The 209,754-nt window shown below is 40.0% G+C and overlaps 3 protein-coding genes and 1 long non-coding RNA gene across 13 annotated transcripts; 2 read left to right on the forward strand and 2 right to left on the reverse strand.

Moving 5' to 3' along the window:
• Positions 1–2,941: 2,941 nt before the first annotated feature.
• On the forward strand, positions 2,942–135,850 carry GREB1L (GREB1 like retinoic acid receptor coactivator). 8 transcript variants are annotated; one of them, XM_064705951.1, is made up of 35 exons: positions 2,942–3,118; positions 29,626–29,691; positions 59,617–59,717; positions 74,545–74,716; positions 74,986–75,183; positions 82,201–82,377; positions 85,067–85,243; positions 87,145–87,267; positions 90,458–90,595; positions 92,406–92,543; positions 92,878–92,997; positions 94,700–94,837; positions 96,625–96,810; positions 103,022–103,348; positions 104,212–104,340; positions 104,942–105,076; positions 106,988–107,185; positions 108,040–108,220; positions 109,618–109,810; positions 111,188–111,321; positions 113,362–113,701; positions 116,675–116,790; positions 117,137–117,381; positions 118,387–118,949; positions 119,396–119,498; positions 122,362–122,517; positions 122,727–122,866; positions 124,608–124,769; positions 125,073–125,280; positions 125,961–126,126; positions 126,830–127,057; positions 128,408–128,549; positions 129,673–129,873; positions 131,615–131,753; positions 133,106–135,850. In XM_064705951.1, the coding sequence occupies exons 4-35, from the start codon at positions 74,548–74,550 to the stop codon at positions 133,267–133,269; spliced, it is 5,934 nt and encodes a 1,977-aa protein (XP_064562021.1). In that variant the 5' UTR covers positions 2,942–3,118; positions 29,626–29,691; positions 59,617–59,717; positions 74,545–74,547; the 3' UTR covers positions 133,270–135,850. The 8 variants fall into 8 exon arrangements, with proteins under 8 accessions (XP_064562021.1, XP_064562026.1, XP_064562023.1 ...); XM_064705956.1 differs by having other exon boundaries at positions 74,545–74,704; XM_064705955.1 differs by having other exon boundaries at positions 2,943–3,118; positions 125,076–125,280.
• A 575-nt stretch (positions 135,851–136,425) lies between these two features.
• ESCO1 (establishment of sister chromatid cohesion N-acetyltransferase 1) lies at positions 136,426–169,952 on the reverse strand. Of its 3 annotated transcripts, none has more exons than XM_064705959.1 (12): positions 169,878–169,952; positions 167,108–167,211; positions 166,752–166,950; positions 164,819–166,187; positions 164,070–164,181; positions 162,843–162,906; positions 160,671–160,785; positions 150,721–150,852; positions 143,365–143,454; positions 140,733–140,876; positions 139,706–139,893; positions 136,426–137,366 (listed from the first exon to the last, which is right to left on the reverse strand). In XM_064705959.1, the coding sequence occupies exons 3-12, from the start codon at positions 166,946–166,948 to the stop codon at positions 137,219–137,221; spliced, it is 2,559 nt and encodes an 852-aa protein (XP_064562029.1). In that variant the 5' UTR covers positions 166,949–166,950; positions 167,108–167,211; positions 169,878–169,952; the 3' UTR covers positions 136,426–137,218. The 3 variants fall into 3 exon arrangements, 2 of the variants coding, with proteins under 2 accessions (XP_064562029.1, XP_064562030.1); XM_064705960.1 differs by lacking the exon at positions 169,878–169,952 and adding an exon at positions 168,833–168,931; XR_010439208.1 differs by lacking the exons at positions 136,426–137,366; positions 139,706–139,893 and adding an exon at positions 144,039–144,161 and having other exon boundaries at positions 140,840–140,876.
• A 4,010-nt stretch (positions 169,953–173,962) lies between these two features.
• Positions 173,963–176,527, forward strand: LOC135444384 (uncharacterized). Its single transcript, XR_010439209.1, has 5 exons — positions 173,963–174,373; positions 174,875–174,929; positions 175,208–175,266; positions 175,684–175,970; positions 176,073–176,527. It is a non-coding gene; the product is annotated as an uncharacterized LOC135444384 (long non-coding RNA).
• On the reverse strand, positions 176,521–200,685 carry ABHD3 (abhydrolase domain containing 3, phospholipase). Its single transcript, XM_064705962.1, has 9 exons — positions 200,426–200,685; positions 198,743–198,906; positions 195,934–196,116; positions 194,204–194,249; positions 191,263–191,375; positions 187,666–187,839; positions 186,980–187,028; positions 186,730–186,895; positions 176,521–178,601 (listed from the first exon to the last, which is right to left on the reverse strand). The coding sequence occupies exons 1-9, from the start codon at positions 200,570–200,572 to the stop codon at positions 178,423–178,425; spliced, it is 1,221 nt and encodes a 406-aa protein (XP_064562032.1). The 5' UTR covers positions 200,573–200,685; the 3' UTR covers positions 176,521–178,422.
• Between the last annotated feature and the right edge of the window lie 9,069 nt (positions 200,686–209,754).

Consider the following 209,754-nt stretch of genomic DNA (forward strand, 5'->3'; position numbering starts at 1 on the left):
TAGTTCCATGGGGCAGTGGCCCATCAATCTTTGCACAAAGTGTAGTATCACACAGTGTTCTTACACAGTAGTCCTTTACAACACAGTAAAGGTGATGGTATCTTGCCTTGTGAATATGGAAATGACCAAACCCCAACCTGTGATAGACAATTTTCTTCTATGTTGCCTAGTCAGCAATCAGAAAATGCTGTTTGTTAGACAAGGTGCTTTTTTTTTGATGCTGCCTCTTTACCTCAGTATTAATTGACCTTGATTCCCAAAGTGAGTCTCTAATTGCTGTGTGACTGCATATCTGCTGTCAATAATTCTGAATGATTGACTTCAATTTCTCACTGCTTGAAGTTGTGCTTTCTTTTTCCCTCAAATGTTCTTTTGTTCTTGATGTCATCATGTTCCTCCAACTGTGTGGTCTCTCCTTTATTTCACTCCAGCAGCTGCTTTGGCATTCTGCTTCTCCTGTTTCAGATACATGAGTGGCTCTGCACATTTGTGTTGTGAATATCATGGCTTCAAACCCTGAAAGACTTTTATGTCCCAAAACGTTTTCATTGCAGATTTTATCCTGCCATCTGATGTGCAATATGGCCCACAGATGGTGCAGATGAAACCACCCTACAAGCTGTAAATGTTGATAGTCAAAATAAGAAGTTAGAAGAAAACATATAATTAATCTCTTCCTTTTCAAAAAAGCAAAACAAAAATAAGTCCAAATAGGAAAAGAGTTACTGCATTAAAGCTGCCAGAATAATTCTCACTCATTCAGTACGTATCTCTGATTAAATTCAAACACAAATTTCGAGGGATATCTAGACTGCAATTACTGGGATCAATTTAGGTATAATTAAGTAATCTGAGTTAGAGTTATCACAAACTATAGCACAGCATTATACAGGCACCTTGATATGCTTTCAAATCTGTCACAAACCTTTAATAACAACAATAGTTACTATCTAAATGTGTCCAGAGCCACACGGCAACATTATCTCAAAAGGACTGACACTGACATTACTTAATTCCATTATATTTGTGTGTAATATCAACAGCAGAGTTGACATACACAGTGTAAAAATGTACCACTTAGAACTGGCAAAGTGACAAAAGTTTGATCCTGAAGCCTGACCTGCTTTGGTAAACTCTCTTAAACTCTGATTCAACTAAATTTTTAGCTACCTGTAGTTAAGGGTCATATTATTAGCAACCTTATAAATGCAGAGATACCAAGATATTTAAGCTAATGGAGGTAGCTTGTCTTTCAGGTAATCCATTTGAAGCCCAGCTCTAAGCAATTCAAGCATATGAATAGCCCTCTCAAAGACAATTGATGTAGCTATTCACATAAAATTTGCATGAAATCAGAATCAAAGTAGCCAACCAGTGAACAACCCAGTTGCAAAGCTTTATTTGGGAGGTGCCTTGGTTTTGAGCATTAAATGAATCTAGCCTTTTTCTGCCTTGGCTATAGCCATGAGTTCCAGAACTTCCTCACATTTATTCTCCTGCCACAGTTGTTCTCATTTCTGGATCAAGCTGCATTTTTGCAGTGCCACACTGTTGCTGTGCCACCTCTACTTTCTCCAGTGGGTATGGACAGGTTTTTTCCCTCCCACTTTTTGTTGGGAAGGATGCTGGAACTTAGTGTTTTAACCAGCAAGTACAAAAGAAGAGGATGTGAGAAAAGCACTGGACTTCTTTTTCTCTATGTCACACTGCAGCAGGTTCCTGTCAAAGAAAATGAACAAACACTACCACTTTTTTGTCACTGTAGATTTTTTTCTCAGGTGTTGAAGCAGAAAGATAAAACATTTTTATCATAGCATGGGATTGAGCCCTATGGTCCCAAGAGATGAGAAAGACTTTTTGAAAAGCTCTCAAGAAATATGTCCCATGAAAAGCAAACAGGGACATGGTTCATACACTTGCTTAATCAATCCAAGGCAGAAGGAAGGAAACGCAAAATAATTTTTTCTCCAGTTCAATGGATATTTACCCTCAGAGCACCTGGCTATATTTCTAGTCTCCTTCCCATGCTCCTGCTATGTCAGACCTTCATCTTTGTACACACCAAAAATCCAAACCTGCTTCTTCCCCATCCACTTGGACACAATTTACAGATCTAATTAAATGTTCCAGATCCTTCTGTTTCCAATCTCTCCAACGCAAACCCCCTCATCTTTACCCACTTCAATTAAATATCAGACACGGTGTCAGTTCAATTTAATATCAGACACAAACATACGCAGACTGCCCTTCTACTGTTCGCCTCCAGCAACCTCCTAGCATGCTAAATCCCTTCAGCTTCTACTTCAGCACCCCTGGACCAGCTCCATTGCCAACTAAACCCGAACACAACCTCCCGCCGAAATTTCAGCTCTGCCCACAGCTCTGACCAGCGTGCAGTGCAGGGCCGTCTCTCACAGGGCAGATGGCACTCCCAGTGCCATCCTCTGCCCTACCGGCCACCGAGCCACGCTGAATATCCGACAGGGTTTTGACATTTCCTAGCTTGGCTCCCCTCAGTGCTTTTTCCCTCACAGACTGGAAGCACCCCACTTCGCTCCGTCCTCACCGAGTCCCTGCCGCTACGTCCCGAGCCTCACCTGCCTCCTCCCCTAACTCATGCCCACACTAGCTCCCGTTCCATCCCCTCGGTCCCTGACACGCCGCTGGCACCCCTTCCCAGCCCCGCCGCACCGGGGCACGGCCGGGGACGCTGCCGCCGGACACCCCCGCACCTGAGCGCGGTACTCCCGCGGGCACCGCTCGCACCCCGCGCCTGCCGCCCCCCGACCCCTCTCCTCGGGCTGACAGAGCAGGAGGGGCGGCACCTGCGGGTCCGCCCCATTCTCCTCCCCTCGCCTCCCCTCCCCTCCTCTCGCCGAGAGAGAGAGCGAGAGAGACCGAGACCCGGAGGGAGGGAGAGAGAGAGAGAGGGAGAGACGGTGGCACCGAGGGCGCCGGGAGGGACTGCCTGAGCGCAGTGCTCGGCGTGAGGGGAGGGAGGGGGAAATTAAAAAGCCAAAACCAAACCCCCAAAATTTCAAATATTTAAATTTAAACAAAAAAGTGAGGGAGGTGTAGAAGGAGAGTGCTTCAACTTTTTCTCTCTCTGCCCAGCAAGGTAAGGGAGCGGCACGGGGCTTTGCTTCGCTTTCTCGCCGGTTTCTGGGAGGGCACAAAGGTAGCGGGATGGGGCGGCGGCGGCATCTCCGCTGGCGGAGTCGCGCTCGGCGCTGTCACCCCGCGGAGCGCAGGCAGCCCCGGGGGCGGCGGCGGAGAGCTGCGGGCTGCCAGCGGCGCGGCGGCAGCGCCCGTGTCACCCGCGGGCTGCGGGCGCCCGCCCCTGGGTGGGCTCCAGCCCTTTGTTACCGGCGTCGTGCATCGGGGCGGGGGGAATAACCCGAGGGAATGGGGCCGGGCGGGGGTGGGAGCAGCTCGGCCGGGGGGCTGCGGGAGCAAAGCGGCCGCTGTGGCCGGGCGGGCGGCGGGCAGCCGAGCCTCGGGACGGAGCGGGCGCGGGGGCGCAGGTGGCTCGGCCGGGGAGCGGGCGGGCGGTGAGGGCGCCCCCGCGCCGCGCTGCCAGGCGGGCGGCCGCCGGCAGAGGGCGCTCGGCCGCCTCGCCCTCCGCGGCCGCGGGAGGTGCGCCCGGGGCGGGGAGCGCCGGCCGTGGGTGGCCCGCGGGACGGGCGCGTTTGGGGGCGCTTGTGCAGGCCGGGTTTGAGCAGGGAGGGGAGGATGGGCGCCGGCCCCCCGCGCGGGGTGAGGGGCCATCGCTGTGGCGGGGGCACGGCGGTGTCCCCGGGAGACGCGGCGGCCCCGACGCGCGGTGGCGGCCGGTGCCCCCGGCGGCCCGTCCGTGATGCTTCCATCGCGGGGCGGCTGGCCGACACGGCTCCTTTGCTCTTGGGAAGTACGGGTAGAACGGGGGAAAGGCGCCTGGGATGAAGGCGGCGGCGGCTCCCCGCGGCTGCTGACAGACGTATCCAGGGGCCTTTAGGTACCGCCGGGTCCGGCCCTTCTCTCCCGGCGCTCCCCGATACCTCCGAAAGATGAAAACTTGGTGTACACCATAAAATTTCGGCCAGCTCAGCAGGTGGGCCAAGCGTTGGTGTTTGTTTAGGCCCCAAGCCTGCAAATGTTTATCCGTATTCTGAAATTTAGGAATTATCAATAGTTAGATGTGTTTGAAGTGCGGGAGACTCAGTTACCCCGTGGAAAAATATTTCCCATGTCTGCAGCTTGTCAGCATGTTTGCTTTGAATAGGCTCAAGATAGGACCTTCTTCTACATTATTCCATTGCCTTTCATTGAACTGGTTCCTCTTCAGACTTTTCCGCTGAATGATACTTTAAGTATTATTGAAATAATACCTCATATTCTTCATACTTCATTGATACCTTGTTACAGAGAGCTTTTTAAGATGGAAATAAAAAGGCTGCTGTGAAGAAAGTGCTGTGTCTTATTACCAGACTAGGAATTACTGAAGCTTTATTTTATTTAATATATTTTTACAATTGTTACTCTTGTTTGAGAGGTGAAGCAAATAGGTGCATAGTTCAGTTCCAGGTACAGTTATATATGTTGCTTCTGAGACAGGTAAAGCTTTCAGCACTTTTAAATACTGTAAGGCACACCTAAATTTGGGTTTTATTAAGGGATATGCCCTCTAAAGAGAAACAAGGATGGGTCTTATGTTGGTTGAAAAACTTACTACATATGTGGTAGTGGATTAAAAAAATCTTTACAGATTTTAAACATTATCCTGTTGAATTTGCTTGTGAGTACAACAAAAGCACTTACGAAGCTGGAGGATTAACTTGTTAAATACCTCTTTGCAAAGGAATAGGGATTGTGTGAGTATTCTCAGAGCTGTTGAGAAATATTTAGTTATTTGTAATTTTTAACATTGGTGAATTTTGTACATATGCATACTTTTCTCACATATTCTCAAGTATTCCCAACAAAATGCTCCAGAAAGTCAATGAATAATGCTCAATATGTGCCTGCCTGTTTAAATGATTCGGTTCTGAGCCCTGAAGGTTTAATTCAACATCTGCAAATACAGATAAAAAATACAGTGTTTATTTCTACTTACTGTTAGTAGTGTTTGTGCTAAACAATTTTTTCCAAGTTGTTCAACAGGAAAAAAAATTAGCTGTAAGAAACAATTTGTACATACCAGGAATTTTTATTGGTTGGGTTTGGCTGTAGATAATGTAGCAATCATAAATAGTGAGGATTTTTTGGTAAGGCAGTTTTTAAGTCCAGCATGTATTACTAAAGGAAATAAGTAGTAATAGGCGAGCTGATTACTGAGCTTTTTACTGGGATAATTAAATTATGTGAAGTTTCTTAAAATGGCATGAGGACATCACGGATGAAAGGAGGGGTGATCTGATTGTGTGAAAAGTTTGTCTAGAATTCAAAAAAAGCACATTTGGTTCAAGGTCTTCCGAAACACATAGCTACTGGCATTGGTATTTGGCAGTTCAACAAGTCATGTCCCAAGTATTTTGCAGATACAATGTAAAGAAAATCTGGAGTCCAATTTAGGAGACTCTAATTAGTTGCTATGGGATGTAGAAAATTAAGCTTTTTTTTTTTAAGGAAAAATGTCTGTACCTTGAAACCAGTCACACTATGAATTCTGGGCTGTTTATTCAGTGTAAAATTAGACTCAATAAAATGTCAAAAATATATTCCAGGAAACCTTTTAGTGAAAGCTGAAAAAAAAAGATTGAATGCTTTTCACTCTAATTTTCAGTGCTTCTAGGAAATTTGGAGTGGGCATAGGACTGTAAGGATTTTACTCTCAGTGGCGTAACCAGTTTTGTAGTACCTTTTATATGAAACACATGGCTTTTAAATGTGTTTTTTTTTGCTTTGTGCGATTCTGTACCATATGTTTTGTATTTAATTCTTTGAATGACCACTGAAACGCAGCCAACTTTGGGTAAATGTGGCAACTGTTAACTAGCGCTTAGCAACAGTGCACAATAATCAAGACGGGAAGTGAGGAAGAATGCCATGTCTAATTGAAACTATGGGGGGCATTTAGCTAGGTAGGACATAATTAACAAAACATGGAGCTTGGACATGATATTAAGGCATCACATCTTGACTCTTGCCAAAAAAGGATTGTGAAATCAATAACGTAAAAAAGCATTTCAGATACTTACGCCTTGGAACAACAGCCTCTTTGGGATGTATGTTCTTTGCCTGTTCTTGCATAATCATTTCTTCTTGCATGTAATGCAAAAGATGCATTTTCTTTTGTTTCTAAAACGTAATTGTGAGCAGGGGAACTGTTGGGAAAACCAACAAATGAAGGAGTAATAAGCCTTGACATTCTGACAGTCATGTCTTTTACAGAATTAGTCCTGTGAACCGGAGTTCATTAGATATAGTGAGCAATTAAGAGATCTCTAATATCCTGAAATAGATTACCGCACCACTCATAAAACAACACTAAACTTTTACAATTAATGTGTTGTTGTTTTTTTTCAGAATTGCTGACTTTCCTCAAATCCTGTCTTGTCATTACTTTCCTTAATATGTTAAGAAAAGTATTGCTTGTAAGAATACTTACAAGCATGTGTACACTTACATTAGGCAAAAGCATTTTGAACACTTACATATGTTCAAAATGCTTTTGCCTAATGTAGTTTCAGGTTTTATTTTTTAAAAATTCCAGACCTCATCATTTTGTTTCATATTGTATTCTGTGTGGAGATACATTCATGGACCAATTTTATGTCTTGTATAACCCAAAGACATCTTGTTTCTAAGAACTCTGAAGATATCATCATGTAGTAAGGAGAGACCTAGTGAATAAAGCTTCAGTGTGTCATTGCAAAAGCTTATCTGCAACTCTGACCAAGCTACTATATCCCCTGCTAATGGATTTGAATTTGCAGATAGTTAGTGAAGGTGATCCGAAATCAAGGAGCCATTCTTTCAAGGTGCATGTATTGGTGAACTATCCAGTAGCATTATATTAAATAATTAAATAGAATCATTAGGGTTTTATAATCTGGAAGTGAAAAACACAGGATATCTGTTGGAGGAATGTAGATTACAGAAATTTGGAGCAGTGTTTATTCACAGTGGGAACAGCCAAATTTCGTACACTGTTGTTCTTGGCTTGGAAGTATCAAACAGAAGTATGGAGCTCTTACACAAATTATAGGCTGGATTGATGGGCCAAGGCCAACTGTATGAGGTTTAATGAGGTAAAATGCCAAGTCCTGCTCTTGGGTCATGATAACCCCGTGCAACACCACAGCCTTGGGAAGAGTGGCAGGAAATGTACCCGGTAGAAAAGGACTCAGGGGTATTGGCTGACAGCCTGCTGAACATGAGCCAGAGTGTGCCCAGGTGGCCAGGAAGGCCAGTGGTATCCTGGCCTGGATCATACTGTGGCCAGCAGGACCAGGGCAGTGGTTGTCTCTCTGTATTCAGCACTGGATGAGGCTGCACCTTTAATCCTGTGTTCCAGTTTGGGCTCCTCAGTTCAGGAAGGGTATTGAGCATGTCCAGAGAAGGGCAACAGAGCTGATGATGGTTTTGAAACACAAGTCCTATGAGGAGCAGCTGAGGGAGGCAGGATTGCTTAGCCTGGAGAAAAAGAGGCTCAGAGGGGACCACCTTGCTAGATGGGTATTGATCTCTTCTGCCAGGTAACAAGGGATAGGACAAGAGGAAATGGCCTCAACTTCCACATAAATTCTGTACGGAAAGGTTTGTCCAGCATTGTAACAGCCTGCCCAGGGAAGCTGCTGAATCACCAGCCTTGGAGATATTTATAAGAAGTGTAGTCATGGCATTTAGAGACACGGTTTAGTGGTGAACTTGGCAGCACTGGGTTGATACTCGGACTTGGTGATCATATATGTCTTATTTGACCTAAATCATTCTATGATTCTGTGATTCTAAAATGTAATTAGGTTTGGTTTGGATGACTGCCGAAGCCTGGTGAGCTGGTTTCTGTTGTCTTATTCTGTTACACAATAATGTCACAATTTCTGTGAAATCCTTTGGGACATGACAGACCATAGAGAATTGTGTAAATTACTACTTTCATTGAAGTGTATTTAATGTTATTCTCATTGAGTTAGCATTTTAAGTTCCATGGCACCTCAGATGATTAGTAAAAAACCTCCATATACTTGAGCTGAAAATATTGCATCATGTACTGTCAAGTGCCTTGGTTAATTTGGATTTAAATTTTTTTTATACTTAAATAGAAAAGATAGGAAGAACTATATGTTGTGACATAAAATCACTAGAAGAGTAAGAATGTAGGGAGCAGCCTGAGTCAGTATGACAAGATATGATTAATATTGGTCATGTAAGGTTTTAGAGAGGTTATTTTAAGGTAGTTTTTCAAACTACTGGAGCTGTGCACAGCAAACAGTGTGGGCAGACCTAAGATACTGTTACTTAAGAGATTACCAGACATCTGTTGTACTGGTTCCATGAACAAGCCTGGAGTGACTAGTTTTGTGAAATGCTGTGCAGAGATCCTCTTATTCTCTGTCTCCTATCTCCACCACTGTTTGTAATTAGCTCTTTTCAAGACCCTTGGTGTGATTTGATCAGAGCACTTTGAAGCAAGTGACAAAGTTAGTTATTGAATGTAACAGTGGTCTGAAACACACTCCATTAATAGTCTTCCTTTTTAAAATGAAGATTCATCTGTGTGTCTCACCAAAAGTGATAACATTTCCCTAGAACTTACAGTGTGAGGCTTCTTTAGATGGTTATTTCAAGCTGCTGAACATTTTCCTGGTACTCCTGTCCTTTTGCACCAAATTCTGCTACACCTCCCTCTGCAACACTGATTTCTCTGTTGAATGGAGTGTACAGCACCAAAATTTCAGGGAAATCAGTAGCCTGTTTTGAAAGGTTCTGTTTATGCTGCTGTCTTTCTCTAGAGCCATAATAAATTTAAATTTGGCTTCATAAAGAATTAGTGTGCATATGAAACATTTTACCTCTAGAATTCTGCATATTTGAGAGCTATGATTTGTCCCTCCCCTTTCTTTTATAATGCTACCTCCAACTTCAAAACTTGCTTTCTTGTAGACTCCCAGGTCTGTAGACATAAGGAAACCTAAGCACAATTTTTCTGGGAGTGTGATAGTTAAATTATGCTTTTAATTTGGTAGAATTCCCTTATGCCACCTCCCCTCCCCCCTCCCCAGCATTATTTCCAGCTGTCCTTTAAGATAGAGGTGGTCATATGCAATTGTAATGCCAGTGCTCAGGGAGACTTTATACTCTGAGTTGTATGGTCCCTTGTGGTGTTATCACTCAGGAGTAATTGAGTAATTAGAGGAGTGTTTGGAAATTGCTGTGAGCCTGATCCTCCACAGTCTTCCTAGTAAGGAGGAAATGATCACTTATTAAAAAAAGTGAAGTGTGGCACAGTGAGATCCAAGCTCTGGGCTTAGTGAGATCCAAGCTCTTTCTCCATCACACCCACTTCAAAGAGATAGTGTAGTGGTAAGGAGCAGCAAATGCAGATAGCTGAGCTCAGCTGCCTCTGGTGCTGAAAGGACTCTGGGCAGCTGCCTCTTCACCCTGGAATCACTGGTGAAACACAGGTGTTCACAGCAACATTTTATAAATATTGCTGTTGCCTGCCCACACTCAGAATGAAGAGCCTGTGTGACAAAACTGTGTCTTGGTGGCTTGGTTTGGGATTTGCAGAGCCAAGTTCTGTGTTCCCTGTCCTGAGCCCCGTGTCCTTTTCCTGCTGGTACAGTACTTCACTGCTATTAGTTCTCTTCTTACTTATCTCCTTGGTGATAACATGTTTCACAGTGTACGACTGCATCTCAGTTTTGCCATTCAGCAGAGCAAGCCATCTACTTTTACTGCTTTTGTTCCTGCCTCGCTGACCATCTCTCTGTGGCTTCTCAGGAAGTCTCCCAAACTCTGTGTTGCCTTGCAGAATTAGATGGCTTTATTCTCCTGCACTTTTACACTTTCAGTGCACTTGGAGAACAGCTGTTTAATAAAGAAAGCTTAATCTTGTAATTTCTTTAAACCACTTATGCAGAATCAAATTCTCAGTGCAATTAGGTGATTCCTTTGGGAAGACTGTGAAATAGGTCTTGATTTTTACAACTACAATGCACTGAATCAAGAAGTTGGAAACAGCTTCCTGCCAGTCATGTTGTATGTGACATTTAAGAACATGGTGTTTTCCCATTCTTGTAAAAATTGCTTTCAAAAATTAGTATGTATAGATAAGTTTTTAAGATATTGTTGTTGCTCTTTTGAATCTTAACCTCTTAGAGGGAAATTTCTTGTTGTGACAACAATTAGAAATTAGGTGGATTAGCCAAGTGATCAATACCACCCCAGAGAGGAGCAGTTATGAAGAAAACGTAGAGGAGAAGGAAAAGGCAAAGCCATCCAAGAACACTTTAATGCCTACAGGCATGCCAGAGGCACACTGAATGGGATATTTAAAGCAGAAGACCAGAGTGAAAAATATGCATAGCCTCAGAGTCCCTTTTGCAGCAGTTTTTGTAAATTTTGACAGTTAGTGCCTGCCATATTTTTTTTTCAGTAGAGTAGTCAGCACTCAATTTCCAAGCCTTTTGAGCAGGATGAAGAGAACTTGCCTGCCAGACTGTGGACTTGGAGGCAGAAGGTGAAATAACAATCATGATTATAGCAGATGTGGAAGGTGAGCTGGATTTCAAGGGCACAAAGATTAAAACATTAGCAGTCACAAACTTTTGTGTCAAGAGCTATGAAATGACAGGGCATCTAAACATGCAGATTTTTTTGTTCTGTTTTGCTGCATTAACTTAGTAACACTCTTCCTTCTTACTATACATCTGAAAATGTTTTGAGTGCTGCATGGAAAATACATAGGAGTTGCCTTCTCCAGATTACTCAAAGCTAGAGAGGATATTGTGTATGTTTGTGCATGTACATATATATACATATATTAAAGAGAAGAAGACAGGAATTAGAAATGCTGAGGTCTAATATCATACTGGTCCAATACATTAGTGGGTCTTTAAAGAAGATTCTTTTTTTAAATGATTGACTGGCTGAGATTATTTATACTGTTTTTTTGTGTTGTTGACAGTTTTCCTTTAGAGACCAAAAGTTCTTAGTGGGTAGTAGATGTGCCACTAGTAATGTTATTCAAAACAGTATGCCTTGGAAGCTTTTAAACAAAGGCCACCACCACAAAAAAACAACAACCCAGTTTTATTTTAAACAGCAGATATGACCTTGTGGCAGAAAAGCCTGAGAAGGAAGGGGAAAAAAGGATTCTTCTGGCTGCTCTCAGCTATCATAATGAACAGTGTTGCTTGTTGACTGTCCAGCTTGGCTGTTTTACTGAGAGAGGTCTTGTGTCTGGTGTCTGTGCAGATAGATGCTCAGTTTTCATCTGCAGCACAGCTGACTGGCTTTCTGTCAAGCTTGGCTTTGGGGTGATTCCAGTTGTCACATGGATTTGGTGCAGAAGGAGGGAGGCCATGCTTGCAATAGGAGTTAAGCACTCCCCTACACAGTGCAGTGCAGGTTTTCAGCTCCATTTGCTGTCACTGTAGTAAATCCATTTCTGATTATGTGCTAAAGCCAGACAGATTAACTGCCAAGTTGAACTTGTGAAGTTGCATGTGTGTTGCCAGAGTCCCTTCTGCTGGAAAAGGCAGATCTGTATAACCTGTAGACTTAAAACAGTTGAAAATTCATCCTAACATTGTTGCTTTGATGTCTGTTTGAAAGCAAAAAAACATGTTTGCTTTTGATTACCACATTTAAAGGATGCTGTCCCAGCAGTGTAATAAATGAGAATTGGATCTGGGACTTAGTTTCAGTAAAAAACAGTGTTATTCCAGATGCTTTTAAATTGAATCTTCCTGTGAAAATGGGCTCAACTTTGAATTCAATAAACATGCAGTTCAGGGGTTTAGGGCTGAAAAAGACAGAGGAATGCAACAGATGCTGGGTAGTTTTGGTGCTTCTTATCTCAGACTATACTGATACTTTACTGATACTGTTCTCTATTCTGATTCACTGTATAAACAAGAACAGCATGAACCTCAGTGTATTACCTTGACACGACTGGATCTTTACTTTATAGGTCACTAACAGTTTGTCTAAATTGCAAGAACTGCATGTTGGGAAACAGATCAAGCATTTGCATTAATAAAATATTTAATTTCCTTTAATAAAAGCTGACTTGTATCTTGGGCATTTTATTTTTAAGAAACAGACCTTCAGTCCTTGGTTCATTGTACTCCAGCTGAGAATCACTGAGAACCTCACAGTTAGATTTGATAGGATAATAAGTCAGAACTATCAATGCTGATCAGCCATGAACCAAAATACATCATAATATGTGTTGTTTTAATGGGATTTCCAATATGGCCCTGCCAAGAGTGTGAGTTTGGACTGGTTGACCTTCAGAGTTCTGTTGTTTGTTGTAAAATGGTGTAGTACAAAACCCATAAAACTTGGCAGTATTACCTATTGTTAAGATACAGCTTCCAGAAACAATTCATCTGGCCCAGGGCCTTTGCAAAAATACTCAAGGAACCAGGCAACAGCCTGAACAGCCTGAACTGTTTTGGTGACCTGCTTTCCACTTTTCTTCTTTCTGGCCATTTTTCTGCTCTGTGCCAGATGTGCTTTCGGTATATCATCAGAAATGTGTGCTGGTTGCACATCCAGTGTTGCAGATGCTGGTTGCACATCCAGTCACACACACTGACGGAGAGACTCCATGAGTTCTGCTACTGGCAGCTCTCTGCTGGTCTTGTCACCTTGGTGGATGGCAACAGAAATGGTCTGGTGATTGAGGCATCGCTGGGCATGTGTTAATAGGAAGGCTGCAAAGCTTGAGTGATTTCCTAAGAGGTTGTTTGGCCTGTCTGGGATGGAAGATTGAGCATCAAAGGCTAATAATGATACCTGATGGACTGACATTGTTGCATTGTCTAAAATCAAGTCTGTCTAGATTCACGTTCATAATTGAATGTTTTACTCTAAGGAAACTTGGAATAAGCCCAGGAGTATTAATTTTAAACCTTTTTCAGGGCCAAAATAAAGCATGCATAAAAAAGAGAGACTTGTTATTTCAGTCAATCACTTCTACTACTGTTTTTGTTAATTAGTGAGATTTGAGAACTGCAGTTTTCAATGATGCGCCCTCCAGCATCTTTCTGTTGAGTTGTATCTGTGTCCATATGTTTTATTTTTCTGGACATATTGATTCTTATGCGATGATTCAGTATGTGGGTTGCAGTTTCTCCTTGACATATTCTAGCTGAACACACTCCATATGTAGAGGAAAACTGGCCAAGTGTGGAAAGAAGGGGGTTGTGCTTTTTTTGTTGCAATTATGAAAAGAGGAATGGAGGCTGGATGATAACATACCTTTTCCTGCTTCAAATGATTATCTGAATAAACTGGGGGTGATCAAGGTTTTGTAAAAAAACATAGCAAGGCGGGGCGGGGGGGGAAGAACTAGAAATTTGCAACTGCAGATTGAATTTTCTTTGAGAAATTCCACCTCAGGAAGAAGCTGACTGGCAAGTTAACAAGAGCCAGAAAGCAGAACTGTTTTATGATTCATTGTCCCGAAGACAGAAGCAAGTGCATTTTGAGGCCATATGCCTGGAAGGAGGCTGGCCTCAGGATGAATTAATTGAAACAATTCTGTCCTCCCTGTTCTAAAGTGCAGTTCATGCTGAGAGAGACTGATAAATTTCTCATTAGGAAATGCTTGTTGAAAATGTGGTCTATTCTCCGTGTTGTCACACTGCCTTTCTGATCCGGAATAAATTACATAAACTGTGCTCCTTTCAGCCAGCATGCAGAGATAAGAGAATGTACGGGTGAATCTTGTGTCCATTCTGTCATTATGTGTGCCAGGAAAAATAGCCCCAAACGAAATATATAAACAGAAAATTGTTTTAAGAGAAATGTCCCCTTTTAACACTTTGATGTCAACCTGGGGAGTAAATAGTTAAATGCAATGCCACCATATAGCCACATGAAGGATAATACTCAGTTTCTGATGTTCTTTGTTTTGGAAATGAGGCTTGCAATTATGTACTTCGAGTTTTTCACTGGCTTACCTATCCCTGTAGGTTATCCTTTTGTAATTGTTTTTCTGTTTCTATGGATAAACTTATTTTTACTTAACAGAGCTTTTAGCTGATGATCACTGTTCTTTACTGTTCTATTCTTCTACCCATCCTTTAATGAAAAGTAGTGCTATTATGATTTTAATAAGACTGAGGAATGCTCTTATCTTCTGAACACTGCCTATTGCTATTATATTTTATGGCAAAAAAGGGGACTTGTTTGGATCATTCTCATATACAAACTTTATTTTGCTGTTGAATGGCTCAGTTCAAGGTAAAGAGTCAAGTTAAACTAATTATGATAATAAACTGTGTTAGAAGACCTAGAGTTCTAAACCAGCAGTTTGAGAGATGGAGAATTCAAAGAAAAACTGTTGTGATTTTTCTAAGGAAAGGATACCGGAATGCAGTTTCCTCAGTCCTCATTTCATAGAATCATAAAATTATTGAAAGAGATTTGAGGTGAGCTTGTGTCCTTTTACATTTCAACCAAAAAAACATGCAATGTGTATGGAAATATCTCCTTGGCCAGGGAATATGGAAATTTCTTTGGTCTCTGAAGAAAAACCATGATGGTTTACTTAAGAGAGAAAAAGAAAACAACCTTGCTTTCTCCTCTTAGGTGGTTCTCTCTCTCTTACCATGGCAGAGTGGTCTAATGTACATATATTTAATATAAGGGAAAACACCTCTTTTAAAACTAAAATAAATGTCTGTGCAAAGCTCTAATGTATGTTTTACTCACAGATGATGATCTGTGTATTAGAAGGTAAAGAGTATGGAGCTTTTGCTACTCTGGTATACTTTAGCACCATTTAGCATTTACACTGATGCACAAAAGAAACAAAACCCTTGCAGTCTATAATTAATTTAATATCTATAGAGAAATTACTAACTTGCATTAGAGAAGGGTTATAGTTTTATGTCTTATTTAGCCAAATTCTCAATGTGTTGGAAAAATAAGTATATCCATTGCTGAATAACTCTGGGATGACTATCATTGCCTGCCTGATTGGAGAGGCTAGTTTTGGTAAAGAATTGGATTTAATCTACAGGTCTCTTGTTCCTAGTGTGAAGAGGCTAATAAAAACAGCTGGAAAAATGTTGATGTTGGCCATGAATTTACATAAATAACAACTTGCTTGCTTTCACATGCATACTCAGGGTGATATTGCAATGTGGACTTGGGTCTGCAGAAGATCCAGTTTATTTCCAAATTCTGCCACTGACAAATGGCACATGGCTTCTACATGTCTCAGATTCCCTCTCTCTAAACCAAATATGTGTTCCTGGCCTGGGAGTTTTTGAAGCACTATAGGATAATAATGATTTGCTGTTAAGGTTTTTCATGGCTGAGGCTGGAGGGCCCTTAGTTCAAGTCCCCTGCTCAGGTCCTTGGGCTGCTAAGCTTCATGCTCCTGTCAGAAAGCTTTAGACCTCAAAGAACAAATGGTACTCTTGGCATACGTACAAGCAGCTATTTGGCTTTTGTGTTCAAACCTTCTGTTTAATTTCAATTAACTTAATTTTAATTAATTAAATTTAGACATCACGGTCTCTGGTCTGCCTGTGAAAACTGTTTGCCGTGTGCAGAAAGCCGGGGCGGCGTCTCCACTGAGGTGACTTTATGGTGAAATGGATTCGAAAGTCCAAGGCCTTTGGTCAGTGAAGCAGCCCATGGCCGTGTTTACCCACCATAGTGGTGACAACCAGTATCTGCCCTGGTGTCAAAGGAGTGCATGAAACACCCAGTGAAAATAGCCTGTGTCTTCCAGAACGTCTTCAGCTGGCTAAAGCAAGCAGTACTTGAGGAGGGAGTAAATAAAGCTCTTGCAGACCACATGCTGTCACAACCTTTCCCTTCCCCCCACCCCCCTTTTTTTTCTTTTTTTTTTTATTGGCCATATGTTTTAGTAGTCTAAGTATGTGTCAGCAGTAATCCAGGCTCTGCTTTTAAAGGATGATTACCCAGTTTGTTGCTGAAGTGAGACTTTTTCTTCCCCATTTAATTAATTTCTGTGAGGGTTGTAACCGTAAACCTTTTTTTTTTTTTTTTTTTTTAATTTATCACAGATTACTCTTTGTGTGGCTAAATTTAACTCCCATCTATTTTTGCTGGCTGCCGATCTGTTCCCAGTTTGTATGATGGAGTGGGGGGGTTCAAACAAACCAGTTTGTTCCCTGGATGCTAATCTGAATTTCAGAGGCGCTGTCCTTCACCCCCGGGCTCTGCTCCCCTCCCCCTGCTCCCTGATCTCTGCAAACAGCCTCTTCGGGTCTCTTTCTCCCCTCCATCCCACCCCCCACTCCAGCCCTTCTTTCCTCCACTGGCTCACCAGAATAGTAAATGTTGATTATCCTTTCCTACTCATCCCACACTCCAATTCTCACTTAGGGTGTTTGATGTACTAGGGAATTAATGCTCCTGAAATTCAAATTATTTAAAAGCCTGCTGGGCTGTGTGTTGTATTAAAGATATCATGGTGCTTTTTTTGGGAATTAAATTTTAAGGATTTTCATGGGTTAAAGCAGGTACAAGGTTTTCTGATGAATTAAAAAAAAAAAGGTGGTGACCTTTTGTCAGGATGTGATGAGAGTCATCTTTGTTTTATATAAAATAGTGATTAGGAACTCCCCTCTTTAGGGAGCAATTTCTCAGGTCACCTTGGCAGAACAAGGAGGGGTTACTAACTAGCATTGGATCCCTGCTTGTAACCCGTCTTCATGGTAGTTCTTATAGCATGGATACAGTTAACTCCCTAAAGTCTTGCCTAAAAAAAGGAATCATGGCTAGTGGGCACGCACAAAGGTGTTGTCCTTGCACAGAATAAACCCTCCTACCTGATATGTGGAAAATAAACAAACCCACAAACATACCGCCCTAGTAGATTGAAATGTATGTGTGTCGGGGAGGAGGGGAATAACACGTAGGAAAAGATTTATGCCTTCCTTTGGGCTGTTGCTTGGTAACAGAAAATGCCTCTTAAGCCTATTTTTGGAGAGGGGAGGGGTGAAACTTGATTCAGTGACCATCTGTCCCAAGCTGGTTGATTTCCTGTTGAGCTCTCCTTTGTTTCTGTCAAACAATTGATTCTTACCCTTTACAGATAAGAATACTGTTGGTGACATTGCCCTGAATCAGCAGGTTGCCTTGTGGCAACCACAAAACAGACCTATTAATTTTAATAATTTTTTTAATGTTTAAGAGGTTTTGGTTTTTTGGAGGCTACTGACAAGTTTTACTGGGATTTATTTATCTGTGTTGTGGTTTAGGTTTTTAGGTTTTTAGCTCTCTGGGATTGCCTGCAGTACAATAGGCAAGTGTAATAAATGTAATTGAAACATTCTCAGAGAAGATGTAATAAGCTGGTTTTTCACTCTGAAATTGTTGGGGAAAAGAAGCCATGGTTTTGGTCCCATTAAGCCTTTTGTCAGTGGGGGGGGAGCAGAAGTTAATTGAAGTCACTATTGAAGAAATCCCCACTGTTTCTGTGAAAACAAAACCCAGGTTCTTGTTGCAAATGGAATATTTGCTATTGTTCTTGCTTAATTGTCAGAAAATCATTCTCTGTTTGAAAATCATTTCTCTGCCTCCTGATGTTTGCTTAGTAGTAGTCTGCTGGATAGATTTGAACTCGAGTTATTTTTAAATCATCTGTTTTATTTATATTGCAGAAGCCAGTATTTTTCCTTTAGTTTTATGCATGCAGGGTACAAGGCCCATGCATATGCCAATATGTGTGTGGCCTCTGTAGCTGTGATTATTTAAAAGCATTCCAATGCCACTTTCTTCCCTGCCCTGAATTTCAGCATTCAGAGAAGCATTTCATAGTTCCAGGTATCTGCTGAAAGGGAATGAAGGCATGTGTGACACAAAGAGACAGGTAATATATGCAAAAAAAACTAGTGAAGTCACCCAATGCAGTAGGAAGATGATAGTCACTGTTATTTCCTTCAGTCATTGAACCTCTTTCCTGGAGTATTTCCATTATGATGTGTTACAGAGGAGGGTGAGAAGGAAAGACTTTCAATACAAATGTCTTGGCATCTTACAGGTCTTTGCTTATTTGAGTTTAGCCTACTTGTCACTCAGTAGATGAAATTTGGAGGTAATTCCCAAAGGTCACTTCACAGACTTGGAGGTGTTAGAAAAGTTAATTTCCCTTTCTCTTCTATTTTTCCCATGTGCTTTCCAGATTGCTTTCCACAGGTAGGTTGCCTGCAGCTTTCAGCATGGTCCTGGCTGCATGTGGACTCAGCTCCTTTGGAAGCCAATGGCAATATGCCTACTGGACAGTGATTTAGTGCATGGTGAGTCAAGGGATACCTGAGAGATTTCCATCCTTTCAAAAGAAAACTGCATCTGTGATTTGGCTCACTAAGGGAGGTTCACATCAAACCATGTGAATGAGCCCGTGGCTTGGGGTCCATCAGCCCTTGGCTCCTTGTTGGTTGCCCATTTCCTCACTCCAGTCTCAGCCTTTCCCCCTATTTTGCTGCTGTTTGTTTGAAGCATGGTGGGATCTGGCAGAATAACTGATCTACTTGAAAAACAATGTAGTTTTCCAGGTTACTTTTCAGCTGGATTAATTCCTTGATCCAGTTTACCCACTGAGTGGCATGCCAAGCTTGACTGGTGCAGTGTAACTCAATGGGGTGGAAGTGATCAGTACTGAGTAGATTTATTTTATTTTTTTTATTTTTTATTTTATTTTATTTTTTATTTTATTTTATTTTTTTTAATTTTATTTTTTCACAAACTCTTCACAAATATACTGTGAAGAGTTTTTAAGCATACATTCTCATTTAGGTTGAGAAATCCTACTTTTGGATTTTACACTGGACAGGTATAAAATTAATTGAACCTGCGTATGTGCGTGCTGCTTTTTGCCAGTTTTTTTTTTTTTTTTGTTAGAAAGTGATAGGTAGCATCAACATGCCTTTTGGGTATTTTCTGTCTGTCTTGAAATTATACTGAGATCAAAAAAATCATTTGTAGAACTAGTGCTAACTAGGTCGATGCTGACCTGAGATTTTAAACTTGGCAGTGAAGGAACTGTTCTGAATTGTTTTAAGAACTGATTAAATTTTGTTTCTTCCTGCAGAGTTATTTTCGTGAAGGGAAAAAAAAAACCTGGGAATTTTATTTCAGGCTTGAAATAAATGAAAAATGGAGCCCTGTTCTAGATACTTGGAATTCATTTTTTTGTCTGACCTACAGAAGATGATGAGTGGCCGTTCTTCTCGGAACCCTTAAAAGAGCATTACTAAGCTGGATGACTCAAATGGTAGGGAACTGACAAAAAGTCCAGTTCTTCCGGCATCTGGGGCAAGCAGCTGAGTCTGTGACCTGTGCAGATGACACAGTTAGAATACAGTCCTGCACTTGTCTCTGTGCTTGCTCTGCCTGGGTTGTACTGCGTTTCTCCCCTTAGAACAGATCCGACATGCCCTTTGTTCCCAGCTAAGAGCATCTCCAGATGTGCCAGTCAGGAGGCACAGCACCTGTGGCTTACCCTACAGAGAGGACGGCAGTAATTCTAGAAAGGGAAGTTGGTGGAAGACTGGCATCTGCTTGCATTCACCTTCTCATGTTGCTTTTGCAGGGATGGAATTATTTATGAACGTTTTTTCCCATCTGAATGCTCTTCAGTCAACCAGAGTCTGAAGAACCGCTATTCAATGTCAGGGTGTTTGGCAGGGGTTTTCTTTTGGGAGGGGGAGCACAGAGGTAGGGTCATGATGAGCTGCTCCTCCGTGCTGGGTGAGTTCATTGTATGTGCCTCAGGTACTATGTCATTGTCATGCCAATGTCCCTGTTGTAGTTCTGACTCAGCTGACATTTACAGAGCTGACAGCAGTGCCACCCTTAGTACGAGTTGGAGAAATCTTCCTCTCCTGTGATAAAAAGGCCTATATGTGGTTTGCAGGACAGAGTTTGGGCAGTGTAGCACTGACTTTATGCTGTAAGGATAAGAATGATGCAACCCTTCCCTGCCCAGCCAAAATCCCCAGCTCCAAAACCACATGCATCAAAGGTGCAAGTGACAGGCTTCCCTTCCAGGAAGGTATGGCCATCAGCACCACTGACAGACTCTTCAGGGAGAAAGCAACAAAGAAAAGGCTTTTAGAGAACCTTTTGTTTCCAGCAAACAGCTTTCTGAAACTACAAAATTGAAACTTAACTTTGGGAAGGAAGAACCCCATGTTCTTCAATGGAGTTACTTCCTAGTGTACCACAACCCTGTTCTGTGTTAGAAGTTGCTGCTTAGGTGAACACTCACCTTTAAAAGAGCTCCAGGCCTTGGGCATGCTGGGCTGTATCCAGCCTCTAATCTTTGCTTAATGTTCTGGGGCCTAAGCTAATGTTTCAAAATGTACTTTCTGCATATTTCTGAAAAAAATGAGCTTTTCCTTTGTAGAGATGAGCCCATTTCCCACTCAGGAGTAGGGAATAACCGCTCCCATATGTATCTAAAAAACATGTGAGTGGATCAGAAAGTATTCTTCCATTGATTTAATCTAGATCTTCTTTTTGATTTCACTTGTAAATTGCAGTTGCCTGGAGATACACTGCTGTTTTGCTCTATGATCAGTGCTTTGAAAATGTAACTTTGGTGTTTACTAACAATGTTTAACCTGATCCAGACATTTCATATAATGCAGTATGAAACCAGAGAATCTGGACTATTGCATGTTAAACAAATGTTACCTCTGTCAGGTATTGCTTTATATATGTGGGTCAAGGATTGCAGAAGACTGCAAATAAGTGGAGGATGTAACTCTTACGTGTGTCTATGTTATCCTGGAATGGCAGTTTCTGTGAATAGAAAAGAAATACCTTATCAGCTGAAAAAGAAGTGAACCAATGTAAAGCAAGGCAAGGCCAGTGTCTCTGAACTGCTATTACTCTCTGGCTTTTTGATGTAAGGATTTTTGTCATCACATGATGGCCAAGTAGACCAATACTTCTACTTTTTCTTTTCCTTTGCTGAGCAAAGGTATGTTCATTCCTTCCCCACCCTTATTCTCATGAAGTTGAATTTCTGGCTCATTTTTCCAATGGTTTTGCCTGGAGGTTTTTTCAGATTGCTTTCCTAAGTGACTAGATAGCAGCAAGGAATAAGGGGACAGAACTAAAATTAAACTAGCTAAAGCCAGCAGCTGGGAGATCTTTGTTCTGTTTGGTCTTGACCACAGGCTTCCCAACAGACATTGGTGGGGGTGGGGGCATGGATCTCAATTCTTTATCTTCTTAATTTTCTTTTCCCACATCATGAGTAAAATGAAAATAAAGTGTTACTTAAATAAGCAGCTAAATTATTCTTAGTGTTGGTGTTGAATTAACATACTCTATAAAGCCTGTAATAAACTGTGGGCTTACAGAAATGTCCTGGGAGGATGTGCTGACTTTTTTTTGTTTTTTTTTTTTTTCTTGCAGTACATTTGTTTAAAGTGAATTATCTAAGTACCATGAAAGTGGGTCTTCATTTTACTCTTCTTTTTGGAATGCAATTTATTAGTGATATCCAGAGGGGTCAGCAGCATAAATAATGTTTGTTTCGAGTCATGTTGGGTGCAAAGGAGGGGGGTCCACAGTGAAGAGCTGTTTTGTTTGGTGTGGCTGATGAGGAGTGAGGCTGGAATTGCTCATAGCTGTCATTCAGGTTTTGTTTCAAAGTCCAAGGACCTACTGGGAAAAACAAAAAGCTAATGAAAGCTGACTGTATTTCAGCCTAAACCCTGTGGAATCCAAAATGATGCCCTGACACTGCGTGTATTCTTATTCTCCTGCATTCCCATGGTTACTAAGGTAACAGGTTTTTAGAGGCTTTACATCTTCATTGTCAAGTATTTGCTACACTTATTGTTGCTGTTTGCAGATTAGGGCAATTTAAACAATGCCTTTTGAAATGGCGACCAAAAAAAAAAAAACAAAAAGAAATATAGTAGAAATAGATGTAATGAATCAATTACCTTCCCTTGTGGAAATTTTCAGCTACATCTCAGAAGCTACACACAAAATGTCACACTGGTTTAGTGTGGGGATTTTAGACAGAGGAAGATGCTTTCTTTTAAAGCATGTTAATTACAGAAATACGAATACAGATGTGAGGAGTACCAAATGTGACTTGGTGCCTTTTTTGACTACAGAACTGTGAAGAAACTGAAGTTTATGTTTGTGTCAGGGTATTGTCACTCTACTTACACTACATCTGAGACAGTGACCCGAATCTTGTAAGCTGTGTTATCTACTGCATCTGTGAAATCATACTTGAAAAATTAAGCAGCTGGGGAAAAAAAATACTTTTTTTCTAACAAAGTCAGAACTCTTGTACTTGAACATACTTTATTGATGCTCCTCTGTCCGTTTAGATCAAGCAGAAATATGCTCGTTCACATCTTCACTGTAAAAATGGATTATAGATGAGATGGTCTGGCTTGTAAGTGTATCTCCAAGAATACAATATTCAAATTGATTTACTAACTGCTGACTTCTTGCAAATTAGTGCATTACTGCAGAAAAGATCTTTAGCATCTGTGCTAGGAGAATTGTTTTTTTAAAAAATTAGTGAAAGTAGTCAAGTCTTTACATCATGATGATTTGTGCTACGCAGCTGAGATATGGTACGTAATGATTCCACTTTGTCTGACAGAAATAAAATGTTTCTAGTTGAGAAGAATCCTGTTAGACAGGGGAACTACAGGTAGTGTTCTCCCTGAGTGTCCTTGAATTGAGTCTTTTGCCATGGACTCAAGAGCCCTTTGTTGGACAAACCCATGCAGTGGGTGACATCCTCATGCTGCTGAAGTGAATCACCGCCAGTGTCCACGCTGTCTCCATCTGGGCAAGACTCAGAGTATGCCCTTAGAACACTTTTTTAATAAAGGTGGGTTATATGAAACAACTTTATTGCTGCTTATTTCCAACTAAATATAGTTTCTTTGGAAGCATAAGGGGTGGTGGTGGAGAGGCCCTGTTGAGCACCATTTTATTACAGTTTTGCAGATGCTGCTGAGGGTGGTTTGTGCTCAGCCAGGCATATGCCTGGTCTCAACCATCTCTACCCCCAATATCAGCAAGAGGCAAACTTTCTTGAGGTAGACAAGACTTAGGAGCCTAGTGTTCAGATAAGTACAGAGCAGATTACTCCAGAAAAAGGGAGGTGACAGATGGGTGGCTGACGCCAGAGGGGTGAAGCCGAATGCAGACTGAATTAGTCCCTGCAACCAAGGACAGAAGGTGCTTGGCACGCAGCTCTCACAAGTTATCATTTTAAAGTGTTTGTAGGGAAGCCTTTAATTTGATTAGATCGTTTCCTTAACAGTTTTGTACTTGCGGTTGTTACATTGCCCTGGACAAAAGTGTGATTTGACATCAAAATGGCTGCTAACATGTAGCTTTATAATAAGCCATTTATATATGATAAGATTTAAATTTTTCTGGTACATACAAAAAGCTGAATTATGAATGTATATGTATGTATGAAAATAGGTATACTTTTGTGAGATTACTGAAGGAAAGGTCATCTTCCTTTCATCTCACTTAAAAATATCTGTAATGGATAAGAGAAATAAGGTGTACAACTCAAAAAATTATGTAGTGCATCATATAAATACAATGGTTTGTTAATTTTTTTTGTTTTTACGTGTTTTTTTAAACTTCATTAAACCTGTTATTATGCTTTTAGTACTTAAATTTTTTGAAAGTTGTAGAACAAGACGGGAAAACAAATTTGTATTTTGTGCTTTGCACAGCTTTTGAGATTCAAAGCTACCAGTATTCAACATATGTCAGTTGTAAGCTTACTAGGAGGGCTTGTAAATTCCTTAGTTTGAAAAAAAAGTCTCTGAACTGTAAGGTTTTAAGGACAGACTTGAATGCAGAAGGAGCCACAACAACTTGTGTTTAAAAAATAAATCAAACAGAAAAGTCATACTGCTGTTTGCCAAATTGGGGATAATCACTGAAAACTAATGTGGCAGGAGGCTGTTGCACCCTCTGGCAGAATTTTTCCATCCAATAATAAGTATCTTCTTTCCCTACTGGAACAGGGATGAACTTCCACCCATCTCTGATGTATGGAGTGTTTTAGAGGAGTTTGGAGGGAGCCTCCGCTTTAGGGAGCAGGGAGGATATCAGGGTGTTTTGTTCATGCTTTGGCATTCCAAATCTGATCAAATATAATTTAAAAGCATTTGTATGGGCCTCAAAGGAGCCTCCCAGTTTGCAAATGAAAATCAGTCTTGCTCCTTCCTTCTTTTGGTCCCCCATCCAAAAGGCAAGAGCAAGTCTTGCACAAAAACATGTTTTTCAACCCATTTTTTTTCATCAGTGCTACCTCTTTTGGTTTTTTTTAAGCATAATTTTTTTCCCTTTTTGATCAACTTTTTAGATTCCACTTTTAATTCCTGTTGAAAACTTCTCTTTCATGATAATCTTAAGAAAGGTTTCTGTTGGATAGACTCCTTTCTTTTCAAGATAATTATTTCAGACAAACTGAAAGATGTTAATAAAATTATATGAAACTTAAACTTTAATGAGTCATTAGGTGCATCCTCTCATGTCCTTCCCTTCAACGTGCTGGTAACTGATTAGATTCTAGATTTACTGGGTGCTTCATAAGTAGCAGTGCCAGTCTTGACAGTGAATTTGAGATCAGAGTTTGGCAACCTTGATTTTTTTTTCAGCATTGTGTTTGTTGTTGTTTGGTTTTTCAGTTTTGATTGATTTTTGGGTTTTTTAATGGAAGATGTTTGCATGCCTTTATTTTTAAATAGCAGCCAGAAGAATTTACTTCTTACTTACCTCTAGATCTTTCAGCAGTAAATAATTACCATTCAGTGAGGAAAAGGGTATTTACCTCAGTAAGAACCAACTGTGGTTGAGCGCCAGAGAAAACAGGAGGGGTTTCTTTTTCTGTATGGTTTGGCTGTTGAAAGCAAATTGAATTTAAACTCTGAGTTGACTTAGGTGTTTGCATTCTAATATATGGCATGCATTTCTGCAGTTGTCTTAAAAGATTTTAAAGACTGAAAGTGTGGGTAAAACCAACAAGATGAATTAGTTGCTGGAATGTTTAGTGTGCTCCTGGCTCAAACAAAGGAATTACTTTTTTTCTTTGTGGGTAAAAACAACTTAATGCTTTAGCAGACATATAATTTCTAGACTAATTGCATAGTTTTTATAACCCATAAATGGGTTATAAATTTGCATTATCTGCAGCAGATGCAAATGTTTTCTTCTGAGCCATTAGGCAGCCTACCAGTTTATTCCCATTGACAATGATGGCTGCTGAAGAGGCACAGACATTGCAGGATCAACCTATAAATTTAATTTCTGGCACAGTGGAAGCTCTTCAAAGTGTCTTTTGTTGGCAGAGAAAATTCTTGCAATATAAATAAGTATCTTGCAGCCCGCATTGAAGAGAGATGAAATGAATGTAAGAATATTAATTGGGTTTTGATGAAGTGGTTTTCTCTGGGAGAACAGAACAGAGAAATAATTCAAGAACCCTTTTAAGGCTGCAAGATTTAACTACTTTATATCTTTTTCAAGCAGCCTGTGCTGAACACCATTTGCTATATAAGAAACACTGACTGAATAAGTTGGGGGGTTCTTCTCAATAACTATGCAGTTATTGCATAAAAGAGAGACTGATGAAAAGCAGTACAAACCTATTCTGTTCTCATCCTCTTTTTTTCCTATAAACTGACTTTTTGGAGTTTCCACAAAATTCTTAAAGAATGTCCCATTTTTTGACATGGCAGCTCTCAAATCTGTGTGGAAAAGCTGTTGGTCGTGAACTAGAGCTAAAGTAAATAATTAACTGTGTAACCTCTTCATCTGACACTTAGTGTTATAATAGAAAAATTATTATCACATCTCATTTATTCAGACTAAATTGAATGTATCCAGTGATAATTAAATAGGCAATTTTTAAAATGTTTGCATTTTAAAATCTTTATTTTCTTTTAATCTTTATTTTCTATTAATCTTTTTCTTAATTAAGTGTATGGGGTTCTACAGCCTCTGGTTAGATAGGTATTGGTTGAATAACCTTTTGGAAAGAAATTTGGTGTTTTTCAGCTTTGTTTCACAAAACTAAAGTACTCCTAAGGCCAAAGAAGTACAAAAGATCAGTTGCAACTAACTTTGGTTTGCAGCAAGGAAACCAGTGGAAACCAGAAGGCCAAGGGGGTTGTCTTCCATCTGTGCTGAAGATGCAAAGTCATGCTATCTATAGGAAAAGAAAGATGACATTGCCCTTTAGCCTGGGTTTAATGTAGGTCAGTTGGGTCACCAGATGACATGACTTTAATGGCCAAACTGCTTTTAACAATTGCCTTGGGCAGTGTTTAATTTCACTGATCCTTGCCAGCCTCCAGGAGAGGAGAGAGGAGAAATCCACCTTATCTTTCGGTTTTCACACAGTAATGATTTAATCCTCTTTTGTACTGAAATTTCTCTAATGAAACCTATTACCTAGTACACACTTGTTATAGTTGAACGCAGCCCAAGTTTGTATGAAATTTCAGAATGAGTTGACAAAGAGGTTTGTTTGTGTTCTTGGGCTGATCAGCTGCCATTTTTAAGTTGACCTATGGTTTATTATCTCTCTTGCACATGCAGTATCTTCCTTCTCCCTGCAAACCAGTGTAACAATCAAGCATACTGTAATAACAGAAGAGGAAAGATAGAGCTGAATTGCAGTTGTCCTACTGTTTTTCTATCTGGTTGATGGACTGGAATAGCAGTTCAGAGAATATAGAATGTTCTCTTTTGGAAATATCTCAGTATATATATATATATCTTAGAAAGTGCCTGGATGTCTGTCAGTTTTGTATAGATGCTCTGAATGGGCTACTGCCCAGAAACAATGCCATTAACGTGCTATCTTAATGGTCTGTAATGGAGGGGGGGAAAGACAAAGAAAAGCAAATGTTGAGGCATTAATGGGGGAAAAAAGGAAACCAAAGCAAAAAAAATTATTCTGCCATGCGCATGCATCTTTAGGATACCTACATCTTGAAGGTCATGTGCAAATTTGTCTCCTTCCTCTTGCTTTTGTGATAACACATATTAAGAGTGGAAAAATACAGAGAAATAAATAAGGTCAATCCAAGTGTAGAACAACTACTATTATGTAAGGAATAACTACATTGACTAGACTTCAGCCCTGCAAGTCAGACAGCTGAGGTCCATAAAATACTGTGGGGCAGAAGGTGAGAGCTGTTCGTGTCTTCTGGAGGAAAAGAACTGAGGAGCATCAAATGAAATTAGCAGGGGCTGTGCTGAATGCAAACAAAAGGTGATAATTGCCAGTGTGAGGTGGGTTATCACACTCCTTTCTCAGGTCCCAGGCATGGTGTTTTCTAAAGCAGCTGGATAAATTTATGGTTCCTGTTAAATGAGCCTTGAGCTGCAGATCAGTGCAGGTTGGGAGAATAGTTCAGATACTTACGACTACAGGAACATCACGGAATTTGTGTTCTTTGAGTATCTGCTGTTGGCCACTGTGTGACCTAGGAAATGAGGCTTTTAGTCTGACTTCTAGGTGTGTCTGACTTTTAGGTTGATCTGACCCCTCCATTTCTCTTCTTTGATTAGTGTGGGCCACAGTGTTGGGTGAGGTGGGCTGTAGAAAGTGTTCCAGGTCTGCTCTATGCTCACAGTGCATTTTCTGCAGGCAGTGAGCCAGATGAAAGCAGCATACAGGTGTCTTGTCTGCACCATGTTGGTTTGATAGGTAATAAAATTAAATATTAACAAGCAATTCCAGGGGTGCCAGAACTGAAGAAGCTAGTTTCCTAAAGATTTGTCTCTTTCTTTGTTAGTAAACAATAATTTAAAATTTTTTCTGTATTTAGGATCAGCCCTTCCAATGGCTTCCTGTTTTACTGCCATTACAGTCAAATGTCCTGCCTAACTAGCTAAGTTTCCTCATGAATATTGAGAAAATGAAATATTTTTCAGAGCTCTGTTCCTCTGTTTCATTTGAATGGAATTGTGGGTTTCAGAGGTGGTTGACAGAAAACATGTAATATGAGCCATGTTTCTCTTGGAAGCCAGGCAAACAGAAATAGTGCAAAATAATTAGAAATAATACAAAAAAGCCAAAGAATCCTTCATCATACCGCAAAGTAGTAATAATATAGTTGAAAAATCACATGAATATAAAAAATAGATTAATGTTCATCTTTCTAAAGTTTTGAGTGTAATGCAGGTTAGTTCAATGCTCATGGCTGTGCACAGGAGCAGTGGGGTATGTGTGACATCCTATTTTTCTTACATTATTTAGTAACTGACACACGCTGTGTTCTTGCTGGTTGTTAACAGCATGTGAATTATGAGGCCAAAGGGGTCTCCCTCATGACAATGGCTAATGTTTGCAGAAATGCAAAGGTCATGATCATGACTACTTTTTTTTAATGCCAACTGGATACCAATGACAATTACTGAACTAGACAGTTCTTAAAGGGTCAGTTTATTGACTTATCTTCCCTGCTTTGGGAGGGGTGATGGAATCAAAGCAACTGCCTGGCTTCTGTTCTGATTTAAGTGACTTTAGCCTTGGATAGTTTTCCTTTATGTTCCCATGAAAAATGAGAGCAACTCCTTCACCAGTTTTTTTTCTTTTTTTTTCTGTGAGGGGCTACTTGATTAGAAATATTATTGTCATCTTTAAAAGAGAAAAGCAAATGAACTTCTTAAAACATATTTTGTGGTTTTGAGATAACTTTCTTTTCCTTCTAACCTCTAGTTTAAACTTTAATGGAGGAAAAAAACTTAGTGGTTTTGCACTTACAGATTGTAAGTAGTGACTGTAGTGTACTTTTTAAAAATGTTTTTTAAACAAATATGATTATTGACATCTTCAAGCTAAGCCCAGGATGTTAAATAAAGCTCTTTACTTACCTATGGCTGAAAATATGTGAATGAATAGTTTTGGTTTTCTAACAGACAGAATGTGTTTGGAGGAAATTGCAGCTGTGGGACAAATGGCCATGGGTTGTATCTTCTCTTTCCCAGCTCAGATGTTCAAAACTGAGTGTCCATGAGCTTAAAATTGTTTCTGAATTAATTCCTCTGTAATGCAGTGACCTTACATGTGTGGGATGCTGAAGTCTGCACTGCAGTATGTTCAGTTACCCCTCACAGTGATTAAAAATTTGAAGTGGAGACATGAAGGCTGTTATTTGTTGCTTTGAAAACCATACTTTCCAGTTACTGTGCTGAGTGATTTCTGGAGTAGTAAAATCCTAGACTAGTATTTTGAGAGAGAGCAGGTCAGACATCAGGAAGTTGAGTCACAGTTGGAGTGGACACAACCCTAGGAAGTATTCTCCTTAATAGCTTGAGAAGACAAGAGGTATTAGATGACCTAATCTTTTTCCTGTGAAATTTTTGCTGTTGTGACTTTATTTTCCTGGTTGCCAAGACTAAATGTGGAGGTCATCTTTTTTCTTTTTTTTTCTCTTTTTTCTCTCTACGCAGGAAAGTTTCATCAACGTGCAGCTGGTTAGTTTGAACCTTGCCTGAATTTATGGCCTTCTGATGCAGGTATGGTAGGAATATGGTAGATGTGATACTAGAACTTAATTTTATCAGCTTACAAAACTGTTGATTAATTACTAAAAAGAAGACTTTGGCTTTATGATAAGAATCTTTGTCTCAAAAGAGGCTGGAAATTATGCAATCAATGACTTTGTGTTTGGTAATAGCAACTCCATATGAAATTTGTCTGAAGTTAAAGAAGTTGGTCTAAAGCCAGATGTATCAATGCAACAGCGTTGCATTGAATGTTCTTGTTTGCCTCCCTTTGGGAGCTGGGGAGTAGTGGTGGCAAAATGAAGGTTAAAAGTCTTGCCAAGGTTAAAACAGGCAGTGAAGGAAGAGTCGCTTTCAAAAACAAATGACAGGAAACAGCAAATACCTTTCGACAAATTATATTATTTTATTGTCTTAAACAACTATAGGTGAAATTTATAATCTGCTGAGATTTGCAAGTGGTTTCTGTGACACAATTTAGTATTCTAGTGCTTTACCAGACTTCAGTCATATGGCTGAAACTTTGGCTTGTTGAACAGCTGTTGAAGGCTATTCTGTGCCCTTAGTTCAGCTGTTTGCAGTTTTTGGCAGCAGGCACATAGCTGGAGCAATTGCTTTTCTTGCAGAAGGGAAAATACTGTGAAAACATTGTTCTTGATTGGTTTTGGTTTATTTATTTATTTATTTATTTTTAATCCTTGCTGTCTAATTACTTTGTACTTGGCAGGAGTAGATTTAATCTTGAGTTTACATCTTTGCTGTCTCTTCAGAAACTAGCCAAAGCTATTTAAGACCAAAAACTTTGAGTTTATTCATGCTCAGAAACTTGCTCATGCTGCACTGCTAAAATTCCACCTCCCGTATGGTTCTGTTACAGCCTTTAGTTGTACCCCCTGATCCTTACAACCCTTCTGAAGTTAACACTTTGAAGCTGAGGAGGTTTTTAAGGGTGGCTGTTGTGTGTGTGACTGTATGACTTTACTGGCTGGATTTAGGCGATGTGTGGTGGAAGATGGTGAGGAAATGGAAATCATCATGGGGGGAGTAAACAAGGAGGCTGAGAAAGATAGGGAGTCTTGGAGTGAAGGATATAGAACAAATTGAGAAGGAGATTGGACTGGCCATAACTGATTCTGAGGGCTTTGAAACTAAAGGGAAAGCAGATGTTAAAAGAAATCAAGGTTGGCTGGATGAGGAGGAAGTGTTTGAGAATCAGAAAGGGAAGTGAAGAGTGTTGAAGGCAAAGCTGGGTAGTAAGACTGAGAATGTGTTGACAAGGAACCTGAGAACTGCTGAGATGAGGGGGGGAAAAGGGTACTGAAACCAAGTGTTTCTAACAGATTTATATACAAATAGGCAATATCATTTGTAATGAGTCATGGGATGATGGGAGAGAGTTGCTGAATTGGGATAAAATTTCAAGAGTGGGATGAAACCCCTGTAGAATGACAAGAACCGGCACAGTGTGGCCTAGAAACAGGATTCAGATTAAGAAAAGGGACTGGTCTGGAGTTTGACAAAACAGCTGGGAGTGGAAACAGTAGGGTTATATCAGAATAATATGTTTCCACAGAAATTTATCCATTGTAATGCCTAAAAAAAGGATCCAATTTTTTTGGTCACTTTTCTGCCGTGTTTTGGGCTGACCCTGGCTGGACACTAGATACCCACCAAAATCACTCTATCACTCCCTTCTTGAGCTGGATGGGGAGAGAAAATACAGCAAAAGGCTTGTGGGTGGAGATAAGGACAAGAAGAAATCACTCACCCATTGCCATCAAAATAGACTCCAGTTGGGGAAGTTAGTTTCAATTTATTACTAATGAACTCAGAGTAGGGTAACGAGAAGTAAACCCAATTCCTTAAACACCTTTCCCCCAGTCCACCCCTGTTCCTGGGCTCAACATTATGGGTCCCCTCCCACTCAGAAGTAATATTCTGTGATACTTCTCTTCTTGCTCCCCTGCAGCAGCACTATCAGTTCATCACATGTTGTCTCTGCCATTCCTTCCTCCTCAGGGGAGGACTTCTCACACTCTTCCCCTTCTTCTCCAGAGGGTCCCCTTTTCACAGGGTGCAGTCCTTCAGGAACAGACTTCTCCTGTGTGTGTCCTTTATGGGGTCACAGGTCCTCCAGAAAATCTGCTGCAGTCTGGGCTTCTCCCTCCATGGGCCCACAGGTCCTGCCATGAGCCCGCTCCAGTGTGGGTTTTCCAAGGGGTCACCAACTCCTTTGAGTAGTGTTTTGGGCCCTCCATGGGCTCCGGATGGGTCTCTGCTCCACATGGAGCTCCACTGGCTGCAGGAGCACATCCTGCCTCACAGGCTACAGGGGGTTCTCGGTTTTTGTCTCCTGAGCCTGGGGCACCTCCTCCCTCCCCTTCTTCCATGACCTTGGTGTCTGCAGAGCTTTTTCACTTCTTCTCACCCATCTTCCCAACTGGAGTTGCAGTAGCACATAAACTTTTCCCCCTTCTTAGCTCTGTTATGCCAGAGGCACTACCATGGTCACTGATGGGCTTGGTGTTCTTCTGCAGCATGTCTGTCTTGGACTCCACTGGCATGGGCTCTGTTGGACACAGGAACTTTCTAGCAACTTCTCACGGAAGGCATCCTTGTACCCTTCCACCACCACAACCTTTCCACACAACCCAAATACATACTGTCAGTAAACATCATAAATCTTTTCAGTGACAGGGTCTTGCCTCATTACTGGTGTTCCACGTGAAGCACCTGACTCAAGGAGAGGAACTCCAAAGAGCTTTGCTGCTCCCGGCGGACAGGCAGACACAGGAGAAGTGAGCCACCACAGTGTTCTCGCTGATCTGTGGGAATACTGGTTTGACTTCTGCTTGTCTCCATGAAAACAGACCATCAACTAATGGTTGCCCACCTCCTCCCCTGTTTGCGGGTTAATTATCACCACAGATACTCACAGCAGTCTGATCACACACTGCTGGAGCCAGGACGTTGGTGGGTTTGGCTTAGTTGTTGGGTCAGGCTGTGGCTGGGATAGAAAGGAGGTCACATCAGGGTCAGGAAAACCCAAGGTCAGAGACCAAAGAAGTCCAAACACATTAATCTTGGGGGCAAGGCAGGGGTGTGGATGCCCGGCTGTGATGTGGAACGTGGGAAGGGCCGGTGTGCCAGAGTAAGCATCAAAGCCCAGAGGCTGGGCTGAGTCTGGACTCAAACAACACACCAGAACACAGGAATGCTGAAAAAGGAGGCTGGTGAAGCAGGATGGTTGGGAATGAGTCCCAGACTATCAGAAAGGCGGATCAAGGATTAGATGTAGAAATTGCAGCATAATACATAGTTTTAGGAAAATTGGCAAGCCCACAGAAATCCTTCTTTGAAGATCTACCTGCCACTCTGATGGTAGGGCTGAATTTGGGGCAGCTGTCAGGTGGGGCAGCACAGTGGGGGACTCCTTTCATAAGAAAAGTTCAATCAAAGCACCCTTGTAAAATGTTTTTGTGTTTTTTCCTAACTTACTGCAGATGCCTAGGCCTCACTCTGTATGGAGCTTGTTCCACAAGTGTGTTTGTAATGTGTGGTTGTTTCCTTGTTTTGTCCTGGGTATGGCAGGTACACAGACAGAAGATAAATACTTTTATGGTGAAATCACATTCTGAGCTCTGATTTTACAAAGCTTTATGAAGAAGGTCCTGAGAACACAGTTAGGAGAGTAAAATCTGTTCTGTGGGAAACAACTGAAGCCACAAATTATTACAATTATACACTTGGCTGTTTCAGAAAATTAGAGTTACTGACTTTTCATTGAGGAAAATAAGGAGGTGTGTGTGCAAGCTGGTCTGAAATGTTGAAAGAAGAAAAAGTAATTAGTGAGGTTTCATGTAGGTGAAACCAATCTCACTTAGGAAGGCTAACTAGCCCCTCATTTTCATGACTGTAATAAACACTCATTTATTCCTGGCTGCTGGCAACATAAAGTAGCTGAACAATTAGTGTGGGATGGGCTCATCTGTGGGTGGCATGTGAGGTAATACCAGTCATTCCTGAGGGGAATACTCATACCTAGCTACCTCTATTTTTACCACCAGTAGAACACTCAGTGGACGGGAGTTCTGCCCCTCTGGCTTCAGGGTAGCCAGAATGGAGCAAATGTGGGTTTTGAATCTGAATTTCCATGGGATTTTGGCTCAAACAAATCAAGTGGCTTGCACTGCCCTCTGTAAGGTAGAATTCAGGTAGAATTAAGCTTAAAAACTTGTATAAATAAATGAAAATTTACAGTTTTTGAGATGTGGGAATTCTGTTGACCCATTCAATGTTAATTCAGTGCTCTGCATTTGGAAGGAGAGAAAGTAGAGACAGAAGTGACTTGATGTTCCTTCAGACCGTCTTAGTGTATAATGCAGGTCAGAGGAGTTTCCCAGTGGTTTTCATGCTAAATCTTGGAACACAGGAATGGTATAATAATTTTATTTGATTTAATTTGGTTTTCCATCTCTTAAATTTAATAATTATCATTGGCTGTTTGTTTGCCTGGGTTTTTTAACTTTTGAGGCACACACAAGGTGCTTTCCTACAACTTGTTTCACAAGACTAGATGATATTTTGGTGTATGAACTTTGAGATTTTGTGGGTTTAGGGTGAGGTTGCCTTAAAAATGTAATTTTTTGCTGGTATATCAAACTGAATCTGAGAAGCATTTCTGTGTTAAATACAGTTAGCTTTATTTTCAAATATTCTTTCAATTCATTTATTTCTTCCTTTCTTTTCTCCTCCTCCCAACTCCACTCCCTGAACTCTGGGAAAAGCCTATTCATTTGTAAAGCTTCAGTCTTCTTTCAGGGCTGGTATTTTGGGAGGGCAGTCATACTGTCAGTTGTAAAGGGGCACATCAAAACCTGCAGTTTTTATTTCTTTTTTCTACCTAGTGGGGTCATCCTGCCTGGTTTTGGTGCAGAGTGTAGAGTGTTGCACAGGATGGGATGGAGAAGGGAAACAGTGACAGAGTAATATACAGTGCTTAATTTAATAAAATTTGGTTTTCTGTTTTAAAGCCTGAATTTTTATTTTGTCCTTTTTGTAACACTGGCTTTAGAGGAACATTTAAAATAGTGAATCCATTTTCTAGGTTTAGAGAAGCGTTGTTTATTAGGCAGCAGTTGCAGGCAACTATAGCAAATTTTTTGTGCCTACACACAGTTTAATAAGGTTCTAATGACAGTAAATTTTACTAAAATATTTAGTATTACTTAGGAGAACTGCCAATCCACAAATTTCCTAATTATGAGGACGTGCAGTTGGTGCAGCCACCGTTTGCTGTATCTCCCCCTGCCCCCTCCCCTTTGATTTACTAATAACTCTGATTCTCTTGAAAATTTTCTTCCTTCCCCACCCAACAACTGCTTTATAGCTGACAAAAATAAGCAATTTCCTAGCCTTATCCTCTACCTACAGAGGTCATAAAAATTGCTAATGGAAACGCTGTTGCCTTCTGTTGTGTGATTCTAATAGGAAACGGATCACTGCAATTTATGGGGTACTTACCCTTTTCGGTACATGATGAATGGCTCACTTCAAATGATGTTTCCTCATTGATTTCCAAGTATTTATCACCAGAAAAGACAGAGCAGGAAGAACAGCATTTAAACATGAAGTTGATTTTGAAGATGTTGTCTTTTCACTACGGTGTGAATTCATGGCAATATAGCATTTGCTGTAGTAGGGAAGCAAAAGATGTGAAGTCAGTTCTTTACATTGCTCTTAAGATTAGGTCTCTAATTAGGTCTCCCACTTTTTGTTATGCTGTATTAGCTTTCTTGCCTGTTCTTTGGTAGGGAGAGTGAGAGGCTTACTCTGTGTAGAGGTTTTGCTCACATTCTGCCTATTTGTTGCCATGTTCTTGAAACAAGCACATATGATATTTATATGTCAATAGTCTCTTTGCTGTCAAGCTTTTTTGGATATTTTCACTTAATTCACAGGAAAATCTATATGCAAATAAATTCCATGTAATATTTAGAAGGTGACTGAAATACTTGTGTTGGTGTGATGTTGGTTTATTTTGCTACATGAAGTATTAGAAGAGACCCTCTGAATCTGTTCCATTTCTGTCTGGTTGGACTGGACTGAATCAAAATAAAAACCATCTCTTTAGTGCCTGCAGTGTTCATACAATCTGTTTCTGTGTGTTGCTGCATGAATCACTGGGCAAAACCACAGTAAGCAAGGTAGGTCATGGGCAGATACAATCCTACAAAATATGTTTGTTTTTAAATTGCCAAGAGTAAAAAATTGATACATCCCTGTTCCAAGTAGGATAACTTGCTTCAAGAGAAGCATATTGCAGTTTTGCAGTTTGTAAGACTGGCTTAAATGTCATTGACTTGACAGTCTTTGAATACTGCAAATGGTTATAGCTATTCAGTAACTAAAATTTTAATATTTTTAAATGGTAAGGTTAAAACTTGTTTGCATTCTTCATTTCCAGAGTCCAATACTAGATAATTAGATAATATGCTAGCAAAAATGAGACTGTGTTGGTTAGAAAAAAGCGGGGAGTTTCACTAGTCTCTTCTATAGCTACTACTGCAATTAGGTTTATTATTAAATGGATATAAACTGATTTTCCATTAAAGAACTATATGAAATTATTGATGTAAAATGCACCTATTCCAGAGAACTTATAATAATTTTAACTTTTACTATGTAAGAGAGCATCTTTATACTATTATCTCACGTTATTTATCTGCTTCTTGAGATTAAAATTTTGCTCTTTTCTTTCTTATTGTAATGTGATTTACAAATTTTTAGTTTCAAGTCATAATGCAAACAATAGAAGTGAAGAATAAAATCTGCAGATGACAAGTGTGCAGTTTCCATTTTTTTGTCTTTTTCTGAAAGCTGTGTTGAGTAAATCTCTGAAAAAGCCACCAGGCTGCCCGTGGATGTCTGACAAAAACCACTCTGTATTGTCTGCTTCCATTGCCATGATTTATAGAATTGGTCTTCAGATGTCTCTAGTGTAAACATACTGGATGTCAAAAGAAAACAAGTGAAGACTGTCATACCTCTCTGATCATATTTGCTCTAAAATGGGCTTAGTATAATGCACAATTTCTCTCTACATGAAAAAGCACTTTTCTGTAAAACCTTCCTTTTCAGCTGTCCTTTCCAAAATCAGCATTATCAAGTGTTCTGTTCTTAACTTCACCTGCTTTCTCATGCCACACTGCAGTTGCTTTCAAAAGAAGAACTCTCATACTTGTGAGATGTTTCACATAAAATAGCAACAAAAAACTGGTTACCAGCCTTGCAGAACTCTAGATTATATTGGTCATGTTCTGGGCTAAAAGTTGTCCTATAAAGGGTTTCCTCAGTTCTCCACAGTGTTCAAGTGGAGCCACCACAGTCAGTGATTAATCTGCATTTCTGTTGGAAACTGATGTTAATTGGTTGGACACTGGGTAATGGTGTGAAAAATAGGTCCAGCTTTAAATCTGTGTAATATTGGAACATAAAAGATAATTGAAATAGTATCTTCAAAACACAGAAATGGTGTCTGACTTGTTAGAAGGCAAGGAATAACGATATTCTTTATCTTGGGTATGTGTTAAGAGAAAGGGAAGGAAAAAATATAGTTGTTTACTGTACTTCATTTCAGTTAAAAACAAGCATTATTCAATTCAATGTATCTGCTTTTCTTTGTAACTTAGGGTTTGGTGTACATGCTTGAGGGGCAGAGGACAAAATGTACTTTTTGAAGATAAGAAATGTTCTAAATGATGAGAACAACATGCACTGAACAAGCACAAATCATTCAGATACCTCTCTAAATTGCACATGTTGAATTTAAGTGACTCAAAATTAGGTTGAAGTAACAATCTAAAAATACATAGAACCTCTTTTTTCTAAATCCTGCTTTTAGAATTTATGTTCTTATTGTACATCAAAGAGCTGTTGACGGCAAGTCTCTAAATGACTGGCCCAAATCTGAGTTGAATCATATTTTGGAATGAGCTGTTCCTAGTCTTTGTTCTTCTGAACCACTTTCTTGTCTCTGAAAACGATAAACATCTATATTTCCAGTCTTGCCTCTTGCTCTTGGTGGTGGCATGGCCTGCATTGGAAATCTCACATCTGGAGATCTGACATTTTGCTGCAGCTAATGAGCGTCTGAATCTTGATAGTCACAGAGCTGGAATGGGCTTGTTTGTAAGGCTGGAACAATGCTGGTTTTGGATAGTGCTGGTGAGTGTTGCTGGAAGATCTGTCAGTTGGGATTTCAAAACAAGGGCAATTGGAATAAAATGGTGACAGAATTTTAATAAAGTTAAAATTGCTTTAAGAGTGTTCAAACTTATTTAACAGGTATTTTTACCTTATTATCTGCCTCACACTGTTAATATGTAAATTTAAGAGCTGATTGCAAAAGAGATTATGCAGGTTCATGAAGTGTTTTAGCAGTACTACCCAATTCTTTCATTGCCTTTGCTGTAACTCTTGGTAGAGCTTCATGGAAACGCAGACCTCACTGAAGAATATTGACCTGAATTATTAACACCATGTATGGCTAAGAGTAGTCCTATGAAAGCTTTGGATATAACTTGGTTTTTCTTCAGCCAAATAATTTAAAATAATCATCTTAAATTATAAATCAGTAGTTCGTAGAGTACTCTGAAAACCATTTATATTGCTGTTTGTCTTTTAGAGCACAGGTGAGAGAGACTCATAATTGAGAGGAATCATGTTTTCTTTGGCAATTCTAGTGGAGGGTTGTTTCTTGAGGTCTTTTATGGAAATAGAAATTAAATAGGTGACTTAACAAAGTTGTGTTATCTCTAAAAACAATTATACTTTACTACTGGTCACGGTTGAAACTCTTTTTTTACTGTAGTCTAAAAAGCATTAAGTTTTTTTCATTGAAGCTGAATGTTTGAACAGAGGATTCTGTTGTAAATGAGAATTGCTTATTGTTTTGAGTTTCAGAAGGGCAGATTGTATTTAATGTCTGCTGGCTGTGTACCACAGACAGTGTGAGCACTCCACTGGGCTTCCTTCTTCAGGTGCCAGGTTCTGCATTGCTAGAAGGAACAGCTGTGGCTGTGAGCAAAAAGTCAGAGGAACTTTCAAAATTCCAGTTTGTTCCTCGCTACTTAGTGCTGTTAAATAAATACCAACTAAGCCTGTTTTATGTACTGGGCTTTTATCTGTTTATTCTATGCCTTGTTTTTCTTTCTGTGTTGTTTTTTGCTCTATCTGAAACAAGTGGTATGTGTTTGCTGTTTAGTAACTTGTAGTTTCCCTACTTTTATTTTGTGGAAAGTCAAAACTCCTGCCATATAAATGAGTTGCACAACTTGTCATGAAACTTCATCACTGTCAGTTGCCTCTAGTACAGAAATACATTTTGTTTCCAAAAATGCAGACTAACAAGTATTTGCATGTTTAGCGCTCAGGTACCTGACTTTTATTTTTATGCATCAGAACTTAATCACAAGCTCAGTAAAATTCTCTGCTTGGATAAAGCTGACAGAGGTTCTTGCCCATCAGTATAGGGATGGAAAGTCATGTTCTTTGCTCTGTGAAGGGAAATGATCATATCCTACAAACAGCTGACTAGTGAAACCCCCCTCAGAGGGTCAGCAGGGAGAAAATGTCATTCAGAATATTCTTTTTCAATACTCTGAGGAGTCATTCAGCTTCAGGATGGAGCTTCACTGCTGGAGTCAGCTTTTCCTTCAGTGCTTCTTCAGAGACTCATATTACACCTACAGCTCCTGGTGTTAATAGGACTGCACCTCCCTCTATCTGCAATTCAGACATCAGGATGGGAAGAAGCATTTGATCTGGTTAAACCTTGTCATGGTGCCGTAAATGATGACTTAGAATCTTAAGCAAGCCAGAAAGTACTAGTGGAAGTTGTTAGTAAAGAAGCAAGCAGTCTTTATCCATAGCTTTTTCTTCACTAGATTGAATTCATTGCCCAAGTGCCCTTTGGCCTCATCTTTCCAAGGGAATTCTGTGTTTCTAGTGAAGAGAACCTTGCATTCAAACTCTGCTAGCTGGTACCTAAGTGCCCAAGAGGTATTTAGCATAGGGAGGAAAATGTTTTGTACTCAGTGTTGTGACTATTAGTTCAACACAAAAGCATCTACAGCTCTGCTCCATTTGCTTTAAATGAATGTGCATGTGCTGACAATCTTCTGCTTAATATATACAGGGGAATAGCACCAGTACCAAATGCACTGTCTTCTTTTAAAGTGGCAGTTTACTATAAGGAATTTCCAGTTTGCGAATGTCCTGATCCATTCTAGCATCATACAGAAAACCCACAGACATGGTATTTCTTCACATGTTTTTTCAGTGCAGTGCAAAGGTACCCTAACGTGACTGTTTAGAGAAAGGTTGGACTGGGATAGGCACTGACCCCAGGACAGCAAGGAGCTCCATGTGAGCTATCCAGTCCACTGCTCAGAACATGATGCCCTCAAAGCTGCCTGCAGCTGTGGGTGGGCTCTTTCTGCTTCTTGAGCTGCCTCCTCCCTCCAGATATCTTTGCTCTGCGTGTGCTGGGAAGATACAGCCTAGTCAGGGCTGTAGGTCAGCTCCGTGCTTTGTTAACAAAAGAAACAGACTCAAAGGCATGTCTTATCTTCACAGGAGCTGCTGCAGGTCCCAGTGCTCTCCCATTCCACCACTGGGGGAGAGCTACTCCTTTGTTTTCAGGCATGGAATGCAAAATTCATCAGTCAGATACTGAAATGGTTGTATTTGCTGTTAAACTTCACCTCTGACTGACAGCCATTCACCTTGCTTTTGGGTTTTGCAAATAGGAAAGGGAATACAGACCAGTTGGATGTACAATGCTAGTGATTCTTGCATAGTTGGAGTCTCATTGAAAATAACCCTTTGCAGTTCTCTAGTGATCTTTAATGCCCTTGTCCAGTTCCTGTGATGCAGTAATACTCTATACAGTGGCAGTAAACACTTCATAAATTTTTGCCACTGATTTGACAACAGAGAGAGGAAATGTTCAGCTGAGGAGTGGAGAGCTTTTATGGACAGAAAGCTCTGTGATCTCTACTCCAGGGAATTCATGTTTGCCTGGCCTGGGCATTTTTAAAGCTTGCACTTACCATTTATTGATCTACGTTTTTCCCCCCTCTAGTCTGACTCAGCATTCCCAGTTTTAAGAAAATAGGTGGGACTGCAATCCAGAAAATATGCATTATTATTTCTGAGGCAAAAAAGATGGCTTGCATATAGAGGAATACAGCTTTTTTGGTAGTTCATCCTAGGGAAATGGGGAAGAAAGGAGATGGTCTTACTTGCATTTTCACATCCCTTATATGACAATATGCATTAGTAGTGTTGGATATTTGGATTAGAGAATAACCTCAAATTTTGCACCCTGAAGTTCCAGTATTCCTTTTGTTTTTCATAGCCTTGCGTTTCACGGCCCTTGTGTTCCTCTGGACTCTGATTGCCTAGCTTTCCTTCTCTGTGTGTCATCAATTCCAAACTAGTCCCTTCCAGTGTAGAAAGTCTCCTTCCTTCTTTAGCAATGTGCAGCAGAGACCACCCTGCTTCTTCAACTTATGTTCCTTTAGCTTCCCAGCTGGCATCCTCCCTGCATTTAACCACAGGTCTTGGGATTTGGATGGTCTCTTCACCCATGCCAGTGTTCCCCATCTCTCCTTCATCTATCCTGCTGGCACAAGGACCTAATGGACTGTTGATTCTTAAACCCAGCTGGGGAAACTACATGAGGAAAAGTAGGAGACTGCAGGTGGCTCTTCCTATTGTTGTCTCAACATCTGCAAGCATAAAATGCCAGTGAAGAAACAGGGAGGTCTTCCTCCTTACAGTATTCTTGAGAGAAAGAATGTGTAGTTTTTTTACACTTGCTCTGACATAAATAATATTTAACTGCTCCAGCCTGGTTGGTATCCCTTGAAATTGCATGCAGTTTATGGCAAGAACACCATGTTCACTTTTTGAATGGCTAATTTTACTCACAGAGATAAATAGTGGTAGTTGTTCTGGAATAAATGAATGAAAGAAGATTGCTTGGAGGACTGGTCTGGGCCAGATAGCACAGGCAGCTATTTTTGTGGAACGGTAAGTCCTGAATGAATCAGTCAAGGTCAGAATGGTGTAGTTAAACCCAGCACTTACCAAGTTCCTCTGACCCAGATGAAGGTCTTTTTCTTGGCAACTTCAGTAAGAAAACACTGGCTCTTATATGGCTCTGCCTTGGTTGTTCCATTGGTGAGACACAGATTGTGGTCTGATTTATATTTGAAACTAATATACATTTAAACTGAGTTGGACTTGCCCTGGCTGGCAACAGTTCACAGAGTGCCATGCCCTGGTCCTCTGTGACCTGGACTGGCTTCCTCTATGACCAGCAATTATCAAAGAACTGAGAGTTTTTAAAAGGTACGATTAACACAATGTCTACCCTTTATGTAAGTATAGAAAATAATTAAGTGAGCATATAATTATGCCCAAATATTTTCCTTATCTTTTCGGGAAGGTGAGGGAGATGAGTGGAGAGAAACCACAAAATTTATATATATATATATATATATATATATAATATGTATATACGAAAAATATGTATTTCTACATGCAAACAGTGATTTATACATTGAGTATCTGTTTCTGAGAAGTGTGCAGAATCTTCTTTACATCAAGACACCTGTGCTTAAGTTACACCACATCAGTATCCTCAAAGATATGTTACCAGTGTGGGGTTTGGTGTATTTTGTAGTGTATGGTATCCTCCTTTAAGGATCCACTGTATAATGTTTTCCCCTCGAAAACTGGAATTTCTCACAATCTTAACAGTAAGATATGTTAGAATTTGGGGTAAGTAATGGAAGAGGAGGAAATTTCAACTGCTTTGTGAGAAAAATTATTAATTAGGAGTACCTAGCAGGCCCAGGAAGAGAAGGAAAGTGTGTGATCCTGCTCACAAGGGACAGTGAGAAGGAACTGTAATTCAATTCAGAAAGCATAATCTGTGCAAAGCTTTTTTTCTTTACAATTTCTGCTCTTTCAGTGTGCAGTAATGCTGACTGTCTCTACAATTTGTCTGGATTTTAAATCAGATCAGTGTAATTAGCTAACTTTACTTATTAGCTTGAGCTGACTCTAGGGGCACAATGGTTGAATTGGTTGCCATTATATTTGTTTAACTGCTGTAAAGTAAGATTCTAACAATAGGTTCCTACACTTAAATAGCACTGTCGAGCACTGGTGCCCTATCAATCAGTCAGACCTCTCCCTCCTGCTGTCTGCTCTGATAGACAGTTCTGCTGATGGGGGGACTCTGGAAGAAGAGATCAGGAAGAAGGGATGATGGATAAAGACCATCTCCTGTCCTGGGAGGAAATCAGAAAAATCCTTTCTTTGACTATCAACAAGCTGCTTTGTCAAGGTGTCACAAGATTAATTATGCTCCTGCAAGAGGAGAGAGTGGCTGTTTTCCGTGCCGGTTTTGGTGTAATGGGGTGGCATTCTTCTGAACCATGGCAGAGAATTGCAAAGAAAGAGGCTTAAGAGATTTCAGCCCCCTAACATCACTGTCCTGTAAGCGTTTGTAAAGCTCTTAGGCACACATCCACAGTACTGTGAAGTTCTGCCAGTGATTGATTAATCAAAGTGTTTGTTCCGAGTGCTGTATGGACTTGATCTCGTGAAACATTTGGTGCCAACTGCTGTTAAAGTCTGTCAGCATTATTGGTACTTGGGACTCTTTATATAGAATAAGCTTTCAGCAAAAAGATGCAGAAAACTTTTCCACAGCATAACAGTGAACGTGAAAACATGCAACCACTCACTAGTTTTTGGAGTTTATAAATCAATGAAAGAGAAAAATCTCCAGTAAGTGTTTGGAGTATTTCATATTGAAGCTGAGCAAATCTACTTTGTGTTTTCTTTTATCCATTATCCTTTTGTATGTTTTTGAATAAATGAAATATAAAGTATAATAAAAACTAATGATCTTACATTTTGAATTAATCTTTTTAGGAATAAATTTAATGTGCTAGCTTTAATTCTGAGCAGATTAGATTTTGGTAAAAAAGAAAAAATGGGGTTTTTCTTAGAATAAATCTAAATCGTAGACTTTAAGAAATTCACTAGTTGAAATATGAGGTCATTTTAACTAAGTCACTTGATGTATTAAAAGAGTATCTTCAAAAGCTCTTTAAATTTTGAACAACTTATGTCAGTAAAAGGACTCCTTCCATCTGGCCTGATCTGTCTAACTTAATCCCATGCTCAGATGAAGAAGAGCATTTTTTTGTAATCTGCTAATTTGATACAGTTTTGCATTTTTTTCTAGAAAGAGTCAAGTGTTGAGTTAATAAAATGGAGAGTTAAAGAGCCACATGACTTTATTAGTTGTGGTTTAAGATGTTTTGAACTCTAGTACACTGTAGTTGAAACTGTAACAAAACCAAACATTTTAAACATGACTGTGCCTGACCTTGAAATGCTGCTGATAAAAGCTAATGCTGTTAAATTGCATGCCAAATTAACCCTCATTTCCAAATGCTTTGTGTGTGTGTTTCCTGTAGGATAGGCTTTGATCCTGCCAAGCAACACTTCTTTTACAATCAGTTATTTTTTAATGAAGTAAAATCAATGAACAAGTTTCAGTAGCTGATTTCAGCGGTAGTGAAATGAAATGTTTTGTTTTACATCTTTCTGCCACTGTGCTTGGTGTGTTGTGTCAGACAGCTGACATGATACAGTGTTTTTGTGTTGAGGTAATGGTGATTTTCATCTCGAAACTTTATTTTGATGTGTGTAAACCTTATCAAGGATTACAAGTTCATGTGAGAAAGGCACAGGAAACTGGCTAATAGACTGGCCAAGGAATACTTTCTGAAGCAGTCTTTTTTTAAGTCTTACTGAGGCTTAGCATCAGTAAAGTGGGGATTTAATCTAAATCAAGAGAAAAAATGGTAATTGCCTCACAAGTGTTTTTTCTTGAAGCATCCAGGTTCACATCATTTTAGCAGTTGTCCGTTTTGGAGTGTTTGGTTTTAATTCAGAAGTTATGTTGCAGGAGCATCAGTCTGTGCAATCTACGGGTTTTTCATTTGCATCTTTTGAGGAATTCAGATTTCGTATGAGATTTCATGGGATATAATCATGTCTCTTTTTGGACCAGCAGGCCTTGTATGTCTGGTGGTGTAAACTCCACTAAAATCAGATAACAGGCATGAGCAGAAACTGCTCACATACAGATACTGGCTTTCTGTTAGTTCTTGTCTGTTGAGGACCTTGAGTGTTCTCTTTTTAAAATGGAAGTGGCTCTTTTTAACCTCTGACAAATGAACTGCCATCTGCATAAGTTCATTTGAGGGGGACATTATCTTCCTGTGTGAACTTTGGTGGGAAGTGCTTTCAGGCCATAAAGTGAATCACTGGTCTCCCTGGGCTGGAGCTGATATCTTGGTCTCTCTCCCTGGCATCTCCTCCAGGATGTTTAGCTCCTTGTCCTCTGTTATGTGTCTTTTCTCTGCCTCTATGCACAAGCCACTCATACCATGGCTGTGTCCTGTGTAAGGTCTCTGACCTAGCTGTATTACTTTTCATTCGGAGAGGGAAATACCACGGTTCAAGCTTCCATCTTCACCACATCAGGATTATGTTCATTGCACTGGGCAGATGTCTCCTTGTGCCTGGTCTGTGTGGCTGTTGTTTTCTGAGTTTCACCTTGATTGTGTTCCCTTTCTTTTTGCACTCCTCTGCCAGCTTTTTCTTTTTTTCTTTTTTTGGTCTTTATAATGTTAGACCAAGGTTTTTATCTTTTCTTTCAAGGCCCTCAAAAAAATCTCCAAACCTTGAGGGTTTTTTCTCTCTGTTATCTGCTACTTGTTCCCCTTTGTTATTGAGATGTCCACCCCAGTGCCTCATGGGGCAGGTGGCCTTGATCCAGGGCCAGCTGACTTTGATCCAGGGCCAGCCCAGCACTGGTGAGCCTTGTTGGGTGCCCACTCCCTGGCACCATCTCATTTGAGCTTTTGCATATGCTGAGACATTTTGGGTGCAGGAATGGAGTTGTGGCTGCATGGAGCCCACTCAGACAGCTCCCGAGCCAGGGTGGAAGAGCCTTCTCCAAGCCAGAGGTGGCCAGCTGCTGCACCAGCACCAGCCCTGCTCTGGGAAGGGCTTTTCTTTCACCCTGGTTCTGACCTGACCTTGCTGCTCTCAGGAGAGCTGCTGAAGCATCTCTGCTCTGTGGTCCTGCTCTCTGGAATTGGATTTTCCTGTCAACCAGTGTATTCCAGCACTCATTTCTCTGTGTACTGGGGGTAACTGTATTCCTTTGTGTGGCCTGTTGGCTCGTGTGGATGCCTGGGGAAGCAGCCAGTCTGCAGGTCAGGGCAGCATATTTCCCAGTACATGTACTGCCAGCTCCAAGGAACACAAACTATTGGAAACTATATTGTGCTTTACCTTCATAAAGGTGCAGGCTATTTTAGAGACTTGTGGGGGTGGGGAGGTGTGAAGAGTGGGGAGGATTTTCCAAAGGCTTTGGGTTTTTTTGTGAGCTTATAAAGCATCATCCCCTTTCCAACTCTAAATACAAGAATTAACACTGCTCCAGCACAGTAAACTCTGGTGCCCAGCTGTTTCTTTATGCAAGCCCACATGGCTTTCTGCCTACTTTGTAGGACCCTGGATTTGCCTCCAGGAAAATCCAGGGGCAAGGTTTCCAGTTTGTGCCTGGTGATGGGGATTTGCAGTGATGTGAATGGAAGCAGAGGGGATGCCTTGCCTCTGGAGCAGCAACAGATGCAGCTCGTGGGCGAGTGGATTGCTCAGGGCAGTGCTGAGGTGCTGTGGAAGGGCTGCCTGGAGGTCTGGTCCAGCTCCTGCTCCTAACAGGTCTGTTGCCAGCATTTGTGTTAGAGGAGGTTGAGAAGGTGATAGGCTATAACCAAAGATATTGCTGTATTATAGCAGAGAGAACCTTAGGAAATGCTAATAGCAAGAGGAAGAGGTGATGGGTTTGTTGTTGCCTCTTTTTAGCAGCATTTCTCTGAGAATTTAAGAGAAAATGAATTCTGCTGAAATCACCTTTTCTTCACCTCTTACTGGCTCTTGAAAAGCCTGTGCTCCCTGAGCTGTCCACACAAACACACAAATAATCCAAAGAAAAATCCAAGTGCACAAGCTCCAAGGGATAGTTAAGCATGTCTAAAAAAATCCTCATCGCTGCTATTATGTTAGAGGGCAGTTGTTTCTGAGTAAACTTGATTTTTTCCCCACTTTAATACCTGAAAAATGCCTTTAATCTATCCCTAAGGAAAATGTGATAATTTCTAAATAACTAACTAGAAGCTTTTTGAAGCCTAGAATATCTTTGTTGTTCTCCCTGTGCATGTTTTCCCGAGACTAAGGGCTTTGTTAAGATGTAGAAATAATATTTAGAAAGAGATAAGGTATCTGATCTTGCTAAGTCCTATACTTTTCTGTAGAAATTCAAGGTAATTGAAGATGCTGTTTATTCATTTTAAAATTGTGTGTACAGCAGATAAAAAGTGAGCTTCAAAAGAGGCTGTTCTGGAAAGGAAGTAACTTGAGAAAAATGGACAATTGAACAGGAATTGGTTTTTTAGCTTTCCTTTGAGCACAAAGCGTTCCTGTTACACTTGCTGACCTACCTGTCTCACCATTATTTCAGAACGTACTTATTTTCTCTTTGGTATTTTTGTCTTTCTATTCTTGGAGGAGTAATGTGCAACATTTACCTGGTACCTGACAGCAGATCAGTCACATCTCTGCCTTCCTAAATGAGACTCTTTCTGTCTAATACTATTTTGGTTTTTTCAAAGAGGAGAACCTGTATTTTTCTATCTTGACAGATTAATGGCCATGAATGACACCTTGCAATAAAATCAGCATTCTGGCACAATCCCTGTTGGCCCTTTTGTTATTTGCAGGGTAGGAATCCCTGATCACCAGGTTGTTTTCTGTGCAAACACTGGGAGAATGCTGGGACCAACAAGGTTGAGCTGACCTTATGTGCTGGCCTGCTCACTGCCACTGACTGTCATGTTTCAAAGGTTAAACTAACTGTGGATGAAATGTAATCAGTAGTGCACTGGATCCTTTCCAGAGCTCACTGGAGGAGTGCAATAACCAGCATTGTTAGCTTTAGGAGAGCAAGAGACAGAGGTCATTACCTGTGTGCGTCTGAGCATGAGGAACCGACTGGCCTTTCCTGCTACCTCCCACGTATGTTTATCTAAATCTTATCTGGAATTGTTATCCAGCTGGCCCCTGCTTTTTAAAAAAATACGTCTGTTTATTCTTCATACAATAATTTTCATCCTTCTGCTGCTTTCTCATAGTTTCCATGAGAAAAATGTGCTTCTCTCAAACCCTGTCATTAGATGGGATGAGAATTGATACTTGGGGAAGCAGGAAAGGCTGAAAGAAAGAATTGCTGTGATTTTAGATGACAGCCAAACCTAGGCCAGGGTAAACCAGACACTGCTTTTAAGACAGACACATAATGCACCAGCAGAGGAAAGATGATAATGATAAATTTTCCCTCCTTCACTACTGGGTAGCAAGGTAAAGAGCTGGTAAAATAGGAAGCTGGCAAAGGACAGAGAGCAAGTGTGGGAGGAGGAGGCCAAACAGAAGCACTGAAGCAAAGATATCATTTCTGAGAATTGATTTCCTGTTTCTTTCTATAGCCAACCACTCATTTTCCCCAACTCTCTGTCATTTGTGCAGTACTTTCAGTCCCCAGCATTCAGATCTGCAGCAGGAGTCTGTTCCCAGCATCAGATAAAAAGGCTTTCTGGAAGGCACCAGAAGCATATAGGGTATGGTGGGGAAGTATTGCTTATTGTCATATTAGGAATTTCAAGGGTGACAGGCATTGAAGTCAGTTTTGTTGGTTTTTTTTTAACCTGTATAGCTTTTACACTGCCTGCCTTCTGAAAATGCCTGTACAATAACAATAGATTTAAGTGAGGAGCAAAAAATAGTCTTCCTTTTGAATCCTGTGGAAAGATTATTTTTCACTCCATCAAAGCATTTTGTTTTCTTTATAGATTGGTGTGTGGGTATGGCCTTGAAAACCAATACATTTAGCAGAAATTGAGACTTTGCCCTTGAAAGAAGAGAGGGACAGATGGGGGACTTCCATTTCAGAGAAAATCAGAGCTGTAGAGAGGATTAGATTATCTTGATATATGTTTTGTTACACACTTGTGATTATTGTTATGATCAGCTGGTGGGAATATGAATGTCTTTTTCAGGATCTTCCTGTATTTGCTTTTCATTTTGAGTTAGTTTCTAAAATAGCCCTGACAAAAACAGAGCCCTGTACCTGTTAATAGGAAAGTCAGCTCCATTCAAAAAAGCTCAGTGTAAATTGGTTATGATGTCGTGAGAAGAAAATGCCTTAGCTCACCTTTATCAGACTTTCAGGTTTGTAATCACAAGCAGATTGTTCCTTAGCACTGTTTTTATCTGTTGCCTCCTCCTGTTCTTCAAAAGTAGAATGATCTTTTTTCTATTCCTAGTCTTCATGAGATCTCTCTACTTCAGTGTGTGTGAGAGAGGACAAGGTACTCTCTTTCTATTTATTTTTCTTACTAAATTCTTATTTCTGGGTAAGAAATAAGAATTTTTTTTTTCCTGTGGCCTTTTTATTTTTTTTTTGTTTCTCTTCATGCCAGAGCACTGGAGATATGGAAGGACTGAATAAAAAGCGCTAACAATTGTCTTTTCCTTGTGAATGCAGCGCAGTATTCTTTCCCAGTCCTGCAGCTTTCCCATGTCTCTTTCTCTATGTTAGACTTCTGTGTTAATTGTTCAAAGAGCAGCTTGATTTCTCTTCCCACCCTGAGGTAGAATGCTTCCATAGCCACTTTTGTAAATATTCCTGGACTTCTAGCATGGCACTTCAAGCAGTGTCTGGATTAAACATAATTTCTCTATGAATGGTTCCTAGTCCACTGGGATAACTATTCCAATGTCCAATATTTGTGGTCCAAAATTGTGCTCAAGGAAACTCTCTGGGCATTGTGCAAGTCTTCATATAAAGAGCTTCTCAACCAAGGCAGTTTTGATGTGAGAAAAGATGTAGACTCAAACTGCAGTCATAGAGGATGTAGATCAGTGTGAGTAGTGAAGATGCCCTGGTCTCTTTGTGGTTTTCCTGTCAGGTCTATAAGGGACCCGTCCATTTTTCTGTGTATGTGAGGGTCTTTCTAGAGACCTTCTGCCAGCTCTGCTGAATGAACTTAGGAACAAGAAACCAGTTTCTTCTACCTCCCAGGTGTTCAATCAACTGCCCAGAGCTGAGTCCGTGGTATTCCCAGCTAGGGGAAGACTTGTGAGTCAGGTGCTTGCCCCTGTGTAGAAATAACTAGAATTCCTCAAAGAGAGGAAAGCTTTTAACATTAGTATTTTTAGGAGGTCTGGCCATACTCAGTGTTTCTGCATATAGACAGCAAGCCCTGATGGAATTTCTGTTTTTCTGGAGTATCTTGGTGATGGGAGAATTTGGGCAACACAACTTGAAATAAATAGCCTTGCTTGGGAAAGCCATTTGTAATTCAAATATAGGGTCTGCTTGTATTAAATATTTAAAGATGTTTTTTTCTTTTAATATTCTGAACTGATCTGCTTCTTTGCTTAGAGTGCTCTGATGTTTTATTAGAAAGATGCAGTGTAAAATCACTAGTCATAATCTAACTCTTCATGACTAGCAAGCATGTTGTTTTCTCTTTGCAGCACAAAGGCCAACTGCATTAAAGTGGATGATTTTATGTGATTACTAGCTGCATCCATCTTTGCATTCAGACTGGCTGATTGCTATAAATACAAACACAAGTTTCTTTGAATGGTGACAGGCTGAATGTCCTCAGTATAAGCGTTCAAGATGAGCCAGGTCTACAACAGCATCTTGTGTTTCCCCTCCAACTAGATTTCTACAGCACATACGTGTGCACATTTTGCCCACAAGTCATATTTATTTTTGAAATCTCCTTTCTTCTTGACTCTGTTCTTCACAGCTTTCACGTTTTCCTTCTCTGGATTTATAAAGGCATGTTTATGCCTGAGTGCTGTTTTGGGTAAGAAGAGGGGCTTTTACTCTGTCTGTCTTCTCCCCATCCATCTTTTTCTCTTGGGTCATGTACGTGGCAAAATTACTAGAATCAGCAGGGATGCCATAGTAGTATTCCAGAGCAGAGTGATTTGGAAGCAGGGAAGAACCGTATGTGCACAGTACCTACTCCATACCATTGGTCTCTTGGGCTTTGATGGGTGTGATGGCACAGATGTCCCCAGAGGTGGTCATGTTCTATAATTAGATGAGGGCATTACATCTTGCCCTTTCAGATGTGTTTCATGGCTCTGTATTTTGAAAAATTCACCAAGTAGCAGAAGATGTTTGTAAAGCTTATTCTGACAAGTCTGTCACTGAGCAGGATTTCCAGGTCAGTGCATACCATATATTTATATCTGGACACAGCTGTAGGTTGTCCTTTTATGCTGTCCCCACCAGACTCTGCTGAGATGTTTTTCTGGGTCTGTTTTCTCTGCATTTGTCACCTAGAGGAATCAGCTGGCTGTGGATAGATATGCTGCATATGTGAGATCCCATCCTTACTGATGCTAGCAGGTTTAGTTGCAGTATGTGTTCAAAACCCAGGGAAGAAGTGTGGTGTTCCAGGAATGCTTGTTCCCTCACCGTGTGTCAGCCTTCTGTGTTCTGTGCTAGCTGCAAGAGATGCAGAGAGCAAAGCCAGCAAGCTGAAGTGTTCTCTGCATCCCACAGTGTTCTTCAGAAAATTTATTCTAGCTCGTGAATATTTCGTAGCAGGACAATTTAATGTCTTGTGAAGAAAGAAAAAGGCTTGTTTTGTCTTTGACTGTATAAGACAAAATTGGGGCAAATTTTCCAATTTTATCGTGAAAAGTTTTGACTTCTCTCTCTCTGGTGTCTGCATGTTCTTACAGACTTTTGTGTTTGAGTTTTGCAGTTTGGTCCTTGTGGTTATAGTGTGCCTGGGCTTTTTTTTCAGGATAAAAATCCTGTTTTAAACTTCTGATAAGGAATATAATATGATTCTTTCCTGTGTTGACAGTAAGTGAGGCACACACATGAGGAGTTGGGGACTCGGGGAAGAAGGCAGCCTTCTTGTGTAATTATGTGAGAATATTGTGGTATGTGCATTTTCTGTGGGAGACTTTTAAATACAGATCAAACTAGTGAATCTGTTCCTCCAGCCTAGCCATATGTGTTAAGTCTTCTAACTGAAATCTGTACAACAGATTTAAAAATCATTATTAGACCTTTAAAACGTCATAAAGATTCAAAGACAAAGAGGCCAGTTTGCCTCTTTAAATTATATGGCGTTGAAGGATGTGTTATTTCAGGAGCTTTTCCAAGGCACTGCACTGTCACAGCTTCATTGCTTCAAATGTCACTTCAAGTAGGAGCAGTTTTTATAACTACACAGTAAACTCAAGATGGTTTAATGGAAATGATTTCTTCATGTGTCAAAATGACCCCTTTGTTTCTCATTTTACTCTTTTGTTGCCTGCAGCTAATCTGGTTTTTGGGTTATCAGATCCAAGCATCTTACAATGCTGACTCTAGCAGCGGCATTCAGCTGGAATGCTGCCCTTTGTTTACTGGTTTCACCAGGCCTCCAGTGCTTTCTTTGGTCATCTGGTGGCTCCACTAATGTGATTTGCACTCCCAGGCTCTGCAGGTAGTCATGGGCTTTTAAAGGGAATTAGAGGAAAGCCTGCCACCCTGGTTGCTAATGAATCCACAGGGTATTTCTTACTGGTGTTTTGTTTTTCCAAATTATTTTTTTTCTGTTTTATGGTATTTTTCTTCTGTCTGCTTGGACTTCAGTTTCTAAAGTGGGTTTACCTGGCTGTGGTGTGGTGACATTCACTTTGCTTGAAATAGAAGTCCCAAATCCTGTTGGTCAGTGTGTCCATTTGGGGTTTTCTCAGAAACTGTAAATAAGTATGGAAAAAATAGATAGCTATACAAATACTCAAAACTTCTTTATTACAATACATATTACACAAAGCTTGTTCTTGGTAATAGGGGATGTGGTAAAAAGAGACAAACTTCCACTTTCATGAAAACTTTATTAAAATAGCAAATGTTGACTCATGTAGGGAAGTTGAAGAGTTTTGCTAATGAGGTGGCAGCTGGAATACTGAATTTTTGCAAGCACACCAGGAGAAAGGTGAAAGTTTACAAACAGCCTCATCACAGTCTGAGAAATGTGAACCAGTGAAGGACAAAGTCAAAGAAATATTCTATTACAGTTTTTACAAAAAACCAAGTTATACTGGAGAGGGTTTTTTAATATGAAAAGCATATGCACAAAAGAGAATATATTATTAAAACATCTTTTTTTCTGGAGCAAAGGGGAGTTTCAGACTCGGAGGAGTTAAGTTGAGAGGCATGTCAGATGCTGAGTGAGATGCCATTCCTTCTTATATCCACAACCTCTTACTTAAGTATCCTTGTGGATTTGAGTGGGGATTAATAGACTGATTAGGGCTGGTTGGGGTTTTTTTTTTCCCAGATTAGTCCTGCAGTTTTGTTAGGGCCAGTATTTGGCTTGCACAAAAACAAGCACAATGTCAATGTTTTTGAAGCTTCACTCTAGTCTAATTAAGACTCAGCCTCCTGTGGCAGGATGTGCAATGTTTTTATATTTTCATAACGTATTTTTCATCCATTTGAGTTGTTTTAGAATGGAAGAGAAAAAAATCAGTGATAAAAGCAGAATCTGAATAAGACTTTGGAAATAAATGGGCCCCTTCCATGCAAAAATATTTAATATTGAATCTGTTCTTATTGTTGTTTCCCTTGAGAGCAAGTCTATCTGTTTACCCAAGTTTAAAGAATTTAGACTGGTAGGAGTTGTGCCACTTATATGTGGTTTATAGGGTTGGGTCTTAAGAGTAGAAGAAAGCTTTAGAAAAGTTGAAGTACAAACAAGTTGAAGTAGAAACAAACAAGTTTCAGTGCCCTTGCTTTGTGCTCTTCCACAGTGTTGGTGCTGTAGGATTTATGTATATATTATATATGTGTGTTTATATTTTTAATGTACAAGCTGAATATCACAGCATTAAACTGTGTTCAAAGAAAGTCAGTATAGTTGTGCAATTGGTATTTTTGCTTCAGAAAAAAAACCAACCCTGTAGAAATTTGGGTGCAGTGATTTTAATAGTAGACAAATAAAACAACAGTGTATTGATTCAGTTTTACAAGGCAGATAGCAGCACTGAAGGTCCTCGTGGTGCAGAAGTTTGTGACCCATGAAATCTCCATTTTCCTTCTATTGGTAATGTACCTTGAAGTACAGAAGCCTGGAAAATGTATCCTGGGTGACCTAACACATCGATTATCTAGAAACAGAAAATTATTTGAGCTTATTGCTAAAAATGTGTTTGGTACTAGTAAATATAAGGGATAGGCTTAAATTAGATTGTTAAACAAGTGTTCCATGAGCACAAGTTCACTAAGGCAACAGCCAGTCCTTACAGGTATGAATAAGATCTGCTATATTTTCTTTTAAAATGCTAATTTTGGCCATTTTGCTGATTTAGCTTAATCAGCTTGCATGCTGGTGCCCAAAAATGAAAATTTTCCCTTATAAATGGTACTTGTGTCTGATGGAAGGAAATGAAGGGCAGTAAGGAATTGAGCAGAGTTGTTTCTAACTAAAATGGGTAAGTGTCCAAGGTTCATGAAAAGGAGCCTGTAGCACACAGGCACACCAGCAGGCAGATTTTACAGCTCTGTCCAGAGCACAGAAAGAAGATAAATCATGGCCATCCCCCTCTCGTTTTTGAAATGGTTCAACCCTGGGGTTTAGCTGAAGGACTTAAGGAGTTTTTGAAGTGCAAATAGACTGGTGAAGGGTAAACCTTTTCAGAGTTTCATTTAGATGGATTTTTTTTTTCTATGTGGATTTCTGGCACCAGCTGAGATCTGGAAAGCCACAGGATTGTTTTGTTTTTGATCAATCAAGCAAGCAGAACTTGCCATGGGGGTGTACATTCTCTGCATACATATTGATCCTATTGTGTTTAAAAGTAGTTAATTTAATCAGGGCTTTTTGAAACCTTCCCTAGTAAAACTTGCATTAATGAAGCTGTCATTTCAAGGTCATGTTTCAGTGTCAATAACTTCATGGTAATGACAGAAGTTACCTGTAAGTTTATTATCAATTTTTCAGTCATTCCATGTTAAAATTGCATTGAATGAGAACTGATGTTGCATATATGAAAAATGCTCAGCTTCAATTGGAAAATGTGAATCTCATGGAATGAGAGATTTTCAAATCAGTCTAGAGTTACAAAACACATTAATACTGACAGTTCTGGTACTGTTCACTACTGTTTGGATCAGTACCCTTGGTCTACCCTATTCCATATGGAGTTTGGCTCCAGTAATCTATTTTACACTTTGTCTCTTCCAGCAAAATGGTTGTAATATCAGAGGTTTTTTCAAGGCCCTTTCTAGTAGCTTTGACCTTTTACTCACATTTTGTCTTGTTTAAAAGCAGCAGCATGCAGAAGATGGATTGCATATTAATTATAAACACTTCCCTCTACTGTGATAAATATTTGGAGATAAAATGTGTAAGGGCTGGCTGCTTGATAAGATGCCCATTTGGGTGCAGAGTACAGATTTTTTAAGGCAGGATACAGTTTAATACTTTTTCATCCATATCTGATGTCAAGATCTTCAAGTATTTTGGGTGAAAGCGTTGAATATTTTCAAGCCTTTTTTTCTGTGAGGATGTTAAGTGCAGACTGCATTATTTGCTTCTTTGATTTATTTGGGTTGGAAGGAGCTTCAGAAAGTTGTTCTGGACATGGTGACACTCGAGGTATAGTGGAGTTAGTGGGTTCAGGTACCACAGCAGAATGTCCCAGTACATCCCCCAGAGTCAATCTTCTCCTTTCTTTTCTTCTTGGCAGTTGCAGTATGCCTTGAACCCTGCCAGTTGCTGAGATATGGGATGGAAAGCAGAGTCTTGCACAAAACTTTTTCAGTCATATACCAGTAATGGTCTTCTGCAGATTTTCCTGTTCATGTTTTTCCCAACTGAAGGGGATTTTGTCAGAGATTTCGGTGTCAGATCACTCAGGGGCTTGGAATGGGAGAGGAGCTCTAAAGGTGGTCTGAGGCCCAGAACTGAGATCCTCTTTAGAAAGGACCAAAGTGGTTTTTAGTTTAATTTCTATGTGTTGGATGTCCAAAATGGTACTGCAGAATGGCCTACTGTGGGAAAATGGCCTATTTTTAAAAATGGTGTATTTATACTTTAATTCTGCATTTACAGTCTGGTAGTTTGATGTGATCTGCTGTGAGAGTACAGCAGAAACATTCTACATCGGAATAGGGACCTAAAATCATACCTCATCACAAATTAATAAATATGGCTGAATAAAATCAATCAATAAATCTTAAGAAGTTTGTGTTACGGTTTTTCCCTGACTTTACACTGGACAGATGTTTGATTATCAGCCCCCCCATTTTATTTTACAAGTCTAACTTTACATTTGTACAACTCACATGTTCCCAGTCTCGTGTACTGCAATGATGGTTATTTCATGAAGTGAAGGGTTTGGAAACTGAACATGAGATGCTGTTTAAAGCTTTACTAAGAGAAAAGGAAATTCTTTGTATCTCACTGCAGACAAGGGGTTCTCAGCATTTGTGGTGTCACCTTGGCAAATATATCACCAGGAAAAGCTAATATGACCTTCCTTTTTTTTAAGTAATATTTTCTACCACCCAGGACTCTTCAAAAAGTCCTGTTCCACTGACTGGATGGAGAATTTTGGGATCAGCATTTTTTAGTTCAGTCTTACAAGCATAGAGGACAGATTTTTGTTTAGGAACAGGCATCACTCCGTAGCTGGATATGTGGGTGTTGGCTGGAAAATCTATCCTTCTAATTTAACTTTGTTTTTAAGTGATGCATGCTCAAATGTCAAAACACTGAGGGGTTTTTACTTGCAGATTACACGTTTATCAAGCAGCTGTGACATTAAAGTAATCTTACTCTGGTTACAGTATGCATTTTTCAAGGGCACAGGCTTGCATGATGATTCTGAATTCCTGTGGAATTTAACTGAGCAACAGCTGGTCTGTAGGATGTGTAGATTTTAACAAGGTAATGTCTGTGTTTTGGCAAAGGACTTGTGTGACCTTCTGCTGAAGCTGTTCCCAAGTGCTTTCTTCCTCCATTCAAGTCTGTAGGGGTCCTGAAACACTATTTGTGTGAATTTTCTCCATTCTCTCTTCTGCTCTTGATTTTGTCACAAGTAAATTCTACAAAATTCTTCAGTGGGGTATTAGGGGGGGAAAAAAAGAAAATAAAAAGGTCATCAACACCACTAACTACAGCTTAGGATGGAAAGAATACTCTTTTTGCTTGTAATTGTGTCAGATTCTTTTCCCCCACAGTTGTTGGTTGGGTTTTTTTTCCACTTGAGAGAGGTTTATGGTGCTGTCTCTGCCAGGATAACCAAGTCTCAGGGCTGAAGTTGTATTTCTCCCGGAGTTCCTAGAGGTGATGTTATCTTTTGTTCCCTCAACAGTATGGTCATTCCTGAGAGCATCTGTCACTGTGGGCATTGTAAGATGGATGAGTCTCAAGTGAACTGCTGGTTGAAGCAAATGGTAAAAATAAGAAAAGACGTGGGGGTTGGGGGTCTTCAGAGGAGACAGGCAACAAGGAAGCACTGTTAAAAATCAAAAGTAAGCCAGACCTTAGTGGAAGAAAGAGGCAAGATGTGGGTCATGTTAGCAGATCTCACAGGTCTTGACGATGAAGATTGGTGGTTGATGAATTCTGAAGAGATCTTCTGCATCTTGGCAAAAATGCTGTTGATTTGTTTCCTATTTCATTTGCAAATAAGGAAGGATAAGAAGGAGATGACCTGAACATAAGATGAAAAACATTTTTTTTGTCATGTTATGTTATATGGTCAGGACAAATTAGTGTTGCCAGTATTCAAGAAAAGGGTCAGTGGTATTTCATGTGTCTTAAATGTTGTGTGATTATCTGTAATTTCTGAATGGGCACATAACAGTATAAAAATCAGCAGTTTAGCTTCTGGAAAAAAAAAAAAGGAAACTTAAAATTCATGGTTGATGGCATTTAAGAAGTTATTTAATATTTTTAAAAGAGATAAGGTTCCCTACAGCATCTCCAATTTAGCTGTACTAATTGAATTAGTCTTTTTAACAGAGAGAAAATGGTGCAAAACCACAAAGTCCCCAAGAAAACTCCCTTGAATGCTCTGACAAGCAGATCTGCACCCCCCATCCCCAAGCTGAGCAAAGGTCTGTGTTTGCAAAAGCAGCCAGCAAAGGACAAAAGGCACTCACAGCCCAGTGTGTGTCAAGGTTTGGGAAGGGTCCAGGAGGATCTTGGCTTGAAAAATTATTTTGTCACACTGTTGGCATTGGTCCATAAGGGGAAGCACTGGTTGAAAGGCGAAGAAATTAAGATGATTAGAAGCTTTAAAGCTTCACAAATGGTGGAGTATCTCTCTTCTCAATGGATATAAATAATAGATGAAAGACTGAGAGTGACAACAAAGGCTCAGGGCCTTTAAGAGAATGTGTGCAGCCTGAATAGAGGTCTGTGGCCTGGGGCCAAAGGTCTTAGCTTTGAGTGTAATTAGAAGAAAATACAAAAATGTCATTACTAGCAGGTGAAATGTTCAGCACGTGTCTGAAAAATAGCAATTTCAGAGCCAGGAGCAGTTGGAATTGGATTACTGACGTTCTGCAGTGGCTGCAGGCTGTGCAGAGCCCTACAGTTTGGTCGGGGGCTGCTGAGTTATCCCTGCTGTCCCCCTGGCCCTGAGCCGCTGCCAGTGTGGCAGGGATGGACGTGGGGCAGCATCGGTGCTCCCTGGCAATAGAGCTGTTCAGTGCCTTCCTTCAGGACACAACAGTCCTGCCCAAAACCTCCCCTGAGCCGGAGGAGAGCGATACAGCTGCTCTCTTCAACAGGCTGATGTTTAAAATTGAGAGGAAGGGGAGGAAGCTTTGAGGGCGTTAATTTTAAAACCTGGAGTTTGAATTTGGGGTGTGCAGCTGAGTTCTGGCTTTGACAGCGGGCCCGTGCCTGTAGTCCCAGCTTTAAGCCTTAAAATCCCATCTGCGAGCACCAGGGAAAATTCCTTTAAATCTTTTGGCAAAATAAGGTCTGTTGCTATCGAGAAACCAAACCAGTTTGTCTGCCTAAGAAAGTCTTGTCAAAGTCCACTCAATGACAACTTAATTTAAATCTTTTCCTGATGTTAATTGGTGTTCTGTACAGCCCTAGGTATTTTAGAAGTTACTCTTTTGCTTGCTCCTTGCTACACCATTTTTACCATTCCTTGGGATATTTCAGGTGTATTTTCTTTTATTAAGTGCAATTTCTATTAGTAATGTTTTCCCTTCAATATTTTTATGGAAAGACAGATAGGAGAGCAACCAGCTAATTCTGATTTAATTTGGAACATTGATCTACAGGACAGATAACTGCTCACCCATTTAGTTTGTTTCTTTATAAATAGTAAAAGAATTGCTTCTGTATTATCATATGTTTTTTAATGTTTCTACAACAGTTAACTTTGTCATGTTAATATGATAAATTCCTAATCTGTCATATAGTGACTTCAGTGCCAAAAATGTGCAAATTCTGAGTTTGGACTTCTGGTAGAATATAGAGAAGCAACCAAGCACTTTCTACCAAGTATTCCTCTAAAGAAAAATGTGCTTTTTATAGTCACTAGTGCTCCTTTCTTCACCCTAGGCCAGGTTTCCACAGGAAGGTTTTTTGTCTCGTTATAAACTATATGCTGGCATGAGTAATTCTGATTTTTTTCTCCCTTTTTATTTTTCAGGTGGTCAGGAGTTTTAAACAATGCAGCAAGGCTTCACAAACTCTTAGCTGCATCCTTTAATCATGACTGCATTTCAAATAGGTTGAAAGGAATCTGAGAAGGTACCGTACTTGCCTTTCCTAATAGACAATACACTGTATGTTTGTGATCAGCATCTCGGCTTTCATTTCCATTGACTGCATTTTAGGAGCTGTGTGGACTGTAAATCACTTTTTTGTTTTTGCTTCAGGCATGTAAAATGTCCAAGTTCTTTAAAAAAATCATGAAATTCAGTTCATATAGTCAAAAAGCCTTCAACAGAGGGCTGATTTGTGCTTCCATTTTTTCCTTATATACCCACAGTGAGGTCAACTTCATTATTTAATGACACTTCTTTTGAAGCTGTAACAATCTTCTTCTGCTGTTTTACTTAGAGGCTCTGCAAATACCTAAGCAACTAGCTAAATATATGTTTTATGTGCTTGGAGGGTGAATGTTTGTTTGTTTATTTGTCCTCTCAAAGGGTTTAAAACAAATGGGAAGAAGAATGCAGATCTTGGTAATGATTGGGGTAGATTTGTGCTTCCAACTGAGATTCTCACAGGTCTTTTTTTCCCTGACTTCTGAGAGGGGGGAGGCTTGCCTCAGTACACAATATTGGGCTCACATAGTTTCTTGCTGCATTTAAATAGCCAGTGTACCCAGAAGGCTGAAGATCTATTCCTGCTTTATGACCTGTTGTGTCCCTGGGGGCAAGGGCAGCCCTGAGCAGAGCAAGGGGGTCATGGCCACAGCCCAGGTTCTGCACAGCCCTGGGGGCTCCCAAAACCTGCCCGCAGGAACATTCTGCTTGGCAACATCTGGAACCTGGCATAAATCTGGAAGAGGGGGGAACCTCCAGGATTTTGCTTGGCCAGGTGCTAGGAGGAAGCAACATTAGCCTTTTTGATGGGGGGGGAAGGCAGATTCTGTGGCCCTGAAGTTAGGCTAAACAATTGCAGAGGTCAAAGGACAGCTGAGTGCGGTCAATGAGACACCCTGGGGTGTATTTTGTTACTTAGTAAAAGGAGCAGCATCCTAAAACCCTAAAGGATTCTCTTGAAAATCTGTGTTGTGAAAAGGTTTTATGAGTCTGATGGCAAAAAGTGCTGATTTAGCTAAGGAATGCTTGCTTTTGTCTAAATGAAAGGCTAATCCTTACCAAATGTTGGCAGCTATTATAGTGTAGTCAATGCAGGTCTGAAAGGACAGTTAGAGTAGAAGTGTACTTTGGGATCCCAAATGTTTATCATTTTAATGGTTCTGAACTGAAAAGATTTCTGAAACTTTCACCCTTTATCCTAAAATTTAAACCATGAACAGATTATCTGAAAAAGTAATAAGCAGCTCTTCACTTATAATTTAAAAACTGTTCATAAGGGAGCTGTGCCTGCCTGGTTGTTCTCTATTCCCTGACAAATTTTTTTTAGATTTTCAGGGTACCTCCTGGCTTAAAGTGTAACTTCCTTTAATCTGCTGGCACTTATTAAATGGCAGGGGAAAAAGTGTGGTTTTTTTTCTGGTCTTGAGTAATTTTTACTGTTCTTGTTTCAATGCTCAGGACAAAAAAAATAAAGAATAGGTTTGGGGTAATTAATTCCTATAATTTGTTTAGCATTATCTTTCTTTAAAAGGACAGCTTATTAACACTTAACATTTGTCATAGAAACAGATAAGAAATCAATGTCAGAGCCAAGACCTTGTAAATAACCCGAAAGGAAATGTAATAATGGCCGTCTTCAGCACAGAGGTGGTGGGGGAAGGACTGGGCATGTGGCAGAAAAGGTTCAGAGCTTTTTGTTTTCCTTTGGAAGGGGGGGCTGCTGCAAGGCATGACCCAGAGCCTCTGGCTCGCTGGCCCTGCTGTCTTACACAAACACTCGTGGTTGTATTAGGAAGAAAAAGGTACTTGGGAGCCAGTGGTGGTGGTGGTGATGTTTTTATAGTGACCAGCCTGGTGTTTCATCGTGATCTGTAGAAGAACTCTGTAAGAAGAGGAAAAAAAAGAATAAATTGCATAATTTTCAAGGTGGGGGGAGGTGAACAAAGAAGTTGACAAGTTGGTTTGGTTTATTTTTGACAGAAACCTTCTTGCAAAGTAGAGCTCTTTGTAGAGTTTAATTTTTAAACTCTTCAGAAGTACTCCATACAGATGCCTAGCATTGATTTATGTCAAGGTTAAGGCACCTTTAAACAAATAAAGTCGTGAATGGATAAACCTACTAAAATACAAATCGCCTATTAAACACAGAAGATGTTTGTATAGCATTCGGGTTGCCACAAAACTGACACATGTCCTGAAATTCTCCTGATAACCCCTTCTAAACTCATCAGGAAATGATGGCATGTGTTTGAGGGATACACAAGGGAGCAGCCAGAGAGGATAGAGATGGAAGGTCAGGCTTTAGCTTTGACTTTCTGGGCTTCAGCTTCATGCTTTTGCAATATGGTGATGGCAAATGAAGAAAGGATTAAGTGATTTATTTATCAATGAGATTGTTCGGGCTTCTGCTGTAGGAATTCAGTGAGAGGTCTGAGACTATTTTCAGCTTTATCCCTACAGACAATGAGTATCACATTTTACATATATATCTATGTGGAATTAAGTGCTGTATCTGTATAATTAAACCGGTAAGAGCTGTATTGCTTAATTTTGTTTGTAACTTCAGAATTTAACTACTCAGAGTACATAAAATAGGCTTAGATGTGTTATTACATTTTTTTTCTCATCTACTGGAGAAAATTGTTCTGTGTTTATAAACTGTTTATTTAGCAGGGGTTTGGGTTTCTAAAAATTTTTTAAAGCAGATTTTCACCCACAGTGAGAATTTTACGGATGGTATTTATATTCTACTGTGGCAACAGTCACAGAAAAATATTTTGAGTATTAGTTTCTTGAGTGCCAGGATTTATGGGAAGTTTTATGTGCCTAGAACCTGTAAATATTCTGTGTTGCTGTCTCATTAAACCATAACAGCAGCTTTGGAAATCAAGATTGCCTGTGCTAGCATGCTTATGTTGCATGTAAATTAAGTCCAGCCTGTAAACATCATTAAGATTTTGGGGAGAAAAGTACAGAAGTGTATCTAATGCCACCAACAAGTCAAATATTTTATTACAATAGTGGTTGATGAGTTCCATTACAGAGCAATATAAGCATTAGAAATTCAAAATTATTTCCTTCTCCTATTAAGTGTTAACAGTATGTGATTTGAATTTTTGGATTTCTGTTTTGAGTAAAGATAAAGGTGGGTTTTTTTCCTAATGATGTTGTATAAATGTCATTTATGGACATTTATCCCACAAACAACTTTTGAGATTCCTAAGTATCTAGAAAAGGTAGCTTGAATGTCAAAACTCTTCTTTTTTAGCCATGTCCCTTTATCTGATGTTCAAGTGTTGTTCTGTTGATTGCCTGTTTCTTGAAAAATTCATCCTAACTAAAATCTGGGATATGGACCAACAGTGATGCGCATCTTTCATCTCAAGCAGGGTTGCCTCTTGTAATTTCAGAGATTCTGGACAGAACTTTGTTTATTTTACAGAAGAATTTGTGGTATTTTGGGGAGGGGAGAAAGTAGAGTCAGCTTTGACACGTGACAAACACATGTTGTGGAAAAGGAAGAACTCTGCAAAGCACTCTGCACTTGGAAGTTCATTTCCACTAAAATTATCTATGAAAACTTTGGACACAGTTTCCCACCAGCAGGGAAGTTGCAAAAAGTGTCTGATTGATATTAAATTGACATTACTTGTGGATTTAAGCTGATTGTTACGGTTTTGACCTATAGAGGGTCTTCTTGTCTGTTCAGAGCATTGTTTTCTGCATAGAAATGGCCATGAAAGCAGCTGGCTTTTCTGTGTTGATCTTTTCTTGTCTCTGCTGAAAATGGGCTGAAAGTCACTGCAGAAATGTTAGATGTGCCTCTCTATCTAGTGACTACCTGGGAGCTTCAGATAAGAAAAATCTTGTTCCGTTCTAAAACATATTTTGAGTCCAAAAGAGCAGAAGCATGATCATTTTGACTTATTTGAAAATGGTACTTTTCCAAAAGCTGTGCGGGTACGTGCTCTGAGGGAACTTGACAAACATTTTGACACAAGCCTCTGTGAAAGAAGAGGGGCTCATTTCCACCTTTGCTGGTTCCTTTTTAGGGGTGACTAAGCCTTGTAAAACTGAGAAGAACTCTTGTTCAGGCTTGCCTGTTTTCAGACTGGGCTATAGAGAGAAAAACAGTCCTTTTTTGGAGGATGTGAGAACCAACAGCTTACCTAACCTCCTATCCAAGTGCATTAGTGAAGACTAGTTTAATTACTTAAGGCTGACTTTATTTCTTCTTGATTAAATTTTATTTTTAAATCTAGAAATCTGTGTTAGGGATTCTTTCAATAATCTATCTGAAGAGGGAGAGGAACAAAGCTTGATGGTGCTTTTGGCAGAATTATGCACTTTACAAGTGAAGGAGAAGGGGGAAATGCCATGTGTGAGTCACTTGGATGCAGGGTGTTACCCTTTATACAGAGTCATAAAGTCATTTTTCTTTTTTCTTTTTTTTTTTTAATTGGTAACCCTGAAATTGCTTTCAAGTTGCATATTTGAAGAAGTGCCATGGTACATCTCCAGCTCTGCCAGCTTCATGGAGGAAAAAAGTTTGCTTGCAGCAAAGGAAAGGTTGGAGTCAACAAAGTTTTACTCCAGGGCTTTATTTTTAGCCTGTTGCAGCTGTCAGAAACCAGAACATGGATCAGATAAGATGAATAAGGTGGAAAAATAAAGTATTAAGTGGGTATTTGTGAAGAATTGGGTCATATTTGTTTGGAAAGTTTTAAGAGCCGATGTAATCTGTATTACCATTATGGCTATTATTCAGAAAGTTTTATTTTTATTAGTGTCAGTTTGTATGTGTTTGGAGACCTGAGAACTTTCAGAACCACTAATGTCTCTGTGAAATGAATAGCGATTTGTTTATATTGCTTGGCAATAAAAATATATTTTCCTCTCTTATTTAGCAGCATTTTCACATGAGAAAACTTTAAAAAAGAAACAAAAGAAAAGACCATGGGGAAAACTACTTTTATTGTAGATATACATATCTAAAGTTATCTTTATTAAGGATTTTCTTTTTAATGCTGTACAATCTGGTGTTGAGATGTGTCAAAATGGATTACATTTTAGCTTCCATTTTCTGTACCTGAATAGGGTTTTGTTTTTTTGCTGTTTCCTATCAAGTAGTGCCATCTTGGTGAGCTGTCTTTAAAAATGTCAAGCATAAGTTCCTACGCAAATGGTACCTTCTGCCTACAATAAATAATTAGCATAAGCTGTGATGTTTAAAACTTTAAATTTTGCAGCCCAGTGGCCTAAGGATTTACAATAATTTACTTACATAAATAAATAAATAGCACATAAATGTATGCTAAGCCCTAATGCACAGTCCTACTCCATAATCCTACTGAATTCTGAAAGCAGATCAGGAGAACTGGTGTAGAGACAGCTTGCAGGAAAAAAATGAAACACAAACAAACTGAGCAAACTCAGTGGCTGGAAATTACTTCAATATCATTAGCTTGATATGGGGATCTTTGTTAGTCCAGTTGTGTTGAAGAGTTGGTCCACAAACTGAATTGATAAGGCATTCTAAGTGTGCCTGGGATTGTAGGTGAAGTGCTCAGCTTCCAGGTGCCCTGTCCTAAAGTGCTTAATAGATGATCATTCCTCTCACTTTCATGAGCAATGCCAGCTAAGATGCCATTGTGATTGCTTGTTTTTATGGCATTACAAGGCTCTTTTGAAACATTGGTGACTTTGCCTTTCAATTTCTCAGGATAGAAGCAACTGGGAAAAAAAATCCAAACAAAAATCCAAACAAAAAATATAATTCATAAAAGTCAACAATTAGTGATAATTACCAGCATTTAAATTGGTGACAAGCACAGACTTGTGTTTATTTAGAAGGACCATTCACTGAGTTCCCAGTTATGGATTTTTTTTTTAATGGTGGAATATTAGACAGTGTTCTCTTGAACACTAAATAATAATTAGAAACAAAGCTTTAAATTAATGGGTGCATTTGAGAATATAATTTACTTCATAGATTTTTGTAAACTACATAAATAGATTTTATATCTCTAATGCTTCTGAATAGTTTAAGTGGTAATTACTAAATATAGTTGTTAGCTAATAACTTAAGATCTGTGTATTAATGTAATATATGTTGTTAGTGAATGACTCAACATTTATGTATGCAAGAAGTATATAAAGATAACAACATTTCAATCAAAATGAATTTGCTTTCGGAGCAGTTACTGAGTTTGAATACATCATTTGAGGAACAAATTTGTTCTTGTTTTATTATGTTAATTGCCTACATACTATATTAATTTTATCTGCTGTGTTATTGAGTGATAGTTAAATGAATTCATAGAATCATTGAATGGGTTGAGTTGGAAGGGACCTTCAAGACCATCTAGTTCCAACCCCAGAGCCTCACCACCCTCACAGTGAAGAATTTCTTCCTAATACTTACTGTATTTCAGCTTAAAGCCATTTCCTCTTGTGCTGTCACTCCTTGCCCTTGTCAGAAGTCCCTCTTCAGCTTTCTCCTAGGCACTGGAGGTCTGCTAGGAGTTTTCTCTTCCTCAGGCTGAACAGCCTCAACTCTTACAGCCTCTTCTCACAGAAGAGGTGCTCAGCCCTCTAATCTTATTCATGGCCCTCCTCTGGACCTGCTCCAGCAGCTTTACATCATTCTTAGTACGATGGAGACCCCAGAGCTGGATGCAGCACTGCACATGGGATCTCACCAGAGCAGAGCAGAGGGGCAGAATCCCCTCCCTTGGCCTGCTGGCCACGCTGCTTTTGACGGAGCGGGATGCAGTAGGCCTTCGGGACTGCAGGTGCACATGGCTGGGTCATGTTGCTCCTCTGGTCAGCCAACTCTCCCAAGTCCTTCTCCTCAGGGCTGCTCTCAGTCCATTCCCCATCCAGCCTTAGGCCTGGTATTGTCCCAACCCAGGTGCAGGACCTTCGTGAAGTTTTCATGTGACCACTTCTCAAGCCTGTGGCATCCCTCAGCATGGGACCCCTTCCCACCACTCTCACCCCATTGTAGAAGATTACTAAATTTTCAGGCACAGTTTGTCCTTAGTGAAGCTGTGTTGGCTGTCAGCAGTCACCTCCTCATTTTCCATGTGCTTTAGCAGAGTTTTCAGGAGGATCTGCTCCATAATCTTGCTGGGCACAGAGTTGATTCAAGCATAACTGCCTGACTGTGTGAACACGCCAGGTTGTTAGAAGAATAAATTGTAATTCATGTCTGCTACTAATTGCAAAATCAAAATTACACAGCAAAAATATGCCTTGATCCTATAGCTAGGACTAAGCATCGTTGCTGATTTGGTTGCATTGCTTAAATGCACTGGCAATTTCAGAAACCAGAACATGGATCAGATAAGATGAATAAGGTGGAAAAATAAAGTATTAAGTGGGTATTTGTGAAGAATTGGGTCATATTTGTTTGGAAAGTTTTAAGAGCCGATGTAATCTGTATTACCATTATGGCTATTATTCAGAAAGTTTTATTTTTCAGGCTTTAAGCTGAAATACACTCCCAGAACATGACAAAGAATGATGTAGACAATCAAAAACACTAGCTGTACCTGCAACAATTTGGAGGTTTTCAAAAAAGCAATTGCACTGGCATTAATAATGTGGTTGATAGTCCTGTTGACTCAGGACAGAAAACATAAGTGGGGAAAGCTATGTATGAGCATGCATGTTTTAAGGAGGCAGGCTGAGGTTTTCAAAACTGCTCCTTGGTGATTTATTTGTGCCGTCCCTGCCAAAGCTGTGTGAGCATATACTCCTTTTAAAATAATGATGTCTTTTAACACTACCTAAACTTCAAAATCAAAAGTGATGTTTGTAGGTTGGTAACCCTTTTTTTCCCACCTGAAGGTTTTTCTATTGAAAGAGAAGTGTATCCATTTTGTTAAGGGTGCATAGTAATGTTCCTTTTCCTATGTATACTGTGAAAGGTCCCTGCAGCATAAAAGGATTTGCTCCATCTTCAACTAATTTGTTTAGAAAACCCTACAAAACCTCCACAGTAACTTATCTGCTCATTTCATAACCATTTGAAAGGGCTCCAAAAGCTTTGCAGTCAGAGTAGGCTAAATCCACATAATTAACTCCTGAAAGCTTTTATATGTTTTCCTTCATCTGCTTATTACATCTGGGGTTTTTTTAGGAAATGGCATCAAATGAAGCTTGGAACATGCTTAATCTTAAATCACCTCAGCCCTCATGAGAGGAATGTGTTGGTGCACTGGCTGCGCCAGTTTTTCTCTCACTGTGTTGTAAGGTTTTTAACTCATCCAGAATGCAGCTTTTTTTTTTTTCCTGAGTGAGAGCCATAACCTGGAGAAAAGTAAAGCCAGGGCCTTTTTGTAAAACTTGACTTGAGCTCAGCTTGCAGTGCCTTCTGTACCATTGTGCCTCTCAGTGTACTCTGTGTTTGATCGTGGTTGTAAACTGCTCTTTGTGTGCACAGCTCAGTGGATAACACTGTTAAAAAGAACTAAAGAAACATTTCAAACTTGAGGTAAAAGAGATGAGATGGTGTTTCAGTACTATTTTTTGGTGGTTTTCCTTTGCCATCCTCAATGTCACATCACTGCTGGTTTATCCTGTGAAGCTGAAAACTCCCAGGTCTCTGAATTTCTAAAACTGCAATTCAGACCTAATTTTTGCTTTAAATCACATGGGGGTGATTTGAAGTTCATTCATGTAAGTTCAACTTAGTAACACCATCCTGCATCCAGGTGTTAATTTTACCTTTAGTATGTTTATTATTTTGTGAGCTGTTCCTGAGGACTGTAGGAATAGTCTTGGGGTGGAAGGGATGGAGCAGTAAGGGTATCGCAGTCTCCATATTAAGACCATTTGTGATTTGCTTTCTGTTTGATGTTGTGGGGAAATAGCTGCCCTCTTTCATTATCCTGCATTTGACTGTGTGGTATATGCATTTTTCTGTCTCTGTGCAAGGAATTGTCCAAATCCCAGATAATCTGATGCAATACTCCAAGTACAGATACCATTAATTGAGCAATAAGAGAAAGAACCTTGTCAGGAAAAAATATGTGTTCTTAATCCTTCCCATTCCTTTTACACAGTAGTGGCAACATTAGACTGAATGACAAGACTCTAAATGGTATTGGATGCAAACAATATTTTCTTAAAAATAAAATTAAAAATAAAGATGAGAGGAAACTGCACTGTAAATGGGGTAAATCCAAACTAATAATTAATTTCTCTTGAAATACATTGTAAATGAGTTATTTATCTGTCACTTGCTACGTAAGATTGTAAGCTCTTTTACAGTTGAGTTTGAATATCCCTAAATGAAGACAGAACAGGATGAGAATCTCAAGACTTTGGAAAGAGTGTGAGGAGAGAGAAAAAAAGGGATCTTACAGTGGGTATGAATTAAGGCTTCTGCTCCACCTTACAATCTTGTTTTGAGTCACACATTAGTCTTCCCCACTGAATGCTACTGTTGATGCTGTACATAGACTTTTGACTTTGAAGTGTGCACTTTTGGTGAGTGCATATATTTGTTATTGTCATTATTACCTGACGTTCTTTCTGCTGTATGCATTTTCAGGGTACATCCTAGTGATGTTCTGATGGGAAAAAATAACACTCCCAGAACATGACAAAGAATGATGTAGACAATCAAAAACACTAGCTGTACCTGCAACAACCAGTTCAGTTTTTCTGCAGCACAAATAGATGCCTGCTCTCTCTTTGCCTGAGATAACCCTTTGAGATACAAAGGCTGTGCTGGGCCTGGCAGTGCCTTTGTGGAGGAACTTGCTTTCTTTTCCTTTGAAGAGAAACTTCTCTGTGGGGTAGGCCAGATCAGAAGCTAGATATTGTGTTTTGGAGAACACAATTACATTATTAGGTTAAACACAAAGTAAGGACTTGATAGAGCTGACTTAATGGAGGGTGTTTGCATCAGATTCATCATTCGCTATCAGGTAATTGTGAAATTGCTTTAAGCCATAACAACAACACTCACCCCTCCCTCATCCTCCCGTTCGGTTCCTCTCCTTTAAAGTCTCCGGGGTCATGACCCACCTGGAGGCCAAATATGTGGTATCTGGTGTACTGAATGATCTGATTATATTTTTACTAGCAGAGCCTTCAACTCAGTGTGCAGTTCTGGCTCCCAGGAGTTACTGAGTCATGATCCACTTTTCAGAGGTGACTTTTATTTTTGTTTTGTTGTTTTTTGTTTTGTTTTTTTTTTTTAATGCAAAGAAGCAAAGTCACCTTTTTTCCTATCAAAAAGTGGGTAGTGGTTACTGTACTTACACACTGCTGGACCTGGGCTCTGGTTTTTCTCAAACATCCCATGTCATGTTTCTGCACAGATCTTTAGTAACCTGGGTGAGCACATGGAACAGGATTGTTTGCTTGAATTGACAAGGCCTTTTTGTAAATTCAGCTTCTGTCTTTGAAAGAGTGATTAGAATTTCCCTGAGTCCTTCGCCACACAGCAAATGCAGCGTTAAAATCAATTCTCTTTGAAATTTTGCTTTTGTTATTTCCATTTCTGTCTGCCTTGATAGAAGATCATGGTAATTGTAGTTTTGCTTTCCACAATGAATGCCCAAATTATTTTATTTAAAGCTATTGAAATAATCCTCTTTTACCTGTGGTCAAGTTAGAGGAATTTCCCAATTGCCTTGTTCATGTGTCTTTGTAAGGAAACAGATGGAAATGTGAGAGCTGCCTTCCAGCTCTGTTTTAAGGCAGCTCTCACTCCAGCAAATCTCATGGTTAATCCTCTAGTTCAGTGATGGGCCACTGCAAAAAGACTTGAAGTGGGTTTAGGAAATTTGCTTTGTAGAAGCACAGCAGAAATGGAGATGTGCTGGGTAGTGCTTTAGTATCTGAATCTTTCCAGAGGAGAACACTGAGAGTGATAGAGCCTGGAGGTGAGGGTGATCTAAATTTTAGGAAATTCCCCTATTATTTCATGTTTTCTTTCAGATTTAATTTTGAAATTATTAAATTCTGATAATGTCTTCTAATCCCCATAGTAAGTTTTAAGGAAATTAAATAAAATTCATCTCTGTACAGTGAGAATGTTGTTGTGGTAGAGGGGAAGCATTAGAAGGAGTGTTGCCAAATTGGCCCTCCTTCCTTGGTAGGGTGCTTGGTAAGGAAAAAGTATAAATACAGCTAAATATACTTACACTTTGCACATACTAACATTCTGTAGAGTTCAAAACAGACCTCAAAAAGTTGCCAAGAGAAGTAGGCAACTTAAGAATTACACTGGGATCCATCCAGTGGTGCAGGTAAAAGGAAAGGTGAGGGCTGGAAAACTGAATTAGAGATGTGCAGATGGCTCACTGCCAGGAATCTAACCAGCTCTGTGCTGAGTTAGCTACAATTAGTGTGGAGGTAGATATGGAAATGATTATTTACCCTCTCACCAAACCTCCTGCCCACTGGAAACGTCTCAGTGCACGCAGGTTGGCTCCAGCAGAATTCCATGCCATGTTGCTGGGTGTGGAACAATGGACACGAGGGTGAGCCCTGATGTGCCAGAGTTGGCAGCATGAAAACAGGTTTGTGAGATCAGGGAGGAGCTCCTGAGTCAAGTCCAGCTCTGTTTTCTCAGTCACTATGTCGGATTGGCTCAGATGAACTCAACAATGGAATGTCTTTCCCACATCCTCCTGAGCTCACTGGTGCATCATCAGATGGGCAGAATTTTAAGAAAACTTTATCTTAATTTCACTTTGAAAAGCAAGAGGGGTTGGTTTGTTGGGGTTTTTTTCCAAATGACCTCATATATGAATGTTGGATAGACATATTATTTGGGTAATTTTTAAACAACGAACATTAATTTAGTTATGTTAAAACATTGGCTTTGGTCATATTTAAATGCAGATGTGGCAGATACATGTTTTAATAAGAGAAATGTTCTTTGGTTTTGGTGGTTTGGTTGGGTTTTTTTTTTTCCCCTTCCTTTAAATTCCATCAATTTATTTTTCCTCCAGGCTCTGCTGCCTCCTCAAGCCCCCTCAGCACACTGGAGTCCATTTAAAGCATGTTATTCTGTCTCCTCTGCTGCTGCTAGGTGTGCTCCCATTTACACTGTGAGGAGGAAAATGAACCATTTCCTAATTGCACCAGGCATTTAGGGCTGGAATCAAGTGCAGACACACTAAGGAGTTACTGCCTTGAATTGGTGCTCCAACTTTGGGGAGGCTGGATCAAGCACAGCCTGACCCAAGCAGCAGCTCACTGCTGGAGGGTCCTGCCACCTCCTCTCCCCTCCCCGGCTCCACTGAGCTCCAAATGAGGCCCAGCTGCCCTAATGGCCTCAGGCAGTGTTAGGAAATCAGCTGCCCGTGCTGTTCTCCAGGCCCCCCACCTTCCTCAGCCCGACCCGGGGCCACCCTGCCCGGCACCTCTGCCTGCCCCATCCTGCACAGGCGCATCCCTGCATCCCTGCACGCCATCCTCCTGCCCTGCTCCCACGCTGCAGGGACCAGAACTCACACCAGCTGTGCTTCCCGAGCCTTTCTTTACTTGGCATTTCCAGCAACAAGCTTGTTTTCTCTTGGCAACCCAGAAACATCCTCTGGTAGCATTAACCATTAAACATTTCTGTGTGGCAGTCTCCATCCACAGGCAAGTCTCCTTGTAGAGATGCCAGAGAAGCAAATTAAATCGCCAGCATTTTTGCTGTGTGTGTGCTATGCTTTATTAATTGCTTCCCATCAAAATTAAAGTAGTTCTCATAGATTTTATACAACAGGTAGGCTGTAGAAAAGATGGAGAATGAACAGACTTCATGCAGATGTTGTGCTGTGGGAATTGCAAACTTTCTGATTCATGAAGGTTGGTTCATTTTCATTTTGGTGTTTTTACTAAAGTCTTTTAATTTGAATACATTCCTGAAATCTTACCTTAAGCACATCATAACTGACATAAATAGCACAGAAATTAAATTTTATTGCATGAAATTTCATAAAAGTCTGTAATGATTTCACTTACATTTATGGAAGTATCGTCACTGATTTCAGTAAAATAAGTGTTTCAGTCACTCAGCTGATTTCCATAAATTCTTTTTTTCAAAGGCAGGCTTTGGGCTACTGCAGCCTTAATACTGCTTCACTGTAGTTTTTTTCCCCCTAACACACTTTGTAGTTGTGTGTTTGTAGAGAGTCTCTACCATTTCCAAATCTAATGAAAACACATAGAAGGGAAAAGAGAATCTACTTATCTTAGGTATTTCACTGCTGAAATTCCAGAATGTGTCAGGCTAAGAAATGTTTTTTATCTGGTATTGTCTCTGGTTGGGGTAGAGAAGTGTGGTTGCCACAAAATGTATTTAAAGCCATTCTAACTGGAACTGACCTTCTCTCCCAGGTTAGAGGTGAATAATTTGATTTGTTTCACACCTGTGTATCCAGTAGTGTAGTAGTAATTAGCTCTTAGATGTTTGTCTACACCAGCAGACCTCAAAGGCTGCTGGAAGTGGCTGTCATGATTATTGCCCTTTTACAGGTGGCCCTGAGCACCTTGAGCAACCTGGTGATAAAGCAGGAATGGAACTGTAGGTTTTCAAAATGCCAATTTATCTTCTTGGCCAAGGTCCCTTCCTGTTTGCAGGGCTAGGTGACATCTAGTGAGGGGAAGAACAAAGATAATGTTATAAGGTTTTGTACTTTTTTGTCTGTTGGTTTAACTGGGGAAAACTTTTCTCTGTTGAAATAAATGTCTCTGAAAGTTCAGTCTTGTGTTCTGAATATTGGAAAATTTTAGACTACTCTTTCTTTGGAACAAATGTCATTTGAATAATGATTTAGCAAAGTGAAAAATTTCATATTTCAGTGAGTCTCCCTTAGTTCATTTTAAAACCTTCCATGGCCACCCTGTTAGTAAATGTTTAAATTTGAGTGTCCATATCCCAGTGCCGGGTGTACAAATATAACAGTCTGTGGGTTGTGTGACGCCATCCAAGGAGAAGAAATGGTCTACAGGTCTGTTTGTGCTTGAGTATTTAATTAAGTTCCTAAGTTCATAATTGATATAAATAGAAATATTAATTGTTAAAGCAGATATTTAAATGATTGTTATCACTCTATGAGTGTAAAGCATAATTTCAAAGAAAGACATTTCACTGCATTTGCTGCATGTGGTTTAGAAGTTTTTATTTCTCTCTTTTTATGTTTATAGTTTGTTATAACTGGAGCCTTTGATAGGTCAGACTACATGTAAATCGCAGTATTGCATTGAAGACAGGAGGTGAAGAGATTCTGAAAGACAGAGAAACTGACCTTTCATGTAATTTCAGTTAATATGAACAAGAGCAAAAATTCAAGTTATTGGATGTCTTTGTGTAAAGTTTTTCTCCAAATAATGGTATACTGACAAGTGAAAAATCGTGTAAACATACTCTTTGGTAAAAACTGATGAAGCCAAACTTGATTTTTAATTTTTTTTTTGCTATATGTACCCTAACGTATTCTACCCTGAATATCCTAAAAAACCCCAAATAATGATGATTTTATCTATCCTCCATTATTTTTTTAAGGCCAGGCAGCATCTTGAGGCTGTTGAGAGGCTGTGTACCCAGAAGACACAGAGCAGTGTGTTGGAGATGTGCTAAATGCTTGGTGGAACAGAAGGATGCAGTCTGCCAGACAGAGAGAAACACAAACGAGTGGTGCTAGTTAGAGATGCTGTTAGCACAGCATATTTTCTTGCTGACTTTATATCACTGTCATGCATGATAGTGAGATCCCTGTCTTCATTTGTAAATTCTCTGTGCGTGGGCATTCCCATCCCCTTATCAGCTGTTTCCTTTGTGTTTTTAGATCATGGGGAATTCATATGCAGGGCAACTGAAATCTGCCCGTTTCGAGGAAGCTCTCCATAACTCCATAGAAGCTTCTCTGAGATGCAGCAGTGTTGTCCCACGGCCAATCTTCTCCCAGCTGTACCTGGATCCTGACCAGCCTCCTTTCCTGCCGGAAGGTAACCATGAAAGTATGGCCCATTTCAGTTGTTTTTCTGTGTCTTGAAAAGGGTGGGGGTGTTTCATTAAAAAAAGAAAAAGAAAAGGCAGAAACTGCACAGCAGTTCATTGTGTTACAAAATCTGAATCGTGGGCATCATTAAGGGGAAATAATGGCATGCTGGTTATTTTAAAAGGAGATAAATATTATATTAAAAGGAGATACTGTTGAAAAGTTTAATTTTCTAGTTTATTTTTATCTTTACTATATTTTATTATTTTTTCTATTTTTATTCTTCAGATGTGAAGCCAAAGGTAGAAGAGTTGGATAAAGAGTTAGTACATCGCTATTCACAAAATGGAAACCTGGACTTTTCTACCAACCAAACTGTTAATGAAATGGAAGATGAAGAAGAGGATGAAGACATGTCAGATTCAAGTAGTCCACCAATCCCATACTCGCAAAAACCTGCCCCGGAAGGGTCTTGCACTACTGATGGTTGGTATCATTGTGTTTTACTGTATGATCTTCACTACTTATGATCCTAATGATAATGTGTGTTCTCTCTCGGCAGTTACAAATTCTTGAGCTAGAAAGTCTGAAAACACAGTTTGGTCAAAGCCATGGATCTGACAAAATACAGTTATAAGGACTTGTTTGAGAACATAAAGTTTAGTGTATCCTTGGAAAGTAGCATTGAGGACTGGCTGTGGCACACCGTTAGTTCCTGAAAGCCCCTTTTTTGTCTGTGGTTTTCATTGATTCACTGTCCTCAGAGAGGTTACCTGAATTGGCATCAGTATAGCTGGTTCTCAGTCTGTCCCTAAATGATTCTTGGAAATATTGGCAAAGCTGGATTTAGTTGCTTCCATGGGCTGAAGGAAGAGTTTGGAGAAATAAAATGGGGTACGCTTAGTGTACTTTCTGCTGCTGAGGTGATAAGATGGTTGGTAGTGGAAGCTTGTCTGTTTTGTCTTCCCCATGTGCCTGCCAGCCATTGCTTCCTTACCCTGAGCTGCCCTGATTTGTTGTTGCTCAAGATGAGCAAAATTATTTGCTATATTACTATATACTATATACTATATACTGTATTTGTTTGGGTTTAAATGTTTCAAAGAAAGAACCAGCTAATTATGCATGTACCTACTTGGCCTAAGAAAAATTGATGCGATTGGTTCATCTTATCCCAAAATTGTTCTATTCTGAAGTTTAACTTCCTCAAAAAAGGAAGATCTGCTCACTGTTATCAGATGTGTTTCTTGTTAAAACATCTCCCTGCTGACTTCAGACACCTGAAAACAAGAACTGTTCCCACCAGGTCCAAATGCCCTTTTTGACATTTTATTCAATATCTCCCTGAATCATGGAATTCCTTGTGCACAGTTCATCAAAAGCTGTAATTTTGAAATGGTTTTGCCCCTTACTGAAGTATCTGGTTATATGAAATGACAGAAGTAAGGACCAACCACTGGTAATTCTTTGACATTTCTGGGGTGCAGGCATTATTGGCATGTGTTGCCATCTTTGCCTTTTCCACTTCCAAATGCAGCTCACAGGAGCATGTTTACCCTCTGTAACAGCATACTGTAACACAAAGAACAGAAGGGCTGGCTGGCTACTGTGAAAAGATGGGGAATCTTGTTGGGAGAATTCATTACTCACACAGAAGTGTAGTTTTCTGTCCTTTGAAGGCTTGCAAAATTGAAGGAGGAGGGAAGGAAAAGGTACAAAACAATATATTCCTAGGAAAGTGTTCTCAGTTGAAGACAAGTATCAATAAAGTCTGCAAAATCTCCTGTGGAGAGCAGGAGCAGTGCCTTTTTCACTTCACATATTATATGTATGTAATGTTAAACTTCTTAGTATGTCCTGGGATTGACCTTTCAGGGGCAGTTTTGTGTTTTGATTTTTATCTATAAGGCTTTTATGATCAAAGCACTCTAGAAGAAAGTTTCGTGTGTTACATCTGCAGAATTTTAGGGTTGTTCATTACTCATTTTTAGGTTTACCATTCTGAGTTTACAAAATCTGCCTTACTTTTAGATGTTCTCAAGGAACTAATTTAAGAGAGTAGTGTTTTTGTGTCTGGAAAAGGAATAGAAAACAGATTTTTTTCCAAATACTTCTGGTGATCTGTTAGGACAGTTTTGCATAATTCTTTAAAATGCCCTGGTTCCCAAACATTCATAGTGCAGACCATATCTGAACAAGATATTAATCTGATAGCTCATCTTTCATCTCATGAGTATGCCTTCCAGAGATGTAAGACAGGATCACTGCCATTGTTTGCATCCCTTATCTTACTTATTTAATTGCAAAGGTAAATAGCATTATGAAGATACTGAACAATACTGATAGACCATTTGCACTCACTGTATTTGGATACTTTAAACTAAGCCTGTATTCCATTGCTTATCTAAGAGCAAAATATTGATCCTAGAGCCTGCAGTTCACAGCTCTGCTTGCTGTAAAACTTGTTCCCCACCTTTTGGATCAGGTGGGATGAAATCTTTTTCCCTTTAAGATATTTGTGCTGTTTGCTTTTCCTGAATTCAGGATGTGTGCCATAACCATCATATTATTTTCTGTGGTGACTTGTTTTTTTTTATTCAGATGCATTTGTCAGTCCCGTGGGTGCAGAAAGTAGATCTTAATGCCTTTAGTTGTCAGCTAAAAAAACCAAATGCCTCACAAGTGAGTTGGTTGGAGATTCTTTCTCAGCTAGTATTAGATGTCTTACTTAGCTCTCTTCTTAGCCCATTGGAAAGAGCAACTGTATTTGCCACTGAACCTTGCTATTAGTCATGAAAGTTATTCACTTATTTTCAGGGGCTTTGGGGGTTTGTTTTTTTTTTTTCCTGCTCAACACAAATTTTTGTAACTAAAATTTCCATGAAAATAGGGTTTCAAGAAAAATAATTTATTTGTTTTCATATGGGTATCTCAAATAGTCACCAAAATTCTTGCATTATCAAGAAGATGTTCTTAACCGAGTGCTTGCTGTAGCTTTAAAAGAGGCTGCTTCTAATTTGTGGAATAACATTCTATGCAAGCTGTGGGAAACACAATAGTATCACCTTTCTTTTGTTAGCAAATCCTCAATTTACCTGATGCTTAAAGAAAGGCCAAGGTAGTTTCAGAGGCAATTAGGTAAGCAGGTACTTAACACCTGATCACTTACTGTGAGATTACAATGGCGAGTGACAGTGACCCCTAATTCATATGTAATTCCTGGAAGCTAATTCCTTATGCAAATACCCCATTTATTACAGTGCAACAAGGGGCTGGTGCCCCACATGGAAACTACCTCTTCTTACGGTGGAGAAAGGAAAGACAGATACATGTTTCGTTTTTAAGAAGATTCTAGGACTTGTAGTCGTTGACAGCTGTGGGAATACATTTTCAGGAAGATGGGACTGGGTTACTTTAAATGAAGTGATGATGGAGAATGCAAATGTGCTTCTCAGAAACAAAAACTAATGCAGAGAAATGCAGATGTCTGTAAAAGCTGTTAATATTCTAATCTTTTGTTGACTGCTCCTGGTATTTGCAAATCTTTAATTGAAATATAAGTGCCTGTTCCTTATTTGAAACAAAGCTGAGATCCTGTGAGAACATTTTTTTTAATAGCTCAGCAGTTACATATCGATAAAAGATTTCACAAAAAGAAGTTGGTTTGGTTTACTGACTCGTGTTTTCTTCTCTTTGTACTTAGATTTTTATAAAAGGTACACAAGTAAATTAAAGTACCATTCTTTCTTATTCAGAGGAAATGTTTTACTGCTGTTTAACATAGAAATGTAGGTGCCAGCACAGTTATAAATGAATAGCTATGAAATGTAAATGGATTTTAAATGTTCTGAGACATTGACAGCACAAGTTCATCTAGTACTGAGACATTGTCTCGTCTTTCCTAATGTGGAAATTATTATTTCTAACATATAATTAATTACCAATGCAAAAATCAGGCAAAACAGAAAATAAGGTTGGGGTCTCTGTGGTGCTTGCTAGTTAGAAAAAGACAATGTAACAGGGAGAGGGTTAATCTCCTCTTCATCTCCCCACAGTTACTTGCTTCCAGATCAATGTGTTTTGGGTGGAATTTCCTCATTCAGTTTCAAAAAGCAGCAGAAACTTAAAAGGGTGCTTTTCAGGCCTAAAAGTCAAGGGAAAGAAGGATAATGAAGGGCTCTTGAAGCATACCATCTGCATGTCTTTGAAGGAAAATTCAAACCTTTTACGGCACAGGGGCAGATTTGCATCCTGTCCCTATGTCCTGGTGGCTGTAAGTCCGGCTGTGCCTGGCCAGGCTCTGCAGCCCTCCCTGCTTCTCCTGGGGCAGGGGTTCCATGAGCAAGAGAAAAGTTCCTGGAGCTCTGGGGGTCTGTCAGTGCTGCCTCTCTCCCTGCCCACCCATTGGCATCCCATTCCCTCTCGGAAGGGGACCAGAGGAAACCATTTGGTGTCAGCCCTGTTTATTATCTCACCACCTCAGAAAACGAGGTTTTGGCAGTCGCCTGTGAGCTCTGGGCTGGTGGCTGCTTTCTGCCCTTTCTGGCAGTGAATTATAAAGGTAGTGAATTTGAGCAAGGTTTGTGAAGTTCAGGAGCTGGTTGGATGACATCGGTGTCCCCAAACTGAAGTCCCCTGGGGCAGCAACATAATTATAGCTCTCTCACGGGCTGAACATCACAGAGGCATGTGCTGGCCAGCCAGTCTGCACATGCATGCCTCTCTGATCCAGAGATGTCGCCAGCCAAAGCCCAGGAGGATGCCAAAGGAGATTGTGAAAGGAGGGAGAAGGGGGAGCATGCAAAGGGTCTGGGAGCACTGGCTGAGTAAGAGATGAAACTGGGGGTGAATTGTAGGTGCTGCTTGCAGATTATGTAGGATGCAGCATTCCTACAGTCCAGTCCCACATATCCTAAATGGTGGGAAATATTAATATCTACGGCCTCTCAGCTAAGAGGCTGCTGTTCCCATGATAGCAGGCAGTTACTGAACTGTGCTTGTAAACTTGTTAACATGTTTTTCCTTAAGACTCTCCTGTAGCTTCTCCCTTGGGGACTGATGCAGAATGGTGACACACAGATGCTCAAAGCATAGCTGAAGTTGTTTTTCTCGTAGCCCAGATAAAGCTGAGTCTTTTCTTTCACCTGGGATGTTGTGGAGCCCTGCTTCACTTCACTGGGACAGCAAAACCCTCAAGCACCCCAAGGGGCTCAAAGCTTCCCATGTGTTATTCACCCTTCTCAATGCTGTGTGCTCCTTCAGGAGGCAAGTCTGCATTGACACACAACAACACTGACAACCTTGCTTGTGCCAGTATTGCTGTTGCCAGCAATTCCTTCAAACGCCTTCTCCTGTTGGGCACCATTTGTGCTTCTGGGAATTTCCAGAACATTTTTAGGTAGAGACTAGGCTAGAAGCTAATTGTGTAAAGCATGGGTTTAAATCTGTGTTGCAATCTTACTGCACTTGCTGTTTCATAACCCTTATCTACAGATTTCCTGTTTGCCCACATTGTCAGCGGTGGGCAATTTTTCTGCTTTAAATCTAGATGTAAAGTGGTATTTTCTAAGCATGTCAACTACTCAGATTTCACTGAATGCCTAAATATTTAAGGTCAGTTTTGAAAATTCTGGATTTAATTCCCAAGTGACATAAACATTTGAATTTTAACCAATTTTCCATTCTTTTTGAATGGAAGGGACTTTTCCCCTGGGTTTATCTGAGACTGTTTCTTTCTAAATTATATCACAAAATCTGGATAATACTTAGCCCGGTACCTGGCTTTCTGTTTGACTATGATCAATATGTTTTTAGAGAACATGCCTTAAGAAGAATTCAACAGATTAAAATCAAATGACAACTTATCAGAAAATAACTAATTGTGCTTTAAGCATGCAGATTTAATACTTCTCTCCTAAAGCATACGTAAGTTTTTATTGGTAAGTTATTGATATAATCCACTGATTCAATACATGAAAACCTCAGGTGCTTCATTTCCATTCATTGCCTGGAAAAAGGTGTGTGTGAGGGTGAATCCAAGCTGGCTTTCCATCAGCTGCTGCTGGAACTGAGCTGATGGAAGAAGTGAAGAAACCATTCAGCCAAGAACTGGTTTAGCAGATTGTGAGTGTAGGCACAAGACTGAACCTGTGTTGGACCCTGTTTTCAGCAAGCTGCTGCTTGTGAGGAAATTCGTGCAAGCTGATTCTGTGCATTCTGCTTTGCACATGCTCTGTGCCTGCTGCAGGGCTGAGAGAAAACCAAAACCCATTACCTTCCATAATTTTTGCTGAAGTTGCTGTAGGTTTTGGCCCAGGAGCTAAGAGCACAGACGTATGTACCAATAATGGCTGAGGTGGCCTTTGGTTAAGCTGTGATCACATTGTGTTACCACATGCTTACACAAGGTCTTTCTCCAGGATATTTTTCCTTCCTTAAAATTTCTGTGACAGTGAATAATATTTACGTGAATAATATTTTGAATCAAGTATAAGTAATAGGTATTAATAGCTATTGCAGTAATTCCAAATTTAACAGTAATGTTGATTCTTGTGATTGTGATTTTCTTTATTTATTGTTTATTAAGCCTGGATACTGCACTGGGTTGCCCTGCTTTGCTTTTTGTGTGGCCCAGCCTCCTACCTGCTCACTGCAGGGCACAGAACAGCAGAAACTCTCTCAGGTCCCCACTTTTGCCCACTTCTGCTGCTTTAGCTCCACAGGATTAGAAGCCCAAGAGGCAATGCTATGTCCTTATTTTGTGGGCATATGTGTATTTGAGTGGGGAAAAGCCTTAACAGAGGACATGAAAGTCCTGCAGTCCACTGAGACTTCAAGAGACTCAATTGGAGACATAGCAAAACATGATTCACATGTCTAAAACGAGTGAATTATTTATTTGCTGGAATTTCTAAAATGTATAGAGAATTTAAAAATTAGATATTTAATTATTTTAATGTAATAAAATTATTTTTACTAGCCACCACTAAACTTCTATTATCAATTTTTATCATTCTTTAGTATTACTTAATGGTTATTTATCTATCATTGCTAGCTAGCCTTCTGCAAGCAACTAAGACAAAATAGTTTCTCTTGAAAAAACTGTAAACTAAAGTTTGGCAGAGAAAAAATAATCTTTGGCATGTTTTAAGAGCTGTTTTCTGTTATTAAATCACAAGCTTATTGTCTTATTTTGATTGTTTTTGAAAAATCGGATTTTGGAGCCATTTGATGTCTAATGTTTGGACACTTGAATTTCTTTTGTGCCTGTATATGTTTAAATATGTATATTTAAAATACTGTTGTCTGTTGCCTCTGGAACTCTCAGCTAGTGGTTCTGGTGAGATGCTGTCTCAATTTCCTCCATTTCCCTTAAAAAGGATATATTAAAATTCCAGTTACAGCATCAAGTTGTGAAGGCCATTTGCTTTTGCAACTGATAAAACAAAGAGAATTAAATGAATTCTTCTGAAGAGTTATCATTTGTTTTGCTTTGTTCTGTAGGTTTTTGTCAAGCAGGCAAGGATTTACGGTTGGTATCTCTGTGCATGGAGCAAATTGATATCCCAGCAGGCTTCCTGTTAGTAGGAGCCAAATCTCCCAACCTTCCTGAGCACATTCTAGTCTGCGCTGTTGACAAGAGGTTTTTGCCAGATGATCATGGAAAAAATGCACTTTTAGGTAAGAGATCTTTTTTTCCTTTGTACCATAATAATTTGGAGGAAAAAAAAAAGCCAGTTGAAAATTATCTAATGTCATTTCAGCTAATAACCTTCTATTAGAAATATGTTGAGGAGAGGACTGACTTCATTAAATCAAATCTGTAGATGAACCTACCTTAAAAGCCCATTTTAAAACAAGTCCCTGATTCCACCATTAATCACAATAGAATCTCCCTGATTTCTGTGTGGGCAGAAGTCAATTGCAGCCCTGGCATTCTAAATGTGAGCTATCCATATTCTCTTTATCTCAGCTGGAGCTTACAGCATTTTCATTTAAGAAGAAATATGCTCATGCAAGTACTGAAAATGAACTATATAATTTCATTTTTTATTATTAAGGGATGATTTCTGCCCTTGGCTTCACCAGGATCATTGGTCTCAGTAGAAGTTCTGGGAGCAGTTTGCTTCCCAAAAACCAATACACAGGGACACCCCACCCCACCTTTCCCAATTATGTCATAATCTGTTATATTTATAAAGTTTAAAATTTTAGTACAATAATGAATGCCTCTTGGTAATTGAAGAGAGGCCTATGTGCGCCTAAATTTCCTGCCTGGGTCACAACTGGTGCACTCTTTAACAAGCTAGTAAAAGTGATTTCATGTATTTTGGATTATTTAGCCAGTTTTGAATTTACTCTTTCATTTCTCCCTCCAGTCATTGTTCTGCCTAGGATATATTCAGAAAGACCTTTCAACAGGAAAGAAATTACAACAAAGGATAAATACCCTGATTTAACTGCATTGCCCAAATTCTGGTGCAGACCACCAATATTTTGTGTAACTGTTGGAAACAGCTTTGTTTTGTGCTTTAATTTTACGTCTCCATTAAATCCATTTGATAAATCCATACACAGCAAACCTTTGGGCCTAAGGCAGAAGTTAGACAGAGGCCTAAGGCCTGAGTTAGAGAGAAGCTGTGGTGTGATGTGCCCTCACTGGTTTGACTGGGGATTTGGGATAACAGGGTACACTTCAGGACTCAGAGGAGCTTCTCCTCTGCTAAGCAGGGGAAGTGTCAGGAGCTGACCAATAAGAACTGATAGGCAGATGGTGTTTAACCTGATTAAATGTGGTACTGCTTGTCTTTGTTGGTAAGCTTCCCCCTCCATCCCAGCTTTGTATCCATCCATCCATCCATCCATCCATCCATCCATCCATCCATCCATCCATCCATCCTCTCTGGTCTCATTTGTTAAGGAGCCTGGTGTCTCACACCTCTGGCATTGCTGGAGTTTCTGTCACTGGCACCTGTAGCAAAGAACTGACTCAGAAGCTCTGAGAGACCCTGGTTACTCTTTCTGAAAACTGTGGAGATGCACCAGTAGATCCTGTGGGCTGCAAGAGAGTATAATAGAGAATGATTCAGTCCCAGGAAAAACAGGATGAAGAGATTTGCATCTTGGCATCCTCATCGAAGCTGATAATAAGGCGTAGCAAGGCTAAAGACAATGGCCTAATTATTAAGAGTTTTATGGATAAGGCATTTTGTCAAAAACACTGAATATCTTTGTCATAAACCTGTGTTTTTGGCTGACAGGTGAGTGTAGGTAGGAACCAGCATCCTCCAAGGTGTTGTCATGATAGTAGCAAGAATGAAAAATAGATTCTCTTACAGATCTTGAACTGACTAGTAAATGGAAAAAAAACCCAAATAAACACAAATAAAACATTTCCACTAGGTATTAATCTGCTAGCACTTTTATAAATCATTATTGATATTCCGTAGAAAATCTGTTTCATTAAGGGTTGAAAGCAATTCAGAGATAAGTGACATGGCAAGTGAGACAACCGGGCTTAATTGTTCAGCATTAGATAATAGAGGGCTGATTTGAACAACAAAGATTTTAAGGAAGACCCATTTCAGAACATACCCTGTGCTTTGTTCTATGAAATGTTACACTGGTGTCATCGTTATGCCAGATTCCCATTAACATAGCTGTGAATGGCACTGGAAATCAAGACTGCTTATAATTCTTAGTCTGGATTATCCTCCTGACCTCAACTCAAAATTTCACCCCTTTCTGTGAAACCTTTTGGGAATGTTGCAGAAAAACAGTCTTTGTCCCTAAAATGGTTACTTTCTCGAGAAGCTGTAGGTTTTTAAAACTATTTTAAAGCACTCCTAACTCTGGCCATGCAAATCTTGTGGTTGCTTTCAAGACTGTAATAAAATGTAAGGTTCAGTTGACTTAGAAAGTATTCTATGTAAGAAGCCTCAGGGAAAATTTATTTGATGTTAATTTCAGTCACATGAAATTGCTCTGATGAATTGGCCACTGTTTTGAGAGACATGTCTGCAGTTTGGAACCCATGTTTTTTTAATACAGAAAAAAATGGCTTTTTTTGCCCTCATGGAAATTTCCTAGTGTGACAGCATAGTTCTCCCCCTGTCAAGTAGTTATTCTGCTCTGGGCTGTGTAGAGTGGGAAACTGGTGGCAGGGTTTTGGCATGGGTCAGTATGCCCTAAAGAGATGTAGGAGTTCAGAAGAGCTCAGATTGACATCCATGTGCTGTGCCCACAGAAGCTGCCTGGAGGCCTCCGGTTCCCTGGAACTGGATGTGCAGGTGGCTTTAGATGGCCTTATTCCTAGCTGACAGTACAGGACATTTAATCTGTTTCTGTATCTTCTGCTTCCTTCTTCCAGGATTTTCTGGGAATTGTATAGGCTGTGGAGAAAGAGGATTTCGGTACTTCACAGAGTTTTCTAATCATATCAACCTGAAATTAACCACTCAGCCAAAGAAGCAGAAGCACTTAAAGTACTACCTAGTAAGAAGCTCCCAAGGTGTACTGTCAAAGGGACCCCTTATCTGCTGGAAAGGTAATAAAGGTGCCCATTCAATTAGGGGTGTTTTTTGCTATTAGGGGTGATGTTGAATAAAAAAATTGAAAGTTGCTGTTGAAAATGTATGCATTCAAAAGCAACTGCTAGAAGGGAGGATTCGCACTGATTTCACTGAAGTTTGGATTTTGCCAAAGAAGTTAAAGTCTTAATAGTAAGCATGTGACTCTAAACACTCTTCTTACATCTCCCCATACTTTTGGTGGCAGCCCTACATCTTCCCATCTGAGACTGTGCAGTCGTGTTGGTAGAAGAGGCTACTCAGTCTGATGATTCCTTTATGTGCCTGAAGCACACAGCCAGGGCTGCAGCATTGGTTTTCCACTGATATTCATCTTTGCAGGTGCAATCCAATCTGTCTCGTGCCTGAGGATAGCTAGCATGCTGTAAGATTAAGAAAGCTCAGGGCACTGATCTCAGGGAAGGAAAAGGCTTGGATGCTCCTGCCATTTGCGGTGTTTTACACTTGGTCTTACCCTCTACCAGGGCAGCCTGTGCGACATTATGTGCTACAGGAGGGTGCATTTGTGACCCAAGGCAAGGTAGCCTTGGGGGTCTCTTATTGGAGGATGCAGGGTTTTGGAGCTAGAACCATGCAAAGACTCAAGGAAGGAGTGGTTTTCCCACTCACTGTCTGCCAAGCTGGTTTGTGTGCAGACTTCCTGACCTTTTCATCTGTGGTCTCACTCAGTGAAGACAGAGTTTGATCTGGTCCCTGTTGTTCCAAAAGTTGATGTGAGGAGAGGGGAAGCTCTGCAGGAGAACTGACAGACATCTGAGGAGTCACATCCTCATGTGAATAGCAGCATGACACCAGAAAGAGATGGTTATCACTGAGCTGTATGAGTGATTATAGTTTGTAGCAGTTAGTGAGTCAGAAGGATCCTGGCTTCAGCTGCTTTTCTCTGTTACAAGGAGAATTAACTACAACTTTAGAGTGCATGTTGCTTTTCAACAGCATTTTTTTCACAGAAATGACACAAATATTTAATTTGGTAGTGAAGTCCCAAATAAAGACAAAGGCAGACTTATTTTACTTCTGGAATCTTTTTTCTGAAACCCCTCCTGATGCTACTGCAGTTGGAGTTGGTGTGTGTCCTGGTAAATGCCATCAGGAGTAATGCTCATGTGGAAGAAGCACATGGTTCCACTTTTGGTTATATACTAATTGCAAGTGCTCTGGGCACCCATGAAAATCCAGAAAATCAACTAAAAGTCAACCTCATGGGCATTACTTTGATAGGTCCTATCTCTGTATTGCTGCCATCCATCTGGTAACCTTTCACTCTTCACTTACGTTATAGGTCTAATTGGAAGAAGGGTGCTTTTAAACACTTAAACCCTTCTTTTAAATCCTGATTAGATCTCAGTTTAAAAATGGATTAATATGTGATTTTCAAGGTGACTTTCTCCTCCCTCAACTCAGTTTTCATCCAGACAGACACTAACAGCACTGAGATCTCCCTGAAGGTTTGTGGAAGCATATTAAAAATCTGGTTTCAGCACAATTTCTCCTTTTAAAGGGCAACATATGACGGTTTGTATACAGGTTGTGCCGCAGAAGTCTCTGAGTCTCTGGGACACGCCCAATACCTTCAAATCTCTTGGAAGCTGTGATCTGAGGGCTCTTGCCATTTTGCAGCATCTGCTGTGTATTTGCCTGGCCCCCTGAGTGACCCCCAGGGAGGTTTTCCTAATTAGGAGACAAAGTTGACAAAACCGTGAATCCGTATTTTCCTTGGGTGCTGCCATTTGCCGCTGTTTGTTGTTCGTGCTCTGTGTGTGCTCCTAACGTTTTGTCGCCTTTCGCCACCGCGTTGCTGAACTTTGCTGCTGGGAGGAGGCCTTGTTAATATGTACTGTAGCTGCTTCATTTGCAGAATGTAGAAGCAGGCAATCATCTGCTGCTAGCCTCTCTGCTAAGCCAAATCCTTCGGTGTCACCGTCCGCGACCCCAGAGGGTGGATCCGCTAATGGATACAAGTCAGGGTTCACTCAGACAGGTAGGAGCTGAAAGTGCTGTAAAGAACCATTGGGGGTGGTAAGTCACCTCAGCCACTGCTGGGTCAGGGATGCTGTAAACAACTGGGTATTTACCTTGAGCCATGTGGAGATTACACTGGAGAGGATGCCTTTCAGAATTTGCTTTGGCAAAGATTAAGATCCAGGTGAGGCTGAAGGTTAGTTCAGTCTCAAAACAACAATTGATGTAAAAGCATGAAACAGTCTTTGATTAAGTTACTTGATTCTGTCCCTTCTTGTTGAAACCTTTTTGTTTCATTAATTTTTTTTGTGCATCTCAAAAATCTTCAATTACATCTTTGTAGGGAAGTGTTTCCTTAGTATATAAACTAGGGTATTTGTCTGGAAAAGGAGAATAATCTCCTTTTAGGGAGAGGGGACCAGATGTTATTTTATTTACTTGCTAATTTCCTTATTTATTTAAATTTTATTGCACACAAAGGTGCACTTAGAATTGAAATTTCGCCATATGCATACAGTGGGTTTTTGGTATGTGAGCTAACAGGTCTCTCACAACTATTCTAGAAAGCTATTAATGATACCCTTAAATAAGGAGGAAATATAAAAATCAAATAGATATTGACTGACAAAGAAGCAACATCTTAATATCATGTATCTATTTATTTATTGCAAGTAGACAGAGTGCTTTTGTTTGAGCTTCCTTCCTCATTGCTTTATTGCAGCTTCATCTATGCTGTTATATGTTTTTGTGTCTGTTTGTGCTATTTCTTGAAAAAATTAAAAGCAAGAGAAAATGGCCTGTTTGTTATTAATTGATATGAATGTCCAAAACCACACGTTTCTTTAAAGGGAATGAAATACAGATAGAAAGCAAGATGGTTAAAATACTTTTTACACCTAGAAAGTTTGTCAAAAGGAGTAATAAACAAAAGCTGAACACAGGCATTCATATGAGACTATAATCACTGATTAGTATTTTCAGAGGCACTTCTCCCAGGTGGTTGCCCCTGTCCCTGTTGAGGAAGCAAAATGCTTTGGGCTTTGGGTAAAATTAAATGACAGTGTGGTTAAAACACATCTGCTGCATTTCATTGCATGATCCCTTGGCTTCCAGACCCAGGCATGAGAACTGTGCAGATGCATGAGAACCTGTTTATTTGGAGCAACAAGCATTCTAATATTTACACAGCTTTGTCTTCTATTGTATCTGCCAAGTTAATAGATACACCTTTTATATACGGCTTTCTCCTTATCACTCCCTGCCATTTTCAGTGTGCTTGGTGTTTCTGTGTGTCACTGTTTGTACTCCTAGGTCATGCTCGTCAAAACCTTTTCATCTCCTTCTCCTGTTATCTCCTAGTGAAGATAATGCCACATACATACTCATGAATCCCCTGTGACTGGGAGAAGGGGGGAGAGCACCTTTTATTCAGTGGCATAAGTTCTGATGTGTCACCTATGATGTGGGGCTTTTCTGGCTTTTTCTCTTCTAGATTCTGCAAAGCTCTTTCTACTGGAGTTGGCTTCTAGGTTGTTTTAAAACAGGACTACTTATTAGCAGGTTGTTTTCTGAACTTGTTTTCAGCTCATCATCAACTCATACCCTTTTTTTCTTTAAAAGTTGTGTAAATGTTTCTGGTGAGCAGTTCAATCTCTGAGTTCTACAAGATATATGTAGGTAGTTATGGGCAAACAGTATCAAAAATATGGTTTTGGGCAGACACTTGAGGGGAAAATTCAATTCACATGTTAAGCAACTAGAAACAAGGCTTTACAAGAGAAACATGAAGAATTTTAATAACTGGTATTTTTATAAGTCCTGATTAGGTAACAGAGTGATGTTTAAACATATACCAGCCACACCTACATTCACAGATAAAATTTCAAGAAAATATATTACAATTAGAGGTGAGGGACGAAAAAAATCCCCAAAGCTTCAGGACAGTTTACTTTAAAGAAATTTTAACACTGCATATTTGCTGCATCATATTTAATGGCAGACCAGCATCTCCCTCCAAGGGCCCAGACCCGGTGGTCTATTTTGTTGGCCTTTCAGTGTATTTCCTATGAACATGGACGAGATTTTCTGGTGGGGCAGCAGCAGCAGAGGCTTCTGTGTTTGCCCTTCATGTCAGTTGCTTTGTCTGGCAAAGAAGAGCTTCCTCCCACTCTCCTCCACCAAATGGTGTGTGGCCTGAGGGTGAATGTGTTTGGCAGATCAAGTTGGTCTTTGTCTTCTGTTTTCTTTAGCTGGCTGTTTTACTGGAACATCTGTAGGTGAACTTAGCCTCCTTTGCCTACTTGCTGCAGACTCCTTTCTGAACTGATGCTGAGTTAATATTTTCACTCTGGTTATAAGAATTTGGATTTGCCAGTGTATCAGCATCTGAATGTCATTTTTTTCTTGAAGTAAATTGCAATTATGAAATACCTGACGTTATAGGAACTTACATGTTGAGAGGTTTAGAATCAGTTTGATACTGGACAAATATTCAAATTTGTTTGTTCTTTAGTTTATCCTTCTATAAAATAAGATTTATAGGTTTTAGCTGTGGTAGAGTGCTCTATGAAGTTTGTTAATTTATGCAAAGAGTTTGGGCTCAAATGCCCTTAATTTTTTACCCAGATTTATAAATGAGCATACCCTTTTTATAGTTTTATAGACAGTAGTGCTGTAAGGAGGCTATGTTTTTGGGTTTGGTTTTTTCTGCCCTTAGTCAAGCTTAGCTGTGTCTGATAGAGATTCAGTAGCTTGTTGTTGAAAATCTCAGGTGATGGAGATTCCACAACCTCTTTTAAGTAACTTATTCCAGTGCTTATTCCCTATACTTGCTGGCTGCAAGAATAAGCTCTTCGTCTTAGCTTCCTCATGTGAGCCATGAGAAAACTGCATTTATTTGCCTATCCCATGAATCTATTTTGAGGAGCAATGAGATACCCCTTTCTACAGTTAAAATGTTTTTTGAGTGTGTGTGAGTGCAAAATATTGTGGAAGAGATCAATCATGGGTTCAGTGGATTATAAGATTCTATAGACACGCCCAGTTAAGCGTTTGTTAAAACTCCTGAAAGATACATGGTAATTTCTTAGGAGTGTAAAAAAATTGTTTGCAATTTATGCAGAGATGAGTGTTGATAAATGTGTATGTAATAAAAAAAATTATATATATATGTAAATTTTAATCATTAATTAAACAACTTCTGTTCTCAGATTCTTCAGTGTTCAGTCCAGCAAAATCATCTTCTGCTGCTGTTAACTTAAGTGGAACACAAGACCCATCCCGGAACAAGAACATTGTGAAACCTCTGGCTCTGTCAGTACAGCTCGTAGGAAAGGCATTTGCTGCAGGTATGGCTTTGCTTTCCAAAACATCTGAGAGCCAAGGGAATCATCAGCTTAACAGCCAAGAAAAGAGAGTGTTCTTTTTTTGGCGGAAAAGGGAAAGGAAAGCATTCGCTAGCATTCTCCAGAACTGTCATATTCTTGCAGTCTTTGGCACAGAAATTTTTGCAGTTAGTACTGTTCCCAAGCTTGAGCCACACTTTGGCTCTCAGATTTAATATCCTGGTAGGAGCTCTCTTCCTAACTGTAAGAGAGCATAAATGTCACTTCTTAATATCACTCTGATTCCTGCCTCAGTAATTGAGAGTTGTATGCAGTTCTGCATTTCTAACATTTATAGTTCCTCCACATACATTTGGTGGAATTTAGTCTTGTTTTAAGGAGTTTTAATATATCTGCTGTTTTAATTGCTTATTTCTCTATTGTGTGTTTAATAAATTGTAACTCTTAACTGTGACATCTAAGTCCCACACTGAACTGTATTGACGTAATCTGATTAGGTGATTTGTCTTTAAGCAAGAAAAAAGAAATCATCACACTTATTGCAGGACAGTGTGCTTGAATAAGAAAATGTATCAATTGATTTAGTTTATATATGCACATGAACATTACACTTTATACATTATGTATTACATCTGCTATTTAATACTATATATACTGTTATGGTACATAACACAATTATGTTGTGGCTGATAAATCATTAACAGTTCTTTGTGCAAAATACCTTTCCCCCTCCATACTTGTATGATTTTATTTTGCACTGAAATTTCTTCCCAGCTTTTCAACCACTTTAACTGACCCATGCCCACCATATCTGCCCGTATAAAATTGTTGACTCTGAGTAGAAATGAGGACCTTACAATGGGCAAGTGAGGTTATTCATATTTTGTAATTGGCAATTGTACCAGAATTTATTTGGATGTCTGCAGCTGGGGAGTTGCATTGTTTTAAGCTGCATACCACATCTCTAACACTTCCAGTTGCAGCTGCCATCAGCCAGCTGCTGCACCATCTCCTGGTGTTGCTCCTGGAATGTGTTCTTGGGAGCTGAATCCTTGTGAAGCTGGCTGATACCAGCAAGGAACTGGAGTTTCCACTGGCCTCCATTTTGGCAGTTTATGCAATTTCTTTTCTTCTGCAAAAACTGAGTTCTGAAAAAGAATGAGAACGGTGAGTGATGGCAACTTCTGGTGATCACCCCTTGTGGATATAGCAGGTCCTGCCAGAGTGTCAGGCTTGCTGGGACTGGAGAATCACCTTAGGCAGAGGTAGCAGAATTAGGCATGGTTTGCCTCAGTAATGCTCAGGCCATGTACACTTTGCAGCAAATTGCCCTGTCTTCCCCTGCCCAGTGTCCTTTGCTAAGGCTTTAGATGAGAGCTCTGTAATGAATTACTATGCATGGCATAGGGATGACTGGGGGAAAATTTCTGAGCCACTTGTGGCTTAGAAATCTTTACAAACTGAATTAGTGATGTATATTAAAAAAAAAAATCACTATGTAAGAAAATATATCACAAACTTTGCAATAAAATTGTGTGTGTGTGATTTTTTATTGTATTTTGGTGGGGCTTTCTTTGCATTTTTTCTTCCACCTATCCCTCCTCACCTTGAAATCTGGACACCCCTTTCAAGGCTTGGATTTTGCAATCTGAATCTTTCTCTGCCAAGTACATTTCATGCTTTCCCTGGAGTATGTTTTTTCTCAGTCACACATCTTGCCCTGTTCTTTTGCATCAGTGTGTTGCTGTATTATTTGATTTGTTTGTTTTCAAGACTGTCTCAAGCCACACACTCTGTATTTTATTATACTCAGCTCCTCTTTCACTGCGTGCCACGGATGTTGCTAATGGAAACACTAATGGAGGAAGAAATAATGCCTTGAGTACTACAGTCTCTCGGCCAATGCCTCACTCAACATCTCCAAGTCCTGGCTGTGCAGCTGGAGATCAAGGTAAAGAAAACCTCTCTGTTTTTTTATTCTAAGCTGCATTGATGGTGAGCTTGAAATCCGTGATTTTGTTCTTCTTCCAATTGTAGCTGTTCCTACTGTTCAGTCTTTACAGATCCATTTGCTTTTTGGCATGACCATTAATGATAATGCTGGACATTTTAACACAGGTGACAATGTTTTTCACATCACAGTCTGCTTTTATGTGAATCTAGGTATGAGCCTCTGGTGCACTGCGATGTGATACCTGCTCAACACTGGTGGGAAATGGAGGGTGGGCTGGAATTTGGTCATTTGGGAGGACAGGGTTTACAATTAGTTTTTACTTTCCTTCCAGCATCCATGTCCAGTTCTGGACCACCAAAGAAACGCCACCGAGGATGGTCTCCTGGGTCCCCAGTCCCACCTCCTGGTTTAGCAGTACCTGTTCCTACGATCCGGCCTGCGACAAGAACAGGTAAAACTTGAATGACACCGACATTTCATTTGTTAAAACGTGAACTCAGCCAGCCCAGCAGCCCCGTGCTGCACCTCTCACGTGTCACACAGCAAACATAACTGATCTTGTTGAAGTATTTAAGCACATCATGGCGTATTTAAGTACACCATGCCCCCAGAAAAGCACATAGGATTGCAAGGTCCCAGTTGTTGTAATCTAATATGCGACACAGGGGAAGTAAAACTGCTGGGGGAGAGAGAGGAAAAGAAGAGGCAAATAATATTATTAAAAATATAATGCTAAAAGAAATCCATGGTTCCCCCAACTGTAACTCAGTTGTTCTAAAATTGTGCAGGTGTATGGATATATTAATATATTTCAAGGATTTTTCGTTAGCCTTCACCTTGACTGTCGTGTTTCAGTGTGGTGTGGGATGATACAGAAGCTGTACACTCTGTTTCTGCATGGGAAAAACAGCTTTACATAATTTTGGCCTAACAAAGGACACTGATAGTGATACACTAGGTGATCTTCAGTTCATGCATGGAAAAGCTGTGGGAGTTTAATATCATGGCAGGAAATAGAATTAATTACAAATACTCATTGATTTCCATGTAGGTACCTCTTTATTCATAACTGTTCATAAAACTGTTCCCTATTTGAGTACTTTTCAGTACTTGTGAGATTTAGCATATTTTCTAAAGGGAAATAAAGAGTTATTTATTCTTCTCTCTATAGAGTGAGAGAATAAGTGTCCAAGGAGTGAAAAAAGCCATTCATCAATATGCACAATGCTTTTTTAACTCTGCTCTTGAGGACTTGGTTTTAAGATATTTTGAAATTATTTTCAGAGATACTCATCACAGGAGGAGGGTTACATGGTAGTGCAGTCCTGCTTTTCTGAACACTTCAAATTGTAGCTTTTGTCAGTTTCTATCTTCAGAAACCTGCTGGAGACATAAGGCAATCTCCCCTGTTTGTTGAGTTTGTCTCCACTAATCTGCTACCTCTCTTGCGTACTTCATTTTCTATGAGTCTTTAGTAGTACTTTTTTCTGTTGGGTAAACAGTTTCCCCATGTGGAACATTCAGGTATGCATTCATTCATCTTGACTTTGATGTTTTTCTCTTGGTGAAATGGTTTGAAAAAGCGGTTGCAAACTACCAAATGAAGCCTAAGAAACTTGTGAAGCAGGCCTTACTCTGAAACCTGATTGCAGATTACAAAATTCTTGCACTTGGCTTCCTTTGTTTATGAAAGCTGCTGCTGCTCTTTCATGAGTAAAGCTTGATTTTTATTCTTGTAGCAACTATCAAAGGGCAACTTTGAGATTTTGGCCTGCTTTTATTTTTCTTATCTACATATATTCTGGGTCAGAAGTCAAAGCAGTTTCTTCCCTTGTATTGAGAAGCAGTATTGGAGGGTGGCCTTTTGGCTTAGTACTTGGCTTTGTTTGAAGATGCATATTCAAACCTGTGTTTTGCTCTCTCATTCTCACCGACAATACAGTGGCCAGAAAAAGTTTTATTTTAGGGGTGGGGCTACAGGAGGATATAGGCTCTTCATTTAAATTACTTAAAACTATAGCAGGAAATGCAGAGACCTTTTGAATTTTATTACAGTAAGTGGTTTGCAGTAATTTTTTTCTTATTTGTTCATAAGGCCAAATCACAGTATGAGCCTTTTAGTAATGGAAGTCTCTCTTTTCTTTATTTTATAGAGCCTCTTTTGTCAGTCCCAGTTCCTCAATCCATGTTAACTGGAATTTTACAGCCTCAACCCATCCCAGCAGGGGAGACTGTAATAGTTCCTGAAAACCTGCTGAATAACTCGGGAGTCAGACCAGTGATTCTGATAGGTAAGTCTTACACTGGGGAATCAAATGCTGCATTTTGTACTAATACACACTAATACACACTCCCCAGGAAAAAGGTTTTTATTTCTCTTTTTGTTGGTCCTGTACAATACAAAGTTGGTTTGTCACAGATAGTTTCCTTTAGTTGCTCAATATTTAAAACTGAAAGTCAGGCGATTTCTGGAGAACCTGATTTGCAAGCAGGTCACCACTAGGTCAAATTTATGCAGAACCACTGGCCAAATCTAAGTTTTATACAAATAAGATTTTTGTAAAACCCAAAAAGAGAACAATTTCCAAGTAATGGAAATAGCTTTCTGGTATAAACAACTTGTAAACTAAGCAAATATTTCCTGCATCATTTATAGTTCAGATCTTGAAGCCCCTGAATTCTACATGAGAACCAGAAAATTGGTTTGCACTGACTAAACAGAAGTAAATCATACTAACTTTTTGTCATTTATAGTCCATAGTTCTTGTAAGCAATTGAGATAACACATCAGGCTTCAGGCTTTTAAAATCCTTTAGCTGTAAAATTACTTTGTTAACCCTTAGAAAGACATTGCTTTAAGAGTATGACTTTTAGTGTGAATATGCCTTTCAACCTGAGCTATTTGGGCATAATAAATTAAAATAGATGGGTCAGCTAGGTGCTGCCAAAATTCTGATGAGTGAATTTTTTTTTCACTCTCTAATTTATTTTTATTTAGGTCCAGTATAGTATAGATGATCATATAAAGTAGCTTCAGTGTCAATAGAACATGCTTGTCAAAACAGTCTGTGGAATCATTTCCATGAAGGAATGGAGAAGTGCTCCAAGTCCTGACTTGCACAGATAATTTTAATACACACAGCTCCTGGAGAATTACCAGGGCCATGTACACCAGTAAATCTGTCAAGGATAGGGTTACGCTTCTGGCTTGTTTTGCTCAGCGTTGTTTCTGGAAGCCGATTATAAAGCTCTAGCGTGGTGCTCTAATGGTTTTCAGAGAAACACTTCCTTATTAAAGATGAGGGTGCCTACAGCCATCAGCTTAAGTGCAAATTGAATGCAGCCCTTAGGCTCTTGGAGAGCTGCCATTAAGTCCTCAGTTAGGCTAAACTGTTAGTGGCCCTGAGAAACAGCGTCCTATTAATAGTACAGAACCAGATGTACCCAAAAGGATGGATTTGGCAAAATCTCTGTGGAAATGCTTCTTTTGAAATGAAAAACATTCTGAAGGAAAAGAGGAGTTAGCCTGTGCTCATGTGCTTTACCTTACAGAATAGCATGTTTAGTTGTCAATGTTTATTTTACCTGTTTATGAAAACAGAATGGGGAGGTGGCAAAAAAAGTGAAATCAATCCCAGCAATACCACAGTGGCTGAATCAATGCTAATGTGACTTATGCTGCTTTTATAATGTTAAGATCAATGTACTTTTGCTTTCATTGATTTTTTTTTCTTTGTACACTATATTATGGAGAATCTGTATTTAAAGGTCAGGGTAAGACCCAAACAGATAATATTCTCAGCTGTATTTGGTTAACAATAGTTATTACCCTGCTGGATATCATGCAGTTAATGTTAGTTCTTGCAAATGTATGTGATCACTTCTTGTAAAACACAGCAGAGGATCACTGGCCTATAATTTATTTTTTAAGCTATTATAATGCCAAGAACAATCATTGGTGCAATGTATTTTGCTAGATAGCTTTAAGAAAATGTTTGGAAATGTATTATTGTGCAAGATCTCATGTAATGGGCAAATTTTATGAATTTCTGTGGGGGTTTTGTTTGTTTTATCATAGGCTATGGCACTTTACCTTATTTCTATGGAAATGTTGGTGATATTGTTGTAAGTCCCTTGCTGGTGAACTGCTACAAGATTCCACAGCTGGAAAACAAGGATTTGGATCTCTTGGGCTTGTCCAGCAGTCAGCTGCTAAGTGTGGAGAATATGATACTTTTAACTATTCAGTATCTTGTTCAGCTAGGTAAGTACTTGGTTTTATTTGAGACTGTCCTCTTTTTCCTTCATACCTTCTTTACATCCCTTTTAGGGCCAGTTTTCTGGCTGCTTTTGTGGCTGGGAGAGGCAAGTGGCTCCATCTAGTGTGTGCGACTTTGCCACTTGGCTCCTGAAACAGAAGAAGTGAAGTGAATTTAAAGGCTGATACTGCTTCTACTCTCCATATGGGGATTGACCAGGTCACCTTTGTGAAATGGATTTGCAATGCAGATAACTCATTTTCTTAGGGTATCAAACCATCAGTTATCACAGCCCTTTCTAAGGACACTTGGTCTGTTTTATTCAGTTTTGTGACAAATGCTGGCAGATGTGTGATGGTTGTCATTGTTTTGGTGACAGCACTGTTTACATGAAAACCACATTTGTTATTCAGACTAAGGCAAGTGATTCAGTGAATATCTCATTCTTGTAAATGTTTTTGAAATGGACTTTTTGCAAGTTTGAGAGCAAATCTGCAAGCCACATTTTTTTCCTCTTGTTGCAGGCCCAGTCATTTTCCCTACCTTAGAATAAAAAGAACAGTGGTAGCAGCAAGGTTTTAGAAGTTAAAAATGCAGGATAGTTTTGGGAAACTTCTATGGTAGTCTCACCCTAACTTTTGTATTTGAAAAGATGCCACTTATCACAGGGGAGTGTGAAGTTACTTTTGTGAATAGCACAGTGCGTCTGTAATACATAATGGTATGAAATATGCAGGTGTTCCAAAAGCAGCACAACTGCTGATAGCCCTACAATTTGGGGACCAAATGTGCTCCAAACCCCAAACATGCAGGTTTCACCCATAAGTGCTTACACTTCACTGCAGTTTGTGGAGGAGACAGGAAGGAAACCATTTTCCATGTTGTAACAACACTCTCTTAAGTGACTTGTTAGCTTTGTTTGTCATTCTCTGCCTCACTAGTTCATTGGATGCCATGTTAGAACTGACAAGGGGTTTCTTGATTTTTTACCGGATGTTTTTCTTTTACCTTCTTTCAGTGGGCTTAAATTTCTTATTTGAGATTTTCATCTTTATTGGGAAGTTGTAGAGTGTGTGTGGTAAAACCAGCTGCTTCGCACAATTCTGGATTAATAGGGGCAGCTTGCAAATTTGTAGCCAGCTGATAACAGCCTTTCCAGTTAAAAATAAACTATTGTTGAAGCCTGTGAGTCAGTGAATCATGCTCCATGAGCAAGTCTAACTTCAGATGGATGCATCAAGTCTATACTTGCTGGAAACTAGAGGAGGCTTCATGCAAAGCTTCTGTAGCAGAATTGTGTTCATTGAGCACTGTGACTTCAGCATAAAGCAGTTCTCTTATTAGCAGGTGTTTAGTTTGCCTTTTGTTCTTAGCTGGACAAAGCTGAATAGTTTGCTGTTTGACCTTTTGTGGAGACGTGTGCCAGTGCTGTAAGATGAAAGAGCCTAATGAGGAGGAAAGTAAAAACATTCTGTAGAGGAGGGGATCAAAACATGTTGCTGGTTTGAATATTGCTTTTAACTTGAAACTGTTGGAATTGTGACGGCTGCACCAAAATGTAGCCTTTGTCCCATGTTGTTAAATCAGAGCAGATTATAAATGAGTGGGGGATGGCCAGATTCAAAAGTTTTTGACAAGAAGAGACCAATACAGATATAAATTAACAATTTATTAATGTAAGCCTCTTTTTTATTGAGAAAGTAGGACTAACATGTTTTTCTTTTCTCCAGAGTATATTGCGAAAGAGTAAGATAAAGGCAAAGATAAAAAAACAGGCAAAAGCATGAAAGAGAGGCTTGCCTAATTTTTTTCAGATCTCACTACTTGTATAAAATGTATTTGCAGATGACTGTGATCACAGATGATAAGACTATTAGCTATGGAAGTGTTCCTTTTTTGGGAAAAAAAAGGGATATAGCTGAGAATTTCTGTCAGTGTTCTTGTGAAATTATGGCAGCCTTAATTGTAGTATGATGCTGTTGTGTTTTCAGAAATCAGCTGAGCAGCTCGTGATGATATTACAAATCAAAGTAAAAAAAACCAAATGCATTTCTGATGCTTTAAACCTTTTTTAAACCTGTGATTGTGAGCTGTAGCGTGGCTATAAATAAATTCCACTGACTGTGATGAAGGAATAAGTAAAAAAAGATAAAGAAGTGTGTTTGATTTTAGTGGTTTTTTTTTTTTTTTAGTCTACCTCCAGGACTTATTCAGATTTCATATTTGTTATCTTTGGCAGCATTCATGGTGAAATGTTCTCAAGCTTTGTTTTTATATATCAGAATGCCCATATTTGCAGTATGGGTTACATTCCACCATTTGCAATCATCAGCTTTTTACTACTGTACTGCCATTTCTACAAACACCATCTCAACCTATGCAGTGCTAAGGTGGTCTTTGTTCTGGTTGAAAAAGATTTCTGAAGCCTTTGTTATACCTCCTGTTTAGGATTCTGAAATCATTCTCCTTTCCTTTCTTTCTTGTTGTGGTGCATTTGAGTAATTTTGGCTCTAGATTTTGTGTGCTGTGACAGCCAGAGGTGTTTTGTAGTTTTAATGTCCAAATGCACATCCAGAGTCAAGGCTCTTGCAGGGCTTTGCTTTGAGTGGAAAGGATAGTCAGGAACTAAAAGTAAGAGCTTATTCCAACAATTCTCCTGTCTTAGGTGGTTGGAGAAGGGTACATACCCTGTGGTATGTACCCTGAAGGTCCTCTACCCAGAAATAAGTGTCATCCAGAAATGGATGGCATTTGATTATATTGACTTAAACTGTATAGAATAATGGAATAGAATCATAGCAGCATTGAATCATTTAGTTTGAAAAAACCTTTAAGATCAGTGAGACCGATCATTAACTCAGCACTGCCAGGTTCGTCACTAAACCATATCCCCAGCTGCCACATCCATGTGTCTTTGAATGCCTTCAGGGATGCTGAATACACCACTTCCCTGGGCAGCCTGTTCCAATGCCTAACCACCCTTTCAGTGAAGAAATTTATCCCAATGTCCAGTCTAAACTTCTCCTGGCACAACTGGAGCGGTTTCCATCTGTCCTGTCACCTATTGTCCAAGAGAAGGGACCAATCCCCACCTGGCTACAGCCTCCTGTCAGGTAATGGTAGAGAGCAGTGAGGTCCTCCTGGCCCCTTTTTTCTCCAGGCTAAACAACCCCAGCTCCCTTTTCCCATAAAACTTGTGTTCACCAGCTCTGCTGCCCTTCTCTGGACAGGCTCCAGCACCTCAACATCCCTCCTGCAGTGAGGGGCCCTGAACTGCACACAGGACTCGAGGTGTGGCTTCACCAGGGCTGAGTACAGGGGGAACGTCCTGCTCTGGTCCTGCTGGCCACGTTTTTTCTGGTTGAAGCCAGGCATTGGCTTTCTTAGCCACCTGGGCATATATATGCTGGCTCATGTTCAGCCAGCCATCAACCAACACCCCCACGTGCTTTTCCAGCAGGCAGCGTTCCAGCCATTCTTCCCAAGCCTGTTGCTCTGCCGGAGGTTGTTGTGACCTAAGGGCAGGACATGGCACTTTGTTCAGTTGAACTCTTGGGTCTCTCGCTGGTCAGAGTGACCCAGAGAAGAATTAGAAAGTCTCTTTTCCCAGCCCAGTGCTTGAAGAAGGAGTCAGGGCTCTTCAGTTCTCAGTCTCAAGGTTGTTTATTGTTCCTTATCTATAAAATATTTTCTCCTGTCCAGCTGAGGTCCGTTCAGCAAGACAGTCCAGGCACTCTGCCTGCCCCCGGGATGGTGTTATGTCTTTATACTAAAAACTACAAATACAATGTTTACAATTATTTTCCAATACCTATCACCTATGTTAGACAGTGAACTTCTGCTCTAAACCAATCTGCAAGTGCCAACATCACAGCAGAAGATGGAGGCCAAGAACAAGCAGGAGAAAGGCTGAACACACCCAGGTCCCTCCATCTTGCCCCCTGAACCCCCATTCTAGAAACTCCAAAATCTACTTTTTCACCCTGTGATAAATTCAGTATCATTCTACTTAACTGTCGTGGCCTGCAGATCTTCATATAAGGTAACTTGCTCCATGGGTCATAATCAAAACCACAGGCATCTTGGGCTCTGTGCCAGGGTCTCTGAGAGCCCCCTGGCAGGGGTCCTGGCTGCTCAGGACAGCCAGAGGGATGTCCTGGGTTCCGACATTGAGCCTCAAACCATTGTCCTCAGCCCATTGATCCAGCCTGTCCAGAGCCCTCTGCAGAGCCTTCCTGCCCTCTGTCACCTGCAAGCTGCTGAGGGTGCCCTCATACGGAATTACTGGATACTGGGAGTTGAAAGGGACCCATAAGGATCATCAAGTCCAGCTCTTAAGGGAATGGCCCCTGTGGAGTTTGAACCTACTACCTTGGCATTATTAGCACTGTGTTTTGACCAACTGAGCCAATCTCACTCAACCCTCTTGTTCATATCATCAATACAGATATTAAACAGACTGGCCCAAACACTGAGCCCTGGAGAACACCACTTGTGACCAGACACCAACTGAATGTAACTCACATATTAATATTTTATGATTTTTTTTGCAGTTTTGTTTTTGAAATCAAGATGATCATTTGCATGCTCATTTCTGCAGAGAAGCTTCTATATATTCCCTTTTAGCATCGATATTTTTTTAAGGAAACTATTCACAACCAAAATCAATATCTATAATTTTGTCTTACATCTCATCTGATATTAGTTCCATTATTTTTCTGGACAGCTGTACTTTCTTATAAGTAATCTGAGTGAAATTCTGTGTATTCTCATACTGAGAATCCTCTTTTCCATTTGTATCATTATTTTAATCTTCTTGGATTCATGATGATGACCCTTGTGTTTAGAGCCTGTCTCTTAAGTAGCCTCCCTCAATCAGCAAAAGCTTGCTTTAATTTCTGTTAGTGGCTAACATCATTTTCATTTGTTCCTTTATTTCTGCAGAGGAACATTCTTCTCTGCTGATATATATCTAGTTTTGTTTTTTTTTTAATTTTGAGGTCTTCAAGGACCTAGAATATGTGATGCTTTCTTAGAAGGAAAAAGAAAATCCATTTCCAAAAGAGAGCTCAAAAAGAGAGCATTATGCCCATGCTGTGTTAAATTGGACTCTTCAGAATTTTTCAGTTTGCATCAAAAATGAAAACAGCCTTGCACTTACAAGTTTATAGTTGCCTTACTATCCTGTGGTAATTGGATGGTGGCATTTCCATATGTTACTTCTCAAAAAGGCAAAAATGACAACAGGTGGCAGTTTTTACAGATTCTGTGCTATGGGTTATTTACCCACTCCCTGTTTCTCACACAACCTTTCTGTTTCCTGGCCTGAAAGAAAACATAAAACCAAACCCAGTATTTTACATCTCTCTGATATTTAAGCTCCCCCTGTTTAGTCATAGAAAAGCAAGATGATGAAGTGTGAAGCTGCCTCCTTTGGCACTGATATGAGATCTTGGCAATATAAGCCATGGTTACTTTTTACTCTGTGTTCATGAATGTTTTTAACTGTTCCTGAATATCTTTGACAATGAGACAAACTGAACAGAATGTTAATTGAAGTTCAATTGGAGAACTGATGTCAAGATAGGATGGCTTATATTTCTGTTTTCCAGTTCAAGTTGACAGTACAGTTGACAGAGTCTGGGGAATGTAGATTTAAATTTGCATATTCTTCTTTAGGTTGGGTGCTTGCAGATTTGCTAAATTAATTCAATTAAGCTAAGGAAGAGGTTAAACATGTTTATTTGCATCCATGCTTAGTTGATTAGTATGCAAGATGAGAAAAAGCAAAACAAAGAGCACTTAACAGGCTTTGTCAGGCTGCATGGCTGTGATTAGGGTACAAGGATAAGCATTTTGGTTTTCTGCTGCAAAAACATATGGCTGCGTGCTTAATCCTTCTCTTCCAGGCAAAAGGCACATATTTTCCCACTCCCTTGTTTGTCCCACCAGTTGCTGAAGCTAGGAGTGAGGTGGAATACCTCATTGTTTGGAGGAGGAAAAAAAAAAGGTGGTGGTGGAAAGGAAAGGCTTCTAAAATAAAAAAGAGTAAGCCACATGAGTAGATATCCACTGAGCAGCAAGTGTTGTTTTTTTTTAAAAATAAAAAAATATGGTGAAGGAGCTTGTCAGATCAAGACAGATATGTAATTATTGCTGTTTCAATAACATTTTTACATGAGACACTGTTCTTCTATTTGTTTGTTTTCATTGTAGGTCCTGACCAGATACCCCTGAGGGAAGAATTTGAGCAGATCATGTTGAAAGCTATGCAGGAGTTCACTCTGAGGGAGAGATCCTTGCAGATGAGTGCACAGTGTATCTCTGTGTCACCAGGTCAACTCCCTTGGCTTGCCAGGTTAATTGCCAGCGTGTCCCGGGATCTCGTGCACGTGGTTGTCACCCAGAACTCCCTGGCAGAGGGCATCTCGGAGACCTTGAGGTCTCTCAATGAAATGAAGCATCAGCAAAAGCTACCAGATTATGTAGTTGCCATTTGTGCATCCAAGATTAGAGGAAATGAATTCTGTGTAGTGGTTCTAGGTGAGTATATTTGCAGAGTGCTTCAAATGGCAATGCCAAATTCATTTTCTTGAGTTACTGATCTGGTTTTTAAATCCCTTTTGTTCTTTTTATTCTCCTTTGTATTGTTGCACTGCAATGTCACAGTTTACTGTATCTTCACCAAGACTTAGAGTACTGAAGTCCATGAGGATATGGAAAAGTATCTTTATGCCAGTCATTACTACTTCTTGAGAGGCCTGAGACTTTATTGTTTGTGTGATTGCCTTAGAAAATATCTTGAAGTGATCCAGTGACAAAATAGTTGCTTTGTCTTTGTTTCTTGTAACAACTGCGATATTTTACATGGCAGGGTCTTCTGCAGACTGCTCAGAACAGAATGTGCTTTTCATCCTTTTTGTCCTTATTTTTAACCTTTTTATTCTGCACTGATGACTGGCTGTGCTGTCTGTGTGTGAATGAGTGTGTCTGGATGGAAATGAACTTTGACTAGTCATCTTTCCTTTGTAGGCAGATAAACCAGTAATGCCATTTTTTACTTTTAAAATCTTTTTTCTCCCACACGCGGGATAATTACTTTTTTTCCTATTTATCCAGAATCCTCCATTTATTTTAAGGTGCAGATATTTATTTTGAGTATCATTTGTCATACAAGTATTCAAAATGATGTGCAATTGCAGAGAACCTGCTAACATTAGTTATATCAACTAATTCTCCAGTCACTAATGAAGTAGACTTGAGACTGCTCTCCCAGTCTACTGGGTAAAGGCAGTGGAGATCAATGATTGAAGATCAGAGTGCCCCAGACTCCTAGAATGAGGAGGTTGTGTTGACAATAAATTGTGTTAAGGTTTGCTCTCATCCTTTCCCTCTCTCTTCTCCAGGTCAGTATCAATCTCGGGCGCTTGCAGAGAGCATGCTCACCACCAGTGAATTTTTAAAAGAGATCAGTTATGAGCTCATCACAGGGAAAGTTAGTTTCCTGGCATCACATTTCAAAAATACATCTTTAGGTGAGTGATTCTAAGAAGCAGAAGTTCTAGCTAGCCAAGATAGTCTTGTCTTTAGGGTTGGTGTGTCTCCTGTTCAGCAGTTAAAATGCACATGGATACAGCTCTCTCTCCATTGAGAGGCATTCTGTTCTTTTCTCCTCCTTGTGTGTAAAAGAGTGCTTGTCTCCTTCACCTGTGTGGTGGCAGTTCATAACCCTCTGGCAAAACATCTTTAACCCTGTCTCGCTGTTGAATATAATAGCAGGGCATGTAATACTTATGTAACCCATAAGTACACAAGTGTTTTCTAGTTTGTGCTTTTAGCAAGATTTTAGAGGTTGTTTTATGGTGTGTATTTCTTTGTAATCATCAGATGTCACCAGCAGCTGTAAAGCCACAGACCTGAAATTATACAACTGTGGCTCCTTTTTAAAAAACAAGAAAAACTAATCCAGCTGGTAAATCAGTAGATAGAAAAGTATTCTCCCTCCTTCTCTTCTCTGTATGCCCAGTCCCTTGCCTGAGTGCAGATTTGACACCAGCTGTGGGAGAACATGGGTGTGTGTAATGTTCAATGGTGTTTCTCTGAAATGGTTTCCTGGTGCTGCTCATTCTGATCTAGGTGATGATTTGGACAAGCTGCTGGAGAAGATGCTACAGCAGCGAGGGGAAAGTGTCATTATTCCTTTTAATGGAGATGTTAGTGAGTGTGTGTCATCTCAGGAGGCAATTGCCATGGTTTCTACGCAAGAACCAGGTAATTTTTTTTACGTGCAAGATATGAAATAAGTGAGTAGCTCACTAAACGTCAGAATGCATACACCTCAGGAGAATCTGGGGGCACATTTGCAGTCAGTGTGCCAACCTTAAAATACTAATACTGCCAGCTAAATGTAGCAATACAGCAGTTGCTCAGACAGAAAATCTCTGTAATAACCTTCAGCAATTTTTTTCCCCTGATGTTTTTATATTCTATTAGCTAAAACATGTTATTTTCTGTTAGGCATCAGGCAAAGTAGAGAAGATGTTTCTTTGTAGCACTAGCAGAGTGGATTCATCTCATCTTTTTGCTCAGAGAAAAGGAATGTAGCCTTGAGTTTAAGGCAGAGGGGAATTGTGTTCTCCTTCTGATCTCCTCAGCTGTCCTCCTGCCTGGTAATATGCATTAGACCATTGTGCTCTGAGGCTTAAACTTCTATGTGTTTTAATAGCTTGGGCTGAAAGGGCTAGGGAAGTGTGATCTGTAATTTGTTGATCTCAGATGCATCTTATTCAGCCTAATGTGATAAGATTCTTAAGTGCAAAAGGTAAGCTAGGATTTCCTGTCTAAAATTGCTAATTTTCAAAATTGTTTAGCTAATCAGAGTTCTAAACATACTTTTCATAGCATGATACTGGGAAAAGATACACTGAGCTGTTGTGAACACTGAGATTCTTTCAGGTCCAGTATCAAAACAAATTCAACCTCCAGTAAAGCTTTTTTCTGTGAAAGAAAGGTATGCTATTGGTTCATATTAGTTAACTTAAATTCATCTATTTAGTATTAAATCTGAATGAAAGCAAAATGGTTTATTGTCTCCACATGGATCAGGAGATCCAACTAGAAGGGCTGCCAGGCACTTTGTTCTGGCACCCTCAGAAGTACAAGTCTCAAGCTTCCTCAGAGGATTAATTTGAAGGGAGAAGGATCTTTAGATTCTGGGGTTTTTTTTCTTCTTACTGTGTACTTTTTTTTAAACCTTCATATTTTCTCAAAGAATTGTTCTAAGTTAGCTTTGTCCTTAACATGTGGCTGTACAGTGGTTGAAGCTATTCAGAAACTACCTGAATAAAAAAAAATAATATATAATAAAGTAGTAAGTCTCCTAGGCAGTGAGAGGGACATTTCTTCCATAGCAGACCTGCTGAAATGGACACTAAGGCATATTTGAAGAGGAGATAATCACATGTGCATATGCACACATGAAAACACATCCTTGTGTAAAACCAACACAGTAGTAAAAGTGGTATAAACAAAACACTGTAATACCATTATAAATTTTAATCTGGTAACCTGCAAGTTGAAAAATGGTTAATGAAGCATGGATTGTTGGACACAGAATTGACCTAATGGAAATACTGAAATGGAACATGCTTTTTATTTTGAGTAAACATGAGTGCTCTGGTCAGTCTCTCAGTTCTCTGCATCTAGTGTGATATTGACGTTCATTAAGTCCAAATAAATCTGAGTTTCAGGAGAACATTAGAGCTTTGTACCATTCTCTCTCTGCTTTTTATTGTATGTACACATGTACATCTTTTTATATATCTAGGTATGTGCATGCATATTATGTATGTGTTGGTTCATTTAACAGAATGCATTTCATTGTGTGGGCGCTGAGGTTTCCTTGGGTTAGAAATCCTTAAAACACTTAGGGCATATTAAAAATTGGTCAGTGGTGTACATGAAGTCATCTGATATATTACCACATTTTTATCAAAGAAAGAAAGTTGGCATTTGTGATCTGGACCAAACTTTCCAGAGAGTTGAGATTTATTCTGGTGAGTGATGTTTTTTTCCTGATAATAGAGGGTAGGCTGTTTGGAGGGTCACGTTTTGCTGGGGGGTGGGAGAGTAAACATGTTTCTTGCTGTGTTTTGTTTTCTTTTTCAAACAAACACACTCTAGATTTGGATGTTGATACCTTCCAAATTTACCAGCCACAGCTCACAGTTGCCAGAAAGCTCTTGTCCCAGGTTTGTGCTATAGCAGACAGTGGCAATCAGAGCCTGGATCTGGGCCACTTCAGCAAGGTGGACTTCATCGTTATTGTGCCCCGTTCAGAAGTCCTGGTGCAGCAGACCCTTCAGCGGATTCGACAATCAGGTAAAAGGGAGGGGAGGGCAAACAGGCTGATAAACACCAGTATGGGATGTTACTCCGTCATTACTGGTGTATGGGGAAAAGTAAGCTGCTCCAGCACATCTTTTGTCCTCATAGTTTGTCTTTTATTGTATTTCTTAAAAAAAAAAAAATTACAACATCATTAAGACCCTTAAAAATACCTAATTGATGCATATTTCAGAGTAGTTTACTTCTTTAATTCAAATGGCATTCAACGTCGTATGCATTGCACCATGCCTAATATATGAATATGACAGCAATATATCTTTACAAAGACTGGTTGTATTGACACAAACATTGAAGCAGAGCATGAAAAGTATGATATGATTGATATGATATGATGTATGATATGATATGATGCAATACAATACGATACAATATGATACAATGCAATACGATAGGATATGATTGATATGATATGATATGGTAATAGGAGGAATCAGTTTTACAAAAATTAGTGATATTTGCAAAGGAAAGGTCAGGGTGACTTTTTCTGGCTCAAACAATATTAATATATTAGCTTAATGTAGGCAAGTTTGGCCTAGGATCAGTAATGGAGTGTAACCAGCTGAGTGCTGCTTTGGAAATGTTTGTGGAGGCCTGATGTTTTCCCCCCACTTTTTTATAACGTGAGAAGTTTCAGGCACTTTCTGGAGGAAATCCAGAAGCCAAGGAGCACATTTTGGCCTCTGTTGTGAAAGAAATCCCATTTGTATAATCATCTTCCTGCTGGGGCCTATCAGTGATTTGGCAGACAAGTGGCAACTTCCCATTGACCCTTCATTTTTGGATGCACTCAAAGGAAAATATTTTTGTTGTATTCCCCTTTTTGACAGGTGTGCTTGTGGACTTGGGCCTAGAAGACAATGGGACAGCCTATCAGAGAGCTGAGAAATACGTGGTCCGGCTGGACAATGAGATTCAAGCTAAATTTGAAGTGTTCATGAGGCGCGTGAAGCAGAACCCCTACACGCTCTTTGTGCTGGTTCATGACAATGCCCACGTGGATTTAACAAGGTAGCTGCTCCAGTCTGCTGAAGGCAAACCACCCTCTCCCAGCATCTTCCCATTAGGTTTTTCAGAAGACTTGCCATGTTAGACACATACTGCTTTGCCTAGGTGTTTTTAAGGCATTTTGTGTCTTATAATCAGAGAGAATCTCTTTTGGTTCCCCATGATATTTGTTACCTAATTCTGATTCAGCTGAAGGTAGGTGAGATTAGTTTCAGATTATTGGATGCCTAACAGGACTCTTTTTACGGTTGTGTGCTATGGTGCTGAAATCTAGGGGAAAATGCTGGATTTTGCAAATTTCTTTGTTCTTCTTGTCTTTTTTTTTCTTCTTTTTTCTGTGCTCAAACCCAAATGTATCCGATGCTCACTAGCTAGTCGTGCTTTAATTCATGTTTCTAGCCCTGATAATAGTGTTGTTTGTGATATGAGAAAGCTTACAGACATTTTAAGTCTGCATCATAAGAAAGATGCCATAGCTTCTGTAAGAAAAGGATCTTAAAAAACAGCTGTATTGAATTTGGCTTTAGGTCTAAACACAACATGTACACACATGCAAAAACATTTATTCCACCAAATCACAACTTCATATTGAAAGAAGAAGGAAATAAGTTAGGCTTATTATTCTGTTCTTGTTCCATGAGTAAACAAAGGAGAATATGTGGTTTAAACATGATATATAAGGTTGTGGGATTCTTTTCAATATTAGAAATAGTGAAAGGTGTCCATTCCCATGGCAGAGGGGTTGGAACTAGATGGTCTTTAAGGTTCTTTAATGTAGAAACCATTCTATGGTTCTATAATAAGCAAAATACTCTCCTTGAAGGACAGCTGAAAAGAGACAAAAGCAACATTATTTCTACCTGGTCTCCCCATTCACTTTTTTTTATTTGCTCTACTTTGAATTTGGAATTTTTGAATATATAATGGAAGTAAAGGCAATTTCAGCAGCTCAGAACATCAGTAGACTTTCAGGCTCTCCAGCCTTTTAGAAATTTGTTATTTCAGACTGGAAATGCTACTGGATTTCATAAAATTGCTGCTATATCCTGTCCCCACAGCTCATGGAACAGTGTTTTTAATGAGAGGGGTTTAATCAACTTTGGTTTATTTTTGGTTTCCTCCATGTGATGTTTTTTTAAGTTGCCACACTAATCCACCTTCTCACTGTCAACAGATTTTGATCCTTTATTTAGGTATTTGCTGTTTTTCCTCTTTTCCCTAAGTTTATCCACAGAGAACAGTCAAACATTTTCTGAAGTCTTTTACCTTTCCAAAGAGATTTTTTTTTGACCCATGGTTCTCTGTGTCATGGTCAGTTAGAGATTTTTCTGTAGGAAGATAGTAATCCATTGAATTTCAGGACATCAGTAAGGCAATTCTTTGCATTCTTATCTCTGCAGTGCCATTTCAAGTTCCCTGTCACATGGTGAGCCTAATCATGGTCTGGCTGATAGAGTTATTAATTGCAGGGAGGTGCTTGAAGCGTTCAACCTCCTTGTTCTTCAGGTCAGCTCTTTCCCTTATGCCCTGCAAACACAGCAGTCCAGGATCAGCTCTAGCAATGAGGTACATTGGATACAATCTGACACTGTGGTAAGTGTTTAACTGTGAATTTTAACTGTGAAATTTAATGTGGAATTCATGCCTAACAGAGTCTAGAAAATGTGTGTGTTGGGAGGGAGCTGTTTCTCTGCTGGAGTTTTATTCTCTCAGATTTCAGGTGGACAGCCCTGAGATAGTGATGGTAGAGGTAGCACCTGATATTTAGGACCAGGAATTAAACAGTTTCCTTATCTAGTCATGCAAGATGAGAATCCACTTTCTGTGCTCTGGTCAGACAAAGCTATGTAGATGTGCCATGAAGCTCCAGAGCTGGCTTTCCCTTTTCAAGCAATCTGACTTTTGACTGTAAGTTATACCTCACATATCCTGTCAAGTCTGTTCGTTTCATTCCCAGTCCTAATTAAAGTTGTGTGCTAGGTTAACAAGTTTTGGTGTAGTAGATGCTATCATTGTGCAGAGGAAAGATCCTGTTGGATATTCTGCACTATTAACTTTTTCCATCATTTCAGCCAGCTGATTCTGAGGATGTTTTGGATAAACCTGCTAAAAATAGCATTTTCTCTTATTACTTGTTTGGTGTATTTATATCAGATTTGACTTTACTGTGCTGAGTGGACCATTAGTTTCTGCAAAGCATCTTAAAATGGGAGCTGTAAAAATAGTTAATGTAAAATGACAGAATAAATTTTGGTTGATTGTTAATATAAACCATGTGGTGACCTTCTAAAATGGTCTAGACAATTTTTTGTTTCCCAAAAGTAAAAAATAATTAACAACTTTCAGTCTTCTGATTAAAAAAGTAACCCACAAAAAGCAAGGAGACTGTAGGTGGTTAATTACATTGCTAGAGATTACTGCTGATATAAATGCACTGGAGAACATGCTGTGCTTCCATCAAAGGCTCATGAAATTTGAAACACAAATATTCTGTCTTTCTGGTAGCTGAATGCAGATTTACATTCCAACAAAAAAAATTACTAATTTGTGATTTCCATTAGAAAAGCATGTAGACTCTGACAATCAAGAACAACTTTGGAAATTAATAATTCTTCTCTTTTCAAGTACCACTCTAAATAGAAATGAGATGACAGTTGTCAGTAGATCTAAAGCCAGAGACAGGGAGTCAGAAAATAATTAGCAGAATTCTAGAAACCCGCTGCAGTCACAGGTAGTAGGTAATACTGAAAAATTTGCAAGGACCTGGCAAATAATAAGTTAAGTAAAAAAACAATTTACATTTTATTGTATTCATTGAAACAAAAAAATAGCATCACTTAGGGAGAATGGATAAAAGGAGAAAGGATTCTTTGGTTGGGAAAGTGCTTTTCACTTATTTTTTAAAATGACACAAAAAATAAAAATTTGTTCTAGAATACCTTATATTTTTGCTGTTTGTGTACGAAACAGGATGATGCAGCAAGTGAAGAAAAGCTATACTTTGGTTTGAATGAATACAGCAAATCCCTCCAGTGGGGAGTCACAAGTCCCCTTTTGAGATGTGATGAAACCTTTGAAAAAATGGTCAACACACTTTTAGAAAGGTAAATAATAACATGGAAACTTGGGATTCTGCCCAGCTGGGATCTTAAAGATACATCTTTATGAGCCCCATTACGGGGAATGAAGACACGATGACCTTTGATGTTGATCTTGGAAAACATGAAGTATGTGCAATTTTATTTTTGTAACAAATTTAGTGCAGTGTAAGAAGGAAGGGAGTGGATGTCCTTCATTTATTTATAGAGGAGATCGGGCCCATTCAGCAGCAAGCTGAATTCAGCTGTGCTTCTCTCTTCTTTTGGCTCAGCCCTCACTGAGCTCAGAAGGTAGCACAGGTTTCATGCCTCACCACTTCTGGTGTCTCTCTCGTTGGTGGTGAGGGTGTTTCAAAAACAATTTTGTTATTTCAGTAGTTGGCCATGGTTTTGGTTTCTGCAGCTCAGGGCCTGTTAGTACCCTGCAGCTGCCTGAACAAGCTAGTTCCATGGCACATATCCAAGATACAATTAAATGTGCCCATTTCAGGAGTGAGGGGAATACTGTAATTTCCAGCAATGTGGAGTTAATCTGCTGTGCATATCAGCAGGACAGATCCCTTATAGCAGTTCAAATAATAGGTCTCATGTTTTCATATCTGCTAGAACAGGATTGTTCTGTGTTCAATACTGTGTTTTCTGTTTTAATTAGGTCAATATAATAGTTGTAAATGCATCTGTATTTATTAAGTAAAAGTCTATATAAAATGTGTTAAATCAGCAGCATTAATAATTAAGTACATCATTAATACTTAATATTGTTATTATCTACAAATAGGCAATAATAATTAGGTCAGTTCCTTAGGTTTCTCCTATTCTTTCTGGTCAAATCCAATGGAGAAGTTAGTGGTCACTATCACTCTCTCGATCACAGAAGTTCAAGTGTGGGTGGGACAAAGGATGAAGGAGGATTTATGTATGTGCAAATAATCATACGAGATGAGGATAATACTAGAAATTGATGGCGGGTGAACCTCTCTACCTTGGTGCCAGGATATGTTTTTGTGTGACAGTTTATCAGTTTAGGCTCTGTTTTCAAGAAACTGGGCTACTCTGTCTGGGTGGATGAGCCATTCAACCTTACAAGCTGAAAATATTGCATACATTCTTGTATTATAAGAAAGGCTCCATTTGTAGTAGCAGAAGTGCACTTTTATGGCAGGAAGAGTAAAAAGTATTTTAAAAACTGACTGGTTTAATGACTGGCTTATGGTACCCAGAACAAACTACTGTAGCTAAACACAAACCGAAAACTTTCTCTAAATGGATATCATAGTATCTATTAGATTAGATTATCTATTAGACCAGAGAAATTTGGAACATCTAGTTATTTTCGTTATTCAGACTATTGTGACACAAGACCAGCACCCAAGGTGTAGTAGTGTAGTGTTTTTCTGTATTATGGTGGCAAGTGAGCTCATGGGAAATGTCTAGAAATTGAGTGGATTTTTTTTGCTTTAGTAGGTTTTAATTTTCTTTCTCTTAAAATTTTATTTCATATTTGTTGTCACTGCATGTAGCTGTAATGAAAGCAAAGATGTTGGCTATGTAAGTTAAAAGGCAAAATGGGAGTTCAGATTTGGCTCAGAGCCAGCAATTCCTATTGGTACATCCAATTTTCTGATGAGAGATTGAGAGTTGTGAAATGATGAAGTACTTCTCCCACAAACCACTTGAAGCCATGATGGTCCTTAAGTTTGTAGAAGAAAAAGCTTGTGGAAAGCAAAGCAATTATAAGCATGTGTTCTGGGAGTAAATTGGATATGAGGTGTTCCTTATCTCCATCAAGCCAAAGATCTTTAGCTAAAATTTTGGACTAGATGAGGGTAACAGAAGTTTATAATTCCTGTTACTTGAGCTTAGGACTTGGGCCAAATGTAGAGAATTTTTGTTGAAAACTTTTGTCCATGAAAATGGAAGACTTCATTCTTTGAGCACTACTGGGAAAAATAGTCACTTCTCCACTATGCAGTCCTGCATTTTGGCTGATTTTCAGACAGTGCTGTGTTTTTGGCTGTGCTAATGCAGAACCGTGTCGCCCCCAAGGTACCCGAGGCTGCACAGCATGGTGATCCGCTGCTACCTGCTCATCCAGCAGTATTCCCAAGCTCTGATGGCCCTGACCACCATGGCCTCTCTGAGGGACCACAGCACACCTGAGACACTCAGCATCATGGACGACCTCATCACAAGTCCAGGAAAGGACAAGAACGGCTGTGGCCACATGCTGGTCATTCGGGTGCCGTCGGTGCAGCTGGCCATGCTGGCCAAGGAGCGGCTGCAGGAAGTCAGGGACAAGCTGGGACTGCAGTATCGCTTTGAGATCCTCCTGGGGAACCCTGCCTCGGAGCTCACTGTGGCCAAACACTTCGTCACACGGCTCAAGGTCAGCAAGAGCTGAATGTTTGGTTGTTTGTTTGTGTGCTCACTGTAGTCATCTGGCTGTTGTAGCTGTTTTGTGCTTAGTCCCACGTGTTTATAGGTGAATTATTCTATAGGGAAAGGGCAGGTGTACTGTATCTGTCACTTGGAATGCATTTCTGTACTTTGAGCATAATAGGTAGAGAGATTTGGAGCAAACCTGAATTGTTACTGGTCCATGAAATCAAACACCAGCTGTTATTTCACTTCCTAAAGTTGAATAACAGCATGCATCAGATAGGGTTCATCTCTAAAAGCAGAGCTCAGAACTCTGTAGGCAAACTAATTATTTCCACCAACTTATCTGTCTGTCTAGTGTATCTGTTGTCTGCTCTGTTCATCCATCTTCTGCCCTTCTGATAACTGGTAAAGTATGCTGTTTGTCACAGATTTCTTTCCTCAACCCCTGCATGCTGAAAGCCTGAAGAGGCTACATGCATATATGCCTAGCATATCTGCACCTGCCTAAAATTTTGCATGGATTTACAAGAGCATGGTTCAAGTAGCCAAACCCACTTTATGTATTGACCTCACTACATTAAACAAAGAGGAGATGGGTTGTCTGCCTTAGGTATCAGCCTGAAAGTAGTACTGGTTATCTGTCCTGATCTTTGCTCACAGAGAGCCTAATTTTCTGCTTCTACTATGAGTTATACAGTGTATTCAAAACCACGGAAAAGAGAAATTAAACCACAGAAAAGAGGAAGGAATTTTGTAAGCCTGTCTGAGAGAGCTTGCTTACTGCCAAAAGCAGATAAAATGTCCTTTAAAGAAGCAATGACTCCTGCTTCTCAAACTTTATGTGCAGCAGGAGAGGGAAGAATGTAGTCATAAATGAGACAATGACATGTAAGATTAACTGCTCTGTGCTGGTGGGTTTTTTTGGATAGGCATGAATCCCACTCTTAAATAATTCTGGGTTGAATCCTGTGAGGACTTCTTAACCGTGCTTTGCCATAATGAGTTGCAGCCCTTACACACTGCTGAAGCAGCCTATGAGGCTTCAGCTGTGGAGCTGTTGCAGGTGGATATCCATGTAGACATTGGTCTGGAATAGAGGAATTATGTCAGGTAGAGAGTGAAAAACCTCTAAATAATTCTTCTTATTCCTCTCTCCAAAACATAACACATGTTTTTGGACTGAACAGAGCTGCAGGATTCTTTCTTCTTTTCTTGCAGTTTAGTAGAAGAAAAGCCCTCAAATCTGAACCATGCATATGAAAGGAGTTAAGGAGAGGAATTCAGTTTCCCAAATTTAAGCCTGTAATGTCTTTTTAGGTGGGGTGTGCCAGTAATATCTCAGAATAACAAAGGTCACCTGTGAGGCTGGTGCTGCGCTACCATACCTGCTGGTCTGGTGCCTGGGATAACACAAGACATGGTGTGAGCATGTTTGAGGAGCTGATTCCTATTACAAAATTCATCAGCCTAGGTTATTGGAGACAAATTTGATTTAGTCTCTATGCTGCTGGGCATTTGTTCTGACATTAGGTGGAGTACTGAAACTACAGGACTAGAGCTAGTGGAGAGCTTTCACTATGAGCATCCCAGCCCTTTTTTTGATGTGTGCATGGGGAGAGAGCAATATGAGGCTACTGAGTGCTGAGGCTCAAAATGTGGTCCCACCAATAAATACTCTAGGCTGCAGGAGGACGAGACCTCATCATGACCATTTTCAGAAGCAGGGAAGGAAACTTTACAGGTGTTAGTGAACCCAGCTGAAAAGTGTGACTTAACTTAGCCCCTCCTTCTGATGGCATTAGCAGGGTGTGTGATGCCACAGCAGGGCAGGGAGGGTGGGCAGCTGTCTCTGCAGTGCTGGTGGCTGCATTGTTCTGTCAGACAAGCCTGCTGGTCAGCCAGACCAGCCAGACAGGTCATTCATCTCCATCAAGGAGTCAGAGCTACAGAATGAAACAAGAGATGGAAGACAATTTAAATAACTATTTCACTGACAGGGATGCTGTCATGGCATGCCCTTTAAGTGTAACCAGAATCAAACTGTTTGGGAGACATTCAGAGGTGAGGTGCTCTGAGGGTTGAACCTCTCTGACCTTCCTGAGAAAGATGGTCAAGAAATATGTGTTCTGGATGCAAGTTTACATCTCAAAGCCCTAGGCACTCATTATTTTTAGGTCCTTAAGCTAGCAAAAAGAAAATCAAGGAAAATCAAAAGAAAAATTGTCTTCCCCTATCTTACTTTCCAGTCATGCACTTTCACAGAAACTTTGTTCTGTGGAGAGGCAGAAGAACACACAGCTGGACTAACCCTTTTGAGCCAGAAATTCTCTGCTGCCAAGGCTGCTTTCCCAAGTTATTGGATACTGCTAGTTAATTGGAGAAATAAATTTTTTCAGTAAGCTCTGCTGAACCAGGGGAATTGTAAGGTATAAAGACATGAGACTGATGCTACCAACTTTCCAGTGCTAGGGGAAAATTGTGCAGTTTTGCGGTCTCAGGCCTTGATAGACTGTGGGTAAGGAGTTCTTTTAGGGGGGATTACCTCCAGAGAAAGGTGAAATGTGTTTCTGTCACGTTATCTTTCATTGTATAAAATAATTAAACAAGGTTCATTGTCCCATTTTCATACTCCACTTCAAAGTCTTACTTTAGCTTTACATTAATGTCTTCTATCTGTGCACACTGAACGCATCAATGGCTTTTTTCTCTGACAGCCCACACTAATGCCACACCTGGTGAATATTTCCAGCACTGAATAACGTATGCTATGCACCTGTTTTTCTTTGCATTTAATGCTTGGCTAACAGTTGGCTACCAGAAAACAAATGCATGCCTGCACCCAAGGTCTCCTTCCTGTTGGCCCTTGAGTAAGCAAGCCCTGTATTCAAAGCAAAAGCAGGAGCTGGTGAAAAAAAGGAAACAGCTGAAGATTTAGAAGATGTCATTTAGGTGTGACTGGAATATTCTCTGTTCACAGGCTTGGAGGGGCAATGAGCAGGATGACTGGATTCCTCGCACCTATCAGGATCTGGAAGGTCTACCTTGCATTGTTATTCTCACTGGCAAAGACCCCCTGGGAGAGACTTTTCCCAGGTGCTGTTATTACTCTTTCAATGTGGTTGCTCTCTAACATGTTTAGATAAGTTGGATTTGATACCATCTAGCTGTCTTTTCGCAAAAGGAATGTTTTTTGTAGACTTCAGTTAAAACTGTTTAAAGGTTTGGAAAGTGCAGTTTGTGAAAAGTCTCGTGTGGGTCAGTAAATGTCTGTGCAAAGTATGAAGGAGCATACCTTATGTGCTGAATATTTTAAAAGAATTTTATATATTTGGGCTAATAAAATTGTTAATGAATATTTAGTAACCAATTAAAGATAGGGAGTATTCTTCAAAGTCAGAGAAAACAAAACTTCTTTTTTCATTTGAGTTGGCTTTCCTAGGTCGTTGAAATACTGTGACCTTCGACTGATTGACTCCAGCTACTTAACTCGCACTGCGTTAGAGCAAGAGGTGGGCCTGGCATGCTGCTACGTCTCCAAGGAGGCAATTCGAGGGCCTGTTGTAGCTCTTGACCTCAGTGAGAAGGAGCAGGAGAAGGCAAATGGCAGTGAGAATGACTCTGATGAGCTGCTGATAGACTTGGACCGGCCCCAGAGCAACAGCAGTGCTGTCACTGGAACCTCAGGTCAGTTATCCTGCTGATGGTCTGGAAAACAAGTCTTTATTCCTGAGCCACTGGAATCTGGATGCAGTGAGATGTTTTCTCAAATGTGGGTTGCTTAGCTGGATTCAGCTGCAGGCTAAACAATGAAATGTTAGTTGCAGATTCTTCACACTGAGCAATTTTCCTGTCTACTGCTAAAAGGAGACAGTGTTTCCATGGAAGGAATGGTGTGTCATAGTTTAGCGTCCTTTGTGATTTTGATTTTTAAACTTTCATTTCACATTTGTTGCTGGCTTGGATCCTGAAAAGATCTTAAAAATCAGACCAAAAAGGGCTAGTATAAAATTCTAGGAATAGAAAAATGCTGTGTAACTCTGGGAATACCTATGGATGAGGATGGATATCTGCCTCCTTGCCAAGACCAACAGAATGGTTGGATCTTGTCCTACCTCTTCAGGCATCACCTCCCACCAAGCCTTCCCTTCTTTGCCTTCTGCAGACACTTCTGGTTCCTTCCCTTTATTTCCCTATGAGTCTGAGGCATGAAGACAGCTGAACTGGGTCTTTGCTATGCACCAGGTCTTCCCATACACTAACTAAACCTGACAGGTAGGGAGGAGGGACATAGCCCAGCTCATGTCCAAGTTGCAGTGAAATAAATGCTCTGTTCTTCATAGAAAGGAAGATGCAATTGATCTGTGTATACAGTGGTTTGTTAAACTTGACTTTCACAACGTTGTATTATCAAATTCCAAATCCTAGATGGGAAATGATAGCTAGCATACAGAGATTAGGACTGAGCACTTGGAGTCTGACCCCTGTTGCAGCAGGGCATTTGCCTCTCCAGCCAAAGGGACAGACAGATGTAAATTATTTCTTCTTACATGGTGAAACACTGACCTAAGCCACAGCAGCATTCACTGAACAGAAGTGTTTGTGCATTAGGATTGTTACATAGATCAAATGAATTAATGGACTTCTTTCATCAGTCAGTAACTTTTCATTGCCTGCTGTTTGTTTTCCCAGGCTCCCTGGCTGACAATGGTGTGAGCTCCTCGAGTGCCGCAGACAAGTCTCAGAAGCAGGCGCCATCCCTGAACTTCCAGGCTGTGGCACACAGCTCAGTAGATGAGGGAGCTTACTCCAGCTTTACAGCCAGAGAGACCCTGAAGCAGGAGTGTGACTCGCTGGGTAACCAGATGGCCAGCAGCACCACTCCCAAGCTCTCCTCTCTGTCTTCAGTCTCCCAGACCTTCCAGTGGCCTGCCCAGTCAGCCAAGGACAGCAAGGCCCTCCGTGTGGCGCTGCCGCGCATCGTCATCCTGTCCAAAGCCGCCTACTGCCTCCTGAGCTCGCAGAAAAATGGGAACTTGCCTTCCTCCTCTTCCCTCCTGCCTCACGCTGACGTGTCTTGGCTGAGCTCCCTGAGGCCTCTGCTGCACAAGGACATGAGCAGTGAGGAGCAGTCCCTGTACTACAGGCAGTGGACGACGGCCCGGCAACACCACGCGGACTTCAGCAATCAGGCCGAGGCGTCTGGCACCAGGACTTTCCACCCCCGGAGGCTGCTTCTGACAGGGCCACCACAAGTAAGTTCCTCCTGCCTTTCCAGCAGTCTGAGGGGGCCAAGTTTGCAGTGATGTGTTCTGAGGTGAAAAATCAAAGTCAAATTTTAAGGCTAAGTCCATGCTGAAAGTGGTAAGGAGAGGAAGGGTCATGCTTTATGTCATGTTTTAGCCTAAGTGAAACACGTGTGGGTGGCACTGGGCATAACATTGTCATCAGGAGAGAAGCAGTTATCACTGCTGATCTCCCTGCATACCAAAGTGACACAGACTGTGACCAGGTTGTGCTCAGAGACCAATTTAGTAGAAGTGTTCTCAGTATAGTGGGCAACATTACATCTTGCAGTATTTTCAGGCAGAGCTGAACACAGAGCTCTGGAGTAAGCCCAGAGGCATTTATCTGAAATTTACCGAACTTCCACTGTAGAACTTTGGGTTGGCATTTAGACTTTTTTCCATCTCTGGCTCAGGTTGGAAAGACTGGTTCATACTTGCAGTTCCTAAGGATTCTCTTCCGCATGCTGATCCGGTTGCTGGAAGTGGATGTGTATGATGAAGAAGAGATTAATGCCAGTAAGTATTTAGTAGGTATTCTTAAGATGTCTCATAAAGAGCCTACTTGTGTATTAGTCAGCAAGGAAGTTTTTAAGCTCACTAAAAGTCTATGAATTACACCTACTACATGTCCTCTCCATTGGTGTGTAACTAGACTCTAGGTATCTGCATATTTTTCAGTATACATTGATAAAAAAGTGGACTTTATAATGGGCTTATCTGAGAATTATTAAATGTATTTTAGGCTGATACATCTGTGTAGAACTCAAACAAAAGTGAGCGCAAAGCTGTAAATGGGCAGCATCTGCCCATGTTCTCTCTCCCTGCAGGTTTTTAAGTGCTGTCTGCTTTTAAGTAGACAGGACATTTAAGAACATTTTGTTCCTGGCTGAAACCTAACTATTACTTACATTTATTTAGAAGTTATGTATCCTTTTTCAGTAAGATTGTCCCCTGTCTGCAGTTTGCAGGTTTTATGCTAAGGATAAAGGGTAATGGGATCCTCTTTGGATTTGTGCTCATTTGTCAGATCTCACAGATCCATTAACTGCCATGGCAGGACTTTGCCTTGAGAAAAGCAAAACCTTTTAAAAATTAGTCCTCTTCATGGTGTTCTGGTACATAATTCTTATGATCATTAGACTGGCATTCTGAAAATGTAGTTGCTGTTGGACCTTTGAAAAGACTAATATTTCTGTTCTACAGTGTTATTAATGCAAAAAAGGAAAAAGAGAAAAAAGAAAAATATATTTTCCTTTGATTTTGAGCTTTGGGGGCAGTTATTCCCTTGTTATTTGAATTAAAATACCTCAGAAACTTAGGATGAAATACCAAAATGCAGGAGATGTTCTGCACCATGCTGACAGGCCTGTTGAGATCATGGCAATGTGTCACACCCCTGCCAGGAATGCATGGAACTCCAGCAGAAAAGCAGTTTGCGGTTGGTTGGGTTTTTGGTTGCGGCTTTTTTGCTCCCACTACTTCTGTTGGAATGCTTCTCCAGAGCCCTTGTGTTCTCATTATTTTTAATACTACTTTATTCTCCACTCCAAATATGTTTCTGTCCCATTTATACACATTCTGTTTAGGATATTATGTATAAACATAATAATTTAAATTAAAATACTTTTTCTCTTCTTTGAGGTTTGTTTCTTTGGAGTGGTCAGGCAACTATCTTACCTCCCCTTCAGCATTCATCTAGGTAGTCTGGATCTTCTTACAGGGTTCTCACAAATGACAGGCTCTATATTCTCCTTATCAGTTTGGTACTCTGGCCTGCACATCTATTTTCAATTTATCCCTCTGGTGTATGGGTGAGCAGAACTGAATGTTTAACCAGCCCGGCCTACAACAGCTCATGTGTTTCCCTGCCTCCACTGAAAGCCCCATGATTGATGAAACCTGTGAATGGTCTTTTCCATTCTCCCTTTTCAGTGGCATTGATGCTTAGCTGGTGCTCCAGGGTTTCTCAGCAACTCTGTCATTTCCAACCAAGGTGCTCCCAACCTGCTGCAGAAATGCTTGTTATTAATCCTTCAATGTACATATGACTCACATTTTTTCTGTTAAATATCACCAAGTTTTTGTTGTTACAGTTGTTGAGGCCATTGAATTCTGTCCAGCAATTCCTTTTCCATGTTGACAATGACTCTTAGGAGTGTGCCACCAGCAAACTTAAACCAATTTTTTGTTTAAAATGGTGAGAATAGTGAAAATACTAATCAGTGTGCCCCTCTACTGACCTTTTAACTTCACTGGTAATCGCACCTGCCTTACAATGTTTTATGCTGCCATCTTCTATTTATTTAGTCAACTCTTTCAATGTACAGACCATTCTCCATTTTCTTCAGCTGTATTAATAATTTGTCCTTTAGTATCATCCCAAGTACTTGAGTCCAGAAGGATAAGATTCATTGCATTTCCTTTGTTCAGAGAAATAGGTATTTCATAGCCATATAATGAAAGTAACACAGGATTTATTTAGTCAACCTATATTCATTTTACCACATTTTTCATTTAATTCAACATCTTTAATTACTTCCTTCACCCTGTCCAAATTTTGAATATTACCCAGGTCAAAGTAATGGACTCAGAGCTCTTTAGATTACTGTCTCTCCTCTTGCATCAGGGTATGGTGAGCCTGTGCTTGTCTATAGACCTGACCTTCATTTCTCCTGAATTCACTTTTCTAAAATCAGTAACCTCAGTTACAGACCTATTTTCAAGTGTTCTTCCATCTCATTTTAATCTGAATTGACTCATGTTCAAGCTGCATTCCAAAGCTGTTTTCTTAGGCCAGTGTTTTCTACCATTCCCATTGCTTAAACTTGATTTTCTGCTTTAGACTTACCTCTGTTGGATCAGTACAGAAGAGTTTCATTTGATCCTTCCTGGCCACATCCTATTCTGTAATAGGAGCGATTCTTCTACTGCCTTTATCACCAGCTACTAGTTCATAAATATATATAGCCTCTCTTTCCTGGGTTTCATCCTTCTGCCTTTGGATACTTTTGCTTCTCATTTACCCAGTGCTCTTCAGTCCGTCACAGAGGGGCTCAAAACTACTACACCTGTGCCTTCTGCACAAATAGGACCATTCATCTGAGCATTTTAAGCTTAAACCACAGTGAATTATACCTCAGCAGCATGAAAGATACCTAGGAAGCTTCTTCTCCTGCACACAGTTTCTAAGAAATTGCCATTTCTTTGAAATGGCTTTGTGTGGATTGTAATTTCACTGGTAGTGTTTATGATGTTCAGAGATGTTGCTCTCTGTGTATGTTTGCCTGTGTGAGTTCCAATGCAACTGTAAACGGCAACCACCATATAAGCATCATTTGGTGGGTATCTGATTCTGCTTACCTGAAGTGTGTTGTTGCAGATCATACAGAAAACAGTGAAGTTACTCAGTCTAGCAATGACCACTGGCCAGACATTGAGATCTTCAGCAAAATATCTTTCGACCTGAGTGTACATGACCCTAAGTACAGAAATATAAGTCCTGTGTACACAGAGCAACTCTCAAGAGTGAAACAAGGTAAGTAAAATGTAGACTTTTTAAGGAGTACTTTCCTACAGTGATTCAGTGTTTATTGGTTCATTTGAACACAAGTTCACAAGAACCTTTAATCTCCAAAATGAAATGGAAAAAATACATTTATGTATTCTTTACATTTTTTACCAGGATCACAATCTCTGTTTTTTAATGCTCCTAAAATTTTTGTTACTTCTTTTCTTTGTGCACAGAAGCAAACAAAGAAACAAAATCAGAAGAACCTAAGAAAAGGGAGACCGTGTCCATGATGCTGACTAAATATGCAGCTTACAACACCTTCCATCACTGTGAGCAGTGCCATCAGTACATGGACATTAATCCTGCTGCACAGGTTGGTGTCAAGGTCTAAAGGTAAAAACTGCGTACTTGGTTTTCTATTGTGGTCTCTCCAGGCATACTGCTCTCATCTCAGGACTCATGCTTTTCACTCATCCACCTTGCCTCAGATGGAATTGTTTAATTCTTCCATTCTCAGGGGAGATATTGAGCTACAGACCCAGGAGCATCAACTGTGTCTGCCACATTCTGCATGAGCAGTTTTCCTCTGCAGCTGCCTCTGGCAAAGGGTGAATATTGTGATTAGTTTTCTGAAGCCAAAGCATTATTCAGCATGCCCAGAGGGTTTGCAGTGTCTCATGGGAGAAGACTGTAAAAATGAAGGGAAATGCTTGTCTAACCTAAATGCCAGCCATCCACACCTGTGATGGGAGATGGCAAGACCTCTTTCTTCCTTTCTTTGTATGTAACTGTGCATCCTTCTCAGCAGTAGCTTATGAGTCACTGGACAGAAATGAACATTCTAATCTGTTTAGTTAAAAAATCCTTTCATTTCTAAATCAAACAGTTATGCTCACAGAAGACTGGCAAGTAAGATTATTCCTGGTTAATAGCTGACACATTATTTCTTAACCACCAGCAGAATTTACCTGGAAGTTTCTTATCTCCATTCATTCGTTCCTTGCTCGCTAATGTTTTCCAGAAGCTTGCTATTAAGATGCAGCAGTGTAGACACCCTGACCTGGCAGTGCACAATGCCAGTTCCCTCAGAGCAGCACCAGCAGGTCTGATCTAAACCTCATGCTTCATTAAGTCCGTTGAGAGAAGCAAATCCTCCCCAAGGACATCTGTTGTTCCCTCCACTTATCTTTGTGCATGTGGTTAAACATAACTAGTACTAATAAATATAAACATCTACTTCTATGTGCCAGTGTGAGCTGTGTATATAGAATTAAGATAATTAAGCTCAGGAAAATTACACTTTCAGAGGGGAGTCACTGGATAGCAAACATTATGAAGAGAGAGGGATTCTTAAATGCTTTAACAAAACCTAAATAAAGTCACTTGCATTTTCCATCTTAGGCTGATTATTTCAATTTTTAGCGAAAGATTATGGGAAGCTCGTTGGTAAGAGTAAGTGATTTGACTTTGTAGTAAGACAGATGCTTTTGTAGGATGACATCTATCAGCTGTGTAGGCATTTGTATACACTTACATGGTTCAGTGAAGTGCTGGGCAAACTTAAACTCACCCAAATCCTTCATAGCCTTGTTAATGGTGTGGTCTGCTTTGGTCACACTACTACTTAGGAGAGTATTGCCACAGGATAAATACTGTACTGACACCAATACAGGATGCTCCTGCTGAGGTGTCTGAATGACAGTGCATGCTGCTGTGGAGGCACCCCCACATACAGCACTGCTCTTTGAATCTTCTAAGTAAATTGATGTGGACATTTTTCTGCTAGTATGTATGCATGTGTGTGTGTGGGTGTGTGTGTATATATGTGTATATTTGACTTCTCTTTGTAAATAATGAGAAATAATTCCTAGCTGAAAGGAACTTCAGAAGAGTCCAGTTTGGCCAAAGACCATTACTGGTACAGAAAGCTGATTCCTTTAATAGCAAGGCCTCAATAATGTACCTTATTGTGAGAAAAATTATTACTGAAAGAGTGGTTTGGATGTTCTTCTCTGATGGCTTCCAGTACTGTGACTGAAAGAACTCCTCCTCCTTACATACTCCTTATGTGTTACCTGCTTGGAAACCTCTTTTTGCTGCTTATTTGTCTTCAGGTGTCTGACTCCACTCTGCATGCATTCACGTTTTCATCCTCGATGCTGGGAGAAGAGGTTCAGCTGCATTTTATAATCCCCAAGTCCAAAGAGAACCATTTTGTCTTCAGCAAACAGGGAAAGCATCTCGAAAGCATGCGACTCCCACTCGTTTCTGACAAGGTGCGTTCCTGTGCTGCTCTCACCCATCTGCTGCACGCAGGCAGCTTGCAATACATATGCAAATTAATGTGGGGAGGTTTTTCTGTTGTCTTTTGTTTTAAAGTCCTTTGTGTAAATCTTTCCTGACTGTCCTTAGAATGGGTTTTTTGACGGCAGACATCCTGTTTTTCTGTTCCTAGTGTCCAGTTTGTGTTGCAATAATCAGTGATGCTAAAATCTGGTATAAAAAATAAACAAATGGAAGTCCCTACCAGGAATAACCTGCTTTTTTACCTAATGTTGCCAAAATACCTTGTGTTCCAGCAGAATTTGAATGCAGTCAAGAGTCCTATCTTCACCCCATCGAGTGGTCGTCATGAGCATGGACTCTTGAACCTCTACCATGCCATGGAAGGCATCAGCCACCTGCACCTCCTGGTAGTCAAGGAGTATGAAATGCCACTTTACCGAAAATACTGGCCCAACCACATCATGCTTGTCCTGCCAGGCATGTTCAACAACGCTGGAGTTGGTAAGAGACACCATCAGTGCATTGCTGTGAGGGTACCAAAATCTGTGTTGGACAATGTGGATCATGCTGTTGCAGGAAATGCAGCAGCTCCTCACATACCTGCTGTGATAACAGCAGCAATGTCTGTGCAAAAATGTGGAAGAACTGCTCTCAGGGGCATGGAATATATGTTTGCATGGATCACTGCCTCCTCAGCTTAAAGTCTGATGTTTTATGTGCCTTATTCACTCATTTTACTCAACCCTGCTGTGTAAATTCTAGATGTTTTACACATATTCAAGTTGCAATGTTTTTGTTCGCAGAAAGTAAATATTAACTGCAGCTGAACACTGGGGGCTTGAACTTTGGAATTTGTTTTCATGGATGCTGAGTTTATTCTGTAAGAAGTTTTACATAGCTTCAGTTTTAGAATCTTAGCCCCTTCTTGGTTCAAGTTACTTCATTAATGCCCAGAGAACTGTGTTCTGCAGAGTGTCTTAAAGCATCCAGTCTTCTTGGAATCTGCCTTTTAGATTTAATCACACTGAAAAAGGACATACAGATTTCTTTTCAAACTGAGGTGATATGAGCACTAAGTTCAGAAAAGGTAATGACTGCAGATGTTTGTGTTACCTTTCTCTGGAAAGAGTGATAAAATCTAATACAGATGTCTGTACATCTTCTATATGGTATTTCCTCAGGTGCTGCCAGGTTTCTTATTAAGGAACTTTCCTACCACAACCTGGAACTGGAGCGAAACCGCTTGGAGGAGCTGGGAGTGAAGCGCCAGTGTGTGTGGCCCTTCATCGTGGTCATGGACGACTCCTGCGTCCTGTGGAACATGCACAGCCCCCACGAGCAGTCCAGGTTGGTGCCCACCCACGCTGGCTCCTTGCACTGATCCAGCACTGCCAGCAGCACATCTGTGACCAAGGCTCATCTCCAACATCTGGCAGGGATGCCAGCATCAGAGCAGTAGGAAGGCCGAATGTTGGTGTTGTTGGCCACCAGCATTCAGTTCGACACCTGCTGTTGAACACTTCCACATGACTGTGCCCTTACATCTGTGTCAGTACCTCCAACAGACCTCTGCTTGTGTTTGTTCTTTGCCTAGAGCCACTCTTCTTTCTAGCCACTGTTTGAGGGATTTTTCAATATGTTACTTTCTTTTGATTCAATTTCTGTTTCTCAGAGCAAACAGTTTATTTGGGGAACTTAGAAGGCATTAAGCTCTTGACCTTCTCAGTGCTTACACTGTCCAGTACAGAGAAAATAGTATTCCAGAAATTATGTGTAAGGTGACTTCTTTTCCCTTTCTAAATTGCTCTGTAAGAGCTTATTCTGCTGAAAGGCTCATTTTCTGAATGGTTGCCCTGATGAGGTGAAATTACTTGCCCGTTGCTAGAAAGTCTTCATTTATGTATATATTTTGACAGCATCTGGAGTAAACATTCTCAGTTGTCAATGTAATTTTTTGGTCCTTTTTATACACACACGTATATCTTTGCATTGTATGTAATATAAAAATAATAAAATATGTTTGTATGTTGTGTATGATCATGTTTTGCAGCCAGTCCCTGGAGCCTGGGAGTTTCAGCAAGAATGTGTCTTTGAAAAGTGTCCTCCAACACATTGAAGCCACCCCCAAAATTGTTCATTATGCAATACTGGGTGTTCAGAAATGGAACAGCAAGCTGAACACCAGGAAATCGAAGGCTCCGTTCTCCAGGTGCCATGTGCGTGATTTTATACTGCTCAACATAGACCTGACCCAGAATGTGCAATATGACCTAAACAGGTAGGCAGCACATATATATCTGTGGGAAAATAGCATATTGTCTCTATAATAACCTTGTCACAATGTTTCTGAATGCTGTTGAGATAAACAAAAATATCCTACCTTAGGTAATGAGTGCAGAATCACAAAAATAAAACAGAATGTGATATATGTTTCATCTGAATGAGTAAGGCATCAAAATAAAACTGCTATAAGCCAAGAAAATCTGGGAAAGACAGATCAAGGGCAAGGAAGGGCTTCAGAGGACTGAAAAAGTGAGGAAAGAAGAAAATTGTGGAGAAAAAAATAATTGGGACACCAAAAGTACAAGAAAGGAGCCAAAATGGCATCAGTTACAGGAAGAATGGGGAGTTTCCAGAGTGCCTAGAGGGAGGGATTCCTTGTATTTCCTTCAGAGATAGCTGTCCTCCCTCTTGCCACTTGAGTTTGCAAGAAAAACAGATGAAAACATTTCTACTATTTCCTTCCTCCCCGCCCCTGCGCTCACCTAACTCCATCCTAAAGCATTTGCAATAAGGCACCCATATCATGGGCCTTTATTGCTAGCTCTCATCACAGATTGAAGAAATACCCAATAATTCTTCTCCCCAGACAAGTGAGTTCCAAATAAACCCTGTCTCTGCTGGCCATAAATGGCCCTGGGTCTTCTCACCTTAGGCTCCTGCTGCTGTTTTCAGGGATGCTGTGTATTTCAGTGAGGAACTGTGGCCTTTCAGTGCAAGCTGGTGTGTCTTTCATAGCTCTTAATTTCACGTTCTCTGTCAGATTGAATCATGAGGTGGGAGTCAGCCCATAGAAATGAACAACATCATGAATAGTGGAGGACTAGGATTACTTCCCAGCAGCTTTTTTCCCATAGCCAAGTATTTGTTAAAGCCATATTTTTCCCCTAATTCCAGTTTATGGAAAAATATGTCATATGGAACTGGTTTGTTCAGAGGTGGAGGTTGGTCACTGCAGAGCTTCTGCCAAGTCCAAAATACGTAATACAAAAAACCCCAAACATAAAAATAATTTCAAAAAAAGAAGTAAAGGGTGGGGAGGAAATGATTGATGCCAGTGTGTGATGAGCATGAGTACAATCCAGATTTGGTGTGGGGAAGAAGCACACAGGCACGCTGAAAAGTGAAGACTAGTTTGGGTTTAGGGTGACCAGCAGCTGCTTTCCTTGACCAGGAGCACATTGAAGGAATGAGTCTTCAGAGCTCTGCAGAAAATTTGTGGCATCATATCAGATGATCTCCAAAAATCTCTGCTGAGCCCACAGTGGTGCATTTCAGCAGGGGGTGTCTGAATGGCTGTGCACAGCAGCCACACAGCTGCTTTAGTGATCTTGTGTTTTATGTCCAGGTACTTCTGTGAAGATGTGGATTTTAATCTGAGGACCAACAGCAGCGGCCTCCTCATCTGCCGCTTCAACAACTTCAGTGTCATGAAGAAACATATTCAGGTTGGAGGACAAAAGGACTTTGTTGTTAAGCCAAAAATCATGGTAAGTCTGGTGTACTTAAGTGGTAAAATCAGGACCTGTTTTCCCTAGAAATAATGAATTCTTTAGTTCTTTAGTCTTTAATTCTTTAGTCTTTAGTTCGTTAGATTTATTTTGCGCTTATTTGACATCTGACATTCATGGCTTAATCCATGGTAGGGCTGCTGCATCAAAAATAGAAAACGAGAAACATTTTGCTATTTATAAATTACTAAACAAATCCTCCTAATCTATTAGAATATGGACTGAGATTGGGAAGAGTTTGGTGTAGTTTTTTAGTGGTATCTCTGATAGAGGAAGATTTTGCAGACTGATCCAAAACAAGCAAGTTTCAGTTTCAAAAATTTGGCACAGCTGCAAGTTTTTGGCATTTGCTGATTTGAGATGAGTTTCAGTCCTTGCACTTCCTAACAAAAAGAGGGCTGAAGAAAGGCTCTGGAAACTACAACCTTCTGAAATCCCCCCAGGAGATCCAAGAATTTTTAAAAATATATAGAATATTTTACACAGAGTATGTTACACCTGTGCCTATGGAGATGTATTTCAAAGGATTGTCTTTGATCTAGGAACCTTACAGTTTGTGTTCCTGGTGGTTTGAACACATCCCACACCATGTTCCTTTTAAAAAGCTACCTCCTGTACTTCGCAATTTAACTGACTAAACTCTGGGTTTAAGTATTTTTGGGTTTAAGTATTTTTAAGATAATTTTCTGATTTTCCTTTTCTTGTGGTTGCAGTGGAATCTGTAGTAACAGACTGGCCTATGAGAAAACCCCATTGAAAACACTTTTTATGGGTGACTCCACACAAGGAGCATGTAATATCATATAATGCCCACAATAAGGCAGGATGAAGGCCACTGTGACAGTTTGAACTCCACATTTTATGTCCCTTCTTTAGGCAAGCAGATATCCACAGAAGTATATAGCAAGCACAGAATGAGCAATTAATTTATTTCTGTGCTTTGGTGCTTTGTGAAAATCGAATGGGGAGTTTTGATCCTTTTGTTCCTCATCTCTCTCTTCCTGCTCTGTCCATGGCAATCCCTTCCCCAGTTAGAGGAACTCTAGCAGAGCAAATACACAGAGCAGGTGGGTTAAAAGGGTTCCCCTTGGTCTCACTGCAGGTCTCAGACAGCGTGGCACCAATAATGCCTCTTCAGTACGTCTGTGCTCCTGACAGCGAGCACACATTGTTGGCAGCCCCGTCTCAGTTCCTCCTGGAGAAATTCCTTCAACATGCAACCTACAAACTCTTCCCCAAGGCCATCCACAACTTCAAGAACCCGGTATTGGCCATCGACTGCTACCTGAACATCGGGCTGGAGGTACAAGAGATTTGCAGGGATGATGGGGACAAGGAAATGCAAACCTTTACTTCAATATCTTTGTTGTGTTGAAATGCCCTTCCTCAGCATCAAGGGTAACGTTGGAAGACTTTGGTCTCAAACAGATTCTGCTGCTGGAAGTAAAGGACCAATCCAGCAGAGAAGCTGGTGGTGAAGCTCCAGCTGGCTGGTGTAGGTAGAGACCAGAGGTCTGTGACGGATTAATGTGACTGCTGGGCTGTGCCAGGTCCTACACTTGGGTCCAACAACTCCATGCAGTGCTACAGGCTTCGGGAAGAGTGGCTGGGAAGTTGCACAAAGGAAGAGGATCTGGGGGTGCTGTTCAGTGCTTGACAGCAGCTGAACATGAGCCAGGGTGTGCCCAGGTGGCCAAAAAGGCCAATGGCATCCTGGCCTGGACCAGCAACAGTGTGGCCAGTAGGACCAAGGATGGGCTCATTCCCTTGTACTGGGCACTGGGGAGGCCACACCTCCAATCCTGTATTCAGGTTTGGGCCCCTTAGTTCAGGAAGAACACTGAGGTGCTGGAGCATGCCCAGAGAAGGGCAGTGAAGATGGTGAAGGGTCTGGAGCACAAATATGATGAGAAGCAGCTGAGGGGGCTGGGGGTGTTTGGCCTTGAGAAAAGGAGGCTCAGGAGGGACCTTATCACTCTTTACAACCACCTGAAAGGAAGCTGGAGCCAGCTGGGGATCTGCCTCTTCTGCCAGGTGACAAGTGATGGGATAAGGGGGAACAACCTCAAGTTGTGCCAGGGGAGCTTTAGATTGGATATTGGGAAAAAATTTTCCACAGAAAGGTTTGTCAATCACTGGAAAAGACTGCCCAGAGTAGTGGTGGGTTCACCATTCCAGGAGGTATTTTAAAAATGTGTAGATGTGGCATTTGGCAACATGGTTTAGTGGTGAACTTGGAAGTGCTGGGTTAACAGTTGGAGTCAGGGATCTTGGATCTCATGGACCCATGATAACAGTGGGATCTCAATGAGTGTAACCTAAACAATTGCATAACTTGCAAACGAATTGGGCGTGTCTATCTGAAATAATATTTCATACAAAGCAAAAACCCAAAAGTGAAGCCATTCTTGACAAAACCTGGTGTTCATCCTTTGATGTTTCTCTTTTTATGAATCCGGGTTTCAAAGAAATTAGATTTTTGCAAATATGTTCTAGATGTCTGTAGGTGGGGAGTTTAGAATTTTTGAACCTAATGGTCAGCTTGAACTGGGTCTGGAGCACGGTCAATGTCTAACAAGGGTGTTGTTCAGACAAATTTTATGGAGGTCAGTGGTAAGATAGAGGAGGCACCCTTTGTTATGTAACAGCCATCACAGCACTGAGACACAAGAGTGCTTGGAACGACAACCATCAGGATTTCCCCCACTTATGGAATCACTTTGTTTGATAAATGTATCCTTATTAGAATAACCTGTATAATCTATACAGTCATTATAAGCCGGTAATTTGTAGAGGAAAAAAAAATCAAACTGAATTACAGAGAGCCCTGAAATAACGTGTTGCAGACTTGGTGACCAAATTTGAATCTAGAGGTTTCTCCTGTGTGTTACTTCTTTGGAAAACTTGCTCCGTACTGCAATCTTGTAGGATTGGATTTTTATCAGAGCACCAGCTGACTTGCCTGTTATCACTTAAGTTACATTCCATTCCATTTAAGTCATCCTTAGACATTTCTGAGACATTTCTTCCCCCTTTTGTTTCAGGTGGCCATCTGCTACATTAGCTCTCGCCCCCACTCAGTCAATGTCAACTGTGAAGGGGTGTTCTTCAGTGGACTTCTGCTCTATCTCTGCGATTCCTTCGTCGGTGCAGACCTCCTCAAGCGGTTCAGGTTTCTCAAAGGTAACCTCACTTCTCTGCTGGGCATCCTGGCTGCCTCTCTCCAACTAATAATAGCATGGATGAAAAGGAAAGGCAGAGGAATAAACAGCCTGATTAAACAGCACCATTATTTTCACAGTTTGTTTTGGCACTGTTTTCAAAAGAAATAGATGGAGTGGTTTTTAAGGGGTGCGTGAAACTTCTGTTCCTGTTGGCAGATATTTGAACCTTAGGTAAGCGTTGATAAATGACATTCATTAAGTTATTTTAAAGGGACATCAACAAGGATTTTGGAAATCAGGCAGTGAATTGTGCAGTCAGCAACTTTGAGGTTGTGAGCACAGATGTTAGTGATGAGGTCGGGAAATTCTGCTCTGGCAATCAGTCTGTAATGGCAGTAAATCTTCAGTTCTGTAAATAAGGAAGGCTCTTAGCTGAAGCATGATTTGGTATGCCTCACCAGAACTTGATAAACCTCATAAAAATCTTTATTTTTGTCTTAATGCTGGCAATTAGCAAATTCCCAGAGGAATTCAGTAATGCTGAAGTGTGTTGCAGAGCTCCAGTGCAGTTGTGGTGGCACAGCTGAGCCATTTCCCTCTCTTGCTGACTGAGGATGGTCCATGTGCAGGGTTACCATAGGGATGACCCTCAGCCAGTTCCAAGAACTACATTTTGAAGTGTGCTCCTCTGCCCTTTTAGGCCCTGCAGGGCAGGGACAGAGGAGGAAGGCACAAAGACATGCTGGGGATGGTCCTGAAGGTGTCCAGTTCTCCTGCTTATTCAATCATCACGTATAACACCAGGTGGAATGAAGTTCGTAAATTTGTCAAGCCACAGAAGAAATTACAGACTCAAGAGTGCTTTACCTAGGGCAGCTCTCATACTTAAGGAAGTCAGCAGATTTTCTTAAGTCAGTTATGAGACTGATTTGGCATCGTAGAATTTCATCATTGACCTTCTACAAACCCAAATGTCCTATGAAATAAACAGAAAAGTAGGCTTTGTTATTTGGGCTTAATTATTAGTAGTAATTTACAGATCTAGTTAATGTTCTCTCTGCTGTAGTTGATGATACTAACACTGCTGTCAGGCAGTGACATCCTGTGATCCAAAGCACATCCCACACCATGCTTGCCTCTCCGTGTCTGTGCCTTCCTGCAAACGGACACATTCATTTCTGTCCTGAGGCTCAAAGGATTGATCTGAGCCTGGACTGGCTGATGGTGATATCACTAATTGGTGATAGACCTTTCTAATACTACTTTTTTCCTCCCTAGCAGCAGAGATTTCTTTAAAATATCTTAGGAAAATCAGTGAAGGAAATGAGTTGTTATTGTACCTCGAGAATCTAACGTGCTTTTCAATTGAAGGTGCCACCCTGTGTGTCATATGCCAAGACAGAAGCTCGCTACGGCAGACAATAGTCCGCTTGGAGCTGGAGGATGAGTGGCAGTTCCGACTTCGGGATGAGTTTCAAACTGCAAACAGTAGTGATGATGAACCACTCTATTTCCTTACGGGACGCCACATATAAGCTTCGCTGAGACACCGCTAACAAAAGAAAAAAAAAGAACTTCTTTTTTTTTAAAAGTACAATCACTGTGGAGCAAAGTGCAACCAATATTTATCTTGACTGCTCTAAAGGATTCCCCACATTCTGAAGTAGCTTTATTCTTTGGGGTAAAATTACCACATCAGTTATGATTTAAAGGATCCTGGATTCCAGTTTATTTTCACATTATTCACAACCACCGACACCAATCACACAGCCAACCAAGCTGTAGGATCTGGGAAGAGGATGTTGTTTTGTCAAAGAAGAATCCTTTTTATATTGAGCTGAGTTAGGGGAAGAAGCTGCTCCCCTCTTGCAGCAGTAAGCTTGAATGTGTTACCCTAGCATGTGGAATTTATCGAAGATAGGTGGAGAGCCCACCACGTCTCTTCAGCTCTGTGCTGTGGTACAGGAATACTCAGGGGTTTGAAACTACAATATAAAGTAGATATTTGTATTACGAGGAATAGTCTTGTTCTCTGTGCAGTGTTAGTTTAAAATTTGTAATTGTGTACGTATTGAAACTGTCTTTGGCAAAATTTCCACAGGTGTTCGAAGTTTACTACTTAAACCTGAACAAATGGGCAAATGCATGGCAGGCACTGTGCACCCTCAGCAATGGTATTTTGCCCCAGCAGGCACCCCCTCCTCAGCTCCAGGGCCCAAAGCAAAAGGCTTCTCAGAGCTGCTCTCTCTTCAGTTAGAGGCCAGAGTAACTTCCCAGCAATTCACCCTCAGTTTCTCACTCTCCTCAGAGCTTTGGGAACTTGCAGTCCATCCCTCTTTGTGTATGGAAATGCATCCTCCTGTTCGTCCGGTGCCTTTGTGGTGGACTGACTGCCTGCAACTCCCTCTCCGTTTCCTTTACACTCAACTCCAGCTGGCTGCAGAGCTGAGATCAGGTCTGAGTTGTACCTGTATGAAGCAACACACCAAGAAATGTGCAGGAGAGTAACAGTGCCTGAGCTGGACCCAAGAGAAACAGAAAGTATTCCACAGTAGCTCCAAGGGGGGGGAGCAGAGGAGAAATCCCAGGGAGCTGGGACTGCTCAGGAGGGATTCTCCAGCAGCAGAGATGTGTGACCACATCACCTGAAACCATCATCCACGTACCTCTATAAACACTGGCTCTGCAGCAGCCACACACTGTTGTATTTCCAGCTGCAGTACTGCTCCTTGTGAAGGTGTTCCAGAACTAACTCGATGCTGTAGCATTTGGCTGTCAGAGGTGGATGCAGCAGGGCTCTGTTCCCCTCACACTCAGCAGGTATTGTCTCACTGAGGTTTGCACACACATCTCCCAACAATTGTCTTTCTGCACATCGTGACCCCCTCTATCAGTAAGAAAAATGCAGAGTGTTCTTAAAGGCTATTCAGGAATAAGAATTTATACCCCAAAAAAGCAATGAAATTAATGCATCTTTATACCTGACTTGCAGTCATTGCAGAAGGACCTGCCAAAGCTGCATTTTTTTTTAAGGCATAGTGTTAATTAAGCAACTTTTTTTATCTTGCGAAGAGATGTTTACAGATGAATAAACATAATATATTTGACAGAGGCCAAAGTAAAATGGTTTGCATATGTCTGTGTCGATGTAGCATTATTTCTGATGCTGTAAATTTAGCAAATTTCACATGAACAACCCCTCCTTTCAGTAAATCTATTTTTATTTTCCTTCAGCTACAACCTGCCTTACCTATTTTAACACAGGGAAGATGTAGGGATATACAAGATGATTCTTGCAGCGTTTGCTACATGCCTGAATGTATTCCAGTAGCTCTGGTTTTGCCAGAGGGCTTAAGGCCAGCCCCCAGTCTTAGCGTGGCGTAGAAAAGTGTCAGGTATTACATGCTCAAAAATGGTTTCCTTTTTGCTCGTGTATTTGATGTTTGCACTAAGTTCTTAAAATTCCAGGTGCTGAGACTACCAGGAGGGAGCTAGCCCACTGGTGGAGCACAGCAAAATCGTCCTGAGGGCTGAGAGTGCATTTAGAGAATCAGTGTATTTGCCTGCCTTTACCAGCTAATAGTTAAACCCATTTCCTTAGTGCTGTCCCCTACGGAATCAAGTTTTGGTAGCGCTGTGGCCAGAGTGCACTACACCAGCCCCAAGAGCACAGGCCTGTCCCATGGAACACTTTAAATTGGCTGCCTGTGAATTCCTGGCAAGGAGACCCTTGGTTGACAGGCACATGATTGCTATTCCATTTTGGTTTTAAGCCTTGCCATTAAGGCCATTCTTATGAATGTATGAAAATTGGCCAGCGTTTTATTTTACCTGTAGATGTTCTTGTCTATTCACAGGTTAAAACTGAATGTAAACTAAGATTTAAAGAATCATATGCAGATGCTTTTTGCTTAACTTATGTAATTGTTTTTTGTGACTTTTGGAAGAGGGTTAAAAATGTTGCTTTCCTAGTGTAAAGTTTTCTTAACCAAAAACTTGGTGAATCTAGCTTCACTAGTCAGTCTACCTCATGTTACTGTTTATGAACTGAAACTGTCTGAAGTTGTGGCTATGGTATGTTTATAATGTGCTTTCATTAAATTTGAATATATTAAGTTACCATTCCAGACTGCCTCTCTCTTAATGGGTCCTACTCTTCCTGTCTGAGCCCACCACAGAGGATCGCTTCTAGAGTTCCTGTGCACCTGCACCACTTTTCTGACAAAGCCATTTACAGGCTGCTCACAGTCCCCAGGAAAATCACACACGGCAGCTTGGAAACAAACGGCCTCTGCAGCCCAGAATCCAGCACTGTTCTGCTACTCCAGCTTTAAGTACTGTTGAGCATTGTTTGGGATGTGCTGGCAGGTCTTGGCTTTAGCTCTAGACCAAGGCTAAGGACAGCACACCATGAACAAGTACATCCTGACTGCACACAGGTTCCAAAATGGAAACAAATGCTAAGTTTAACCTTAGCTAAATCTTTCCCATCTTCCATGAGGGCTTTAAACTGTTACTCAAGACTGAAGCCCCCCCCCCCAGTCACCTCACTATAAACCTTGTACCAGGATGGTCTTGATCCAGAGCTCCTGGGGGCATTGAGCATCAGCATGTTATTTTTTTCCCACCAAGAAAAATATGAAATACACTAAAGATTCATTCACACTTAGTATTATACAGAGTAACTTTAAAAAAGCTATCAAGTATTTTATTTTTAATCTATCTACATTATGTACAGATCAAGAAAGGCCACAGCAGTTTTTCAACATACAAACCCTTTGAAAGAGGAGAGATTTATGAAGGAGTGACAAGTATCAAAGTGAAGTCCACTAACAAAGGTATATACTCAGTACAATACTTGAAGAATGACGAGTACACCAGTCCTTGGGCTTTTCATTCCACCTTTAACTCCAAAACTAATCTGGGGGAGAAGGGGACAGGGGCCACATCAGGATTCCGATGCTGCTGCCAGGGAGCAGGGTACAGGGGCACCCCAGAAGGCACCGTACAGCCTGTGAGGGTTGTTGCCCACACTTCCTGCCCCAGTTCCACTGGGCACAGCCTGGAACTCTGTGAGAGAAGTGCTGGTAGTGGGAGCTGGGGCAGGAGCCCAGCGCTCCAGTACTGGGAAGCACTGGTATATCACCTCAGTAAGAACTTCAGCATGTACTCGTCAGCCAGACTAGAGTCTTTGCATTAGTTTACAGTCTACTATGAACAATTTTCTGCTGCATGTAAACATGAATAACTAGATAAAATACAATCAAACTTTTGTAAAAGTTAATAAAATATCTTTCTTTTAAAAAAACAAAGTTAGCCTATTACTGCATTGTTTACAATTTTAATAAAATAGTACAACCGTTTGGTTGTTACCAGTCCTGAGTTCACTGTAATAAAAATGGCCCTGGCTTCTGCTGAAGGTCTGCACCCACTCCATGCAGTCTGGCAGAAGTCTCCAATAAAAATGGAATTCCTGCAGAGCAGTTAAGTCTGGTGCTGTCCATTGAGGAAGTTGTATACCAGGAACTGGCCAGTGCCACAGTACTGTGTTGCAAAGAGCTTTCCATCAGGAGTGGGGTCAGAGAAAGCAATTTCTTCCTTGCTTAAGTATGAGCCATATATGAAGTTGCTCCTGTTTAAAAAAAGGGAAAAGGAAAAAATAAAAGATGATAATTACCCTCAGAGAATAATGAAAAATATTTATGCTATTAGGTGACAAACCATTAATTAAGTGGCACAGACACTCAAAGGGAAGAAGTTCTGTTAGGAGGAGATGGGTCTATTCACAGGATTTATCTCCTTCCAAAGAGCAAGAAGGACCACTTGCTCTGGGAGAGGGTTTTATAAGGGTCTGGTGTTTTAGAAGGAGTATTTGTACATAACAATTACATCAAGAGTTCAAATCCAGAGTTTAAAATAAAAAGTCTGAATTCATTCCAAAGATTTTTTAATAGAAATGAGAACACTAGGGCTGTTGCCTACAATCACTCGGTATGAAAACAAGCTATGAATCAAGTTGGGGTGCTTATGGAGGGGCCTCAACCCCAAGGCATAATTTCTAAATACACATTCAGTAATTAACTATACAAAAAACCTTAAATTGTTCATGAAGAGTATTTCCTATATGTTTTAGTCTTATTTGAAAGGAGAGTGGGAATCAAGTGATAGCATTCTAATTCCCTGGCTGGTTGTGTGAGCCATTTTAGAAAACCAAATTCAAGGTTTAAGACCTCAATTGGTGTTAAAGGGAGGTGTTATTTTATCCTTAGAAACAGAAGAAAATCCCTTTAGACTTAAGTTCTTCAGTTTCTATAAAATAATCAGAAATGTACTTGAAGAGCAAGTAGGAACTTCACTCATATGGACATCACCATTAAATACTGAGGAAAAGATAGAAAGAACAAAATCCTTTTTAATTACTACCAGCTTTATTCTCTTCTCTTTCATGTGTTCAGGAAAATGATTTTGCAAGGTTAAGACCGAGTGAATTTCTGTGACTCCAAGGTACTGTGACAGCCTGAGTGAAATGGGGCACACATTCTCAAAATGAACTTCAGTCTGTTATGATGCCTTCAACATTTTGAAGTCAGGATTTAGCTGGTTACCAAAATTATCCCATTCCAAGTACCTTTTGCTATGGAAAATGTTTAGGTTTAGGCAGCTGAGCAGATGTAAGTGCTTACTGCCATCCCAAAGCAAGTCTCACTCCTTTCCTTTGCCTTCTGTACCTTCCTAGGCTCCCTCATCAACACCAGCACCAGAGCTTATCAGACTTTCCTACAAATCAATAATGCACCAAAATAATGCAAAACTTTTTAGTGAATACAGCAGTGAGCTAATGGAAGGCCAAACAAGCACCAGAGCACAGCAAAAGGGGAGGTGCTGTGCACAGTAACAAGAAAAACTGAGGCCTCACTATCTGCAATAGGTCATCAAAATTTATTCTAAAGATCCTTTAGGGTTGTAGCTGAGGAAGTAACTTCAGCATCATTTTGGAAGAGAAATCTTTCCTTTAGAAATAGTTTCTAGGAAGCTATGGAACACACTATTAAAAATCTGCCAAAAACATAAGCAAATCATCAAGTTAATATACTTCTGTGAATAAGCTTTACTATCAATAGGTCAGCCAAAACATGATCTGATCATGATTTGCTCCACCAGATGGGCAAGATGAATTGTGCAGGGCAAAACAGCTTTGCTGAGCTTTCCAAATACCCAAGGGGGTGAGGACTGGCAAAGGCAGCAGTAGCCGTTCTAGAAACTCCAAAAAGATGAGGTGAGCACAAACCTGACAGCCCAGCCATTGTTAAGATTCGAGCAGTTCTTGCCATTACTCAGAACTGACATTTAAACTTCTTGGAAAGAAACCTTTGGAGATTCAACATTTTAACATTTATCTAGACAATAGCACAGATGTTTGAGTCCTTTTTATGGACTCAAACATTCAGCTGGAATACACTCACCACTAGCTACTAAAGCTCCATGGAAACAGAATATCCAGAAGGTTCAGTGAACCTGAGTATATATAAAAGAGCTAAAACATAACAGCTGGAACCACCAGACTACACCCATAGTTTGGTGCACTGGGTCTCTGTTGCTTCCCTCTTGCTACCTCTAAGTAATGGACAATCAGCCAATGGTTGGGTCCTGGTCCATGGGTAATCTCACACTTGCACCAAAGACAGTCCTGTGTCCTTTACTCATAATTACTGTGGAGCAATTTCCCCCGGAGTCTGCCAGGGTGACTCGTTACAATTGCACTCAAAGATTTCTGCAAAAGACAAATGTATGTATAGTACTGACATTAGTTACTGAACTCCCCCTAATACTGGAACTGTCAACTGTGCTCAAATCCATATCCCCAGTAGCACCAGCAGTTTGGAAATACAAGCTTGGGACACACATAACAATCAATGTCTTGCAGGGAGTTCTGTGTAAACCACGTGTGGCTGAGGAATGTTGCCCTCTCACCTGAGACACTCTATCATGCGAGAAGCGATCTTCTTGCGGCGCATCATGCTGAACACCCAGATCCGACTGATCCCGCAGATCGCGGGCTCTGGAGAAGTTGAGCAGCACCACGCTTTCTGTCTCTCAAATATCACTTTCTCATTTTCTGAACTGATTTCTGGAACCTTCTCTTCTATAACTCTGTAGCCCTGCAGATGATGTAAAAAACATTCATCACTTTATAAAAGCATCACTAATGACTGAAGAAAAGAATTAATGTTTATTTATTTCAGTTAAACACACTTGGCTGTTAAAATGCCTTACCAAAAAGACTGTATTTTTGCATCTCATTTAATTTCTCATAACAGTTCCAAAAATCAAGAAAATTATAAAAGATTAAATAAAGAAAAAACCCTCTGAAGTTTCTCTCACTTAAAATAACAGCAACAAATAATCCAAACCTTATTACTACCTGTATTAAAGTGTTTGCATCAATTTCTCTGGCTTTTGCTAGGACTGTTTTGCTTGTTGTCTGACACTCCCAAGGGACAGTAGAAAACAATACAGTTTGGAATGAAGAGACAGATTATGTGACATCAGTGATTAGCACTACAATGACCTCTTGTACTGCCTTCCAGTGCAGTTCTGTCCTCTGCATTTATTTCCTGTGGAGCTGTTTGACCCTGTGGTGATTCAACTCAATCATACAGAACATCCACTCTTTCATCCATGTTGGATTTCTGCTGGGTAGGGAGTTGAACCTGCTTGTTGACAAGCAAGAGCACAGCCAGAGCTGTGTAACAGCAGAGGAAGAAAAATTCCACCCCTCAGCTATATCAAGTTTTTAAATTATGAGGTCTGAGCCAAGTGTGACACCATCTATGTGTCTCTGCTCAGTGTCAACGACACAAAACTAACCACATTTCAGAGTGGTCCAACCACCCAGTCTCTTCCTCTGTGGAACAGGCACACATAGAATAATAATTTGCTGTGTAAAACAGTTATTAAGCACTGACATAGATTATCTTTCTCCAATTCAATCACTTACCCACTGGATATGTTCTGCAATTAAGCAGCCAATGACTTTTTTGTCATTCGAAATAAAAAGAAGAGTTTTAGTTCTAGAGTAGCACATGAGAGGAGTTTGCTGAAATCCCAAGTCATTGTCTACCATTTCTCTGATTTCTTCAACCTGTCAAAATAATTGTAAATGCTGTATAAGAAACACATCTAAATGCACATTTTTATAAATTTCCATTAAAATCACAGATTTGCAGAAATGTATTAGGGTATCTAGAATATTGAAATCTATTCCAAAAGTTGAGGATCAGCCCAAGTAACCTGCAACACATCATCTGCATAAATGTTCCTTCAACAATACTGGTCTGCAAATAGGAAGAGTAGAGACCCCTCAGTCAGCTTCCATTAAGTCCAAACTTCACTAGACAAAGGCTAATAGAGAGAATGCAGATAATCCAACTGTGAGCTCTTATATTTTGAAGTCAATTAGATCTCCAAGGAAAGTTAAAGCAGTTTAGGATTTTTTGTTATTTTTGAAGTCTTGAAAGAACTAATCCATTAAGGGTTTTGAGCAGATAACAGCAGGCACAGTGCCAAGGCAGGCAGAAAATACAGGCATTTGCTTTAAAGGAGTAACTATTTCCTCTTTCCTTCAACTTTTTACTCCTCCACTGGATTTTCAAAGAACAACTGAAACTAAAAATAAAATTTTATTTAGTATTAGCAAGTTTAGAAGAAATAGATAAACTCCAGCATGAACATAAATGAAAGCTTATGCATGAGCTTATATTTTACTGAGGTATTCCTGAACCTACATCTGGACGTTGGAAAAGCCTCTATCATCCCTCATCTCCTGTAAGACAAACAAGGTGCCCTCACCTATAGAGCATTAAATGGCATAATAAACTTCTTGAACGCAAGTTGTAGTTACAGCAGAAATGCACAAGGAGAATTACTGATGCTGTATCACAGAATCACAGAACAGGTCAGGTTGGAAGGTACCACATCTGGTCCAACCTCCCTGCTCAAGCAGGGCCATCCCAGAGCACAAGGCACAGGATTGCATCCAGACAGTGCTTGAATATCCCCAGTGAGGGAGACTCCAAACCCTCTCTGGGCAATCTGTTCCCATAAACAGGCACCCACACAGTAAAGAAAGCTGGGTTAAAAAGGTTTTAAAAATAAATTTTAACAGGTATGAATTACTCTCTATTTTCTCACCTTCAGGTACTAATCATTTAATGACACATCCTATTATCTGAAACACCAAGGAAAACTATTCTTGAAATCAGGCACCCATGGTTTTGACAGCTGTAAGATTCTATCAACTTCAGCTACACAGAACTAGAGAGAACTCTGTTCCTAAATGACTTAATTTGCTACAGTCTTCCTTCTTTTTCTGCAGCCATTATATTAAAAATGAATGTACAACTAATGTACTAAAATTAGGGGAATCCCACAAGAAAAATAAAACTTAAAGAATAAACTTATCTACATCAAATGTGAAAATCTGTAGTTTCTTTTTAATTCAGTAACTTAGACTAAAGAAACCTGGTGCAGCCACACCAGCACCAAGAGCTGTCTTGGGCAACCATTCAGCCTCCAGAGGTCCCTTCCAACCTCATTCTGTGACCCTGTGACAGGGATACTGTAAAAAGTCCCCATTAGCCACAGCAAATCCCCAGCTAAGCTGAGTCAGTGCCAGGCTACAGTGAAATGACACTTTCAGATGTATGAACACAGGTTAGCCAGCAGGACACTGAAGTACCAACTCCTTTAAGTCCCCATTAGTGTGCTGAGACCAGTTTTAGAGCTTCAAGGAAGACATGAGTCATGGCACAAATGGAGATTAGCTAGAAGAGAGCATGATAATGAATGGAGCTCTAAAATACATTATTTAGGAGTATAAACTAAAAAAACCAGCACATCCAGTCAATCTCCCTAAGCTAAAAAAAAATCAGTTTGTTCAGGCACAAAAAATCTGCTGCCAGGAGGAAAAAAAGAATGTTTTCTTTAGCTGTGGCAGAATGATTAGTACTAATGATCTTAAATTGCAGTATGGAGATTCTGTTAAGACAGACATTCATCCTAATGTTATGGTTAGCAAAGCACTGTAATACAGTCTGAAGAGGTCAGACAAACCTCTAGTGGTAGAATTTTTAGAAAGTCATCAGATGCATCATAATCAGAGCAAATTCTGCTTTGGACATGGCAAGGGACTAGATGACTTTAAGGCCACTTTCCACCTAATTCTGTTTTTATCAGAAAGTCACCCAGAGAATGGTGCCACATTTGTGCTATATTATAAAGTTAGTAAATTTCACTGCATTTAAATAAAACAGGAAGTTTATATTACATAAAATATCTGTCAGACACTCTGCAAGGATACTTAAAACAAACCAACCCCAAACTTGAAGAAGTCAGTTGGCTGATGTTCTTCCCACCCCTGCCCAGGCCCAGCCTCTCTATGAAGAAACCAGCAGTGCTTAAGAGTGAGGTACCTGACCTTCTGAGGAAAAGGGAACAGAGCCACTGCAATTTTGAGTCCAATTTCAACTGTTCACATGTAATTAACACAAACTTTTCCATGAACATTCTCATTACTTATATGAAAACATCAAGCAAAGCAGGATATACAAGTCCAGTCCTTCTCACCATACCTTTTTAAGTGCATACTTTGGGTCATCAGGAAGAACCATTATTATCTTCCCATCGGGATATTCAGCCAAGATTCTCTCCTTTTTCCAACCCTAAATAAAACAAACACTTATCTAAATCATATACATGATGTACTTTTACAAACAGAAGTGGCAAATTATTGTTTTAGACACTGAATTTATGCAGATTTCACAGAATTTAGTAGCTGCTTTGCTAGAGAAGTAAACTTCATCTAGCCTTTCAAAATAAGCATAACAGATAAAATATGTTATTTATACAATAATTTATACAGTAACCTAACTATATCTAAAAACAATGTGAAAGCATCTTACAATTTCCCAACTAGATTTTCCCCCAGAAGTGCAGAGCAAACTCAATTTTAGAACAGAACTAACAAATTCAGCTCACATACTGATTTCCAAACCATGTAAATACTTATTTTTTGAAGTCCAGGGAATGAGAAAGCCCTAAGTTTTATTAGAAGATTTCTTTTTAACATAGTTACCTCCACAAATACACACTCAGTTTTAAAAGTCTGGCATGCGAAAGACCTCCAGGAGGTTCTAAGTGAACTGACTGGCATGCAGCTGCCCAAAATGTAAGGAATAGTTTATTTTGTTACTGATCATAATTGTAAAAGCCACAAGAAGGATACTAGAAAAAAATTTATAACTACCTTCTAAGAATCTAATAGGGAAGGAGACTACGTTGTGTGTATCTGAAGTATAAACATACTCAAAAAAATAGAGGTAATTAACTCTTCTTCAGATCCACACTCGTGGTGAATAATGAGCAGTACCTGCATGGAAAAAAACAAAACAAAAAAGCCACTTAAATCTAGCAAGATGGGACTGGTAGATATTAGAACTCAAGTTGCTTTGATGGGACCTAAAAATATTGAATGCAGAAGTAACTTCAGCCACTAAAAAGGCTGATCTACAAGTCTTACTTCAAAGCAACTTTAAATAAAAAAGTCTTTGAAGAAACAATACTGATGGAGTGATTCTCACTGAAATCTGCAACTTCCCATAAAATAACGTTTGACTGAAGACCAAGCAATGGAATTTGGCACTACATGAATGCCATATATACTACCACAAAAAAATGTTAAACTTCAGTGTTATAATACTTGATCTGCACCTCATTTTATTCATATTGATTTTACTCCCTTACCCCAAGGAGCACATGAAGTGAAAAATTTGAGAAATGTACCTACTTGCTGCTAGCCCTGAAACTATTTAAGTATTATTTTAGCACCCAGCATGGCAATCATCGCAACACAGACTCCATTGTAATCCTGTCTGCTTTTCTTCTCAGTAATAACTGAACAAATGAAGATCCTACTTGAATTTATTTATATTATGGTCTGAACACAAAGGGCAGTAAACAGCAGTGTCACCATATTTAGGGGAGCAGGAAAGTGTAATTTGTGGGATTGTAACATGCTTCTTGAGACAGTCATCAGGAAAGGCATCAAAAATCAGGGCAAGATTACTACTCTCCAACCTCAAACCTTACCTCTCTCGAATTTTTGTCTTTTTCTGCCTTCTGGCTACCTGTTTCCTCTGCAAGAGCTTTTTACAGCCTATTTTAAATCACCACTCAGGATATAAATGCAATCTGTTTGATAATCCTGCCATTACAGCATCCAGACTGCCACAAGACTAATGAAGAAAATTCAACACTAATTTTTAGGTTAAGGTATCCTGTTAATGCCAGGTACTTCCAGAAAATGAAAACAAATAAAGAATAGAACACTTCTCAACATCACAGTATTTATGCCTTTAAGCAACAGTACATTAGCACAAGTCTAAAAATCCCTAAAAATGCAATAATTGATTCTCAAATGTATAGGACTCGTTATTTTCATTACTGTTCACCTGTACATCTTCTTAAGTGATCTGTATAATTGGAGACTGATGATATTCACAGGAGGGGTCATTTCTAAATGGAAGTATTCTGGAACTGAGAAATGCATCTTTTAGATGCAGCTTTCCAAAAAGTTTCTGCAAAGCCTAAGCTCATCCAGATTTTTAGTGAAGCCGTTTTACAGCCATATTGAGCCTTTAAAGTCATATGAGGCTCTAATAATGTTATAAAGAAAAACTATTTTATTTATTTATCTGCACCTTATTGCAGAGTTTTGCTTCCTTTAAACCACGGAAGCAATGCACAAGACTGGCCACAACTCTGTGATATTATAACACTGAAGGGAAAGTGCTACAGCAGCAGCTGGGACTAATCCTACTGGATATTTACAGTACACAAAATATGCTTTAGTGTCAGCATTCTCATGTGGTCTGAAAATCATTTCCCTAAACACACCTATTAACAGTTTTTAATCAATCCCCCACAATTTTAACACTACTAAAATACTACAGTCTGCAAGGTATTTCAATCATTGAGAACTAAAGTGGGACTCTTTCAGCAGGCAGATAACAAGAACATCTCAATAGATTAAGAAACAGAAGTCTTATGTCTGCAATATATAGTATTCTACTGCAATGACAGAAAAACTGCTTTGCCTTTTCTTTTAATTGACATTACTTTAGGACATTAAGACTTATTTACTGTTAAATCAGATGCCCATTGATACACATCTCCTGTGATGACCAAAGAAGTTAAAAGGGAAGCTACTCTCTCACAGGGAAACATGTTCTGCAAGCACACATGTTCTGAAGTAAAAGCAGATGATTACAGCACTCATCCCTGATGCTGCAAGTCTGTGCCCAACAACAGATGACCTCCAGCCAGCAGCAGCAAGGCAGGCAGAGACCCCTCACCACAGCAGGGCACACTGGTGCTGCAAGGGGGTGTGCAAGCACTGCAGCAACACCTTCCTCTCTCCACGTTGGGACTATTGACCCTACAAGTATTTGTAACTGCTTGACAAAGTAAGGCAACTCTGCAATGCACTGTTAGCTCCTTCCCAAGTCTACCTCTAACTTTCTCCCAGTTCAAACACAAATAAAGGCTGCTTCTGCTGTGTTTATTAAGGGGCAATGGCAATAAGGAGTACAAAAGACATCATTACAAAAATGGCAATAGAGAGAAGCACCTGCTACCAGATCATGAAATAGTGTGGACAGTAGCTACCACTAGAGTGCAGCTCGTTGTTTTCACTGGATATAAGTATATAAAAAATGAGGTAGAACAGAGGGTGTAAAGATAGCTCCAACATTAACAGTACAGTACCTAAATGCTCAGTGGTCTGTTTTTCATGAATTATGTTCTGTTAATAGTTTAAAATAATCTCTGATGTAGACTTGTCTTTAAAAGTGTAAGTTATCAGATGTGATAGCCTGCTTCCCATGAATTTCCTAAGTTTTCAGAAATTCTTACATATGAGTAGGAAATGATACAGCAATGCTGATGCCTTTGTTTATGCCAGTCCTGGCTTTTTTGTACTCACTATTTCTCAACCAGACACAAAAAGATGAAAAAAACCAGTGTTTTTTTCTTATAAAGCTTTTTGCCTCAAAAATACTGAGTAAACATGGTTAATACTGTAAAATTCCTGATCTTCACTATGAAAACCATTTATGAATTTTTCCCTAGTAATGAAGTCTAGTGTGAAATTTTGTGAACTATTGTCCTTGACAATTTGCAGCAGAGAAATGGGTCTGCTGCATTCTTCTTCCTGACAAGTACAGATATTCTGCCTCTCCTTCCTAGGCATGGAATGTAGAGAATGAGTTTTTGACTGCAGAACACATTAAGATCCTTGGATATAACTTCTAAACTATTAAAACTTCTCACAGAAGAATCTAATGGTAAGAACTTCATTTGTAACATTTTTATGTCATACAGATGCATTACTTTTGGAATTACCACAAATCAAGACAAGTATGAAATCCTTCTAAGACAACATGAAGTTCAGCACCATCTTCAATCCCAATATCCTATAAATTTCAGATGCCAAGAAGTCAAATATTGCTTTTCTTTAAATGTGAGAATCCTAAGAAGCTCAGAGACTAACTTGGGTACAGTTACAGCAGAATAGCTATAAACTTATCAAGATTACACAGCCCAAATAACAGTTTCCCCCATTTTCTTAAGCTCAAGATATTTTTAACCAAGAAGATGAGCTTGAAATACAAACACATTAACTGCAATCACATATGACACCTGAATCCACATGCATTTACTAACAAGGTTTTGGCTTTGCAACTTCAGAACACCATAAAAAATGCCTTGCTCTTGCAAAAATATTTTGCAGAAATACTAAGTTGATCCTACATGGTATCAGAGAGAGGATGCAGAATTGATACAGTGTGGTATCACAGCTAGATAATTTTATAAAACTGAACCATTTATCCATCCCTCAGAGCTGCCCATCCTGCTGGAGCTAACACCTGATGTGTACATCACTGCTCAGTGCACACACACACAAACACTAGGATGGCATCATTTGTCTGTCTGGAGACTTTCAGATGTCTGAAACCAGAGGAAATTGAGACAGACTGCTCCATTTGTCTGCATCTGGGGACATCTCCCATTCCTGCTCCAGTGCTATCCTTGGCTATCTTACCTTCTTGCTAATTTAATCTGCGTGCTTCTATTAATAGAAAATGTCACCCTTAGGAAAACAATCCTTGCCAATCTTCTCAAATTTAGAAATTGTCATTACACTTGTCAAATTTCCTCTCTACACACAAGGCCTACAATTACCTTAACATCTCTAAGAGACACCCACGACAAAGCACATATCCAATACTAATTCCTTCTTAGTCTGTCCTTCTTTTGGGGTCACCACGGTATTTCTAGAGATCTAAACAGAATTTTTTACTACAAGGAGTAAGACAGGCCTTTAAAATAACCCACTGAACAAAGTTGTATTTTGTTGAAGATAATAAGTAATTTATTATTTATATGCAAACTACCTTCTGGCTACTCAAAACTTTTTTAAAAACCTACAGAGCTTCTCCAGGCAGGTGGGAAAGACACTAACAATAATGTCCATTTTCACAGTTCACAGCAAGGAGGTCTAGCATGACAATGTATACAGACCTACTTTTTTTGAGTCTGTGAAATGAATCATTCATAGAACTACTATGCCCACAACAAGAGACACTTAAAAGGGAGAAAAAAAACTGAGAAAAGTTTTCTCCAGTCAGACTGGGACATCATATGGCATGGAGAATGTGAATGACAAGAGAATGACAAATGCTTATAAAATCCCTTAGAATGGCCTCTGAATCACAAGTAATGCCAAACATATTAACTACTTATAAAGAGTGTCTGGAGACCTAAAAAGTAACATGTCAAGGTCACTGAGACCACGTGTTCCTGGACCACAGAGTCTAACCAAGGAGTTACCAGGACTTTCCCAGTTAATGCCCTGATGCTACTGTTCAGTTAACACTGTCAGGGCAAGGAAGACAGTTAAAATTTCAATGCAGGTAACTACATACAAATATCCAGAAACCATCCTTCCAACAATCCCCACTAAAAACCTCCTAGCAAAACCAGGAAAATTAGCAATCATTCCAGTATTTCTGGGTGACTAAGAATTAACAAGTAGTCACTTGGTGTACTAATTCGCTGCCAAGAAGACTTATATTGAAGTTATTTTCTAAGAGGAGGCGAGAATGTTTCTGTCACAATACTATCAACCACGAACCAGTGACTCCAGATCAAATGACTGGTGGTAAAAACTCATCTCTTTAGAATGGCTAAAGTTACTCATCCATGCAGAAAACAGAGTTAAGATTGTTAAGAAGGGAAAAGACCAAGAGGGGAATTTGAAGACTCCTATGAGTTCTTCTTTCACCTCTTACTCTAGTTTCCATTCCAGAATAACCATCTAAATCATGGCTCTACAGTCATCTACAAAATACAACAAAAGTCTCAAAAGATTACAGAGAGACAACTCTTTACTCATTGAACTAGACAAATAATTTGCTTGAGTACACACTGTTGGAAGTTTTAAGAAGATGGTTAGCAACTGAGAGAACAATAGGGAAAGCTTTTTTCAAATTGAAAGCATACCTAACTCTGTATGAAATTATTTATGGCTGGTTTAAGGCAGTCTGCTCATTCACGTTCATGTTAATTATGTACTACCCTAGACATACAGACAAGTGTGAGATTTCAGCTCTTTCAACTTCCAAAATATCCAAAACTTCAGTACAGCTCCTTACCTACATGAAGCTACTGAACTCATGTGCCAAAGAGCTTCTGTCCAAAAGAACTAAACATCATCTTCTGTGAATTATGTTTACATCTTTGGTAACATTCAAGATCTGAAAGCACTTGAATAGGTAGGGAGAGGGAGGACAAACAGGAATAAAATGGGGAAATGTGTTTTATGCTGCCATTTTAATGCAGTGAGTCCCATCACAATTTCTGCCCAGTCCCACCCAATGATGTACCTAACGTGTATCAGAAGAGATCTTTCCAGATGTCCAGATAATTTGGCAAAAACTAACCAAGGACAGAATAAATACCAAAACTATTCTCCAGAGACTTTCAAACACTTTTGGGATGAAGTTATATCTTTATATTTGCAAACAGTGGGATAAAAGTATGCTTGAGATTTAAGAGTAGCCCAACAGCCATTTGGTGGCCTCAGTTCAGTTATCCTGGAGGTCTTATCTACTCGAGTGTAGAGTACTGAAGGTAACATGTATGATAAGAAAATAGACTTTGTGGATTCTGTTCTGGATTTCAGACATGTGAACAGCCATTTCCTAGGTCTTGTAATATCAGCTAGTGTAAAGTAGCTGATTTTACAATACACTTGAAATTATACAGAATTTTTCAAATCTGAGATTTAATGAGAGATACTCAGAGAAAGCATATATAATGAAATTTTCAAATGCATATTTTAAATATCACATTCTCATAAATTCAGTATAGCTTCAATATGCTATGAAATCATATCAGTTGAATTCCTAGGCAGTGTCTCCTCAAATTACACATAATTAATGGAAAAGTAATTTCTAAGTCTTCTAAGATCACACACTTAAAAAAACAGGACAGTCAGCCCTTCATCTGACTATTAAGTCAACTGCTGCTACGAACACCAGTTGTAGAGAAACCTGTATTTAATACTTTCAGAACAGTGACATTCCTTTGTTTTCCTATCACTACCCTCACACCTCCCCAATATCAGGTAATTGTAGCAGAAGTAATAATATGGCAATGAAACACCATTTTTGTACTAACTATTTTTATACATAATATATAACCTGTCTACCATGGTTCTTAAAAACATTTATTTCCCAAAGTGGATGATTTATGCCCTACTGTGATAATCATTTATTAAAACGCAACTTAATGTAATTTGAATTGTAACTAGTACAGAGCAAACAAAAGATGCTGTTTATGTCTTTCAAAAGAGAAGGTTTTCTTACCACATATTTAACAGCACTTATGAACTGGTTGTGGAATAACAGATGTTGGGTTTCATCCTCTGGATTTGACACAGTGTAAAGCATTCCACAAATATTACAGGAAATAGCACCAAATCTCTTCTGTCCTCCATCCTATTAAAAAAAAAAAACAAAACCAAATCAATAACCCACAAAGCAGCAACTTACCAATTCCTTGCACAGTAAATACAGTCAAACAGAACTTTCATTGAATCAGGTATCCCTCCTAATAGCATATCTCCTGGAAACTCAACACAAAGACTAAAATGCAGTGAAACAGGAGAAACAAGCACAGAATTTAGAATTTCATCTTTCAACAACCCATATACCCTTAAAAGGCACAAGTAGCAATCACAAGGCAAACTCTACCTTAAAAACAGTAGCTCCATCCCCATTACTTTTGAACAAATTACTTTTATTCTGTGACATATAAAGAACAGAAATTTCTTCCTTCATTTCACCATCTGCCGAAATATAAACATGATCCACAAAGAAAATTCCCATATCCAGCCCCACACTACTTGGTTTTTCCTACACTTCTGCTGCTGCCTTTGGTTGTGAGCTGCTTTGAGGTAGGCGACAGGTGAGCCATTTTCCTCAAAGTCTGGAAGCTTATCATAAAAAACAAAAGTTATGGAAGCAATTATTAAGATCAGCAATATGTCTGCAACAGCTGATCCCTACCTTCTTTGGTTTTTAATAACAATCAAATGTTTCAAACCAATTTTTGAGATACTGCATAGCAGCTACACTGCAAAAGGAAAATCATGCCACTTATGACTTCTAGGTTCTCCTGCTACTCTATATGCAACCAATACCAAACTCGTGGCACTACTCAGTACCTACTGCTTTACATTTATGCATTTAAAGTGTTATTAATCTGGGAACATGCTGAGATTTTGGAGTCAGTGCCTAATGAAGAGTAAAGTATCAGGCGCTGGGGTTGCCTTTTGCAAAGAACAAGAGAATACCAGTTAGAATTAAATCTCTAGCCAAAAAAGCATGCTTTAGTTACAGTTTAATGCTCAACTCCTTTTCTTCCTCTTTAACTACATCTGGAAATTGAGCTTATATAAGAAGCAATAAATGTCACTTTTAATTTATTTTAACATACATCACAAGCAATAGAGAAACAGGAATTTGCTGTATACTCTAAACCAGTATACCACACAAGCAAAAAGAGATTTGAGGATGTTTTTTTAACATTAAATTGATCTGTGTGCACAATTTGCAAGGAAACAGATCACATGAATGTAGTATTGTTCTCTAAGAGCTGAAAAGATTCATAGTAAAAAACCCCCTACTTTACAGAAGAAAGCATTTTGCAACACAGAAGTGTTTACAAAACATGTCCTATTCTTCAAAGACGTATCTAGCAGCTGAAGAACAGTTCAAGTCTCTACACAACAGCAGCTTATTTCAAAGAGACATTAGTGCCATCTAAACTGCAGGTACCAGTTTTTTCCAAGAAGAGACTAAAGGCACAACAGGCCAGACAAACTCAGAGCTTCTTAGGAGCACATCTATGGAACTCAGCCAAAAGAAAGAAGCTGAATCTGGGAAGTCACTGCTTTAACCATATATCAATGTACAGATCCCTATCATATACAGAAGGAGAAACAGAAGTACGCAATGTTTCTGAATGAAAAGGGAAAGATGAACCCTGAGGTAGATTTGTCAAGTCAGAATAAGATGAGCTTTCTAGAAGTCCAAAACTTGAACCAAACACATTTTATTTCACTTGCAGATTTCCTTTAAAGCAGCAAAAAAAAGTACCCACCAAAAACAAAGAAGTCACCAGAAGACACTGCATTTCAAGAGTTAATACAAGAAAGTTAAAAAAGGCAGTGCAGCTGACTATCTGAAGATGAACCCACTGAACCAGATTTAAGAATCCTACCTTGAAGATGGAGAACATATCCCCTACATCTAGAGTAGGATAAGTGAAAAGGAAGTGTATTTTGATGCTTGGAATATTTGTCAAAAAAACATCTCCATCACTTAAATTAGAAAATTGGCGACATAAAGCAAGTCTTAAGTATTGGTATGCATTAAGACTCATGACACAATTTCTGCTCAAACCATCAAGAATCTAAAGGGATTAAACTAACCTGTAAATTTACTATCAAAAAAATCTCAAGCCAAAGAAACCCCAATTATGCAGGAAGTAATCAGAAAACTCAAGGCAAGGATATCCTCAAATCTGTCCAGCTCCCTAGCTCACCCCATTTTGCCTAGTCAATACAAACACTGTTTTGCCAGTTTCCAGGAACAGATTAGTTCCCTGGTTTACAATCAGACTTTCTCAGATGTTGCTGGTATCAGTGGCTTTGAGTTTTGCAGGGGGAGATTTTTTCGTTTGGATTTATTTTAAGGATTTCACTGATTTTACTATTCTACACATGTTCAGTTAATATAAAAACCCTGTTTCATCAATTATCGGAAAATACACATTGTAGTATATAAAGCAATCTTTTGAACTCTGTACCCCTAATAAACGTGGACTATAGCCTTTAGGGAATATTTTACAGTCTCCTGAAGACAAGGAAGAAGATTTTTGTAAAATTGAAGTACTATTTAAAAGCCACAGCACAGGACATAATGTTTCAGGCAAAAATTAAATGCGGGAGGTTTGAAATCCAATACAGACTGCAACAACAAAGAAAGACATGCAAAATAAAGTCAAGAATTATGATGAATGCATGTTTGTACTTCAACAAAACATCTACAGGATGACTATTTTTAAAGTGATGTCATTGCATAAGCAAAAGTGGAAAGGGCATGTGCCACCAGAGGAAGAAATTGCACCCAAATCATAATAGTGCATTAAAGCTTGCCAGACTTTTCTAAGGGGAAGAGATCAACAACAACAACCACCCAAAAAACAAAATGAAACAACTCCAAAAAAACCAAACCAAACAAAAAACCCCAAACAAAACCAGAAACAAAAAAAACCCACAAAAAAAAAAAAAAAAAAAACCAAAAAACCCACAAACGCCTACAACCTAGGAGCACCTTCTGTACTATGTATGAGAGTAAATATAACAGGGATTTGAAAGTGGAGGGGTGGAATCTTCTCAGCAAGCATCAGATACTGAAAAATAAAGTGCTGACTTGTCACAACTAAAAAAATTTGGAAGAGGTTTGACTCTCAGAACTTAATGTTTTTCAGAGCAACAATATTCAGGAAAATGTGGGTTTTCAGGCAGAAAAAATATTGTTATTCCATTTACTACTCAGTTTTCCAAACAACAATAAAGAGAAAAAATGCTTTTACTTCTTAAGCAAATTCTGCACATGTACATGGCAATTAAGAATTCCAGTATCTCAGGCAATCCTAAAGTACAGGATATCCACTGTTTTAGGGCTAACTGTAATTGAACATTGAGACAATACTGCCTTAACTCCAGAAGGTTTCTTAATTCTGTGATAGACACAAAGAAAAATCTTACCAATATCTTCTTTGAGAAGATGCATGTCTGCTGATCCTCCATATGTGCAATAAGGAACCCTGCAAGCAAAAAGGGCATTTGGTGCCTCTGTAGGAGATGAAAAGGGGCCTTTTTTTTCTTCCTTCCTTTTCTGTCTCTTCAGTCACAGACTGGGTCACCTCCTTTTCGATTACCTAGTATTAGTTAGAGGAAAACTGTTTTTTTCCTCTTTTCCTCTAGCCTTTTCACAGAGCAAAGAATAAAGCCTAGCCAGAGAAATAGGCAGGCTGGAAAGGAAATACAAGAAATGCAGGAAGAAACAACACAAAGATTTTGGGGCTCTCTGCAGAAAACTAAAAGGTCAAAGAATGCTATTTCAGTGAAAGATACATTCAAGGTTGAAACTGATTAATAGATCCCCTTGCTGACCAGGAGGATCAGAAGACATGTCCCAGCTCAGAATAAAATCCAGTCTTCATTTTGAACAAAAAACCCCAACCAACCAAGAAAAAAATAAAAAAAATCCCAACCCATCACCAGTGCCCATCTTCCTTACAAAGCCATTTTAACAAAAGGATATAAATCAACTTGAAGCTTTCAAAGCTGTGATACATCTAATTTTCCTTAACATATTTGAAAAATGAAAATGGAGGGTCATTATCCATCATGAAATTATATCTTCACTGGTCGTTGGCTAAAGCAATATGAAAAGCAATACAAAGTAAGAAAATAAATCTGCACAGTATTTACGACGGACAGGTAATCCATTCTGAACTCATATAAAAGTACTGAGCAGGACTATTACAGAAAGTGTTCTGATGAGCACAGGTTTTGGCTTGGATAAGGTTAATTTCCTTCACAGCAACTTCACTGGTGCTGTGTATCAGATCTGTGACCAAAACAGGGCTGATAACACAGGGATGTTTTAGCTACTGCTGCACAGTGCTTACACAGCACTCAAGGCCTTTTCTGTTTCTCACACTGCTGTGCCACTGAGGAGGAGGGGATGTCAAGAAGTTGGGAGGTGACAGAGCCAGGACCAGCTGATCCCACCTGAGCAGAGGGGTATCCCATGCCATATGGCATCCTGCCGAGCAGTAAGAGCTGGGGAAAGAGGGAGGAAGGGGAGGATGTTTGGAATTAATGGCATTTGTCTTCCCAATAGTTACACATGATGAAGAGAAGGCTGAACATCTGCAAGGTGACGAACAGCAGTGAACTAATTCCTTGTTTTGCTTTGCTTGCACGCACAGCTTTTGCTTTGCCTGTGAATCTGTTCTCCCCCCTCCTGCTTGGGGCCATGAGGGAACAGCGGCACGGTGCTCAGCTGCCTGCCAGGGTTAGCCCAGAGCTCAGCGTTAGCAGCCTCGCTGCCCCAATTCCTGGAGCAGCTCACTTACAAAGCATTCTCACCTCCCTTCAGGACAAAGGACACCAAGTACAACCCACCTGAATTTGCAAGACAAAGCTGGGCTGCTACAGAGGAGAAGAAATGGGAAGAAGTGACAAGAGAGGATACCATCCCTGTAAGAAGAGAGCACCATTTGTGTGGAAAGAAAAATCCTGCTCACAACTACCAAACTCCCTTTGGCTTACAAAGTAGTCCCTGTCTCTGTTTTCTCTGGGCTTAGAGGACAGGAGAGATGCAGTATTTAACTAATGAGAACAATTAAAGATTGCCTAAAAGCCATTCTCTGAATCTTCAGAGAAATTGCCTAACCACACTATACCAGTTTAGGGAAGAAAACAGCAACTTTAAATGATCGCTATGTAAGTTTCTTCACTAATTATTCTCATAAGAAATTACTCTTACACTTATTCACCTTGAAGAAAAATATTTTTTTCATATATAACCTATTTCAGTCAAGCAGGAAACTATGCTCAACTTCAATCAAAATATTTTTTCAAAGGAAAAATTCAAACATGATATCCAAATGTGTAAACTGGATTAGCATGTATATCACATCCACATGTAGCACCAAATCAAACCTCAGAATCAAAAACACCCTCCCATCAAGCAATCCTGATCCATGCACTTGCTGATACTTATATGGATCAACTACATTCAATCACATTTGCTGGCATCCAGGCATTAACTTGGAGTTCTAGAAAGGCAAAAAAGTCCCCGTAACTCAAAACTATCCTTCCATCACTTCAGTGATTTGTTTTCACTGTTCATCCATTTTAGATGTGCTTTCCTAAAACTATAACTTACTTTCAAACTAGTAAGTTTGAAAAATGGAATAAGTATCCCTGGTGCTTCATAGGTAATCATTTAGGAGATTGCTCTGTAGCATTAATGCTTTTATCAATTCTTATTTTTATGGTCAAAGTTTTGTCCTAGGTCTGAGAGGCAAGCAGAATTTTTACAAGACAAAAACAACTGACTTTCCTTGTCTTGCTTGTACAGCATCTCTCATTTGATGAAAACTGAGAATACATGCTTTGTGCATTTGTATTTCTTTCCATTTCAGAATTTAAAGGAACAGATGATTTCATATGCAAGTTCTCATATTTGCAAATCACATTCAAGTAATTGCAAAGTCAAGAACAATTTTAGTGCATTACTCTACAAAGCTTCCAATGGTGCTTCATGCAACCTGACAACCTACCAAATGAACATTTAAATGGAGTGTAAGAGGGTGAAGTTCACAAATATTCAGAACAGACTATTCCACCAAACACCAAGTCACGGAGTTGGAACACAATGAATTTTTAGCCTCGATCTAAATTTCTTTCCCCTAAGAGTGGGGAAAGAAAGAGAGGGACTTCTTTCCCCTAAAACAGACCATTTCAGACTCTCTTTAGTCTGAACCTAAGTCTTTGCATATCACTCCAAACACCACTGTTTTCTGGCACTGCTTGCTTTATGAAGTGTCTTGGAGCACTAGATGCTTTTCTGTTCTCAGCTAAGTGCAATACTCTGAAGATACTCGCTTTTTAAGACGTGTGACAGCAAGCAAATCTGAACAGAAAAAACCCATCATTTGACTTAGATGTTCTTCTACAAAATGAGATAATTTTATGTTTGAAAGCTTCCCAGATAGCTGGATGATGTGTACTAGGAAAGAGAACGGTGCAAGTGCAGCTACTAAGTATTTCTTCTACAAACAGAATTTGTGTTATTTTACTCCTGTTACTCAAATAGCCTTAAAGCTTGTTAAAGATTGTTGTGGTGTGTTGCAATGTCCGGTTTTACCTTCTCCCTTCCCCCTCACCCCTCGCTGAGTGTGCCCTGTCAATCAGGCTAACATACCAGCAAGGCGTCGTGTGATTCGTCGATTTCAAAGGATGCTCCTCAGACCTGGGGGTCATTGGACTGTCTAAGTGTCATCCTCCCTTGAGACCCTGCCCCCTTCACCTGGTTGGTAACTCACCTGTCCCCTCCCCTTCCCCTGTCCCCGAGCTTATAAGGTTAATGAGACCATGCGGCCGGTATTCTGTTAGCAGCAGTGGCCCAGTGCAGACAGCTCTGTACCAATGGAATAAACATCTGGCAACCTTCTAGCAGAATCCACTCTCTTTATCTCCACCATCGCCAGAAGCTCTCCCCTGAGGTAAACGGAGTCCTGTCTTGTGCCCCGCTGCACTCTGCCGCCAGCCAAGGTATCTCTGGGGTAAAACACCGCAGTGCTGCCTCTGGCCCAGCAGCGAAGGTCAGAATTGCCTAGGCACCATCTAACTGGTTATATTGGGATTCATATTCCAATAAAAGATTATATTACTTAAGAAAAAAAGAAAATTAATCTATTCATTCTAGTAACCATATGGGAGAAGAAGGAAGCTAAGATACATCTTTAAGGATTAAATATAAAAAGCCCAAAGCATGTTGTGAAAAACAAAGCCCAGTTTTACCATAACACATCTTTAAATATAGCTCAGGGACCAAAAAGGTTAGAATACACAGACAATACTGTAACATTCCAGACTCTGAGCCTCAGACACCACAAAAAACTGAAAAGGACAAGGGTCAAACTTTTATATAAAAGACAAGGAAAATTCAGCAGCAAACGAGCAGCAAAACAAAAATTTTGCATTATGTGACTAGTCAAATAAAAAATTAGTTTTTCAGCTTTGGTTACAAAATGAAAAAAGGATTCTGTACATACATTAAGATGGACTGGCTTGACACATCTCTGAAAGAATCAGATCTCATACTGGAGAGCACTAAATTGCATCCTTCAGGTATTTAGTTTTTTTTAAAAGTGTAACAAAGCTCTAATTAAATGTCTCTTGCTAAGAATAAAAGCATGACTTCCCAACTTTGCTCAAGGTAAAGAACAATGAAACTCCTTCTCTTAATACACCATGCCAGAAACTTGAAATAAAAATGATTTCTAGCTATTAACTATAATTTTTTTAGACGCTATAAATGCTAATTTAAGTGATTTGACCTTGCATAGTGAGACTGCTCTCCACATAGGAGAAATTTCAACCTCAGCAGTTTTTAAACCAAATTACTAATTTCTCTGTTCTCACAGGAACATTGTGGAACTACATAAATACCTCTGAAAATAATTACTACTAATAATTGAAAAATAAGCCCAGCCATTCAGAATCCACATTTTAAAAGCTCACCATGGTTTTGCAAGCAAAACTATTAATTACAAAAAGTACCACATTTTATTATACGCACTTAATCCCACATCTTTTGAGTATTTGTAGGAGGAGAGCTGGTAATTTAGAAGTTAATTTAGCCACTTTTCACCTCTAGAAGCTGGCACAAACTATTCTAAACATAACTATGTCTTATCCCCACTGTAACCAAGGTCAAGGACAGTATTTAACAAAGTGGCTTAACTAATATTTGGGTTCTTCTACATGTTTTGACAAAAAAGCAGTTTTCCCCAAGGTTAAAGAGTAACAGAACAATACTCTAGCTAATGTTGTCTTGGTAAACTGAAATATAGGCATTATTAAAATTCCCTTTCCAGACAATAAAAAGCTTACTCTGAACTCAATGAAATCAAAGTGAATTGGATTTGTATGAAGTGCTGAAATATGTAAGATATTGTGGAGCTGTGATTTACACATTTAGAAATTAAATACCCATTTGCATTTTCCAGAAATACCCAAAGAAAACCACAAACCAAATCTCTCCCATTCTTCCTCATTTTCTCCATTGTTCTACATCAATGAACCTTTCTTTAAAATTTTGCTTGGTAAATAGCTTTTATTGTTGTATACCTGAAGAAAAAATTACTCTCCTAATTCTAGCTGAATATAAGGATACTACCAGCATAATCAGTAACTTGCAAAAAACCTCTTTGTATAATAAGCACTGCAAAGAGCTACACAAGCCCTCTTCAGTAGCCAAGCAGGAAGTTCTGTATTTCTTCAGGTCAAAGATCCTAGCAAGTTCTATCACTGTATGAGTAAAAATTAATTAGTTTCACAGAAATGAAAAGGGATATTCTGACAATTCTTTTAATGTAGTTAAGATATTTAATAATTCATTTTAATTCTGTTGGTAAAATAGATTTTAAAGAGGCAGTAATTTAAACACTTTTTAAATGTTAGACACAGTTCAGTTATCCTGTGGCTGGGCATCCACATGCCTAGATTTGTATAACATCAGGTAACTGGAGGATATATTTATCACTTTAGATCTTAGATGCTCTGATTTTAAAATACCTCAGCATGGATATAACAGACTGCTCAGAATTCATTTGGTTCTATTTCAGGTAATATTTTCACGTGTATAATCCATGTAATACATGAAAAAAGAACAACTTAGTAATATCTCCAATAATATATGTTAGAGGTATAATTTCATAAGAAAACTCCTTCCTTCCTAATGGCCTGGATTCCTCTCCCTCTCTAACTCTTCATTTCTCAAGGATTATGTGCATTATTGAAAACACAAACCAAAACAAAATCAAAAATTCCAACTGTCTCCCAATCAAGTTGTGTGATCCTACACGACGACAAAACAACTGTGTCACTCCCTTCTCATTTCACGTTTTCTTGTTACCTGTATTTTGTAGCTAATAGCCAAAAGGGTAAGAATAAATAACTCAACTGGTACTACTGCTTAAATTGTATGGTAAAAAAAGGGCATGCACTGGGAAATCTTCAGGTTGGTCTCAGAAGAATGGACACTTAAACGACACAGGAACAAATCTATTGATACTAATTCTGCACACAATCTACCAGATGCACCTCCCCCTATAATTCCGAAATTTTAAGAAACTGAGAACTTACACATTAGTAAAAGCATATTCATTCTCCCTTCCCTATTTTCAATGAAAAACCATTCTATTTAAAAAGTGCAGAAATTTATTTTAACAAAAATGTAAAACATCAAGGCTTGCTGACACCATTTTCCCATCAACACTGAATGGCAATCTAGTAAGGTTTCTACTTTTACAAGTCATTTACAACAGTGATAAGTAGTGTATAAGTAATGATTTTTAGACAAGTTCATTAAACCACAGCACTGCAAATTCAGAGGCAATTGCTTCAAGAAGCTCTAAGCCTTTCTAAAAGAGTATTACTTACTGTGATCAGCTGCTTATCACCATCTTTTCCTGCTTCTTTTAGCTTCTGAATAGGTTCCTCCGATGATGACAAATTAGTGCATTTTGATGCTAATGAAGGATTTGACAATGGAGCCCTTGAAACACAAATATATTTCATGTTAAAAATGGAACTGCTTATACACGTCATGCTAGATACTCAAAACGTTGTGATTAGTACAAACTTTACCAAGATGCAAATCCAAATTAATTAAATAAAATAAAGTCCTGGTATATTTTAACGTGCAAATCAAATGGAAAAATAAGGAAATAAAAGGACTAACCAAAACCACAGTTTGTAACTAGCCTAATTACCAGGGTTATTTTGTTTCTTAAAAAAAAAAAAATTATTATCAAGTGGGTAGGCTGGCCTCAACCATTAACACCAGCATTTAAAAGAGGCACTATCAGAGCATGACTGATGGTGCCTAATGCTATGTATTTCCAAAGCAATATTTAGGTATCATACATCAGGCTGCTAAAGCAGACCATGTAAATATATTCTCACAAATCTAAGTCAGATGTCAAATCCCTACAATTCAAACTTATCCTCTTCTAACAGGTGGCAGTCAAAGGAATAAATGCATCGGTACCACTGCAATCTTACTCAGTTTAAACCTCTCCTTGTCACAGTTGAAAGAAACACTGGAAAATAGAATAAACTATCACCAAAACCATTCTATGAACTTGCTCCTATATTCAGGGGGAAAAAGTGACATTTGTTCCAGGTTTGGATAAAACTCGTAGAGACTGCCAAAGCAAAGCACACACAAAAATACACATACTTCAACTAGGTATTACATATTTTTCTCTTTCTGAACAAACTTAATTGTGGCACCTCCTGTAGCACAGGCAGCAGGTTAATCCAGTGAGCTTTTTAAAAAATTAACTCTTCCAGACATTTTTAAAACAGCATTTTGTGCTAAATCATTACACAGGGGTAATTTTTTTATTCCACTGATGTACCCTAAAATTTGCCTTATGTAGCTACTTCAAAGTTTGCCTTTTCCTAAAAAGCCCTAAAAGAGCTACAAGGTAGATATGCACACAGGTAACAGATTACTCTATTTTATGGTGGGATTACCACAGGAAGAATGATGGCTTAAATGGTGGATATCATACAGAAAGCAGGGCAAGAAAGGTCTCAGAATTAAAATATATATCCAGATAACAGTAAAGCAATACGAGCTCGTTCAGGTAATAATGGTAATAAATTTAAGTATATACCATAAACCTGTTTGGCAGTTGAGAATAAAAGTAAAAAAAAAAAAAAATCAAAGTTATTGCAGTGCTTATCAATACATTTTAAACCACTCATTTAACTAATTTGCATCTACCTTATCCACCATCTTCTGTCAAGTTCCACAGAAGCAGAGTTTTCCAACATGTACAAAAGCTGGTTAGTCAGAATTGTTAATGTGGCCTCAGAGAGGTGTACTGAAAATTACCTGAAACATTTCTTCTTGTCCCCATTATGAATATAGAAAACAGTAATAACACACTGGCCACTGCTGCTGCTCAAGGTATCAAGTACAAAGAAATTTTTGTCTTAAGCTTGTAATTGGCTAAAACCAGAGCCTATGTCAGAACTGCTCAAAAATGGTAACAGTCAATGTGATTAAGGCTAAAATACAAACTTGAATTGTAAGACAAATTTAGCACTAAGAACTTTTTCTTTTTAAAATATGGCTGCTGACACCTTCCTTTCACAGCAATCACAAAATTCTGAATTAAACACCCTCCTCCTCACCTAAAAAAAAATTCACATGTAAAACACTCCCATAGTACAAGGAGTAGAAAAACTCCTCCAGATGTAAGTGAAATAATTCAGTACATGAAAATCACGTGGCAAATCCTTCCCCGAGTCCCTGGTTCTCATCTGATTTGAGGAAGAGACCAGTATAAACGTTTTTCCAACTCTGTTAAATAATACTTTTTGAAATAAATGTGCAGCTACAAATATCTTAATTATTTTCTTAGCAAACTAAAAACATGCCTAAACAACAGGATAAAATGAAAGTCTGTTTTTACAAAGGACAAGTCACTTATTTGAAACTGAAAACTGAGGCTAAGAGAAAACTGCTTTATAATGAATTCTCTCCTAACTCTATCCATACAAGGTTACTGTAATTTCATAATGTATTAAATACCATACCTGTTCTCAGATTCAGAAGTTTGACTTGTTACTGAAGTTTGCATCAACTGTGTGGGAGCCAAATCTGCAATTAATCAAAGATTATAACTTTATAATGAAGTTTTTAGTTGCAAAAGAAATTTGAGTTACACAAACAGCGATTTTCAAGAAACATATTCAAAACAATTTTGCAATCTGTTCATGGCCAATAAAAAATATTCAAGTTTGAGGCAGTATTCGTATATTTCTCCAAGTATATTTAGAAAAAAGGCATTTTTCTCCAACATTTTGACAGTAGTTCTGCAGGACAGTTTGCCAGAAGCTAAACAAAGCCAGCAGTAAACTACACAGGAGTTTAAATATGTTTACACTGACACACATATAAATAGCTGCCTGTATTTTATTAGAATCATAAATGTACAGTATCCCCCCATCTGAGGCATATTCTAGAACACTTAAGGAAAAAGAAACAATCAAAAACAGCAAAAGAAAGAATTTTTTTTTTTAAATTCTGTAACAGAAATTAAGAGTAGTTACTCTTCAAAAGTATCCTACAATGACAGGCAAAAAGCTCCAACTATTTGGTAAAGCTAAATAATAAAACAGTGCACTCAAACTAAGGGTCAGATTAAAAGAATACATGAAAATCCCAGAACAAACCCCTCACCACTAAGAATAGAAAAAAAAATAATGAAGAGACAACTTAGTGATTTATTGACAGTATTTCTTAGTCAGATGTACTTCGGTCAAAATATTCACATCACACTCATCATAAACTTTTACAAACTGCATTCACATGCTGATAAATGAAGAAATAATAAAAACAGGAGAGTCATTACCCAATCAATAAACTGGTTAAGATCAAGTAGAAAAATTTAGAAGAAACAAATGTAGATATTTATTCAAAGGAAACAGAGCAGAGAATTAACAAAAACCAAGCCAAGAGAAGAAGCCAACAGAAATATGCAAGTTTTACTGCTTTATTACATGGAAAAGGAAAGAATTTGGTTGGGTTTCTCCTCTTTCCTACTCCACAGCCCAGAGAAGAAAGCACATTTTAGAGCTACTCAAGTGGCCGTGGGTGTGACATAAAGGAACACAAAACCCCCTGGTCAAAAGCTGCTACTCCTGAAGTTTAGTTCTGCACCAGCTAAGCCTAACCCCTGTGAACCATTCCTCTTAATGGGAGACGACTTCTTCCCACAGAACTGATCAAACCAAGCAGAGAAATCTGCAGTAGCCAGTTACCTTGAGGTTCACTTTCTCTGGGTTCTTTTTTTAATTGCTTTGGCGGTCTAGGAGCTGTAACACACTTTACAGGAGAACTTTCCGGACTCGATTCCAAATGTAATCGAAAGTTCTAAGCAAAAGAGAAAACGTTAAATTAAAAAATGTCCAAATTATTCAATGTCTTTAACCAATTAATAAAACCTCTAATTGAACTAAGTGATAAAATTTTGAATACAACGTCTGTTTTATGTTAATTTAAGTAGACAAAATGCAATGTCTTAGCTAGTCTATAAGGAAGTTTGTGATATTAATTTTGAAAAAAAATCTTTTTTGTTTTATATATAAGCTTGTAAAATATTTTCTACAGAACAGTTATCCTTAAAATCCTAAATTTTAGTAGAAACACATTCAGATAAGGAAATGAGAGGAAAACAAGTTCATTTACTCCAAAGGTGTAATACATTTTTGCAAAACAAGCTAGAGAAGCTGAAGTGTCCATATGAATCCACACAACCTTTGGCTCCAGCACAAAATTTTATTGATTATCATTTAGTTAACAACAGAATCTAGGAGGGTGGAATCAATTAATTTTTCAGCTTACTATCACCCATCTATAACAACACAGCAGTAAATCTCTAATACATTTGAAAATGTTAAGTTACTGTAAAAGAAAGCCATTGTTCAGACAATTCTGAGCATGGGATTCTCAGAAAACAGAATAGATTTAGAACACCCTCCCACTATACACCATAATTAAAATAACTTACCTCATCTGGTCTTGGCTCACATAAATGTTTTGTCAAGTTAGGCAACAGACCATTTTCTGCACCTTTCCTTGTGGGCTGCTTTGTTTCTAATGTTACTTCTTTAGCTTCAGCTCTTTCAGATGAAGGATGCGATTTCTCCTGTGCACAAGTTGTACTTTCATTCTCAAAGAGTCTTGTTGACAGCTTGCCTTGTGCCTTTGAAAGCTCTGCTTCTGCAGCCATTTGACTCGCCTCTGAAACTTCAGGGAAATCTTTTAAAAAAGGAAGCCTGGGGGCATTTGGAAAATTTGAATTACTTTGCTTCACATTACTAGCTTTCAGCAATTTAATTTTGGTCCATTTAGAGTTTTTGTTTGAGGAGTTATTTCTGCCATTCAGAGTGCATTTGACAGGCATGGCTTTTTTGCTAGGGAAAAACCGTTTGCACTGAGTACTTTGACTGGGCTCTTTCTGAGTAAGCATTTCACTTTGCTGCAACTGTGTGTCATCGTGCTTTTCTTCTGCTTTGCTATCCTCTGCATTAGGGGAGTCTTTTCTCACTTCCACTGTATCTGACTCAATCTCACCTGCAATTTCTTCACAAAGTTCAAGGATGCTCACCCTTTTGGATTTTGCATCATTCTCTGGTTGATCAGCCACATTTGTCTCACTTACAGCTGGCTGTGAAGTATTTTTTGGTTTTGTACTGGGTTTTATGTTCTGATGTGTTTGTTGCTTTTCCTTAGATGCTGTAGAATTTGGCTTAAGAGAATCAGTTTCCACTTTCTTTGTGTTGCTAGAATTGGGAGACACAGAGCCTGTTTGGTCTTTCTTGACTTTCTCAAGACTCTCAGCAGGACATGACGAGGACTCTTGAACATTTTGTTGAAAGCTACTGGAATTATCCTTTTTATTGTCTGCTTTACACTTTTTCTCTTTCGGAGAGCTGATCACTCCTACACGTATCTCTTTATCCTTGTTTGTATTGTTTGGCTTTATCTTTGTGTTTTTCTGTTCCGTTTTCCCTCCAGCAGATTTCAGTGGTTTTGCTGCAGCGCTGTGAGAGTGTTTTTTTGCCTGGCTACTGTGCTTAACTTCTGGCACTTTTTCTTCTTTAACTTCTCTGCTGCGCAGGGATCTTGCTGGAACATGCACATGGGTTAACTGCTGCAGTCTCTGTGATCTCCTCATTACTGGCTCGTTTGGTGCAATTAAGCATTTTGACTTAGGAATTTCTTGCACAGATTTTTTCTGGCACACCTCCTTATTTTTTGCAGATTTAGGCTGCTGCTGTTGCACTGTTTTGCTAGGTATTGTTTTATTATTTGAGTTGAGTGCTGATGATCTTGTAGTCATGCGTGTTCCTACTTCAGGTTCATTGGTGTTATTACTGAAAGAGTCAAATAATATTTTTTTTCAGCATCCAGAAAGTACAGTCTGTCGTAAGATTCTTTTCATTCCTCCTCTGCCTCTTTCTTTTCTTTTTAAAAACACTAGATCTTATACTTTCAGTATTTTTGGAATAATTTGCTCAAGAATTATCCCAAAAAGGCATTCACTTCCACCTAGTTACTCTTAAGTGTTGTATTTAATGTTTTTTATGCATGGAAAAACTGAACTATGAACCCCAGCTAAATGCTTTATAACATTTCTACCAGTTTTTAATCACTGACATTTGTGACTTTCAAATGAAGCATGAGTTACATATATACAGATAGATAATATTAGATTTATTTTTTCTTCAGAAACTTTTTTGAAGGAGGTCTTTCTGGATTTCAAGGCACTTAGATGGTTCCAGGGAAAAATCATGTAGCAGTCAGCATACATAACAATTTAAATCTGATCTCCCTTCTAGTACTATTTAACTATTTACTGAATCTTTAACTCAGATTCCCTCTGCACTAATGTAGTCTATCAAGATAATGCAGAATTATGTAATTTTTTTGTCACTGACCTGTTTGGTTTGACAGAGGTTTTGAGCACAGCTTTCTCCTGCGCTGCACACTGACTGGGCTTTGATTTATTTGAGCCATGTTTTGTATCCGACACTTCTTTCTCCTTCTTTGACAAAGACGGTTTGCTGTTCTTGTCCAGCTTTGGACGTTTAGCAGAAGGTTCTACTAACGTAGACTTCCTTTTCTGAGCTGCCATTTCTACAAAAAAACAAGCAACTCAGCGTTGAGACTCTTTACCAAATATCATATATTTTCATTTTTATATATTCACTTTCCTTTTACAGCCACATCATGCTGTGATCAGAAAGTGAACCATTAAAGCAATCTCAAATCAAATGACACTCATTTTACTTACAGGTTTTTACAAGAGGCAATCGATGTTTAGGCCAAAGTAACTTATCAAGGTGTGACAAGAGCATTCCTTACGCATATGCTTGCAAACAGGATGTTTCATGCCACCTATGAAGAACAGAAAATGTTCATGCAGGAAACACTTCATAACTTCCTATTCAAGACTGCATTTCCACCCTCTTCCATCCCCTCAAACAATGCTTAGCTTTAGAGTTTCATTGATAAGGAGCTAAAAAAAAAAAAAAACCAAACAAACAACCAACAAAAAGCAACAGACAAATCTTATTTTTTATTTCCATATCCAACAATTTTTGGCACTTGCTGTCTTAAGTGCTGTCCTTTTACCTTTTGAAACGTGGCAAGTAACAGTACAATTCAAAAGGAAGTTTCTCAGTCTTTCACCTTTCTCCAGAAAATAGTGTGCTGCTCTCTTTCAGAGCTGGCAAAAAACGTGGGACTGCTGTCAATCCTGTGCTTCACAGCAACAGGGAATAAATCCATTAGACTCAGTTACCAAGTTTTGTGGCTGCTACAACAGAACTTCACAGACATCAGCAACCACCTACAACTGTTCCTTCTAATATGACTTAAGCTACAAATCAGAGATGGAAAGGCAAGGAAATAGCATTGTTAGAGACATTTGCCTTGGGCAGTTAAAGACAATGTCTTCATGAGAACTGAAATGATGTAAACGATGCAGAAGTTACTCTGCACAAGAGTCTGAGAGCTAACAGAGATTCTTGACAAAAATATCTTCACAGATTTGGCTGACCACCTCTTTCATATCCATTTCTGACTTGTGAAACTTTTCAGTTCCCTTATTTAAAGACATCATTATTCTATTATGATATAGGTAATAATTGTTCAATAAAGTTTCACTAAAAACTTCATAAAATAAAGTTTACTGGAAGACTCAGGGGTCAGAACTTCCACATCACCTTTTTCAATCACGAATTACCTATTAATTTTTGTCACTGACAGACTTACAGATTATATACAGATTTCTATAAAACTACATTGCTCTTCAAACCTTAACTGATCTGATGCTAAATCTGACACATTTTTAAGGTCGAACATGAACAATTCACCAGTTTTGTAACACAGATCAGACACTTTCAGTTCATTACAACTAAAGTATGACTTCCAGTATTGACAAATGTATGTCTTTCCCCAACAACTTTAAAGATATTTATGTTAAGCTCCTTTTAGTAACTCATCATTATCCAAAAGGAAAAAGCAAACAACTGCATTTTTTCTTTTCTTTAGACTTTATATTTTCCTTAACCTCATTTTCATTTATCCAGTTATGAAAGCATTTCTAACCATGAAAAACTGCTAATTTTGTTAAACAGCTGGTGAAAAACTCAGATTCCAGATACCAGTGGTGTCTTCTGACTTTCTCCTTTAAAGAAGATACATAATAAACAACCCATCTTTGAGGTATAATTTTTTTAATTCTACCCAGGAAAGCAATTTCTAATAGCACTTTTTGTGGTGCTACTTTCATGTCTCTCCCTAAGGAGCAGGTGGAAGAATTGCATGCCTACATTCTAACAGCTCGTGACATCTCCCAAGTCTATGGGTTTCCACCAGTCAAAGGAAACCCATCAGAGATGCAGAATGGTCACTCATCCTGAAAACAGCAGCCCCAGCTGCTGAATAGGTCCTTGGTCTCTTGGAGAACAACACCAACCCTCAGAATTTGAGATTATCATGACACTGCACACACCTGGACCTTCTTTGGTTTTTTTCCAGACATGACATGGCACACTCGGGGAAGACTCAGAAGTACAAAACAGAAAGTACAGAACTTCCCTCGCTGGTACTCCTTCTCAGGCGACTAAAAAATACACTCTCCTCCCACGGAGCTCTTGAACGTTAATTTCTTTCCTGCTAATACTTTGTACAACAGAGCAAAGTCTTTTCCAGACATTCCAGAACTGGCAGTCTCTGCCCTGGAGAAGTCACCCTCGAGTAAAAGCCGGATTATGGAAAGCAGGGAAGACACAGAAGTGCAGGAACAAACTAGAACGCGAGCAAAGAAAGGACTGGTGCAAGAAGTACGGGGGGGGGGGGGGGACGACCCGAAAACAAAATAGAGCAAACAAAAGCCTCAAACCCAAAAAATCCAAACCAACAAACGAACAAAACAGAGAAACGCGAGCCGCACAGCTTGCAATCTTTAGAGCAGGGGCTGAGGCAGGTTGCCCACCAGCTGGACAGGGCGCGGGGCTCTCGAACCTGAGCGGTCCCGGCTGAGGGCCACGGCAGCGCCTGGGAGCCCCTTCGGCACAACTCAGGGGGAAGGGAAGAAGGGAAGGGAAGGGAAGGGAAGGGAAGGGAAGGGAAGGGAAGGGAAGGGAAGGCCTGCAAGCGTGGCCCGGTGTCAGTCGCCCCAGCGCCCCGCGGTGACAACCTCCCGGGGCAGGGCCTGGCGGCGGGACCCCACTCCCGGCTGGGAGCTCCTGCGGCCCGGCCAGGGCCGCCGGGGGCAGGGCGGGGGTGCCGGGATAAGGCTGGGCGCCCGCCACGGCTCCCCGCTCCCGAGCGGGCACGGCCAGCCCGCTCCCCCCGCGACAGCGGCGGGCAGGCCGGGGGAGGAGCCGCCGCCGGGCTCTCGGCCCGGGCGGGGGCGCGGGGGGCAGCGGGCACGGGGCAGCCGGGGGTGACGGGACTCGGCGGGACACGGGTGGGGTGAAGGGGGGGGAGTGTGGGGGAGAGCAACTTCCTCAGCGCCCCCTCTCCCACCCCACAGTCTGCCAGCGGCCGCTTACCTCGCGAGGGTGTCAGCGACGTGCCGGCGCTGGCGGAGGCGGCGAGCCCGAGCCTCGAACCCGCCCACAGCCGGGCACCGCCGCGGCGCCGCCCCGTCCCGCCCGCCCCGGCGCGCCGCGCCCCGCCCGCCGCCGGCCCAGCCTCCCCCGGCGGGGATGGAGCATCTTCCGGCGGGAGTCGGAACGGGCAGGGCGGGAAGCGGCGGGGTTCGCGCGTGCGCAGCCGCCAGTGAGGGTGACTGCTGTGTGGGAATGTTAAGCAAGGAATGCCGAGAGGGTACTAATTAAAACACGCATCTAAGGACTGGAGGGGGTTTACGAGAGCACATATTGACAGGACAAGGGGGAATGGCTTCAAAGTGAGAAAGAGTAGGTTTAGGTTAGGTATTAGGAGGAAATTCTTTAATGCGAGGGGATGAGGCACTGGAACAGCTTGCCCAGAGAAGCTGTGGATGCCCCATCCCTGGAAGCGTTCAGGGCCGGGCTGGATGGAGCTCTGAGCAGCCTAATAGACCAGCACCTCCTGGTCTATTAGGAGGTGTCCATGCCCACGGCAAGGGGGTTGGAACCAGATGATGTTTAAGCTCCCTTTCTGGCAGCAATGTCCCAGTGGCTCAGCCTGCTCACACTGTTGGGCACCCGAGCCTCGTCCTTGGGCTAAAAACAAAGGGGGAAAGCAGCGCCCATGTGTTGTGGGGCCAGTGGGGACAAAGTGATTGTGGTGGCAGCCTGTGCTGTCAGGGGCTGACACCTCACAGCTGGCAGCCATAGTGAAATGAAGAGTCAACTGGGAAGGGGCCTTATCAGTGTGTATAAATATCCAAAGGGTGTCAAGAGGATGGAGCAGGCTCTCCTCGGTGGTTCTAAGCAGTAGGACATGAGGCAGTGGGCAGAAACTGATGCACAGGAAGCTCCATGTGAACTGAGGAAGAGCTTTATTGTGTGGGTGGCTGTGGACTGGAACAGATTGCCCAGAGAGCTTGTGGAGTCCCCCTCACTGGAGATATTCAGGAGCCATCTGGGCACAATTCTGTGCCATGTGCTCTGGGATAACCCTGCTTGGGCAGGAAGGTTGGACCACATGACCCTCTGTGGTCTTTTCCAACCTGACCGATTCCGTGTTTCTGTGATTCTGAGTCCCACCAAGTTCCTGGTGGTATTACAGCAGATGTGTTTGCAGCAGTGTTTCCTTAGTGTTTGTGGGCCCCTTCTCACAATTATGTTTGCAGACACCTTTGAAATAGGTTACTCAGCTGCTGCTCAGCTGCGCAGTTGTGCAGAGAGCTGCCAGCCCCTTTGGTACCGGTGTGTCACCGTGTCAGCGTATGTCACTTAGGTGTAAAGCAGGATGGATGCTTGTCTGTGTCTGGAATATTAAAGAGGGCTCTTGGGTGTGACTTTGTCCTTCACCATGTCCACTCCTCTCTCCAGAGCACTGAATTCACTCAGTGAGCTGCCCTTTTGACTCCATTTGTCCAACTGGTTTTGCTTTCCTAAGTCTGGCAGTAACTCTGAAAGTGCCAGCTAGCTCAATTCTGTGTATTCTGCACAGTGTTTTACAACTCACTCTATAGCATAACCATCTATTTGTGATTTTTGCCATGGTCTAGGATATTTCAGTCCTTGCTACACTTGTGACAGATGTAAACACCTCACCAAACCTTATGTCATGGCTTCTTTGCCTCAGGATATTTATGTATCTGAGCTTGTTGTCTGCACTGGCAAGTATGAGAAGTTCTGAAGAAAAAGCTGAAGATCTGACATCCACACCAATGATTTTGTCGCTATGGATGCAGTGACAACTGGAGTTTGAATATATTGAGTGTGTTCTGGGGGTGTAACTGTGGGTTTGGTTTCCTTTACACCTTCCTTGGTGTAAAAAGGAATCCATTTTACACACTCCAAGACCCTGGATGGTAAGTGGGAGCCATTAGAGGATTCCCTTCAGAAGTGAGCTGCTGATCCTATCTAGAATAGGGATGCAGAGGCACCTCATGCATACCTAATGTGCTCCATCCATATTACCTTCCTAGGGGTAACCTGGAGCAGGTCCTACCTGAAATGCACATAAGTGTATCAAGATCTCGACATTCAGTATCTCTGCTCTGCATGCCCACTCCTATCAGTCTGTACTTGCCAGTATAGACACAGCCTCAGTTTATTTGACTGTGAATTCACCTAGTGGTGATGTGTATACACCACTGGAGAACAGTGTGATGAACCTCAGCCAAAAGCCATGAAAAGTTTTAGAGGAAAAGGTAGTATGTGATGGGGTTTCTCACAGAGATTTCTGATTTCCTTCACATTTTCTGGTTACAGTTCACTGATCTAAAGGAGACCACGGAAGTATTTTATTATTTGGTTCTGTAAATATTCATTTGTTAATGCTTGAAGTATTTAAAAAAGGGCTATTTTTGTTTTTATAATAAACATTCTAGGTCTGTTTTATAATCTTCAAAACATTTTAGTGATTTCTATTGTTATCACATTTATGGGATTGTTGGAAATTGCTGTCAAGTTTCCAACTAGCATAAATTTGTTTATTTAAATATCAAATTTACCTGGAGACACTCTGTTTTGCTTGTAATGTTTTCTGTCTCTTTGTCAGCTGGAACACAGAACTGCTTTCCTTGATAAGTCCTCTTTCTGGACACACTTCACTGAAGCACAGTTTGTACTGGATAAATAGGAATTTTCAGCAGCTGTAGTTTTTTTTAAAAGCTGATAGGAGGAGATGTTATTTATAACTCCCTGTAGCAGCTCCTCTTTAATGCATGATAATCTGCTGTGACTTTACAATGAACGCAGCCACATGTGGTCTCCTGCTCTCCTTCAGTAACCAACAGAATATTTTCTAGATGAAGGATATTTTAATCACTAGCCTGCATGTAAATTTCCTGAAGGATGATAAAAGCTTTTTTTTTATGTTACCATTATCTTTATGAATTTAAACTTATGTTTTCCCATGTCTCTTTCTTAGGAACATGAAGCAAATAAACTTAGATTTTCTTCCATCCTTCTATGAAATAGTAATTTGCTGTACAGCAGGGAAATGGTAAAGTAGCAGGCATTCTTATAAGGCATTAAATTGCAAAATTTGGAAAAACTTATTTCATGGGATAGAAGAATATCAGTACTTTTCCACTTTTCCACAGAAGGTGGCAGCATTCTGAAGCACTGATGTCAGTGTGAACTTGCTAGCAAATGCCGTTGTTGAAAGAACAAAAACTTTACAGAAATTTACTCTCCTTGGAGGTTGTGGTGAATATAAACAGGAGTGCTTGGGCATGAATTGTTGGTGAACTGGGAAACCTGGAGAGGGAGTGAGTAGGACAGATTTAACCCCTTTGTTAATTTAGCCGTGTTTATTTACCACTGCAGTAATACTGCTGGAGTGACTCTTGTCTGAAGCTATGTGAAAAATTACTTGTTTTTACGTTATGCCTTTTTTCACGGAATAACTCAGCTGATAATGGATCACTCCAGTAATTGCAGAGAATGTCCTGTTGGGCTGCAGCTTTGGGAGATGAATGTCACCAGAGAGTGGAAGCTTCTCCTATTATTTTCTCCACTTCCTTTGCCCGCTCCCAGCAGCGTTCTCCAGCTCCTTAACCATGTCAGCCTCCATCTAGCACCTGAGGAACCCCCATAGACATGCAAATTTGCTCCTGAGCTAGCAAAAAAACCCCAAACAAACAAAGCCAGTGGAAAAACTGTCATATTCTACCAGAGTAAGAAAGGCTGAGGACCGTGTGACTGGAATCAGGATAAGGAAAGACGGGGAGGAGGAAGCGCAAGCCTTCCCCTTTTGGCATGAGGGAGCTGTTGCCATTGACAGCTGCTTGTGAAGCCGCCGCTTTAGGGCGGGCTGCACAGTTACAGGATTGAGCTCCTGATCCCAAACTCCATCCCCGCGGTCCTACCAGCACGCGGGTTTTACAGCCCCCTTTGACATGCAAACACGCTTCCCACTCTGCCCTCTTTTTTATCAGACATCTCATCTGGGCAAGGAAGTGGTGACAGACAACCAAAAGGCAGGAGCTGCTTAACCTTTCACCGGTAATTAACCTTGCAGGCACCGCTCGAGCCTCAGAATGCCTCAGACAGGTGAGGTAAGGCCACACGGGAAGCCCATTTAAACCAGTGGCTTTCTAATCACTACATACACAGAATATTTAAGGAACTGGAGGAGCAGCTGAGACAGCTCAGGGCTCCGATTTTCCTCCTTTCAGCAGATTAAAAAAGCCTCACTATCCTGGGAAGAAGGGAGAAGCTGATTTTTGCATCTCCAGTAGAAGGAATGAGATAGGAAAATTGGATCCTTAAGAGGAAGAGATGCTTGCCAATGAAGAAACACTATCTGCTTAGCAAATTTTTCCTTCTGTTGGAATGAAAATTAAACAACAGCAACAACCCAAGCCCAAAAAGTGCCTGAGATATTCCACAGCAGCCTGGCTGCAGCAGTTACCTGGGGGGACCCAGCATGTATGCTGGAGGTCAGTAGCAGGTCCTCAGGGTGAGACTCTTGGGCTTCTTTCTCCCTTTCTTATTCATTGCCATGAGCACTCCGAGGCTCTTTTTTACAAGCTGGCATGCTGGGATGAGAACCCCAGTAAGTGGCCCAGGTTGAAGTGTGCCTGTGTGTTACAGCAACTCGATGACTCAGGGAACAAATGTTTCCTTTTCTTCCCTCGGGGTGATGATGCATTGAGCTGAAGAGACCCAGGGAGAAGCAGACTGCAGGGCTAAAAGTCTCCTTCCTGGCAGGTGTGAGTCACTGGCAGGAACCAGGTAGCTACAGGAGCTGTAGGTGAAAGGCAGTTCCCCTCTGAAATTCCTGTGTAGATGGCACGTGGGACAGCAAGGAATGCAGAATGCCCTGGCTGCCTGGAGTTAAAGCGCTTTACCGGGCAGTTGAAAAAGTGGGGGCCATGTTCGAAATCGGAGGAGGTAGAATTTGAATAGTAGGTTTTCTTTTGGTGCTTTTCCTTTTGCAGGGAAGCAGGAAAAAATATTGGGCTGGGACTTGTCCACTTTGCTTGCATGCCAAATGTAAGTTTGGGTTTTTGTTTTTTGTTTTTTGGTTTTTTTTGTTTTTTTTTTTCCAGGGGAAGAGGGTTACAGTAATAAAAAACCTGCAGATAGCTACATCTGGAGGGAAAGCTGGTATAGCTGGCTTACAGAGATTTGGGTCTGGGACAGAGAGTCAATATACGTGTGAGTGGTACACAGGGGTATAGACCATTGCAGAAAAAGGGGAGGAGGCTGTTGTATGAAACATTTGGGAACTGCTGAGATGAAGTAAGCTGCTCCATTCTGTTGATTTGAAGGGCTCAAACACTTGACTATGAGATCTCAGCTGGAAATTGCAACTTGCAGCATGGAGAAGGTAAGGAGAAACTTCCCGAAGCACATCTGGGGAGTAATTCTTGAATGTGGAGCCCTTTTCCAATCTCTGTATGATGAGTCTAGGCCTCGGAGCAGCTGCACTCTGCAACAGTCAGCATGTTGGTACCTGAAGTGTGACACTCAGTGCCACACTGACAGGACCATGTGGACATGCCTGGAGTCACTGCTGCTTTATTGGCATTTTTTTGAAACCAGCTCTTGTGAAGTTGTAGACTGTCATCCACAGCCCTTTCTGCTAAGTGCTGTTATGTGTCTTAGTTTCTGAAAAGAGCATTAATTCTTCTGTTCGGTGTGAAATGTATACCATGAATTTGTTTCTCTGTATTCCAATAACCATATTTGCCTATTGGAAATTTTCAGGTTTTTAAAGAATTTTCTTTTTTTTTTTGTTTGCCAGGAGTAGACATCATAAATTACACCTTTAAGTCTTGGTCTTTTATGATCTGGTGCTAAGACAGCTGAGGCCACAAATGGCTCTTGGGTGACTGAAGGCCTCACAGAGAAAAAGAACTGTACTATGCATTGACTCGAAGGGATAAATGAGAAGAGGTGGATGTTCTGGAGCACGTATGATATGTCCTGTCTTAATCAGGAGGGTGGAACTAGATAATCTCTAGAGGACCCCATCAGCTTCAACTCCAGCTACTTTGGAATTCTGAACTAGGAAAAATGTTTTTTTAAGAGGTAGGTGTCTGCAGCCTTCATGGCCTGGAATTTCATTTTTGTTCTACTCCATCTTTTCAGTAAAAAGTACATTGAGAACTAACAACTTTCTCCCACCTTCAGCATTACCTACCTCTGTTGATGCCTGGATACTCAGATCACATGAAAAGCCAAATAAAGACCCTGTGAATTCACACTGTTTTGAATAGAGGGCACACTGTGGACTTTGGCTCACTTTATAAAAACTGTGTGAGGTACAAAGTTACTACACAGCAAAAATGTTTATGGCATTGATTCTAGCTTGTGTGTACCTTGTAAGGTCTGAGGTGTCTGCATTTTTTGTTTCAGAAAATCTGACTGGTAAAGCTTGAAGATACCCATATTAAAATTTGATTGTTACCACCTTGCACACTGTGCTTTTTCCCTAATGAGATATAAAGACACTGTACATGGGGGGTTGGGGGAGTACCAGCTTTACAGATTTTTGCTTGATGCAGCTTTAAAGATAAATGTCTCATGGAGATCTGTATAGGGATCAGGCCTAAATTAAGACAGTGCAGAGAGACAGAAATTCTGGCATTAATCATAATACTTTTATTTAAATGGTAAGGTGTGATTTAATGTAAGTGGTTTTATTTTCTTAATACTATATGCTGAAATTTGAACAGTACTGTACCTAAACAATTTTACAAATATAACACTAAATACACTGTTTATTGCTCTTTTTTTTCATGAACATAAAACCTGGAAATGAATACAAGAATAAATAAGGCACCCTACTAATATGCTATTTTTCTGTATTGTAGTAGCATGCAAAAAATTTCATTTTGCTTTTGCAAGTCACTCTCCTCATTTTTCTTACTAGAGAAAAAATAAGAGTTCATTATTTGGGCAAGTGCCTGTTTGAAAAGTCAAAACTTGAAACACTTTTTAATTTTCTTAACTCAACAGTCTACCTTACAAAACAGTTCTTGTATAGCATGTCCTAATTTCTTTTTCTAAAGACAAAAAGTATTTTTGTTCTTCCTTTGCTGTTACTAGGAAACATGCCTTGCAAGAGGAGTGTTCACGTACTGCTTGAGACAAAAGACCTGACTTGCTTTTTTTAGCTGCATTTTCTTCTTGTACTGACCCCGCTCAAAAGATAAAAATAAAAATGCAGAGGCATCTTTCCTGACTTCTTGTGCGTGGCTAGGCCAAATCACTGATCAGCAAAAGATGGCAGCTCCAGAGATGCTGCTTAAGGGCCTGTTCTAAATTTCAGTATGCCCTAAATTAGGGCTTCCCAGCAGTTTCAAAATCCATTCTGTCCAGCTGTCCTTTCTGCACACCGGCTGTCACTCTGTCAGGGCTCAGGAGAACCGTGATGCCTCGGCCGCCCTCACAACTTGTCAGCTGCTAGGGCAGAAGTTGGTTTGCAGTGGCTCCAGTGATTTGGGAACCTACTGCCAACATGGTGACAAATGACCAAATAAACAAACCAGAGGCACGACTATGGCCCTCCATCCCAACTTTCTTTAAACAGTTTGTTCCATTCTTTTCAGAAATGATATTAGACAAAAGGTTTGAATTTGTTTTTCTTTTTTAATCTAAAGCAGATTATATAATAATTTCTTGATGCTCTAATATTTATTCTTTAAAACTGAAATGTTCTTGCAAGGTAATATAAACACAGCAGGTTCAATCACCAAGTTAACCAGTTATATGAAGTATGTGTTACTTACTTATGTGACAACACCCAGCTTTACATAAACTCTGAAATGCAAAATGTCTTTTAATTACATAAGTTATTACAGTACTGTTTTAAAGGAATCTTTTGGTTATATGTAAACACTATAAATTAGCTCTTTAAAAAATAACCATGTAAGACAAGTATGGCATTGACATAGTTTAAAAAACAATAAACAGTCCTAAATCTGAATATTCTCAGGGCAGAACAGCAAAAGCAGGTATCAATCTAATGCTGTGGAATAACATGCTGAAATTTCAACTTATTTGAAGAATCAGTACTTTTATTTGATCCCTCCTTTTGTTGTAATATTTTAATATTTTCACCTTTAGTGCTCTAAGGAATGGGCCAAGTGGTACTATATGTGACAGGATAATATAAGCTCTTTTGAGTATTGCCATTCTAATAATAAAAGCCATCTAAATAAGGTCTCCTAAATACATACTGATTTAAATTAAAATCCTGAGGAATTATAATCTCTCTACTTGATAGTTTTGGTTAAGTGCAATTTGATGTATGCAGAACACTGTTTCATTTAAGGTCATTCTTAGTAAGGCATATTAAAAATAAATATAAAAGTGACAACATAATATTTAATTTCTTGCTACAAAATCTTAGGCAAAAATATTTTTGCATGTAGTAATAGACTTTATCCATTTGCTGGCTTACAGGAGTTAAAATTTGTGCACTAAGCTTAACTGCCCTTGTCAGAATGTGCCACTGTACTATTACAGTGGTCCAAAGCTACATGCTAAAGATTTTATTTCCATGCTCAAACACGGCTTGCACAAACTGCTTGAAGACTCTGTCCATGTAAGTGCACTTCCTTGGCCATATTCCTTCCAGAAAACCGATATGGCCTCCGCATGAAGTCAGAACCAAAGCAACGTTTGCGTTTTGTTTGGCAGTTTCTACTGGTATAGCTAAAAGGGAGGGAAAAACATTTTAAGTCCTTTACCTTCTATGAAATGCCAGCCATTGAAAAACTTCTCTTAAACATTTCTCATATTATGTACGAATAAATAGGCACAACATTAATATACACTTAAATGTATTAATTAATATTCACTTAAATGTCAGGGTTTAGAACCATAGCTGTATTAAAAACCATTTTTCTCTTCATCATTAACTCACCTTACCTGTGTGATTTTTTTTTCCCCTGGCTGCTGTAAAAATTCCAGCTTCATCTGTCTTTCACTCACACTGATGGAACAGCACCTATGTTAATGCATACTTAGGATTTGCTATAAATAGTGTAAGTAAAAGGACAGTCAGCCCTCTTAATTTTTAACTGTTATTGCAATATTCAACTTTAGAAAAGCTGATGAACTGGGACCTCAATTGCAATTGTGTGAGACTCCAAACACAGAACCTTTACTATCAGCTAATCCTACCAGCTAATATAAAAGATTACATTATATCTGATCTGCCATATGTTTACACCTGCATGTTTAGAGCACACCATGCAAACACACTGGGGGATGGTTCTTGCCCTGAGGAGTCCATAATCTAAGACACAAGGTAAACAGAGAAAGAAGAAGGGGCAAACAACAGTACAAGGACACAGAGAGCTGATCCATGCCACCCAGGAGATTAGTGGCTCTCTACTGAATAGTGACTGCTAGAAATTATTTTAGAATGTAGATTATTAGACTGGATAGTACAAGGATTTTTCGTTTGCTGGGTTAGTTTTCCTGATCTGATTAGCACCCTAATCTAGCTCCCCATATTAATGCCAACATCTGAACAGAGGCAGCCACAGTCAGCCTTCAGTGAGGTGGCAGTGGCCTACAATTAGCCTAAAGTCATCAGTAAATGACATCTGAGATATGCACTGATCTGGAAATGTGTAGGAGGGAGGCTTCAGTGCCTCCTATTTGACTCTGCATAGATGTGTGGCTTAATCAATTTCACCACCTGGGCAGTTCCCTTTCTGAAGGAAAATAGAGGTCACTTAGCACAGACTGACACCAGAGGAAGCATATGATTTTACAAAGGATACTCGGTGTGATGGGATCACCCTGGTATCATTTGAACTGGCTAACACAGCAGTGGAGCTTTACATGAAGACTGCAAACACCACTGATCTATAAAAGTTAAGTTATTTAAGCAAATTCCTCTGGAGTTTTAGGTATGCTAAGTAGACATCTGAATGAACAGAAATCTCAGCACATTTCAATAAAGAATGCATTTCAAATTTCCAGTTTTCAAGTAAGAAACTTTATGAAACAGAAAAAAATAAAAATCATGCAGATTTTTGGTTATTCAGGATTGACAGAAAAAGCAACAGCAAAACAAAAAAGCTTTGTCCAAAGAAGGGAATAGTAGCAGTTTCACTGTGTTGTCTAAAAAAGGTTATGACAAGAAAAGGTTATGACGAGGTTAAGACATATACTGCTCAACTAAAAACGCCTTGTCTACACTACAACACTAAGCAGCAAGTTGTTCACAAGATTTATATTACTTCTTCATTTACTTTAAAGTATTTTTGAATCAGATTCAATTTTGGGCATGTTCAGTTGTTCGCATCCTTTTCTGACTGCACTTCCTTCAGAGACACCTTCCACTCATTCCTGTTTCTAGGAGTCTGTTCCTTTACCCCTTTATACATTTGCTGTCTCAAAGGTCATTATCCTTCAATAGTCTCTATCTCTGCATATTACTGCCTTCTTCATAGATGTGCTCCTTACGTTCATTTGGGTGCTGGCAAACTCAGAGCTGTGTGCTTGAGATGCCAGTTTGCCTTCATTTTCAGCAACTGGAGTAGGAGCAGGGTAACCCTTTGCTTAGCCAAAAAAGGACCCCCAGCCAGAGTAAGTCACAGGAGAACTTGAGTGCAATGACTGTGGCGAACAGCTGTGCAACTTAAAATAGATCAGGGCAGAAGCACTGGACCTGTGGAGCCAGGGGAGCAGCCTGTGCCTCGGGGGTCCCTACCAGCAGTGCCTGGAATGCCACACTCTGTTCCACTTCAGGGCCTCAGCACAGATGCAAAACCAACTGCCTGCACAGCTGGGTGAGTGTCTGTTGTGAAGGTGTGTAACAAACTCCTTGCCTATAACATAAGGTACCTGACCATACCCTGGGGGAGCACAAACTGAGCTCCAGAGAGCAATGGGAGCTCTCTTGCCATGTATGTGAGGTTCTTTGCTACTCAGTGCTATCCATTTCTTTCACTCTTTCCCTCCTTTAAAAATTGCAGGCATCTAAGTAGTTTGTAGATTCCAGCATTTACTAAGTGATTTTGATTCCTTACTAGGAGAAGGAAACTGTGCTTCTTACTGTTTCTACAAGAAATCCTTGGCTTTTCTTTTGTTCAGTTGGAAAACTGAAAATACTGTATGCAGGATCTGGCCCTTTTAAAGCAATACTGTGGCCAGACTAAAAAGTCAGTGATGTAAAAGCCTAGACTGGGGAATAGCACATGCTGAGAACATGAGATGCAGAAAACAATGTGTTATTTCTTGCAATCCAACACATGCATCATTTTCAGACTCAGCACGCGCTTGTCTGGAGTTTTGCCTGAGTTAATCTGCTCAGCAATCTCTGATTTGCCTCTCTTGGATTCTGTGGAGGAACACATTGCCATGTACAAAGAGAGTGGCTGCAATTCACATCACCTTCTGCTGACTGCATAGAAATTTCCCCACTTATCTGTACCAAGCCATCTGCTCTTCTTCATCCAGTAGTCTGTGGTCCATGTTAAACAGAATCCCAAGAGAGAATTGGGGATCAGACACAAACCCCATGCCTGCTTCAGGCAATGAATCACACTTCCCACACCCATTCTGCAGCTGTCTGCCTGGTCACTGAGGGGACTAATAAACAGGCTTCTGTGCAAGGGTATGAGAAGGAATATGTGAGGAGAGACAGATTGACCTCCAAGTATCAAAGATAGGCATGAGAACCACATCAGTAGTAAGAGATTCAGGATCAGCTGCTAACTGGCATGAACATACCTCTTCACTCACTAAACAGGCAAAAACATGAGCGTCATTCAGTTTGACAGACTAGTTGCAACATGTAGGGAGAATGTTCCTTCTTGATAAGAAACTGCTTTGCTGGGGGATAAAAAGGAGATCATAATAAATGTCTCCTCTACTGTGCCAGCCCAGCTGGGGAAGCCTTACAGGCCACCAATCTCACCATGACCTCTGCATGTCTGTCATTCAGAGGTTGCCAGTGTAATCATAGCTCCCAAATCAGTTTGCTGGTGGTCATTCATTCCCAAACTGGTTGGCAACACTGTAGTGGGTGCCACGTGCTGCCTGGCTCCACACAGCTACAGTGGCTCTTTCCTGGAAGCCTACCAGTCCTGCACTAGGATGCTGATTATTTTCCATGCCTGGAAAGGTGCAAGCCACATGCAGGTCTTTAGAAATGTCATCTTCCCCATCCTGAAATTCCTTCTATTTATCTATGTTACTCCTCCCCAGCAGAGTTTCATGCTCTGGAGGTTCTCAGAAGAGAATTGAGTTGCTCCTCAGTGCCAAAATGCAAATGATGCTTGGCAGTGGTGTGGTACTTTTCTCAAGGCTGTTCCTAGGGACTGGTAGCTATCCAGTAAATAAAACCACAATGCAACAGAGTAAATTTTGCAATGTAAAAGGGAGATGAATGGAGCACTGGATGTATGTGTTCTAGGAGATAGGATTGCATGCCAAAAGATACCACTGTTCATTTTTCTCCACACATAACCTTGTACTTAAGTTTCTTTTGGCCAAAATCTGTACTGCTGTTTGATCCAGCAAGCACAGACCTGATTTGTGATCACAGAACCACAATGTGAATACTTATATGCAGAATTACTTCATTCAAAACCAGTTTGTTGTACATTCTCTGCCAAACAGAAGTTATTATTTTCTTAAAGAACAAAAGAAAAAACACATAAGTCACTGCTGTCAGACATTCCATTGTTTTGTTTGATTTCTCTCTGTTCCTTAAACTTTTAACTGAATTATTATCTGTCTGGCCATTTCTTGGTCATTTGGTCTCTTCTGACAACTGCATTCAACTGTGCTCTTTTATGTAACAGATGTACACTAACACCTAAAGCAATTCAAGTGTGAATTCAGGGGAACACAAAAGCTTCAGAGAGTTCAATAAAATATATATAACTGAGCTCAGACATGCACTTATTTGTCACAGTGGATCAGGAGGGAGCTGGCATGGTACCTAGCTCCAAGGGCAGGCTTCCAGCTTGGGCACAATGCTCATCAGCAGCAATTAGCTAAGCCTTAGTATAGTGAAATTCAAGTCAGATGCCTAATACACTACTTTAAAAGTCTCCTCAGAGAAAAATGCCACTTCAGATGAAAAGTTAAATGTGACAGTGATAATGAATGCTATCACACCATCTTCCTGATTTATTTTTCACATTTACTAAATACAAGGGCTTGACTTGGCTTTATTACATATTTCCTGAAGCAGTGGTTTGTTTAAATGTTATGGTGAGAGAAGTGTCATGCAATGAAGAAAGCATTTGTTTTCATTAGTCAGTATTATGCAATATGAGAATTGCATTCCAGAATTAAACTACAGATACATCAGCTGCCAAGCTCTGTGAACTTTAAACAGCAACATTAATGAAGAACTGCAAATTGATTGCTTCTTCATAATACTGGATTGAGGTCAAATGGCACATTTTCACAATACATTTAAAAATAACTGCTGGGAAGTACAAAGTGTACCAAAAAGCACATGAGAAGAAATGATCAGGTAGTAACAAGCAACTGAGGCAGCATCTGCACTTTTTAAGGGAAGTGTCTCTTTAGGTCCACAATATGTAGTGACAAAGCAGACTTAGGTTAGTATCCCTCAAGCTCTGTTACTGGAAGATAGATGTGCCTGGCTTTATGGAAACTATTTAAATACAAAAGAATTCTGGCACAGCTTTCTCCCTGGTGAGTTTTCTAGGCCAGTTTCCCAGCTCTTGGAAATTACAGCTATCTACAAGAGAACTGGAAGGTAGCTTAAAAGCTGGTAAGTATTACTGGGAGAAATGAGGCATGAAATAACCAGTCCCCAAAGTTAACAAAAGGCTGGGGTTTGGATGAGTATGAATTTTGTGGCTTTGAATCCATGATACAGTTGTGAGTAGAAACTGCCTTTGGTTGCCACAGGCTTCTGTGTGTCCACACATAGAAGTTTTTCAGTTAGAAAAAAAATGCCAGTTGCCAGAATAAAGTCACCTCCAAGAGTGACACCAGCCCTTTATGTTTGCTAACTTAAAACTGCTCACAGAAGATGTCAAGATCAACAAACTCCATTAACTAATGGTAGCAGACATAAATCCCAGGCTGCTAATTGGGGTGCTCTGTGTCTCCTGCCAGCACGATTCCTACTGAGGGTACACAGCACAAATGAAAAGGGAGCCAAGGATAGACAGAAATAACAGAGTCATGCTATTAGCAGGAAATCAGCACCGTCCTGGTGGCCTTTCTGAGGTAAACTTGTCTCCACAAGTACAAGGGTTTACAGCTAAGAGCATTAACTCTCTGGACAAGGAAAAAAATGAATGCCTAACCACCCAAATATCTTCATGGAGAAAGGCTGGTTACCATCAGTTTTAAGAGAAGATGGACAGTCATTACAATAGACTCTTATCACTTCTTGTTTCAGAAGTACTGGTGTTCTACCTCACCCCCCTCTACACTTCAAGACTTCTAAGGCATCCTCACAATAGTTTAGATACCTAATTTTATACAAACAATCATACCACTGTTCACCAAGACTTGTTAGTTTAACAAAAGAGCTTCAAGGATTGAGAGATTTACTACAGCTGTACTCTAAGGGGACTCAATCTTTGAGAACTCAAACTACACATCACAGAACTGCTGAGGCTGTAAGAGACCTCTTGAGATCATCTAGTCTAACCCCCTGCTCAAACAGGGTTACCAACAGCAGCTTTTCTAGGGCTGTGTCCCATAAGGTTGTGAGTATCTCAATAGATGGAGACCACACAAACTATGCCAGCATTTGACCACTCTCACAGTAAAAAAGTGTTTTCTGGTGTTCAGATTGAATGTCATAGGGCCAGATCAATAGCTGGCTCTTGAGAGCTGGAGATAGAAGGGGGCTGGAGTATCTGCACTATTTTTTATCTAGGCAACAAATGTCCCAGTCCCAGTCATAATGGGCTGGGAAAGGTTAACAAATTTTTTCAGGAATTGAGGCACACTGACTGGTTTACTGCTGCTGTCACTATGCCAACTAGGTAAACCCTGCCACAGTTATTAACTTCAGGCAGAAACCACAAACTAAGCTAATGCTAAACAAAGTGGTGAAGCCATTGTTCCTTCTCTCAGATACTCTGTGAAAGAAACAAGGCACAGCAGATGAACTCCCTGCAGTGCTATGGGGAAAGTCATGTCCAGAGTCCTAAGACCTATAAAAATTATCTTCAGAATCACTAGCCAGATTTTATATTTGGACATAGATTTTAGGGTCACAGCCCATCCATTCTCATTTTCAGGCCATTATAAGCTTATGAGAGAACAAGCAACTGTCTGATTTCAAGGAAAAAAAAAATCCCACAGAGAAAATAAATACAAAGGGACTAACTCTGTTTCAGAAAGCCTTTGAACTGCAATTTTTTAAAGTTACATACAGTATTCCACTTTAATACTGCTATGTTTACCCAGACCTTATTTTATTTTAAGCCTCTGTTTTGGCCAATGTAAAGGATAGGCAGTTTGGCTAATCTAGAGTGACCATTTTTTCCCCTCATACTAGGTGTCTGTCACCTCTTTACATTGTTCATGCAAAGCATGGGTGCTTTTTGTTCTAGAGAAGAAAAAATCAGACTTTTTCTAGTGCAATCTACTGGAGCAGCCCTTTTTATGTCTCTAACATTTGTCTCTAACTGGTCTTCAAACTATAAATAGTAACGTGTGCATGTTTTTGCATGTATTGTACATCTGCACACAGATAAACAGTACACACGAAGAGTTTCTTCCAGTTCTTTAATTTCTGCTTGTTGTTCTGATCTGTTTCCCTGCTCACTTTGGTTTCATGACTCATTCTGCAACAATCTCACTCCACTTGTGGTGGCAGAAGAAAACCTCCCTGAAATAAATCAGCTGTATAAACTACATTTTAAAGGTGTCAGGTGCTCATTGCTGAAGACTGTTGCCTCAAACAGCTGTTCATTTTAGTGGTTTTCTCCTACATTTGCTTTTGTTCTCCTTCTCTTCTCAGAAGCTATAACCAATACACAGACCACAGGAACAAGCACATATTTTCAGAATAGTTAGCAACAGGGTTTTGATTTTCAGAGGAAAAGAAAAATGTTCCTAATCACCACATGTTTGGCATGAAACAGAAAGAAAACGGAAAATGGAGTTTTCAGCCTGTTGCTTAGCTGATATTGATGGTTCTTATTCATTTCAACCTGCCTCCATCTAGGAGCTCACCTTGTGTGCATCTTTTTCCTTACCCTAGATTTTGGCCTACGTGATTAGATGTAACTAATCTAATTTAGTTGCTTTTTTTTTACTTTTAATTTACAGGCACGGGAGGCAACTCTGAGATCAACAGATGAGGATTTCATATCATCTCAAACATAAGAAACTCCCACACATTCTTTGTAGGGAACTCAAAGAATGGCAATTAAAAAAACCCACTTGTTTACAGTTTGAATTCTGAATGTCTGCATCCAGACAGAATGACATCAGAATCCAAGTTCCTTTTTTATGGGTTCTCTTCCTACTTGGTAACAGAAACAGGTACTTCTGAGAGGGCACTACATCTGGTATCTTTCTTACAGTGAGAAAACTCACATCCTTAATGTGCCTCTTTCTTTCTTTTGACTGTAAAAACTCCACTAATGACTAATGAGGCCACCCCATATACTTTTGCACTAATCAAGTCTCTCCATCATCATCTGTTTTATATGTGCAAGACTGAGCTCTCCATGGAAGTTTTGATCCTACGTGCAAGTAACATTTCAATACACTTCTACACATAGGTCTGAGTTTATTCTCAAACCTATGTGCTTTGTCTTAATAACTGCATATACAGATAAATATATTTTAAAAAGCCTAAACTTACCATGACCTGGTGAGAAAACATCATCCACAGAGTTTAGACATAACACTGGAATTCCTACTGACTTCAGCTTGCGACATGGGCTAGCATCTTCATAGTAATCATCAATTGAACGGTAGCCAAACATGACTGAAGTGAACTGCTTATCAAATTCTCTAATAGTTCTAGCCTGAAGTACAGAATTCAAATAGGGAACTATGTCAGAATTTGGAAAATAGCATCCAGCTCAAGCAGAAGTAACAATTTCACATACCTTCATCACAAGATCCATATCAAATAATTTCTCCAACATTTGTCGATGCCTAAAAAGAAGAATGTAAAAATTTGAGGGCTTGTATTTTTGTTATATAAACAAACATAGAAGTTCTCTGCTTTACAGATACATTTATAGAAGTAACTGTCTAACTTGCTTGTTTTTAATTTTCTATCATATGAATAATGTGGAATCCAAGACCAGAATAATTGTTCATCCATATGTAGGTACATCCAGCAACATAGTAAAAATCTGCATAAGCCATGAGAAAGATGCCAAAGATAAGAGAACTTAATATTTGGAAATACAAAATACACCCTGGTTTTAGAAAGCCAATGATGAACTAGGTCTTTCTGTGCTTTTGCAGCCAATACTAACTTAAAAAAATATTATATATGCAAATCTACTCAAAGTGAATATGTACAAGTCTAAAAATTTTAAAAATCCATTTACTTCATCTATGGATACAGAAGTAAATTGGGCTTGTTGTGAGTCCCTTGAGCAGCATATAAATTTAGTCACATTGATGACAAACTTTCTTGAAAAGACCTTCCGATTTCAAAACTTACCAAATAATGCACAAACTAGAGTTCTTACAGCATTAATTTTGCCAATTTCTTTATACCTCCTTTCCATCTCATGTTAAAATCCTTCCACCTTGCTAAATAGTTCAGAAGGCAACTCACCTGCTGATAGAGGATTGTAGACAAGTGGTCAAGTAATAGTTGAAAAGAAGCCAGTTTAGTGGCTTCTCCAGAGACTCTATAGATTCAAAAACATTCCAACCCGCAGAGAAAATTGCAGCTGCCATTAAAGGAGTGTCTCTGCCAGTTTTCCCCAGGTAATTTAAAAGAAGCATGCTACAAATGAAAAACAGAAACATACATACTATCAAACTGTTTGCTTCAATTTAGAGTAAATGTAACAGCCATGTTTTTGTCTGTTTTTCTATAGTTTCTTGTATGAGTCCTACAGTTGTGCCTAGTACACCTAGAAGGCAGTCACCTAATCAACATATGACTCATGAAGTTTACTTTCTCCACTATCAGAGAGGAACAGGGTAGGGTGTGAGTAGGAGTGCATTTAGAAATAGAAATGTAGTTACTAGTCTTACTTAAATCACTAAAGGGAGGGAAAAGTCAAATGATTCTAACTCATGGAACAAGTATTCCCAAGTGTTAGTAAGTTTTATCATCTTACAAGCTCCTGGTCTCCCTGATGTGATAAACCTGATCTGTGTGGCTGACAAACGCAAGCTGGCCCTGGCACACCTGCCTCACTATGAAGAAGTCTTCTGAGATTAAGGTAGTGCCATTCCCTCACCTCACACATAAGAAAGAACATAGCTCTTCTTTAACACAAAATATGTGAAGTCTTGGATAATGAAAAAAACTAGAGAAACAAAATTATGACCTAAATAAATGGCTCAGGTCTCGTCTTTCTGACCAGTTGCAACTTACAGTCTCTACTGCTAATGTTCACTTGAGTTGAAAATGGGGGGAGTTCACAAGTATCTACCCTTCAAATGTAGAAAAAATAAAACAGCACAAAGAGAGTAAAACAAAAATACTGGAGGAAAAGCTCTAAGTCTTACTTTATTGCCTGAGACCATAAAGTTTACAAGAAGCATTTTAATTCCAGATCTTCAACACAAACAATTGCAGTTGATTAGTAACATTAAGATATCTCCCTGGATTGCCACACTCTGTACCTTGGCTCTACTGTACTTCCGGAGACAGCAACCTTTAGCAAAGACATGATGAACCAGTCTTCCATCACAGAGACTTTATCCCTCTGCACTACCTCCCATATCATAGGATGGCAGTCCAATAAACCAACCAAAAACGTTGCAGTAGCAGAAGCAGCACTTCCCTAACAGAATTCACAGAGAATATGTGGTAGAGAGAAGGCATAGGAATCTTTATGTTACAAAATGAACTCCTTTTCCACAATAATACCTAAAGAAGATAATAGAACAGGTGGTCTTTCATTTACATTTATATATGTCTGTGAAGTGAGCATCTATTTTAATTCTTAACTGGGGCAAATCTGTCTTATATAGATTATCTGACTATTCAGAAAATTCTGAAAAGCAATAGATGATAAAAAATTCCTTAAGACAAGTGGATGATTTTTGCAGTATGTCCCTGTTGAGATTCTTGCTCCTGCTTAATTTTAAATATGCAATGCTCCAATTAATTTTGAAGCAAGGAAACAGTTCTCATGCAGATGATTATAGACTATTCCAGTGTTCTGTACAATTAAGCATATGCTTTCTGGTTTTGGTTCAGGATTTTAAAAACATATTGGAGAGGGGAGGTGGAACACCTTGCCTAAAATTGCCCAGTGGTGCTGATTACATATAAACCAGGTACACAACACAGATTCCCTGTGCCATTGTAACAGACTTTGCCAGTATTTTGGATAAGCCAAGGATGGAAATGACTCTATGGGCTGATGCAGCCTTTTGTACCAGTCTCAGAACTGCCAGCTTCTACCACACTTTCAGCCCTTCATAATTGCCAGGCACAGGGAATTGTAGCTATTCCAGCATAACTGCCACAGCAAGGCACAAGCAGACCAGATTTCTGGAGAGTGTTGAGGACAATATTTTTATATACAATCAAGGATCTAAATAGGAAAAATATTCTTTGGATCTGCTATTCATATGAAAGGAAGAACTGGTCAGGTAGAGAACAGTCATGGCCACTGAGATTATTTGATAGTGGATTTTTAAGATGAGAAGTAAGTGGGTAAAGTAAGCAGCAGAATTATTATACTGGAGAGAGTTGGCTTTCATTTACCCAGGGATCTGGTTGGCAAGATCTTGCATAAGATGGCCCTAATAAGCAAAGGGAACTTTAAGGATAACCAAACATAAAGCAGAAGTGTGATACATTCTGATATGCAGGAAGTTGAGCAAGAGTAGCAGAAGACCACATGGAGGAAAAAAACCCTTCTGACCAATTTCAAGGAGGAAGTATCCTTAAGGTGGAAGACAGGTCATCTACCTGGGAAAATAGTCATTGCCCAAGCATGCAGGGATGCAGTTAGGAAAAATGAAGTTCAGCTGGAGCTGGCACAAGCAAGGGATGTGGAAGACAACAAGGGAAAGGTTTCTGCAGCAAGAACAGCTTCTGTAAGTCTTTTGGTACAAAAGATGACTCAGAACAAACAACATCCTCAGAACAAACAACATTGTCTTCTTTCCCCTCATCAGTGAAGCCAGTCATCTCCTCATAGAATGCCATCAGATCACCTGGCCATGTTTTGTCCTTGATGAAAACAGTCACCATTATTCCCCATATGCCTGGAAATGGCTCCCAGAGGATCATCCTAAAGAACTGAAGTTAGGCTGACTAGCCTTTTTCCCTCCTGGAACCACTGTTCAACAGAACAGGGAACCTAGTGACTAAAGATTTATGAAAAAGCAAAAAAATACCAGTCTTGAACAAATATGTATTTATCTCAAAGCTACTACAAGTCATTGATAGATTAATGTCAATATACAGTAGTCTATATTAATATCAATGTATGTTGGCTGTATCTGCCCATCTCCCACAAAATTTATCAGAGAAAAGGGAAGTCTTAGGAAGTTACCACTGTGTCTGCAGAGGAAAAGTCTCCTCTGCTACGATTTTTGTTAAAGAGGCTGCTGGAATATTTCTGCTAGCTTCTAGCACTGTTTTTTTTCCCTAAGAAACTGTGCTATCATTGTTCTCACTGTGCTTTCTGGAGAGAAGCCAGGACACAGCAAGTCTTAACACCACATGCTCTACCAATCCATATCAGTTTGAACAACAATACTGCTTCTTGCTTCTGAGCCAGACAGAGCAGATATCCACACCTCTTCCAGCCTAACCTACCCACACACTGCAGAATACAGAGTGAAGAAAAATCTTATTGCCAGAGGTTGCTATGAAACATGGTGTATTAGCTCAAGATCCTATTTTATATCCCTCTGTTCTGAAGACAGCCTCCCTAGTTTCCGAAGACTGTATTGCCTGTTTGGCTGTCAATCTGCCTGTCATTGTTTCCTGTCTTTCTCCACCCCTCTCCCCCCAGTTTTTAAATGTTTGCCAATTTCAGCCTTCCCTAACACAGAGGCAAAGCCTCAATGATACAAAGTTTCTAAAAGTCTTCTGCATACTAACTGTTGGAGAGAAACCCGACTTGCTTGCATGTCAGTAAGCAATGCAAGTATTCCAGAGTAATAATTTACAATCAGGCTACACCAGTCTTATGATCACAGTTAAGCTGAGGCTTGTGTTACACAACCTTACCCTCCCATAGAAACACCTGCTGCCATAAGTGGAGCTGAGGGGTGCAAGCTGTGCACATGATGAATAACAGTCTCTAAGTCCTCTGTGTTAGCTGCACAGTAAGTCCTTGGTGTCTGTAAGGAGTCAAGAGGGAAAAAAAAATGCCGTCACAAGCTTTTGTATTATCCTTTAAGGACAAAGCAAACTGAGCAGTGGATCATTATATAAGAAGATAAATTTAGCATTTATTGTGAAGCTTCACTAAATGGCAAATAGAAATCCAGAATGTTTCACAAGGAGGTGAAGGAAGGAGTTATACTTGTTATCATTACAAAGTAAAAGCAGTGACAGGTACCTTCAGTATCTGCAACCTCCAGGTCATTAGACAAAATCTGAAGAGAGAACAATGTGCTAAACTAGACAGAACTAGATCAGAATTAGATAGACACTGATATTTTTAAAATACCCCAAGGAAATAGAAATTATAAAGGCTGTAGTTTACAGAAAATGAAATGATAACAACAATTTTACTATATTCACCCACATTCAAATGCAAAAGAGAGCATTAGATTTCAAGTTCTGTCAGTCAGCATTTGAAAACTAACCCATATTTAGATTTTATGTACAACACAACCAAATAAACAGGTCAATAAATTCTCCAGCGTGGTTTACTTAATTTAGCAAATTATTCAATTAACTAAAGCAATGAAACATATATTATCTGTTCTTTATCCATCATTAGTGTCTCTTTAAATCCTGAACTGAGACTTGGAATGACTTCTGCTGGCATCAGGTTGGGTAACCCCTTGGGTAAGATGTGGATAACCACTTCCCTGCTATTGAAGGAGAAGCACAACTTTTGAGCCTCTCCTGCACAGATACCAGGAACAGTCCAACCTGAGGGATTATCTGGGGCAGTTTGAGGGAGACAAGTCCATTCAGGCACCATAAGAATCAGTGACATGAGGTTTTTTTCTAATGGTGTTGTTCAGACCTCATCTACAGAGAAAAAAAGTTTTTAACTTTAGAGCTGCTCAGAACATGTTAGTGACCTGGACTTAACTATAGGTACTGGCTGAACTGCCAAAATTCAGTGACACGTTAACACTAAATATAAAAATATATAACTATGAGTGAATGGAACTTTGCTATTGCCTGAAGGAACAATGGATTTCAAGGGTGTTTTTAAAAATTGCTTTCAGTTAAACTGCCTGGCTATTTGTGGGTGATTTTAACAACACTAAACTAATTACTTAGAACACATTTAACAAGAAGATTGAAATGTTGACGTCAAAGATGAGGAAATGGAAAGAAAAGCTAAATCTAGATAATTAAAACTAAACACATTTTTAATTTCCATTTATGTTGCATTTTCATTTCTCATCCACATTAATCACTTCTCACTGTTTAACATCCTATTAATTATAAACAGTGTGAATGTGTTTTATTTTAATTAAATTGTCAACCTTACAAGGAAAAATAAATTATTTTTGGTAAGTAGCATCTAATATATTTTAAGTGAAAGTGTATTTGATTAAAATTTAGAACACTAAAGATATAGCAATTCGTTTTAAATTTAAGTAATTCCAGACAGTTTAATGTTTAGCTATTTACACTTTGTATGAAGATATTTTAAAATACCATCTTAGCTCACAGTGGCTGTGGTCAATATGATATTTGATTATTCCAGAGCAATAATTCACAATAGCTTTCAAGAATCAATGAGTACAGTATTCTTTAAGTAGCTATTATTTGTTGCAAATTTGAATCTATCTTTAAAGTGACTAGAAAAAGAACTGCTTACATAACTAACTTCTACTGTGGTGCTTAACTATGCTTCAGACTCATTAAGTAGGGATTTTATACTAAAGTGTTGAAACCTCTTTGCAGAAAATGTGATAATTTTAGCTGGTTTGCTGCACCACAAGAACTTATAAAGCTTAAAGATGTAAATCCGATTACAGTAAAATACACACAATGTATCCAAACAAGGGATCTTTTCTCTAAATGTTTCAGAAATTCATCAATAAGGACTTTGTGTGTCACAAAACTGCTTTGTAGATCCATCTCCAAAAGTATGCAGAAAACTACTCTTAACATGGCAATATTTGCATTGAAATGCTTTATCTGATTATGGAAAAACATTCTGAGCTTTTTAAAGTTTGAAACCAGGAGATTTAAAAAATGCTAAACAATACTGAGTATTATGCACATTCATTCCAGCTGCAGAATTGTCAACAGAACGCATATGAAAAAACAAAGCTTATTCAGCAATATTTCATCAGGCCTTGTCCCTAGCTGCAAAAAACGTTTAGCTTCAAGATTTTTTTCATCTGAGGAATGGCCAGTTATTTCTAAGCCAACATGATGCTTCTGTCCCAAAAAAAAATGTCCTCTGCAGCTGAGTTTGTGTCATGATTGCTGAGAAAAATACAAGAACGCATTTAACTTTCAGGCTACTTCTATCCATGTAAAGCTGGTTCATTAATTTATTAACATGTAGTATGGATCAATTTTAATGGCACATCTTTTTAACCATATCAAAAATATAGTTTAAACTGGGAAAGAAATTACAGTGGATTATATCTGGATATGTATGTTAAATCAAGGGGAGAAAATTGCAATGATTGAGCAGAGTTGTGCACATTTTAGATACTGCACTATTTTTGGAAAGAAAATGTAAGGATTGTTCATTTTAGTGTTACAGATATTATTAATTGAATAATTTCCTAAAATGAAATGTTCAGAAAAAATTGTGTGTTGAACAGCTGACCCTCTAGGGTTTCAAAATAAAAAATTAATATTGGCACATGATTGATATACCAGATGGCTGAATTATCTTTGCATTTTCAACCCATGCTCTGAGTTTCTCTCATTTAAATCCAACTGTACAAATAGGCACAAATGATTTCATAATTACCACTTATAAGTGAGAGATGTTTATCTTAGAAGTCATCCTTACCAAAAGCTCCTCGCCAGCAATTCCCCGATTGTTAAAAACCACGCATCTAAAAATTGAGACAGTAAATTCAATTGTGCGCATTGTTAATTCCACCAGAAGAGATAACTTAAGCACACAAAAAAATGAAAGCACATAAAGGAAAATGAGCCACATCTATGAACAAGTTCAGCACATAAATATTTACAGACCTGCAGATCCTAGAGGCTGACCTGTGTGGGACAAGCTTTATAGCAAAATGGAGTTCGCTGAGGTCAGTGGGACTACCAGAGCTCTGTGATTTGCCCAGGTCAGATTGCAGGGTGAGAACCCCAAGGCTCAGCTGAAGGTGGTACAGACATGTCCTGCCTGCACTCTGCAATGAGCTCTGACAGTGCAGGGCCCAGCCTAAAGCTGTGTTCTGAAAAAAGAATGTCAGAGATCTGTGTGTAGACATCCCCCAAAGCTACATAATTCTACTAAATTGGAAGAAATGAGCCAAGTCAAAATTATAATGACAGCTGGATCTAAGTTGCAGGTTCTTGGGAATGTATTTTTTTTTTAATCTGGTACAGCAGAAGCTTGTGGTCTCTCTGTCTTGGTGGGAGTCTGAATCTTCTAGCAGTATTACCATGATTTAAGAATCCATACTTTCTCAATAAATATTACTTTTCTATTGCTCTTCTACCATCTCCCATTATTTTATTAAATAATATAAATACTTAGATAGGTTAAAGGCATGAAAGAATATTTATTTTTATGTTTTTATCAAATGTTGCTATTTAAAAACAAAATTAGAGCATTCTCTTGAATTCTGACATAAAGCTCCACTTTGTAATATTCTACCTTCTTCCCTTAGGGGATGACATGCGTATAAAACTTCCAGTTTAAAAATTAATAGTAACAAGTTGCTGATTTCAGGGTTTTCCTCTGATATTTTTTACTGCTAAGTTTTAAGGTGATTTAAAAAGTACTTTGAACTATTAAATACTTTCACATTTTAGTAAAGTAGTTATCTAAATAGAGAATAGATAGCCAAACACGTAGATAAAAGCTAATATATACATATTCGAAGAACTTACTGGAGTCAGCACCAGAAGCCAATCTGCAAAGACAAAAATCTAATATTCCAAATACAGATCCTGGAACAATGACAACTTATTTTAATGCGCAGCAGCAGCATTATGGTTACATAAAGGAGTCTACTCATTGACTAATCCACTTATTTTACCCAAATCTGACCAGAAGCCTTAAGAATGAAACTAAATTACACAGTGACAATGAAGAGGTGACAGACCCCCTCAAAAGCCATCAGTACGAGTAGGCTAGCTCTCCTTTCTGCACCCAGGAATTTGAGGCTGCTGAATCAAGCAATTTTGGCATTCAGAAGCTGACCTCCTCCAAGGCCTACTGCCAGCAACCCATCCACACAAGTCTTCTTGGAGCTGAATATAAACCCTTTCTCTAGAAAGTGTAAAGGTTAATACCTAATATGATATAATAACTATAGAAGCAGCAGCAAAACCCTTTGCAGACTTAGCTGGCATTCACTGCAATCTCTGGGGCACATCTGTAGATACTAATGTACTGCCTGTTATATAATTCCACTATGATTATTATTACTAATAACACTTTCTTACATAAACTACTGTATTCAGATCTCATTTGCCTTAGGAAAGGATCTGATACATATACATACTGATACTGGATCCTACCAGAGGCAGCAAAATGAACAGCAATAAAAACAACAGTACCTATATCCCAGTGTTTCGCTTTGATGGATCATATGAAGAATGTAGGATTCCTTGCTTGTTCCTGTCAGGCCAGGCAATAACAGGACAGTGGGTCTTGTGCTGGCATCGGGGTAGTATGAGCTGTCATTATTATCAAACCAATCCAACGAAATCTGTCCTCCATCTGCTGTTTTAATGAGCTCACTGAAAGGTACATTTTAAGACAACACTGATCAGATTGAAAAATACATACATGCAATTAAGAGTACTTGCAGTTTACAGATTAAGAGGTATGAATTCTGCATTTTTCATTATGTTGTAATACTCAAAGTGTCACCTGACTAGGCATGTCTGGAGTCAGAAAGAGTTACACCTACAGCTGACAAGAGTTAGAACAGTCAATTTGCAGGGTAATTCCTGTTCAGTAAATGAAGTCAGTAAATGAAGACATGGCCTTTCATAAATTGCTGTTGATGTACTGGAAGCTTGTAACTAATGGATTTTTGGCACTGCCTTGAGTTTTATGCTGGCATTTTTGTGTACTGCAGATTTCCTTTGAATCATCTAAGAATCTTTTGATAGCACACTGGGTAATGCTGTAAGCATTTGTCACAATTTTTTTCCCCTCTTCATCCAAAGAAGTAGAACGTATGATGGATGGTTATGTTTTAAACATACACTACGGCATCTTTCACCCCGTATCACTACAGACTGTGCTAGAATGCACTCTTATAGCATATATCTTAATAATGCAACAAATACTGTAATATCTCTGGAACATATGCATGCCTTAAACAATGACAAAAAAGTTTCGTTCTTTATTTTAGAAACATACAAATCTTCCCACTTCCTGGAAATTTGAACAGTTGAAGTTCTACTTTACTTTCATAATTTAGAAAAGTAGTTATCCAAATAGAGAAGAGATAGCCAAACGTAGATAAAAGCTAATATATTCATATTTGAATGGTTCGAGGGAGTTGGTGTGGAAAGTGCTGAAATATAAGCCTACCTGGCATTTGATTTTTCTTTTGAAATTCTTGGTAGTGACTACTGCAGATTTCAAAGGTGACCAGCCTTGTCGGACTCATTAGCTCAGCTTTGCCCTTTTTCAGTAATGGGAAGTAGATGCACTGCTAGTACTGCCAACACAATCTAAAATGGTGCAAAATAAGCACTGCTCCATGGAACTATGTTTCTTTTCTCAAAACCCTTGAAATAAAAGTGTACAAGAAGGACTAGAAGAAGTAGACATGGCCATACCACTGAAATGTTTCCTAGTTACTAAAACTAAGGGAAGCTGCTAAATGCTAAATCTATTCTACCGTGCAAGCAGAGCTGAAACAACTTGTGTTGCATCCAGGTTCCGGCGCATAAAAGTCCCTCTCCTTAGGTCTTGTGCCAAATGCCTCATTTGCCAGACTAAGTCTCATTTCTGTGTGAAAGAGATCGGCTGAGGACAAAAAACAAATATAAGGGATTTTTCCCCTCTTAGAATGAGGGAAATGTTGCCTCTTTAGGCATGCCTCTTAGGCATGAAAGAACACAACAAAAACTCCACAGGTAAAAGTTACTCTGGAAATCCCAGAAGTTCTGTATATTCAAAACAAGGCTGAATGTGGCCATGCTACGGTTAAGGTACAATGTATTGGTTTAATGGGCAGATACAGTGACTGCATGACCTTTGCAGAATTATGGCATTCGAACACCAGAATGTTTGATAAGCCAAGTAACTGTGCTGCCATTCAGAGGGGCCTCTACAAGTGGCAGAAATGAGTTGACAGGAATTTCACAAAGTTCAATGAGGGGAAGTGCAAAGTCCTGGGCCTGGGAAGGAACAACCCCATGTACCAGGAGAGGCTGCCCATCTGGAAAACAGCTTGGCAGAAAAGGACCCAAGGGTGCTTCTGGTGGACACCAAGTTGAACACGAGTCAGTAATGTGCCTTTGCAGCAAAGATGGCCAAAAGTCTGGAGGCTGTGGAGGCTTAGGAGGAACTATAGCCAGCAGATTGAGGGATATGATCCTGCCCCACTATGGAGCACTGGTGAGGCCACATCTGGAGTACTGAGTCCAGCTCTGTCCAAGGCAGACATGAACATACTGGAGATAATCCAACAAAGGACCCCAAAGATGATGAACAAACTGGAGGAATCTCCTATAAGGAAAGGCTGGGACAACTGGGACTGCTCAGCATGAAGAAAAGGCTCAAGGGGAACTTAGCAATGTGTTTACATACCTGAAGGGAGGGTGCAAAGAGGATGGAGCCAGGCTCCTTTCAGTGTTGCCCATTGACAGAACAAGAGGCAATGGGCCCAACCTGAAGCAAGGGAGGTGGCCTCTGAATATCAGGAAATAAATTTTCAATGTGAGAGTGCGCCACCGAGCACTGGCACAATTTGCCCAGGGGTATCATGCAGTCACCATCCTTCTGGAAATCCAAAAGCTATTTTGACATGATCTGGGGCAACTGGCTCTGGGTGACCCTGCTAAGGCAGGGCAGCAGGAATAGCTGACCTCCAGAGGTCTTTTAACACCTCATCCACTGTGTAAACCTGTGCACATATAACCACATCAGTTCCTATATTGTCACCCATATTTCAGTGCTACAAAACTCTGAACTAAAATAGGGCCATTTGGGAACACTGACCTTTCAAACCTGCTTCATACTGAATCCACGATAAAGGTAGTTCCAAGTCTATGACAAAGTTGTAAAGGTGGGCATAAAGCAAAAAAAACCAGGCACGAACTTGAGCAAAGGCAGTGGGTGTGACACAGAGTAAGAGAACAGCTGGATATCAAATCAATCACTTTCCAGAATGAAGGCACTTACTTCCTGTACTGTACTTGGGGTCTAGATGTGATAAAGGGGCGCAGGAGTGTCTGCACCCGACCTTCCCAGCACCAAATCGTGGGATAGTAAGTTTCTGTCACAACAGGGCAATATTCCTCGAGAAAGCGGCAGAAACGGTCATTGCTTGCCACCAGCTGGGGTTTCTAGGAAAAGAGACTACAGTCAGACATGGACATTCTTCTAAAACAAATTAAAAAACAAAGACATAAAGCTTATTTAAATCCTCTCTCAGTGAACTAATTTATTGCATATAATCATTTGCAATGCTCTTACCTTTAATGGTACAGAGAGAAGTAAATGAAAACCAAACAAAATGCCAAAATGCCCAAGCAAAAAGTGAAACCCATTAAGCATAATGGACTCCTTACCCATTTCTAATAACATATTGATCTATCTCTAATTTTACCAGCATTGTATCTTCACTGACATATTAAAATCATGCTGTTTCTTAGTAAACAAGAAAGGTTTTACCAAGTCTGTTTTCTTGGACCACACAAAATGACATTTAATTCATGCATGCACTTTGACCGCAGTACCTTTTTTAACCTGGTAGGATGCTTCTTCTCCCATCTCATTCTACAGTACACAAGTGCATCGGGTCCTCCTCTCTAATAATGCTCTGCATGTAGACAATTTGCTTACAGTTTCCATTTGTTTACCAATTAACATGGAAAAGTCCCTGTATTCCAAACAGCTCATGTTTTACCAACTATATTTCTTATACCTCTCTGTCACAATGACTCCTCAACATACAAGCATTAATAGGACAATAACACTTGCTTTGAGAAAAACCATTCCACATAAACAGCTGTAATGGCACATCCTCCCTTCGTTTTTCTCCTCTCACCAAAATCAAGTACTCTCTTCTCTATGAAGAGGAAGGATATGTTCCCAGCGGTTCTCTGAAGGACTGTGGCAACACTCAGGTCCTCGACGGTCAAAACCCTTTTGATATGCGTATTTTCAATTGATTACGCATTCAACGAGGCGCTCTCACCAGGGGGCCACTTCAGATCTCGTCAGGCTCACTGTATCCAAGCAATTTGCGATTGCCTAATTCATCTGTAAAACTACTGCTGATGAGCCCCCAAACGCTGCCATGGTGCCCCCAGAGGTACTTAGGATGGTACCGACGGGGACACAAGGGCAGCAAAACTACTTGATCGCTTGCCCTGCTAGTGAACCAAGTAGGTCGGGTTTTTGTTGTGCAGGGCAGTCTCCTAACCTCCCTTTCCAAAGCATGGCAGCTGGCCAAGCTCTCCAACTGGTACAAACGCATTTTGGGGACCGCCGAGACTGGAGCCCCCTTCCCCTGCCAGACGGAGCAGGACCAGCGGAGCCCTCCCTCACCGCAGGCCGGCGGCCTCCGGGGGTCACCGGCGGCCCCTGCGGAAGACGCAGCCCCGGCGGCCGGGGAGGCTGCGCTGCCGGGCCCGTGTGGGCTTCGAGCGGGGTTTCGGCCAGTCGGGACCCCGGGCCGGCACCTGCAGGGGACGGACGAGGATTTGAGGCGGACAGGGCGGCCGCACAGCCCTGCTCCCCCCCCAGCCATTTCAGGTGCGATCCCCTCGCCTGCGGGCGGTGGGTCGCGGTGACCTTCGGGGCTGTCCCCATCGGCGGGACACCTGCGGAGCTCGCCCGCCCCGCCGCCCTCCCGCTCACCTTGGCGATGCTGTTGAGGTAGTAGCAGGCGTAGGCGACACCGAAACCCAGTACCAGGGACAAGCCCACGCCGGAGCCGAAGAAGCCCACGCGGACCTGGCTCTCCAGGTAGAGGGAGAGCTCCCTGGTCAGCACCTGCCAGTCCATCGCACACGGGGACGGCACGGCAGGACACCACACCCCGGCTGCCGCGGGCGAGCCCACCCCGGCGCCGAGGGGGGAGGAGGAGGAGCGGGAGAAGGAGGAGCTGGCGCCCGCCTCCCGCCGCCGCTGCCCGCGGCCCGCTCCGCGCTGCAGCGCCGCCCCGGGACCGCCCCCGCCGCGGCCACCGGGGCCTGGGCCGGTTCTCAGGGGCCGGGGCCGGGGCTAGGCTGGCTCGCAGCTTGCCGCGCGGGGGACGCAGTCCTGAGCCCGGCTCCTCCGCGGCGGTGCTGCCGCCATCGGCCGCCCCACGGCAGGTGACATCTCAGGGCCCCTTCGGCGTCACCTTGTCCCGTCGCTTTGCCGGGAGGGTGGAGAGGGAGTGTGGGGGTGAGATAAGAAAGGAACCCGTCCCAAACCGTAAGGAGCAGCTGATGCAGGCGTGTGGAAACTCAGTCACTGACGGGCAGGGAAGAGGGGACATGGGCTTCCAAATGCAGCAGTGGTTAATCAGCAATCTCTCTCTAAATATTTTACGTGAGACAGAAGTGTGCTACTGCTCTTCCACTTATCACTGCTGCTACAAGGCATTAGTGAAGACCAGAGAGGAGTAGAGGTATCTCCAATTCCCCACAGAATTTCCCTTTTCAGCTGTATGGATTGTTGCTTAGAGGCCCTCGTGTTTGCTAACTCAGATGCTCCCCCCTTCAGCTTCATAAAAAGACTCTCAGTATCTGCGTCTTTTCCTTGGCAAAATCCTAGGAGCACAGCTGATAATACGAAGATCCTGGAGCTGAGCATCTGCTATTTGAGATGCATCCATGCACCACAGTACACAGAAGTACTTTCCCTCTCCTTATTTTATGGCCCAGCTCCATGAACTGCTGAGAGAAGACAGACGTTGCTCAGTGAGACTCTTCACTTCTTGCCTTATCTGTGTTTTCCTACTCTATCCAAATTTCAAAATTTACAAAATAAAAAAAGAAGAAAAAAATGTAACCACAGAAAAGGAGATGCGGCGTTTTTCACTTACTCCTCCTAATTAAGACACAGTTTACCAGACAGATTATGCACTGATGTAAAGCATCTTGGTCCAAAATGTTCTTGTTCACCATGGAAAGACTAATAAGAGTCTATTGCAGAGATCTGAAGAAATTCTAAAATACCTGTTTTTCCTATACAGTCAGCTGTCCAAAGTTGAAAAGAGTATGTGAGTTGATAAGCAGAGGCAGGGGTGGTCTGGGGTTTGGGTTTTTTCCCCAGAGCTGTTACAGAAACAGGAAATCGAATGGGTGGAAAACTACTGTCATCAATGCTGCCCTTCCTCTGCTGATGGAGAATAACCATACCCAGGTTTTGGTCCTGACTTGCTGGGAGTGTGTGCTGTACACCCCGGATAAAAGGATTTATCATGAAGGGACACTCTACTGGGAGAGCTGGTGTAGATAGCTCAGTTTGAGAACATGTAGGCTTCATCTGCAGTGTGAACTTAGGAATCTTCAGAGACAATAATGTGGCTGAACTGACAACTAGATTTTAGGTTGCAGAGGAACCTGCTACATCTGAAGGGGGAACTAGTTTTGCTTGCAGCAGACTGTTCTGTATCTGAGCCCTATCCTCATTAAGCTGAAGAATCCTTGAGTCATCCAAAATCTAGAGAAAAGAAAAATCCCAAATGTCTGAGAAAGAAGAGGACACAGCCCATGTCCTTCGGTCTAGAAGGCTTCTAAATGCATATCCACTCATTTGACTGAAAAGTGGAAGGTGTGGCTGTTTCTGGTTAGAGAAAGCCTTTGAGTCATACAAATCCAGCAGTTTAATGATTTGATCAACAATCAAGAGAGATTGAATGTCTGAAAAAACATCCAGACACAAAGGTTGATGACGTTTATCTGGTCTTGGACTTCCACCTACCCTGTGTTGGTTACTCATGGGAATATCAATAAGGTCAGGCACATGTGACATGCTGCTGGCAAACTGAAACAAATGACATGTACTGAGAAGGGCTGAGGGGTTTGGGTTTTTTACTGAGTAAACATGTTGCTACGTTGACAACAGCAGAAATGTTAATTACTTCCTTCTGCTTCAAGCAATTCCCATCAGATCCTCCGGTTCTGGTGTTGGGCTTTCTAAGTATTTAAAAGGTTGTACTTTGGCCTACAATGCATTTTGCAGAGCTGATAAAGAAAAGGCTGTATTCTGCTCATACTACAACCACTTCCAAGTGATTGAGTCATTGCAAATTGTGCATGTGTGCAAAAACGAGGTGGTCCCTACAGCGTTTTGAACGCTTACTGCATTTTTCTTTTTCAGAGAAGGAGAATCTGCTTTCCCAGAGAGAGTTCCTGTTTGCAATATGCTCTCTTCTTTCCAAGTGCTTCATAAAACGATTGCCTCAACCCAGTACTAATGGATTATAGATTAAGCAGAAATGAAAGGGCACAGGACTGTTCTTTCATATTGTCTCCCAATTTATCTTGCTTAAGCAATAGATAATAATTGACAGAAGCAATTGAAGAGTCACAGTCTGATTTGCTTTTATCACTAGAAGTCTGCACTATGTTTATGTTATCTTTTGTTTAGGGAGGTGGTTCTATGATCATCTGGGGTTTGGGGCAGAATCATTATGTTCTTACTGACATTCCAATGGACAGTTGCAAGTTGGCCCCACTGCAGTTCTCTGGAATGGATTTCAGTGCAGTACCTCTGAGGAGGGGCAAAGTGACTTTTAACCTCAGAGCTCTAAATTCAAGGTTCTGTTTGATTATATTCTTTTAATGTTTGTTTAACTTTAGTATTCATCTAACAAAATGGGATAAATACCTTTGTGTCAGCATAAACTATCTTGGGATACTTAAAAAGTGCAAAGTCCATGCATAAAACATTTGAAAAGTTTTTTTTTTCCATTAAAGAAAAGGCATCCAGTGTTGGTGATATTTATTATCAGCAAGGGAATGGGAGAAAAAACGTGCATTTGAAAAATTCAATTCAGCATTTCTCAAGACTTCCTCATGCATATTATTTATTTGTCTTTCCTTAAAATATGAATGAAGTCAGTGAAAATGCTCTGTGTTGGAGGCTCTTCAAATTTCAGATGGAAAAAGCCAGGCTGTGTTTGTGTTTGTACTCTCGGTGCTCATGAAAAAATCAATGATTGTGGCATTAGGAAGGGCTGCTTCTGTTGTCCCTTTCTTAAGCTTTGCTACTTTTACTATTATCTTCATATTCCCATGCATCCATTTGTTTTTCTTCCATGGTTCTTTTCTTCACTCCATCAAGGAGTATTTCTCAGCCCTTTATGATGGTAAAATTGGAAGGAAGAAAGGATTCAAAAAGAACTTATTTAGGACATGTTGGTGGATGAGAAACTCAACTTGACCTGGCAATTGCTTGCAGCCCAGAAGGCCAAACAGCATCCTGGACAGTATCAAAAGAGTCAGCAGGGAAGGGAGGTGATTCTCCCCCTCTAATTTTTCCTTGTGAGAACCCACCTGGAGTGTTGCATCCAGCTCTGGAGTCCTCAGCACAGGGAAGATGTGGATCTGTTGGAGGGCCACAAAAATGATCAGAGGCGTGGAAGACCTTTAAAGACAGACTGAGAGAACAGGAGTTGTTCATCCTGCAGAAGAGAAGGCCCTGGGGACACTAAAGCAGCCTTTGAGTACTTAATGGAGGGCTACAACAGAGCTGGAGAAGGACTTTTTACAAGGGCTTGTAGTGGTAGGACAAGGGAGAATGGCTTTAAACTGGATGAGGGAAGATGCAGAGATTTCAGAGAAGTTGTGGATGTGCCCTCTCTGGAGGTATTCAAGGCCAGGGTGAGTGAGGCTTTGAGCAACCTGGTCTAGTGGAAGGTGTCCCAGCCTATGGCAGGGGGGTTGGAACTAGATGATATTTATGGTTCCTTCCAACCCAGACCATTCTATTATAATTCTATTATAATTCTATTATAATTCTATTATATTTATCTTCTTATCTATTATAATTTATCTTCTTCCCTTAACTATGTTTCCCTCAATAATAAATCTATTATTAAATATATTTCAATTCATCAGGCATAGCAGGTATTGTTTTACTCTCTGTTTGGGTGACTGAAGATACCTTCAACAGCTGCTGCAACAGGAAGACTGCTCAATATTTGTCTCCCTTGGGATGACTCTTGCAGGATCTGATTTGCATGAACTCAGCTCCCTGCCTTTGACTACAGCTGGCAAACTGCTAAATACAAAGTCAGGGTTAATAGAGGACCATTGAAAGTGAGCAACTATATTGAGGACATTTGTCCTATGAATTTTTTCATTAAAAACATTAGCAGAAGCTGCTACAGAACTTAGAGAATTTTTGAAAGAGCACAGTAGAACTGGATGTTGAATCCATGTTAAATTTCTTCCTGTCTTCAAGGAAGATTTATTGCAGTAAAGCCTTCTCAGTTTTATTTACCTGTTTTCATTCCTTCATAATCACTTCGAAGAAGTGATTACAACAAAAGGATAAAGTTGCATTTCACACAAAAAAACCAAAATATCTTAGAATGTTTTATAATCATGTAACACCTTCCTCCAAAATGAAGTAACTTCCTTATACATTTGGTAACTCTTTTTCTATGTACATCAGCACTATGGCACCAGCTGAATTCAATGGAGTCAGAAATAAGCTCAATGAATCTTCTTCCTTTAGGCAATTTCTTAGATTTTCTTTAGCTTGTTAAGAGTGAAGATTATTTCTAAGAATTGTATGCAAGTGTAATTTTTAATTTTTAAAAAATTTCTAGCCATGTTTTAGATAAATGCAGATTTCAACAAGTCTGTCACAGTGTACTGCAAACATTACTTCTTAGAATTTAGGATTGCATAATGTTGTGACTGGAACAATTTTCTTATGACAAAACATAGAAAATTTGGATTCTGCTTGAGTTGTTCAATGTTTGTTACTATTTTGGAGGATTGTTAAAATTAAAGAGAGGTATTTTTTGGTACTGAAGTCATCTTTCAGGCATTACTTAGTGCATATTGAATGCCTTTGTAGTACAAGACTATCCTGTACTTGACACAGGACACTCTATGCACATGATTGGCCCCATTGATTGCAACAAAAATTATCATGCACATAAAGTAGGAACATCCTTAAAATATCTTGATGACATGTGGAGATGGTTTATTTTCCTATCAGTCTAAAAATATGACCTAGCTGGTTCTGATTACATCTTAGAATTTCAAGTAAGTACTTTCTTTACAATCTTTGCAATCAGGAAATGTAATACCAGGAAGAAATTAATCCCTCCTTGCAATGCATCACCTAATTTAAAAATCATTTATAAATTAAACAACAATATTTGGCTAAACCATTGGAAATATCAGGTAAGTATACGTTTTTGAATCCTTTAAGGTGAGCTAAAGTAGAATTTGTATAGATGTGCAAACATCAGTATGTGGTATTGTAGTGTGTATGCCCTAGATTGCTACATAATTGTATATTATTTTATTTTATTTTTGGATATTTAAAACTTCCAGGATTAACTGCATAGGTTTCTTGTTTTCTCTCCACTCAAAAGAGTTCAGCACAGTAAAGCGTAAAACCTTAACCAAAAGAGAAGATTCCAGGATGCTCATTATTATTATTACCCTAAAACACTTTCAACATGTTGAGGCTTTTACCTTCATTTAAAAAAAACCCAAAAAACAAACCAACCAAACAAACAAAAAAAACCAAACAAAAAAACCCCAAACATTCTTTTTTAGCAGATCTCCATAGGAGTGCTTCTCTTTCACAGCAGGAAAATGAAATTATGTCTTTTATTCTGTTCTCTGCTAAGCTGTTTTTCTTTTCTAGAAAAGGAGATAAAACTCATTAGAAAAAGAAATCCAGTGTCATAGACATTGTGGATTAATACATCTGTTCTAATTAACAGTTTCATAGAGGATGCCACTAGCATAGTGAAAACCATAGTGAAAACCAAACCCACCGAAGCAATTTGCTCTGGTGCATGACAACTTGCTCACTACCTGACATTAAAAATTTTTTATTCTGCAGAAACTAGGAAAAAAAAGCAATGCCAATTATTCATGACATTTCTGAAAATTGAGGAAGAAAATTGGATTGTGCCGGGGTAATGATCCTGGTAAATAAAGCAGAGGAAATAAGAGTGCGACAAGGGCAGACGACGGGCGAGTTTTAGCGCTAATGAGAGATGGTTCACGGCCACGCGATGGCAGCAGAGGCTGCGGAATCAGGGTTGTTTTTAACGCTTAACCACGGAAAAGCAGGATATGCCCTGCAGTTCCCAACCGGTACTTCGGGTTCCAGAAAATATACATTATGTACATTTGCACTTAAAGAAGTGGCATGTTTATCAGACCAGAAGTTTCTGTGGAGTGGGGCTACATACTTTTCATTACAAAAAAAACCCCAAAAAACCGAACAACCGTTTGAGGCAATCTTTTTTTCAGTAAGACAGTATTTTTTTATTTGCCAATATTTCTGTCTGTCTTCCTCAGTTACTCGAGTTAGTTACACGAAGAATAGATAACTTCAATAAGAGACAGTTGCTTCCTTTTCCCACATTTTTTTCCTAGTACTTTAGTTCACAGGAAAGAACTGTGGTATAAAATCCCTTTTGGGCAAAACCAGAAAATTAAAATCTAGAATTCTGTCAGTTTTCAGGAGGAGGACTAAAAAAGCATGCTTGTTCTAAAATAGAGTCTTGAACTAAGGAAGCAGAATTTTTGACTCAGATCAGTATAGAGTAATAAACTCTATCTCAGTAATTTAAAAAGAAAACTGAGCAATCTGCTCATTGTATCCAAACTAGATGTTCTTTCTCAACTCATAGGCAGCTATTTACATATATATCCTTCATATGACAAGTTCTAAGAACTCAGGATTTGTGCAAGATAGTAAATGAAACGTCGCAACTCTACAAGTTAAAAAATATCTTTCCAAGAAGTTGAGATTTTTTTTTTCTTCTGAAATGTATAAAAGCAAGACTTTCCTATAGAATTCTTTCCTGCAAAAGGCACAGTCCCTTTTCTGTGTTCCAGATAGCACAGTTCCCTTTCTGTGGTCTGTTTCCATTATGTGTTCCAGATACTACACTGCAAGTTCAGCTCTAATCAAACAAGACAGTCCACAAAAACTTCAATCAAAGCCTCTCTTAAATCCAGGCAAATACTTATATTGAATTTCCTGCTGGAGCATGACATTTTGCAGATCTGACAGGCAGCCAGGCAGAGTTTGGACAAGCAGCTTTCTCTATGGCTTTGATGAGCAGGAGCATGGGCTGGATGTTCTCCAAAGTCCTGTTTCCTGTGACTCTGTGAGAGTTGTCCTGAGAGTTGCCCTACCCTTCAGAAAGGTGGCAGCTGCTCTTACAGAAAGTCACTCTTACAAACGTGTTTGCTTTCCAACAAAACCAAGGAGGCTACAGGGTATGCACAGCACTGAATTCTGCACAAACCAGAGGTGTTCTCTCTTGGCCCCTTACTGGATTGCTCCAATATGGCAGAAAGTGGTGAGGAAGAACATAACCACCAGCTGGAGGACTGACTCAGCAATATACATAATTTTGGGTAGCCAGAAGAGAACTTGTTCACTGGTTCATATTGCACATCCAAACTCCTGCACTGGATGGATATGAACAAGTCCTTGCAATTAGAGAGACTTTGCCTACAGCACTGTGGATTCCCTTCCTCCAGCTTCTGATTCAACTGCTCTGCCATGACTACCTGAGGTGTTCAAAGCAAGCACTGTCTCATAGGGCCAGCAACACTGTAAATAAGCCTTTCACAGACAAGCCTTGCTTGCTCATGATGCAACAGCTTAAGGCATTACTGCTCTGCCCATCTGAATAGTAGAAAAAAACCCATAGTCCCATTCTTCTACTGGTCCTAGGTTGGAGGAGGGTTATAAGTGTAATTTTGTAGACCTGAAAAGCAAAGAAATAAATTATCTGCCAGATCTAGTACTGATGGTTTAGATAGCATTTTCCCCCACGGTCTGAGGACTGATAGATTAAATTACGTGCAATGTGAGCACATAGATTCACAAGGGACAGTCTTGTTTAACCAATTTGGTTATGATACAGTCACACATCTATTGGCTGAAGGGAAGATAGTGAATGCAGTTTTTCTGGATTTTTGTAAGGCTTCTGATATTGTCCTTCACATCATCCTTTTGGACAAGTTATCCAAACATGGGATGAGCTGGTTCACAATGCACTGGGTGAAGAACTGGCTGAAGGACAGGGTTCATGTGGTTGTGGTGAATGAGGTCACATCTGGCTGGTTACTGGTCAGCAGCAGTGCTCCTCAGGGCTCAATTCTCTTCTCTTCTCTTCTCTTCTCTTCTCTTCTCTTCTCTTCTCTTCTCTTCTCTTCTCTTCTCTTCTCTTCTCTTCTCTTCTCTTCTCTTCTCTTCCTCTCCTCTCCTCTCCTCTCCTCTCCTCTCCTCTCCTCTCCTCTCCTCTCCTCTCCTCTCCTCTCCTTCCTCTCCTCCTCTCCTCTCCTCTCCTCTCCTCTCCTCTCCTCTCCTCTCTCCTTCTCCTCTCCTCTCCTCTCCTCTCCTCCTCTCCTCTCCTCTCCTCTCCTCTCCTCTCCTCTCCTCTCTCTCTCTCCTCTCCTCTCCTCTCCTCTCCTCTCCTCTCCTTCCTCCTCTCCTCTCCTCTCTCCTCTCCTCTCCTTCTCCTTCTCCTTCTCCTTCTCTTCTCTTCTCTTCTCTTCTCTCTCCTTCTCCTTCTCCTTCTCCTTCTCCTTCTCCTTCTCCTTCTCCTTCTCCTTCTCCTTCTCCTTCTCCTTCTCCTTTCTCTTCTTTCCTGTAAAATACCTGTTCTGTGCAATAAGGAGCAAATGCAAGTTCAGGAGATATGAGAAGTTCTCAGCATACATCAGGAGAAGAAAACAGTTCTATTGAGGGACCAGAGACTTGTTAGAGACAACTACAAATCTGTGTGCATTTATTCTGTGTACAACCAGCCGACTAAGGAGCTAACTCCTGCCTCATAAAAGGCCTTAAGCCTACAAGGCTTTTTTCAGCTGAAAAATGAATATGAGTTCTTTCCTTAAGGTGTTACGGTGGCTAGTTTCCCAGTTTCTAAAGAAAATGCTGACACATATCTGAAAATGTGGTGCCTGTCACTTTTCTTGTCACAATATGTTAATTGGATCCAACTTCCTATGGAATCTCTATCTTGTTTA

Source organism: Zonotrichia leucophrys, chromosome 2, assembly GCF_028769735.1.
Source record: "Zonotrichia leucophrys gambelii isolate GWCS_2022_RI chromosome 2, RI_Zleu_2.0, whole genome shotgun sequence".
Classification (NCBI taxonomy): Eukaryota; Metazoa; Chordata; class Aves; order Passeriformes; family Passerellidae; genus Zonotrichia; species Zonotrichia leucophrys.

Bases quoted from the DNA above. Each gene is read 5' to 3' on its own strand.
- GREB1L (XM_064705951.1), top strand. From the start codon at position 74,548: ATGGGGAATTCATATGCAGGGCAACTGAAATCTGCCCGTTTCGAGGAA. The intron at 113,702-116,674 runs GTCAGCAAGAGC...CTCTGTTCACAG, and splicing joins ACTTCGTCACACGGCTCAAG to GCTTGGAGGGGCAATGAGCA. The intron at 117,382-118,386 runs GTCAGTTATCCT...TTGTTTTCCCAG, and splicing joins TGCTGTCACTGGAACCTCAG to GCTCCCTGGCTGACAATGGT.
- ESCO1 (XM_064705959.1), bottom strand. From the start codon at position 166,948: ATGGCAGCTCAGAAAAGGAAGTCTACGTTAGTAGAACCTTCTGCTAAA. The intron at 143,455-150,720 runs GTAAGAAAACCT...TGTTTTATTTAG, and splicing joins TAAGTGCTGTTAAATATGTG to GGTTGGAAAAAGGAGAGAAT. The intron at 140,877-143,364 runs GTATGGTGAGAA...TTATTTTGACAG, and splicing joins CAAAGTATGCACTTAAAAAG to GTTGAAGAAATCAGAGAAAT.
- ABHD3 (XM_064705962.1), bottom strand. From the start codon at position 200,572: ATGGACTGGCAGGTGCTGACCAGGGAGCTCTCCCTCTACCTGGAGAGC. The intron at 194,250-195,933 runs GTACTGTTGTTT...CTCAATTTTTAG, and splicing joins AGCGAAACACTGGGATATAG to ATGCGTGGTTTTTAACAATC. The intron at 186,896-186,979 runs GTATGTGAAATT...TCTGTACTTCAG, and splicing joins ATATGGATCTTGTGATGAAG to GCTAGAACTATTAGAGAATT.